A 287,126-nucleotide genomic window follows, 5' to 3' on the forward strand; every position below is an offset into this window, starting at 1 on the left:
AAACGAACGTGTCCTTCAAACTACTCTGCTGGGAGTTCGCTTACCTAAGAAAGTTGTATCTGCCTCTAGATTCAGAGAGTGAGAAGCCCGTTGCTTCTCGGAGCTGCGTTTTGATATGCCAGAGTGAATGGGAGTAAACGCGGTTTGGAGAAATATCTGTTTCTAAAAACAAAACGGAGCAACCTAAAAGAACGGCCTTCAATGTGTGCGTTCACCTTAAAGAGTTTAACTGATAGGTGTTTGCAGGAGTTTCTAAACGCTTTCTGTGAAGAAGAAAAAAGCTATTTGTCAGCCAAATGCAAGCATTTCCCAAATAGCTGTAAATCTCGGTCTAAAACACAAAACGAACATATTCTTCAGACTGATCTGCTGGGTGTTCGCTTACCTAAGGGAGTTGAATCTGCCTCTAGATTCAGAGAGTGAGAAGCCCGTTTTTTCTTGGAGCTGAGTTTTGATATGCCAGAGTGAAAGGGAGTAAACGCCGTTTGGATAAACATCTGCTTCTAAAACCGAAACGGAGCAACCTAACAGAACGGCCTTCAATGTGTGCGTTCAACCTACAGAGTTAAACTGATGTGTGTTTGCAGGAGTTTCTAAACCCTTTCTCTGAAGAAGCGGAAAAATCATTTTCCCAGCCAAATGCAAGCATTTCCCAAGTAGCTGTAAATCTACGTGTAAAACACAAAACGAACGTATCCTTCAGACTGCTCTGCTGGGTGTTCGCTTACCTAAGGGAGTTGAATCTGCCTCTAGATTCAGACAGTGAGAAGCACGTTGCTTCTCGGAGCGGCGTTTTGTTATGCCAGAGTGAATGGGAGTAAACACGGTTGGGAGAAATATCTGCTTCTAAAACCAAAACGGAGCAACCTAACAGAACGGCCTTCAATGCGTGTGTTCATCTTACAGAGTTAAACTGATGTGTGTTTGCACGAGTTTCTAAACCCTTTCTGTGAAGAAGCGGAAAAAGCATTTTCCCAGCCAAATGCAAGCATTTCCCAAATAGTTGTAAATCTCCGTCTAAAACACGAAACGAATGTATCCTTCAGACTGCCCTGCTGGGTGTTCGCTTACCTAAGGGAGTTGAATCTGCCTCTAGATTCAGAGAGAGAGAAGCACGTTGCTTCTCGGAGCTGCGTTTTGATATGCCAGAGTGAATGGGAGTAAACGCCGTTTGGAGAAGTATCTGCTTCTAAAACCAAAACGGAGCAACCTAACAGAACGGCCTTGAATGTGTGCGTTCAACTTACAAAGTTAAACTGATGTGTGTTTGCAGGAGTTTCTAAACACTATCTGTGAAGAAGCAAAAAAGCTATTTCCCAGCCAAATGCAAGCATTTCCCAAATAGCTGTAAATCTCCGTCTGAAACACAAAACGAACGTATCCTTCAGACTGCTCTGCTGGGTGTTCGCTTCCCTAAGAAAGTTGAATCTTCCTCTAGATTCAGAGAATGAGAAGCCCGTTGCTTCTCTGAGCTGCGTTTTGATATGCCAGAGTGAATGGGAGTAAACGCGGTTTGGAGAAATATCTGCTTCTAAAACCAAAGCGGAGCTACCTAACAGAACGGCCTTCAATGCGTGTGTTCAACTTACAGAGTTAAACTGATGTGTGTTTGCAGGAGTTTTTAAACCCTTTCTGTGAAGAAGCGGAAAAAGCATTTTCCCAGCCAAATGGAAGCATTTCCAAAATAGCTGGAAATCTCCGTCTAAAACACAAAACGAACGTATCATTCAGACTGCTCAGCTGGGTGTTCGCTTACCTAAGGGAGTTGAATCTGCCTCTAGATTCAGAGAGTGAGAAGCTTGTTGCATCTCGGAGCTGCGTTTTGATATGCCAGAGTGAAAGGGAGTAAACGCGGTTTGGAGAAATATCTGCTTCTAAAACCAAAACGGAGCAACCTAACACAACGGCCTTCAATGTGTGCGTTCAACCTACAGAGATAAACTGATTTGTGTTCGCAGGAGTTTCTCAATTCTTTCTGTGAAGAAGCGGAAAACGCTATTTTCCAGCCAAATGCAAGCATTTCCCAAATAGCTGTAAATCTCCGTCTAAAACACAAAACGAACGTATCCATCAGACGGCTCTGTTGGGTGTTTTCTTACCTAAGGGAGTTGAATCTGCCTCTAGATTGAGAGAGTGAGAAGCACGTTGCTTCTCGGAGCTGCGTTGTGATATGCCAGAGTGAATGGGAGAAAACGCGGTTTGGAGAAATATCTGCTTCTAAAACCAAAACGGAACAACCTAACAGAACGGTCTATAATGTGTGCGTTCAACGTACAGAGTTAAACTGATGTATGTTTGCCGGAGTTTCTAAACACTTTCTCTGAAGAAGCGAAATACGCATTTTCCCAGCCAAATGCAAGCATTTCCCAAATAGCTGTAAATCTCCGTGTAAAACGCAAAATGAACGTATCCTTCAGACTGCTCTGCTGGGTGTTCGCTTACCTAAGGGAGTTCAATCTGCCTCTAGATTCAGAGAGTGAGAAGCACGTTGCTTTTCGGAGCTGCGTTTTGATATGCCAGAGTGAATGGGAGAAAACGCGGATTGGAGAAATATCTGCTTCTAAAACCAAAACGGAGCAACCTAACAGAATGGCCTTCAATGTGTGCGTTCAACTTACAGAGTTAAACTGATGTGTGTTTGCAGGAGTTTCTAAACATTTTCTGTGAAGAAGCAAAAAACGCTATTTCCCAGCAAAATGCAAGCATTTCACAAATAGCTGTAAATCTACCTCTAAAACACAAAACGAACGTATCCTTCAGACTGCTCTGCTGGGTGTTCGCTTACCTAAGAGAGTTGAATCTCCCTCTAGATTCAGAGAGTGAGAAGCCCGTTGCTTCTTGGAGCTGCGTTTTGATATGCCAGAGTGAATGGGAGTAAACGCGGTTTGGAGAAATATCTGCTTCTAAACAAAAACGGAGCAACCTAACAGAACGGCCTTCAATGTGTGCGTTCAACTTATAGAGTTAAACTGATGTGTTGTTGCAGGAGTTTCTAAACCCTTTCTGTGAAGAAGTGGAAAAAGCATTTTCCCAGCAAAATGCAAGCATTTCCCAAATAGCTGTAAATCTCCGTCTAAAACATGAAACGAACGTATCCTTCAGACTGCTCTGCTGGGTGTTCGCTTACCTAAGGGAGTTGAATTTGCCTCTAGATCGAGAGAGTGAGAAGCACATTGCTTCTCGGAGCTGCGTTTTGCTATGCCAGAGTGAATGGGAGTAATCGCGGTTTGGAGAAATATCTGCTTCTAAAACCCAAACGGAGCAACCTAACAGGACGGCCTTCAATGTGTGCGTTCAACTTAAAGAGGTAAACTGATAGGTGTTTGCAGAAGTTTCTAAACCCTTTCTGTGATGAAGCGGAAAAAGCATTTTCCCAACCAAATGCAAGCATTTCCAAAATAGCTGTAAATCTCCGTCTAAAACACGAAACGAATGTATCATTCAGACTGCTCTGCTGGGTGTTCGCTTACCTAAGGGAGTTGAATCTGCCTCTAGATTCAGAGAGTGAGAAGCCCGTTTTTTCTTGGAGCTGAGTTTTGATATGCCAGAATGAAAGGGAGTAAACGCGGTTTGGAGAAATAACTGATTCTAAATCCAAAACGGAGCAACGTAACAGAACGGCCTTCAATGTGTGCGTTCAACCTACAGTGTTAAACTGATGTGTGTTTGCAGGAGTTTCTAAATCCTTTCTGTGAAGAAGCGGAAAACGGTATTTTTCAGCCAAATGCAAGCATTTCCCAAATAGATGTAAATCTCCGTCTAAAACAAAAATCGAACGTATCCTTCAGATTGCTCTGCTGGGTGTTCGCTTACCTAAGAAAGTTGAATCTGCCTCTAGATTGAGAGAGTGAGAAGCACGTTGCTTCTCGGAGCTGCGTTTTGATATGCCAGAGTGAATGGGAGTAAACGCGGTTTGGAGAAATATCTGCTTCTAAAACCAAAACGGAGCAACCTAACAGAACGGCCTTCAATGTGTGCGTTCAACTTAAATAGTTAAACTGATAGGTGTTTGCAGGAGTTTCTAAACCCTTTCTATGAAGAAGCGGAAAAAGCATTTTCCCAGCCAAATGCAAGCATTTCCCAAATAGCTGTAAATCTCCGTCTAAAACACGAAACGAATGTATCATTCAGACTGCTCTGCTGAGTGTTCGCTTACCTAAGGGAGTTGAATCTGCGTCTAGATTCAGAGAGTGAGAAGCATGTTGCTTCTCGGAGCTGCGTTTAGATATTCCAGAGTGAATGGGAGTAAACGCGGTTTGGAGAAATATCAGCTTCTAAAACCAAAACGGAGCTACCTAACAGAACGGCCTTCAATGCGTGCGTTCAACCTACAGAGTTAAACTGATGTGTGTTTGCAGAAGTTTCTAAACTTTTTCTGTGAAGAAGCGGAAAAAGCATTTTCCCAGCCAAATGCAAGCATTTCCCAAATAGCTGTAAATCTCCGTCTAAAACACGAAAGGAATGTATCCTTCAGACTGCTCTGCTGGGTGTTCGCTTACCTAAGGGAGTTGAATCTGCCTCTAGATTCAGAGAGTGAGAAGCACGTTGCTTCTCGGAGCTGCGTTTTGATATGCCAGAGTGAATGGTAGTAAACGCGGTTTGGAGAAATATCTGTTTCTAAAAACAAAACGGAGCAACCTAAGAGAACGGCCTTCAATGTGTGCGTTCACCTTAAAGAGTTTAACTGATAGGTGTTTGCAGGAGTTTCTAAAGGCTTTCTGTGAAGAAGAAAAAAGCTATTTCCTAGCCAAATGCAAGCATTTCCCAAATAGCTGTAAATGTCCGTCTGAAACACAAAACGAACATATTCTTCAGACTGCTCTGCTGGGTGTTCGCTTACCTAAGGGAGTTGAATCTGCCTCTAGATTCAGAGAGTGAGAAGCCCGTTTTTTTTTGGAGCTGAGTTTCGATATGCCAGAGTGAAAAAGAGTAAACGCGGTTTGGAGAAATATCTGATTCTAAAACAAAAACGGAGCAACCTAACAGAACGGCCTTCAATGTGTGCGTTCAACTTACAGAGTTAAACTGATGTGTGTTTGCAGGAGTTTCTAAACCCTTTCTGTGAACAAGCGGAAAAAGCATTTTCCCAGCCCAATGCAAGCATTTCCCAAATAGCTGTAAATCTCCGTCTAAAACACAAAACGAACGTATCCTTCAGACTGCTCTGCTGGGTGTTCGCTTACCTAAGGGAGTTGAATCTGCCTCTAGATTCAGAGAGTGAGAAGCCCGTTGCTTTTCGGAGCTGCGTTTTGATATGCCAGAGTGAATGGGAGTAAACGCGGTTTGGAGAAATATCTGCTTCTAAAACCAAAACGGAGCAACCTAACAAAACGGCCTTCACTGTGTCCGTTCAACTTACAGAGTTCAACTGATGTGTGTTTGCAGGAGTTTCTAAACCCTTTCTCTGAAGAAGCGGAAAACGCATTTTGCCAGCCAAATGCAAGCATTTCTTAAATAGCTGGAAATCTCCGTCTAAAACACAAAACGAACGTATCATTCAGACTGCTCAGCTGGGTGTTCGCTTACCTAAGGGAGTTGAATCTGCCTCTAGATTCAGAGAGTGAGAAGCCCGTTTTTTCTTGGAGCTCAGTTTTGATATGCCAGAGTGAAAAAGAGTAAACGCTGTTTGGAGAAATATCTGATTCTAAAACCAAAACGGAGCAACCTAACAGAACGGCCTTCAATGTGTCGTTTCAACATACAGAGTTAAACTGATGTGTGTTTGCAGAAGTTTCTAAACCCTTTCTGTGAAGAAGCAAAAAACGCTATCTCCCAGCAAAATGCTAGCATCTCCCAAATAGCTGTATATCTTCTTCTAAAACACAAAACGAACGTATCCTTCAGACTGCTCTGCTGGGTGCTTTCATACCTAAGGGAGTTGAATCAGCCTCTAGATTCAGAGAGTGAGAAGCACGTTTCTTCTCGGAGCTGCGTTTTGATACGCCAGAGTGAATGGGAGTAAACGCGGTTTGGAGAAATATCTGTTTCTAAAAACAAAACGGAGCAACCTAACAGAACGGCCTTCAATGTGTGCGTTCACCTTAAAGAGTTTAACTGATAGGTGTTTGCAGGAATTTCTAAAGGCTTTCTGTGAAGAAGAAAAAAGCTATTTCCCAGCCAAATGCAAGCATTTCCCAAATAGCTGTAAATCTCCGTCTAAAACACAAAACGAACATATTCTTCAGACTGCTCTGCTGGGTGTTCGCTTACCTGAGGGAGTTGAATCTGCCTCTAGATTCAGAGAGTGAGAAGCCCGTTTCTTCTCGGAGCTCCGTTTTGATATGCCAGAGTGAATGGGAGTAAAAGTGGTTTGAAGAAATCTCTGATTCTAAAACCAAAACGGAGCAACCTAACAGAACAACCTTCAATGTGTGCGTTCAACTTACAGAGTTAAACTGATGTGTGTTTGCAGGAGTTTCTAAACTATTTCTGTGAAGAAGCGGAAAACTCATTTTTTCAGCCAAATGCAAGAATTTCCCAAATAGCTGTAAATCTCCGTCTAAAACATAAAACGAACGTATTTTTCAGACTTCTCTGCTGTTTGTTCGCTTACCTAAGGGAGTTGAATCTGCCTCTAGATTCAGAGAGTGAGAAGCACGTTGCTTCTCGGAGCTCCGTTTTGATATGCCAGAGTGAATGGCAGTAAACGCGGTTTTGAGAAATATCTGCTTCTAAAACAAAAACGGAGCAACCTAACAGAACGGCCTTCAATGTGTGCATTCAACTTATAGAGTTAAACTGATGTGTTTTTGCAGGAGTTTCTAAACCCTTTCTGTGAAGAAGTGGAAAAAGCATTTTCCCAGCCAAATGCAAGCATTTCCCAAATAGCTGTAAATCTGCGTCTAAAACACGAAACGAACGTATTTTTCAGACTGCTCTGCTGGGTGTTCGCTTACCTAAGGGAGTTGAATCTGCCTCTAGATTGAGAGAGTGAGAAGCACGTTGCTTCTTGGAGCTCCGTTTTGATATGCCAGAGTGAATGGGAGAAAACGCGGTTTGGAGAAATATCTGCTTCTAAAACCAAAACGGAAAAACCTAACAGAACGGTCTTCAATGTGTGCGTTCAACTTACAGAGTTAAACTGATGTGTTGTTGTAGGAGTTTATAAACCCTTTCTCTGAAGAAGCGGAAAACGCATTTTCCCAGCCAAATGCAAGCATATCCCAAATAGTTGTAAATCTCCGTCTAAAACAGAAAATGAACGATTTTTTCAGACTGCTCTGCTGGGTGTTCGCTTACCTAAGGGAGTTCAAGCTGCCTCTAGATTCAGAGAGTGAGAAGCACGTTGCTTCTCGGAGCTGCGTTTTGATATGCCAGAGTGAACGGCAGTAAACGCGGTTTGGAGAAATATCTGCTTCTAAAACCAAAACGGAGCAACCTAACAGAACGGCCTTCAATGTGTGCGTTCAACTTAAAGAGTTAAACTGATAGGTGTTTGCAGGAGTTTCTAAACCCTTTCTGTGATGAAGCGGAAAAAGCATTTTCCCAGCCAAATGCAAGCATTTCCCAAATAGCTGTAAATCTCCGTCTAAAACACGAAACGAATGTATCATTCAGACTGCTCTGCTGGGTGTTCGCTTACCTAAGGGAGTTGAATCTGCCTCTAGATTCAGAGAGTGAAAAGCATGTTGCTTCTCGGAGCTGCGTTTAGATATGCCAGAGTGAATGGGAGTAAACGCGGTTTGGAGAAATATCAGCTTCTAAAACCAAAACGGAGCAACCTAAAAGAACGGCCTTCAATGCGTGCGTTCAACTTACAGAGTTCAACTGATGTGTGTTTGCAGGAGTTTCTAAACCCTTTCTGTGAAGCAGCGGAAAAAGCATTTTCCCAGCCAAATGCAACCATTTCGGAAATAGCTGTAAATCTCCGTCTAAAACACGAAACGAATGTATCCTTCAGACTGCTCTGCTGGGTGTTCGCTTACCTAAGGGAGTTGAATCTGCCTCTAGATTCAGAGAGTGAGAAGCACGTTGCTTCTCGGAGCTGCGTTTTGATATGCCAGAGTGAATGGGAGTAAACGCCGTTTGGAGAAATATCTGCTTCTAAAACCAAAACGGAGAAACCTAACGGAACGGCCTTCAATGTGTGCGTTCCACGTACACAGTTAAACTGATGTGTGTTTGCAGGAGTTTCTAAACTTTTTCTGTGAAGAAGCAAAAAAGCTATTTCCCAGCCAAATGCAAGCATTTCCCAAATAGCTGTAAATGTCCGTGTAAAACAGAAAACGAACATATATTTCAGACTGCTCTGCTGGGTGTTCGCTTACCTAAGGGAGTTGAATCTGCCTCTAGATTCAGAGAGTGAGAAGCCCGTTTCTTCTTGGAGCTGAGTTTTGTTATGCCAGAATGAAAGGGAGTAAACGCGGTTTGGAGAAATAACTGATTCTAAATCCAAAACGGAGCAACCTAACAGAACGGCCTTCAATGTGTGCGTTCAACCTACAGTGTTAAACTGATGTGTGTTTGCAGGAGTTTCTAAATTCTTTCTGTGAAGAAGCGGAAAACGCTATTTTTCAGCCAAATGCAAGCATTTCCCAAATAGATGTAAATCTCCGTCTAAAACAAAAATCGAACGTATCCTTCAGATTGCTCTGCTGGGTGTTCGCTTACCTAAGGGAGTTGAATCTGCCTCTAGATTGAGAGAGTGAGAAGCACGTTGCTTCTCGGAGCTGCGTTTTGATATGCCAGAATGAATGGGAGAAAACGCGGTTTGGAGAAATATCTGCTTCTAAAACCAAAACGGAGCAACCTAACAGAACGGCCTTGAATGTGTGCGTTCAACTTAAATAGTTAAACTGATAGGTGTTTGCAGGAGTTTCTAAACCCTTTCTGTGAAGAAGCGGAAAAAGCATTTTCCCAGCCAAATGCAAGCATTTCCCAAATAGCTGTAAATCTCCGTCTAAAACACGAAATAAATGTATCCTTCAGACTGCTCTGTTGGGTGTTCGCTTACCTAAGGGAGTTGAATCTGCCTCTAGATTCAGAGAGTGAGAAGCACGTTGCTTCTCGGAGCTGCGTTTTGATATGCCAGAGTGAATGGGAGTAAACGCCGTTTGGAGAAATATCTGCTTCTAAAACAAAAACGGACAAACCTAACAGAACGGCCTTCTATGTGTTCGTTCAACTTACAGAGTTAAACTGATGTGTGTTTGCAGGAGTTTCTAAACCCTTTCTGTGAAGAAGCAAAAAAGCTATTTCCCAGCCAAATGCAAGCATTTCCCAAATAGCTGTAAATCTCCGTCTAAAACACAAATCGAACGTATCCTTCAGACTGCTCTGCTGGGTGTTCGCTTACCTAAGGGAGTTGAATCTGCCTTCAGATTGAGAGAGTGAGAAGCACGTTGCTTCTCGGAGCTGCGTTATGATATACAAGAGTGAACAGGAGTAAACGCGGTTTGGAGAAATATCGGCTTCTAAAACCAAAGCGGAGCAACCTAACAGAACGGCCTTCAATGTGTGCGTTCAACTTACAGAGTTAAACTGATGTGTGTTTGCAGGAGTTTCTAAATATTTTCTGTGAAGAAGCAAAAAACGCTATTTCCCAGCAAATTGCAAGCATTTCCCAAATAGCTGTAAATCTACGTCTAAAACACAAAACGCACGTATCCTTCAAACTACTCTGCTGGGTGTTCGCTTACGTAAGAAAGTTGTATCTGCCTCTAGATTCAGAGAGTGAGAAGCCCGTTGCTTCTCGGAGCTGCGTTTTGATATGCCAGAGTAAATGGGAGTAAACGCGGTTTGGAGAAATATCTGTTTCTAAAAACAAAACGGAGCAACCTAACAGAACGGCCTTCAATGTGTGCGTTCACCTTAAAGAGTTTAACTGATAGGTGTTTGCAGGAGTTTCTAAACGCTTTCTGTGAAGAAGAAAAAAGCTATTTGTCAGCCAAATGCAAGCATTTCCCAAATAGCTGTAAATCTCCGTCTAAAATACAAAACGAACATATTCTTCAGACTGCTCCGCTGGGTGTTCGCTTACCTAAGGGAGTTGAATCTGCCTCTAGATTCAGAGAGTGAGAAGCCCGTTTTTTCTTGGAGCTGAGTTTTGATATGCCAGAGTGAAAGGGAGTAAACGCCGTTTGGATAAACATCTGCTTCTAAAACCTAAACGGAGCAACCTAACAGAACGGCCTTCAATGCGTGTGTTCAACTTACAGAGTTAAACTGATGTGTGTTTGCAGGAGTTCCTAAACCCTTTCTGTGAAGAAGCGGAAAAAGCATTTTCCCAGCCAAATGGAAGCATTTCCAAAATAGCTGGAAATCTCCGTCTAAAACACAAAACGAACGTATCATTCAGACTGGTCAGCTGGGTGTTCGCTTACCTAAGGGAGTTGAATCTGCCTCTAGATTAAGAGAGTGAGAAGCCCGTTTTTTCTTGGAGCTGAGTTTTGATATGCCAGAGTGAATGGGAGTAAACGCGGTTTGGAGAAATATCTGATTCTAAATCCAAAACGGAGCAACTTAACAGAACGGCCTTCAATGTGTGCGTTCAACCTACAGTGTTAAACTGATGTGTGTTTGCAGGAGTTTCTAAATCCTTTCTGTGAAGAAGCGGAAAACGCTATTTCCCAGCCAAATGCAAGCATTTCCCAAATAGCTGTAAATCTCTGTCTAAAACACAAATCGAACGTATCCTTCAGACTGCACTGCTGGGTGTTCGCTTACCTAAGGGAGTTGAATCTGCCTGTAGATTCAGAGAGTGAGAAGCACGTTGCTTCTCGGAGCTGCGTTTTGATATGCCAGAGTGAATGGTAGTAAACGCGGTTTTGAGAAATATCTGCTTCTAAAACCAAAACGGAGCAACCTAACAGAACGGCCTTCAATCTGTGCGTTCAACTTACAGAGTTAAACTGATGTGTGTTTGCAGGAGTTTCTAAACATTTTCTGTGAAGAAGCAAAAAACGCTATTTCCCAGCAAAATGCAAGCATTTCCCAAATAGCTGTAAATCTACGTCTAAAACACAAAACGAACGTATCCTTCAGACTGCTCTGCTGGGTGTTCGCTTACCTAAGGGAGTTGAATCTGCTTCTAGATTCAGAGAGTGAGAAGCCCGTTGCTTCTCGGAGCTGCGTTTTGATATGCCAGAGTGAAAGGGAGTAAACGCGGTTTGGAGAAATATCTGCTTCTAAAACCAAAACGGAGCAACCTAACACAACGGCCTTCAATGTGTGCGTTCAACGTACAGAGATAAACTGATTTGTGTGGGCAGGAGTTTCTCAATTTTTTCTGTGAAGAAGCGGAAAACGCTATTTTCCAGCCAAATGCAAGCATTTCCCAAATAGCTGTAAATCTCCGTCTAAAACACAAAACGAACGTCTCCTTCAGACGGCTCTGCTGGGTGTTTTCTTACCTAAAAGAGTTGAATCTGCCTCTAGATTGAGAGAGTGAGAAGCACGTTGATTCTCGGAGCTGCGTTGTGATATGCCAGAGTGAATGGGAGAAAACGCGGTTTGGAGAAATATCTGCTTCTAAAACCAAAACGGAACAACCTAACAGAACGGTCTTCAATGTGTGCGTTCAACGTACATAGTTAAACTGATGTATGTTTGCCGGAGTTTCTAAACACTTTCTCTGAAGAAGCGAAATACGCATTTTCCCAGCCAAATGCAAGCATTTCCCAAATAGCTGTAAATCTCCGTGTAAAACGTAAAATGAACGTATCGTTCAGACTGCTCTGCTGGGTGTTCGCTTACCTAAGGGAGTTCAATCTGCCTCTAGATTCAGAGAGTGAGAAGCACGTTGCTTTTCGGAGCTGCGTTTTGATATGCCAGAGTGAATGGGAGAAAACGCGGATTGGAGAAATATATGCTTCTAAAACCAAAACGGAGCAACCTAACAGAACGGCCTTCAATGTGTGCGTTCAACTTACAGAGTTAAACTGATGTGTGTTTGCCGGAGTTTCTAAACATATTCTGTGAAGAAGCAAAAAACGCTATTTCCCAGCAAAATGCAAGCATTTCACAAATAGCTGTAAATCTACCTCTAAAACACAAAACGAACGTATCCTTCAGACTGCTCTGCTGGGTGTTCGCTTACCTAAGAAAGTTGAATCTCCCTCTAGATTCAGAGAGTGAGAAGCCCGTTGCTTCTTGGAGCTGCGTTTTGATATGCCAGAATGAATGGGAGTAAACGCGGTTTGGAGAAATATCTGCTTCTAAACCAAAACGGAGCAACCTAACAGAACGGCCTTCAATGTGTGCGTTCAACTTATAGAGTTAAAATGATGCGTTGTTGCAGGAGTTTCTAAACCCTTTCTGTGAAGAAGTGGAAAAAGCATTTTCCCAGCAAAATGCAAGCATTTCCCAAATAGCTGTAAATCTCCGTCTAAAACACGAAACGAACGTATCCTTCAGACTGCTCTGCTGGGTGTTCGCTTACCTAAGGAAGTTGAATTTGCCTGTAGATTGAGAGAGTGAGAAGCACATTGCTTCTCGGAGCTGCGTTTTGATATGCCAGAGTGAATGGGAGTAAACGCGGTTTGGAGAAATATCTGCTTCTAAAACCAAAACGGAGCAACCTAACAGGACGGCCTTCAATGTGTGCGTTCACCTTAAAGAGGTAAACTGATAGGTGTTTGTAGGAGTTTCTAAACCCTTTCTGTGATGAAGCGGAAAAAGCATTTTCCCAGCCAAATGCAAGCATTTCCAAAATAGCTGTAAATCTCCGTCTAAAACACGAAACGAATGTATCATTCAGAATGCTCTGCTGGGTGTTCGCTTACCTAAGGGAGTTGAATCTGCCTCTAGATTCAGAGAGTGAGAAGCCCGTTTTTTCTTGGAGCTGAGTTTTGATATGCCAAAATGAAAGGGAGTAAACGCGGTTTGGAGAAATAACTGATTCTAAATCCAAAACGGAGCAATCTAAAAGAAAGGCCTTCAATGTGTGCGTTCAACCTACAGTGTTAAACTGATGTGTGTTTGCAGGAGTTTCTAAATCCTTTCTGTGAAGAAGTGGAAAACGCTATTTTTCAGCCAAATGCAAGCATTTCCCAAATAGCTGTAAATCTCCGTCTAAAACACAAATCGAACGTATCCTTCAGACTGCTCTGCTGGGTGTTCGCTTACCTAAGGGAGTTGAATCTGCCTCTAGATTGAGAGAGTGAGAAGCACGTTGCTTCTCGGAGCTGCGTTTTGATATGCCAGAGTGAATAAAAGTAAACGCGGTTTGGAGAAATATCTGCTTCTAAAACCAAAACGGAGCAACTTAACAGAACGGCGTTCAATGTGTGCGTTCAACTTAAAGAGTTAAACTGATAAGTGTTTGCAGAAGTTTCTAAACCCTTTCTGTGAAGAAGCGGAAAAAGCATTTTCCCTGCAAAATGCAAGCATTTCCCAAATAGCTGTAAATATCCGTCTAAAACACGAAACGAATGTATCATTCAGACTGCTCTGCTGGGTGTTCGCTTACCTAAGGGAGTTGAATCTGCCTCTAGATTCAGAGAGTGAGAAGCACGTTGCTTCTCGGAGCTGCGTTTAGATATGCCAGAGTGAATGGGAGTAAACGCCGTTTGGAGAAATATCTGCTTCTAAAACAAAAACGGAGAAACCTAACAGAACGGCCTTCAATGTGTTCGTTCAACTTACAGAGTTAAACTGATGTGTGTTTGCAGGAGTTTCTAAACCCTTTCTGTGAAGAAGCAAAAAAGCTATTTCCCAGCCAAATGCAAGCATTTCCCAAATAGCTGTATATCTCCGTCTAAAACACAAATCGAACGTATTTTTCAGACTGCTCTGCTGGGTGTTCGCTTACCTAAGGGAGTTGAATCTGCCTCTAGATTGAGAGAGTGAGAAGCACGTTGCTTCTCGGAGCTGCGTTTTGATATGCCAGAGTGAATGGGAGAAAACGCCGTTTGGAGAAATATCTGCTTCTAAAACCAAAACGGAACAACCTAACTAAACGGTCTTCAATGTGTGCGTTCAAATTACAGAGTTAAACTGATGTGTGTTTGCAGGAGTTTCTAAACCCTTTCTGTGAAGAAGCGGAAAACGCATTTTCCCAGCCAAATGCAAGCATTTCCCTAATAGCTGTAAATCTCCGTCTAAAACACAAAACAAACGTATCCTTCAGACTGCTCTGCTGGGTGTTCGCTTACCTAAGAAAGTTGAATCTGCCACTAGATTCAGAGAGTGAGAAGCCCGTTGATTCTCGGAGCTGCGTTTTGATATGCCAGAGTGAATGAGTAAACGCGGTTTTTAGAAATATCTGCTTCTAAAACCAAAACGGAACAACCTAACAGAACGGTCTTCAATGTGTGCGTTCAACTTATAAAGTTAAACTGACGTGTGTTTGCAGGAGTTTCTAAACCCTTTCTCTGAAGAAGCGGAAAACGCATTTTCCCAGCCAAATGCAAGCATTTCCCAAACAGTTGTAAATCTCCGTCTAGAACACAAAAGGAACGTATCCTTCAGACTGCTCTGCTGGGTGTTCGCTTACCTAAGGGAGTTCAATCTTCCTCTAGATTCAGAGAGTGAGAAGCACGTTGCTTCTCCGAGCTGCGTTTAGATATGCCAGAGTGAATGGGAGTAAACGCGGTTTGGAGAAATATCTGCTTCTAAAACCAAAACGGAGCAACCTAACAGAACGGCCTTCAATGTGTGCGTTCAACTTACAGAGTTAAACTGATGTGTGTTTGCAGGAGTTTCTAAACATTTTCTGTGAAGAAGCAGAAAACGCTATTTCCCAGCAAAATGCAAGCATTTCACAAATAGCTGTAAATCTACGTCTAAAACACAAAACGAACGTATCCTTCAGACTGCTCTGCTGGGTGTTCGCTTACCTAAGAAAGTTGAATCTGCCACTAGATTCAGAGAGTGAGAAGCACGTTGCTTCTCGGAGCTGCGTTTGGATATGCCAGAGTGAATGGGAGTAAACGCGGTTTGGAGAAATATCTGCATCTAAAACCAAAACGGAGCAAACTAACAGAACGGCCTTCAATGTGTGCGTTCCAATTAAAGAGTTAAACTGATGTGTGTTTGCAGGAGTTTCTAAACCCTTTCTGTGAAGAAGCAAAAAAGCTATTTCCCAGCCAAATGCAAGCATTTCCCAAATAGCTGTAAATGTCCGTGTAAAACAGAAAACGAACATATATTTCAGACTGCTCTGCTGGGTGTTCGCTTACCTAAGGGAGTTGAATCTGCCTCTAGATTCAGAGAGTGAGAAGCCCGTTTTTTCTTGGAGCTGAGTTTTGATATGCCAGAATGAAAGGGAGTAAACGCGGTTTGGAGAAATAACTGATTCTAAATCCAAAACGGAGCAACCTAACAGAACGGCCTTCAATGTGTGCGTTCAACCTACAGTGTTAAACTGATGTGTGTTAGCAGGAGTTTCTAAATCCTTTCTGTGAAGAAGCGGAAAACGCTATTTTTCAGCCAAATGCAAGCATTTCCCAAATAGATGTAAATCTCCGTCTAAAACAAAAATCGAACGTATCCTTCAGATTGCTCTGCTGGGTGTTGGCTTACCTAAGGGAGTTGAATCTGCCTCTAGATTGAGAGAGTGAGAAGCACGTTGCTTCTCGGAGCTGCGTTTTGATATGCCAGAGTGAATGGGAGTAAAAGCGGTTTGGAGAAATATCTGTTTCTAAAAACAAAACGGAGCAACCTAACAGAACGGCCTTCAATGTGTGCGTTCACCTTAAAGAGTTCAACTGATAGGTGTTTGCAGGAGTTTGTAAAGGCTTTCTGTGAAGAAGAAAAAAGCTATTTCCCAGCCAAATGCAAGCATTTCCCAAATAGCTGTAAATCTCCGTCTAAAACACAAAACGAACATATTCTTCAGACTGCTCTGCTGGGTGTTCGCTTACCTAAGGGAGTTGAATCTCCCTCTAGATTCAGAGAGTGAGAAGCCCGTTTTTTCTTGGAGCTGAGTTTTGATATGCCAGAGTGAAAAAGAGTAAACGCGGTTTGGAGAAATATCTGATTCTAAAACCAAAACGAAGCAACCTAACTGAACGGTCTTCAATGTGTGCGTTCAACTTACAGAGTTAAACTGATGTGTGTTTGCAGAAGTTTCTAAACCCTTTCTGTGAACAAGCGGAAAAAGCATTTTCCCAGCCCAATGCAAGCATTTCCCAAATAGCTGTAAATCTCCGTCTAAAACACGAAACGAATGTATCCTTCAGACTGCCCTGCTGGGTGTTCGCTTACCTAAGGGAGTTGAATCTGCCTCTAGATTCAGAGAAAGAGAAGCACGTTGCTTCTCGGAGCTGCGTTTTTATATGCCAGAGTGAATGGGAGTAAACGCCGTTTGGAGAAATATATGCTTCTAAAACCAAAACGGAGCAACCTAACAGAACGGCCTTCAATGTGTGCGTTCAACTTACAGAGTTAAAGTGATGTGTGTTTGCAGGAGTTTCTAAACCCTTTCTGTGAAGAAGCAAAAAACGCTATTTCCCAGCAAAATGCTAGCATCTCCCAAGTAGCTGTAAATCTTCGTCTAAAACACAAAACGAACGTATCCTTCAGACTGCTCTGCTGGGTATTCGCTTACCTAAGGGAGTTGAATGTGCTTCTAGATTCAGAGAGTGAGAAGCCCGTTGCTTCTCGGAGCTGCGTTTTGATACGCCAGAGTGAATGGGATTAAACGCGGTTTTGAGAAATATCTGCTTCTAAAACCAAAACAGAGACACCTAAGAGAAAGGCCTTCAATGTTTTCTTTCAACTTACAGAGGTAAACTGATGTGTGTTTGCACGACTTTCTAAACCCTTTCTGTGAAGAAGCGGAAAACGCTATTTCCCAGCCTAATGCAAGCATGTCCCAAATAGCTGTAAATCTTTGTCTAAAACACAAAACGAACGTATCCTTCAGACTGCTTTGCTGGGTATTCGCTTACCTAAGGGAGTTCAATCTGCCTCTTGATTCAGAGAGTCAGAAGCCCGTTGCTTCTCGGAGCTGCGTTTTGACATGCCAGAGTGGATGGGAGTAAACTCCGTATGGAGAAATATCTGCTTCTAAAACCAAAACGGAGCAACCTAACAGAACGGCCTTCAATGTGTGCGTTCAACTTACAGCGTTAAAGTGACGTTGGTTTGCAGGAGTTTCTAAACCCTTTCTGTGAAGAAGCAGAATACGCATATTCCCAGCCAAATGCAAGCACTGCCAAAATAGCTGAAAGTCTCCGTTTAAAACAAAAAACGAACGTATCTTTCAGACTGCTCTGCTGGGTGTTCTGTTACCTAAGGGTGTTCAATCTGCCTCTAGATTCAGAGAGTGAGAAACAAGTTGCTTCTCCGAGCTGCGTTTTGATATGCCAGAGTGAAAGGGAGTAAACGCGGTTTGGAGAAATATCTGCTTCTAAAACCAAAACGGAGCAAAGTAACACAACGGCCTTCAATGTGTGCGTTCAACCTACAGAGATAAACTGATGTGTGTTTGCAAAAGTTTCTCAATTCTTTCTGTGAAGAAGCGGAAAACGCTATTTTCCAGCCAAATGCAAGCATTTCCCAAATAGGTGTAAATCTCCGTCTAAAACACGAAACGAACGTATCCTTCAGACTGCCTTGCTGGGTGTTTTCATACCTAAGGGAGCTGAATCAGCCTCTAGATACAGAGAGTGAGAAGCACGTTTCTTCTCGGAGCTGCGTTTTGATACGCCAGAGTGAATGCTAGTAAACGCGGTTTGGAGAAATATCTGATTCTAAAACAAAAAGGGAACAACCTAAAAGAACGGCCTTCAATGTGTGCGTTCAACTTACAGAGTTAAACTGATGTGTGTTTGCAGGAGTTTCTAAACCCTTTCTGTGAAGAAGCGGAAAGCAAATTTTCCCAGCCATTTGCAAGCATTTCCCAAATAGCTGTAAATCTCCGTGTATAACACAAAATGAACGTAACCTTCAGACTGCTCTGCTGGGTGTTCGCTTACCTAAGGGAGTTGAATCTGCCTCTAGATTCAGAGCGTGAGAAGCCCGTTTCTTCTCGGAGCTCCGTTTTGATATGCCAGAGTGAATGGGAGTAAAAGCGGTTTGAAGAAATATCTGCTTCGAAAACCAAAACGGAGCAACCTAAAAGAACGGCCTTCAATGTGTGCGTTCAACTTACAGAGTTAAACTGATGTGTGTTTGCCGGAGTTTCTAAACCCTTTCTGTGAAGAAGCGGAAAGCAAATTTTCCCAGCCATTTGCAAGCATTTCCCAAATAGCTGTAAATCTTCGTCTAAAACACAAAACGAACGTATTTTTCAGACTGCTCTCCTGGGTGTTCGCTTACCTAAGGGAGTTGAATCTGCCTCTTGATTCAGAGAGTGAGAAGCCCGTTGCTTCTCGGAGCTGCGTTTGGATATGCCAGAGTGAAAGGGAGTAAACGCGGTTTGGAGACATATCTGCTTCTAAAACCAAAACGGAACAACCTAACAGAACGGCCTTCAATGTGTGCGTTCATCTTAAAGAGTTAAACTGATAGGTGTTTGCAGGAGTTTCTAAACCCTTCCTGTGAAGAAGCGGAAAAAGCTATTTCCCAGCCAAATGCAAGCATTTCCCAAATGGCTGTAAATCTCCGTCTAAAACACGAAACGAATGTATCATTCAGACTGCTCTGCTAGGTGTTCGCTTACCTAAGGGAGTTGAATCTGCCTCTAGATTCAGAGATTGAGAAGCATGTTGCTTCTCGGAGCTGCGTTTTGATATGCCAGAGTGAATGGGAGTAAACGCAATTTGGGGAAATATCTGCTTCTAAAACGAAAACGGAGCAACCTAACAGAATGGCCTTCAATGGGTGCGTTCAACTTATTGAGTTAAACTGATGTGTGTTTCCAGAAGTTTCTAACCCCTTTCTGTGAAGAAGCGGAAAACCCATTTTCCCAGCCAAATGCAAGCATTTCCCAAATAGCTGGAAATCTCCGTCTAAAACACAAAACGAACGTATCCTTCAGACTGCTCTGCTGGGTGTTCGCTTACCTAAGGGAGTTGAATCTGCCTCTAGATTGAGAGAGTGAGAAGCTCGTTGCTTCTCTGAGCTGCGTTTTGATATGCCAGAGTGAATGGGAGAATACGCGGTTTGGAGAAATATCTGCTTCTAAAACCAAAACGGAACAACCTAACCGAACGGTCTTCAATGTGTGGGTTCAAGGTACAGAGTTAAACTGATGTGTGTTTGCAGGAGTCTCTCAACCCTTTCTCTGAAGAAGCAGAAAACGCATTTTCAAAGCCAAATGCAAGCATTTCCCAAATAGCTTTAAATCTACGTCTAAAACACAAAACGAACGTATTTTTCAGACCGCTCTACTGGGTGTTCGCTTACCTAAGAAAGTTGAATCTGCCTCTAGATTCAGAGACTGAGAAGCCCGTTGCTTCTCGGAGCTGCGTTTTGATATGCCAGAGTGAATGGGAGTAAACGCGGTTTGGAGAAATATCTGCTTCTACAACCAAAACGGAGCAATCTAACAGAACGGCCTTCAATGTGTCCGTTCAACCTACAGAGGTAAACTGATGTGTGTTTCCAGGAGTTTCTAAATCCTTTCTTTGACGAAGCGGAAAACGCTATTTCCCAGCCAAATGCAAGCATTTCCCAAATAGCTGGAAATCTCCGTCGAAAACACAAAACGAACGTATCGTTCAGACTGCTCTGCTGGGTGTTCGCTTACCTAAGGGAGTTGAATCTGCCTCTAGATTCAGAAGGTGAGAAGCACGTTGCTTCTCGGAGCTGCGTTTTGATATGCCAGAGTGAATGGGAGTAAACGCGGTTTGGAAAAATATCTGCTTCTAAAACCAAAACGGAACAACCTAACAGAACGACCTTCAATGAGTGCGTTCAACTTACAGAGATAAACTGATGTGTGTTGGCAGGAGTTTCTAAACCCTTTCTGTGAAGAAGCAGAAAACGCATTTTCCCAGCCAAATGCAAGCATTTCCCAAATAGCTGTAAATCTCCGTCTAAAACACAAAACGAACGTATCCTTAAGACTGTTCTGCTGAATGTTCGCTTACCTAAGGGAGTTGAATCTGCCTCTAGATTCAGAGAGTGAGAAGCCCGTTTTTTCTTGGAGCTGAGTTTTGATATGCCAGAGTGAAAAAGAGTAAACGCGGTTTGGAGAAATATCTGCTTCTAAAACCAAAACGGAGCAACCTAACAGAACGGCCTTCAATGTGTGCGTTCAACTCACAGAGTTAAAGTGATGTGTGTTTGCAGGAGTTTCTAAACCCTTTCTGTGAAGAAGCAAAAAAGCTATTTCCCAGCCAAATGCAAGCATTTCCCACATAGCTGTAAATCTCCGTCTAAAACACAAAACGAACGTATCCTTCAGACTGCTCTGCTGGGTGTTCGCTTACCTAAGGGAGTTGAATCTGCCTCTAGATTCAGAGAGAGAGAAGCACGTTGCTTCTCGGAGCTGCGTTTTTATATGCCAGAGTGAATGGGAGTAAACGCGGTTTGGAGAAATATCTGCTTCTAAAACCAAAACGGAGCAACCTAACAGAACGGCCTTTACTGTGTCCGTTCAACTTACAGAGTTCAACTGATGTGTGTTTGCAGGAGTTTCTAAACCCTGTCTCTGAAGAAGCGAAAAACGCATTTTCCCAGCCAAATGCAAGCATTTCCCAAATAGTTGTAAATCTTTGTCTAAAACACAAAATGAACGTATCCTTCAGACTGCTCTGCTGGGTGTTCGCTTACCTAAGGGAGTTCAATCTGCCTCTAGATTCAGAGAGTGAGAAGCACGTTGCTTCTCGGAGCTGCGTTTTGATATGCCAGAGTTAATGGGAGTAAACGCCGTTTGGAGAAATATCTGCTTCTAAAACCAAAACGGAGCAACCTAACAGAACGGCGTTCAATGTGTGTGTTTAATTTACAGAGTTAAACTGATGGGTGTTTGCAGGAGTTTCTAAACACTTTCTGTGAAGAAGCAAAAAGCTATTTCCCAGCCAAATGCAAGCATTTCCCAAATAGCTGTAAATCTCCGTCTAAAACACAAAACGAAGGTATCCTTCAGACTGCTCTGCTGGGTGTGCGCTTACCTAAGGGAGTTCAATCTGCCTCTAGATTCAGAGAGTGAGAAGCACGTTGCTTCTCGGAGCTGCGTTTTGATATGCCAGAGTGAACGGGAGTAAACGCGGTTTGGAGAAATATCTGCTTCTAAAACCAAAACGGAGCAACCTAACAGAATGGCCTTCAATGTGCACGTTCAACATACAGAGTTAAACTGATGTGTGTTTGCAGAAGTTTCTAAACCCTTTCTGTGAAGAAGCAAAAAACGCTATTTCCCAGCAAAATGCTAGCATCTCCCAAGTAGCTGTAAATCTTCGTCTAAAACACAAAACGAACGTATCCTTCAGACTGCTCTGCTGGGTATTCGCTTACCTAAGGGAGTTGAATGTGCTTCTAGATTCAGAGTGTGAGAAGCCCGTTGCTTCTCGGAGCTGCGTTTTGATACGCCAGAGTGAATGGGATTAAACGCGGTTTTGAGAAATATCTGCTTCTAAAACCAAAACAGAGACACCTAAGAGAACGGCCTTCAAAGTTTTCTTTCAACTTACAGAGGTAAACTGATGTGTGTTTGCACGACTTTCTAAACCCTTTCTGTGAAGAAGCGGAAAACGCTATTTCCCAGCCTAATGCAAGCATGTCCCAAATAGCTGTAAATCTCCGTGTAAAACACAAAACGAACGTATCCTTCAGACTGCTTTGCTGGGTGTTCTGTTACCTAAGGGAGTTCAATCTGCCTCTAGATTCAGAGAGTGAGAAACTAGTTGCTTCTCGGAGCTGCGTTTTGATATGCCAGAGTGAAAGGGAGTAAACGCGGTTTGGAGAAATATCTGCTTCTAAAACCAAAACGGAAAAACCTAACAGAACGGTCTTCAATGTGTGCATTCAACTTACAGAGTTAAACTGATGTGTTGTTGCAGGAGTTTCTAAACCCTTTCTCTGAAGAAGCGGAAAACGCATTTTCCCAGCCAAATGCAAGCATTTCCCAAATAGTTGTAAATCTCCGTCTAAAACACAAAATAAACGTATTTTTTAGACTGCTCTGCTGGGTGTTCGCTTACCTAAGGGAGTTCAATCTGCCTCTAGATTCAGAGAGTGAGAAGCACGTTGCTTCTCGGAGCTGCGTTTTGATATGCCAGAGTGAATGGGAGTAAACGCCGTTTGGAGAAATATCTGCTTCTAAAACCAAAACGGAGAAACCTAACAGAACGGCCTTCAATGTGTGCGTTCAACGTACACAGTTAAACTGATGTGTGTTTGCAGGAGTTTCTAAACCCTTTCTGTGAAGAAGCAAAAAAGCTATTTCCCAGCCAAATGCAAGCATTTCCCAAATAGCTGTAAATGTCCGTGTAAAACAGAAAACGAACATATATTTCAGACTGCTCTGCTGGGTGTTCGCTTACCTAAGGGAGTTGAATCTGCCTCTAGATTCAGAGAGTGAGAAGCCCGTTTTTTCTTGGAGCTGAGTTTTGATATGCCAGAATGAAAGGGAGTAAACGCGGTTTGGAGAAATAACTGATTCTAAATCCAAAACGGAGCAACCTAACAGAACGGCCTTCAATGTGTGCGTTCAACCTACAGTGTTAAACTGATGTGTGTTTGCAGGAGTTTCTAAATCCTTTCTGTGAAGAAGCGGAAAACGCTATTTTTCAGCCAAATGCAAGCATTTCCCAAATAGATGTAAATCTCCGTCTAAAACAAAAATCGAACGTATCCTTCAGATTGCTCTGCTGGGTGTTCGCTTACCTAAGGGAGTTGAATCTGCCTCTAGATTGAGAGAGTGAGAAGCACGTTGCTTCTCGGAGCTGCGTTTTGATATGCCAGAGTGAATAAGAGTAAACGCGGTTTGGAGAAATATCTGCTTCTAAAACCAAAACGGAGCAACCTAACTGAACGGCCTTCAATGTGTGCGTTCAACTTAAATAGGTAAACTGATAGGTGTGTGCAGGAGTTCCTAAACCCTTTCTGTGAAGAAGCGGAAAAAGCATTTTCCCAGCCAAATGCAAGCATTTCCCAAATAGCTGTAAATCTCCGTCTAAAACACGAAACGAATGTATCATTCAGACTGCTCTGCTGGGTGTTCGCTTACCTAAGGGAGTTGAATCTGCGTCTAGATTCAGAGAGTGAGAAGCATGTATCTTCTCGGAGCTGCGTTTAGATATGCCAGAGTGAATGGGAGTAAACGCGGTTTGGAGAAATATCAGCTTCTAAAACCAAAACGGAGCTACCTAACAGAACGGCCTTCAATGCGTGCGTTCAACCTACAGAGTTAAACTGATGTGTGTTTGCAGAAGTTTCTAAACCCTTTCTGTGAAGAAGCGGAAAAAGCATTTTCCCAGCCAAATGCAAGCATTTCCCAAATAGCTGTAAATCTCCGTCTATAACACGAAAGGAATGTATCCTTCAGACTGCTCTGCTGGGTGTTCGCTTACCTAAGGGAGTTGAATCTGCCTCTAGATTCAGAGAGTGAGAAGCACGTTGCTTCTCGGAGCTGCGTTTTGATATGCCAGAGTGAATTGGAGTAAACGCCGTTTGGAGAAATATCTGCTTCTAAAACAAAAACGGAGAAACCTAACAGAACGGCCTTCTATGTGTTCGTTCAACTTACAGAGTTAAACTGATGTGTGTTTGCAGGAGTTTCTAAACCCTTTCTGTGAAGAAGCAAAAAAGCTATTTCCCAGCCAAATGCAAGCATTTCCCAAATAGCTGTAAATCTCCGTCTAAAACACAAATCGAACGTATCCTTCAGACTGCTCTGCTGGGTGTTCGCTTACCTAAGGGAGTTGAATCTGCCTCTAGATTGAGAGAGTGAGAAGCACGTTGCTTCTCGGAGCTGCGTTTTGAAATGCCAGAGTGAATGGGAGAAAACGCGGTTTGGAGAAATATCTGCCTCTAAAACAAAAACGGAACAACCTAACAGAACGGTCTTCAATGTGTGCGTTCAACTTACAGAGTTAAACTGATGTGTGTTTGCAGGAGTTTCTAAACCCTTTCTCTGAAGAATCGGAAAACGCATTTTCCCAGCCAAATGCAAGCATTTCCCAAATAGCTGTAAATCTCCGTCTAAAACACAAAATGAACGTATGCTTCAGACTGCTCTGCTGGGTGTTCCCTTACCTAAGGGAGTTCAACCTGCCTCTAGATTCAGAGAGTGAGAAGCACGTTGCTTCTCGGAGCTGCGTTTTGATATCCAAGGGTCAACAGGAGTAAACGCGGTTTGGAGAAATATCGGCTTCTAAAACCAAAGCGGAGCAACCTAACAGAACGGCCTTCAATGTGTGCGTTCAACTTACAGAGTTGAACTGATGTGTGTTTGCAGGAGTTTCTAAATATTTTCTGTGAAGAAGCAAAAAACGCTATTTCCCAGCAAATTGCAAGCATTTCCCAAATAGCTGTAAATCTACGTCTAAAACACAAAACGAACGTATCCTTCAAACTACTCTGCTGGGTGTTCGCTTACCTAAGAAAGTTGTATCTGCCTCTAGATTCAGAGAGTGAGAAGCCCGTTGCTTCTCGGAGCTGCGTTTTGATATGCCAGAGTGAATGGGAGTAAACGCGGTTTGGAGAAATATCTGTTTCTAAAAACAAAACGGAGCAACCTAAAAGAACGGCCTTCAATGTGTGCGTTCACCTTAAAGAGTTTAACTGATAGGTGTTTGCAGGAGTTTCTAAAGGCTTTCTGTGAAGAAGAAAAAAGCTATTTGTCAGCCAAATGCAAGCATTTCCCAAATAGCTGTAAATCTCCGTCTAAAACACAAAACGAACATATTCTTCAGACTGCTCTGCTGGGTGTTCGCTTACCTAAGGGAGTTGAATCTGCCTCTAGATTCAGAGAGTGAGAAGCCCGTTTTTTCTTGGAGCTGAGTTTTGATATGCCAGAGTGAAAGGGAGTAAACGCCGTTTGGATAAACATCTGCTTCTAAAACCGAAACGGAGCAACCTAACAGAACGGCCTTCAATGTGTGCGTTCAACTTACAGAGTTAAAGTGATGTGTGTTTGCAGGAGTTTCTAAACCCTTTCTGTGAAGAAGCAAAAAAGCTATTTCCCAGCCAAATGCAAGCATTTCCCAAATAGCTGTAAATCTCCGTCTAAAACACAAAACGAACGTATCCTTCAGACTGCTCTGCTGGGTGTTCGCTTACCTACGAAAGTTGAATCTGCCTCTAGATTCAGAGAGTGAGAAGCTCGTTGCTTCTCGGAGCTGCGTTTTGATATGCCTGAGTGAATGGGAGTAAACGCGGTTTGGAGAAATATCTGCTTCTAAAACCAAAACGGAGCTACCTAACAGAACGGCCTTCAATGCTTGTGTTCAACTTACAGAGTTAAACTGATGTGTGTTTACAGGAGTTTCTAAACCCTTTCTGTGAAGAAGCGGAAAAAGCATTTTCCCAGCCAAATGCAAGCATTTCCAAAATAGCTGTAAATCTCCGTCTAAAACACGAAACGAATGTATCATTCAGACTGCTCAGCTGGGTGTTCGCTTACCTAAGGGAGTTGAATCTGCGTCTAGATTCAGAGAGTGAGAAGCATGTTGCTTCTCGGAGCTGCGTTTTGATATGCCAGAGTGAATGGTAGCAAACGCGGTTTGGAGAAATATCTGCTTCTAAAACCAAAACGGAGCTACCTAACAGAACGGCCTTCTTTGCGTGCGTTTAACGTACAGAGTTAAATTGATGTCTGTTTGCAGGAGTTTCTAAACCCTTTCAGGAAGAAGCGGAAAAAGCATTTTCCCAGCCAAATGCAAGCATTTCCCAAATAGCTGTAAATCTCCGTCTAAAACACAAAACGAACGTATCCTTCAGACTGCTCTGCTGGGTATTCGCTTACCTAAGGGAGTTCAATCTGCCTCTAGATTCAGAGAGTGAGAAGCACGTTGCTTCTCTGAGCTGCGTTTTGATATGCCAGAGTGAACCGGAGTAAACGCGGTTTGGAGAAATATCTGCTTCTAAAACCAAAACGGAACAACCTAATAGAACGGTCTTCAATGTGTGCGTTCAACTTACAGAGTTAAACTGATGAGTTTTGGGAGGAGTTTCTAAACCCTTTCTCTGAAGAAGCGGAAAACGCATTTTTTCAGCCAAAAGCAAGCATTTCCCAAATAGCTGTAAATCTTCGTCTAAAACACAAAACGAACGTATCCTTCAGACTGCTCTGCTGGGTATTCGCTTACCTAAGGGAGTTCAATCTGCCTCTAGATTCAGAGAGTCAGAAGCCCGTTGCTTCTCGGAGCTGCGTTTTGACATGCCAGAGTGAAAGGTATTAAACACGGTTTGGAGAAATATCTGCTTCTAAAACCAAAACGGAGCAACATAACAGAACTGCCTTCAATGTGTGCGTTCAACTTACAGAGTTAAAGTGACGTTGGTTTGCAGGAGTTTCTAAACCCTTTCTGTGAAGAAGCGGAATACGCATTATCCCAGCCAAATGCAAGCACTGCCAAAATAGTTGGAAATCTCCGTTTAAAACACAAAACGAACGTATCTTTCAGACTGCTCTGCTGGGTGTTCTGTTACCTACGGGAGTCCAATCTGCCTCTAGATTCAGAGAGTGAGAAACAAGTTGCTTCTCGGAGCTGCGTTTTGATATGCCAGAGTGAAAGGGAGTAAACGCGGGTTGGAGAAATATCTGCTTCTAAAACCAAAACGGAGCAAAGTAACACAACTGCCTTCAATGTGTGCGTTCAACCTACAGAGATCAAATGATGTGTGTTTGCAGGAGTTTCTCAATTCTTTCTGTGAAGAAACGGAAAACGCTATTTTCCAGCCAAATGCAAGCATTTCCCAAATAGGTGTAAATCTCCGTCTAAAACACAAATCGAACGTATCCTTCAGACTGCTCTGCTGGGTGTTTTCATACCTAATAGAGTTGAATCAGCCTCTAGATTCAGAGAGTGAGAAGCACGTTTCTGCTCGGACCTGCGTTTTGATACGCCAGAGTGAATGGGAGTAAACGCGGTTTGGAGAAATATCTGCTTCTAAAACCAAAACGGAACAACCTAACAGAACGGCCTTCAATGTGTGAGTTCAACATATAGAGATAAATTTATGTGGGTTTGCAGGAGTTTCTAAACCCTTTCTGTGAAGAAGCGGAAAGCACATTTTCCCAGCCATTTGCAAGCATTTCCCAAATAGCTGTAAATCTCCGTGTATAACACAAAATCAACGTAACCTTCAGACTGCTCTGCAGGGTGTTCGCTTACCTAAGGGAGTTGAATCTGCCTCTAGATTCAGAGAGTGAGAAGCCCGTTTCTTCTCTGAGCTCCGTTTTGATATGCCAGAGTGAATGGGAGTAAAAACGGTTTGAAGAAATATCTGCTTCGAAAACCAAAACGGAGCAACCTAACAGAACGGCCTTCAATGTGTGCGTTCAACTTACAGAGTTCAACTGATGTGTGTTTCCAGGAGGATCTAAACCCTTTCTGTGAAGAAGCAAAGAACGCTATTTCCCAGCAAAATGCTAGCATCTCTCAAATAGCTGTAAATCTCCGTCTAAAACACAAAACGAACGTATCCTTCATACTGCTCTGCTGGGTGTTCGCTTACCAAAGGGAGTTGAATCTGCTTCTAGAATCAAAGAGTGAGAAGCCCGTTGCTTCTCGGAGCTGCGTTTTGATATGCCAGAGTGAATGAAAGCAAAGGCGGTTTGGAGAAATATCTCCTTCTAAAACCAAAACGGAAAAACCTAACAGAACGGTCTTCAATGTGTTCGTTCAACTTACAGAGTTAAACTGATGTGTGTTTGCAGGAGTTTCTAAACCCTTTCTCTGAAGAAGCAGAAAACGCATTTTCAAAGCAAAATGCAAGCATTTCCCAAACAGCTTTAAATCTACGTCTAAAACACAAAACGAACGTATTTTTCAGACCGCTCTGCTGGGTGTTCGCTTACCTAAGAAAGTTGAATCTGCCTCTAGATTCAGAGAGTGAGAAGCCCGTTTCTTCTCGGAGCTGCGTTTTGATATGCCAGAGTGAATGGTAGTAAACGCGGTTTGGAGAAATATCAGCTTCTAAAACCAAAGCGGAGCTACCTAATAGAACGGCCTTCAATGCGTGCGTTTAGCGTACCGAGTTAAATTGATGTCTGTTTGCAGGAGTTTCTACACCCTTTCTGTGAAGAAGCGGAAAAAGCATTTTCCCAGCCAAATGCAAGCATTTCCCAAATAGCTTTAAATCTCCGTCAAAAACACAAAACGAACGTATCCTTCAGACTGCTCTGCTGGGTGTTCGCTTACCTAAGGAAGTTGAATCTGCCTCTAGATTCAGAGAGTGAGAAGCCCGTTGCTTCTCGGAGCTGCGTTTTGATATGCCAGAGTGAATGGGAGTAAACGCCGTTTGGAGAAATATCTGCTTCTAAAACCAAAACGGAACAACCTAACAGAACGGCCTTCAACGGGTGCGTTCAACTTACAGAGTTAAACTGATGTGTGTTTGCAGGAGTTTCTAAACCCTTTCTGTGAAGAAGCGGAAAACGCATTTTCCCAGCCAAATGCAAGCATTTCTTAAATAGCTGGAAATGTCCGTCTAAAACACAAAACGAACGTATCATTCAGACTGCTCAGCTGAGTGTTCGCTTACCTAAGGGAGTTCAATCTGCCTCTAGATTCAGAGAGTGAGAAGCCCGTTTTTTTTTGGAGCTGAGTTTTGATATGCCAGAGTGAAAAAGAGTAAACGCGGTTTGGAGAAATATCTGATTCTAAAACCAAAACGGAGCAACCTAACAGAACGGCCTTCAATGTGTGCGTTCAACTTACAGAGTTAAACTGATGTGTGTTTGCAGGAGTTTCTAAACTATTTCTGTGAAGAAGCGGAAAACGCATTTTTTCAGCCAAATGCAAGAATTTCCCAAATAGCTGTAAATCTCCGTCTAAAACATAAAACGAACGTATTTTTCAGACTTCTCTGCTGTTTGTTCGCTTACCTAAGGGAGTTGAATCTGCCTCTAGATTCAGAGAGTGAGAAGCACGTTGCTTCTCGGAGCTCCGTTTTGATATGCCAGAGTGAATGGCAGTAAACGCGGTTTTGAGAAATATCTGCTTCTAAAACCAAAACGGAGCAACCTAACAGAACGGCCTTCAATGTGTGCATTCAACTTATAGAGTTAAACTGATGTGTTTTTGCAGGAGTTTCTAAACCCTTTCTGTGAAGAAGTGGAAAAAGCATTTTCCCAGCCAAATGCAAGCATTTTCCAAATAGCTGTAAATCTCCGTCTAAAACACGAAACGAACGTATTTTTCAGACTGCTCTGCTGGGTGTTCGCTTACCTAAGGGAGTTGAATCTGCCTCTAGATTGAGAGAGTGAGAAGCACGTTGCTTCTCAGAGCTCCGTTTTGATATGCCAGAGTGAATGGGAGAAAACGCGGTTTGGAGAAATATCTGCTTCTAAAACCAAAACAAAAAAACCTAACAGAACGGTCTTCAATGTGTGCGTTCAACTTACAGAGTTAAACTGATGTGTTGTTGCAGGAGTTTATAAACCCTTTCTCTGAAGAAGCGGAAAACGCATTTTCCCAGCCAAATGCAAGCATTTCCCAAATAGTTGTAAATCTCCCTCTAAAACACAAAATGAACGAATTTGTCAGACTGCTCTGCTGGGTGTTCGCTTACCTAAGGGAGTTCAATCTGCCTCTAGATTCAGAGAGTGAGAAGCACGTTGCTTCTCGGAGCTGCGTTTTGATATGCCAGAGTGAACGGCAGTAAACGCGGTTTGGAGAAATATCTGCTTCTAAAACCAAAACGGAGCAACCTAACAGAACGGCCTTCAATGTGTGCGTTCAACTAAAAGAGTTAAACTGATAGGTGTTTGCAGGAGTTTCTAAACCCTTTCTGTGATGAAGCGGAAAAAGCATTTTCCCAGCAAAATGCAAGCATTTCCCAAATAGCTGTAAATCTCCGTCTAAAACACGAAACGAATGTATCATTCAGACTGCTCTGCTGGGTGTTCGCTTACCTAAGGGAGTTGAATCTGCCTCTAGATTCAGAGAGTGAAAAGCATGTTGCTTCTCGGAGCTGCGTTTAGATATGCCAGAGTGAATGGGAGTAAACGCGGTTTGGAGAAATATCAGCTTCTAAAACCAAAACGGAGCAACCTAAAAGAACGGCCTTCAATGCGTGCGTTCAACTTACAGAGTTCAACTGATGTGTGTTTGCAGGAGTTTCTAAACCCTTTCTGTGAAGCAGCGGAAAAAGCATTTTCCCAGCCAAATGCAACCATTTCGGAAATAGCTGTAAATCTCCGTCTAAAACACGAAACGAATGTATCCTTCAGACTGCTCTGCTGGGTGTTCGCTTACCTAAGGAAGTTGAATCTGCCTCTAGATTCAGAGAGTGAGAAGCACGTTGCTTCTCGGAGCTGCGTTTTGATATGCCAGAGTGAATGGGAGTAAACGCCGTTTGGAGAAATATCTGCTTCTAAAACCAAAACGGAGAAATTAACGGAACGGCCTTCAATGTGTGCGTTCAACGTACACAGTTAAACTGATGTGTGTTTGCAGGAGTTTCTAAACCCTTTCTGTGAAGAAGCAAAAAAGCTATTTCCCAGCCAAATGCAAGCATTTCCCAAATAGCTGTAAATGTCCGTGTAAAACAGAAAACGAACATATATTTCAGACTGCTCTGCTGGGTGTTCGCTTACCTAAGGGAGTTGAATCTGCCTCTAGATTCAGAGAGTGAGAAGCCCGTTTTTTCTTGGAGCTGAGTTTTGATATGCCAGAATGAAAGGGAGTAAACCCGGTTTGGAGAAATAACTGATTCTAAATCCAAAACGGAGCAACCTAACAGAACGGCCTTCAATGTGTGCGTTCAACCTACAGTGTTAAACTGATGTGTGTTTGCAGGAGTTTCTAAATCCTTTCTGTGAAGAAGCGGAAAACGCTATTTTTCAGCCAAATGCAAGCATTTCCCAAATAGATGTAAATCTCCGTCTAAAACAAAAATCGAACGTATCCTTCAGATTGCTCTGCTGGGTGTTCGCTTACCTAAGGGAGTTGAATCTGCCTCTAGATTGAGAGAGTGAGAAGCACGTTGCTTCTCGGAGCTGCGTTTTGATATGCCAGAGTGAATAAGAGTAAACGCGGTTTGGAGAAATATCTGCTTCTAAAACCAAAACGGAGCAACCTAACAGAACGGCCTTCAATGTGTGCGTTCAACTTAAATAGTTAAACTGATAGGTGTTTGCAGGAGTTTCTAAACCCTTTCTGTGAAGAAGCGGAAAAAGCATTTTCCCAGCCAAATGCAAGCATTTCCCAAATAGCTGTAAATCTCCGTCTAAAACACGAAACGAATGTATCATTCAGACTGCTCTGCTGGGTGTTCGCTTACCTAAGGGAGTTGAATCTGCGTCTAGATTCAGAGAGTGAGAAGCATGTTGCTTCTCGGAGCTGCGTTTGGATATGCCAGAGTGAATGGGAGTAAACGCGGTTTGGAGAAATATCAGCTTCTAAAACCAAAACGGAGCTACCTAACAGAACGGCCTTCAATGCGTGCGTTCAACCTACAGAGTTAAACTGATGTGTGTTTGCAGAAGTTTCTAAACCCTTTCTGTGAAGAAGCGGAAAAAGCATTTTCCCAGCCAAATGCAAGCATTTCCCAAATAGCTGTAAATCTCCGTCTAAAACACGAAAGGAATGTATCCTTCAGACTGCTCTGCTGGGTGTTCGCCTACCTAAGGGAGTTGAATCTGCCTCTAGATTCAGAGAGTGAGAAGCACGTTGCTTCTCGGAGCTGCGTTTTGATATGCCAGAGTGAATGGGAGTAAACGCCGTTTGGAGAAATATCTGCTTCTAAAACGAAAACGGAGAAACCTAACAGAACGGCCTTCTATGTGTCCGTTCAACTTACAGAGTTAAACTGATGTGTGTTTGCAGGAGTTTCTAAACCCTTTCTGTGAAGAAGCAAAAAAGCTATTTCCCAGCCAAATGCAAGCATTTCCCAAATAGCTGTAAATCTCCGTCTAAAACACAAATCGAACGTATCCTTCAGACTGCTCTGCTGGGTGTTCGCTTACCTAAGGGAGTTGAATCTGCCTCTAGATTCAGAGAGTGAGAAGCACGTTGCTTCTCGGAGCTGCGTTTTGATATGCCAGAGTGAATGGGAGTAAACGCGGTTTGGAGAAATATCTGCTTCTAAAACAAAAACGGAACAACCTAACAGAACGGTCTTCAATGTGTCCGTTCAACTTACAGAGTTAAACTGATGTGTGTTTGCAGGAGTTTCTAAACCCTTTCTCTGAAGAAGCGGAAAACGCATTTTCCCAGCCGAATGCAAGCATTTCCCAAATAGCTGTAAATCTCCGTCTAAAACACAAAATGAACGTATGCTTCAGACTGCTCTGCTGGGTGTTCCCTTACCTAAGGAAGTTGAATCTGCCTCTAGATTCAGAGAGTGAGAAGCCCGTTGCTTCTTGGAGCTGCGTTTTGATATGCCAGAGTGAATGGGAGTAAACGCCGTTTGGAGAAATATCTGCTTCTAAAACCAAAACGGAACAACCTAACAGAACGGCCTTCAACGTGTGCGTTCAACTTACAGAGTTAAACTGATGTGTGTTTGCAGGAGTTTCTAAACCCTTTCTGTGAAGAAGCGGAAAACGCATTTTCCCAGCCAAATGCAAGCATTTCTTAAATAGCTGGAAATGTCCGTCTAAAACACAAAACGAACGTATCATTCAGACTGCTCAGCTGGGTGTTCGCTTACTAAGGGAGTTCAATCTGCCTCTAGATTCAGAGAGTGAGAAGCCCGTTTTTTCTTGGAGCTGAGTTTTGATATGCCAGAGTGAAAAATAGTAAACGCGGTTTGGAAAAATATCTGATTCTAAAACCAAAACGGAGCAACATAACAGAACGGCCTTCAATGTGTGCGTTCAACTTACAGAGTTAAACTGATGTGTGTTTGCAGGAGTTTCTAAACTATTTCTGTGAAGAAGCGGAAAACGCATTTTTTCAGCCAAATGCAAGAATTTCCCAAATAGCTGTAAATCTCCGTCTAAAACATAAAACGAACGTATTTTTCAGACTTCTCTGCTGTTTGTTCGCTTACCTAAGGGAGTTGAATCTGCCTCTAGATTCAGAGAGTGAGAAGCACGTTGCTTCTCGGAGCTCCGTTTTGATATGCCAGAGTGAATGGCAGTAATCGCAGTTTTGAGAAATATCTGCTTCTAAAACCAAAACGGAGCAACCTAACAGAACGGCCTTCAATGTGTGCGTTCAACTTATAGAGTTAAACTGATGTGTTTTTGCAGGAGTTTCTAAACCCTTTTTGTGAAGAAGTGGAAAAAGCATTTTCCCAGCCAAATGCAAGCATTTCCCAAATAGCTGTAAATCTCCGTCTAAAACACGAAACGAACGTATTTTTCAGACTGCTCTGCAGGGTGTTCGCTTACCTAAGGGAGTTGAGTCTGCCTCTAGATTGAGAGAGTGAGAAGCACGTTACTTCTCGGAGCTTCGTTTTGATATGCCAGAGTGAATGGGAGAAAACGCGGTTTGGAGAAATATCTGCTTCTAAAACCAAAACGGAAAAACCTAACAGAACGGTCTTCAATGTGTGCGTTCAACTTACAGAGTTAAACTGATGTGTTGTTGCAGGAGTTTATAAACCCTTTCTCTGAAGAAGCGGAAAACGCATTTTCCCAGCCAAATGCAAGCATTTCCCAAATAGATGTAAATCTCCGTCTAAAACACAAAATGAACGTATTTTTCAGACTGCTCTGCTGGGTGTTCGCTTACCTAAGGGAGTTCAATCTGCCTCTAGATTCAGAGAGTGAGAAGCACGTTGCTTCTCGGAGCTGCGTTTTGATAAGCCAGAGTGAATGGGAGTAAACGCCGTTTGGAGAAATATCTGCTTCTAAAACAAAAACGGAGAAACCTAACAGAACGGCCTTCTATGTGTTCGTTCAACTTACAGAGTTAAACTGATGTGTGTTTGCAGGAGTTTCTAAACCCTTTCTGTGAAGAAGCAAAAAAGCTATTTTCCAGCCAAATGCAAGCTTTTCCCAAAGAGCTGTAAATCTCCGTCTAAAACACAAATCGAACGTATCCTTCAGACTGCACTGCTGGGTGTTTGCTTACCTAAGGGAGTTGAATCTGCCTCTAGATTCAGAGAGTGAGAAGCACGTTGCTTCTCGGAGCTGCGTTTTGATATGCCAGAGTGAATGGTAGTAAACGCGGTTTGGAGAAATATCTGCTTCTAAAACCAAAACGGAGCAACCTAACACAACGGCCTTCAATGTGTGCGTTCAACCTACAGAGATAAACTGATTTGTGTTTGTAGGAGTTTCTCAATTCTTTCTGTGAAGAAGCGGAAAACGCTATTTTCCAGCCAAATGCAAGCATTTTCCAAATAGCTGTAAATCTCCGTCTAAAACACAAAACCAACCTATCCTTCAGACGGCTCTGCTGGGTGTTTTCTTACCTAAGGGAGTTGAATCTGCCTCTAGATTGAGAGAGTGAGAAGCACGTTGCTTCTCGGAGCTGCGTTGTGATATGCCAGAGTAAATGGGAGAAAACGCGGTTTGGAGAAATATCTGCTTCTAAAACCAAAACGGAACAACCTAACAGAACGGTCTTCAATGAGTGCGTTCAAGGTACAGAGTTAAACTGATGTATGTTTGCCGGAGTTTCTAAACACTTTCTCTGAAGAAGCGAAATACGCATTTTCCCAGCCAAATGCAAGCATTTCCCAAATAGCTGTAAATCTCCGTGTAAAACGCAAAATGAACGTATCATTCAGACTGCTCTGCTGGGTGTTCGCTTACCTAAGGGAGTTCAATCTGCCTCTAGATTCAGAGAGTGAGAAGCACGTGGCTTCTCCGAGCTGCGTTTTGATATGCCAGAGTGAATGGGAGTAAACGCGGTTTGGAGAAATATCAGCTTCTAAAACCAAAACGGAGCTACCTAACAGAACGGCCTTCAATGCGTGCGTTCAACTTACAGAGTTAAACTGACGTGTGTTTGCAGGAGTTTCTAAACTCTTTCTGTGAAGAAGCGGAAAAGGCATTTTCCCAGCCAAATGCAAGCATTTCCCAAATAGCTGTAAATCTCCGTTTAAAACACAAATCAAACGTATCCTTCAGACTGCTCTGCTGGGTGTTCGCTTACCTAAGGGAGTTCAATCTGCCTCTAGATTCAGAGAGTGAGAAGCACGTGGCTTCTCCGAGCTGCGTTTTGATATGCCAGAGTGAATGGGAGTAAACGCGGTTTGGAGAAATATCAGCTTCTAAAACCAAAACGGAGCTACCTAACAGAACGGCCTTCAATGCGTGCGTTCAACTTACAGAGTTAAACTGACGTGTGTTTGCAGGAGTTTCTAAACTCTTTCTGTGAAGAAGCGGAAAAGGCATTTTCCCAGCCAAATGCAAGCATTTCCCAAATAGCTGTAAATCTCCGTTTAAAACACAAATCAAACGTATCCTTCAGACTGCTCTGCTGGGTGTTCGCTTACCTAAGGGAGTTATATCTGCCTCTAGATTGAGAGAGTGAGAAGCACGTTGCTTCTCGGAGCTGCGTTTTGATATGCCAGGGTGAATGGGAGAAAACGCGGTTTGGAGAAATATCTGCTTCTAAAACCAAAACGGAACAACCTAACAGAACGGTCTTCAATGTGTGCGTTCAACTTACAGAGTTAAACTGATGTGTGTTTGCAGGAGTTTCTAAACCCTTTCTCTGAAGAAGCGGAAAACGCATTTTCCCAGCAAAATGCAAGCATTTCCCAAATAGGTGCAAATCTCCGTCTAAAACACAAAATGAACGTATCCTTCAGACTGCTCTGCTGGGTGTTCGCTTACCTAAGGGAGTTCAATCTGCCTCTAGATTCAGAGAGTGAGAAGCACGTTGCTTCTCCGAGCTGCGTTTTGATATGCCAGAGTGAATGGGAGTAAACGCGGTTTGGAGAAATATCAGCTTCTAAAACCAAAACGGAGCTACCTAACAGAACGGCCTTCAATGCGTGCGTTCAACTTACAGAGCTAAACTGATGTGTGTTTGCAGGAGTTTCTAAACCCTTTCTCTGAAGAAGCGGAAAACGCATTTTCCCAGCCAAATGCAAGCATTTCCCAAATAGCTGTAAATCTCCGTGTAAAACGCAAAATGAACGTATCCTTCAGACTGCTCTGCTGGGTGTTCGCTTACCTAAGGGAGTTCAATCTGCTTCTAGATTCAGAGAGTGAGGAGCACGTTGCTTCTCTGAGCTGCGTTTTGATATGCCAGAGTGAAAGGGAGAAAACGCGGTTTGGAGAAATATCTGCTTCTAAAACCAAAACGGAGGAACCTAACAGAACGGCCTTCAATGTGTGCGTTCAACTTGCAGAGTTAAACGGATGTGTGTTTGCAGAAGCTTCTAAACATTTTCTGTGAATAAGCAGTAAACGCTATTTTCCAGCAAATTGCAAGCATTTCCCAAATAGCTGTAAATCTACGTCTAAAACACAAAACGAACGTATCCTTCAAACTACTCTGCTGGGTGTCCGCTTACCTAAGAAAGTTGTATCTGCCTCTAGATTCAGAGAGTGAGAAGCCCGTTGCTTCTCGGAGCTGCGTTTTGATATGCCAGAGTGAATGGGAGTAAACGCGGTTTGGATAAATATCTGTTTCTAAAAACAAAACGGAGCAACCTAACAAAACGGCCTTCAAGGTGTGCGTTAAATTTAAAGAGTTAAACTGATAGGTGTTTGCAGGAGTTTCTAAACGCTTTCGGTGAAGAAGAAAAAAGCTATTTCCCAGCGAAATGCAAGCATTTCCCAAATAACTGTAAATCTCCGTCTAAAACACAAAACGAACATATTCTTCAGACTGCTCTGCTGGCTGTTTTCTTACCTAAGGGAGTTGAATCTGCCTCTAGATTCAGAGAGTGAGAAGCCCGTTTTTTCTTGGAGCTGAGTTTGGATATGCCAGAGTGAAAGGGAGTAAACGCCGTTTGGAGAAATATCTGCTTCTAAAACCGAAACGGAGCAACCTAACAGAACGGCCTTCTATGTGTGCGTTCAACCTACAGAGTTAAACTGATGTGTGTTTGCAGGAGTTTCTAAACCCTTTCTCTGAAGAAGCGGAAAACGCATTTTCCCAGCCAAATGCTAGCATTTCGCAAGTAGCTGTAAATCTACGTGTAAAACACAAAAGGAACGTATCCTTCAGACTGCTCTGCTGGGTGTTCGCTTATCTAAGGGAGTTGAATCTGCCTCTAGATTCAGAGAGTGAGAAGCACGTTGCTTCTCGGAGGTGCGTTTTGTTATGCCAGAGTAAATGGGAGTAAACGCCGTTTGGAGAAATGTCTGCTTCTAAAACCAAAACGGAGCAGCCTAACAGAACGGCCTTCAATGTGTGCGTTCACCTTACAGAGTTAAACTGATGTGTGTTTGCAGGAGTTTCTAAACCCTTTGTCTGAAGAAGTGGAAAACGCATTTTCCCAGCCAAATGCAAGCATTTCCCAAATAGTTGTAAATCTCCGTCTAAAACACAAAATGAACGTATTTTTCAGACTGCTCTGCTTGGTGTTCGCTTACCTAAGGGAGTTCAATCTGCCTCTAGATTCAGAATGTGAGAAGCAGGTTGCTTCTCCGAGCTGCGTTTTGATATGCCAGAGTGAATGGGAGTAAACGCGGTTTGGAGAAATATCTGCTTCTAAAACCAAAACGGAGCAACTTAACAGAACGGCCTTCAATGTGTGCTTTCAACTTTAAGGGTTAAACTGATAGGTGTTTGCAGGAGTTTCTAAACCCTTTCTGTGAAGAAGCGGAAAACGCATTTTCCCAGCCAAATTCAAGCATTTCCCAAATAGCTGTAAATCTCCGTCTAAAACACAAAACGAACGTATCCTTCAGAGTGCTCTGCTGGGTGTTCGCTTACCTAAGAAAGTTGAATCTGCCACTAGATTCAGAGAGTGAGAAGCACGTTGCTTCCCGGAGCTGCGTTTTGATATGCCAGATTTAATGGGAGTAAACGCGGTTTGGAGAAATATCTGCTTATAAAACGTAAACGGAGCAACCTAACAGAACGGCCTTCAATGTGTGCGTTCAACTTACAGAGTTAAACTGATGTGTGTTCGCAGAAGTTTCTAAACATTTTCTGTGAAGAAGCAAAAAACGCTATTTCCCAGCAAAATGCAAGCATTTCCCAAAGAGCTGTAAATCTACGTCTAAAACACAAAACGAACGTATCCTTCAGACTGCTCTGCTGGGTGTTCGCTTACCTAAGAAACTTGAATCTGCCGCTAGATTCAGAGAGTGAGAAGCCCGTTGCTTCTCGGAGCTTCGTTTTGATATGCCAGAGTGAATTTGAGTAAACGCGGTTTGGAGAAATATCTGCTTCTAAAACCAAAACGGAGAAACCTAACAGAACGGCCTTCAATGTGTGCGTTCAACTTAAAGAGTTAAACTGAGAGGTGTTTGCAGGAGTTTCTAAACCCTTTCTGTGAAGAAGCGGAAAATGCATTTTCCCAGCCAAATGCAAGCATTTCCCAAATAGCTGTAAATCTCCGTCTAAAACACGAAACGAATGTATCATTCAGACTGCTCTGCTGGGTGTTCGCTTACCTAAGGGAGTTCAATCTGCCTCTAGATTCAGAGAGTGAGAAGCAGGTTGCTTCTCCGAGCTGCGTTTTGATATGCCAGAGTGAATGGGAGTAAACGCGGTTTGGAGAAATATCTGCTTCTAAAACCAAAACGGAGCAACCTAACATAACGGCCTTCAATGTATGCGTTCAACATTAAGGGTTAAACTGATAGGTGTTTGCAGGAGTTTCTATACCCTTTCTGTGAAGAAGCGGAAAACGCATTTTCCCAGCCAAATTCAAGCATTTCCCAAATAGCTGTAAATCTCCGTCTAAAACACGAAACGAATGTATCCTTCAGACTGCTCTGCTGGATGTTTTCATACCTAAGGGAGTTGAATCAGCCTCTAGATTCAGAGAGTGATAAGCACGTTTCTTCTGGAGCTGCGTTTTGATACGCCAGAGTGAATGGGAGTAAACGCGGTTTGTAGAAATATCTGCCTCTAAAACCATAACGGAACAACCTTACAGAACGGCATTCAATGTGTGCGTTCATCTTACAGAGTTAAAGTGATGTGTTTTTGCAGGAGTTTCTAAACATTTTCTGTGAAGAAGCAGAAAACGCTATTTCCCAGGAAAATGCAAGCATTTCCCAAATAGCTGTAAATCTACGTCTAAAACACAAAACGAACGTATCCTTCAGACTACTCTGCTGGGTGTTCGCTTACCTAAGAAAGTTGAATCTGCCACTAGATTCAGAGAGTGAGAAGCCCGTTGTTTCTCGGAGCTGCGTTTTGATATGCCAGAGTGAATGGGAGTAAACGCGGTTTGGAGAAATATCTGCTTCTAAAACCAAAACGGAGCAACCTAACAGAAGGGCCTTCAATGTGTGCGTTCAACTTACAGAGTTAAACGGATGTGTGTTTGCAGAAGTTTCTAAACATTTTCTGTGAAGAAGCAAAAAACGCTATTTTCCAGCAAAATGCAAGCATTTCCCAAATAGCTGTAAATCTATGTCTAAAACACAAAACGAACGTATCCTTCAGACTGCTCTGGTGGGTTTTCGCTTACCTAACGGAGTTGAATCTGCCACTAGATTCAGAAAGTGAGAAGCCCGTTGCTTCTCGAAGCTGCGTTTTGATATGCCAGAGTGAATGGGAGTAAACGCGGTTTGGACAAATATCTGCTTCTAAAACCAAAACGGAGCAACCTAACAGAACGGCCTTCAATGTGTGCGTTCAACTGAAAAAGTTAAACTGATAGGTGTTTGCAGGAGTTTCTAAACCCTTTCCGTGAAGAAGCGGAAAGAGCATTTTCCCAGCCAAATGCAAGAATTTCCCAAATAGCTGTAAATCTCCGTCTATAACACGAAACGAATGTATCATTCAGACTGCTCTGCTGGGTGTTCGCTTAAATAAGGGAGTTGAATCTGCCTCTAGATTCAGAGAGTGAGAAGCATGTTGCTTCTCCGAGCTGCGTTTTGATATGCCAGAGTGAATGGGAGTAAACGCGGTTTGGAGAAATATCTGCTTCTAACACAAAAACGGAACAACCTAACAGAACGGTCTTCAATGTGTGCGTTCAACTTACAGAGTTAAACTGATGTTTGTTTGCAGGAGTTTCTAAACCCTTTCTCTGAAGAAGCGGAAAACGCATTTTCCCAGCAAAATGCAAGCATTTCCCAAATAGTTGCAAATCTCCGTCTAAAACACAAAATGAACGTATCCTTCAGACTGCTCTGCTGGGTGTTCGCTTACCTAAGGGAGTTCAATCTGCCTCTAGATTCAGAGAGTGAGAAGCACGTTGCTTCTCCGAGCTGCGTTTTGATATGCCAGAGTGAATGGGAGTAAACGCGGTTTGGAGAAATATCAGCCTCTAAAACCAAAACGGAGCTACCTAACAGAACGGCCTTCAATGCGTGCGTTCAACTTACAGAGCTAAACTGATGTGTGTTTGCAGGAGTTTCTAAACACTTTCTCTGAAGAAGCGGAAAACGCATTTTCCCAGCCAAATGCAAGCATTTCCCAAATAGCTGTAAATCTCCGTCTAAAACACAAAATGAGCGTATCCTTCAGACTGCGCTGCTGGGTGTTCGCTTACCTAAGGGAGTTCAACCTGCCTCTAGATTCAGAGAGTGAGAAGCACGTTGCTTCTCGGAGGTGCGTTTTGATATGCCAGAGTGAACAGGAGTAAACGCGGTTTGGAGAAATATCTGCTTCTAAAACCAAAACGGAGCAACCTAACAGAACGGCCTTCAATGTGTGCGTTCAACGTACAGAGTTAAACAGATGTATGTTTGCAGGAGTTTCTAAACACTTTCTCTGAAGAAGCGAAATACGCATTTTCCCAGCCAAATGTAAGCATTTCCCAAATAGCAGTAAATCTCCGTGTAAAACGCAAAATGAACGTATCCTTCAGACTGCTCTGCTGGGTGTTCGCTTACCTAAGGGAGTTCAATCTGCCTCTAGATTCAGAGAGTGAGAAGCACGTTGCTTCTCTGAGCTGCGTTTTGATATGCCAGAGTGAATGGGAGAAAACGCGGTTTGGAGAAATATCTGCTTCTAAAACCAAAACGGAGGAACCTAACAGAACGGCCTTCAATGTGTGCGTTCAACTTGCAGAGTTAAACTGATGTGTGTTTGCAGGAGTTTCTAAACATTTTCTGTGAATAAGCAGTAAACGCTATTTTCCAGCAAATTGCAAGCATTTCCCAAATAGCTGTAAATCTACGTCTAAAACACAAAACGAACGTATCCTTCAAACTATTCTTCTGGGTGTCCGCTTACCTAAGAAAGTTGTATCTGCCTCTAGATTCAGAGAGTGAGAAGCCCGTTGCTTCTCGGAGCTGCGTTTTGATATGCCAGAGTGAATGGGAGTAAACGCGGTTTGGAGAAATATATGTTTCTAAAAACAAAACGGAGCAACCTAACAGAACGGCCTTCAATGTGTGCGTTGAACTTAAAGAGTTAAACTGATAGGTGTTTGCAGGAGTTTCTAAACGCTTTCGGTGAAGAAGAAAAAAGCTATTTGTCAGCCAAATGCAAGCATTTCCCAAATAACTGTAAATCTCCGTCTAAAACACAAAACGAACATATTCTTCAGACTGCTCTGCTGGCTGTTTTCTTACCTAAGAAAGTTGAATCTGCCTCTAGATTCAGAGAGTGAGAAGCCCGTTTTTTCTTGGAGGTGAGTTTGGATATGCCAGAGTGAAAGGCAGTAAACGCCGTTTGGAGAAATATCTGCTCCTAAAACCGAAACGGAGCAACCTAACAGAACGGCCTTCTATGTGTGCGTTCAACCTACAGAGTTAAACTGACGTGTGTTTGCAGGAGTTTCTAAACCCTTTCTCTGAAGAAGCGGAAAACGCATTTTCCCAGCCAAATGCAAGCATTTCCCAAGTAGCTGTAAATCTCCGTGTAAAACACAAAATGAACGTATAATTCAGACTGCTCTGCTGGGTGTTCGCTTACCTAAGGGAGTTGAATCTGCCTCTAGATTCAGAGAGTGAGAAGCACGTTGCTTCTCGGAGCTGCGTTTTGATATGCCAGGGTGAATGGGAGTAAACGCCGTTTGGAGAAATATCTGCTTCTAAAACCAAAACGGGGCAACCTAACAGAACGGCCTTCAATATGTGCGTTCAACTTACAGAGTTAAACTGATGTGTGTTTGCAGGAATTTCTAAACATTTTCTGTGAAGAAGCAAAAAACGCTATTTCCCAGCAAATTGCAAGCATTTCCCAAATAGCTGTAAATCTACGTCTAAAACACAAAACAAACGTATCCTTCAGACTGATCTGCTGGGTGTTCGCTTACCTAAGAAAGTTGAATCTGCATCTAGATTCAGAGAGTGAGAAGCCCGTTGCTTCTCGGAGCTGCGTTTTTATATGCCAGAGTGATAGGGAGTAAACGCGGTTTGGAGAAATATCTGCTTCTAAAACCAAAACAGAGCAACCTAACACAACGGCCTTCAATGTGTGCGTTCAACCCACAGAGATAAACTGATGTGTGTTTGCAGGAGTTTCTCAATTCTTTCTGTGAAGAAGCGGAAAACGCTATTTTCCAGCCAAATGCAAGCATTTCCCAAATAGCTGTAAATCTCCGTCTAAAACACAAAACGAACGTATAATTCAGACTGGTCTGCTGGGTGTTTTCTTACCTAAGGGAGTTGAATCCGCCTCTAGATTAAGAGAGTGAGAAGCACGTTTCTTCTCGGAGCTGCGTTTTGATAAGCCAGAGTGAAAGGGAGTAAACGCGGTTTGGAGAGATATCTGCTTCTAAAACAAAAACGGAGATACCAAACAGAACGGCCTTCAATGCGTGCATTAAACTTACAGAGTTAAACTGAGGTCTGTTTGCAGGAGTTTCTAAACCCTTTCTGTGAAGAAGCGGAAGAAGCATTTTCCCAGCCAAATGCAAGCATTTCCCAAATAGCTGTAAATCTCCGTCTAAAAAACATAACGAATATATCCTTCAGACTGCTCTGCTGGGTGTTCGCTTACCTAAGGGAGTTGAATCTGCCTCTAGATTCAGAGAGTGAGAAGCCCGTTGCTTTTCGGAGCTGCGTTTTGATATGCCAGAGTGAATGGGAGTAAACGCCGTTTGGAGAAATATCTGCTTCTAAAACCAAAACGGAGCAACCTAACAGAACGGCCTTCAATGTGTGCGTTCAACTTACAGAGTTAAAGTGATGTGTGTTTGCAGGAGTTTCTAAACCCTTTCTGTGAAGAAGCAAAAAAGCTATTTCCCAGCCAAATGCAAGCATTTCCCAAATAGCTGTAAATCTCCGTCTACAACACAAAACGAACGTATCCTTCAGACTGCTCTGCTGGGTGTTCGCTTACCTAAGGGAGTTGAATCTGCCTCTAGATTCAGAGAGTGAGAAGCCCGTTGCTTTTCGGAGCTGCGTTTTGATATGCCAGAGTGAATGGGAGTAAACGCCGTTTGGAGAAATATCTGCTTCTAAAACCAAAACGGAGCAAACTAACAAAACGGCCTTCACTGTGTCCGTTCAACTTACAGAGTTCAACTGATGTGTGTTTGCAGGAGTTTCTAAACCCTTTCTCTGAAGAAGCGGAGAACGCATTTTCCCAGCCAAATGCAAGCATTTCCCAAATAGTTGTAAATCTCCGTTTAAAACACAAAATGAACGTATCCTTCAGACTGCTCTGCTGGGTGTTCGCTTACCTAAGGGAGTTCAATCTGCCTCTAGATTCAGAGAGTGAGAATCACGTTGCTTCTCCGAGCTGCGTTTTGATATGCCAGAGTGAATGGGAGTAAACGCGATTTGGAGAAATATCTGCTTCTAAAACCAAAACGGAGCAACCTAATAGAACGGCCTTCAATGTGTGCGTTCAACTTAAAGGGTTAAACTGATAGGTGTTTGCAGGAGTTTCTAAACCCTTTCTGTGAAGAAGCGGAAAACGCATTTTCCCAGCCAAATGCAAGCATTTCTTAAATAGCTGGAAATCTCCGTCTAAAACACAAAACGAACGTATCATTCAGACTGCTCAGCTGGGTGTTCGCTTACCTAAGGGAGTTGAATCTGCCTCTAGATTCAGAGAGTGAGAAGCCCGTTTTTTCTTGGAGCTCAGTTTTGATATGCCAGAGTGAAAAAGAGTAAACGCGGTTTGGAGAAATATCTGATTCTAAAACCAAAACGGAGCAACCTAACAGAACGGCCTTCAATGTGTGCGTTCAACATACAGAGTTGAACTGATGTGTGTTTGCAGAAGTTTCTAAACCCTTTCTGTGAAGAAGCAAAAAACGCTATTTCCCAGCAAAATGCTAGCATCTCCCAAATAGCTGTAAATCTCCTTCTAAAACACAAAACGAACGTATCCTTCAGACTGCTCTGCTGGGTGTTTTCATACCTAAGGGAGTTGAATCAGCCTCTAGATTCAGAGAGTGAGAAGCACGTTTCTTCTCGGAGCTGCGTTTTGATACGCCAGAGTGAATGGGAGTAAACGCGGTTTGGAGAAATATCTGATTCTAAAACCAAAACGGAACAACCTAACAGAACGGCCTTCAATGTGTGCGTTCAACTTACAGAGATAAATTTATGTGGGTTTGCAGGAGTTTCTAAACACTTTCTGTGAAGAAGCGGAAAGCGCATTTTCCCAGCCATTTGTAAGCATTTCCCAAATAGCTGTAAATCTCCGTATATACCACAAAATGAACGTAACCTTCAGACTGCTCTGCTGGGTGTTCGCTTACCTAAGGGAGTTGAATCTGCCTCTAGATTCAGAGAGTGAGAAGCCCGTTTCTTCTCAAAGCTCCGTTTTGATATGCCAGAGTGAATGGGAGTAAAAGTGGTTTGAAGAAATATCTGCTTCGAAAACCAAAACGGAGCAACCTAACAGAACGGCCTTCAATGTGTGCGTTCAACTTACAGAGTTAAACTGATGTGTGTTTCCAGGAGTTTCTAAACCCTTTCTGTGAAGAAGCAAAAAAGGCTATTTCCAAACAAAATGCTAGCATCTCCCAAAGAGCTGTAAATCTCCGTCTAAAACACAAAACGAACGTATCCTTCAGACTGCTTTGCTGGGTGTTCGCTTACCTAAGGGAGTTGAATCTGCTTCTAGATTCAGAGAGTGAGAAGCCCGTTGCTTCTCGGAGCTGCGTTTTGATATGCCAGAGTGAAAGGGAGTAAACGCGGTTTGGAGAAATATCTGCTTCTAAAAGCAAAACGGAGCAACCTAACACAACGGCCTTCAATGTGTGCGTTCAACCTACAGTGATAAACTGATGTGTGTTTGCAGGAGTTTCTCAATTCTTTCTGTAAAGAAGCGGAAAACGCTATTTTCCAGCCAAATGCAAGCATTTCCCAAATAGCTGTAAATCTCCGTCTAAAACATAAAACGAACGTATCCTTCAGACTGCTCTGCTGCGTGTTTTCTTACCTAAGGGAGTTGAATCTGCCTCTAGATTGAGAGAGTGAGAAGCACGTTGCTTCTCGGAGCTGCGTTTTGATATGCCAGAATGAATGGGAGAAAACGCGGTTTGGAGAAATATCTGCTTCTAAATCCAAAACGGAACGACCTAAAAGAACGGTCTTCAATGTGTGCGTTCAACGTACAGAACTAAACTGATGTATGTTTGCAGGAGTTTCTAAACACTTTCTCTGAAGAAGCGAAATACGCATTTTCCCAGCCAAATGCAAGCATTTCCCAAATAGCTGTAAATCTCCGTGTAAAACGCAAAATGAACGTATCCTTCAGACTGCTCTTCTGGGTGTTCGCTTACCTAAGGGAGTTCAATCTGCCTCTAGATTCAGAGAGTGAGAAGCACGTTGCTTTTCGAAGCTGCGTTTTGATATGCCAGAGTGAATGGGAGAAAACGCGGTTTGGAGAAATATCTGCTTCTAAAACCAAAACGGAGCAACCTAACAGAACGGCCTTCAATGTGTTCGTTCAAGTTGCAGAGTTAAACTTATGTGTGTTTGCAGGAGTTTCTAAACATTTTCTGTGAAGAAGCATAAAACGCTATTTCCCTGCAAATTGCAAGCATTTTTCAAATACCTGTAAATCTACGTCTAAAACACAAAACGAACGTATCCTTCAAACTACTCTGCTGGGTGTTCGCTTACCTGAGAAACGTGTATCTGCCTCTAGATTCAGAGAGTGAGAATCCCGTTGCTTCTCGGAGCTGCGTTTTGATATGCCAGCGTGAATGGGAGTAAACGCGGTTTGGAGAAATATCGGTTTCTAAAAACAAAACGGAGCAACCTAACAGAACGGCCTTCAATGTGTGCGTTCACCTTAAAGAGTTTAACTGATAGGTGTTTGCAGGAGTTTCTAAAGGCTTTCTGTGAAGAAGAAAAAAGCTATTTCCCAGCCAAATGCAAGCATTTCCCAAATAGCTGTAAATCTCCGTCTAAAACACGAAACGAATGTATCCTTCAGACTGCCCTGCTGGGTGTTCGCTTACGTAAGGGAGTTGAATCTGCCTCTAGATTCAGAGAGAGAGAAGCACGTTGCTTCTCGGAGCTGCGTTTTGATATGCCAGAGTGAAAGGGAGAAAACGCCGTTTGGAGAAATATCTGCTTCTAAAACCAAAACGGAGCAACCTAACAGAACGGCCTTCAATGTGTGCGTTCAACTTACAGAGTTAAAGTGATGTGTGTTTGCAGGAGTTTCTAAACCCTTTCTGTGAAGAAGCAAAAAAGCTATTTCCCAGCCAAATGCAAGCATTTCCCAAATAGCTGTAAATCTCCGTCTAAAACACAAAACGAACGTATCCTTCAGACTGCTCTGCTGGGTGTTCGCTTACCTAAGAAAGTAGAATCTGCCTCTAGATTCAGAGAGTGAGAAGCTCGTTGCTTCTCGGAGCTGCGTTTTGATATGCCTGAGTGAATGGGAGTAAACGCGGTTTGGAGAAATATCTGCTTCTAAAACCAAAACGGAGCTACCTAACAGAACGGCCTTCATTGCTTGTGTTCAACATACAGAGTTAAACTGATGTGTGTTTACAGGATTTTCTAAACCCTTTCTGTGAAGAAGCGGAAAAAGCATTTTCCCAGCCAAATGCAAGCATTTCCAAAATAGCTGTAAATCTACGTCTAAAACACGAAACGAATGTATCATTCAGACTACTCTGCTGGGTGTTCGCTTACCTAAGGGAGTTGAATCTGCGTCTAGATTCAGAGAGTGAGAAGCATGTTGCTTCTCGGAGCTGCGTTTTGATATGCCAGAGTGAATGGTAGTAAACGCGGTTTGGAGAAATATCTGCTTCTAAAACCAAAACGGAGCTACCTAACAGAACGGCCTTCTATGCGTGCGTTTAACGTACAGAGTTAAATTGATGTCTGTTTGCAGGAGTTTCTAAACACTTTCTGTGAAGAAGCAAAAAAGCTATTTCCCAGCAAAATGCAAGCATTTCCCAAATAGCTGTAAATCTCCGTGTAAAATATAAAACGAACATATCCTTCAGACTGCCCTGCTGGGTGTTCGCTTACCTAAGGGAGTTGAATCTGCCTCTAGATTCAGAGAGTGAGAAGCCCGTTTTTCTTGGAGCTGAGTTTTGATATGCTAGAGTGAAAGGGAGTAAACGCGGTTTGGAGAAATATCTGATTCTAAATCCAAAACGGAGCAAACTAACAGAACGGCCTTCAATGTGTGCGTTCAACCTACAGTGTTAAACTGATGTGTGTTTGCAGGAGTTTCTAAATCCTTTCTGTGAAGAAGCGGAAAACGCTATTTCCCAGCCAAATGCAAGCATTTCCAAATAGCTGTAAATCTCCGTCTAAAACACAAGTCGAACGTATTTTTCAGACTGCTCTGCTGGGTGTTCGCTTACCTAAGGGAGTTGAATCTGCCTCTAGATTGACAGAGTGAGAAGCACGTTGCTTCTCGGAGCTGCGTTTTGATATGCCAGAGTGAATGGGAGAAAACCCGGTTTGGAGAAATATCTGCTTCTAAAAGCCAAACGGAACAACCTAACAGAACGGTCCTCAATGTGTGCTTTCAACTTACAGAGGTAAACTTATGTGTGTTTGCAGGAGTTTCTAAACCCGTTCTCCGAAGAAGCGGAAAACGCATTTTCCGAGCCTAATGCAAGCATTTCCCAAATAGCTGTAAATCTACGTGTAAAACACAAAACGAACGTATCCTTCAGACTGCTCTGCTGGGAGTTCGCTTACCTAAGAAAGTTCAATCTGCCTCTAGATTCAGAGAGTGAGAAGCCCGTTCCTTCTCGGAGCTGCGTTTTGATATGCCAGAGTGAATGGGAGTAAACGCGGTTTGAAGAAATATCTGCTTCTAAAACCAAAACGGAGCAACCTAACAGAACGGCCTTCCATGTGTGCGTTCAACTTACAGAGTTAAACTGATGTGTGTTTGCAGGAGTTTCTAAACCCTTTCTGTGAAGAAGCGGAAAAAGCATTTTCCCAGCCAAATGCCAGCATTTCCCAAATAGCTGTAAATCTCCGTCTAAAACACAAAACGAATGTATCCTTCAGACTGCCCTGCTGGGTGTTCGCTTACCTAAGTGAGTTGAATCTGCCTCTAGATTCAGAGAGTGAGAAGCACGTTGCTTCTCCGAGCTGCGTTTTGATATGCCAGAGTAAATTGGAGGAAACGCGGTTTGGGGAAATATCTGCTTCTAAAACCAAAACGGAGCAACCTAACAAAACGGCCTTTACTGTGTGCGTTCAACTTACAGAGTTCAACTGATGTGTGTTTCCAGGAGTTTCTAAACCCTTTCTGTGAAGAAGCGGAAAACGCATTTTCCCAGCCAAATGCAAGAATTTCCCAAATAGCTGTAAATCTCCGTCTAAAACACAAAACGAACGTATTTTTCAGACTTCTCTGCTGTTTGTTCGCTTACCTAAGGGAGTTGAATCTGCCTCTAGATTCAGAGAGTGAGAAGCCCGTTTTTTCTTGGAGCTGAATTTTGATATGCCAGAGTGAAAGGGAGTAAACGCGGTTTGGAGAAATAACTGATTCTAAATCCAAAACGGAGCAACTTAACAGAATGGCCTTCAATGTGTGCGTTCAACCTACAGTGTTAAACTGATGTGTGTTTGCAGGAGTTTCTAAATCCTTTCTGTGAAGAAGCGGAAAACGCTATTTCCCAGCCAAATGCAAGCCTTTCCCAAAGAGCTGTAAATCTCCGTCTAAAACACAAATCGAACGTATCCTTCAGACTGCACTGCTGGGTGTTCGCTTACCTAAGGGAGTTGAATCTGCCTCTAGATTCAGAGAGTGAGAAGCACGTTGCTTCTCGGAGCTGCGTTTTGATATGCCAGAGTGAATGGTAGTAAACGCGGTTTTGAGAAATATCTGCTTCTAAAACCAAAACGGAGCAACCTAACAGAACGGCCTTCAATGTGTGCGTTCAACTTACAGAGTTAAAATGATGTGTGTTTGCAGGAGTTTCTAAACATTTTCTGTGAAGAAGCAAAAAACGCTATTTCCCAGCAAAATGCAAGCATTTCACAAATAGCTGTAAATCTACCTCTAAAACACAAAACGAACGTATCCTTCAGACTGCTCTCCTGGGTGTTCGCTTACCTAAGAAAGTTGAATCTCCCTCTAGATTCAGAGAGTGAGAAGCCCGTTGCTTCTTGGAGCTGCGTTTTGATATGCCAGAGTGAAGGGGAGTAAACGCGGTTTGGAGAAATATCTGCTTCTAAACCAAAACGGAGCAACCTAACAGAACGGCCTTCAATGTGTGCGTTCAACTTATAGAGTTAAACTGATGTGTTTTTGCAGGAGTTTCTAAACCCTTTCTGTGAAGAAGTGGAAAAAGCATTTTCCCAGCAAAATGCAAGCATTTCCCAAATAGCTGTAAATCTCCGTCTAAAACACGAAACGAACGTATCCTTCAGACTGCTCTGCTGGGTGTTCGCTTTCCTAAGGGAGTTGAATTTGCCTCTAGATTGAGAGAGTGAGAAGCACATTGCTTCTCGGAGCTGCGTTTTGATATGCCAGAGTGAATGGGAGTAAACGCGGTTTGGAGAAATATCTGCTTCTAAAACCAAAACGGAGCAACCTAACAGGACGGCCTTCAATGTGTGCGTTCAACTTAAAGAGGTAAACTGATAGGTGTTTGCAGGAGTTTCTAAACCCTTACTGTGATGAAGCGGAAAAAGCATTTTCCCAGCCAAATGCAAGCATTTCCAAAATAGCTGTAAATCTCCGTCTAAAACACGAAACGAATGTATCATTCAGAATGCTCTGCTGGGTGTTCGCTTACCTAAGGGAGTTGAATCTGCCTCTAGATTCAGAGAGTGAGAAGCCCGTTTTTTCTTGGAGCTGAGTTTTGATATGCGAAAATGAAAGGGAGTAAACGCGGTTTGGAGAAATAACTGATTCTAAATCCAAAACGGAGCAATCTAACAGAACGGCCTTCAATGTGTGCGTTCAACCTACAGTGTTAAACTGATGTGTGTTTGCATGAGTTTCTAAATCCTTTCTGTGAAGAAGTGGAAAACGCTACTTTTCAGCCAAATGCAAGCATTTCCCAAATAGCTGTAAATCTCCGTCTAAAACACAAATCGAACGTATTCTTCAGACTGCTCTGCTGGGTGTTCGCTTACCTAAGGGAGTTGAATCTGCATCTAGATTGAGAGAGTGAGAACCACGTTGCTTCTCGGAGCTGCGTTTTGATATGCCAGAGTGAATAAAAGTAAGCGCGGTTTGGAGAAATATCTGCTTCTAAAACCAAAACGGAGCAACCTAACAGAACGGCGTTCAATGTGTGCGTTCAACTTAAAGAGTTAAACTGATAGGTGTTTGCAGGAGTTTCTAAATCCTTTCTGTGAAGAAGTGGAAAACGCTAATTTTCAGCCAAATGCAAGCATTTCCCAAATAGCTGTAAATCTCCGTCTAAAACACGAAACGAATGTATCATTCAGACTGCTCTGCTGGGTGTTCGCTTACCTAAGGGAGTTGAATCTGCCTCTAGATTCAGACAGTGAGAAGCATGTTGCTTCTCGGAGCTGCGTTTTGATATGCCAGAGTGAATGGGAGTAAACGCGGTTTGGAGAAATATCAGCTTCTAAAACCAAAACGGAGCTACCTAACAGAACGGCCTTCAAAGCGTGCGTTCAACTTACAGAGCTGAACTGATGTGTGTTTGCAGGAGTTTCTAAACCCTTTCTCTGAAGAAGCGGAAAACGCATTTTCCCAGCCAAATGCAAGCATTTCTTAAATAGCTGGAAATCTCCGTCTAAAACACAAAACGAACGTATCATTCAGACTGCTCAGCTGGGTGTTCGCTTACCTAAGGGAGTTGAATCTGCCTCTAAATTCAGAAAGTCAGAAGCCCGTATTTTCTTGGAGCTGAGTTTTGATATGCCAGAGTGAAAAAGAGTAAACGCGGTTTGGAGAAATATCTGATTCTAAAACCAAAACGGAGCAACCTAACAGAACGGCCTTCAATGTGTGCGTTCAACATACAGAGTTAAACTGATGTGTGTTTGCAGAAGTTTCTAAACCCTTTCTGTGAAGAAGCAAAAAACGCTATTTCCCAGCAAAATGCTAGCATCTCCCAAATAGCTGTAAATCTCCTTCTAAAACACAAAACGAACGTATCCTTCAGACTGCTCTGCTGGGTATTCGCTTAACTAAGGCAGTTGAATCTGCTTCTAGATTCAGAGAGTGAGAAGCCCGTTGCTTCTCGGAGCTGCGTTTTGATATGCCAGAGTGAATGGGAGTAATCGCGGTTTTGAGAAATATCTGCTTCTTAAACCAAAACGGAGCAACCTAAGAGAACGGCCTTCAATGTTTTCGTTCAACTTACAGAGTTAAACTGATGTGTGTTTGCACGAGTTTCTAAACCCTTTCTGTGAAGAAGCGGAAAACGCTATTTCCCAGCCTAATGCAAGCATGTCCCAAATAGCTGTAAATCTCCGTCTAAAACACAAAACGAACGTATCCTTCAGACTGCTCTGCAGGGTATTCGCTTACCTAAGGGAGTTCAATCTGCCTCTAGATTCAGAGAGTCAGAAGCCCGTTGCTTCTCGGAGCTGCGTTTTGACATGCCAGAGTGTAAGGTAGTAAACACGATTTGGAGAAATATCTGCTTCTAAAACCAAAACGGAGCACCCTAACAGAACGGCCCTCAATGTGTGCGTTCAACTTACAGAGTTAAAGTGACGTTGGTTTGCAGGAGTTTCTAAACTTTTTCTGTGAAGAAGCGGAATACGCATTTTCCCAGCCAAATGCAACCACTGCCAAAATAGCTGGAAATCTCCGTTTGAAACACAAAACGAACGTATCTTTCAGACTGCTCTGCTGGGTGTTCTGTTACCTAAGGGAGTTCAATCTGCCTCTAGATTCAGAGAGTGAGAAACAAGTTGCTTCTCGGAGCTGCGTTTTGATATGCCAGAGTGAAAGGGAGAAAACGCGGTTTGGAGAAATATCTGCTTCTAAAACCAAAACGGAGCAAAGTAACACAACGGCCTTCAATGTGTGCTTTCAACCTACAGAGATAAACTGATATGTGTTTGTAGGAGTTTCTCAATTCTTTCTGTGAAGAAGCGGAAAACGCTATTTTCCAGCCAAATGCAAGCATTTCCCAAATAGGTGTAAATCTCCGTCTAAAACACAAAACGAACGTATCCTTCAGATTGCTCTGCTGAGTGTTCGCTTACCTAAGGGAGTTCAATCTGCCTCTAGATTCAGAGAGTGAGAAGCCCGTTGCTTCTCAAAGCTGCGTTTTGATATGCCAGAGTGAATGGGAGTAAACGCGGTTTGGAGAAATATCTGCTTCTAAAACCAAAACGGAGCTACCTAAAAGAACGGCCTTCAATGCGTGTGTTCAACTTACAGAGTTAAACTGATGTGTGTTTGCAGGAGTTTCTAAACCCTTTCTGTGAAGAAGCGGAAAAAGCATTTTCCCAGCCAAATGGAAGCATTTCCAAAATAGCTGGAAATCTCCGTCTAAAACACAAAACGAACGTATCATTCAGACTGCTCAGCTGGGTGTTCGCTTACCTAAGGGAGTTGAATCTGCCTCTAGATTCAGAGAGTGAGAAGCCCGTTGCATCTCGGAGCTGCGTTTTGATATGCCAGAGTGAAAGGGAGTAAACGCGGTTTGGAGAAATATCTGCTTCTAAAACCAAAACGGAGCAACCTAACACAACGGCCTTCAATGTGTGCGTTCAACCTACAGAGATAAACTGATTTGTGTTCGCAGGAGTTTCTCAAATCTTTCTGTGAAGAAGCGGAAAACGCTATTTTCCAGCCAAATGCAAGCATTTCCCAAATAGCTGTAAATCTCCGTCTAAAACACAAAACGAACGTATCCATCAGACGGCTCTGCTGGGTGTTCACTTACCTAAGGAAGTTGAATCTGCCTCTAGATTCAGAGAGTGAGAAGCCCGTTTTTTCTTGGAGCTGAGTTTTGATATTCCAGAGTGAAAATGAGTAAACGCGGTTTGGAGAAATATCTGATTCTAAAACCAAAACGGAGCAACCTAACAGAACGGCCTTCAATGTGTGCGTTCAACTTACAGAGTTAAACTGATGTGTGTTTGCAGGAGTTTCTAAACTATTTCTGTGAAGAAGAGGAAAACGCATTTTCCCAGCCAAATGCAAGAATTTCCCAAATAGCTGTAAATCTCCGTCTAAAATACAAAACGAACGTATCCTTCAGACTGCTCTGCTTTTTGTTCGCTTACCTAAGGGAGTTGAATCTGCCTCTAGATTCAGAGAGTGAGAAGCTCGTTTTATCTTGGAGCTGAATTTTGATATGCCAGAGTGAAAGGGAGTAAACGCGGTTTGGAGAAATATCTGATTCTAAATCCAAAACGGAGCAACTTAACAGAACTGCCTTCAATGTGTGCGTTCAACCTACAGTGTTAAACTGATGTGTGTTTGCAGGAGTTTCTAAATCCTTTCTGTGAAGAAGCGGAAAACGCTATTTCCCAGCCAAATGCAAGCATTTCCCAAATAGCTGTAAATATACGTCTAAAACACAAATCGAACGTATCCTTCAGACTGCACTGCTGGGTGTTCGCTTACCTAAGGGAGTTGAATCTGACTCTAGATTCAGAGAGTGAGAAGCACGTTGCTTCTCGGAGCTGCGTTTTGATATGCCAGAGTGAATGGGAGTAAACGCTGTTTGGAGAAATATCTGCTTCTAAAACCAAAACGGAGCAACCTAACAGAACGGCCTTCAATGTGTGCATTCAACTTACAGAGTTAAACTGATGTGTGTTTGCAGGAGTTTCTAAACATTTTCTGTGAAGAAGCAAAAAACGCTATTTCCCAGCAAAATGCAAGCATTTCCCAAATAGCTGTAAATCTACGTCTAAAACACAAAACGAACGTATCCTTCAGACTGCTCTGCTGGGTGTTTTCTTACCTAAGGGAGTTGAATCTGCCTCTAGATGGAGAGAGTGAGAAGCACGTTGCTTCTCGGAGCTGCGTTTTGATATGCCAGACTGAATGGGAGAAAACCCGGTTTGGAGAAATATCTCCTTCTAAATCCAAAACGGAACAACCTAAAAGAACGGTCTTCAATGTGTGCGTTCAACGTACAGAATTAAACTGATGTATGTTTGCAGGAGTTTCTAAACACTTTCTCTGAAGAAGCAAAATACGCATTTTCCCAGCCAAATGCAAGCATTTCCCTAATAGCTATAAATCTTTGTGTAAAACGCAAAATGAACGTATCCTTTAGACTGCTCTGCTGGGTGTTCGCTTACCTAAGGGAGTTCAATCTGCCTCTAGATTCAGAGAGTGAGAAGCACGTTGCTTTTCGAAGCTGCGTTTTGATATGCCAGTGAATAAGAGAAAACGCGGTTTGGAGAAATATCTGCTTCTAAAACCAAAACGGAGCAACCTAACAGAACGGTCTTCAATGTGTGCTTTCAACTTACAGAGTTAAACTGATGTGTGTTTGCAGGAGTTTCTAAACCCTTTCTCTGAAGAAGCGGAAAACGCATTTTCCCAGTCAAATGCAAGCATTTCCCAAATAGCTGTAAATCTTTGTCTAAAACACAAAAGGAACGTAACCTTCAGACTGCTCTGCTGGGTGTTCGCTTACCTAAGGGAGTTCAATCTGCCTCTAGATTCAGAGAGTGAGAAGCACGTTGCTTCTCTGAGCTGCGTTTTGATATGCCAGAGTGAAAGGGAGTAAACGCGGTTTGGAGAAATATCTGCTTCTAAAACCAAAACGGAGCAACCTAACAGAACGGCCTTCAATGTGTGCGTTCAACTTAAAGGGTTAAACTGATAGGTGTTTGCAGGAGTTTCTAAACCCTTTCTGTGAAGAAGGGGAAAAAGCATTTTCCCAGCCAAATGCAAGCATTTCCCAAATAGCTGTAAATCTCCGTCTAAAACACGAAACGAATGTATCATTCAGACTGCTCTGCTGGGTGTTCGCTTACCTAAGGGAGTTGAATCTGCCTCTAGATTCAGACAGTGAGAAGCATGTTGCTTCTCGGAGCTGCGTTTTGATATGCCAGAGTGAATGGGAGTAAACGCGGTTTGGAGAAATATCAGCTTCTAAAACCAAAACGGAGCTACCTAACAGAACGGCCTTCAAAGCGTGCGTTCAACTTACAGAGCTGAACTGATGTGTGTTTGCAGGAGTTTCTAAACCCTTTCTCTGAAGAAGCGGAAAACGCATTTTCCCAGCCAAATGCAAGCATTTCTTAAATAGCTGGAAATCTCCGTCTAAAACACAAAACGAACGTATCATTCAGACTGCTCAGCTGGGTGTTCGCTTACCTAAGGGAGTTGAATCTGCCTCTAAATTCAGAAAGTCAGAAGCCCGTATTTTCTTGGAGCTGAGTTTTGATATGCCAGAGTGAAAAAGAGTAAACGCGGTTTGGAGAAATATCTGATTCTAAAACCAAAACGGAGCAACCTAACAGAACGGCCTTCAATGTGTGCGTTCAACATACAGAGTTAAACTGATGTGTGTTTGCAGAAGTTTCTAAACCCTTTCTGTGAAGAAGCAAAAAACGCTATTTCCCAGCAAAATGCTAGCATCTCCCAAATAGCTGTAAATCTCCTTCTAAAACACAAAACGAACGTATCCTTCAGACTGCTCTGCTGGGTATTCGCTTAACTAAGGCAGTTGAATCTGCTTCTAGATTCAGAGAGTGAGAAGCCCGTTGCTTCTCGGAGCTGCGTTTTGATATGCCAGAGTGAATGGGAGTAATCGCGGTTTTGAGAAATATCTGCTTCTTAAACCAAAACGGAGCAACCTAAGAGAACGGCCTTCAATGTTTTCGTTCAACTTACAGAGTTAAACTGATGTGTGTTTGCACGAGTTTCTAAACCCTTTCTGTGAAGAAGCGGAAAACGCTATTTCCCAGCCTAATGCAAGCATGTCCCAAATAGCTGTAAATCTCCGTCTAAAACACAAAACGAACGTATCCTTCAGACTGCTCTGCAGGGTATTCGCTTACCTAAGGGAGTTCAATCTGCCTCTAGATTCAGAGAGTCAGAAGCCCGTTGCTTCTCGGAGCTGCGTTTTGACATGCCAGAGTGTAAGGTAGTAAACACGATTTGGAGAAATATCTGCTTCTAAAACCAAAACGGAGCACCCTAACAGAACGGCCCTCAATGTGTGCGTTCAACTTACAGAGTTAAAGTGACGTTGGTTTGCAGGAGTTTCTAAACTTTTTCTGTGAAGAAGCGGAATACGCATTTTCCCAGCCAAATGCAACCACTGCCAAAATAGCTGGAAATCTCCGTTTGAAACACAAAACGAACGTATCTTTCAGACTGCTCTGCTGGGTGTTCGCTTACCTAAGGGAGTTGAATCTGCCTCTAGATTCAGAGAGTGAGAAGCCCGTTGCATCTCGGAGCTGCGTTTTGATATGCCAGAGTGAAAGGGAGTAAACGCGGTTTGGAGAAATATCTGCTTCTAAAACCAAAACGGAGCAACCTAACACAACGGCCTTCAATGTGTGCGTTCAACCTACAGAGATAAACTGATTTGTGTTCGCAGGAGTTTCTCAATTCTTTCTGTGAAGAAGCGGAAAACGCTATTTTCCAGCCAAATGCAAGCATTTCCCAAATAGCTGTAAATCTCCGTCTAAAACACAAAACGAACGTATCCATCAGACGGCTCTGCTGGGTGTTCACTTACCTAAGGAAGTTGAATCTGCCTCTAGATTCAGAGAGTGAGAAGCCCGTTTTTTCTTGGAGCTGAGTTTTGATATTCCAGAGTGAAAATGAGTAAACGCGGTTTGGAGAAATATCTGATTCTAAAACCAAAACGGAGCAACCTAACAGAACGGCCTTCAATGTGTGCGTTCAACTTACAGAGTTAAACTGATGTGTGTTTGCAGGAGTTTCTAAACTATTTCTGTGAAGAAGAGGAAAACGCATTTTCCCAGCCAAATGCAAGAATTTCCCAAATAGCTGTAAATCTCCGTCTAAAATACAAAACGAACGTATCCTTCAGACTGCTCTGCTTTTTGTTCGCTTACCTAAGGGAGTTGAATCTGCCTCTAGATTCAGAGAGTGAGAAGCTCGTTTTATCTTGGAGCTGAATTTTGATATGCCAGAGTGAAAGGGAGTAAACGCGGTTTGGAGAAATATCTGATTCTAAATCCAAAACGGAGCAACTTAACAGAACGGCCTTCAATGTGTGCGTTCAACCTACAGTGTTAAACTGATGTGTGTTTGCAGGAGTTTCTAAATCCTTTCTGTGAAGAAGCGGAAAACGCTATTTCCCAGCCAAATGCAAGCATTTCCCAAATAGCTGTAAATATCCGTCTAAAACACAAATCGAACGTATCCTTCAGACTGCACTGCTGGGTGTTCGCTTACCTAAGGGAGTTGAATCTGACTCTAGATTCAGAGAGTGAGAAGCACGTTGCTTCTCGGAGCTGCGTTTTGATATGCCAGAGTTAATGGGAGTAAACGCCGTTTGGAGAAATATCTGCTTCTAAAACCAAAACGGAGCAACCTAACAGAACGGCCTTCAATGTGTGCGTTCAACTTACAGAGTTAAACTGATGTGTGTTTGCAGGAGATTCTAAACATTTTCTGTTAAAAAGCAAAAAACGCTATTTCCCAGCAAAATGCAAGCATTTCCCAAATAGCTGTAAATCTACGTCTAAAACACAAAACGAACGTATCCTTCAGACTGCTCTGCTGGGTGTTCGCTTACCTAAGGGAGTTGAATCTGCTTCTAGATTCAGAGAGTGAGAAGCCCGTTGCTTCTCGGAGCTGCGTTTTGATATGCCAGAGTGAAAGGGAGTAAACGCGGTTTGGAGAAATATCTGCTTCTAAAACCAAAACGGAGCAACCTAACACAACGGCCTTCAATGTGTGCGTTCAACCTACACAGATAAACTGATTTGTGTTCGCAGGAGTTTCTCAATTCTTTCTGTGAAGAAGCGGAAAACGCTATTTTCCAGCCAAATGCAAGTATTTCCCAAATAGCTGTAAATCTCCGTCTAAAACACAAAACGAACGTATCCTTCAGACGGCTCTGCTGGGTGTTTTCTTACCTAAGGGAGTTGAATCTGCCTCTAGATTGAGAGAGTGAGAAGCACGTTGCTTCTCGGAGCTGCGTTGTGATATGCCAGAGTGAATGGGAGAAAACGCGGGTTGGAGAAATATCTGCTTCTAAAACCAAAACGGAACAACCTAACAGAACGGTCTTCAATGTGTGCGTTCAACGTACAGAGTTAAACTGATGTATGTTTGCCGGAGTTTCTAAACACTTTCTCTGAAGAAGCGAAATACGCATTTTCCCAGCCAAATGCAAGCATTTCCCAAATAGCTGTAAATCTCCGTGTAAAACGAAAAATGAACGTATCCTTCAGACTGCTCTGCTGGGTGTTCGCTTACCTAAGGGAGTTCAATCTGCCTCTAGATTCAGAGAGTGAGAAGCACGTTGCTTTTCGGAGCTGCGTTTTGATATTCCAAAGTGAATGGGAGAAAACGCGGTTTGGAGAAATATCTGCTTCTAAAACCAAAACGGAAAAACCTAACAGAACGGTCTTCAATGTGTGCGTTCAACTTACAGAGTTAAACTGATGTGTTGTTGCAGGAGTTTATAAACCCTTTCTCTGAAGAAGCGGAAAACGCATTTTCCCAGCCAAATGCAAGCATTTCCCAAATAGATGTAAATCTCCGTCTAAAACACAAAATGAACGTATTTTTCAGACTGCTCTGCTGGGTGTTCGCTTACCTAAGGGAGTTCAATCTGCCTCTAGATTCAGAGAGTGAGAAGCACGTTGCTTCTCGGAGCTGCGTTTTGATAAGCCAGAGTGAATGGGAGTAAACGCCGTTTGGAGAAATATCTGCTTCTAAAACAAAAACGGAGAAACCTAACAGAACGGCCTTCTATGTGTTCGTTCAACTTACAGAGTTAAACTGATGTGTGTTTGCAGGAGTTTCTAAACCCTTTCTGTGAAGAAGCAAAAAAGCTATTTTCCAGCCAAATGCAAGCTTTTCCCAAAGAGCTGTAAATCTCCGTCTAAAACACAAATCGAACGTATCCTTCAGACTGCACTGCTGGGTGTTTGCTTACCTAAGGGAGTTGAATCTGCCTCTAGATTCAGAGAGTGAGAAGCACGTTGCTTCTCGGAGCTGCGTTTTGATATGCCAGAGTGAATGGTAGTAAACGCGGTTTGGAGAAATATCTGCTTCTAAAACCAAAACGGAGCAACCTAACACAACGGCCTTCAATGTGTGCGTTCAACCTACAGAGATAAACTGATTTGTGTTTGTAGGAGTTTCTCAATTCTTTCTGTGAAGAAGCGGAAAACGCTATTTTCCAGCCAAATGCAAGCATTTTCCAAATAGCTGTAAATCTCCGTCTAAAACACAAAACCAACCTATCCTTCAGACGGCTCTGCTGGGTGTTTTCTTACCTAAGGGAGTTGAATCTGCCTCTAGATTGAGAGAGTGAGAAGCACGTTGCTTCTCGGAGCTGCGTTGTGATATGCCAGAGTAAATGGGAGAAAACGCGGTTTGGAGAAATATCTGCTTCTAAAACCAAAACGGAACAACCTAACAGAACGGTCTTCAATGAGTGCGTTCAAGGTACAGAGTTAAACTGATGTATGTTTGCCGGAGTTTCTAAACACTTTCTCTGAAGAAGCGAAATACGCATTTTCCCAGCCAAATGCAAGCATTTCCCAAATAGCTGTAAATCTCCGTGTAAAACGCAAAATGAACGTATCATTCAGACTGCTCTGCTGGGTGTTCGCTTACCTAAGGGAGTTCAATCTGCCTCTAGATTCAGAGAGTGAGAAGCACGTGGCTTCTCCGAGCTGCGTTTTGATATGCCAGAGTGAATGGGAGTAAACGCGGTTTGGAGAAATATCAGCTTCTAAAACCAAAACGGAGCTACCTAACAGAACGGCCTTCAATGCGTGCGTTCAACTTACAGAGTTAAACTGACGTGTGTTTGCAGGAGTTTCTAAACTCTTTCTGTGAAGAAGCGGAAAAGGCATTTTCCCAGCCAAATGCAAGCATTTCCCAAATAGCTGTAAATCTCCGTTTAAAACACAAATCAAACGTATCCTTCAGACTGCTCTGCTGGGTGTTCGCTTACCTAAGGGAGTTCAATCTGCCTCTAGATTCAGAGAGTGAGAAGCACGTGGCTTCTCCGAGCTGCGTTTTGATATGCCAGAGTGAATGGGAGTAAACGCGGTTTGGAGAAATATCAGCTTCTAAAACCAAAACGGAGCTACCTAACAGAACGGCCTTCAATGCGTGCGTTCAACTTACAGAGTTAAACTGACGTGTGTTTGCAGGAGTTTCTAAACTCTTTCTGTGAAGAAGCGGAAAAGGCATTTTCCCAGCCAAATGCAAGCATTTCCCAAATAGCTGTAAATCTCCGTTTAAAACACAAATCAAACGTATCCTTCAGACTGCTCTGCTGGGTGTTCGCTTACCTAAGGGAGTTATATCTGCCTCTAGATTGAGAGAGTGAGAAGCACGTTGCTTCTCGGAGCTGCGTTTTGATATGCCAGGGTGAATGGGAGAAAACGCGGTTTGGAGAAATATCTGCTTCTAAAACCAAAACGGAACAACCTAACAGAACGGTCTTCAATGTGTGCGTTCAACTTACAGAGTTAAACTGATGTGTGTTTGCAGGAGTTTCTAAACCCTTTCTCTGAAGAAGCGGAAAACGCATTTTCCCAGCAAAATGCAAGCATTTCCCAAATAGGTGCAAATCTCCGTCTAAAACACAAAATGAACGTATCCTTCAGACTGCTCTGCTGGGTGTTCGCTTACCTAAGGGAGTTCAATCTGCCTCTAGATTCAGAGAGTGAGAAGCACGTTGCTTCTCCGAGCTGCGTTTTGATATGCCAGAGTGAATGGGAGTAAACGCGGTTTGGAGAAATATCAGCTTCTAAAACCAAAACGGAGCTACCTAACAGAACGGCCTTCAATGCGTGCGTTCAACTTACAGAGCTAAACTGATGTGTGTTTGCAGGAGTTTCTAAACCCTTTCTCTGAAGAAGCGGAAAACGCATTTTCCCAGCCAAATGCAAGCATTTCCCAAATAGCTGTAAATCTCCGTGTAAAACGCAAAATGAACGTATCCTTAAGACTGCTCTGCTGGGTGTTCGCTTACCTAAGGGAGTTCAATCTGCTTCTAGATTCAGAGAGTGAGGAGCACGTTGCTTCTCTGAGCTGCGTTTTGATATGCCAGAGTGAAAGGGAGAAAACGCGGTTTGGAGAAATATCTGCTTCTAAAACCAAAACGGAGGAACCTAACAGAACGGCCTTCAATGTGTGCGTTCAACTTGCAGAGTTAAACGGATGTGTGTTTGCAGAAGCTTCTAAACATTTTCTGTGAATAAGCAGTAAACGCTATTTTCCAGCAAATTGCAAGCATTTCCCAAATAGCTGTAAATCTACGTCTAAAACACAAAACGAACGTATCCTTCAAACTACTCTGCTGGGTGTCCGCTTACCTAAGAAAGTTGTATCTGCCTCTAGATTCAGAGAGTGAGAAGCCCGTTGCTTCTCGGAGCTGCGTTTTGATATGCCAGAGTGAATGGGAGTAAACGCGGTTTGGATAAATATCTGTTTCTAAAAACAAAACGGAGCAACCTAACAAAACGGCCTTCAAGGTGTGCGTTAAATTTAAAGAGTTAAACTGATAGGTGTTTGCAGGAGTTTCTAAACGCTTTCGGTGAAGAAGAAAAAAGCTATTTCCCAGCGAAATGCAAGCATTTCCCAAATAACTGTAAATCTCCGTCTAAAACACAAAACGAACATATTCTTCAGACTGCTCTGCTGGCTGTTTTCTTACCTAAGGGAGTTGAATCTGCCTCTAGATTCAGAGAGTGAGAAGCCCGTTTTTTCTTGGAGCTGAGTTTGGATATGCCAGAGTGAAAGGGAGTAAACGCCGTTTGGAGAAATATCTGCTTCTAAAACCGAAACGGAGCAACCTAACAGAACGGCCTTCTATGTGTGCGTTCAACCTACAGAGTTAAACTGATGTGTGTTTGCAGGAGTTTCTAAACCCTTTCTCTGAAGAAGCGGAAAACGCATTTTCCCAGCCAAATGCTAGCATTTCGCAAGTAGCTGTAAATCTACGTGTAAAACACAAAAGGAACGTATCCTTCAGACTGCTCTGCTGGGTGTTCGCTTATCTAAGGGAGTTGAATCTGCCTCTAGATTCAGAGAGTGAGAAGCACGTTGCTTCTCGGAGGTGCGTTTTGTTATGCCAGAGTAAATGGGAGTAAACGCCGTTTGGAGAAATGTCTGCTTCTAAAACCAAAACGGAGCAGCCTAACAGAACGGCCTTCAATGTGTGCGTTCACCTTACAGAGTTAAACTGATGTGTGTTTGCAGGAGTTTCTAAACCCTTTGTCTGAAGAAGTGGAAAACGCATTTTCCCAGCCAAATGCAAGCATTTCCCAAATAGTTGTAAATCTCCGTCTAAAACACAAAATGAACGTATTTTTCAGACTGCTCTGCTTGGTGTTCGCTTACCTAAGGGAGTTCAATCTGCCTCTAGATTCAGAATGTGAGAAGCAGGTTGCTTCTCCGAGCTGCGTTTTGATATGCCAGAGTGAATGGGAGTAAACGCGGTTTGGAGAAATATCTGCTTCTAAAACCAAAACGGAGCAACCTAACAGAACGGCCTTCAATGTGTGCTTTCAACTTTAAGGGTTAAACTGATAGGTGTTTGCAGGAGTTTCTAAACCCTTTCTGTGAAGAAGCGGAAAACGCATTTTCCCAGCCAAATTCAAGCATTTCCCAAATAGCTGTAAATCTCCGTCTAAAACACAAAACGAACGTATCCTTCAGAGTGCTCTGCTGGGTGTTCGCTTACCTAAGAAAGTTGAATCTGCCACTAGATTCAGAGAGTGAGAAGCACGTTGCTTCCCGGAGCTGCGTTTTGATATGCCAGATTTAATGGGAGTAAACGCGGTTTGGAGAAATATCTGCTTATAAAACGTAAACGGAGCAACCTAACAGAACGGCCTTCAATGTGTGCGTTCAACTTACAGAGTTAAACTGATGTGTGTTCGCAGAAGTTTCTAAACATTTTCTGTGAAGAAGCAAAAAACGCTATTTCCCAGCAAAATGCAAGCATTTCCCAAAGAGCTGTAAATCTACGTCTAAAACACAAAACGAACGTATCCTTCAGACTGCTCTGCTGGGTGTTCGCTTACCTAAGAAACTTGAATCTGCCGCTAGATTCAGAGAGTGAGAAGCCCGTTGCTTCTCGGAGCTTCGTTTTGATATGCCAGAGTGAATTTGAGTAAACGCGGTTTGGAGAAATATCTGCTTCTAAAACCAAAACGGAGAAACCTAACAGAACGGCCTTCAATGTGTGCGTTCAACTTAAAGAGTTAAACTGAGAGGTGTTTGCAGGAGTTTCTAAACCCTTTCTGTGAAGAAGCGGAAAATGCATTTTCCCAGCCAAATGCAAGCATTTCCCAAATAGCTGTAAATCTCCGTCTAAAACACGAAACGAATGTATCATTCAGACTGCTCTGCTGGGTGTTCGCTTACCTAAGGGAGTTCAATCTGCCTCTAGATTCAGAGAGTGAGAAGCAGGTTGCTTCTCCGAGCTGCGTTTTGATATGCCAGAGTGAATGGGAGTAAACGCGGTTTGGAGAAATATCTGCTTCTAAAACCAAAACGGAGCAACCTAACATAACGGCCTTCAATGTATGCGTTCAACATTAAGGGTTAAACTGATAGGTGTTTGCAGGAGTTTCTATACCCTTTCTGTGAAGAAGCGGAAAACGCATTTTCCCAGCCAAATTCAAGCATTTCCCAAATAGCTGTAAATCTCCGTCTAAAACACGAAACGAATGTATCCTTCAGACTGCTCTGCTGGATGTTTTCATACCTAAGGGAGTTGAATCAGCCTCTAGATTCAGAGAGTGATAAGCACGTTTCTTCTGGAGCTGCGTTTTGATACGCCAGAGTGAATGGGAGTAAACGCGGTTTGTAGAAATATCTGCCTCTAAAACCATAACGGAACAACCTTACAGAACGGCATTCAATGTGTGCGTTCATCTTACAGAGTTAAAGTGATGTGTTTTTGCAGGAGTTTCTAAACATTTTCTGTGAAGAAGCAGAAAACGCTATTTCCCAGGAAAATGCAAGCATTTCCCAAATAGCTGTAAATCTACGTCTAAAACACAAAACGAACGTATCCTTCAGACTACTCTGCTGGGTGTTCGCTTACCTAAGAAAGTTGAATCTGCCACTAGATTCAGAGAGTGAGAAGCCCGTTGTTTCTCGGAGCTGCGTTTTGATATGCCAGAGTGAATGGGAGTAAACGCGGTTTGGAGAAATATCTGCTTCTAAAACCAAAACGGAGCAACCTAACAGAAGGGCCTTCAATGTGTGCGTTCAACTTACAGAGTTAAACGGATGTGTGTTTGCAGAAGTTTCTAAACATTTTCTGTGAAGAAGCAAAAAACGCTATTTTCCAGCAAAATGCAAGCATTTCCCAAATAGCTGTAAATCTATGTCTAAAACACAAAACGAACGTATCCTTCAGACTGCTCTGGTGGGTTTTCGCTTACCTAACGGAGTTGAATCTGCCACTAGATTCAGAAAGTGAGAAGCCCGTTGCTTCTCGAAGCTGCGTTTTGATATGCCAGAGTGAATGGGAGTAAACGCGGTTTGGACAAATATCTGCTTCTAAAACCAAAACGGAGCAACCTAACAGAACGGCCTTCAATGTGTGCGTTCAACTGAAAAAGTTAAACTGATAGGTGTTTGCAGGAGTTTCTAAACCCTTTCCGTGAAGAAGCGGAAAGAGCATTTTCCCAGCCAAATGCAAGAATTTCCCAAATAGCTGTAAATCTCCGTCTATAACACGAAACGAATGTATCATTCAGACTGCTCTTCTGGGTGTTCGCTTAAATAAGGGAGTTGAATCTGCCTCTAGATTCAGAGAGTGAGAAGCATGTTGCTTCTCCGAGCTGCGTTTTGATATGCCAGAGTGAATGGGAGTAAACGCGGTTTGGAGAAATATCTGCTTCTAACACAAAAACGGAACAACCTAACAGAACGGTCTTCAATGTGTGCGTTCAACTTACAGAGTTAAACTGATGTTTGTTTGCAGGAGTTTCTAAACCCTTTCTCTGAAGAAGCGGAAAACGCATTTTCCCAGCAAAATGCAAGCATTTCCCAAATAGTTGCAAATCTCCGTCTAAAACACAAAATGAACGTATCCTTCAGACTGCTCTGCTGGGTGTTCGCTTACCTAAGGGAGTTCAATCTGCCTCTAGATTCAGAGAGTGAGAAGCACGTTGCTTCTCCGAGCTGCGTTTTGATATGCCAGAGTGAATGGGAGTAAACGCGGTTTGGAGAAATATCAGCCTCTAAAACCAAAACGGAGCTACCTAACAGAACGGCCTTCAATGCGTGCGTTCAACTTACAGAGCTAAACTGATGTGTGTTTGCAGGAGTTTCTAAACACTTTCTCTGAAGAAGCGGAAAACGCATTTTCCCAGCCAAATGCAAGCATTTCCCAAATAGCTGTAAATCTCCGTCTAAAACACAAAATGAGCGTATCCTTCAGACTGCGCTGCTGGGTGTTCGCTTACCTAAGGGAGTTCAACCTGCCTCTAGATTCAGAGAGTGAGAAGCACGTTGCTTCTCGGAGGTGCGTTTTGATATGCCAGAGTGAACAGGAGTAAACGCGGTTTGGAGAAATATCTGCTTCTAAAACCAAAACGGAGCAACCTAACAGAACGGCCTTCAATGTGTGCGTTCAACGTACAGAGTTAAACAGATGTATGTTTGCAGGAGTTTCTAAACACTTTCTCTGAAGAAGCGAAATACGCATTTTCCCAGCCAAATGTAAGCATTTCCCAAATAGCAGTAAATCTCCGTGTAAAACGCAAAATGAACGTATCCTTCAGACTGCTCTGCTGGGTGTTCGCTTACCTAAGGGAGTTCAATCTGCCTCTAGATTCAGAGAGTGAGAAGCACGTTGCTTCTCTGAGCTGCGTTTTGATATGCCAGAGTGAATGGGAGAAAACGCGGTTCGGAGAAATATCTGCTTCTAAAACCAAAACGGAGGAACCTAACAGAACGGCCTTCAATGTGTGCGTTCAACTTGCAGAGTTAAACTGATGTGTGTTTGCAGGAGTTTCTAAACATTTTCTGTGAATAAGCAGTAAACGCTATTTTCCAGCAAATTGCAAGCATTTCCCAAATAGCTGTAAATCTACGTCTAAAACACAAAACGAACGTATCCTTCAAACTATTCTTCTGGGTGTCCGCTTACCTAAGAAAGTTGTATCTGCCTCTAGATTCAGAGAGTGAGAAGCCCGTTGCTTCTCGGAGCTGCGTTTTGATATGCCAGAGTGAATGGGAGTAAACGCGGTTTGGAGAAATATATGTTTCTAAAAACAAAACGGAGCAACCTAACAGAACGGCCTTCAATGTGTGCGTTGAACTTAAAGAGTTAAACTGATAGGTGTTTGCAGGAGTTTCTAAACGCTTTCGGTGAAGAAGAAAAAAGCTATTTGTCAGCCAAATGCAAGCATTTCCCAAATAACTGTAAATCTCCGTCTAAAACACAAAACGAACATATTCTTCAGACTGCTCTGCTGGCTGTTTTCTTACCTAAGAAAGTTGAATCTGCCTCTAGATTCAGAGAGTGAGAAGCCCGTTTTTTCTTGGAGGTGAGTTTGGATATGCCAGAGTGAAAGGCAGTAAACGCCGTTTGGAGAAATATCTGCTCCTAAAACCGAAACGGAGCAACCTAACAGAACGGCCTTCTATGTGTGCGTTCAACCTACAGAGTTAAACTGACGTGTGTTTGCAGGAGTTTCTAAACCCTTTCTCTGAAGAAGCGGAAAACGCATTTTCCCAGCCAAATGCAAGCATTTCCCAAGTAGCTGTAAATCTCCGTGTAAAACACAAAATGAACGTATAATTCAGACTGCTCTGCTGGGTGTTCGCTTACCTAAGGGAGTTGAATCTGCCTCTAGATTCAGAGAGTGAGAAGCACGTTGCTTCTCGGAGCTGCGTTTTGATATGCCAGGGTGAATGGGAGTAAACGCCGTTTGGAGAAATATCTGCTTCTAAAACCAAAACGGGGCAACCTAACAGAACGGCCTTCAATATGTGCGTTCAACTTACAGAGTTAAACTGATGTGTGTTTGCAGGAATTTCTAAACATTTTCTGTGAAGAAGCAAAAAACGCTATTTCCCAGCAAATTGCAAGCATTTCCCAAATAGCTGTAAATCTACGTCTAAAACACAAAACAAACGTATCCTTCAGACTGATCTGCTGGGTGTTCGCTTACCTAAGAAAGTTGAATCTGCATCTAGATTCAGAGAGTGAGAAGCCCGTTGCTTCTCGGAGCTGCGTTTTTATATGCCAGAGTGATAGGGAGTAAACGCGGTTTGGAGAAATATCTGCTTCTAAAACCAAAACAGAGCAACCTAACACAACGGCCTTCAATGTGTGCGTTCAACCCACAGAGATAAACTGATGTGTGTTTGCAGGAGTTTCTCAATTCTTTCTGTGAAGAAGCGGAAAACGCTATTTTCCAGCCAAATGCAAGCATTTCCCAAATAGCTGTAAATCTCCGTCTAAAACACAAAACGAACGTATAATTCAGACTGGTCTGCTGGGTGTTTTCTTACCTAAGGGAGTTGAATCCGCCTCTAGATTAAGAGAGTGAGAAGCACGTTTCTTCTCGGAGCTGCGTTTTGATAAGCCAGAGTGAAAGGGAGTAAACGCGGTTTGGAGAGATATCTGCTTCTAAAACAAAAACGGAGATACCAAACAGAACGGCCTTCAATGCGTGCATTAAACTTACAGAGTTAAACTGAGGTCTGTTTGCAGGAGTTTCTAAACCCTTTCTGTGAAGAAGCGGAAGAAGCATTTTCCCAGCCAAATGCAAGCATTTCCCAAATAGCTGTAAATCTCCGTCTAAAAAACATAACGAATATATCCTTCAGACTGCTCTGCTGGGTGTTCGCTTACCTAAGGGAGTTGAATCTGCCTCTAGATTCAGAGAGTGAGAAGCCCGTTGCTTTTCGGAGCTGCGTTTTGATATGCCAGAGTGAATGGGAGTAAACGCCGTTTGGAGAAATATCTGCTTCTAAAACCAAAACGGAGCAACCTAACAGAACGGCCTTCAATGTGTGCGTTCAACTTACAGAGTTAAAGTGATGTGTGTTTGCAGGAGTTTCTAAACCCTTTCTGTGAAGAAGCAAAAAAGCTATTTCCCAGCCAAATGCAAGCATTTCCCAAATAGCTGTAAATCTCCGTCTACAACACAAAACGAACGTATCCTTCAGACTGCTCTGCTGGGTGTTCGCTTACCTAAGGGAGTTGAATCTGCCTCTAGATTCAGAGAGTGAGAAGCCCGTTGCTTTTCGGAGCTGCGTTTTGATATGCCAGAGTGAATGGGAGTAAACGCCGTTTGGAGAAATATCTGCTTCTAAAACCAAAACGGAGCAAACTAACAAAACGGCCTTCACTGTGTCCGTTCAACTTACAGAGTTCAACTGATGTGTGTTTGCAGGAGTTTCTAAACCCTTTCTCTGAAGAAGCGGAGAACGCATTTTCCCAGCCAAATGCAAGCATTTCCCAAATAGTTGTAAATCTCCGTTTAAAACACAAAATGAACGTATCCTTCAGACTGCTCTGCTGGGTGTTCGCTTACCTAAGGGAGTTCAATCTGCCTCTAGATTCAGAGAGTGAGAATCACGTTGCTTCTCCGAGCTGCGTTTTGATATGCCAGAGTGAATGGGAGTAAACGCGATTTGGAGAAATATCTGCTTCTAAAACCAAAACGGAGCAACCTAATAGAACGGCCTTCAATGTGTGCGTTCAACTTAAAGGGTTAAACTGATAGGTGTTTGCAGGAGTTTCTAAACCCTTTCTGTGAAGAAGCGGAAAACGCATTTTCCCAGCCAAATGCAAGCATTTCTTAAATAGCTGGAAATCTCCGTCTAAAACACAAAACGAACGTATCATTCAGACTGCTCAGCTGGGTGTTCGCTTACCTAAGGGAGTTGAATCTGCCTCTAGATTCAGAGAGTGAGAAGCCCGTTTTTTCTTGGAGCTCAGTTTTGATATGCCAGAGTGAAAAAGAGTAAACGCGGTTTGGAGAAATATCTGATTCTAAAACCAAAACGGAGCAACCTAACAGAACGGCCTTCAATGTGTGCGTTCAACATACAGAGTTGAACTGATGTGTGTTTGCAGAAGTTTCTAAACCCTTTCTGTGAAGAAGCAAAAAACGCTATTTCCCAGCAAAATGCTAGCATCTCCCAAATAGCTGTAAATCTCCTTCTAAAACACAAAACGAACGTATCCTTCAGACTGCTCTGCTGGGTGTTTTCATACCTAAGGGAGTTGAATCAGCCTCTAGATTCAGAGAGTGAGAAGCACGTTTCTTCTCGGAGCTGCGTTTTGATACGCCAGAGTGAATGGGAGTAAACGCGGTTTGGAGAAATATCTGATTCTAAAACCAAAACGGAACAACCTAACAGAACGGCCTTCAATGTGTGCGTTCAACTTACAGAGATAAATTTATGTGGGTTTGCAGGAGTTTCTAAACACTTTCTGTGAAGAAGCGGAAAGCGCATTTTCCCAGCCATTTGTAAGCATTTCCCAAATAGCTGTAAATCTCCGTATATACCACAAAATGAACGTAACCTTCAGACTGCTCTGCTGGGTGTTCGCTTACCTAAGGGAGTTGAATCTGCCTCTAGATTCAGAGAGTGAGAAGCCCGTTTCTTCTCAAAGCTCCGTTTTGATATGCCAGAGTGAATGGGAGTAAAAGTGGTTTGAAGAAATATCTGCTTCGAAAACCAAAACGGAGCAACCTAACAGAACGGCCTTCAATGTGTGCGTTCAACTTACAGAGTTAAACTGATGTGTGTTTCCAGGAGTTTCTAAACCCTTTCTGTGAAGAAGCAAAAAAGGCTATTTCCAAACAAAATGCTAGCATCTCCCAAAGAGCTGTAAATCTCCGTCTAAAACACAAAACGAACGTATCCTTCAGACTGCTTTGCTGGGTGTTCGCTTACCTAAGGGAGTTGAATCTGCTTCTAGATTCAGAGAGTGAGAAGCCCGTTGCTTCTCGGAGCTGCGTTTTGATATGCCAGAGTGAAAGGGAGTAAACGCGGTTTGGAGAAATATCTGCTTCTAAAAGCAAAACGGAGCAACCTAACACAACGGCCTTCAATGTGTGCGTTCAACCTACAGTGATAAACTGATGTGTGTTTGCAGGAGTTTCTCAATTCTTTCTGTAAAGAAGCGGAAAACGCTATTTTCCAGCCAAATGCAAGCATTTCCCAAATAGCTGTAAATCTCCGTCTAAAACATAAAACGAACGTATCCTTCAGACTGCTCTGCTGCGTGTTTTCTTACCTAAGGGAGTTGAATCTGCCTCTAGATTGAGAGAGTGAGAAGCACGTTGCTTCTCGGAGCTGCGTTTTGATATGCCAGAATGAATGGGAGAAAACGCGGTTTGGAGAAATATCTGCTTCTAAATCCAAAACGGAACGACCTAAAAGAACGGTCTTCAATGTGTGCGTTCAACGTACAGAACTAAACTGATGTATGTTTGCAGGAGTTTCTAAACACTTTCTCTGAAGAAGCGAAATACGCATTTTCCCAGCCAAATGCAAGCATTTCCCAAATAGCTGTAAATCTCCGTGTAAAACGCAAAATGAACGTATCCTTCAGACTGCTCTTCTGGGTGTTCGCTTACCTAAGGGAGTTCAATCTGCCTCTAGATTCAGAGAGTGAGAAGCACGTTGCTTTTCGAAGCTGCGTTTTGATATGCCAGAGTGAATGGGAGAAAACGCGGTTTGGAGAAATATCTGCTTCTAAAACCAAAACGGAGCAACCTAACAGAACGGCCTTCAATGTGTTCGTTCAAGTTGCAGAGTTAAACTTATGTGTGTTTGCAGGAGTTTCTAAACATTTTCTGTGAAGAAGCATAAAACGCTATTTCCCTGCAAATTGCAAGCATTTTTCAAATACCTGTAAATCTACGTCTAAAACACAAAACGAACGTATCCTTCAAACTACTCTGCTGGGTGTTCGCTTACCTGAGAAACGTGTATCTGCCTCTAGATTCAGAGAGTGAGAATCCCGTTGCTTCTCGGAGCTGCGTTTTGATATGCCAGCGTGAATGGGAGTAAACGCGGTTTGGAGAAATATCGGTTTCTAAAAACAAAACGGAGCAACCTAACAGAACGGCCTTCAATGTGTGCGTTCACCTTAAAGAGTTTAACTGATAGGTGTTTGCAGGAGTTTCTAAAGGCTTTCTGTGAAGAAGAAAAAAGCTATTTCCCAGCCAAATGCAAGCATTTCCCAAATAGCTGTAAATCTCCGTCTAAAACACGAAACGAATGTATCCTTCAGACTGCCCTGCTGGGTGTTCGCTTACGTAAGGGAGTTGAATCTGCCTCTAGATTCAGAGAGAGAGAAGCACGTTGCTTCTCGGAGCTGCGTTTTGATATGCCAGAGTGAAAGGGAGAAAACGCCGTTTGGAGAAATATCTGCTTCTAAAACCAAAACGGAGCAACCTAACAGAACGGCCTTCAATGTGTGCGTTCAACTTACAGAGTTAAAGTGATGTGTGTTTGCAGGAGTTTCTAAACCCTTTCTGTGAAGAAGCAAAAAAGCTATTTCCCAGCCAAATGCAAGCATTTCCCAAATAGCTGTAAATCTCCGTCTAAAACACAAAACGAACGTATCCTTCAGACTGCTCTGCTGGGTGTTCGCTTACCTAAGAAAGTAGAATCTGCCTCTAGATTCAGAGAGTGAGAAGCTCGTTGCTTCTCGGAGCTGCGTTTTGATATGCCTGAGTGAATGGGAGTAAACGCGGTTTGGAGAAATATCTGCTTCTAAAACCAAAACGGAGCTACCTAACAGAACGGCCTTCATTGCTTGTGTTCAACATACAGAGTTAAACTGATGTGTGTTTACAGGATTTTCTAAACCCTTTCTGTGAAGAAGCGGAAAAAGCATTTTCCCAGCCAAATGCAAGCATTTCCAAAATAGCTGTAAATCTACGTCTAAAACACGAAACGAATGTATCATTCAGACTACTCTGCTGGGTGTTCGCTTACCTAAGGGAGTTGAATCTGCGTCTAGATTCAGAGAGTGAGAAGCATGTTGCTTCTCGGAGCTGCGTTTTGATATGCCAGAGTGAATGGTAGTAAACGCGGTTTGGAGAAATATCTGCTTCTAAAACCAAAACGGAGCTACCTAACAGAACGGCCTTCTATGCGTGCGTTTAACGTACAGAGTTAAATTGATGTCTGTTTGCAGGAGTTTCTAAACACTTTCTGTGAAGAAGCAAAAAAGCTATTTCCCAGCAAAATGCAAGCATTTCCCAAATAGCTGTAAATCTCCGTGTAAAATATAAAACGAACATATCCTTCAGACTGCCCTGCTGGGTGTTCGCTTACCTAAGGGAGTTGAATCTGCCTCTAGATTCAGAGAGTGAGAAGCCCGTTTTTCTTGGAGCTGAGTTTTGATATGCTAGAGTGAAAGGGAGTAAACGCGGTTTGGAGAAATATCTGATTCTAAATCCAAAACGGAGCAAACTAACAGAACGGCCTTCAATGTGTGCGTTCAACCTACAGTGTTAAACTGATGTGTGTTTGCAGGAGTTTCTAAATCCTTTCTGTGAAGAAGCGGAAAACGCTATTTCCCAGCCAAATGCAAGCATTTCCAAATAGCTGTAAATCTCCGTCTAAAACACAAGTCGAACGTATTTTTCAGACTGCTCTGCTGGGTGTTCGCTTACCTAAGGGAGTTGAATCTGCCTCTAGATTGACAGAGTGAGAAGCACGTTGCTTCTCGGAGCTGCGTTTTGATATGCCAGAGTGAATGGGAGAAAACCCGGTTTGGAGAAATATCTGCTTCTAAAAGCCAAACGGAACAACCTAACAGAACGGTCCTCAATGTGTGCTTTCAACTTACAGAGGTAAACTTATGTGTGTTTGCAGGAGTTTCTAAACCCGTTCTCCGAAGAAGCGGAAAACGCATTTTCCGAGCCTAATGCAAGCATTTCCCAAATAGCTGTAAATCTACGTGTAAAACACAAAACGAACGTATCCTTCAGACTGCTCTGCTGGGAGTTCGCTTACCTAAGAAAGTTCAATCTGCCTCTAGATTCAGAGAGTGAGAAGCCCGTTCCTTCTCGGAGCTGCGTTTTGATATGCCAGAGTGAATGGGAGTAAACGCGGTTTGAAGAAATATCTGCTTCTAAAACCAAAACGGAGCAACCTAACAGAACGGCCTTCCATGTGTGCGTTCAACTTACAGAGTTAAACTGATGTGTGTTTGCAGGAGTTTCTAAACCCTTTCTGTGAAGAAGCGGAAAAAGCATTTTCCCAGCCAAATGCCAGCATTTCCCAAATAGCTGTAAATCTCCGTCTAAAACACAAAACGAATGTATCCTTCAGACTGCCCTGCTGGGTGTTCGCTTACCTAAGTGAGTTGAATCTGCCTCTAGATTCAGAGAGTGAGAAGCACGTTGCTTCTCCGAGCTGCGTTTTGATATGCCAGAGTAAATTGGAGGAAACGCGGTTTGGGGAAATATCTGCTTCTAAAACCAAAACGGAGCAACCTAACAAAACGGCCTTTACTGTGTGCGTTCAACTTACAGAGTTCAACTGATGTGTGTTTCCAGGAGTTTCTAAACCCTTTCTGTGAAGAAGCGGAAAACGCATTTTCCCAGCCAAATGCAAGAATTTCCCAAATAGCTGTAAATCTCCGTCTAAAACACAAAACGAACGTATTTTTCAGACTTCTCTGCTGTTTGTTCGCTTACCTAAGGGAGTTGAATCTGCCTCTAGATTCAGAGAGTGAGAAGCCCGTTTTTTCTTGGAGCTGAATTTTGATATGCCAGAGTGAAAGGGAGTAAACGCGGTTTGGAGAAATAACTGATTCTAAATCCAAAACGGAGCAACTTAACAGAATGGCCTTCAATGTGTGCGTTCAACCTACAGTGTTAAACTGATGTGTGTTTGCAGGAGTTTCTAAATCCTTTCTGTGAAGAAGCGGAAAAAGCTATTTCCCAGCCAAATGCAAGCCTTTCCCAAAGAGCTGTAAATCTCCGTCTAAAACACAAATCGAACGTATCCTTCAGACTGCACTGCTGGGTGTTCGCTTACCTAAGGGAGTTGAATCTGCCTCTAGATTCAGAGAGTGAGAAGCACGTTGCTTCTCGGAGCTGCGTTTTGATATGCCAGAGTGAATGGTAGTAAACGCGGTTTTGAGAAATATCTGCTTCTAAAACCAAAACGGAGCAACCTAACAGAACGGCCTTCAATGTGTGCGTTCAACTTACAGAGTTAAAATGATGTGTGTTTGCAGGAGTTTCTAAACATTTTCTGTGAAGAAGCAAAAAACGCTATTTCCCAGCAAAATGCAAGCATTTCACAAATAGCTGTAAATCTACCTCTAAAACACAAAACGAACGTATCCTTCAGACTGCTCTCCTGGGTGTTCGCTTACCTAAGAAAGTTGAATCTCCCTCTAGATTCAGAGAGTGAGAAGCCCGTTGCTTCTTGGAGCTGCGTTTTGATATGCCAGAGTGAAGGGGAGTAAACGCGGTTTGGAGAAATATCTGCTTCTAAACCAAAACGGAGCAACCTAACAGAACGGCCTTCAATGTGTGCGTTCAACTTATAGAGTTAAACTGATGTGTTGTTGCAGGAGTTTCTAAACCCTTTCTGTGAAGAAGTGGAAAAAGCATTTTCCCAGCAAAATGCAAGCATTTCCCAAATAGCTGTAAATCTCCGTCTAAAACACGAAACGAACGTATCCTTCAGACTGCTCTGCTGGGTGTTCGCTTTCCTAAGGGAGTTGAATTTGCCTCTAGATTGAGAGAGTGAGAAGCACATTGCTTCTCGGAGCTGCGTTTTGATATGCCAGAGTGAATGGGAGTAAACGCGGTTTGGAGAAATATCTGCTTCTAAAACCAAAACGGAGCAACCTAACAGGACGGCCTTCAATGTGTGCGTTCAACTTAAAGAGGTAAACTGATAGGTGTTTGCAGGAGTTTCTAAACCCTTACTGTGATGAAGCGGAAAAAGCATTTTCCCAGCCAAATGCAAGCATTTCCAAAATAGCTGTAAATCTCCGTCTAAAACACGAAACGAATGTATCATTCAGAATGCTCTGCTGGGTGTTCGCTTACCTAAGGGAGTTGAATCTGCCTCTAGATTCAGAGAGTGAGAAGCCCGTTTTTTCTTGGAGCTGAGTTTTGATATGCGAAAATGAAAGGGAGTAAACGCGGTTTGGAGAAATAACTGATTCTAAATCCAAAACGGAGCAATCTAACAGAACGGCCTTCAATGTGTGCGTTCAACCTACAGTGTTAAACTGATGTGTGTTTGCATGAGTTTCTAAATCCTTTCTGTGAAGAAGTGGAAAACGCTACTTTTCAGCCAAATGCAAGCATTTCCCAAATAGCTGTAAATCTCCGTCTAAAACACAAATCGAACGTATTCTTCAGACTGCTCTGCTGGGTGTTCGCTTACCTAAGGGAGTTGAATCTGCATCTAGATTGAGAGAGTGAGAACCACGTTGCTTCTCGGAGCTGCGTTTTGATATGCCAGAGTGAATAAAAGTAAGCGCGGTTTGGAGAAATATCTGCTTCTAAAACCAAAACGGAGCAACCTAACAGAACGGCGTTCAATGTGTGCGTTCAACTTAAAGAGTTAAACTGATAGGTGTTTGCAGGAGTTTCTAAATCCTTTCTGTGAAGAAGTGGAAAACGCTAATTTTCAGCCAAATGCAAGCATTTCCCAAATAGCTGTAAATCTCCGTCTAAAACACGAAACGAATGTATCATTCAGACTGCTCTGCTGGGTGTTCGCTTACCTAAGGGAGTTGAATCTGCCTCTAGATTCAGACAGTGAGAAGCATGTTGCTTCTCGGAGCTGCGTTTTGATATGCCAGAGTGAATGGGAGTAAACGCGGTTTGGAGAAATATCAGCTTCTAAAACCAAAACGGAGCTACCTAACAGAACGGCCTTCAAAGCGTGCGTTCAACTTACAGAGCTGAACTGATGTGTGTTTGCAGGAGTTTCTAAACCCTTTCTCTGAAGAAGCGGAAAACGCATTTTCCCAGCCAAATGCAAGCATTTCTTAAATAGCTGGAAATCTCCGTCTAAAACACAAAACGAACGTATCATTCAGACTGCTCAGCTGGGTGTTCGCTTACCTAAGGGAGTTGAATCTGCCTCTAAATTCAGAAAGTCAGAAGCCCGTATTTTCTTGGAGCTGAGTTTTGATATGCCAGAGTGAAAAAGAGTAAACGCGGTTTGGAGAAATATCTGATTCTAAAACCAAAACGGAGCAACCTAACAGAACGGCCTTCAATGTGTGCGTTCAACATACAGAGTTAAACTGATGTGTGTTTGCAGAAGTTTCTAAACCCTTTCTGTGAAGAAGCAAAAAACGCTATTTCCCAGCAAAATGCTAGCATCTTTCAAATAGCTGTAAATCTCCTTCTAAAACACAAAACGAACGTATCCTTCAGACTGCTCTGCTGGGTATTCGCTTAACTAAGGCAGTTGAATCTGCTTCTAGATTCAGAGAGTGAGAAGCCCGTTGCTTCTCGGAGCTGCGTTTTGATATGCCAGAGTGAATGGGAGTAATCGCGGTTTTGAGAAATATCTGCTTCTTAAACCAAAACGGAGCAACCTAAGAGAACGGCCTTCAATGTTTTCGTTCAACTTACAGAGTTAAACTGATGTGTGTTTGCACGAGTTTCTAAACCCTTTCTGTGAAGAAGCGGAAAACGCTATTTCCCAGCCTAATGCAAGCATGTCCCAAATAGCTGTAAATCTCCGTCTAAAACACAAAACGAACGTATCCTTCAGACTGCTCTGCAGGGTATTCGCTTACCTAAGGGAGTTCAATCTGCCTCTAGATTCAGAGAGTCAGAAGCCCGTTGCTTCTCGGAGCTGCGTTTTGACATGCCAGAGTGTAAGGTAGTAAACACGATTTGGAGAAATATCTGCTTCTAAAACCAAAACGGAGCACCCTAACAGAACGGCCCTCAATGTGTGCGTTCAACTTACAGAGTTAAAGTGACGTTGGTTTGCAGGAGTTTCTAAACTTTTTCTGTGAAGAAGCGGAATACGCATTTTCCCAGCCAAATGCAACCACTGCCAAAATAGCTGGAAATCTCCGTTTGAAACACAAAACGAACGTATCTTTCAGACTGCTCTGCTGGGTGTTCTGTTACCTAAGGGAGTTCAATCTGCCTCTAGATTCAGAGAGTGAGAAACAAGTTGCTTCTCGGAGCTGCGTTTTGATATGCCAGAGTGAAAGGGAGAAAACGCGGTTTGGAGAAATATCTGCTTCTAAAACCAAAACGGAGCAAAGTAACACAACGGCCTTCAATGTGTGCTTTCAACCTACAGAGATAAACTGATATGTGTTTGTAGGAGTTTCTCAATTCTTTCTGTGAAGAAGCGGAAAACGCTATTTTCCAGCCAAATGCAAGCATTTCCCAAATAGGTGTAAATCTCCGTCTAAAACACAAAACGAACGTATCCTTCAGATTGCTCTGCTGAGTGTTCGCTTACCTAAGGGAGTTCAATCTGCCTCTAGATTCAGAGAGTGAGAAGCCCGTTGCTTCTCAAAGCTGCGTTTTGATATGCCAGAGTGAATGGGAGTAAACGCGGTTTGGAGAAATATCTGCTTCTAAAACCAAAACGGAGCTACCTAAAAGAACGGCCTTCAATGCGTGTGTTCAACTTACAGAGTTAAACTGATGTGTGTTTGCAGGAGTTTCTAAACCCTTTCTGTGAAGAAGCGGAAAAAGCATTTTCCCAGCCAAATGGAAGCATTTCCAAAATAGCTGGAAATCTCCGTCTAAAACACAAAACGAACGTATCATTCAGACTGCTCAGCTGGGTGTTCGCTTACCTAAGGGAGTTGAATCTGCCTCTAGATTCAGAGAGTGAGAAGCCCGTTGCATCTCGGAGCTGCGTTTTGATATGCCAGAGTGAAAGGGAGTAAACGCGGTTTGGAGAAATATCTGCTTCTAAAACCAAAACGGAGCAACCTAACACAACGGCCTTCAATGTGTGCGTTCAACCTACAGAGATAAACTGATTTGTGTTCGCAGGAGTTTCTCAAATCTTTCTGTGAAGAAGCGGAAAACGCTATTTTCCAGCCAAATGCAAGCATTTCCCAAATAGCTGTAAATCTCCGTCTAAAACACAAAACGAACGTATCCATCAGACGGCTCTGCTGGGTGTTCACTTACCTAAGGAAGTTGAATCTGCCTCTAGATTCAGAGAGTGAGAAGCCCGTTTTTTCTTGGAGCTGAGTTTTGATATTCCAGAGTGAAAATGAGTAAACGCGGTTTGGAGAAATATCTGATTCTAAAACCAAAACGGAGCAACCTAACAGAACGGCCTTCAATGTGTGCGTTCAACTTACAGAGTTAAACTGATGTGTGTTTGCAGGAGTTTCTAAACTATTTCTGTGAAGAAGAGGAAAACGCATTTTCCCAGCCAAATGCAAGAATTTCCCAAATAGCTGTAAATCTCCGTCTAAAATACAAAACGAACGTATCCTTCAGACTGCTCTGCTTTTTGTTCGCTTACCTAAGGGAGTTGAATCTGCCTCTAGATTCAGAGAGTGAGAAGCTCGTTTTATCTTGGAGCTGAATTTTGATATGCCAGAGTGAAAGGGAGTAAACGCGGTTTGGAGAAATATCTGATTCTAAATCCAAAACGGAGCAACTTAACAGAACTGCCTTCAATGTGTGCGTTCAACCTACAGTGTTAAACTGATGTGTGTTTGCAGGAGTTTCTAAATCCTTTCTGTGAAGAAGCGGAAAACGCTATTTCCCAGCCAAATGCAAGCATTTCCCAAATAGCTGTAAATATACGTCTAAAACACAAATCGAACGTATCCTTCAGACTGCACTGCTGGGTGTTCGCTTACCTAAGGGAGTTGAATCTGACTCTAGATTCAGAGAGTGAGAAGCACGTTGCTTCTCGGAGCTGCGTTTTGATATGCCAGAGTGAATGGGAGTAAACGCTGTTTGGAGAAATATCTGCTTCTAAAACCAAAACGGAGCAACCTAACAGAACGGCCTTCAATGTGTGCATTCAACTTACAGAGTTAAACTGATGTGTGTTTGCAGGAGTTTCTAAACATTTTCTGTGAAGAAGCAAAAAACGCTATTTCCCAGCAAAATGCAAGCATTTCCCAAATAGCTGTAAATCTACGTCTAAAACACAAAACGAACGTATCCTTCAGACTGCTCTGCTGGGTGTTTTCTTACCTAAGGGAGTTGAATCTGCCTCTAGATGGAGAGAGTGAGAAGCACGTTGCTTCTCGGAGCTGCGTTTTGATATGCCAGACTGAATGGGAGAAAACCCGGTTTGGAGAAATATCTCCTTCTAAATCCAAAACGGAACAACCTAAAAGAACGGTCTTCAATGTGTGCGTTCAACGTACAGAATTAAACTGATGTATGTTTGCAGGAGTTTCTAAACACTTTCTCTGAAGAAGCAAAATACGCATTTTCCCAGCCAAATGCAAGCATTTCCCTAATAGCTATAAATCTTTGTGTAAAACGCAAAATGAACGTATCCTTTAGACTGCTCTGCTGGGTGTTCGCTTACCTAAGGGAGTTCAATCTGCCTCTAGATTCAGAGAGTGAGAAGCACGTTGCTTTTCGAAGCTGCGTTTTGATATGCCAGTGAATAAGAGAAAACGCGGTTTGGAGAAATATCTGCTTCTAAAACCAAAACGGAGCAACCTAACAGAACGGTCTTCAATGTGTGCTTTCAACTTACAGAGTTAAACTGATGTGTGTTTGCAGGAGTTTCTAAACCCTTTCTCTGAAGAAGCGGAAAACGCATTTTCCCAGTCAAATGCAAGCATTTCCCAAATAGCTGTAAATCTTTGTCTAAAACACAAAAGGAACGTAACCTTCAGACTGCTCTGCTGGGTGTTCGCTTACCTAAGGGAGTTCAATCTGCCTCTAGATTCAGAGAGTGAGAAGCACGTTGCTTCTCTGAGCTGCGTTTTGATATGCCAGAGTGAAAGGGAGTAAACGCGGTTTGGAGAAATATCTGCTTCTAAAACCAAAACGGAGCAACCTAACAGAACGGCCTTCAATGTGTGCGTTCAACTTAAAGGGTTAAACTGATAGGTGTTTGCAGGAGTTTCTAAACCCTTTCTGTGAAGAAGGGGAAAAAGCATTTTCCCAGCCAAATGCAAGCATTTCCCAAATAGCTGTAAATCTCCGTCTAAAACACGAAACGAATGTATCATTCAGACTGCTCTGCTGGGTGTTCGCTTACCTAAGGGAGTTGAATCTGCCTCTAGATTCAGACAGTGAGAAGCATGTTGCTTCTCGGAGCTGCGTTTTGATATGCCAGAGTGAATGGGAGTAAACGCGGTTTGGAGAAATATCAGCTTCTAAAACCAAAACGGAGCTACCTAACAGAACGGCCTTCAAAGCGTGCGTTCAACTTACAGAGCTGAACTGATGTGTGTTTGCAGGAGTTTCTAAACCCTTTCTCTGAAGAAGCGGAAAACGCATTTTCCCAGCCAAATGCAAGCATTTCTTAAATAGCTGGAAATCTCCGTCTAAAACACAAAACGAACGTATCATTCAGACTGCTCAGCTGGGTGTTCGCTTACCTAAGGGAGTTGAATCTGCCTCTAAATTCAGAAAGTCAGAAGCCCGTATTTTCTTGGAGCTGAGTTTTGATATGCCAGAGTGAAAAAGAGTAAACGCGGTTTGGAGAAATATCTGATTCTAAAACCAAAACGGAGCAACCTAACAGAACGGCCTTCAATGTGTGCGTTCAACATACAGAGTTAAACTGATGTGTGTTTGCAGAAGTTTCTAAACCCTTTCTGTGAAGAAGCAAAAAACGCTATTTCCCAGCAAAATGCTAGCATCTCCCAAATAGCTGTAAATCTCCTTCTAAAACACAAAACGAACGTATCCTTCAGACTGCTCTGCTGGGTATTCGCTTAACTAAGGCAGTTGAATCTGCTTCTAGATTCAGAGAGTGAGAAGCCCGTTGCTTCTCGGAGCTGCGTTTTGATATGCCAGAGTGAATGGGAGTAATCGCGGTTTTGAGAAATATCTGCTTCTTAAACCAAAACGGAGCAACCTAAGAGAACGGCCTTCAATGTTTTCGTTCAACTTACAGAGTTAAACTGATGTGTGTTTGCACGAGTTTCTAAACCCTTTCTGTGAAGAAGCGGAAAACGCTATTTCCCAGCCTAATGCAAGCATGTCCCAAATAGCTGTAAATCTCCGTCTAAAACACAAAACGAACGTATCCTTCAGACTGCTCTGCAGGGTATTCGCTTACCTAAGGGAGTTCAATCTGCCTCTAGATTCAGAGAGTCAGAAGCCCGTTGCTTCTCGGAGCTGCGTTTTGACATGCCAGAGTGTAAGGTAGTAAACACGATTTGGAGAAATATCTGCTTCTAAAACCAAAACGGAGCACCCTAACAGAACGGCCCTCAATGTGTGCGTTCAACTTACAGAGTTAAAGTGACGTTGGTTTGCAGGAGTTTCTAAACTTTTTCTGTGAAGAAGCGGAATACGCATTTTCCCAGCCAAATGCAACCACTGCCAAAATAGCTGGAAATCTCCGTTTGAAACACAAAACGAACGTATCTTTCAGACTGCTCTGCTGGGTGTTCGCTTACCTAAGGGAGTTGAATCTGCCTCTAGATTCAGAGAGTGAGAAGCCCGTTGCATCTCGGAGCTGCGTTTTGATATGCCAGAGTGAAAGGGAGTAAACGCGGTTTGGAGAAATATCTGCTTCTAAAACCAAAACGGAGCAACCTAACACAACGGCCTTCAATGTGTGCGTTCAACCTACAGAGATAAACTGATTTGTGTTCGCAGGAGTTTCTCAATTCTTTCTGTGAAGAAGCGGAAAACGCTATTTTCCAGCCAAATGCAAGCATTTCCCAAATAGCTGTAAATCTCCGTCTAAAACACAAAACGAACGTATCCATCAGACGGCTCTGCTGGGTGTTCACTTACCTAAGGAAGTTGAATCTGCCTCTAGATTCAGAGAGTGAGAAGCCCGTTTTTTCTTGGAGCTGAGTTTTGATATTCCAGAGTGAAAATGAGTAAACGCGGTTTGGAGAAATATCTGATTCTAAAACCAAAACGGAGCAACCTAACAGAACGGCCTTCAATGTGTGCGTTCAACTTACAGAGTTAAACTGATGTGTGTTTGCAGGAGTTTCTAAACTATTTCTGTGAAGAAGAGGAAAACGCATTTTCCCAGCCAAATGCAAGAATTTCCCAAATAGCTGTAAATCTCCGTCTAAAATACAAAACGAACGTATCCTTCAGACTGCTCTGCTTTTTGTTCGCTTACCTAAGGGAGTTGAATCTGCCTCTAGATTCAGAGAGTGAGAAGCTCGTTTTATCTTGGAGCTGAATTTTGATATGCCAGAGTGAAAGGGAGTAAACGCGGTTTGGAGAAATATCTGATTCTAAATCCAAAACGGAGCAACTTAACAGAACGGCCTTCAATGTGTGCGTTCAACCTACAGTGTTAAACTGATGTGTGTTTGCAGGAGTTTCTAAATCCTTTCTGTGAAGAAGCGGAAAACGCTATTTCCCAGCCAAATGCAAGCATTTCCCAAATAGCTGTAAATATCCGTCTAAAACACAAATCGAACGTATCCTTCAGACTGCACTGCTGGGTGTTCGCTTACCTAAGGGAGTTGAATCTGACTCTAGATTCAGAGAGTGAGAAGCACGTTGCTTCTCGGAGCTGCGTTTTGATATGCCAGAGTTAATGGGAGTAAACGCCGTTTGGAGAAATATCTGCTTCTAAAACCAAAACGGAGCAACCTAACAGAACGGCCTTCAATGTGTGCGTTCAACTTACAGAGTTAAACTGATGTGTGTTTGCAGGAGATTCTAAACATTTTCTGTTAAAAAGCAAAAAACGCTATTTCCCAGCAAAATGCAAGCATTTCCCAAATAGCTGTAAATCTACGTCTAAAACACAAAACGAACGTATCCTTCAGACTGCTCTGCTGGGTGTTCGCTTACCTAAGGGAGTTGAATCTGCTTCTAGATTCAGAGAGTGAGAAGCCCGTTGCTTCTCGGAGCTGCGTTTTGATATGCCAGAGTGAAAGGGAGTAAACGCGGTTTGGAGAAATATCTGCTTCTAAAACCAAAACGGAGCAACCTAACACAACGGCCTTCAATGTGTGCGTTCAACCTACACAGATAAACTGATTTGTGTTCGCAGGAGTTTCTCAATTCTTTCTGTGAAGAAGCGGAAAACGCTATTTTCCAGCCAAATGCAAGTATTTCCCAAATAGCTGTAAATCTCCGTCTAAAACACAAAACGAACGTATCCTTCAGACGGCTCTGCTGGGTGTTTTCTTACCTAAGGGAGTTGAATCTGCCTCTAGATTGAGAGAGTGAGAAGCACGTTGCTTCTCGGAGCTGCGTTGTGATATGCCAGAGTGAATGGGAGAAAACGCGGGTTGGAGAAATATCTGCTTCTAAAACCAAAACGGAACAACCTAACAGAACGGTCTTCAATGTGTGCGTTCAACGTACAGAGTTAAACTGATGTATGTTTGCCGGAGTTTCTAAACACTTTCTCTGAAGAAGCGAAATACGCATTTTCCCAGCCAAATGCAAGCATTTCCCAAATAGCTGTAAATCTCCGTGTAAAACGAAAAATGAACGTATCCTTCAGACTGCTCTGCTGGGTGTTCGCTTACCTAAGGGAGTTCAATCTGCCTCTAGATTCAGAGAGTGAGAAGCACGTTGCTTTTCGGAGCTGCGTTTTGATATGCCAAAGTGAATGGGAGAAAACGCGGATTGGAGAAATATCTGCTTCTAAAACCAAAACGGAGCAACCTAACAGAACGGCCTTCAATGTGTGCGTTCAACTTACAGAGTTAAACTGATGTGTGTTTGCAGGAGTTTCTAAACATTTTCTGTGAAGAAGCAAAAAACGCTATTTCCCAGCAAAATGCAAGCATTTCACAAATAGCTGTAAATCTACCTCTAAAACACAAAACGAACGTATCCTTCAGACTGCTCTGCTGGGTGTTCGCTTACCTAAGAAAGTTGAATCTCCCTCTAGATTCAGAGAGTGAGAAGCCCGTTGCTTCTTGGAGCTGCGTTTTGATATGCCAGAGTGAATGGGAGTAAACGAGGTTTGGAGAAATATCTGCTTCTAAATCAAAACGGAGCAACCTAACAGAACGGCCTTCAATGTGTGCGTTCAACTTATAGAGTTAAACTGATGTGTTGTTGCAGGAGTTTCTAAACCCTTTCTGTGAAGAAGTGGAAAAAGCATTTTCCCAGCAAAATGCAAGCATTTCCCAAATAGCTGTAAATCTCCGTCTAAAACACGAAACGAACGTATCCTTCAGACTGCTCTGCTGGGTGTTCGCTTACCTAAGGGAGTTGAATCTGCCTCTAGATTGAGAGAGTGAGAACCACATTGCTTCTCGGAGCTGCGTTTTGATATGCCAGAGTGAATGGGAGTAAACGCGGTTTGGAGAAATATCTGCTTCTAAAACGAAAACGGAGCAACCTAACAGGACGGCCTTCAATGTGTGCGTTCAACTTAAAGAGGTAAACTGATAGGTGTTTTCAAAAGTTTCTAAACCCTTTCTGTGATGAAGCGGAAAAAGCATTTTCCCAGCCAAATGCAAGCATTTCCAAAATAGCTGTAAATCTCCGTCTAAAACACGAAACGAATGTATCATTCAGAATGCTCTGCTGGGTGTTCGCTTACCTAAGGGAGTTGAATCTGCCTCTAGATTCAGAGAGTGAGAAGCCCGTTTTTTCTTGGAGCTGAGTTTTGATATGCCAAAATGAAAGGGAGTAAACGCGGTTTGGAGAAATAACTGATTCTAAATCCAAAACGGAGCAATCTAACAGAACGGCCTTCAATGTGTGCGTTCAACCTACAGTGTTAAACTGATGTGTGTTTGCATGAGTTTCTAAATCCTTTCTGTGAAGAAGTGGAAAACGCTATTTTTCAGCCAAATGCAAGCATTTCCCAAATAGCTGTAAATCTCCGTCTAAAACACAAATCGAACGTATCCTTCAGACTGCTCTGCTGGGTGTTCGCTTACCTAAGGGAGTTGAATCTGCCTCTAGATTGAGAGAGTGAGAAGCACGTTGCTTCTCGGAGCTGCGTTTTGATATGCCAGAGTGAATAAAAGTAAACGCGGTTTGGAGAAATATCTGCTTCTAAAACCAAAACGGAGCAACCTAACAGAACGGCGTTCAATGTGTGCGTTCAACTTAAAGAGTTAAACTGATAGGTGTTTGCAGGAGTTTCTAAACCCTTTCTGTGAAGAAGCGGAAAACGCATTTTCCCAGCCAAATGCAAGCATTTCCCAAATAGCTGTAAATCTCCGTCTAAAACAGGAAACGAATGTATCCTTCAGACTGCTCTCCTGGGTGTTCGCTTAGCTAAGGGAGTTGAATCTGCCTCTAGATTCAGAGAGTGAGAAGCACGTTGCTTCTCGGAGCTGCGTTTTGATATGCCAGAGTGAATGGGAGTAAACGCCGTTTGGAGAAATATCTGCTTCTAAAACAAAAACGGAGAAACCTAACAGAACGGCCTTCAATGTGTTCGTTCAACTTACAGAGTTAAACTGATGTGTGTTTGCAGGAGTTTCTAAACCCTTTCTGTGAAGAAGCAAAAAAGCTATTTCCCAGCCAAATGCAAGCATTTCCCAAATAGCTGTATATCTCCGTCTAAAACACAAATCGAATGTATCCTTCAGAATGCTCTGCTGGGTGTTCGCTTACCTAAGGGAGTTGAATCTGCCTCTAGATTGAGAGAGTGAGAAGCACGTTGCTTCTCGGAACTGCGTTTTCATATGCCAGAGTGAATGGGAGTAAACGCGGTTTGGAGAAATATCTGCTTCTAAAACCAAAACGGAGCAAACTAACAGAACGGCCTTCAATTTGTGCGTTCCAATTAAAGAGTTAAACTGATGTGTGTTTGCAGGAGTTTCTAAACCCTTTCTGTGAAGAAGCAAAAAAGCTATTTCCCAGCCAAATGCAAGCATTTCCCAAATAGCTGTAAATCTACGTTTAAAACACAAATCGAACGTATCCTTCAGACTGCTCTGCTGGGTCATCGCTTACCTAAGGGAGTTGAATCTGCCTCTAGATTGAGAGAGTGAGAAGCACGTTGCTTCTTGGAGCTGCGTTTTGATATGCCAGAGTGAATGGGAGAAAACGCCGTTTGGAGAAATATCTGCTTCTAAAACCAAAACGGAACAACCTAACTAAACCGTCTTCAATGTGTGCGTTCAAATTACAGAGTTAAACTGATGTTTGTTTGCAGGAGTTTCTAAACCCTTTCTCTGAAGAAGCGGAAAACGCATTTTCCCAGCCAAATGCAAGCATTTCCCTAATAGCTGTAAATCTCCGTCTAAAACACAAAACGAACGTATCCTTCAGACTGCTCTGCTGGGTGTTCGCTTACCTAAGAAAGTTGAATCTGCCACTAGATTCAGAGAGTGAGAAGCCCGTTGATTCTCGGAGCTGCGTTTTGATATGCCAGAGTGAATAAGAGTAAACGCGGTTTGGAGAAATATCTGCTTCTAAAACCAAAACGGAACAACCTAACAGAACGGTCTTCAATGTGTGCGTTCAACTTACAGAGTTAAACTTATGTGTGTTTGCAGGAGTTTCTAAACCCTTTCTCTGAAGAAGCGGAAAACGCATTTTCCCAGCCAAATGCAAGCATTTCCCAAATAGTTGTAAATCTTTGTCTAGAACACGAAATGAACGTATCCTTCAGACTGCTCTGCTGGGTGTTCGCTTACCTAAGGGAGTTCAATATTCCACTAGATTCAGAGAGTGAGAAGCACGTTGCTTCTCCGAGCTGCGTTTAGATATGCCAGAGTGAATGGGAGTAAACGCGGTTTGGAGAAATATCTGCTTCTAAAACCAAAACGGAGCAACCTAACAGAACGGCCTTCAGTGTGTGCGTTCAACTTACAGAGTTAAACTGATGTGTGTTGGCAGGAGTTTCTAAACATTTTCTGTGAAGAAGCAGAAAACGCTATTTCCCAGCAAAATGAAAGCATTTCACAAATAGCTGTAAATTCACGTCTAAAACACAAAACGAACGTATCCTTCAGACTGCTCTGCTGGGTGTTCGCTTACCTAAGAAAGTTGAATCTGCCACTAGATTCAGAGAGTGAGAAGCACGTTGCTTCTCGGAGCTGCGTTTTGATATGCCAGAGTGAATGGGAGTAAACGCCGTTTGGAGAAATATCTGCTTCTAAAACCAAAACGGAACAACCTAACAGAACGGCCTTCAACGTGTGCGTTCAACTTACAGAGTGAAACTGATGTGTGTTTGCAGGAGTTTCTAAACCCTTTCTGTGAAGAAGCGGAAAACGCATTTTCCCAGCCAAATGCAAGCATTTCTTAAATAGCTGGAAATGTCCGTCTAAAACACAAAACGAACGTATCATTCAGACTGCTCAGCTAGGTGTTCGCTTACCTAAGGGAGTTCAATCTGCCTCTAGATTCAGAGAGTGAGAAGCCCGTTTTTTCTTGGAGCTGAGTTTTGATATGCCAGAGTGAAAAAGAGTAAACGCGGTTTGGAGAAATATCTGATTCTAAAACCAAAACGGAGCAACCTAACAGGACGGCCTTCAATGTGTGCGTTCAACTTACAGAGTTAAACTGATGTGTGTTTGCAGGAGTTTCTAAACTATTTCTGTGAAGAAGCGGAAAACGCATTTTTTCAGCCAAATGCAAGAATTTCCCAAATAGCTGTAAATCTCCGTCAAAAACATAAAACGAACGTATTTTTCAGACTTCTCTGCTGTTTGTTCGCTTACCTAAGGGAGTTGAATTTGCCTCTAGATTCAGAGAGTGAGAAGCACGTTGCTTCTCGGAGCTCCGTTTTGATATGCCAGAGTGAATGGCAGTAAACGCGGTTTTGAGAAATATCTGCTTCTAAAACCAAAACGGAGCAACCTAACAGAACGGCCTTCAATGTGTGCGTTCAACTTATAGAGTTAAACTGATGTGTTTTTGCAGGAGTTTCTAAACCCTTTCTGTGAAGAAGTGGAAAAAGCATTTTCCCAGCCAAATGCAAGCATTTCCCAAATAGCTGTAAATCTCCGTCTAAAACACGAAACGAACGTATTTTTCAGACTGCTCTGCTGGGTGTTCGCTTACCTAAGGGAGTTGAATCTGCCTCTAGATTGAGAGAGTGAGAAGCACGTTGCTTCTCGGAGCTCCGTTTTGATATGCCAGAGTGAATGGGAGAAAACGCGGTTTGGAGAAATATCTGCTTCTAAAACCAAAACGGAAAAACCTAACAGAACGGTCTTCAATGTCTGCGTTCAACTTACAGAGTTAAACTGATGTGTTGTTGCAGGAGTTTCTAAACCCTTTCTCTGAAGAAGCGGAAAACGCAATTTCCCAGCCAAATGCAAGCATTTCCCAAATAGTTGTAAATCTCCGTCTAAAACACAAAATGAACGTATTTTTCAGACTGCTCTGCTGGGTGTTCGCTTACCTAAGGGAGTTCAATGTGCCTCTAGATTCAGAGAGTGAGAAGCACGTTGCTTCTCGGAGCTGCGTTTTGATATGCCAGAGTGAACGGCAGTAAACGCGGTTTGGAGAAATATCTGCTTCTAAAACCAAAACGGAGCAACCTAACAGAACGGCCTTCAATGTGTGCGTTCAACTTAAAGAGTTAAACTGATAGGTGTTTGCAGGAGTTTCTAAACCCTTTCTGTGATGAAGCGGAAAAAGCATTTTCCCAGCCAAATGCAAGCATTTCCCAAATAGCTGTAAATCTCCGTCTAAAACACGAAACGAATGTATCATTCAGACTGCTCTGCTGGGTGTTCGCTTACCTAAGGGAGTTGAATCTGCCTCTAGATTCAGAGAGTGAAAAGCATGTTGCTTCTCGGAGCTGCGTTTAGATATGCCAGAGTGAATGGGAGTAAACGCGGTTTGGAGAAATATCAGCTTCTAAAACCAAAACGGAGCAACCTAAAAGAACGGCCTTCAATGCGTGCGTTCAACTTACAGAGTTCAACTGATGTGTGTTTGCAGGAGCTTCTAAACCCTTTCTGTGAAGCAGCGGAAAAAGCATTTTCCCAGCCAAATGCAAGCATTTCCGAAATAGCTGTAAATCTCCGTCTAAAACACGAAACGAATGTATCCTTCAGACTGCTCTGCTGGGTGTTCGCTTACCTAAGGGAGTTGAATCTGCCTCTAGATTCAGAGAGTGAGAAGCACGTTGCTTCCCGGAGCTGCGTTTTGATATGCCAGAGTGAATGGGAGTAAACGCCGTTTGGAGAAATATCTGCTTCTAAAACCAAAACGGAGAAACCTAACAGAACGGCCTTCAATGTGTGTGTTCAACGTACACAGTTAAACTGATGTGTGTTTGCAGGAGTTTCTAAACCCTTTCTGTGAAGAAGCAAAAAAGCTATTTCCCAGCCAAATGCAAGCATTTCACAAATAGCTGTAAATGTCCGTGTAAAACAGAAAACGAACATATATTTCAGACTGCTCTGCTGGGTGTTCGCTTACCTAAGGGAGTTGAATCTGCCTCTAGATTCAGAGAGTGAGAAGAACGTTTTTTCTTGGAGCTGAGTTTTGATATGCCAGAGTGAAAGGGAGTAAACGCCGTTTGGAGAAATATCTGCTTCTAAAACCGAAACGGAGCAACCTAACAGAACGGCCTTCAATGTGTGCGTTCAACCTACAGAGGTAAACTGATGTGTGTTTGCAGGAGTTTCTAAACCCCTTCTCTGAAGAAGCGAAAAACGCATTTTCCCAGCCAAATGCAAGCATTTCCCAAGTAGCTGTAAATCTACGTGTAAAACACAAAACGAACGTATCCTTCAAACTGTTCTGCTGGGTGTCCGCTTACCTAAGGGAGTTGAATCTGCCTCTAGATTCAGAGAGTGAGAAGCACGTTGCTTCTCGGAGCTGCGTTTTGATATGCCTGAGTGAAAGGGAGTAAACACGATTTGGAGAAATATCTGCTTCTAAAACCAAAACGGAGCACCCTAACAGAACGGCCTTCAATGTGTGTGTTCAACTTACAGAGTTAAAGTGACGTTGGTTTGCAGGAGTTTCTAAACCCTTTCTGTGAAGAAGCGGAATACGCATTTTCCCAGCCAAATGCAAGCACTGCCAAAATAGCTGGAAATCTCCGTTTGAAACACAAAACGAACGTATCTTTCTGACTGCTCTGCTTGGTGTTCTGTTACCTAAGGGAGTTCAATCTGCCTCTAGATTCAGAGAGTGAGAAACAAGTTGCTCCTCGGAGCTGCGTTTTGATATGGCAGAGTGAAAGGGAGAAAACGCGGTTTGGAGAAATATCTGCTTCTAAAACCAAAACGGAGCAAAGTAACACAACGACCTTCAATGTGTGCGTTCAACCTACAGAGATAAACTGATGTGTGTTTGCAGGAGTTTCTCAATTCTTTCTGTGAAGAAGTGGAAAACGCTATTTTCCAGCCAAATGCAAGCATTTCCCAAATAAGTGTAAATCTCCGTCTAAAACACAAAACGAACGTATCCTTCAGACTGCTCTGCTGGGTGTTCGCTTACCTAAGGGAGTTGAATCTGCCTCTAGATTCAGAGAGTGAGAAGCCCGTTTCTTCTCGGAGCTCCGTTTTGATATGCCAGAGTGAATGGGAGTAAAAGCGGTTTGAAGAAATATCTGCTTCGAAAACCAAAACGGAGCAACCTAACAGAACGGCCTTCAATGTGTTCGTTCAACTTACAGAGTTAAACTGATGTGTGTTTCCAGGAGTTTCTAAACCCTTTCTGTGAAGAAGCAAAAAAGGCTATTTCCCAACAAAATGCTAGCATCTCCCAAATAGCTGTAAATCTCCGTCTAAAACACAAAACGAACGTATCCTTCAGACTGCTCTGCTGGGTGTTCACTTACCTAAGGGAGTTGAATCTGCTTCTAGATTCAGAGAGTGAGAAGCCCGTTGCTTCTCGGAGCTGCGTTTTGATATGCCAGAGTGAAAGGGAGTAAACGCGGTTTGGAGAAATATCTGCTTCTAAAACCAAAACGGAGCAACCTAACACAACGGCCTTCAATGTGTGCGTTCAACCTACAGAGATAAACTGATGTGTGTTTGCAGGAGTTTCTCAATTCTTTCTGTGAAGAACCGGAAAACGCTATTTTCCAGCCAAATGCAAGCATTTCCCAAATAGCTGTAAATCTCCGTCTAAAACACAAAACGAACGTATCCTTCAGACTGCTCTGCTGGGTGTTTTCTTACCTAAGGGAGTTGAATCTGCCTCTAGATTGAGAGAGTGAGAAGCACGTTGCTTCTCGGAGCTGCGTTTTGATATGCCAGAATGAATGGGAGAAAACGCGGTTTGGAGAAATATCTGCTTCTAAAACCAAAACGGAGCAACCTAACAGAACGGTCTTCAATGTGTGCTTTCAACTTACAGAGTTAAACTGAGGTGTGTTTGCAGGAGTTTCTAAACCCTTTCTCTGAAGAAGCGGAAAACGCATTTTCCCAGCCATATGCAAGCATTTCACAAATAGATGTAAATCTCCGTCTAAAACACAAAAGGAACGTATCCTTCAGACTGCTCTGCTGGGTGTTCGCTTACCTAAGGGAGTTCAATCTGCCTCTAGATTCAGAGAGTGAGAAGCACGTTGCTTCTCTGAGCTGCGTTTTGATATGCCAGAGTGAACCGGAGTAAACGCGGTTTGGAGAAATATCTGCTTCTTAAACCAAAACGGAGCAACTTAACAGAACGGCCTTCAATGTGTCCGTTCAAGTTGCAGAGTTAAACTGACGTGTGTTTGCAGGAGTTTCTAAACATTTTCTGTGAAGAAGCAGAAAACGCTATTTCCCTGCAAATTGCATGCATTTTTCAAATAGCTGTAAATCTACGTCTAAAACACAAAACGAACGTATCCTTCAAACTACTCTGCTGGGTGTTCGCTTACCTAAGAAAGGTGTATCTGCCTCTAGATTCAGAGAGTGAGAAGCCCGTTGCTTCTCGGAGCTGCGTTTTGATATGCCAGAGTGAATGGGAGTAAACGCGGTTTGGAGAAATATCTGCTTCTAAAACCAAAACGGAGCTACCTAAAAGAACGGCCTTCAATGCGTGTGTTCAACTTACAGAGTTAAACTGATGTGTGTTTGCAGGAGTTTCTAAACCCTTTCTGTGAAGAAGCGGAAAAAGCATTTTCCCAGCCAAATGGAAGCATTTCCAAAATAGCTGGAAATCTCCGTCTAAAACACAAAACGAACGTATCATTCAGACTGCTCAGCTGGGTGTTCGCTTACCTAAGGGAGTTGAATCTGCCTCTAGATTCAGAGAGTGAGAAGCCCGTTGCATCTCGGAGCTGCGTTTTGATATGCCAGAGTGAAAGGGAGTAAACGCGGTTTGGAGAAATATCTGCTTCTAAAACCAAAACGGAGCAACCTAACACAACGGCCTTCAATGTGTGCGTTCAACCTACAGAGATAAACTGATTTGTGTTCGCAGGAGTTTCTCAAATCTTTCTGTGAAGAAGCGGAAAACGCTATTTTCCAGCCAAATGCAAGCATTTCCCAAATAGCTGTAAATCTCCGTCTAAAACACAAAACGAACGTATCCATCAGACGGCTCTGCTGGGTGTTCACTTACCTAAGGAAGTTGAATCTGCCTCTAGATTCAGAGAGTGAGAAGCCCGTTTTTTCTTGGAGCTGAGTTTTGATATTCCAGAGTGAAAATGAGTAAACGCGGTTTGGAGAAATATCTGATTCTAAAACCAAAACGGAGCAACCTAACAGAACGGCCTTCAATGTGTGCGTTCAACTTACAGAGTTAAACTGATGTGTGTTTGCAGGAGTTTCTAAACTATTTCTGTGAAGAAGAGGAAAACGCATTTTCCCAGCCAAATGCAAGAAATTCCCAAATAGCTGTAAATCTCCGTCTAAAATACAAAACGAACGTATCCTTCAGACTGCTCTGCTTTTTGTTCGCTTACCTAAGGGAGTTGAATCTGCCTCTAGATTCAGAGAGTGAGAAGCTCGTTTTATCTTGGAGCTGAATTTTGATATGCCAGAGTGAAAGGGAGTAAACGCGGTTTGGAGAAATATCTGATTCTAAATCCAAAACGGAGCAACTTAACAGAACTGCCTTCAATGTGTGCGTTCAACCTACAGTGTTAAACTGATGTGTGTTTGCAGGAGTTTCTAAATCCTTTCTGTGAAGAAGCGGAAAACGCTATTTCCCAGCCAAATGCAAGCATTTCCCAAATAGCTGTAAATATACGTCTAAAACACAAATCGAACGTATCCTTCAGACTGCACTGCTGGGTGTTCGCTTACCTAAGGGAGTTGAATCTGACTCTAGATTCAGAGAGTGAGAAGCACGTTGCTTCTCGGAGCTGCGTTTTGATATGCCAGAGTGAATGGGAGTAAACGCTGTTTGGAGAAATATCTGCTTCTAAAACCAAAACGGAGCAACCTAACAGAACGGCCTTCAATGTGTGCATTCAACTTACAGAGTTAAACTGATGTGTGTTTGCAGGAGTTTCTAAACATTTTCTGTGAAGAAGCAAAAAACGCTATTTCCCAGCAAAATGCAAGCATTTCCCAAATAGCTGTAAATCTACGTCTAAAACACAAAACGAACGTATCCTTCAGACTGCTCTGCTGGGTGTTTTCTTACCTAAGGGAGTTGAATCTGCCTCTAGATGGAGAGAGTGAGAAGCACGTTGCTTCTCGGAGCTGCGTTTTGATATGCCAGACTGAATGGGAGAAAACCCGGTTTGGAGAAATATCTCCTTCTAAATCCAAAACGGAACAACCTAAAAGAACGGTCTTCAATGTGTGCGTTCAACGTACAGAATTAAACTGATGTATGTTTGCAGGAGTTTCTAAACACTTTCTCTGAAGAAGCAAAATACGCATTTTCCCAGCCAAATGCAAGCATTTCCCTAATAGCTATAAATCTTTGTGTAAAACGCAAAATGAACGTATCCTTTAGACTGCTCTGCTGGGTGTTCGCTTACCTAAGGGAGTTCAATCTGCCTCTAGATTCAGAGAGTGAGAAGCACGTTGCTTTTCGAAGCTGCGTTTTGATATGCCAGTGAATAAGAGAAAACGCGGTTTGGAGAAATATCTGCTTCTAAAACCAAAACGGAGCAACCTAACAGAACGGTCTTCAATGTGTGCTTTCAACTTACAGAGTTAAACTGATGTGTGTTTGCAGGAGTTTCTAAACCCTTTCTCTGAAGAAGCGGAGAACGCATTTTCCCAGCCAAATGCAAGCATTTCCCAAATAGTTGTAAATCTCCGTTTAAAACACAAAATGAACGTATCCTTCAGACTGCTCTGCTGGGTGTTCGCTTACCTAAGGGAGTTCAATCTGCCTCTAGATTCAGAGAGTGAGAATCACGTTGCTTCTCCGAGCTGCGTTTTGATATGCCAGAGTGAATGGGAGTAAACGCGATTTGGAGAAATATCTGCTTCTAAAACCAAAACGGAGCAACCTAATAGAACGGCCTTCAATGTGTGCGTTCAACTTAAAGGGTTAAACTGATAGGTGTTTGCAGGAGTTTCTAAACCCTTTCTGTGAAGAAGCGGAAAACGCATTTTCCCAGCCAAATGCAAGCATTTCTTAAATAGCTGGAAATCTCCGTCTAAAACACAAAACGAACGTATCATTCAGACTGCTCAGCTGGGTGTTCGCTTACCTAAGGGAGTTGAATCTGCCTCTAGATTCAGAGAGTGAGAAGCCCGTTTTTTCTTGGAGCTCAGTTTTGATATGCCAGAGTGAAAAAGAGTAAACGCGGTTTGGAGAAATATCTGATTCTAAAACCAAAACGGAGCAACCTAACAGAACGGCCTTCAATGTGTGCGTTCAACATACAGAGTTGAACTGATGTGTGTTTGCAGAAGTTTCTAAACCCTTTCTGTGAAGAAGCAAAAAACGCTATTTCCCAGCAAAATGCTAGCATCTCCCAAATAGCTGTAAATCTCCTTCTAAAACACAAAACGAACGTATCCTTCAGACTGCTCTGCTGGGTGTTTTCATACCTAAGGGAGTTGAATCAGCCTCTAGATTCAGAGAGTGAGAAGCACGTTTCTTCTCGGAGCTGCGTTTTGATACGCCAGAGTGAATGGGAGTAAACGCGGTTTGGAGAAATATCTGATTCTAAAACCAAAACGGAACAACCTAACAGAACGGCCTTCAATGTGTGCGTTCAACTTACAGAGATAAATTTATGTGGGTTTGCAGGAGTTTCTAAACACTTTCTGTGAAGAAGCGGAAAGCGCATTTTCCCAGCCATTTGTAAGCATTTCCCAAATAGCTGTAAATCTCCGTATATACCACAAAATGAACGTAACCTTCAGACTGCTCTGCTGGGTGTTCGCTTACCTAAGGGAGTTGAATCTGCCTCTAGATTCAGAGAGTGAGAAGCCCGTTTCTTCTCAAAGCTCCGTTTTGATATGCCAGAGTGAATGGGAGTAAAAGTGGTTTGAAGAAATATCTGCTTCGAAATCCAAAACGGAGCAACCTAACAGAACGGCCTTCAATGTGTGCGTTCAACTTACAGAGTTAAACTGATGTGTGTTTCCAGGAGTTTCTAAACCCTTTCTGTGAAGAAGCAAAAAAGGCTATTTCCAAACAAAATGCTAGCATCTCCCAAAGAGCTGTAAATCTCCGTCTAAAACACAAAACGAAAGTATCCTTCAGACTGCTTTGCTGGGTGTTCGCTTACCTAAGGGAGTTGAATCTGCTTCTAGATTCAGAGAGTGAGAAGCCCGTTGCTTCTCGGAGCTGCGTTTTGATATGCCAGAGTGAAAGGGAGTAAACGCGGTTTGGAGAAATATCTGCTTCTAAAAGCAAAACGGAGCAACCTAACACAACGGCCTTCAATGTGTGCGTTCAACCTACAGTGATAAACTGATGTGTGTTTGCAGGAGTTTCTCAATTCTTTCTGTAAAGAAGCGGAAAACGCTATTTTCCAGCCAAATGCAAGCATTTCCCAAATAGCTGTAAATCTCCGTCTAAAACATAAAACGAACGTATCCTTCAGACTGCTCTGCTGCGTGTTTTCTTACCTAAGGGAGTTGAATCTGCCTCTAGATTGAGAGAGTGAGAAGCACGTTGCTTCTCGGAGCTGCGTTTTGATATGCCAGAATGAATGGGAGAAAACGCGGTTTGGAGAAATATCTGCTTCTAAATCCAAAACGGAACGACCTAAAAGAACGGTCTTCAATGTGTGCGTTCAACGTACAGAACTAAACTGATGTATGTTTGCAGGAGTTTCTAAACACTTTCTCTGAAGAAGCGAAATACGCATTTTCCCAGCCAAATGCAAGCATTTCCCAAATAGCTGTAAATCTCCGTGTAAAACGCAAAATGAACGTATCCTTCAGACTGCTCTTCTGGGTGTTCGCTTACCTAAGGGAGTTCAATCTGCCTCTAGATTCAGAGAGTGAGAAGCACGTTGCTTTTCGAAGCTGCGTTTTGATATGCCAGAGTGAATGGGAGAAAACGCGGTTTGGAGAAATATCTGCTTCTAAAACCAAAACGGAGCAACCTAACAGAACGGCCTTCAATGTGTGCGTTCAAGTTGCAGAGTTAAACTTATGTGTGTTTGCAGGAGTTTCTAAACATTTTCTGTGAAGAAGCATAAAACGCTATTTCCCTGCAAATTGCAAGCATTTTTCAAATACCTGTAAATCTACGTCTAAAACACAAAACGAACGTATCCTTCAAACTACTCTGCTGGGTGTTCGCTTACCTGAGAAACGTGTATCTGCCTCTAGATTCAGAGAGTGAGAATCCCGTTGCTTCTCGGAGCTGCGTTTTGATATGCCAGCGTGAATGGGAGTAAACGCGGTTTGGAGAAATATCGGTTTCTAAAAACAAAACGGAGCAACCTAACAGAACGGCCTTCAATGTGTGCGTTCACCTTAAAGAGTTTAACTGATAGGTGTTTGCAGGAGTTTCTAAAGGCTTTCTGTGAAGAAGAAAAAAGCTATTTCCCAGCCAAATGCAAGCATTTCCCAAATAGCTGTAAATCTCCGTCTAAAACACAAAACGAACGTATCCTTCAGATTGCTCTGCTGAGTGTTCGCTTACCTAAGGGAGTTCAATCTGCCTCTAAATTCAGAGAGTGAGAAGCCCGTTGCTTCTCAAAGCTGCGTTTTGATATGCCAGAGTGAATGGGAGTAAACGCGGTTTGGAGAAATATCTGCTTCTAAAACCAAAACGGAGCTACCTAAAAGAACGGCCTTCAATGCGTGTGTTCAACTTACAGAGTTAAACTGATGTGTGTTTGCAGGAGTTTCTAAACCCTTTCTGTGAAGAAGCGGAAAAAGCATTTTCCCAGCCAAATGGAAGCATTTCCAAAATAGCTGGAAATCTCCGTCTAAAACACAAAACGAACGTATCATTCAGACTGCTCAGCTGGGTGTTCGCTTACCTAAGGGAGTTGAATCTGCCTCTAGATTCAGAGAGTGAGAAGCCCGTTGCATCTCGGAGCTGCGTTTTGATATTCCAGAGTGAAAGGGAGTAAACGCGGTTTGGAGAAATATCTGCTTCTAAAACCAAAACGGAGCAACCTAACACAACGGCCTTCAATGTGTGCGTTCAACCTACAGAGATAAACTGATTTGTGTTCGCAGGAGTTTCTCAAATCTTTCTGTGAAGAAGCGGAAAACGCTATTTTCCAGCCAAATGCAAGCATTTCCCAAATAGCTGTAAATCTCCGTCTAAAACACAAAACGAACGTATCCATCAGACGGCTCTGCTGGGTGTTCACTTACCTAAGGAAGTTGAATCTGCCTCTAGATTCAGAGAGTGAGAAGCCCGTTTTTTCTTGGAGCTGAGTTTTGATATTCCAGAGTGAAAATGAGTAAACGCGGTTTGGAGAAATATCTGATTCTAAAACCAAAACGGAGCAACCTAACAGAACGGCCTTCAATGTGTGCGTTCAACTTACAGAGTTAAACTGATGTGTGTTTGCAGGAGTTTCTAAACTATTTCTGTGAAGAAGAGGAAAACGCATTTTCCCAGCCAAATGCAAGAATTTCCCAAATAGCTGTAAATCTCCGTCTAAAATACAAAACGAACGTATCCTTCAGACTGCTCTGCTTTTTGTTCGCTTACCTAAGGGAGTTGAATCTGCCTCTAGATTCAGAGAGTGAGAAGCTCGTTTTATCTTGGAGCTGAATTTTGATATGCCAGAGTGAAAGGGAGTAAACGCGGTTTGGAGAAATATCTGATTCTAAATCCAAAACGGAGCAACTTAACAGAACTGCCTTCAATGTGTGCGTTCAACCTACAGTGTTAAACTGATGTGTGTTTGCAGGAGTTTCTAAATCCTTTCTGTGAAGAAGCGGAAAACGCTATTTCCCAGCCAAATGCAAGCATTTCCCAAATAGCTGTAAATATACGTCTAAAACACAAATCGAACGTATCCTTCAGACTGCACTGCTGGGTGTTCGCTTACCTAAGGGAGTTGAATCTGACTCTAGATTCAGAGAGTGAGAAGCACGTTGCTTCTCGGAGCTGCGTTTTGATATGCCAGAGTGAATGGGAGTAAACGCTGTTTGGAGAAATATCTGCTTCTAAAACCAAAACGGAGCAACCTAACAGAACGGCCTTCAATGTGTGCATTCAACTTACAGAGTTAAACTGATGTGTGTTTGCAGGAGTTTCTAAACATTTTCTGTGAAGAAGCAAAAAACGCTATTTCCCAGCAAAATGCAAGCATTTCCCAAATAGCTGTAAATCTACGTCTAAAACACAAAACGAACGTATCCTTCAGACTGCTCTGCTGGGTGTTTTCTTACCTAAGGGAGTTGAATCTGCCTCTAGATGGAGAGAGTGAGAAGCACGTTGCTTCTCGGAGCTGCGTTTTGATATGCCAGACTGAATGGGAGAAAACCCGGTTTGGAGAAATATCTCCTTCTAAATCCAAAACGGAACAACCTAAAAGAACGGTCTTCAATGTGTGCGTTCAACGTACAGAATTAAACTGATGTATGTTTGCAGGAGTTTCTAAACACTTTCTCTGAAGAAGCAAAATACGCATTTTCCCAGCCAAATGCAAGCATTTCCCTAATAGCTATAAATCTTTGTGTAAAACGCAAAATGAACGTATCCTTTAGACTGCTCTGCTGGGTGTTCGCTTACCTAAGGGAGTTCAATCTGCCTCTAGATTCAGAGAGTGAGAAGCACGTTGCTTTTCGAAGCTGCGTTTTGATATGCCAGTGAATAAGAGAAAACGCGGTTTGGAGAAATATCTGCTTCTAAAACCAAAACGGAGCAACCTAACAGAACGGTCTTCAATGTGTGCTTTCAACTTACAGAGTTAAACTGATGTGTGTTTGCAGGAGTTTCTAAACCCTTTCTCTGAAGAAGCGGAAAACGCATTTTCCCAGTCAAATGCAAGCATTTCCCAAATAGCTGTAAATCTTTGTCTAAAACACAAAAGGAACGTAACCTTCAGACTGCTCTGCTGGGTGTTCGCTTACCTAAGGGAGTTCAATCTGCCTCTAGATTCAGAGAGTGAGAAGCACGTTGCTTCTCTGAGCTGCGTTTTGATATGCCAGAGTGAAAGGGAGTAAACGCGGTTTGGAGAAATATCTGCTTCTAAAACCAAAACGGAGCAACCTAACAGAACGGCCTTCAATGTGTGCGTTCAACTTAAAGGGTTAAACTGATAGGTGTTTGCAGGAGTTTCTAAACCCTTTCTGTGAAGAAGGGGAAAAAGCATTTTCCCAGCCAAATGCAAGCATTTCCCAAATAGCTGTAAATCTCCGTCTAAAACACGAAACGAAGGTATCATTCAGACTGCTCTGCTGGGTGTTCGCTTACCTAAGGGAGTTGAATCTGCCTCTAGATTCAGACAGTGAGAAGCATGTTGCTTCTCGGAGCTGCGTTTTGATATGCCAGAGTGAATGGGAGTAAACGCGGTTTGGAGAAATATCAGCTTCTAAAACCAAAACGGAGCTACCTAACGGAACGGCCTTCAAAGCGTGCGTTCAACTTACAGAGCTGAACTGATGTCTGTTTGCAGGAGTTTCTAAACCCTTTCTCTGAAGAAGCGGAAAACGCATTTTCCCAGCCAAATGCAAGCATTTCTTAAATAGCTGGAAATCTCCGTCTAAAACACAAAACGAACGTATCCTTCAGACTGCTCTGCTGGGTGTTCGCTTACCTAAGAAAGTTGAATCTGCCACTAGATTCAGAGAGTGAGAAGCACGTTGCTTCTCGGAGCTGCGTTTTGATATGCCAGAGTGAATGGGAGTAAACGCCGTTTGGAGAAATATCTGCTTCTAAAACCAAAACGGAACAACCTAACAGAACGGCCTTCAACGTGTGCGTTCAACTTACAGAGTAAAACTGATGTGTGTTTGCAGGAGTTTCTAAACCCTTTCTGTGAAGAAGCGGAAAACGCATTTTCCCAGCCAAATGCAAGCATTTCTTAAATAGCTGGAAATGTCCGTCTAAAACACAAAACGAACGTATCATTCAGACTGCTCAGCTAGGTGTTCGCTTACCTAAGGGAGTTCAATCTGCCTCTAGATTCAGAGAGTGAGAAGCCCGTTTTTTCTTGGAGCTGAGTTTTGATATGCCAGAGTGAAAAAGAGTAAACGCGGTTTGGAGAAATATCTGATTCTAAAACCAAAACGGAGCAACCTAACAGGACGGCCTTCAATGTGTGCGTTCAACTTACAGAGTTAAACTGATGTGTGTTTGCAGGAGTTTCTAAACTATTTCTGTGAAGAAGCGGAAAACGCATTTTTTCAGCCAAATGCAAGAATTTCCCAAATAGCTGTAAATCTCCGTCAAAAACATAAAACGAACGTATTTTTCAGACTTCTCTGCTGTTTGTTCGCTTACCTAAGGGAGTTGAATCTGCCTCTAGATTCAGAGAGTGAGAAGCACGTTGCTTCTCGGAGCTCCGTTTTGATATGCCAGAGTGAATGGCAGTAAACGCGGTTTTGAGAAATATCTGCTTCTAAAACCAAAACGGAGCAACCTAACAGAACGGCCTTCAATGTGTGCGTTCAACTTATAGAGTTAAACTGATGTGTTTTTGCAGGAGTTTCTAAACCCTTTCTGTGAAGAAGTGGAAAAAGCATTTTCCCAGCCAAATGCAAGCATTTCCCAAATAGCTGTAAATCTCCGTCTAAAACACGAAACGAACGTATTTTTCAGACTGCTCTGCTGGGTGTTCGCTTACCTAAGGGAGTTGAATCTGCCTCTAGATTGAGAGAGTGAGAAGCACGTTGCTTCTCGGAGCTCCGTTTTGATATGCCAGAGTGAATGGGAGAAAACGCGGTTTGGAGAAATATCTGCTTCTAAAACCAAAACGGAAAAACCTAACAGAACGGTCTTCAATGTGTGCGTTCAACTTACAGAGTTAAACTGATGTGTTGTTGCAGGAGTTTCTAAACCCTTTCTCTGAAGAAGCGGAAAACGCAATTTCCCAGCCAAATGCAAGCATTTCCCAAATAGTTGTAAATCTCCGTCTAAAACACAAAATGAACGTATTTTTCAGACTGCTCTGCTGGGTGTTCGCTTACCTAAGGGAGTTCAATGTGCCTCTAGATTCAGAGAGTGAGAAGCACGTTGCTTCTCGGAGCTGCGTTTTGATATGCCAGAGTGAACGGCAGTAAACGCGGTTTGGAGAAATATCTGCTTCTAAAACCAAAACGGAGCAACCTAACAGAATGGCCTTCAATGTGTGCGTTCAACTTAAAGAGTTAAACTGATAGGTGTTTGCAGGAGTTTCTAAACCCTTTCTGTGATGAAGCGGAAAAAGCATTTTCCCAGCCAAATGCAAGCATTTCCCAAATAGCTGTAAATCTCCGTCTAAAACACGAAACGAATGTATCCTTCAGACTGCTCTGCTGGGTGTTCGCTTACCTAAGGGAGTTGAATCTGCCTCTAGATTCAGAGAGTGAGAAGCACGTTGCTTCTCGGAGCTGCGTTTTGATATGCCAGAGTGAATGGGAGTAAACGCCGTTTGGAGAAATATCTGCTTCTAAAACCAAAACGGAGAAACCTAACAGAACGGCCTTCAATGTGTGTGTTCAACGTACACAGTTAAACTGATGTGTGTTTGCAGGAGTTTCTAAACCCTTTCTGTGAAGAAGCAAAAAAGCTATTTCCCAGCCAAATGCAAGCATTTCACAAATAGCTGTAAATGTCCTTGTAAAACAGAAAACGAACATATATTTCAGACTGCTCTGCTGGGTGTTCGCTTACCTAAGGGAGTTGAATCTGCCTCTAGATTCAGAGAGTGAGAAGAACGTTTTTTCTTGGAGCTGAGTTTTGATATGCCAGAGTGAAAGGGAGTAAACGCCGTTTGGAGAAATATCTGCTTCTAAAACCGAAACGGAGCAACCTAACAGAACGGCCTTCAATGTGTGCGTTCAACCTACAGAGGTAAACTGATGTGTGTTTGCAGGAGTTTCTAAACCCCTTCTCTGAAGAAGCGAAAAACGCATTTTCCCAGCCAAATGCAAGCATTTCCCAAGTAGCTGTAAATCTACGTGTAAAACACAAAACGAACGTATCCTTCAAACTGTTCTGCTGGGTGTCCGCTTACCTAAGGGAGTTGAATCTGCCTCTAGATTCAGAGAGTGAGAAGCACGTTGCTTCTCGGAGCTGCGTTTTGATATGCCTGAGTGAAAGGGAGTAAACACGATTTGGAGAAATATCTGCTTCTAAAACCAAAACGGAGCACCCTAACAGAACGGCCTTCAATGTGTGTGTTCAACTTACAGAGTTAAAGTGACGTTGGTTTGCAGGAGTTTCTAAACCCTTTCTGTGAAGAAGCGGAATACGCATTTTCCCAGCCAAATGCAAGCACTGCCAAAATAGCTGGAAATCTCCGTTTGAAACACAAAACGAACGTATCTTTCTGACTGCTCTGCTGGGTGTTCTGTTACCTAAGGGAGTTCAATCTGCCTCTAGATTCAGAGAGTGAGAAACAAGTTGCTTCTCGGAGCTGCGTTTTGATATGGCAGAGTGAAAGGGAGAAAACGCGGTTTGGAGAAATATCTGCTTCTAAAACCAAAACGGAGCAAAGTAACACAACGACCTTCAATGTGTGCGTTCAACCTACAGAGATAAACTGATGTGTGTTTGCAGGAGTTTCTCAATTCTTTCTGTGAAGAAGCGGAAAACGCTATTTTCCAGCCAAATGCAAGCATTTCCCAAATAAGTGTAAATCTCCGTCTAAAACACAAAACGAACGTATCCTTCAGACTGCTCTGCTGGGTGTTCGCTTACCTAAGGGAGTTGAATCTGCCTCTAGATTCAGAGAGTGAGAAGCCCGTTTCTTCTCGGAGCTCCGTTTTGATATGCCAGAGTGAATGGGAGTAAAAGCGGTTTGAAGAAATATCTGCTTCGAAAACCAAAACGGAGCAACCTAACAGAACGGCCTTCAATGTGTTCGTTCAACTTACAGAGTTAAACTGATGTGTGTTTCCAGGAGTTTCTAAACCCTTTCTGTGAAGAAGCAAAAAAGGCTATTTCCCAACAAAATGCTAGCATCTCCCAAATAGCTGTAAATCTCCGTCTAAAACACAAAACGAACGTATCCTTCAGACTGCTCTGCTGGGTGTTCACTTACCTAAGGGAGTTGAATCTGCTTCTAGATTCAGAGAGTGAGAAGCCCGTTGCTTCTCGGAGCTGCGTTTTGATATGCCAGAGTGAAAGGGAGTAAACGCGGTTTGGAGAAATATCTGCTTCTAAAACCAAAACGGAGCAACCTAACACAACGGCCTTCAATGTGTGCGTTCAACCTACAGAGATAAACTGATGTGTGTTTGCAGGAGTTTCTCAATTCTTTCTGTGAAGAACCGGAAAACGCTATTTTCCAGCCAAATGCAAGCATTTCCCAAATAGCTGTAAATCTCCGTCTAAAACACAAAACGAACGTATCCTTCAGACTGCTCTGCTGGGTGTTTTCTTACCTAAGGGAGTTGAATCTGCCTCTAGATTGAGAGAGTGAGAAGCACGTTGCTTCTCGGAGCTGCGTTTTGATATGCCAGAATGAATGGGAGAAAACGCGGTTTGGAGAAATATCTGCTTCTAAAACCAAAACGGAGCAACCTAACAGAACGGTCTTCAATGTGTGCTTTCAACTTACAGAGTTAAACTGAGGTGTGTTTGCAGGAGTTTCTAAACCCTTTCTCTGAAGAAGCGGAAAACGCATTTTCCCAGCCATATGCAAGCATTTCACAAATAGATGTAAATCTCCGTCTAAAACACAAAAGGAACGTATCCTTCAGACTGCTCTGCTGGGTGTTCGCTTACCTAAGGGAGTTCAATCTGCCTCTAGATTCAGAGAGTGAGAAGCACGTTGCTTCTCTGAGCTGCGTTTTGATATGCCAGAGTGAACCGGAGTAAACGCGGTTTGGAGAAATATCTGCTTCTTAAACCAAAACGGAGCAACTTAACAGAACGGCCTTCAATGTGTCCGTTCAAGTTGCAGAGTTAAACTGACGTGTGTTTGCAGGAGTTTCTAAACATTTTCTGTGAAGAAGCAGAAAACGCTATTTCCCTGCAAATTGCATGCATTTTTCAAATAGCTGTAAATCTACGTCTAAAACACAAAACGAACGTATCCTTCAAACTACTCTGCTGGGTGTTCGCTTACCTAAGAAAGGTGTATCTGCCTCTAGATTCAGAGAGTGAGAAGCCCGTTGCTTCTCGGAGCTGCGTTTTGATATGCCAGAGTGAATGGGAGTAAACGCGGTTTGGAGAAATATCTGTTTCTAAAAACAAAACGGAGCAACCTAACAGAACTGCCTTCAATGTGTGCGTTCACCTTAAAGAGTTTAACTGATAGGTGTTTGCAGGAGTTTCTAAAGGCTTTCTGTGAAGAAGAAAAAAGCTATTTCCCAGCCAAATGCAAGCATTTCCCAAATAGCTGTACATCTCCGTCTAAAACACAAAACGAACATATTCTTCAGACTGCTCTGCTGGGTGTTCGCTTACCTAAGGGAGTTGAATCTGCCTCTAGATTCAGAGAGTGAGAAGCCCGTTTTTTCTTGGAGCTGAGTTTTGATATGCCAGAGTGAAAAAGAGTAAACGCGGTTTGGAGAAATATCTGATTCTAAAACCAAAACGGAGCAACCTAACAGAACGGCCTTCAATGTGTGCGTTCAACTTACAGAGTTAAACTGATGTGTGTTTGCAGGAGTTTCTAAACCCTTTCTGTGAACAAGCGGAAAAAGCATTTTCCCAGCCCAATGCAAGCATTTCCCAAATAGCTGTAAATCTCCGTCTAAAACAAGAAACGAATGTATCCTTCAGACTGCCCTGCTGGGTGTTCGCTTACCTAAGGGAGTTGAATCTGCCTCTAGATTCAGAGAGAGAGAAGCACGTTGCTTCTCGGAGCTGTGTTTTTATATGCCAGAGTGAATGGGAGTAAACGCCGTTTGGAGAAATATCTGCTTCTAAAACCAAAACGGAGCAAACTAACAGAACGGCCTTCAATGTGTGCGTTCAACTTACAGAGTTAAAGTGATGTGTGTTTGCAGGAGTTTCTAAACCCTTTCTGTGAAGAAGCAAAAAAGCTATTTCCCAGCCAAATGCAAGCATTTCCCAAATAGCTGTAAATCTCCGTCTACAACACAAAACGAACGTATCCTTCAGACTGCTCTGCTGGGTGTTCGCTTACCTAAGGGAGTTGAATCTGCCTCTAGATTCAGAGAGTGAGAAGCCCGATGCTTTTCGGAGCTGCGTTTTGATATGCCAGAGTGAATGGGAGTAAACGCCGTTTGGAGAAATATCTGCTTCTAAAACCAAAACGGAGCAAACTAACAAAACGGCCTTCACTGTGTCCGTTCAACTTACAGAGTTCAACTGATGTGTGTTTGCAGGAGTTTCTAAACCCTTTCTCTGAAGAAGCGGAGAACGCATTTTCCCAGCCAAATGCAAGCATTTCCCAAATAGTTGTAAATCTCCGTTTAAAACACAAAATGAACGTATCCTTCAGACTGCTCTGCTGGGTGTTCGCTTACCTAAGGGAGTTCAATCTGCCTCTAGATTCAGAGAGTGAGAATCACGTTGCTTCTCCGAGCTGCGTTTTGATATGCCAGAGTGAATGGGAGTAAACGCGATTTGGAGAAATATCTGCTTCTAAAACCAAAACGGAGCAACCTAATAGAACGGCCTTCAATGTGTGCGTTCAACTTAAAGGGTTAAACTGATAGGTGTTTGCAGGAGTTTCTAAACCCTTTCTGTGAAGAAGCGGAAAACGCATTTTCCCAGCCAAATGCAAGCATTTCTTAAATAGCTGGAAATCTCCGTCTAAAACACAAAACGAACGTATCATTCAGACTGCTCAGCTGGGTGTTCGCTTACCTAAGGGAGTTGAATCTGCCTCTAGATTCAGAGAGTGAGAAGCCCGTTTTTTCTTGGAGCTCAGTTTTGATATGCCAGAGTGAAAAAGAGTAAACGCGGTTTGGAGAAATATCTGATTCTAAAACCAAAACGGAGCAACCTAACAGAACGGCCTTCAATGTGTGCGTTCAACATACAGAGTTGAACTGATGTGTGTTTGCAGAAGTTTCTAAACCCTTTCTGTGAAGAAGCAAAAAACGCTATTTCCCAGCAAAATGCTAGCATCTCCCAAATAGCTGTAAATCTCCTTCTAAAACACAAAACGAACGTATCCTTCAGACTGCTCTGCTGGGTGTTTTCATACCTAAGGGAGTTGAATCAGCCTCTAGATTCAGAGAGTGAGAAGCACGTTTCTTCTCGGAGCTGCGTTTTGATACGCCAGAGTGAATGGGAGTAAACGCGGTTTGGAGAAATATCTGATTCTAAAACCAAAACGGAACAACCTAACAGAACGGCCTTCAATGTGTGCGTTCAACTTACAGAGATAAATTTATGTGGGTTTGCAGGAGTTTCTAAACACTTTCTGTGAAGAAGCGGAAAGCGCATTTTCCCAGCCATTTGTAAGCATTTCCCAAATAGCTGTAAATCTCCGTATATACCACAAAATGAACGTAACCTTCAGACTGCTCTGCTGGGTGTTCGCTTACCTAAGGGAGTTGAATCTGCCTCTAGATTCAGAGAGTGAGAAGCCCGTTTCTTCTCAAAGCTCCGTTTTGATATGCCAGAGTGAATGGGAGTAAAAGTGGTTTGAAGAAATATCTGCTTCGAAATCCAAAACGGAGCAACCTAACAGAACGGCCTTCAATGTGTGCGTTCAACTTACAGAGTTAAACTGATGTGTGTTTCCAGGAGTTTCTAAACCCTTTCTGTGAAGAAGCAAAAAAGGCTATTTCCAAACAAAATGCTAGCATCTCCCAAAGAGCTGTAAATCTCCGTCTAAAACACAAAACGAAAGTATCCTTCAGACTGCTTTGCTGGGTGTTCGCTTACCTAAGGGAGTTGAATCTGCTTCTAGATTCAGAGAGTGAGAAGCCCGTTGCTTCTCGGAGCTGCGTTTTGATATGCCAGAGTGAAAGGGAGTAAACGCGGTTTGGAGAAATATCTGCTTCTAAAAGCAAAACGGAGCAACCTAACACAACGGCCTTCAATGTGTGCGTTCAACCTACAGTGATAAACTGATGTGTGTTTGCAGGAGTTTCTCAATTCTTTCTGTAAAGAAGCGGAAAACGCTATTTTCCAGCCAAATGCAAGCATTTCCCAAATAGCTGTAAATCTCCGTCTAAAACATAAAACGAACGTATCCTTCAGACTGCTCTGCTGCGTGTTTTCTTACCTAAGGGAGTTGAATCTGCCTCTAGATTGAGAGAGTGAGAAGCACGTTGCTTCTCGGAGCTGCGTTTTGATATGCCAGAATGAATGGGAGAAAACGCGGTTTGGAGAAATATCTGCTTCTAAATCCAAAACGGAACGACCTAAAAGAACGGTCTTCAATGTGTGCGTTCAACGTACAGAACTAAACTGATGTATGTTTGCAGGAGTTTCTAAACACTTTCTCTGAAGAAGCGAAATACGCATTTTCCCAGCCAAATGCAAGCATTTCCCAAATAGCTGTAAATCTCCGTGTAAAACGCAAAATGAACGTATCCTTCAGACTGCTCTTCTGGGTGTTCGCTTACCTAAGGGAGTTCAATCTGCCTCTAGATTCAGAGAGTGAGAAGCACGTTGCTTTTCGAAGCTGCGTTTTGATATGCCAGAGTGAATGGGAGAAAACGCGGTTTGGAGAAATATCTGCTTCTAAAACCAAAACGGAGCAACCTAACAGAACGGCCTTCAATGTGTGCGTTCAAGTTGCAGAGTTAAACTTATGTGTGTTTGCAGGAGTTTCTAAACATTTTCTGTGAAGAAGCATAAAACGCTATTTCCCTGCAAATTGCAAGCATTTTTCAAATACCTGTAAATCTACGTCTAAAACACAAAACGAACGTATCCTTCAAACTACTCTGCTGGGTGTTCGCTTACCTGAGAAACGTGTATCTGCCTCTAGATTCAGAGAGTGAGAATCCCGTTGCTTCTCGGAGCTGCGTTTTGATATGCCAGCGTGAATGGGAGTAAACGCGGTTTGGAGAAATATCGGTTTCTAAAAACAAAACGGAGCAACCTAACAGAACGGCCTTCAATGTGTGCGTTCACCTTAAAGAGTTTAACTGATAGGTGTTTGCAGGAGTTTCTAAAGGCTTTCTGTGAAGAAGAAAAAAGCTATTTCCCAGCCAAATGCAAGCATTTCCCAAATAGCTGTAAATCTCCGTCTAAAACACAAAACGAACGTATCCTTCAGATTGCTCTGCTGAGTGTTCGCTTACCTAAGGGAGTTCAATCTGCCTCTAAATTCAGAGAGTGAGAAGCCCGTTGCTTCTCAAAGCTGCGTTTTGATATGCCAGAGTGAATGGGAGTAAACGCGGTTTGGAGAAATATCTGCTTCTAAAACCAAAACGGAGCTACCTAAAAGAACGGCCTTCAATGCGTGTGTTCAACTTACAGAGTTAAACTGATGTGTGTTTGCAGGAGTTTCTAAACCCTTTCTGTGAAGAAGCGGAAAAAGCATTTTCCCAGCCAAATGGAAGCATTTCCAAAATAGCTGGAAATCTCCGTCTAAAACACAAAACGAACGTATCATTCAGACTGCTCAGCTGGGTGTTCGCTTACCTAAGGGAGTTGAATCTGCCTCTAGATTCAGAGAGTGAGAAGCCCGTTGCATCTCGGAGCTGCGTTTTGATATTCCAGAGTGAAAGGGAGTAAACGCGGTTTGGAGAAATATCTGCTTCTAAAACCAAAACGGAGCAACCTAACACAACGGCCTTCAATGTGTGCGTTCAACCTACAGAGATAAACTGATTTGTGTTCGCAGGAGTTTCTCAAATCTTTCTGTGAAGAAGCGGAAAACGCTATTTTCCAGCCAAATGCAAGCATTTCCCAAATAGCTGTAAATCTCCGTCTAAAACACAAAACGAACGTATCCATCAGACGGCTCTGCTGGGTGTTCACTTACCTAAGGAAGTTGAATCTGCCTCTAGATTCAGAGAGTGAGAAGCCCGTTTTTTCTTGGAGCTGAGTTTTGATATTCCAGAGTGAAAATGAGTAAACGCGGTTTGGAGAAATATCTGATTCTAAAACCAAAACGGAGCAACCTAACAGAACGGCCTTCAATGTGTGCGTTCAACTTACAGAGTTAAACTGATGTGTGTTTGCAGGAGTTTCTAAACTATTTCTGTGAAGAAGAGGAAAACGCATTTTCCCAGCCAAATGCAAGAATTTCCCAAATAGCTGTAAATCTCCGTCTAAAATACAAAACGAACGTATCCTTCAGACTGCTCTGCTTTTTGTTCGCTTACCTAAGGGAGTTGAATCTGCCTCTAGATTCAGAGAGTGAGAAGCTCGTTTTATCTTGGAGCTGAATTTTGATATGCCAGAGTGAAAGGGAGTAAACGCGGTTTGGAGAAATATCTGATTCTAAATCCAAAACGGAGCAACTTAACAGAACTGCCTTCAATGTGTGCGTTCAACCTACAGTGTTAAACTGATGTGTGTTTGCAGGAGTTTCTAAATCCTTTCTGTGAAGAAGCGGAAAACGCTATTTCCCAGCCAAATGCAAGCATTTCCCAAATAGCTGTAAATATACGTCTAAAACACAAATCGAACGTATCCTTCAGACTGCACTGCTGGGTGTTCGCTTACCTAAGGGAGTTGAATCTGACTCTAGATTCAGAGAGTGAGAAGCACGTTGCTTCTCGGAGCTGCGTTTTGATATGCCAGAGTGAATGGGAGTAAACGCTGTTTGGAGAAATATCTGCTTCTAAAACCAAAACGGAGCAACCTAACAGAACGGCCTTCAATGTGTGCATTCAACTTACAGAGTTAAACTGATGTGTGTTTGCAGGAGTTTCTAAACATTTTCTGTGAAGAAGCAAAAAACGCTATTTCCCAGCAAAATGCAAGCATTTCCCAAATAGCTGTAAATCTACGTCTAAAACACAAAACGAACGTATCCTTCAGACTGCTCTGCTGGGTGTTTTCTTACCTAAGGGAGTTGAATCTGCCTCTAGATGGAGAGAGTGAGAAGCACGTTGCTTCTCGGAGCTGCGTTTTGATATGCCAGACTGAATGGGAGAAAACCCGGTTTGGAGAAATATCTCCTTCTAAATCCAAAACGGAACAACCTAAAAGAACGGTCTTCAATGTGTGCGTTCAACGTACAGAATTAAACTGATGTATGTTTGCAGGAGTTTCTAAACACTTTCTCTGAAGAAGCAAAATACGCATTTTCCCAGCCAAATGCAAGCATTTCCCTAATAGCTATAAATCTTTGTGTAAAACGCAAAATGAACGTATCCTTTAGACTGCTCTGCTGGGTGTTCGCTTACCTAAGGGAGTTCAATCTGCCTCTAGATTCAGAGAGTGAGAAGCACGTTGCTTTTCGAAGCTGCGTTTTGATATGCCAGTGAATAAGAGAAAACGCGGTTTGGAGAAATATCTGCTTCTAAAACCAAAACGGAGCAACCTAACAGAACGGTCTTCAATGTGTGCTTTCAACTTACAGAGTTCAACTGATGTGTGTTTGCAGGAGTTTCTAAACCCTTTCTCTGAAGAAGCGGAGAACGCATTTTCCCAGCCAAATGCAAGCATTTCCCAAATAGTTGTAAATCTCCGTTTAAAACACAAAATGAACGTATCCTTCAGACTGCTCTGCTGGGTGTTCGCTTACCTAAGGGAGTTCAATCTGCCTCTAGATTCAGAGAGTGAGAATCACGTTGCTTCTCCGAGCTGCGTTTTGATATGCCAGAGTGAATGGGAGTAAACGCGATTTGGAGAAATATCTGCTTCTAAAACCAAAACGGAGCAACCTAATAGAACGGCCTTCAATGTGTGCGTTCAACTTAAAGGGTTAAACTGATAGGTGTTTGCAGGAGTTTCTAAACCCTTTCTGTGAAGAAGCGGAAAACGCATTTTCCCAGCCAAATGCAAGCATTTCTTAAATAGCTGGAAATCTCCGTCTAAAACACAAAACGAACGTATCATTCAGACTGCTCAGCTGGGTGTTCGCTTACCTAAGGGAGTTGAATCTGCCTCTAGATTCAGAGAGTGAGAAGCCCGTTGCATCTCGGAGCTGCGTTTTGATATGCCAGAGTGAAAGGGAGTAAACGCGGTTTGGAGAAATATCTGCTTCTAAAACCAAAACGGAGCAACCTAACACAACGGCCTTCAATGTGTGCGTTCAACCTACAGAGATAAACTGATTTGTGTTCGCAGGAGTTTCTCAAATCTTTCTGTGAAGAAGCGGAAAACGCTACTTTCCAGCCAAATGCAAGCATTTCCCAAATAGCTGTAAATCTCCGTCTAAAACACAAAACGAACGTATCCATCAGACGGCTCTGCTGGGTGTTCACTTACCTAAGGAAGTTGAATCTGCCTCTAGATTCAGAGAGTGAGAAGCCCGTTTTTTCTTGGAGCTGAGTTTTGATATGCCAGAGTGAAAAAGAGTAAACGCGGTTTGGAGAAATATCTGATTCTAAAACCAAAACGGAGCAACCTAACAGAACGGCCTTCAATGTGTGCGTTCAACTTACAGAGTTAAACTGATGTGTGTTTGCAGGAGTTTATAAACTATTTCTGTGAAGAAGCGGAAAACGCATTTTTTCAGCCAAATGCAAGAATTTCGCAAATAGCTGTAAATCTCCGTCTGAAACATAAAACGAACGTATTTTTCAGACTTCTCTTCTGTTCGTTCGCTTACCTAAGGGAGTTGAATCTGCCTCTAGATTCAGAGAGTGAGAAGCACGTTGCTTCTCGGAGCTCCGTTTTGATATGCCAGAGTGAATGGCAGTAAACGCGGTTTTGAGAAATATCTGCTTCTAAAACCAAAACGGAGCAACCTAACAGAACGGCCTTCAATGTGTGCATTCAACTTATAGAGTTAAACTGATGTGATTTTGCAGGGGTTTCTAAACCCTTTCTGTGAAGAAGTGGAAAAAGCATTTTCCCAGCCAAATGCAAGCATTTCCCAAATAGCTGTAAATCTCCGTCTAAAACACGAAACGAACGTATTTTTCAGACTGCTCTGCTGGGTGTTCGCTTACCTAAGGGAGTTGAATCTGCCTCTAGATTGAGAGAGTGAGAAGCACGTTGCTTTTCGGAGCTCCGTTTTGATATGCCAGAGTGAATGGGAGTAAACGCGGTTTGGAGAAATATCTGTTTCTAAAAACAAAACGGAGCAACCTAACAGAACGGCCCTCAATGTGTGCGTTCACCTTAAAGAGTTTAACTGATAGGTGTTTGCAGGAGTTTCTAAAGGCTTTCTGTGAAGAAGAAAAAAGCTATTTCCCAGCCAAATGCAAGCATTTCCCAAATAGCTGTAAATCTCCGTCTAAAACAAAAAAGAACATATTCTTCAGACTGCTCTGCTGGGTGTTCGCTTACCTAAGGGAGTTGAATCTGCCTCTAGATTCAGAGAGTGAGAAGCCCGTTTTTTCTTGGAGCTGAGTTTTGATATGCCAGAGTGAAAAAGAGTAAACGCGGTTTGGAGAAATATCTGATTCTAAAACCAAAACGGAGCAACCTAACAGAACGGCCTTCAATGTGTGAGTTCAACTTACAGAGTTAAACTGATGTGTGTTTGCAGGAGTTTCTAAACCCTTTCTGTGAACAAGCGGAAAAAGCATTTTCCCAGCCCAATGCAAGCATTTCCCAAATAGCTGTAAATCTCCGTCTAAAACACAAAACGAACGTATCCTTCAGACTGCTCTGCTGGGTGTTCGCTTACCTAAGGGAGTTGAATCTGCCTCTAGATTCAGAGAGTGAGAAGCCCGTTGCTTTCCGGAGCTGCGTTTTGATATGCCAGAGTGAATGGGAGTAAACGCGGTTTGGAGAAATATCTGCTTCTAAAACCAAAACGGAGCAACCTAACAAAACGGCCTTCAATGTGTGCGTTCAACATAAAAAGTTAAACTGATAGGTGTTTGCAGGAGTTTCTAAACCCTTTCTGTGAAGAAGCGGAAAACGCATTTTCCCAGCCAAATGCAAGCATTTCTTAAATAGCTGGAAATCTCCGTCTAAAACACAAAACGAACGTATCATTCAGACTGCTCAGCTGGGTGTTCGCTTACCTAAGGGAGTTGAATCTGCCTCTAGATTCAGAGAGTGAGAAGCCCGTTTTTTCTTGGAGCTCAGTTTTGATATGCCAGAGTGAAAAAGAGTAAACGCGGTTTGGAGAAATATCTGATTCTAAAACCAAAACGGAGCAACCTAACAGAACGGCCTTCAATGTGTGCGTTCAACATACAGAGTTAAACTGATGTGTGTTTGCAGAAGTTTCTAAACCCTTTCTGTGAAGAAGCAAAAAACGCTATTTCCCAGCAAAATGCTAGCATCTCCCAAATAGCTGTAAATCTCCTTCTAAAACACAAAACGAACGTATCCTTCAGACTGCTCTGCTGGGTGTTTTCATACCTAAGGGAGTTGAATCAGCCTCTAGATTCAGAGAGTGAGAAGCACGTTTCTTCTCGGAGCTGCGTTTTGATACGCCAGAGTGAATGGGAGTAAACGCGGTTTGGAGAAATATCTGTTTCTAAAAACAAAACGGAGCAACCTAACAGAACGGCCTTCAATGTGTGCGTTCACCTTAAAGAGTTCAACTGATAGGTGTTTGCAGGAGTTTCTAAAGGCTTTCTGTGAAGAAGAAAAAGCTATTTCCCAGCCAAATGCAAGCATTTCCCAAATAGCTGTAAATCTCCGTCTAAAACACAAAACGAACATATTCTTCAGACTGCTCTGCTGGGTGTTCGCTTACCTAAGGGAGTTGAATCTCCCTCTAGATTCAGAGAGTGAGAAGCCCGTTTTTTCTTGGAGCTGAGTTTTGATATGCCAGAGTGAAAAAGAGTAAACGCAGTTTGGAAAAATATCTGATTCTAAAACCAAAACGGAGCAACCTAACAGAACGGCCTTCAATGTGTGCGTTCAACTTACAGAGTTAAACTGATGTGTGTTTGCAGGAGTTTCTAAACCCTTTCTGTGAAGAAGCAAAAAAGCTATTTCCCAGCCAAATGCAAGCATTTCCCAAATAGCTGTAAATCTCCGTCTAAAACACAAAACGAACGTATCCTTCAGACTGCTCTGCTGGGTGTTCGCTTACCTAAGGGAGTTGAATCTGCCTCTAGATTCAGAGAGTGAGAAGCCCGTTGCTTTTCGGAGCTGCGTTTTGATATGCCAGAGTGAATGGGAGTAAACGCGGTTTGGAGAAATATCTGCTTCTAAAACCAAAACGGAGCAACCTAACAAAACGGCCTTCACTGTGTCCGTTCAACTTACAGAGTTCAACTGATGTGTGTTTGCAGGAGTTTCTAAACCCTTTCTCTGAAGAAGCGGAAAACGCATTTTCCCAGCCAAATGCAAGCATTTCCCAAATAGTTGTAAATCTCCGTCTAAAACACAAAATGAACGTATCCTTCAGACTGCTCTGCTGGGTATTCGCTTACCTAAGGGAGTTCAATCTGCCTCTAGATTCAAAGAGTGAGAAGCACGTTGCTTCTCCGAGCTGCGTTTTGATATGCCAGAGTGAATGGGAGTAAACGCGGTTTGGAGAAATATCTGCTTCTACAACCAAAACGGAGCAACCTAACAAAACGGCCTTAAATGTGTGCGTTCAACTTAAAGGGTTAAACTGATAGGTGTTTGCAGGAGTTTCTAAACCCTTTCTGTGAAGAAGCGGAAAACGCATTTTCCCAGCCAAATGCAAGGATTTCCCAAATAGCTGTAAATCTCCGTCTAAAACACAAAACGAACGTATCCTTCAGACTGCTCTGCTTTTTGTTCGCTTACCTAAGGGAGTTGAATCTGCGTCTAGATTCAGAGAGTGAAAAGCACGTTGCTTCTCGGAGCTGCGTTTTGATATGCCAGAGTGAATGGTAGTAAACGCGGTTTGGAGAAATATCTGCTTCTAAAACCAAAACGGAGCAACCTAACCGAACGGCCTTCAATGTGTGCGTTCAACATACAGAGTTAAACTGATGTGTGTTTGCAGGAGTTTCTAAACATTTTCTGTGAAGAAGCAAAAAACGCTATTTCCCAGCAAAATGCAAGCATTTCCCAAATAGCTGTAAATCTACGTCTAAAACACAAAACGAACGTATCCTTCAGACTGCTCTGCTGGGTGTTCGCTTACCTAAGGGAGTTGAATCTGCTTCTAGATTCAGAGAGTGAGAAGCCCGTTGCTTCTCGGAGCTGCGTTTTGATATGCCAGAGTGAAAGGGAGTAAACGCGGTTTGGAGAAATATCTGCTTCTAAAACCAAAACGGAGCAACCTAACACAACGGCCTTCAATGTGTGCGTTCAACCTACGGAGATAAACTGATTTGTGTTCGCAGGAGTTTCTCAATTCTTTCTGTGAAGAAGCGGAAAACGCTTTTTCCAGCCAAATGCAAGCATTTCCCAAATAGCTGTAAATCTCCGTCTAAAACACAATACGAACGTATCCTTCAGACTGCTCTGCTGGGTGTTTTTTTACCTAAGGGAGTTGAATCTGCCTCTAGATTGAGAGAGTGAGGAGCACGTTGCTTCTCTGAGCTGCGTTTTGATATGCCAGAGTGAATGGGTGAAAACGCGGTTTGGAGAAATATCTGCTTCTAAAACCAAAACGGAACAACCTAACAGAACGGTCTTCAATGTGTGCGTTCAACGTACAGAGTTAAACTGATGTATGTTTGCCGGAGTTTCTAAACACTTTCTCTGAAGAAGCGAAATACGCATTTTCCCAGCCAAATGCAAGCATTTCCCAAATAGCTGTAAATCTCCGTGTAAAACGCAAAATGAACGTATCCTTCAGACTGCTCTGCTGGGTGTTCGCTTACCTAAGGGTGTTCAATCTGCCTCTAGATTCAGAGAGTGAGAAGCCCGTTGCTTCTTGGAGCTGCGTTTTGATATGCCAGAGTGAATGGGAGTAAACGCGGTTTGGAGAAATATCTGCTTCTAAAACCAAAACGGAGCAACCTAACAGAACGGCCTTCAATGTGTGCGTTCAACTTACAGAGTTAAACTGATGTGTGTTTGCAGGAGTTTCTAAACGTTTTCTGTGAAGAAGCAAAAAACGCTATTTCCCAGCAAAATGCAAGCATTTCCCAAATAGCTGTAAATCTCCGTCTAAAACAAGAAACGAACGTATCCTTCAGACTGCTCTGCTGGGTGTTCGCTTACCTAAGGTAGTTGAATCTGCCTCTAGATTGAGAGAGTGAGAAGCACATTGCTTCTCGGAGCTGCGTTTTGATATGCCAGAGTGAATGGGAGTAAACGCGGTTTGGAGAAATATCTGCTTCTAAAACCAAAACGGAGCAACCTAACAGAACGGCCTTCAATGTGTGCGTTCAACTTAAAGAGGTAAACTGATAGGTGTTTGCAGGAGTTTCTAAACCCTTTCTGTGATGAAGCGGAAAAAGCATTTTCCCAGCCAAATGCAAGCATTTCCAAAATAGCTGTAAATCTCCGTCTAAAACACGAAACGAATGTATCATTCAGAATGCTCTGCTGGGTGTTCGCTTACCTAAGGGACTTGAATCTGCCTCTAGATTCAGAGAGTGAGAAGCCCGTTTTTTCTTGGAGCTGAGTTTTGATATGCCAAAATGAAAGGGAGTAAACGCGGTTTGGAGAAATAACTGATTCTAAATCCAAAACGGAGCAACCTAACATAACGGCCTTCAATGTGTGCGTTCAACCTACAGTGTTAAACTGATGTGTGTTTGCATGAGTTTCTAAATCCTTTCTGTGAAGAAGCGGAAAACGCTATTTTTCAGCCAAATGCAAGCATTTCCCAAATAGCTGTAAATCTCCATCTAAAACACGAAACGAACGTATTTTTCAGACTGCTCTGCTGGGTGTTCGCTTACCTAAGGGAGTTGAATCTGCCTCTAGATTGAGAGAGTGAGAAGCACGTTGCTTCTCGGAGCTCCGTTTTGATATGCCAGAGTGAAAGGGAGAAAACGCGGTTTGGAGAAATATCTGCTTCTAAAACCAAAACGGAAAAACCTAACAGAACGGTCTTCAATGTGTGCGTTCAACTTACAGAGTTAAACTGATGTGTTGTTGCCGGAGTTTCTAAACCCTTTCTCTGAAGAAGCGGAAAACGCATTTTCCCAGCCAAATGCAAGCATTTCCCAAATAGTTGTAAATCTCCGTCTAAAACACAAAATGAACGTATTTTTCAGACTGCTCTGCTGGGTGTTCGCTTACCTAAGGGAGTTCAATCTGCCTCTAGATTCAGAGAGTGAGAAGCACGTTGCTTCTCGGAGCTGCGTTTTGATATGCCAGAGTGAACGGCAGTAAACGCGGTTTGGAGAAATATCTGCTTCTAAAACCAAAACGGAGCAACCTAACAGAACGGCCTTCAATGTGTGCATTCAACTTAAAGAGTTACACGGATAGGTGTTTGCAGGAGTTTCTAAACCCTTTCTGTGATGAAGCGGAAAAAGCATTTTCCCAGCCAAATGTAAGCATTTCCCAAATAGCTGTAAATCTCCGTCTAAAACACGAAACGAATGTATCATTCAGACTGCTCTGCTGGGTGTTCGCTTACCTAAGGGAGTTGAATCTGCCTCTAGATTCAGAGAGTGAAAAGCATGTTGCTTCTCGGAGCTGCGTTTAGATATGCCAGAGTGAATGGGAGTAAACGCGGTTTGGAGAAATATCAGCTTCTAAAACCAAAACGGAGCAACCTAAAAGAACGGCCTTCAATGCGTGCGTTCAACTTACAGAGTTCAACTGATGTGTGTTTGCAGGAGTTTCTAAACCCTTTCTGTGAAGCAGCGGAAAAAGCATTTTCCCAGCCAAATGCAAGCATTTCCGAAATAGCTGTAAATCTCCGTCTAAAACACGAAACGAATGTATCCTTCAGACTGCTCTGCTGGGTGTTCGCTTACCTAAGGGAGTTGAATCTGCCTCTAGATTCAGAGAGTGAGAAGCACGTTGCATCTCGGAGCTGCGTTTTGATATGCCAGAGTGAATGGGAGTAAACGCGGTTTGGAGAAATATCTGCTTCTAAAACCAAAACGGAGCAACCTAACAGAATGGCCTTCAATGTGCACGTTCAACATACAGAGTTAAACTGATGTGTGTTTGCAGAAGTTTCTAAACCCTTTCTGTGAAGAAGCAAAAAACGCTATTTCCCAGCAAAATGCTAGCATCTCCCAAGTAGCTGTAAATCTTCGTCTAAAACACAAAACGAACGTATCCTTCAGACTGCTCTGCTGGGTATTCGCTTACCTAAGGGAGTTCAATCTGCCTCTAGATTCAAAGAGTGAGAAGCCCGTTGCTTCTCGGAGCTGCGTTTTGATATGCCAGAGTGAATGGGAGTAATCGCGGTTTTGAGAAATATCTGCTTCTAAAACCAAAACAGAGCAACCTAAGAGAACGGCCTTCAAGGTTTTCGTTCAACTTACAGAGGTAAACTGATGTGTGTTTGCACGACTTTCTAAACCCTTTCTGTGAAGAAGCGGAAAACGCTATTTCCCAGCCTAATGCAAGCATGTCCCAAATAGCTGTAAATCTCCGTGTAAAACACAAAACGAACGTATCCTTCAGACTGCTCTGCTGGGTGTTCTGTTACCTAAGAAAGTTCAATCTGACTCTAGATTCAGAGAGTGAGAAACAAGTTGCTTCTCGGAGCTGCGTTTTGATATGCCAGAGTGAAAGGGAGTAAACGCGGTTTGGAGAAATATCTGCTTCTAAAACCAAAACGGAACAAAGTAACACAACTGCCTTCAATCTGTGCATTCAACCTACAAAGATAAACTGATGTGTGTTTGCAGGAGTTTCTCAATTCTTTCTGTGAAGAAGCGGAAAACGCTATTTTCCAGCCAAATGCAAGCATTTCCCAAATAGGTGTAAATCTCCGTCTAAAACACAAAACGAACGTATCCTTCAGACTGCTCTGCTGGGTGTTTTCATACCTAAGGGAGTTGAATCAGCCTCTAGATTCAGAGAGTGAGAAGCACGTTTCTTCTCGGAGCTGCGTTTTGATACGCCAGAGTGAATGGGATTAAACGCGGTTTGGAGAAATATCTGCTTCTAAAACCAAAACGGAACAACCTAACAGAACGGCCTTCAATGTGTGCGTTCAACATACAGAGATAAATTTATGTGGGTTTGCAGGAGTTTCTAAACCCTTTCTGTGAAGAAGCGGAAAGCACATTTTCCCAGCCATTAGCAAGCATTTCCCAAATAGCTGTAAATCTCCATGTATAACACAAAATGAACGTAACGTTCAGACTGCTCTGCTGGGTGTTCGCTTACCTAAGGGAGTTGAATCTGCCTCTAGATTCAGAGAGTGAGAAGCCCGTTTCTTCTCGGAGCTCCGTTTTGATATGCCAGAGTGAATGGGAGTAAAAGCGGTTTGAAGAAATATCTGCTTCGAAAACCAAAACGGAGAAACCTAACAGAACGGCCTTCAATGTGTGCGTTCAACTTACAGAGTTAAACTGATGTGTTTTTGCAGGAGTTTCTAAACCCTATCTGTGAAGAAGCAAAAAAGCTACTTCCCAGCCAAATGCAAGGATTTCCCAAATAGCTGTAAATCATCGTCTAGAACACAAAACGAACGTATTTTTCAGACTGCTCTGCTGGGTCTTCGCTTACCTAAGGGAGTTGAATCTGCCTCTTGATTCAGAGAGTGAGAAGCCCGTTTCTTCTCGGAGCTGCGTTTGGATATGCCAGAGTGAAAGGGAGTAAACGCGGTGTGGAGAAATATCTGCTTCTAAAACCAAAACGGAACAACCTAACAGAACGGCCTTCAATGTGTGCGTTCAACTTACAGAGTTAAACTGATGTGTGTTTCCAGGAGTTACTAAACCCTTTCTGTGAAGAAGCAAAAAACGCTATTTCCCAGCAAAATGCTAGCATCTCCCAAATAACTGTAAATCTCCGTCTAAAACACAAAACGAACGTATCCTTCAGACTGCTCTGCTGGGTGTTCGATTACCTAAGGGAGTTGAATCTGCTTCTAGATTCAGAGAGTGCAAAGCCCGTTGCTTCTCGGAGCTGCGTTTTTATATGCCAGAGTGATAGGGAGTAAACGCGGTTTGGAGAAATATCTGCTTCTAAAACCAAAACGGAGCAACCTAACACAACGGCCTTCAATGTGTGCGTTCAACCCACAGAGATAAACTGATGTGTGTTTGCAGGAGTTTCTCAATTCTTTCTGTGAAGAAGCGGAAAACGCTATTTTCCAGCCAAATGCAAGCATTTCCCAAATAGCTGTAAATCTCCGTCTAAAACACAAAACGAACGTATAATTCAGACTGGTCTGCTGGGTGTTTTCTTACCTAAGGGAGTTGAATCCGCCTCTAGATTAAGAGAGTGAGAAGCACGTTTCTTCTCGGAGCTGCGTTTTAATAAGCCAGAGTGAAAGGGAGTAAACGCGGTTTGGAGAGATATCTGCTTCTAAAACCAAAACGGAACAACCTAACAGAACGGCCTTCAATGTGTGCGTTCAACTTACAGAGTAAAACGGATGTGTGTTTGCAGAAGTTTCTAAACATTTTCTGTGAGGAAGTAAAAAACGCTATTTCCCAGCAAAATGCAAGCATTTCCCAAATAGCTGTAAATCTACGTCTAGAACACAAAACGAACATATCCTTCAGACTGCTCTGCTGGGTGTTCGCTTACCTAAGAAAGTTGAATTTGCCACTAGATTCAGAGAGTGAGAAGCCCGTTGCTTCTCGAAGCTGCGTTTTGATATGCCAGAGTGAATGGGAGTAAACGCGGTTTGGAGAAATATCTGCTTCTAAAACCAAAACGGAGCATCCTAACAGAACGGCCTTCAATGTGTGCGTTCAACTTAAGAGTTAAACTGATGTGTGTTTGCAAACGTTTCTAAACCCTTTCTGTGAAGAAGCAAAAAAGCTATTTCCCAGCCAAATGCAAGCATTTCCCAAATAACTGTAAATCTCCGTTTAAAACACAAATCGAACGTATCCTTCAGACTGCTCTGCTGGGTGTTCGCTTACCTAAGGGAGTTGAATCTGCCTCTAGATTGAGAGAGTGAGAAGCACGTTGCTTCTCGGAGCTGCGTTTTGATATGCCAGAGTGAATGGGAGAAAACGCGGTTTGGAGAAATATCTGCTTCTAAAACCAAAACGGAACAACCTAACAGAATGGTCTTCAATGTGTACGTTCAACTTACAGAGTTAAACTAATGTGTGTTTGCAGGAGTTTCTAAACCCTTTCTCTGAAGAAGCGGAAAACGCATTTTCCCAGCCAAATGCAAGCATTTCCCAAATAGTTGTAAATCTCCGTCTAAAACACAAAATGAACGTATCCTTCAGACTGCTCTGCTGGGTGTTCGCTTACCTAAGGGAGTTGAATCTGCCTCTAGATTGAGAGAGTGAGAAGCACGTTGCGTCTTGGAGCTCCGTTTTGATATGCCAGAGTGAATGGGAGAAAACGCGGTTTGGAGAAATATCTGCTTCTAAAACCAAAACGGAGCAACCTAACAGAACGGCCTTCAATGTGTGCGTTCAAGTTGCAGAGTTAAACTGATGTGTTGTTGCAGGAGTTTCTAAACCATTTCTGTGAAGAAGTGGAAAAAGCATTTTCCCAGCAAAATACAAGCATATCCCAAATAGCTGTAAATCTCCGTCTAAAACAAGAAACGAACGTATCCTTCAGACTGCTCTGCTGGGTGTTCGCTTACCTAAGGGAGTTGAATCTGCCTCTAGATTGAGAGAGTGAGAAGCACATTGCTTCTCGGAGCTGCGTTTTGATATGCCAGAGTGAATGGGAGTAAACGCGGTTTGGAGAAATATCTGCTTCTAAAACCAAAACGGAGCAACCTAACAGAACGGCCTTCAATGTGTGCGTTCAACTTAAAGAGGTAAACTGATAGGTGTTTGCAGGAGTTTCTAAACCCTTTCTGTGATGAAGCGGAAAAAGCATTTTCCCAGCCAAATGCAAGCATTTCCAAAATAGCTGTAAATCTCCGTCTAAAACACGAAACGAATGTATCATTCAGAATGCTCTGCTGGGTGTTCGCTTACCTAAGGGAGTTGAATCTGCCTCTAGATTCAGAGAGTGAGAAGCCCGTTTTTTCTTGGAGCTGAGTTTTGATATGCCAGAATGAAAGGGAGTAAACGCGGTTTGGATAAATAACTGATTCTAAATGCAAAACGGAGCAACCTAACAGAACGGCCTTCAATGTGTGCGTTCAACCTACAGTGTTAAACTGATGTGTGTTTGCAGGAGTTTCTAAATCCTTTCTGTGAAGAAGCAAAAAAGGCTATTTCCCAACAAAATGCTAGCATCTCCCAAATAGCTGTAAATCTCCGTCTAAAACACAAAACGAACGTATCCTTCAGACTGCTCTGCTGGGTGTTCGCTTACCTAAGGGAGTTGAATCTGCTTCTAGATTCAGAGAGTGAGAAGCCCGTTGCTTCTCGGAGCTGCGTTTTGATATGCCAGAGTGAAAGGGAGTAAACGCGGTTTGGAGAAATATCAGCTTCTAAAACCAAAACGGAGCTACCTAACAGAACGGCCTTCAAAGCGTGCGTTCAACTTACAGAGCTGAACTGATGTGTGTTTGCAGGAGTTTCTAAACCCTTTCTCTGAAGAAGCGGAAAACGCATTTTCCCAGCCAAATGCAAGCATTTCTTAAATAGCTGGAAATCTCCGTCTAAAACACAAAACGAACGTATCATTCAGACTGCTCAGCTGGGTGTTCGCTTACCTAAGGGAGTTGAATCTGCCTCTAGATTCAGAGAGTGAGAAGCTTGTTTTTTTTTTTGGAGCTGAGTTTTGATATGCCTGAGTGAAAGAGAGTAAACGCGGTTTGGAGAAATATCTGATTCTAAAACGAAAACGGAGCAACCTAACAGAACGGCCTTCAATGTGTGCGTTCAACTTACAGAGTTAAACTGATGTGTGTTGGCAGGAGTTTCTAAACTATTTCTGTGAAGAAGCGGAAAACGCATTTTTTCAGCCAAATGCAAGAATTTCCCAAATAGCTGTAAATCTCCGTCTAAAACATAAAACGAACGTATTTTTCAGACTTCTCTGCTGTTTGTTCGCTTACCTAAGGGAGTTGAATCTGCCTCTAGATTCAGAGAGTGAGAAGCACGTTGCTTCTCGGAGCTCCGTTTTGAAATGCCAGAGTGAATGGCAGTAAACGCGATTTGGAGAAATATCTGCTTCTAAAACCAAAACGGAGCAACCTAACAGAACGGCCTTCAATGTGTGCGTTCAACTTATAGAGTTAAACTGATGTGTTTTTGCAGGAGTTTCTAAACCCTTTCTGTGAAGAAGTGGAAAAAGCATTTTCCCCGCAAAATGCAAGCATTTCCCAAATAGCTGTAAATCTCCGTCTAAAACACGAAACGAACGTATTTTTCAGACTGCTCTGCTGGGTGTTCGCTTACCTAAGGGAGTTGAATCTGCCTCTAGATTGAGAGAGTGAGAAGCACGTTGCTTCTCGGAGCTCCGTTTTGATATGCCAGAGTGAATGGGAGAAAACGCGGTTTGGAGAAATATCTGCTTCTAAAACCAAAATGGTAAAACCTAACAGAACGGTCTTCAATGTGTGCGTTCAACTTACAGAGTTAAACTGATGTGTTGTTGCAGGAGTTTATAAACCCTTTCTCTGAAGAAGCGGAAAACGCATTTTCCCAGCCAAATGCAAGCATTTCCCAAATAGTTGTAAATCTCCGTCTAAAACACAAAATGAACGTATTTTTCAGACTGCTCTGCTGGGTGTTCGCTTACCTAAGGGAGTTCAATCTGCCTCTAGATTCAGAGAGTGAGAAGCACGTTGCTTCTCGGAGCTGCGTTTTGATATGCCAGAGTGAACGGCAGTAAACGCGGTTTGGAGAAATATCAGCTTCTAAAACCAAAACGGAGCAACCTAAAAGAACGGCCTTCAATGCGTGCGTTCAACTTACAGAGTTCAACTGATGGGTGTTTGCAGGAGCTTCTAAACCCTTTCTGTGAAGCAGCGGAAAAAGCATTTTCCCAGCCAAATGCAAGCATTTCCGAAATAGCTGTAAATCTCCGTCTAAAACACGAAACGAATGTATCCTTCAGACTGCTCTGCTGGGTGTTCGCTTACCTAAGGGAGTTGAATCTGCCTCTAGATTCAGAGAGTGAGAAGCACGTTGCTTCTCGGAGCTGCGTTTTGATATGCCAGAGTGAATGGGAGTAAACGCCGTTTGGAGAAATATCTGCTTCTAAAAACAAAACGGAGAAACCTAACAGAACGGCCTTTAATGTGTGCGTTCAACGTACACAGTTAAACTGATGTGTGTTTGCAGGAGTTTCTAAACCCTTTCTGTGAAGAAGCGGAAAACGCATTTTCCCAGCCAAATGCAAGCATTTCTTAAATAGCTGGAAATCTCCGTCTAAAACACAAAACGAACGTATCATTCAGACTGCTCAGCTGGGTGTTCGCTTACCTAAGGGAGTTGAATCTGCCTCTAGATTCAGAGAGTGAGAAGCTTGTTTTTTCTTGGAGCTGAGTTTTGATATGCCTGAGTGAAAGAGAGTAAACGCGGTTTGGAGAAATATCTGATTCTAAAACCAAAACGGAGCAACCTAACAGAACGGCCTTCAATGTGTGCGTTCAACTTACAGAGTTAAACTGATGTGTGTTTGCAGGAGTTTCTAAACTATTTCTGTGAAGAAGCGGAAAACGCATTTTCCCAGCCAAATGCAAGAATTTCCCAAATAGCTGTAAATCTCCGTCTAAAACACAAAACGAACGTATCCTTCAGACTGCTCTGCTTTTTGTTCGCTTACCTAAGGGAGTTGAATCTGCCTCTAGACTCAGAGAGTGAGAAGCCCGTTTTTTCTTGGAGCTAAATTTTGATATGCCAGAATGAAAGGGAGTAAACGCGGTTTGGAGAAATATCTGATTCTAAATCCAAAACGGAGCAACTTAACAGAACGGCCTTCAATGTGTGCGTTCAACCTACAGTGTTAAACTGATGTGTGTTTGCAGGAGTTTCTAAATCCTTTCTGTGAAGAAGCGGAAAACGCTATTTCCCAGCCAAATGCAAGCATTTCCCAAATAGCTGTAAATCTCCGTCTAAAACACAAATCGAACGTATCCTTCAGACTGCACTGCTAAGTGTTCGCTTACCTAAGGGAGTTGAATCTGCCTCTAGATTCAGAGAGTGAAAAGCACGTTGCTTCTCGGAGCTGCGTTTTGATATGCCAGAGTGAATGGTAGTAAACGCGGTTTGGAGAAATATCTGCTTCTAAAACCAAAACGGAGCAACCTAACAGAACGGCCTTCAATGTGTGCGTTCAACTTACAGAGTTAAACTGATGTGTGTTTCCAGGAGTTTCTAAACATTTTCTGTGAAAAAGCAAAAAACGCTATTTCCCAGCAAAATGCAAGCATTTCCCAAATAGCTGTAAATCTACGTCTAAAACACAAAACGAACGTACCCTTCAGACTGCTCTGCTGGGTGTTCGCTTAAGTAAGGGAGGTGAATCTGCTTCTAGATTCAGAGAGTGAGAAGCCCGTTGCTTCTCGGAGCTGCGTTTTGATATGCCAGAGTGAAGGGGAGTAAACGCGGTTTGGAGAAATATCTGCTTCTAAAACCAAAACGGAGCAACCTAACACAACGGCCTTCAATGTGTGCGTTCAACCTACAGAGATAAACTGATTTGTGTTCGCAGGAGTTTCTAAATTCTTTCTGTGAAGAAGCGGAAAACGCTATTTTCCAGCCAAATGCAAGCATTTCCCAAATAGCTGTAAATCTCCGTCTAAAACACAATACGAACGTATCCTTCAGACTGCTCTGCTGGGTGTTTTTTTACCTAAGGGAGTTGAATCTGCCTCTAGATTAAGAGAGTGAGAAGCACGTTGCTTCTTGGAGCTGCGTTTTGATATGCCAGAGTGAATGGGAGAAAACGCGGTTTGGAGAAATATCTGCTTCTAAAACCAAAACGGAACAACCTAACAGAACGGTCTTCAATGTGTGCGTTCAACGTACAGAGTTAAACTGATGTATGTTTGCCGGAGTTTCTAAACACTTTCTCTGAAGAAGCGAAATACGCATTTTCCCAGCCAAATGATAGCATTTCCCAAATAGCTGTAAATCTCCGTGTAAAACGCAAAATGAACGTATCCTACAGACTGCTCTGCTGGGTGTTCGCTTACCTAAGGGAGTTCAATCTGCCTCTAGATTCAGAGAGTGAGAAGCACGTTGCTTTTCGGAGCTGCGTTTTGATATGCCAGAGTGAATGGGAGAAAACGCGGTTTGGAGAAATATCTGCTTCTAAAACCAAAACGGAGCAACCTAACAGAACGGCCTTCAATGTGTGCGTTCAACTTACAGAGTTAAACTGATGTGTGTTTGCAGGAGTTTCTAAACATTTTCTGTGAAGAAGCAAAAAACGCTATTTCCCAGCAAAATGCAAGCATTTTACAAATAGCTGTAAATCTACCTCTAAAACACAAAACGAACGTATCCTTCAGACTGCTCTGCTGGGTGTTCGCTTACCTAAGAAAGTTGAATCTCCCTCTAGATTCAGAGAGTGAGAAGCCCGTTGCTTCTTGGAGCTGCGTTTTGATATGCCAGAGTGAATGGGAGTAAACGCGGTTTGGAGAAATATCTGCTTCTAAAACCAAAACGGAGCAACCTAACAGAACGGCCTTCAATGTGTGCGTTCAACTTATAGAGTTAAACTGATGTGTTGTTGCAGGAGTTTCTAAACCATTTCTGTGAAGAAGTGGAAAAAGCATTTTCCCAGCAAAATACAAGCATATCCCAAATAGCTGTAAATCTCCGTCTAAAACAAGAAACGAACGTATCCTTCAGACTGCTCTGCTGGGTGTTCGCTTACCTAAGGGAGTTGAATCTGCCTCTAGATTGAGAGAGTGAGAAGCACATTGCTTCTCGGAGCTGCGTTTTGATATGCCAGAGTGAATGGGAGTAAACGCGGTTTGGAGAAATATCTGCTTCTAAAACCAAAACGGAGCAACCTAACAGAACGGCCTTCAATGTGTGCGTTCAACTTAAAGAGGTAAACTGATAGGTGTTTGCAGGAGTTTCTAAACCCTTTCTGTGATGAAGCGGAAAAAGCATTTTCCCAGCCAAATGCAAGCATTTCCAAAATAGCTGTAAATCTCCGTCTAAAACACGAAACGAATGTATCATTCAGAATGCTCTGCTGGGTGTTCGCTTACCTAAGGGAGTTGAATCTGCCTCTAGATTCAGAGAGTGAGAAGCCCGTTTTTTCTTGGAGCTGAGTTTTGATATGCCAGAATGAAAGGGAGTAAACGCGGTTTGGATAAATAACTGATTCTAAATGCAAAACGGAGCAACCTAACAGAACGGCCTTCAATGTGTGCGTTCAACCTACAGTGTTAAACTGATGTGTGTTTGCAGGAGTTTCTAAATCCTTTCTGTGAAGAAGCAAAAAAGGCTATTTCCCAACAAAATGCTAGCATCTCCCAAATAGCTGTAAATCTCCGTCTAAAACACAAAACGAACGTATCCTTCAGACTGCTCTGCTGGGTGTTCGCTTACCTAAGGGAGTTGAATCTGCTTCTAGATTCAGAGAGTGAGAAGCCCGTTGCTTCTCGGAGCTGCGTTTTGATATGCCAGAGTGAAAGGGAGTAAACGCGGTTTGGAGAAATATCTGCTTCTAAAACCAAAACGGAGCAACCTAAAACAACGGTCTTCAATGTGTGCGTTCAACGTACAGAATTAAACTGATGTATGTTTGCAGGAGTTTCTAAACACTTTCTCTGAAGAAGCAAAATACGCATTTTCCCAGCCAAATGCAAGCATTTCCCAAATAGCTATAAATCTTTGTGTAAAACGCAAAATGAACGTATCCTTTAGACTGCTCTGCTGGGTGTTCGCTTACCTAAGGGAGTTCAATCTGCCTCTAGATTCAGAGTGAGAAGCACGTTGCTTTTCGGAGCTGCGTTTTGATATGCCAGAGTGAATAAGAGAAAACGCGGTTTGGAGAAATATCTGCTTCTAAAACCAAAATGGAGCAACCTAACAGAACGGTCTTCAATGTGTGCTTTCAACTTACAGAGTTATACTGATGTGTGTTTGCAGGAGTTTCTAAACCCTTTCTCTGAAGAAGCGGAAAACGCATTTTGCCAGTCAAATGCAAGCATTTCCCAAATAGCTGTAAATCTCCGTCTAAAACACAAAAGGAACGTATCTTTCAGACTGCTCTGCTGGGTGTTCGCTTACCTAAGGGAGTTCAATCTGCCTCTAGATTCAGAGAGTGAGAAGCACGTTGCTTCTCTGAGCTGTGTTTTGATATGCCAGAGTGAACCGGAGTAAACGCGGTTTGGAGAAATATCTGCTTCTAAAACCAAAACGGAGCAACCTAACAGAACGGCCTTCAATGTGTGCGTTCAACTTAAAGGGTTAAACTGATAGGTGTTTGCAGGAGTTTCTAAACCCTTTCTGTGAAGAAGGGGAAAAAGCATTTTCGCAGCCAAATGCAAGCATTTCCCAAATAGCTGTAAATCTCCGTCTAAAACACGAAACGAATGTATCATTCAGACTGCTCTGCTGGGTGTTCGCTTACCTAAGGGAGTTGAATCTGCCTCTAGATTCAGACAGTGAGAAGCATGTTGCTTCTCGGAGCTGCGTTTTGATATGCCAGAGTGAATGGGAGTAAACGCGGTTTGGAGAAATATCAGCTTCTAAAACCAAAACGGAGCTACCTAACAGAACGGCCTTCAAAGCGTGCGTTCAACTTACAGAGCTGAACTGATGTGTGTTTGCAGGAGTTTCTAAAACCTTTCTCTGAAGAAGCGGAAAACGCATTTTCCCAGCCAAATGCAAGCATTTCTTAAATAGCTGGAAATCTCCGTCTAAAACACAAAACGAACGTATCATTCAGACTGCTCAGCTGGGTGTTCGCTTACCTAAGGGAGTTGAATCTGCCTCTAGATTCAGAGAGTGAGAAGCTTGTTTTTTTTTGGAGCTGAGTTTTGATATGCCTGAGTGAGAGAGAGTAAACGCGGTTTGGAGAAATATCTGATTCTAAAACGAAAACGGAGCAACCTAACAGAACGGCCTTCAATGTGTGCGTTCAACTTACAGAGTTAAACTGATGTGTGTTGGCAGGAGTTTCTAAACTATTTCTGTGAAGAAGCGGAAAACGCATTTTTTCAGCCAAATGCAAGAATTTCCCAAATAGCTGTAAATCTCCGTCTAAAACATAAAACGAACGTATTTTTCAGACTTCTCTGCTGTTTGTTCGCTTACCTAAGGGAGTTGAATCTGCCTCTAGATTCAGAGAGTGAGAAGCACGTTGCTTCTCGGAGCTCCGTTTTGATATGCCAGAGTGAATGGCAGTAAACGCGGTTTGGAGAAATATCTGCTTCTAAAACCAAAACGGAGCAACCTAACAGAACGGCCTTCAATGTGTGCGTTCAACTTATAGAGTTAAACTGATGTGTTTTTGCAGGAGTTTCTAAACCCTTTCTGTGAAGAAGTGGAAAAAGCATTTTCCCCGCAAAATGCAAGCATTTCCCAAATAGCTGTAAATCTCCGTCTAAAACACGAAACGAACGTATTTTTCAGACTGCTGTGCTGGGTGTTCGCTTACCTAAGGGAGTTGAATCTGCCTCTAGATTGAGAGAGTGAGAAGCACGTTGCTTCTCGGAGCTCCGTTTTGATATGCCAGAGTGAATGGGAGAAAACGCGGTTTGGAGAAATATCTGCTTCTAAAACCAAAACGGTAAAACCTAACAGAACGGTCTTCAATGTGTGCGTTCAACTTACAGAGTTAAACTGATGTGTTGTTGCAGGAGTTTATAAACCCTTTCTCTGAAGAAGCGGAAAACGCATTTTCCCAGCCAAATGCAAGCATTTCCCAAATAGTTGTAAATCTCCGTCTAAAACACAAAATGAACGTATTTTTCAGACTGCTCTGCTGGGTGTTCGCTTACCTAAGGGAGTTCAATCTGCCTCTAGATTCAGAGAGTGAGAAGCACGTTGCTTCTCGGAGCTGCGTTTTGATATGCCAGAGTGAACGGCAGTAAACGCGGTTTGGAGAAATATCAGCTTCTAAAACCAAAACGGAGCAACCTAAAAGAACGGCCTTCAATGCGTGCGTTCAACTTACAGAGTTCAACTGATGGGTGTTTGCAGGAGCTTCTAAACCCTTTCTGTGAAGCAGCGGAAAAAGCATTTTCCCAGCCAAATGCAAGCATTTCCGAAATAGCTGTAAATCTCCGTCTAAAACACGAAACGAATGTATCCTTCAGACTGCTCTGCTGGGTGTTCGCTTACCTAAGGGAGTTGAATCTGCCTCTAGATTCAGAGAGTGAGAAGCACGTTGCTTCTCGGAGCTGCGTTTTGATATGCCAGAGTGAATGGGAGTAAACGCCGTTTGGAGAAATATCTGCTTCTAAAAACAAAACGGAGAAACCTAACAGAACGGCCTTTAATGTGTGCGTTCAACGTACACAGTTAAACTGATGTGTGTTTGCAGGAGTTTCTAAACCCTTTCTGTGAAGAAGCGGAAAACGCATTTTCCCAGCCAAATGCAAGCATTTCTTAAATAGCTGGAAATCTCCGTCTAAAACACAAAACGAACGTATCATTCAGACTGCTCAGCTGGGTGTTCGCTTACCTAAGGGAGTTGAATCTGCCTCTAGATTCAGAGAGTGAGAAGCTTGTTTTTTCTTGGAGCTGAGTTTTGATATGCCTGAGTGAAAGAGAGTAAACGCGGTTTGGAGAAATATCTGATTCTAAAACCAAAACGGAGCAACCTAACAGAACGGCCTTCAATGTGTGCGTTCAACTTACAGAGTTAAACTGATGTGTGTTTGCAGGAGTTTCTAAACTATTTCTGTGAAGAAGCGGAAAACGCATTTTCCCAGCCAAATGCAAGAATTTCCCAAATAGCTGTAAATCTCCGTCTAAAACACAAAACGAACGTATCCTTCAGACTGCTCTGCTTTTTGTTCGCTTACCTAAGGGAGTTGAATCTGCCTCTAGACTCAGAGAGTGAGAAGCCCGTTTTTTCTTGGAGCTAAATTTTGATATGCCAGAATGAAAGGGAGTAAACGCGGTTTGGAGAAATATCTGATTCTAAATCCAAAACGGAGCAACTTAACAGAACGGCCTTCAATGTGTGCGTTCAACCTACAGTGTTAAACTGATGTGTGTTTGCAGGAGTTTCTAAATCCTTTCTGTGAAGAAGCGGAAAACGCTATTTCCCAGCCAAATGCAAGCATTTCCCAAATAGCTGTAAATCTCCGTCTAAAACACAAATCGAACGTATCCTTCAGACTGCACTGCTAAGTGTTCGCTTACCTAAGGGAGTTGAATCTGCCTCTAGATTCAGAGAGTGAAAAGCACGTTGCTTCTCGGAGCTGCGTTTTGATATGCCAGAGTGAATGGTAGTAAACGCGGTTTGGAGAAATATCTGCTTCTAAAACCAAAACGGAGCAACCTAACAGAACGGCCTTCAATGTGTGCGTTCAACTTACAGAGTTAAACTGATGTGTGTTTCCAGGAGTTTCTAAACATTTTCTGTGAAAAAGCAAAAAACGCTATTTCCCAGCAAAATGCAAGCATTTCCCAAATAGCTGTAAATCTACGTCTAAAACACAAAACGAACGTACCCTTCAGACTGCTCTGCTGGGTGTTCGCTTAAGTAAGGGAGGTGAATCTGCTTCTAGATTCAGAGAGTGAGAAGCCCGTTGCTTCTCGGAGCTGCGTTTTGATATGCCAGAGTGAAGGGGAGTAAACGCGGTTTGGAGAAATATCTGCTTCTAAAACCAAAACGGAGCAACCTAACACAACGGCCTTCAATGTGTGCGTTCAACCTACAGAGATAAACTGATTTGTGTTCGCAGGAGTTTCTAAATTCTTTCTGTGAAGAAGCGGAAAACGCTATTTTCCAGCCAAATGCAAGCATTTCCCAAATAGCTGTAAATCTCCGTCTAAAACACAATACGAACGTATCCTTCAGACTGCTCTGCTGGGTGTTTTTTTACCTAAGGGAGTTGAATCTGCCTCTAGATTAAGAGAGTGAGAAGCACGTTGCTTCTCGGAGCTGCGTTTTGATATGCCAGAGTGAATGGGAGAAAACGCGGTTTGGAGAAATATCTGCTTCTAAAACCAAAACGGAACAACCTAACAGAACGGTCTTCAATGTGTGCGTTCAACGTACAGAGTTAAACTGATGTATGTTTGCCGGAGTTTCTAAACACTTTCTCTGAAGAAGCGAAATACGCATTTTCCCAGCCAAATGATAGCATTTCCCAAATAGCTGTAAATCTCCGTGTAAAACGCAAAATGAACGTATCCTACAGACTGCTCTGCTGGGTGTTCGCTTACCTAAGGGAGTTCAATCTGCCTCTAGATTCAGAGAGTGAGAAGCACGTTGCTTTTCGGAGCTGCGTTTTGATATGCCAGAGTGAATGGGAGAAAACGCGGTTTGGAGAAATATCTGCTTCTAAAACCAAAACGGAGCAACCTAACAGAACGGCCTTCAATGTGTGCGTTCAACTTACAGAGTTAAACTGATGTGTGTTTGCAGGAGTTTCTAAACATTTTCTGTGAAGAAGCAAAAAACGCTATTTCCCAGCAAAATGCAAGCATTTTACAAATAGCTGTAAATCTACCTCTAAAACACAAAACGAACGTATCCTTCAGACTGCTCTGCTGGGTTTTCGCTTACCTAAGAAAGTTGAATCTCCCTCTAGATTCAGAGAGTGAGAAGCCCGTTGCTTCTTGGAGCTGCGTTTTGATATGCCAGAGTGAATGGGAGTAAACGCGGTTTGGAGAAATATCTGCTTCTAAAACCAAAACGGAGCAACCTAACAGAACGGCCTTCAATGTGTGCGTTCAACTTATAGAGTTAAACTGATGTGTTGTTGCAGGAGTTTCTAAACCATTTCTGTGAAGAAGTGGAAAAAGCATTTTCCCAGCAAAATACAAGCATATCCCAAATAGCTGTAAATCTCCGTCTAAAACAAGAAACGAACGTATCCTTCAGACTGCTCTGCTGGGTGTTCGCTTACCTAAGGGAGTTGAATCTGCCTCTAGATTGAGAGAGTGAGAAGCACATTGCTTCTCGGAGCTGCGTTTTGATATGCCAGAGTGAATGGGAGTAAACGCGGTTTGGAGAAATATCTGCTTCTAAAACCAAAACGGAGCAACCTAACAGAACGGCCTTCAATGTGTGCGTTCAACTTAAAGAGGTAAACTGATAGGTGTTTGCAGGAGTTTCTAAACCCTTTCTGTGATGAAGCGGAAAAAGCATTTTCCCAGCCAAATGCAAGCATTTCCAAAATAGCTGTAAATCTCCGTCTAAAACACGAAACGAATGTATCATTCAGAATGCTCTGCTGGGTGTTCGCTTACCTAAGGGAGTTGAATCTGCCTCTAGATTCAGAGAGTGAGAAGCCCGTTTTTTCTTGGAGCTGAGTTTTGATATGCCAGAATGAAAGGGAGTAAACGCGGTTTGGATAAATAACTGATTCTAAATGCAAAACGGAGCAACCTAACAGAACGGCCTTCAATGTGTGCGTTCAACCTACAGTGTTAAACTGATGTGTGTTTGCAGGAGTTTCTAAATCCTTTCTGTGAAGAAGCAAAAAAGGCTATTTCCCAACAAAATGCTAGCATCTCCCAAATAGCTGTAAATCTCCGTCTAAAACACAAAACGAACGTATCCTTCAGACTGCTCTGCTGGGTGTTCGCTTACCTAAGGGAGTTGAATCTGCTTCTAGATTCAGAGAGTGAGAAGCCCGTTGCTTCTCGGAGCTGCGTTTTGATATGCCAGAGTGAAAGGGAGTAAACGCGGTTTGGAGAAATATCTGCTTCTAAAACCAAAACGGAGCAACCTAAAACAACGGTCTTCAATGTGTGCGTTCAACGTACAGAATTAAACTGATGTATGTTTGCAGGAGTTTCTAAACACTTTCTCTGAAGAAGCAAAATACGCATTTTCCCAGCCAAATGCAAGCATTTCCCAAATAGCTATAAATCTTTGTGTAAAACGCAAAATGAACGTATCCTTTAGACTGCTCTGCTGGGTGTTCGCTTACCTAAGGGAGTTCAATCTGCCTCTAGATTCAGAGTGAGAAGCACGTTGCTTTTCGGAGCTGCGTTTTGATATGCCAGAGTGAATAAGAGAAAACGCGGTTTGGAGAAATATCTGCTTCTAAAACCAAAATGGAGCAACCTAACAGAACGGTCTTCAATGTGTGCTTTCAACTTACAGAGTTATACTGATGTGTGTTTGCAGGAGTTTCTAAACCCTTTCTCTGAAGAAGCGGAAAACGCATTTTGCCAGTCAAATGCAAGCATTTCCCAAATAGCTGTAAATCTCCGTCTAAAACACAAAAGGAACGTATCCTTCAGACTGCTCTGCTGGGTGTTCGCTTACCTAAGGGAGTTCAATCTGCCTCTAGATTCAGAGAGTGAGAAGCACGTTGCTTCTCTGAGCTGCGTTTTGATATGCCAGAGTGAACCGGAGTAAACGCGGTTTGGAGAAATATCTGCTTCTAAAACCAAAACGGAGCAACCTAACAGAACGGCCTTCAATGTGTGCGTTCAACTTAAAGGGTTAAACTGATAGGTGTTTGCAGGAGTTTCTAAACCCTTTCTGTGAAGAAGGGGAAAAAGCATTTTCGCAGCCAAATGCAAGCATTTCCCAAATAGCTGTAAATCTCCGTCTAAAACACGAAACGAATGTATCATTCAGACTGCTCTGCTGGGTGTTCGCTTACCTAAGGGAGTTGAATCTGCCTCTAGATTCAGACAGTGAGAAGCATGTTGCTTCTCGGAGCTGCGTTTTGATATGCCAGAGTGAATGGGAGTAAACGCGGTTTGGAGAAATATCAGCTTCTAAAACCAAAACGGAGCTACCTAACAGAACGGCCTTCAAAGCGTGCGTTCAACTTACAGAGCTGAACTGATGTGTGTTTGCAGGAGTTTCTAAAACCTTTCTCTGAAGAAGCGGAAAACGCATTTTCCCAGCCAAATGCAAGCATTTCTTAAATAGCTGGAAATCTCCGTCTAAAACACAAAACGAACGTATCATTCAGACTGCTCAGCTGGGTGTTCGCTTACCTAAGGGAGTTGAATCTGCCTCTAGATTCAGAGAGTGAGAAGCTTGTTTTTTTTTGGAGCTGAGTTTTGATATGCCTGAGTGAGAGAGAGTAAACGCGGTTTGGAGAAATATCTGATTCTAAAACGAAAACGGAGCAACCTAACAGAACGGCCTTCAATGTGTGCGTTCAACTTACAGAGTTAAACTGATGTGTGTTGGCAGGAGTTTCTAAACTATTTCTGTGAAGAAGCGGAAAACGCATTTTTTCAGCCAAATGCAAGAATTTCCCAAATAGCTGTAAATCTCCGTCTAAAACATAAAACGAACGTATTTTTCAGACTTCTCTGCTGTTTGTTCGCTTACCTAAGGGAGTTGAATCTGCCTCTAGATTCAGAGAGTGAGAAGCACGTTGCTTCTCGGAGCTCCGTTTTGATATGCCAGAGTGAATGGCAGTAAACGCGGTTTGGAGAAATATCTGCTTCTAAAACCAAAACGGAGCAACCTAACAGAACGGCCTTCAATGTGTGCGTTCAACTTATAGAGTTAAACTGATGTGTTTTTGCAGGAGTTTCTAAACCCTTTCTGTGAAGAAGTGGAAAAAGCATTTTCCCCGCAAAATGCAAGCATTTCCCAAATAGCTGTAAATCTCCGTCTAAAACACGAAACGAACGTATTTTTCAGACTGCTGTGCTGGGTGTTCGCTTACCTAAGGGAGTTGAATCTGCCTCTAGATTGAGAGAGTGAGAAGCACGTTGCTTCTCGGAGCTCCGTTTTGATATGCCAGAGTGAATGGGAGAAAACGCGGTTTGGAGAAATATCTGCTTCTAAAACCAAAACGGTAAAACCTAACAGAACGGTCTTCAATGTGTGCGTTCAACTTACAGAGTTAAACTGATGTGTTGTTGCAGGAGTTTATAAACCCTTTCTCTGAAGAAGCGGAAAACGCATTTTCCCAGCCAAATGCAAGCATTTCCCAAATAGTTGTAAATCTCCGTCTAAAACACAAAATGAACGTATTTTTCAGACTGCTCTGCTGGGTGTTCGCTTACCTAAGGGAGTTCAATCTGCCTCTAGATTCAGAGAGTGAGAAGCACGTTGCTTCTCGGAGCTGCGTTTTGATATGCCAGAGTGAACGGCAGTAAACGCGGTTTGGAGAAATATCAGCTTCTAAAACCAAAACGGAGCAACCTAAAAGAACGGCCTTCAATGCGTGCGTTCAACTTACAGAGTTCAACTGATGGGTGTTTGCAGGAGCTTCTAAACCCTTTCTGTGAAGCAGCGGAAAAAGCATTTTCCCAGCCAAATGCAAGCATTTCCGAAATAGCTGTAAATCTCCGTCTAAAACACGAAACGAATGTATCCTTCAGACTGCTCTGCTGGGTGTTCGCTTACCTAAGGGAGTTGAATCTGCCTCTAGATTCAGAGAGTGAGAAGCACGTTGCTTCTCGGAGCTGCGTTTTGATATGCCAGAGTGAATGGGAGTAAACGCCGTTTGGAGAAATATCTGCTTCTAAAAACAAAACGGAGAAACCTAACAGAACGGCCTTTAATGTGTGCGTTCAACGTACACAGTTAAACTGATGTGTGTTTGCAGGAGTTTCTAAACCCTTTCTGTGAAGAAGCGGAAAACGCATTTTCCCAGCCAAATGCAAGCATTTCTTAAATAGCTGGAAATCTCCGTCTAAAACACAAAACGAACGTATCATTCAGACTGCTCAGCTGGGTGTTCGCTTACCTAAGGGAGTTGAATCTGCCTCTAGATTCAGAGAGTGAGAAGCTTGTTTTTTTTTGGAGCTGAGTTTTGATATGCCTGAGTGAAAGAGAGTAAACGCGGTTTGGAGAAATATCTGATTCTAAAACGAAAACGGAGCAACCTAACAGAACGGCCTTCAATGTGTGCGTGCAACTTACAGAGTTAAACTGATGTGTGTTGGCAGGAGTTTCTAAACTATTTCTGTGAAGAAGCGGAAAACGCATTTTCCCAGCCAAATGCAAGAATTTCCCAAATAGCTGTAAATCTCCGTCTAAAACACGAAACGAACGTATCCTTCAGACTGCTCTGCTGGGTGTTCGCTTACCTAAGGGAGTTGAATCTGCCTCTAGATTGAGAGAGTGAGAAGCACATTGCTTCTCGGAGCTGCGTTTTGATATGCCAGAGTGAATGGGAGTAAACGCGGTTTGGAGAAATATCTGCTTCTAAAACCAAAACGGAGCAACCTAACAGAACGGCCTTCAATGTGTGCGTTCAACTTAAAGAGGTAAACTGATAGGTGTTTGCAGGAGTTTCTAAACCCTTTCTGTGATGAAGCGGAAAAAGCATTTTCCCAGCCAAATGCAAGCATTTCCAAAATAGCTGTAAATCTCCGTCTAAAACACGAAACGAATGTATCATTCAGAATGCTCTGCTGGGTGTTCGCTTACCTAAGGGAGTTGAATCTGCCTCTAGATTCAGAGAGTGAGAAGCCCGTTTTTTCTTGGAGCTGAGTTTTGATATGCCAGAATGAAAGGGAGTAAACGCGGTTTGGATAAATAACTGATTCTAAATGCAAAACGGAGCAACCTAACAGAACGGCCTTCAATGTGTGCGTTCAACCTACAGTGTTAAACTGATGTGTGTTTGCAGGAGTTTCTAAATCCTTTCTGTGAAGAAGCAAAAAAGGCTATTTCCCAACAAAATGCTAGCATCTCCCAAAGAGCTGTAAATCTCCGTCTAAAACACAAAACGAACGTATCCTTCAGACTGCTCTGCTGGGTGTTCGCTTACCTAAGGGAGTTGAATCTGCTTCTAGATTCAGAGAGTGAGAAGCCCGTTGCTTCTCGGAGCTGCGTTTTGATATGCCAGAGTGAAAGGGAGTAAACGCGGTTTGGAGAAATATCTGCTTCTAAAACCAAAACGGAGCAACCTAAAACAACGGTCTTCAATGTGTGCGTTCAACGTACAGAATTAAACTGATGTATGTTTGCAGGAGTTTCTAAACACTTTCTCTGAAGAAGCAAAATACGCATTTTCCCAGCCAAATGCAAGCATTTCCCAAATAGCTATAAATCTTTGTGTAAAACGCAAAATGAACGTATCCTTTAGACTGCTCTGCTGGGTGTTCGCTTACCTAAGGGAGTTCAATCTGCCTCTAGATTCAGAGTGAGAAGCACGTTGCTTTTCGGAGCTGCGTTTTGATATGCCAGAGTGAATAAGAGAAAACGCGGTTTGGAGAAATATCTGCTTCTAAAACCAAAATGGAGCAACCTAACAGAACGGTCTTCAATGTGTGCTTTCAACTTACAGAGTTATACTGATGTGTTGTTGCCGGAGTTTCTAAACCCTTTCTCTGAAGAAGCGGAAAACGCATTTTCCCAGCCAAATGCAAGCATTTCCCAAATAGTTGTAAATCTCCGTCTAAAACACAAAATGAACGTATTTTTCAGACTGCTCTGCTGGGTGTTCGCTTACCTAAGGGAGTTCAATCTGCCTCTAGATTCAGAGAGTGAGAAGCACGTTGCTTCTCGGAGCTGCGTTTTGATATACCAGAGTGAACGGCAGTAAACGCGGTTTGGAGAAATATCTGCTTCTAAAACCAAAACGGAGCAACCTAACAGAACGGCCTTCAATGTGTGCGTTCAACTTAAAGAGTTAAACGGATAGGTGTTTGCAGGACTTTCTAAACCCTTTCTGTGATGAAGCGGAAAAAGCATTTTCCCAGCCAAATGCAAGCATTTCCCAAATAGCTGTAAATCTCCGTCTAAAACACGAAACGAATGTATCATTCAGACTGCTCTGCTGGGTGTTCGCTTACCTAAGGGAGTTGAATCTGCCTCTAGATTCAGAGAGTGAGAAGCACGTTGCTTCTCGGAGCTGCGTTTTGATATGCCAGAGTGAACGGCAGTAAACGCGGTTTGGAGAAATATCAGCTTCTAAAACCAAAACGGAGCAACCTAAAAGAACGGCCTTCAATGCGTGCGTTCAACTTACAGAGTTCAACTGATGGGTGTTTGCAGGAGCTTCTAAACCCTTTCTGTGAAGCAGCGGAAAAAGCATTTTCCCAGCCAAATGCAAGCATTTCCGAAATAGCTGTAAATCTCCGTCTAAAACACGAAACGAATGTATCCTTCAGACTGCTCTGCTGGGTGTTCGCTTACCTAAGGGAGTTGAATCTGCCTCTAGATTCAGAGAGTGAGAAGCACGTTGCTTCTCGGAGCTGCGTTTTGATATGCCAGAGTGAATGGGAGTAAACGCCGTTTGGAGAAATATCTGCTTCTAAAAACAAAACGGAGAAACCTAACAGAACGGCCTTTAATGTGTGCGTTCAACGTACACAGTTAAACTGATGTGTGTTTGCAGGAGTTTCTAAACCCTTTCTGTGAAGAAGCGGAAAACGCATTTTCCCAGCCAAATGCAAGCATTTCTTAAATAGCTGGAAATCTCCGTCTAAAACACAAAACGAACGTATCATTCAGACTGCTCAGCTGGGTGTTCGCTTACCTAAGGGAGTTGAATCTGCCTCTAGATTCAGAGAGTGAGAAGCTTGTTTTTTCTTGGAGCTGAGTTTTGATATGCCTGAGTGAAAGAGAGTAAACGCGGTTTGGAGAAATATCTGATTCTAAAACCAAAACGGAGCAACCTAACAGAACGGCCTTCAATGTGTGCGTTCAACTTACAGAGTTAAACTGATGTGTGTTTGCAGGAGTTTCTAAACTATTTCTGTGAAGAAGCGGAAAACGCATTTTCCCAGCCAAATGCAAGAATTTCCCAAATAGCTGTAAATCTCCGTCTAAAACACAAAACGAACGTATCCTTCAGACTGCTCTGCTTTTTGTTCGCTTACCTAAGGGAGTTGAATCTGCCTCTAGACTCAGAGAGTGAGAAGCCCGTTTTTTCTTGGAGCTAAATTTTGATATGCCAGAATGAAAGGGAGTAAACGCGGTTTGGAGAAATATCTGATTCTAAATCCAAAACGGAGCAACTTAACAGAACGGCCTTCAATGTGTGCGTTCAACCTACAGTGTTAAACTGATGTGTGTTTGCAGGAGTTTCTAAATCCTTTCTGTGAAGAAGCGGAAAACGCTATTTCCCAGCCAAATGCAAGCATTTCCCAAATAGCTGTAAATCTCCGTCTAAAACACAAATCGAACGTATCCTTCAGACTGCACTGCTAAGTGTTCGCTTACCTAAGGGAGTTGAATCTGCCTCTAGATTCAGAGAGTGAAAAGCACGTTGCTTCTCGGAGCTGCGTTTTGATATGCCAGAGTGAATGGTAGTAAACGCGGTTTGGAGAAATATCTGCTTCTAAAACCAAAACGGAGCAACCTAACAGAACGGCCTTCAATGTGTGCGTTCAACTTACAGAGTTAAACTGATGTGTGTTTCCAGGAGTTTCTAAACATTTTCTGTGAAAAAGCAAAAAACGCTATTTCCCAGCAAAATGCAAGCATTTCCCAAATAGCTGTAAATCTACGTCTAAAACACAAAACGAACGTACCCTTCAGACTGCTCTGCTGGGTGTTCGCTTAAGTAAGGGAGGTGAATCTGCTTCTAGATTCAGAGAGTGAGAAGCCCGTTGCTTCTCGGAGCTGCGTTTTGATATGCCAGAGTGAAGGGGAGTAAACGCGGTTTGGAGAAATATCTGCTTCTAAAACCAAAACGGAGCAACCTAACACAACGGCCTTCAATGTGTGCGTTCAACCTACAGAGATAAACTGATTTGTGTTCGCAGGAGTTTCTAAATTCTTTCTGTGAAGAAGCGGAAAACGCTATTTTCCAGCCAAATGCAAGCATTTCCCAAATAGCTGTAAATCTCCGTCTAAAACACAATACGAACGTATCCTTCAGACTGCTCTGCTGGGTGTTTTTTTACCTAAGGGAGTTGAATCTGCCTCTAGATTAAGAGAGTGAGAAGCACGTTGCTTCTCGGAGCTGCGTTTTGATATGCCAGAGTGAATGGGAGAAAACGCGGTTTGGAGAAATATCTGCTTCTAAAACCAAAACGGAACAACCTAACAGAACGGTCTTCAATGTGTGCGTTCAACGTACAGAGTTAAACTGATGTATGTTTGCCGGAGTTTCTAAACACTTTCTCTGAAGAAGCGAAATACGCATTTTCCCAGCCAAATGCAAGCATTTCCCAAATAGCTGTAAATCTCCGTGTAAAACGCAAAATGAACGTATCCTACAGACTGCTCTGCTGGGTGTTCGCTTACCTAAGGGAGTTCAATCTGCCTCTAGATTCAGAGAGTGAGAAGCACGTTGCTTTTCGGAGCTGCGTTTTGATATGCCAGAGTGAATGGGAGAAAACGCGGTTTGGAGAAATATCTGCTTCTAAAACCAAAACGGAGCAACCTAACAGAACGGCCTTCAATGTGTGCGTTCAACTTACAGAGTTAAACTGATGTGTGTTTGCAGGAGTTTCTAAACATTTTCTGTGAAGAAGCAAAAAACGCTATTTCCCAGCAAAATGCAAGCATTTTACAAATAGCTGTAAATCTACCTCTAAAACACAAAACGAACGTATCCTTCAGACTGCTCTGCTGGGTGTTCGCTTACCTAAGAAAGTTGAATCTCCCTCTAGATTCAGAGAGTGAGAAGCCCGTTGCTTCTTGGAGCTGCGTTTTGATATGCCAGAGTGAATGGGAGTAAACGCGGTTTGGAGAAATATCTGCTTCTAAAACCAAAACGGAGCAACCTAACAGAACGGCCTTCAATGTGTGCGTTCAACTTATAGAGTTAAACTGATGTGTTGTTGCAGGAGTTTCTAAACCATTTCTGTGAAGAAGTGGAAAAAGCATTTTCCCAGCAAAATACAAGCATATCCCAAATAGCTGTAAATCTCCGTCTAAAACAAGAAACGAACGTATCCTTCAGACTGCTCTGCTGGGTGTTCGCTTACCTAAGGGAGTTGAATCTGCCTCTAGATTGAGAGAGTGAGAAGCACATTGCTTCTCGGAGCTGCGTTTTGATATGCCAGAGTGAATGGGAGTAAACGCGGTTTGGAGAAATATCTGCTTCTAAAACCAAAACGGAGCAACCTAACAGAACGGCCTTCAATGTGTGCGTTCAACTTAAAGAGGTAAACTGATAGGTGTTTGCAGGAGTTTCTAAACCCTTTCTGTGATGAAGCGGAAAAAGCATTTTCCCAGCCAAATGCAAGCATTTCCAAAATAGCTGTAAATCTCCGTCTAAAACACGAAACGAATGTATCATTCAGAATGCTCTGCTGGGTGTTCGCTTACCTAAGGGAGTTGAATCTGCCTCTAGATTCAGAGAGTGAGAAGCCCGTTTTTTCTTGGAGCTGAGTTTTGATATGCCAGAATGAAAGGGAGTAAACGCGGTTTGGATAAATAACTGATTCTAAATGCAAAACGGAGCAACCTAACAGAACGGCCTTCAATGTGTGCGTTCAACCTACAGTGTTAAACTGATGTGTGTTTGCAGGAGTTTCTAAATCCTTTCTGTGAAGAAGCAAAAAAGGCTATTTCCCAACAAAATGCTAGCATCTCCCAAATAGCTGTAAATCTCCGTCTAAAACACAAAACGAACGTATCCTTCAGACTGCTCTGCTGGGTGTTCGCTTACCTAAGGGAGTTGAATCTGCTTCTAGATTCAGAGAGTGAGAAGCCCGTTGCTTCTCGGAGCTGCGTTTTGATATGCCAGAGTGAAAGGGAGTAAACGCGGTTTGGAGAAATATCTGCTTCTAAAACCAAAACGGAGCAACCTAAAACAACGGTCTTCAATGTGTGCGTTCAACGTACAGAATTAAACTGATGTATGTTTGCAGGAGTTTCTAAACACTTTCTCTGAAGAAGCAAAATACGCATTTTCCCAGCCAAATGCAAGCATTTCCCAAATAGCTATAAATCTTTGTGTAAAACGCAAAATGAACGTATCCTTTAGACTGCTCTGCTGGGTGTTCGCTTACCTAAGGGAGTTCAATCTGCCTCTAGATTCAGAGTGAGAAGCACGTTGCTTTTCGGAGCTGCGTTTTGATATGCCAGAGTGAATAAGAGAAAACGCGGTTTGGAGAAATATCTGCTTCTAAAACCAAAATGGAGCAACCTAACAGAACGGTCTTCAATGTGTGCTTTCAACTTACAGAGTTATACTGATGTGTGTTTGCAGGAGTTTCTAAACCCTTTCTCTGAAGAAGCGGAAAACGCATTTTGCCAGTCAAATGCAAGCATTTCCCAAATAGCTGTAAATCTCCGTCTAAAACACAAAAGGAACGTATCCTTCAGACTGCTCTGCTGGGTGTTCGCTTACCTAAGGGAGTTCAATCTGCCTCTAGATTCAGAGAGTGAGAAGCACGTTGCTTCTCTGAGCTGCGTTTTGATATGCCAGAGTGAACCGGAGTAAACGCGGTTTGGAGAAATATCTGCTTCTAAAACCAAAACGGAGCAACCTAACAGAACGGCCTTCAATGTGTGCGTTCAACTTAAAGGGTTAAACTGATAGGTGTTTGCAGGAGTTTCTAAACCCTTTCTGTGAAGAAGGGGAAAAAGCATTTTCGCAGCCAAATGCAAGCATTTCCCAAATAGCTGTAAATCTCCGTCTAAAACACGAAACGAATGTATCATTCAGACTGCTCTGCTGGGTGTTCGCTTACCTAAGGGAGTTGAATCTGCCTCTAGATTCAGACAGTGAGAAGCATGTTGCTTCTCGGAGCTGCGTTTTGATATGCCAGAGTGAATGGGAGTAAACGCGGTTTGGAGAAATATCAGCTTCTAAAACCAAAACGGAGCTACCTAACAGAACGGCCTTCAAAGCGTGCGTTCAACTTACAGAGCTGAACTGATGTGTGTTTGCAGGAGTTTCTAAAACCTTTCTCTGAAGAAGCGGAAAACGCATTTTCCCAGCCAAATGCAAGCATTTCTTAAATAGCTGGAAATCTCCGTCTAAAACACAAAACGAACGTATCATTCAGACTGCTCAGCTGGGTGTTCGCTTACCTAAGGGAGTTGAATCTGCCTCTAGATTCAGAGAGTGAGAAGCTTGTTTTTTTTTGGAGCTGAGTTTTGATATGCCTGAGTGAGAGAGAGTAAACGCGGTTTGGAGAAATATCTGATTCTAAAACGAAAACGGAGCAACCTAACAGAACGGCCTTCAATGTGTGCGTTCAACTTACAGAGTTAAACTGATGTGTGTTGGCAGGAGTTTCTAAACTATTTCTGTGAAGAAGCGGAAAACGCATTTTTTCAGCCAAATGCAAGAATTTCCCAAATAGCTGTAAATCTCCGTCTAAAACATAAAACGAACGTATTTTTCAGACTTCTCTGCTGTTTGTTCGCTTACCTAAGGGAGTTGAATCTGCCTCTAGATTCAGAGAGTGAGAAGCACGTTGCTTCTCGGAGCTCCGTTTTGATATGCCAGAGTGAATGGCAGTAAACGCGGTTTGGAGAAATATCTGCTTCTAAAACCAAAACGGAGCAACCTAACAGAACGGCCTTCAATGTGTGCGTTCAACTTATAGAGTTAAACTGATGTGTTTTTGCAGGAGTTTCTAAACCCTTTCTGTGAAGAAGTGGAAAAAGCATTTTCCCCGCAAAATGCAAGCATTTCCCAAATAGCTGTAAATCTCCGTCTAAAACACGAAACGAACGTATTTTTCAGACTGCTGTGCTGGGTGTTCGCTTACCTAAGGGAGTTGAATCTGCCTCTAGATTGAGAGAGTGAGAAGCACGTTGCTTCTCGGAGCTCCGTTTTGATATGCCAGAGTGAATGGGAGAAAACGCGGTTTGGAGAAATATCTGCTTCTAAAACCAAAACGGTAAAACCTAACAGAACGGTCTTCAATGTGTGCGTTCAACTTACAGAGTTAAACTGATGTGTTGTTGCAGGAGTTTATAAACCCTTTCTCTGAAGAAGCGGAAAACGCATTTTCCCAGCCAAATGCAAGCATTTCCCAAATAGTTGTAAATCTCCGTCTAAAACACAAAATGAACGTATTTTTCAGACTGCTCTGCTGGGTGTTCGCTTACCTAAGGGAGTTCAATCTGCCTCTAGATTCAGAGAGTGAGAAGCACGTTGCTTCTCGGAGCTGCGTTTTGATATGCCAGAGTGAACGGCAGTAAACGCGGTTTGGAGAAATATCAGCTTCTAAAACCAAAACGGAGCAACCTAAAAGAACGGCCTTCAATGCGTGCGTTCAACTTACAGAGTTCAACTGATGGGTGTTTGCAGGAGCTTCTAAACCCTTTCTGTGAAGCAGCGGAAAAAGCATTTTCCCAGCCAAATGCAAGCATTTCCGAAATAGCTGTAAATCTCCGTCTAAAACACGAAACGAATGTATCCTTCAGACTGCTCTGCTGGGTGTTCGCTTACCTAAGGGAGTTGAATCTGCCTCTAGATTCAGAGAGTGAGAAGCACGTTGCTTCTCGGAGCTGCGTTTTGATATGCCAGAGTGAATGGGAGTAAACGCCGTTTGGAGAAATATCTGCTTCTAAAAACAAAACGGAGAAACCTAACAGAACGGCCTTTAATGTGTGCGTTCAACGTACACAGTTAAACTGATGTGTGTTTGCAGGAGTTTCTAAACCCTTTCTGTGAAGAAGCGGAAAACGCATTTTCCCAGCCAAATGCAAGCATTTCTTAAATAGCTGGAAATCTCCGTCTAAAACACAAAACGAACGTATCATTCAGACTGCTCAGCTGGGTGTTCGCTTACCTAAGGGAGTTGAATCTGCCTCTAGATTCAGAGAGTGAGAAGCTTGTTTTTTTTTGGAGCTGAGTTTTGATATGCCTGAGTGAAAGAGAGTAAACGCGGTTTGGAGAAATATCTGATTCTAAAACGAAAACGGAGCAACCTAACAGAACGGCCTTCAATGTGTGCGTGCAACTTACAGAGTTAAACTGATGTGTGTTGGCAGGAGTTTCTAAACTATTTCTGTGAAGAAGCGGAAAACGCATTTTCCCAGCCAAATGCAAGAATTTCCCAAATAGCTGTAAATCTCCGTCTAAAACACGAAACGAACGTATCCTTCAGACTGCTCTGCTGGGTGTTCGCTTACCTAAGGGAGTTGAATCTGCCTCTAGATTGAGAGAGTGAGAAGCACATTGCTTCTCGGAGCTGCGTTTTGATATGCCAGAGTGAATGGGAGTAAACGCGGTTTGGAGAAATATCTGCTTCTAAAACCAAAACGGAGCAACCTAACAGAACGGCCTTCAATGTGTGCGTTCAACTTAAAGAGGTAAACTGATAGGTGTTTGCAGGAGTTTCTAAACCCTTTCTGTGATGAAGCGGAAAAAGCATTTTCCCAGCCAAATGCAAGCATTTCCAAAATAGCTGTAAATCTCCGTCTAAAACACGAAACGAATGTATCATTCAGAATGCTCTGCTGGGTGTTCGCTTACCTAAGGGAGTTGAATCTGCCTCTAGATTCAGAGAGTGAGAAGCCCGTTTTTTCTTGGAGCTGAGTTTTGATATGCCAGAATGAAAGGGAGTAAACGCGGTTTGGATAAATAACTGATTCTAAATGCAAAACGGAGCAACCTAACAGAACGGCCTTCAATGTGTGCGTTCAACCTACAGTGTTAAACTGATGTGTGTTTGCAGGAGTTTCTAAATCCTTTCTGTGAAGAAGCAAAAAAGGCTATTTCCCAACAAAATGCTAGCATCTCCCAAAGAGCTGTAAATCTCCGTCTAAAACACAAAACGAACGTATCCTTCAGACTGCTCTGCTGGGTGTTCGCTTACCTAAGGGAGTTGAATCTGCTTCTAGATTCAGAGAGTGAGAAGCCCGTTGCTTCTCGGAGCTGCGTTTTGATATGCCAGAGTGAAAGGGAGTAAACGCGGTTTGGAGAAATATCTGCTTCTAAAACCAAAACGGAGCAACCTAAAACAACGGTCTTCAATGTGTGCGTTCAACGTACAGAATTAAACTGATGTATGTTTGCAGGAGTTTCTAAACACTTTCTCTGAAGAAGCAAAATACGCATTTTCCCAGCCAAATGCAAGCATTTCCCAAATAGCTATAAATCTTTGTGTAAAACGCAAAATGAACGTATCCTTTAGACTGCTCTGCTGGGTGTTCGCTTACCTAAGGGAGTTCAATCTGCCTCTAGATTCAGAGTGAGAAGCACGTTGCTTTTCGGAGCTGCGTTTTGATATGCCAGAGTGAATAAGAGAAAACGCGGTTTGGAGAAATATCTGCTTCTAAAACCAAAATGGAGCAACCTAACAGAACGGTCTTCAATGTGTGCTTTCAACTTACAGAGTTATACTGATGTGTTGTTGCCGGAGTTTCTAAACCCTTTCTCTGAAGAAGCGGAAAACGCATTTTCCCAGCCAAATGCAAGCATTTCCCAAATAGTTGTAAATCTCCGTCTAAAACACAAAATGAACGTATTTTTCAGACTGCTCTGCTGGGTGTTCGCTTACCTAAGGGAGTTCAATCTGCCTCTAGATTCAGAGAGTGAGAAGCACGTTGCTTCTCGGAGCTGCGTTTTGATATACCAGAGTGAACGGCAGTAAACGCGGTTTGGAGAAATATCTGCTTCTAAAACCAAAACGGAGCAACCTAACAGAACGGCCTTCAATGTGTGCGTTCAACTTAAAGAGTTAAACGGATAGGTGTTTGCAGGACTTTCTAAACCCTTTCTGTGATGAAGCGGAAAAAGCATTTTCCCAGCCAAATGCAAGCATTTCCCAAATAGCTGTAAATCTCCGTCTAAAACACGAAACGAATGTATCATTCAGACTGCTCTGCTGGGTGTTCGCTTACCTAAGGGAGTTGAATCTGCCTCTAGATTCAGAGAGTGAAAAGCATGTTGCTTCTCGGAGCTGCGTTTAGATATGCCAGAGTGAATGGGAGTAAACGCGGTTTGGAGAAATAGCTTCTAAAACCAAAACGGAGCCACCTAAAAGAACGGCCTTCAATGCGTGCGTTCAACTTACAGAGTTCAACTGATGTGTGTTTGCAGGAGTTTCTAAACCCTTTCTGTGAAGCAGCGGAAAAAGCATTTTCCCAGCCAAAGGCAACCATTTCCGAAATAGCTGTAAATCTCCGTCTAAAACACGAAACGAATGTATCCTTCAGACTGCTCTGCTGGGTGTTCGCTTACCTAAGGGAGTTGAATCTGCCTCTAGATTCAGAGAGTGAGAAGCACGTTGCATCTCGGAGCTGCGTTTTGATATGCCAGAGTGAATGGGAGTAAACGCCGTTTGGAGAAATATCTGCTTCTAAAACCAAAACGGAGAAACCTAACAGAACGGCCTTCAATGTGTGCGTTCAACGTACACAGTTAAACTGATGTGTGTTTGCAGGAGTTTCTAAACCCTTTCTGTGAAGAAGCAAAAAAGCTATTTCCCAGCCAAATGCAAGCATTTCCCAAATAGCTGTAAATGTCCGTGTAAAACAGAAAACGAACATATATTTCAGACTGCTCTGCTGGGTGTTCGCTTACCTAAGGGAGTTGAATCTGCCTCTAGATTCAGAGAGTGAGAAGCCCGTTTTTTCTTGGAGCTGAGTTTTGATATGCCAGAATGAAAGGGAGTAAACGCGGTTTGGATAAATAACTGATTCTAAATGCAAAACGGAGCAACCTAACAGAACGGCCTTCAATGTGTGCGTTCAACCTACAGTGTTAAACTGATGTGTGTTTGCAGGAGTTTCTAAATTCTTTCTGTGAAGCAGCGGAAAACGCTATTTTTCAGCCAAATGCAAGCATTTCCCAAATAGATGTAAATCTCCGTCTAAAACAAAAATCGAACGTATCCTTCAGATTGCTCTGCTGGGTGTTGGCTTACCTAAGGGAGTTGAATCTGCCTCTAGATTGAGAGAGTGAGAAGCACGTTGCTTCTCGGAGCTGCGTTTTGATATGCCAGAGTGAATGGGAGTAAACGCGGTTTGGAGAAATATCTGCTTCTAAAACCAAAACGGAGCAACCTAAAAGAACGGCCTTCAATGTGTGCGTTCAACCTACAGTGTTAAACTGATGTGTGTTTGCAGGAGTTTCTAAATCCTTATTGTGAAGAAGCGGAAAACGCTATTTCCCAGCCAAATCCAAGCATTTCCCAAATAGCTGTAAATCTCCGTCTAAAACACAAATCGAACGTATACTTCAGACTGCTCTGCTGGGTGTTCGCTTGCCTAAGGAAGTTGAATCTGCCTCTAGATTGACAGAGTGAGAAGCAAGTTGCTTCTCGGAGCTGCGTTTTGATATGCCAGAGTGAATGGGAGAAAACGCGGTTTGGAGAAATATCTGCTTCTAAAACCAAAACGGAACAACCTAACAGAACGGTCTTCAATGTGTGCTTTCAACTTACAGAGTTAAACTGATGTGTGTTTGCAGGAGTTTCTAAACCCTTTCTCTGAAGAAGCGGAAAACGCATTTTCCCAGTCATATGCAAGCATTTCCCAAATAGCTGTAAATCTCCGTCTAAAACACAAAAGGAACGTATCCTTCAGACTGCTCTGCTGGGTGTTCGCTTACCTAAGGGAGTTCAATCTGCCTCTAGATTCAGAGAGTGAGAAGCACGTTGCTTCTCTGAGCTGCGTTTTGATATGCCAGAGTGAACCGGATTAAACGCGGTTTGGAGAAATATCTGCTTGTAAAACCAAAACGGAGCAACCTAACAGAACGGCCTTCAATGTGTGCGTTCAAGTTGCAGAGTTAAACTGATGTGTTTGCAAAAGTTTCTAAACATTTTCTGTGAAGAAGCAGAAAACGCTATTTACCTGCAAATTGCAAGCATTTTTCAAATAGCTGTAAATCTCCGTCTAAAACACGAAACGAATGTATCATTTAGACTGCTCTGCTGGGTGTTCGCTTACCTAAGGGAGTTGAATCTGCCTCTAGATTCAGACAGTGAGAAGCATGTTGCTTCTCGGAGCTGCGTTTTGATATGCCAGAGTGAATGGGAGTAAACGCGGTTTGGAGAAATATCAGCTTCTAAAACCAAAACGGAGCTACCTAACAGAACGGCCTTCAAAGCGTGCGTTCAACTTACAGAGCTGAACTGATGTGTGTTTGCAGGAGTTTCTAAACCCTTTCTCTGAAGAAGCGGAAAACGCATTTTCCCAGCCAAATGCAAGCATTTCTTAAATAGCTGGAAATCTCCGTCTAAAACACAAAACGAACGTATCATTCAGACTGCTCAGCTGGTGTTCGCTTACCTAAGGGAGTTGAATCTGCCTCTAAATTCAGAAAGTCAGAAGCCCGTATTTTCTTGGAGCTGAGTTTTGATATGCCAGAGTGAAAAAGAGTAAACGCGGTTTGGAGAAATATCTGATTCTAAAACCAAAACGGAGCAACCTAACAGAACGGCCTTCAATGTGTGCGTTCAAAATACAGAGTTAAACTGATGTGTGTTTGCAGAAGTTTCTAAACCCTTTCTGTGAAGAAGCAAAAAACGCTATTTCCCAGCAAAATGCTAGCATCTCCCAAATAGCTGTAAATCTCCTTCTAAAACACAAAACGAACGTATCCTTCAGACTGCTCTGCTGGGTATTCGCTTAACTAAGGCAGTTGAATCTGCTTCTAGATTCAGAGAGTGAGAAGCCCGTTACTTCTCGGAGCTGCGTTTTGATATGCCAGAGTGAATGGGAGTAATCGCGGTTTTGAGAAATATCTGCTTCTTAAACCAAAACGGAGCAACCTAAGAGAACGGCCTTCAATGTTTTCGTTCAACTTACAGAGTTAAACTGATGTGTGTTTGCACGAGTTTCTAAACCCTTTCTGTGAAGAAGCGGAAAACGCTATTTCCCAGCCTAATGCAAGCATGTCCCAAATAGCTGTAAATCTCCGTCTAAAACACAAAACGAACGTATCCTTCAGACTGCTCTGCAGGGTATTCGCTTACCTAAGGGAGTTCAATCTGCCTCTAGATTCAGAGAGTCAGAAGCCCGTTGCTTCTCGGAGCTGCGTTTTGACATGCCAGAGTGTAAGGTAGTAAACACGATTTGGAGAAATATCTGCTTCTAAAACCAAAACGGAGCACCCTAACAGAACGGCCCTCAATGTGTGCGTTCAACTTACAGAGTTAAAGTGACGTTGGTTTGCAGGAGTTTCTAAACTTTTTCTGTGAAGAAGCGGAATACGCATTTTCCCAGCCAAATGCAACCACTGCCAAAATAGCTGGAAATCTCCGTTTGAAACACAAAACGAACGTATCTTTCAGACTGCTCTGCTGGGTGTTCTGTTACCTAAGGGAGTTCAATCTGCCTCTAGATTCAGAGAGTGAGAAGCACGTTGCTTCTCTGAGCTGCGTTTTGATATGCCAGAGTGAACCGGAGTAAACGCGGTTTGGAGAAATATCTGCTTCTAAAACCAAAACGGAGCAACCTAACAGAACGCCCTTCAATGTGTGCGTTCAACTTAAAGGGTTAAACTGATAGGTGTTTGCAGGAGTTTCTAAACCCTTTCTGTGAAGAAGGGGAAAAAGCATTTTCCCAGCCAAATGCAAGCATTTCCCAAATAGCTGTAAATCTCCGTCTAAAACACGAAACGAATGTATCATTCAGACTGCTCTGCTGGGTGTTCGCTTACCTAAGGGAGTTGAATCTGCCTCTAGATTCAGACAGTGAGAAGCATGTTGCTTCTCGGAGCTGCGTTTTGATATGCCAGAGTGAATGGGAGTAAACGCGGTTTGGAGAAATATCAGCTTCTAAAACCAAAACGGAGCTACCTAACAGAACGGCCTTCAAAGCGTGCGTTCAACTTACAGAGCTGAACTGATGTGTGTTTGCAGGAGTTTCTAAACCCTTTCTCTGAAGAAGCGGAAAACGCATTTTCCCAGCCAAATGCAAGCATTTCTTAAATAGCTGGAAATCTCCGTCTAAAACACAAAACGAACGTATCATTCAGACTGCTCAGCTGGGTGTTCGCTTACTTAAGGGAGTTGAATCTGCCTCTAAATTCAGAAAGTCAGAAGCCCGTATTTTCTTGGAGCTGAGTTTTGATATGCCAGAGTGAAAAAGAGTAAACGCGGTTTGGAGAAATATCTGATTCTAAAACCAAAACGGAGCAACCTAACAGAACGGCCTTCAATGTGTGCGTTCAACATACAGAGTTAAACTGATGTGTGTTTGCAGAAGTTTCTAAACCCTTTCTGTGAAGAAGCAAAAAACGCTATTTCCCAGCAAAATGCTAGCATCTCCCAAATAGCTGTAAATCTCCTTCTAAAACACAAAACGAACGTATCCTTCAGACTGCTCTGCTGGGTATTCGCTTAAGTAAGGCAGTTGAATCTGCTTCTAGATTCAGAGAGTGAGAAGCCCGTTGCTTCTCGGAGCTGCGTTTTGATATGCCAGAGTGAATGGGAGTAATCGCGGTTTTGAGAAATATCTGCTTCTTAAACCAAAACGGAGCAACCTAAGAGAACGGCCTTCAATGTTTTCGTTCAACTTACAGAGTTAAACTGATGTGTGTTTGCACGAGTTTCTAAACCCTTTCTGTGAAGAAGCGGAAAACGCTATTTCCCAGCCTAATGCAAGCATTTCCCAAATAGCTGTAAATCTCCGTCTAAAACACAAAACGAACGTATCCTTCAGACTGCTCTGCAGGGTATTCGCTTACCTAAGGGAGTTCAATCTGCCTCTAGATTCAGAGAGTCAGAAGCCCGTTGATTCTCGGAGCTGCGTTTTGACATGCCAGAGTGTAAGGTAGTAAACACGATTGGGAGAAATATCTGCTTCTAAAACCAAAACGGAGCTACCTAACAGAACGGCCTTCAATGCGTGTGTTCAACTTACAGAGTTAAACTGATGTGTGTTTGCAGGAGTTTCTAAACCCTTTGTGTGAAGAAGCGGAAAAAGCATTTTCCCAGCCAAATGCAACCACTGCCAAAATAGCTGGAAATCTCCGTCTAAAACACAAAACGAACGTATCATTCAGACTGCTCAGCTGGGTGTTCGCTTACCTAAGGGAGTTGAATCTGCCTCTAGATTCAGAGAGTGAGAAACAAGTTGCTTTTCGGAGCTGCGTTTTGATATGCCAAAGTGAATGGGAGAAAACGCGGATTGGAGAAATATCTGCTTCTAAAACCAAAACGGAGCAACCTAACAGAACGGCCTTCAATGTGTGCGTTCAACTTACAGAGTTAAACTGATGTGTGTTTGCAGGAGTTTCTAAACATTTTCTGTGAAGAAGCAAAAAACGCTATTTCCCAGCAAAATGCAAGCATTTCACAAATAGCTGTAAATCTACCTCTAAAACACAAAACGAACGTATCCTTCAGACTGCTCTGCTGGGTGTTTGCTTACCTAAGAAAGTTGAATCTCCCTCTAGATTCAGAGAGTGAGAAGCCCGTTGCTTCTTGGAGCTGCGTTTTGATATGCCAGAGTGAATGGGAGTAAACGAGGTTTGGAGAAATATCTGCTTCTAAACCAAAACGGAGCAACCTAACAGAACGGCCTTCAATGTGTGCGTTCAACTTATACAGTTAAACTGATGTGTTGTTGCAGGAGTTTCTAAACCCTTTCTGTGAAGAAGTGGAAAAAGCATTTTCCCAGCAAAATGCAAGCATTTCCCAAATAGCTGTAAATCTCCGTCTAAAACACGAAACGAACGTATCCTTCAGACTGCTCTGCTGGGTGTTCGCTTACCTAAGGGAGTTGAATCTGCCTCTAGATTGAGAGAGTGAGAACCACATTGCTTCTCGGAGCTGCGTTTTGATATGCCAGTGTGAATGGGAGTAAACGCGGTTTGGAGAAATATCTGCTTCTAAAACCAAAACGGAGCAACCTAACAGGACGGCCTTCAACGTGTGCGTTCAACTTAAAGAGGTAAACTGATAGGTGTTTGCAGGAGTTTCTAAACCCTTTCTGTGATGAAGCGGAAAAAGCATTTTCCCAGCCAAATGCAAGCATTTCCAAAATAGCTGTAAATCTCCGTCTAAAACACGAAACGAATGTATCATTCAGAATGCTCTGCTGGGTGTTCGCTTACCTAAGGGAGTTGAATCTGCCTCTAGATTCAGAGAGTGAGAAGCCCGTTTTTTCTTGGAGCTGAGTTTTGATATGCCAAAATGAAAGGGAGTTAACGCGGTTTGGAGAAATAACTGATTCTAAATCCAAAACGGAGCAATCTAACAGAACGGCCTTCAATGTGTGCGTTCAACCTACAGTGTTAAACTGATGTGTGTTTGCATGAGTTTCTAAATCCTTTCTGTGAAGAAGTGGAAAACGCTATTTTTCAGCCAAATGCAAGCATTTCCCAAATAGCTGTAAATCTCCGTCTAAAACACAAATCGAACCTATCCTTCAGACTGCTCTGCTGGGTGTTCGCTTACCTAAGGGAGTTGAATCTGCCTCTAGATTGAGAGAGTGAGAAGCACGTTGCTTCTCGGAGCTGCGTTTTGATATGCCAGAGTGGATAAAAGTAAACGCGGTTTGGAGAAATATCTGCTTCTAAAACCAAAACGGAGCAACCTAACAGAACGGCGTTCAATGTGTGCGTTCAACTTAAAGAGTTAAACTGATAGGTGTTTGCAGGAGTTTCTAAACCCTTTCTGTGAAGAAGCGGAAAACGCATTTTCCCAGCCAAATGCAAGCATTTCCCAAATAGCTGTAAATCTCCGTCTAAAACAGGAAACGAATGTATCCTTCAGACTGCTCTCCTGGGTGTTCGCTTAGCTAAGGGAGTTGAATCTGCCTCTAGATTCAGAGAGTGAGAAGCACGTTGCTTCTCGGAGCTGCGTTTTGATATGCCAGAGTGAATGGGAGTAAACGCCGTTTGAAGAAATATCTGCTTCTAAAACAAAAACGGAGAAACCTAACAGAACGGCCTTCAATGTGTTCGTTCAACTTACAGAGTTAAACTGATGTGTGTTTGCAGGAGTTTCTAAACCCTTTCTGTGAAGAAGCAAAAAAGCTATTTCCCAGCCAAATGCAAGCATTTCCCAAATAGCTGTATATCTCCGTCTAAAACACAAATCGAACGTATCCTTCAGACTGCTCTGCTGGGTGTTCGCTTACCTAAGGGAGTTGAATCTGCCTCTAGATTGAGAGAGTGAGAAGCACGTTGCTTCTCGGAACTGCGTTTTCATATGCCAGAGTGAATGGGAGTAAACGCGGTTTGGAGAAATATCTGCTTCTAAAACCAAAACGGAGCAAACTAACAGAACGGCCTTCAATGTGTGCGTTCCAATTAAAGAGTTAAACTGATGTGTGTTTGCAGGAGTTTCTAAACCCTTTCTGTGAAGAAGCAAAAAAGCTATTTCCCAGCCAAATGCAAGCATTTCCCAAATAGCTGTAAATCTACGTTTAAAACACAAATCGAACGTATCCTTCAGACTGCTCTGCTGGGTGATCGCTTACCTAAGGGAGTTGAATCTGCCTCTAGATTGAGAGAGTGAGAAGCACGTTGCTTCTTGGAGCTGCGTTTTGATATGCCAGAGTGAATGGGAGAAAACGCCGTTTGGAGAAATATCTGCTTCTAAAACCAAAACGGAACAACCTAACTAAACCGTCTTCAATGTGTGCGTTCAAATTACAGAGTTAAACTGATGTGTGTTTGCAGGAGTTTCTAAACTATTTCTGTGAAGAAGCGGAAAACGCATTTTTTCAGCCAAATGCAAGAATTTCCCAAATAGCTGTAAATCTCCGTCTAAAACATAAAACGAACGTATTTTTCAGACTTCTCTGCTGTTTGTTCGCTTACCTAAGGGAGTTGAATCTGCCTCTAGATTCAGAGAGTGAGAAGCACGTTGCTTCTCGGAGCTCCGTTTTGATATGCCAGAGTGAATGGCAGTAAACGCGGTTTGGAGTAATATCTGCTTCTAAAACCAAAACGGAGCAACCTAACAGAACGGCCTTCAATGTGTGCGTTCAACTTATAGAGTTAAACTGATGTGTTTTTGCAGGAGTTTCTAAACCCTTTCTGTGAAGAAGTGGAAAAAGCATTTTCCCCGCAAAATGCAAGCATTTCCCAAATAGCTGTAAATCTCCGTCTAAAACACGAAACGAACGTATTTTTCAGACTGCTGTGCTGGGTGTTCGCTTACCTAAGGGAGTTGAATCTGCCTCTAGATTGAGAGAGTGAGAAGCACATTGCTTCTCGGAGCTCCGTTTTGATATGCCAGAGTGAATGGGAGAAAACGCGGTTTGGAGAAATATCTGCTTCTAAAACCAAAACGGTAAAACCTAACAGAACGGTCTTCAATGTGTGCGTTCAACTTACAGAGATAAACTGATGTGTTGTTGCAGGAGTTTATAAACCCTTTCTCTGAAGAAGCGGAAAACGCATTTTCCCAGCCAAATGCAAGCATTTCCCAAATAGTTGTAAATCTCCGTCTAAAACACAAAATGAACGTATTTTTCAGACTGCTCTGCTGGGTGTTCGCTTACCTAAGGGAGTTCAATCTGCCTCTAGATTCAGAGAGTGAGAAGCACGTTGCTTCTCGGAGCTGCGTGTTGATATGCCAGAGTGAACGGCAGTAAACGCGGTTTGGAGAAATATCAGCTTCTAAAACCAAAACGGAGCAACCTAAAAGAACGGCCTTCAATGCGTGCGTTCAACTTACAGAGTTCAACTGATGGGTGTTTGCAGGAGCTTCTAAACCCTTTCTGTGAAGCAGCGGAAAAAGCATTTTCCCAGCCAAATGCAAGCATTTCCGAAATAGCTGTAAATCTCCGTCTAAAACACGAAACGAATGTATCCTTCAGACTGCTCTGCTGGGTGTTCGCTTACCTAAGGGAGTTGAATCTGCCTCTAGATTCAGAGAGTGAGAAGCACGTTGCTTCTCGGAGCTGCGTTTTGATATGCCAGAGTGAATGGGAGTAAACGCCGTTTGGAGAAATATCTGCTTCTAAAAACAAAACGGAGAAACCTAACAGAACGGCCTTTAATGTGTGCGTTCAACGTACACAGTTAAACTGATGTGTGTTTGCAGGAGTTTCTAAACCCTTTCTGTGAAGAAGCGGAAAACGCATTTTCCCAGCCAAATGCAAGAATTTCTTAAATAGCTGGAAATCTCCGTCTAAAACACAAAACGAACGTATCATTCAGACTGCTCAGCTGGGTGTTCGCTTACCTAAGGGAGTTGAATCTGCCTCTAGATTCAGAGAGTGAGAAGCTTGTTTTTTCTTGGAGCTGAGTTTTGATATGCCTGAGTGAAAGAGAGTAAACGCGGTTTGGAGAAATATCTGATTCTAAAACCAAAACGGAGCAACCTAACAGAACGGCCTTCAATGTGTGCGTTCAACTTACAGAGTTAAACTGATGTGTGTTTGCAGGAGTTTCTAAACTATTTCTGTGAAGAAGCGGAAAACGCATTTTCCCAGCCAAATGCAAGAATTTCCCAAATAGCTGTAAATCTCCGTCTAAAACAGAAAACGAACGTATCCTTCAGACTGCTCTGCTTTTTGTTCGCTTACCTAAGGGAGTTGAATCTGCCTCTAGACTCAGAGAGTGAGAAGCCCGTTTTTTCTTGGAGCTAAATTTTGATATGCCAGAATGAAAGGGAGTAAACGCGGTTTGGAGAAATATCTGATTCTAAATCCAAAACAAAGCAACTTAACAGAACGGCCTTCAATGTGTGCGTTCAACCTACAGTGTTAAACTGATGTGTGTTTGCAGGAGTTTCTAAATCCTTTCTGTGAAGAAGCGGAAAACGCTATTTCCCAGCCAAATGCAAGCATTTCCCAAATAGCTGTAAATCTCCGTCTAAAACACAAATCGAACGTATCCTTCAGACTGCACTGCTAAGCGTTCGCTTACCTAAGGGAGTTGAATCTGCCTCTAGATTCAGAGAGTGAAAAGCACGTTGCTTCTCGGAGCTGCGTTTTGATATGCCAGAGTGAATGGTAGTAAACGCGGTTTGGAGAAATATCTGCTTCTAAAACCAAAACGGAGCAACCTAACAGAACGGCCTTCAATGTGTGCGTTCAACTTACAGAGTTAAACTGATGTGTGTTTCCAGGAGTTTCTAAACATTTTCTGTGAAAAAGCAAAAAACGCTATTTCCCAGCAAAATGCAAGCATTTCCCAAATAGCTGTAAATCTACGTCTAAAACACAAAACGAACGTACCCTTCAGACTGCTCTGCTGGGTGTTCGCTTACCTAAGGGAGGTGAATCTGCTTCTAGATTCAGAGAGTGAGAAGCCCGTTGCTTCTCGGAGCTGCGTTTTGATATGCCAGAGTGAAGGGGAGTAAACGCGGTTTGGAGAAATATCTGCTTCTAAAACCAAAACGGAGCAACCTAACACAACGGCCTTCAATGTGTGCGTTCAACCTACAGAGATAAACTGATTTGTGTTCGCAGGAGTTTCTAAATTCTTTCTGTGAAGAAGCGGAAAACGCTATTTTCCAGCCAAATGCAAGCATTTCCCAAATAGCTGTAAATCTCCGTCTAAAACACAATACGAACGTATCCTTCAGACTGCTCTGCTGGGTGTTTCTTTACCTAAGGGAGTTGAATCTGCCTCTAGATTAAGAGAGTGAGAAGCACGTTGCTTCTCGGAGCTGCGTTTTGATATGCCAGAGTGAATGGGAGAAAACGCGGTTTGGAGAAATATCTGCTTCTAAAACCAAAACGGAACAACCTAACAGAACGGTCTTCAATGTGTGCGTTCAACGTACAGAGTTAAACTGATGTATGTTTGCCGGAGTTTCTAAACACTTTCTCTGAAGAAGCGAAATACGCATTTTCCCAGCCAAATGCAAGCATTTCCCAAATAGCTGTAAATCTCCGTGTAAAACGCAAAATGAACGTATCCTTCAGACTGCTCTGCTGGGTGTTCGCTTACCTAAGGGAGTTCAATCTGCCTCTAGATTCAGAGAGTGAGAAGCACGTTGCTTTTCGGAGCTGCGTTTTGATATGCCAGAGTGAATGGGAGAAAACGCGGTTTGGAGAAATATCTGCTTCTAAAACCAAAACGGAGCAACCTAACAGAACGGCCTTCAATGTGTGCGTTCAACTTACAGAGTTAAACTGATGTGTGTTTGCAGGAGTTTCTAAACATTTTCTGTGAAGAAGCAAAAAACGCTATTTCCCAGCAAAATGCAAGCATTTCACAAATAGCTGTAAATCTACCTCTAAAACACAAAACGAACGTATCCTTCAGACTGCTCTGCTGGGTGTTCGCTTACCTAAGAAAGTTGAATCTCCCTCTAGATTCAGAGAGTGAGAAGCCCGTTGCTTCTTGGAGCTGCGTTTTGATATGCCAGAGTGAATGGGAGTAAACGCGGTTTGGAGAAATATCTGCTTCTAAAACCAAAACGGAGCAACCTAACAGAACGGCCTTCAATGTGTGCGTTCAACTTATAGAGTTAAACTGATGTGTTGTTGCAGGAGTTTCTAAACCATTTCTGTGAAGAAGTGGAAAAAGCATTTTCCCAGCAAAATACAAGCATATCCCAAATAGCTGTAAATCTCCGTCTAAAACAAGAAACGAACGTATCCTTCAGACTGCTCTGCTGGGTGTTCGCTTACCTAAGGGAGTTGAATCTGCCTCTAGATTGAGAGAGTGAGAAGCACATTGCTTCTCGGAGCTGCGTTTTGATATGCCAGAGTGAATGGGAGTAAACGCGGTTTGGAGAAATATCTGCTTCTAAAACCAAAACGGAGCAACCTAACAGAACGGCCTTCAATGTGTGCGTTCAACTTAAAGAGGTAAACTGATAGGTGTTTGCAGGAGTTTCTAAACCCTTTCTGTGATGAAGCGGAAAAAGCATTTTCCCAGCCAAATGCAAGCATTTCCAAAATAGCTGTAAATCTCCGTCTAAAACACGAAACGAATGTATCATTCAGAATGCTCTGCTGGGTGTTCGCTTACCTAAGGGAGTTGAATCTGCCTCTAGATTCAGAGAGTGAGAAGCCCGTTTTTTCTTGGAGCTGAGTTTTGATATGCCAGAATGAAAGGGAGTAAACGCGGTTTGGATAAATAACTGATTCTAAATGCAAAACGGAGCAACCTAACAGAACGGCCTTCAATGTGTGCGTTCAACCTACAGTGTTAAACTGATGTGTGTTTGCAGGAGTTTCTAAATCCTTTCTGTGAAGCAGCGGAAAACGCTATTTTTCAGCCAAATGCAAGCATTTCCCAAATAGATGTAAATCTCCGTCTAAAACAAAAATCGAACGTATCCTTCAGATTGCTCTGCTGGGTGTTGGCTTACCTAAGGGAGTTGAATCTGCCTCTAGATTGAGAGAGTGAGAAGCACGTTGCTTCTCGGAGCTGCGTTTTGATATGCCAGAGTGAATGGGAGTAAACGCGGTTTGGAGAAATATCTGCTTCTAAAACCAAAACGGAGCAACCTAACAGAACGGCCTTCAATGTGTGCGTTCAACCTACAGTGTTAAACTGATGTGTGTTTGCAGGAGTTTCTAAATCCTTATTGTGAAGAAGCGGAAAACGCTATTTCCCAGCCAAATCCAAGCATTTCCCAAATAGCTGTAAATCTCCGTCTAAAACACAAATCGAACGTATCCTTCAGACTGCTCTGCTGGGTGTTCGCTTGCCTAAGGAAGTTGAATCTGCCTCTAGATTGACAGAGTGAGAAGCAAGTTGCTTCTCGGAGCTGCGTTTTGATATGCCAGAGTGAATGGGAGAAAACGCGGTTTGGAGAAATATCTGCTTCTAAAACCAAAACGGAACAACCTAACAGAACGGTCTTCAATGTGTGCTTTCAACTTACAGAGTTAAACTGATGTGTGTTTGCAGGAGTTTCTAAACCCTTTCTCTGAAGAAGCGGAAAACGCATTTTCCCAGTCATATGCAAGCATTTCCCAAATAGCTGTAAATCTCCGTCTAAAACACAAAAGGAACGTATCCTTCAGACTGCTCTGCTGGGTGTTCGCTTACCTAAGGGAGTTCAATCTGCCTCTAGATTCAGAGAGTGAGAAGCACGTTGCTTCTCTGAGCTGCGTTTTGATATGCCAGAGTGAACCGGAGTAAACGCGGTTTGGAGAAATATCTGCTTGTAAAACCAAAACGGAGCAACCTAACAGAACGGCCTTCAATGTGTGCGTTCAAGTTGCAGAGTTAAACTGATGTGTGTTTGCAGGAGTTTCTAAACATTTTCTGTGAAGAAGCAGAAAACGCTATTTCCCTGCAAATTGCAAGCATTTTTCAAATAGCTGTAAATCTACGTCTAAAACACAAAACGAACGTATCCTTCAAACTACTCTGCTGGGTGTTCGCTTACCTAAGAAAGTTGTATCTGCCTCTAGATTCAGAGAGTGAGAAGCCCGTTGCTTCTCGGAGCTGCGTTTTGATATGCCAGAGTGAATGGGAGTAAACGCGGTTTGGAGAAATATCTGTTTCTAAAAACAAAACGGAGCAACCTAACAGAACGGCCTTCAATGTGTGCGTTCAGCTTACAGAGTGAAACTGATGTGTGTTTCCAGGAGTTTCTAAACCCTTTCTGTGAAGAAGCAAAAAAGGCTATTTCCCATCAAAATGCTAGCATCTCCCAAATAGCTGTAAATCTCCGTCTAAAACACAAAACGAACGTATCCTTCAGACTGCTCTGCTGGGTGTTCGCTTACCTAAGGGAGTTGAATCTGCTTCTAGATTCAGAGAGTGAGAAGCCCGTTGCTTCTCGGAGCTGCGTTTTGATATGCCAGAGTGAAAGGGAGTAAACGCGGTTTGGAGAAATATCTGCTTCTAAAACCAAAACGGAGCAACCTAACACAACGGCCTGCAATGTGTGCGTTCAACCTACAGAGATAAACTGATGTGTGTTTGCAGGAGTTTCTCAATTCTTTCTGTGAAGAAGCGGAAAACGCTATTTTCCAGCCAAATGCAAGCATTTCCCAAATAGCTGTAAATCTCCGTCTAAAACACAAAACGAACGTATCCTTCAGACTGCTCTGCTGGGTGTTTTCTTACCTAAGGGAGTTGAATCTGCCTCTAGATGGAGAGAGTGAGAAGCACGTTGCTTCTCGGAGCTGCGTTTTGATATGCCAGAATGAATGGGAGAAAACGCGGTTTGGAGAAATATCTCCTTCTAAATCCAAAACGGAACAACCTAAAAGAACGGTCTTCAATGTGTGCGTTCAACGTACAGAATTAAACTGATGTATGTTTGCAGGAGTTTCTAAACACTTTCTCTGAAGAAGCAAAATACGCATTTTCCCAGCCAAATGCAAGCATTTCCCAAATAGCTATAAATCATTGTGTAAAACGCAAAATGAACGTATCCTTTAGACTGCTCTGCTGGGTGTTCGCTTACCTAAGGGAGTTCAATCTGCCTCTAGATTCAGAGAGTGAGAAGCACGTTGCTTTTCGGAGCTGCGTTTTGATATGCCAGAGTGAATAAGAGAAAACGCGGTTTGGAGAAATATCTGCTTCTAAAACCAAAACGGAGCAACCTAACAGAACGGTCTTCAATGTGTGCTTTCAACTTACAGAGTTAAACTGATGTGTGTTTGCAGGAGTTTCTAAACCCTTTCTCTGAAGAAGCGGAAAACGCATTTTCCCAGTCAAATGCAAGCATTTCCCAAATAGCTGTAAATCTCCGTCTAAAACACAAAAGGAACGTATCCTTCAGACTGCTCTGCTGGGTGTTCGCTTACCTAAGGGAGTTCAATCTGCCTCTAGATTCAGAGAGTGAGAAGCACGTTGCTTCTCTGAGCTGCGTTTTGATATGCCAGAGTGAACCGGAGTAAACGCGGTTTGGAGAAATATCTGCTTGTAAAACCAAAACGGAGCAACCTAACAGCACGGCCTTCAATGTGTGCGTTCAACTTAAAGGGTTAAACTGATAGGTGTTTGCAGGAGTTTCTAAACCCTTTCTGTGAAGAAGGGGAAAAAGCATTTTCCCAGCCAAATGCAAGCATTTCCCAAATAGCTGTAAATCTCCGTCTAAAACACGAAACGAATGTATCATTCAGACTGCTCTGCTGGGTGTTCGCTTACCTAAGGGAGTTGAATCTGCCTCTAGATTCAGACAGTGAGAAGCATGTTGCTTCTCGGAGCTGCGTTTTGATATGCCAGAGTGAATGGGAGTAAACGCGGTTTGGAGAAATATCAGCTTCTAAAACCAAAACGGAGCTACCTAACAGAACGGCCTTCAAAGCGTGCGTTCAACTTACAGAGCTGAACTGATGTGTGTTTGCAGGAGTTTCTAAACCCTTTCTCTGAAGAAGCGGAAAACGCATTTTCCCAGCCAAATGCAAGCATTTCTTAAATAGCTGGAAATCTCCGTCTAAAACACAAAACGAACGTATCATTCAGACTTCTCAGCTGGGTGTTCGCTTACCTAAGGGAGTTGAATCTGCCTCTAAATTCAGAAAGTCAGAAGCCCGTATTTTCTTGGAGCTGAGTTTTGATATGCCAGAGTGAAAAAGAGTAAACGCGGTTTGGAGAAATATCTGATTCTAAAACCAAAACGGAGCAACCTAACAGAACGGCCTTCAATGTGTGCGTTCAACATACAGAGTTAAACTGATGTGTGTTTGCAGAAGTTTCTAAACCCTTTCTGTGAAGAAGCAAAAAACGCTATTTCCCAGCCAAATGCTAGCATCTTTCAAATAGCTGTAAATCTCCTTCTAAAACACAAAACGAACGTATCCTTCAGACTGCTCTGCTGGGTATTCGCTTAACTAAGGCAGTTGAATCTGCTTCTAGATTCAGAGAGTGAGAAGCCCGTTGCTTCTCGGAGCTGCGTTTTGATATGCCAGAGTGAATGGGAGTAATCGCGGTTTTGAGAAATATCTGCTTCTTAAACCAAAACGGAGCAACCTAAGAGAACGGCCTTCAATGTTTTCGTTCAACTTACAGAGTTAAACTGATGTGTGTTTGCACGAGTTTCTAAACCCTTTCTGTGAAGAAGCGGAAAACGCTATTTCCCAGCCTAATGCAAGCATGTCCCAAATAGCTGTAAATCTCCGTCTAAAACACAAAACGAACGTATCCTTCAGACTGCTCTGCAGGGTATTCGCTTACCTAAGGGAGTTCAATCTGCCTCTAGATTCAGAGAGTCAGAAGCCCGTTGCTTCTCGGAGCTGCGTTTTGACATGCCAGAGTGTAAGGTAGTAAACACGATTTGGAGAAATATCTGCTTCTAAAACCAAAACGGAGCACCCTAACAGAACGGCCCTCAATGTGTGCGTTCAACTTACAGAGTTAAAGTGACGTTGGTTTGCAGGAGTTTCTAAACTTTTTCTGTGAAGAAGCGGAATACGCATTTTCCCAGCCAAATGCAACCACTGCCAAAATAGCTGGAAATCTCCGTTTGAAACACAAAACGAACGTATCTTTCAGACTGCTCTGCTGGGTGTTCTGTTACCTAAGGGAGTTCAATCTGCCTCTAGATTCAGAGAGTGAGAAACAAGTTGCTTCTCGGAGCTGCGTTTTGATATGCCAGAGTGAAAGGGAGAAAACGCGGTTTGGAGAAATATCTGCTTCTAAAACCAAAACGGAGCAAAGTAACACAACGGCCTTCAATGTGTGCTTTCAACCTACAGAGATAAACTGATATGTGTTTGTAGGAGTTTCTCAATTCTTTCTGTGAAGAAGCGGAAAACGCTATTTTCCAGCCAAATGCAAGCATTTCCCAAATAGGTGTAAATCTCCGTCTAAAACACAAAACGAACGTATCCTTCAGATTGCTCTGCTGAGTGTTCGCTTACCTAAGGGAGTTCAATCTGCCTCTAGATTCAGAGAGTGAGAAGCCCGTTGCTTCTCAAAGCTGCGTTTTGATATGCCAGAGTGAATGGGAGTAAACGCGGTTTGGAGAAATATCTGCTTCTAAAACCAAAACGGAGCTACCTAAAAGAACGGCCTTCAATGCGTGTGTTCAACTTACAGAGTTAAACTGATGTGTGTTTGCAGGAGTTTCTAAACCCTTTCTGTGAAGAAGCGGAAAAAGCATTTTCCCAGCCAAATGGAAGCATTTCCAAAATAGCTGGAAATCTCCGTCTAAAACACAAAACGAACGTATCATTCAGACTGCTCAGCTGGGTGTTCGCTTACCTAAGGGAGTTGAATCTGCCTCTAGATTCAGAGAGTGAGAAGCCCGTTGCATCTCGGAGCTGCGTTTTGATATGCCAGAGTGAAAGGGAGTAAACGCGGTTTGGAGAAATATCTGCTTCTAAAACCAAAACGGAGCAACCTAACACAACGGCCTTCAATGTGTGCGTTCAACCTACAGAGATAAACTGATTTGTGTTCGCAGGAGTTTCTCAAATCTTTCTGTGAAGAAGCGGAAAACGCTATTTTCCAGCCAAATGCAAGCATTTCCCAAATAGCTGTAAATCTCCGTCTAAAACACAAAACGAACGTATCCATCAGACGGCTCTGCTGGGTGTTCACTTACCTAAGGAAGTTGAATCTGCCTCTAGATTCAGAGAGTGAGAAGCCCGTTTTTTCTTGGAGCTGAGTTTTGATATTCCAGAGTGAAAATGAGTAAACGCGGTTTGGAGAAATATCTGATTCTAAAACCAAAACGGAGCAACCTAACAGAACGGCCTTCAATGTGTGCGTTCAACTTACAGAGTTAAACTGATGTGTGTTTGCAGGAGTTTCTAAACTATTTCTGTGAAGAAGAGGAAAACGCATTTTCCCAGCCAAATGCAAGAATTTCCCAAATAGCTGTAAATCTCCGTCTAAAATACAAAACGAACGTATCCTTCAGACTGCTCTGCTTTTTGTTCGCTTACCTAAGGGAGTTGAATCTGCCTCTAGATTCAGAGAGTGAGAAGCTCGTTTTATCTTGGAGCTGAATTTTGATATGCCAGAGTGAAAGGGAGTAAACGCGGTTTGGAGAAATATCTGATTCTAAATCCAAAACGGAGCAACTTAACAGAACTGCCTTCAATGTGTGCGTTCAACCTACAGTGTTAAACTGATGTGTGTTTGCAGGAGTTTCTAAATCCTTTCTGTGAAGAAGCGGAAAACGCTATTTCCCAGCCAAATGCAAGCATTTCCCAAATAGCTGTAAATATACGTCTAAAACACAAATCGAACGTATCCTTCAGACTGCACTGCTGGGTGTTCGCTTACCTAAGGGAGTTGAATCTGACTCTAGATTCAGAGAGTGAGAAGCACGTTGCTTCTCGGAGCTGCGTTTTGATATGCCAGAGTGAATGGGAGTAAACGCTGTTTGGAGAAATATCTGCTTCTAAAACCAAAACGGAGCAACCTAACAGAACGGCCTTCAATGTGTGCATTCAACTTACAGAGTTAAACTGATGTGTGTTTGCAGGAGTTTCTAAACATTTTCTGTGAAGAAGCAAAAAACGCTATTTCCCAGCAAAATGCAAGCATTTCCCAAATAGCTGTAAATCTACGTCTAAAACACAAAACGAACGTATCCTTCAGACTGCTCTGCTGGGTGTTTTCTTACCTAAGGGAGTTGAATCTGCCTCTAGATGGAGAGAGTGAGAAGCACGTTGCTTCTCGGAGCTGCGTTTTGATATGCCAGACTGAATGGGAGAAAACCCGGTTTGGAGAAATATCTCCTTCTAAATCCAAAACGGAACAACCTAAAAGAACGGTCTTCAATGTGTGCGTTCAACGTACAGAATTAAACTGATGTATGTTTGCAGGAGTTTCTAAACACTTTCTCTGAAGAAGCAAAATACGCATTTTCCCAGCCAAATGCAAGCATTTCCCTAATAGCTATAAATCTTTGTGTAAAACGCAAAATGAACGTATCCTTTAGACTGCTCTGCTGGGTGTTCGCTTACCTAAGGGAGTTCAATCTGCCTCTAGATTCAGAGAGTGAGAAGCACGTTGCTTTTCGAAGCTGCGTTTTGATATGCCAGTGAATAAGAGAAAACGCGGTTTGGAGAAATATCTGCTTCTAAAACCAAAACGGAGCAACCTAACAGAACGGTCTTCAATGTGTGCTTTCAACTTACAGAGTTCAACTGATGTGTGTTTGCAGGAGTTTCTAAACCCTTTCTCTGAAGAAGCGGAAAACGCATTTTCCCAGTCAAATGCAAGCATTTCCCAAATAGCTGTAAATCTTTGTCTAAAACACAAAAGGAACGTAACCTTCAGACTGCTCTGCTGGGTGTTCGCTTACCTAAGGGAGTTCAATCTGCCTCTAGATTCAGAGAGTGAGAAGCACGTTGCTTCTCTGAGCTGCGTTTTGATATGCCAGAGTGAAAGGGAGTAAACGCGGTTTGGAGAAATATCTGCTTCTAAAACCAAAACGGAGCAACCTAACAGAACGGCCTTCAATGTGTGCGTTCAACTTAAAGGGTTAAACTGATAGGTGTTTGCAGGAGTTTCTAAACCCTTTCTGTGAAGAAGGGGAAAAAGCATTTTCCCAGCCAAATGCAAGCATTTCCCAAATAGCTGTAAATCTCCGTCTAAAACACGAAACGAATGTATCATTCAGACTGCTCTGCTGGGTGTTCGCTTACCTAAGGGAGTTGAATCTGCCTCTAGATTCAGACAGTGAGAAGCATGTTGCTTCTCGGAGCTGCGTTTTGATATGCCAGAGTGAATGGGAGTAAACGCGGTTTGGAGAAATATCAGCTTCTAAAACCAAAACGGAGCTACCTAACAGAACGGCCTTCAAAGCGTGCGTTCAACTTACAGAGCTGAACTGATGTGTGTTTGCAGGAGTTTCTAAACCCTTTCTCTGAAGAAGCGGAAAACGCATTTTCCCAGCCAAATGCAAGCATTTCTTAAATAGCTGGAAATCTCCGTCTAAAACACAAAACGAACGTATCATTCAGACTGCTCAGCTGGGTGTTCGCTTACCTAAGGGAGTTGAATCTGCCTCTAAATTCAGAAAGTCAGAAGCCCGTATTTTCTTGGAGCTGAGTTTTGATATGCCAGAGTGAAAAAGAGTAAACGCGGTTTGGAGAAATATCTGATTCTAAAACCAAAACGGAGCAACCTAACAGAACGGCCTTCAATGTGTGCGTTCAACATACAGAGTTAAACTGATGTGTGTTTGCAGAAGTTTCTAAACCCTTTCTGTGAAGAAGCAAAAAACGCTATTTCCCAGCAAAATGCTAGCATCTCCCAAATAGCTGTAAATCTCCTTCTAAAACACAAAACGAACGTATCCTTCAGACTGCTCTGCTGGGTATTCGCTTAACTAAGGCAGTTGAATCTGCTTCTAGATTCAGAGAGTGAGAAGCCCGTTGCTTCTCGGAGCTGCGTTTTGATATGCCAGAGTGAATGGGAGTAATCGCGGTTTTGAGAAATATCTGCTTCTTAAACCAAAACGGAGCAACCTAAGAGAACGGCCTTCAATGTTTTCGTTCAACTTACAGAGTTAAACTGATGTGTGTTTGCACGAGTTTCTAAACCCTTTCTGTGAAGAAGCGGAAAACGCTATTTCCCAGCCTAATGCAAGCATGTCCCAAATAGCTGTAAATCTCCGTCTAAAACACAAAACGAACGTATCCTTCAGACTGCTCTGCAGGGTATTCGCTTACCTAAGGGAGTTCAATCTGCCTCTAGATTCAGAGAGTCAGAAGCCCGTTGCTTCTCGGAGCTGCGTTTTGACATGCCAGAGTGTAAGGTAGTAAACACGATTTGGAGAAATATCTGCTTCTAAAACCAAAACGGAGCACCCTAACAGAACGGCCCTCAATGTGTGCGTTCAACTTACAGAGTTAAAGTGACGTTGGTTTGCAGGAGTTTCTAAACTTTTTCTGTGAAGAAGCGGAATACGCATTTTCCCAGCCAAATGCAACCACTGCCAAAATAGCTGGAAATCTCCGTTTGAAACACAAAACGAACGTATCTTTCAGACTGCTCTGCTGGGTGTTCGCTTACCTAAGGGAGTTGAATCTGCCTCTAGATTCAGAGAGTGAGAAGCCCGTTGCATCTCGGAGCTGCGTTTTGATATGCCAGAGTGAAAGGGAGTAAACGCGGTTTGGAGAAATATCTGCTTCTAAAACCAAAACGGAGCAACCTAACACAACGGCCTTCAATGTGTGCGTTCAACCTACAGAGATAAACTGATTTGTGTTCGCAGGAGTTTCTCAATTCTTTCTGTGAAGAAGCGGAAAACGCTATTTTCCAGCCAAATGCAAGCATTTCCCAAATAGCTGTAAATCTCCGTCTAAAACACAAAACGAACGTATCCATCAGACGGCTCTGCTGGGTGTTCACTTACCTAAGGAAGTTGAATCTGCCTCTAGATTCAGAGAGTGAGAAGCCCGTTTTTTCTTGGAGCTGAGTTTTGATATTCCAGAGTGAAAATGAGTAAACGCGGTTTGGAGAAATATCTGATTCTAAAACCAAAACGGAGCAACCTAACAGAACGGCCTTCAATGTGTGCGTTCAACTTACAGAGTTAAACTGATGTGTGTTTGCAGGAGTTTCTAAACTATTTCTGTGAAGAAGAGGAAAACGCATTTTCCCAGCCAAATGCAAGAATTTCCCAAATAGCTGTAAATCTCCGTCTAAAATACAAAACGAACGTATCCTTCAGACTGCTCTGCTTTTTGTTCGCTTACCTAAGGGAGTTGAATCTGCCTCTAGATTCAGAGAGTGAGAAGCTCGTTTTATCTTGGAGCTGAATTTTGATATGCCAGAGTGAAAGGGAGTAAACGCGGTTTGGAGAAATATCTGATTCTAAATCCAAAACGGAGCAACTTAACAGAACGGCCTTCAATGTGTGCTTTCAACCTACAGTGTTAAACTGATGTGTGTTTGCAGGAGTTTCTAAATCCTTTCTGTGAAGAAGCGGAAAACGCTATTTCCCAGCCAAATGCAAGCATTTCCCAAATAGCTGTAAATATCCGTCTAAAACACAAATCGAACGTATCCTTCAGACTGCACTGCTGGGTGTTCGCTTACCTAAGGGAGTTGAATCTGACTCTAGATTCAGAGAGTGAGAAGCACGTTGCTTCTCGGAGCTGCGTTTTGATATGCCAGAGTTAATGGGAGTAAACGCCGTTTGGAGAAATATCTGCTTCTAAAACCAAAACGGAGCAACCTAACAGAACGGCCTTCAATATGTGCGTTCAACTTACAGAGTTAAACTGATGTGTGTTTGCAGGAGATTCTAAACATTTTCTGTTAAAAAGCAAAAAACGCTATTTCCCAGCAAAATGCAAGCATTTCCCAAATAGCTGTAAATCTACGTCTAAAACACAAAACGAACGTATCCTTCAGACTGCTCTGCTGGGTGTTCGCTTACCTAAGGGAGTTGAATCTGCTTCTAGATTCAGAGAGTGAGAAGCCCGTTGCTTCTCGGAGCTGCGTTTTGATATGCCAGAGTGAAAGGGAGTAAACGCGGTTTGGAGAAATATCTGCTTCTAAAACCAAAACGGAGCAACCTAACACAACGGCCTTCAATGTGTGCGTTCAACCTACACAGATAAACTGATTTGTGTTCGCAGGAGTTTCTCAATTCTTTCTGTGAAGAAGCGGAAAACGCTATTTTCCAGCCAAATGCAAGTATTTCCCAAATAGCTGTAAATCTCCGTCTAAAACACAAAACGAACGTATCCTTCAGACGGCTCTGCTGGGTGTTTTCTTACCTAAGGGAGTTGAATCTGCCTCTAGATTGAGAGAGTGAGAAGCACGTTGCTTCTCGGAGCTGCGTTGTGATATGCCAGAGTGAATGGGAGAAAACGCGGGTTGGAGAAATATCTGCTTCTAAAACCAAAACGGAACAACCTAACAGAACGGTCTTCGATGTGTGCGTTCAACGTACAGAGTTAAACTGATGTATGTTTGCCGGAGTTTCTAAACACTTTCTCTGAAGAAGCGAAATACGCATTTTCCCAGCCAAATGCAAGCATTTCCCAAATAGCTGTAAATCTCCGTGTAAAACGAAAAATGAACGTATCCTTCAGACTGCTCTGCTGGGTGTTCGCTTACCTAAGGGAGTTCAATCTGCCTCTAGATTCAGAGAGTGAGAAGCACGTTGCTTTTCGGAGCTGCGTTTTGATATGCCAAAGTGAATGGGAGAAAACGCGGATTGGAGAAATATCTGCTTCTAAAACCAAAACGGAGCAACCTAACAGAACGGCCTTCAATGTGTGCGTTCAACTTACAGAGTTAAACTGATGTGTGTTTGCAGGAGTTTCTAAACATTTTCTGTGAAAAAGCAAAAAACGCTATTTCCCAGCAAAATGCAAGCATTTCACAAATAGCTGTAAATCTACCTCTAAAACACAAAACGAACGTATCCTTCAGACTGCTCTGCTGGGTGTTCGCTTACCTAAGAAAGTTGAATCTCCCTCTAGATTCAGAGAGTGAGAAGCCCGTTGCTTCTTGGAGCTGCGTTTTGATATGCCAGAGTGAATGGGAGTAAACGAGGTTTGGAGAAATATCTGCTTCTAAATCAAAACGGAGCAACCTAACAGAACGGCCTTCAATGTGTGCGTTCAACTTATAGAGTTAAACTGATGTGTTGTTGCAGGAGTTTCTAAACCCTTTCTGTGAAGAAGTGGAAAAAGCATTTTCCCAGCAAAATGCAAGCATTTCCCAAATAGCTGTAAATCTCCGTCTAAAACACGAAACGAACGTATCCTTCAGACTGCTCTGCTGGGTGTTCGCTTACCTAAGGGAGTTGAATCTGCCTCTAGATTGAGAGAGTGAGAACCACATTGCTTCTCGGAGCTGCGTTTTGATATGCCAGAGTGAATGGGAGTAAACGCGGTTTGGAGAAATATCTGCTTCTAAAACGAAAACGGAGCAACCTAACAGGACGGCCTTCAATGTGTGCGTTCAACTTAAAGAGGTAAACTGATAGGTGTTTTCAAAAGTTTCTAAACCCTTTCTGTGATGAAGCGGAAAAAGCATTTTCCCAGCCAAATGCAAGCATTTCCAAAATAGCTGTAAATCTCCGTCTAAAACACGAAACGAATGTATCATTCAGAATGCTCTGCTGGGTGTTCGCTTACCTAAGGGAGTTGAATCTGCCTCTAGATTCAGAGAGTGAGAAGCCCGTTTTTTCTTGGAGCTGAGTTTTGATATGCCAAAATGAAAGGGAGTAAACGCGGTTTGGAGAAATAACTGATTCTAAATCCAAAACGGAGCAATCTAACAGAACGGCCTTCAATGTGTGCGTTCAACCTACAGTGTTAAACTGATGTGTGTTTGCATGAGTTTCTAAATCCTTTCTGTGAAGAAGTGGAAAACGCTATTTTTCAGCCAAATGCAAGCATTTCCCAAATAGCTGTAAATCTCCGTCTAAAACACAAATCGAACGTATCCTTCAGACTGCTCTGCTGGGTGTTCGCTTACCTAAGGGAGTTGAATCTGCCTCTAGATTGAGAGAGTGAGAAGCACGTTGCTTCTCGGAGCTGCGTTTTGATATGCCAGAGTGAATAAAAGTAAACGCGGTTTGGAGAAATATCTGCTTCTAAAACCAAAACGGAGCAACCTAACAGAACGGCGTTCAATGTGTGCGTTCAACTTAAAGAGTTAAACTGATAGGTGTTTGCAGGAGTTTCTAAACCCTTTCTGTGAAGAAGCGGAAAACGCATTTTCCCAGCCAAATGCAAGCATTTCCCAAATAGCTGTAAATCTCCGTCTAAAACAGGAAACGAATGTATTCTTCAGACTGCTCTCCTGGGTGTTCGCTTAGCTAAGGGAGTTGAATCTGCCTCTAGATTCAGAGAGTGAGAAGCACGTTGCTTCTCGGAGCTGCGTTTTGATATGCCAGAGTGAATGGGAGTAAACGCCGTTTGGAGAAATATCTGCTTCTAAAACAAAAACGGAGAAACCTAACAGAACGGCCTTCAATGTGTTCGTTCAACTTACAGAGTTAAACTGATGTGTGTTTGCAGGAGTTTCTAAACCCTTTCTGTGAAGAAGCAAAAAAGCTATTTCCCAGCCAAATGCAAGCATTTCCCAAATAGCTGTATATCTCCGTCTAAAACACAAATCGAATGTATCCTTCGGAATGCTCTGCTGGGTGTTCGCTTACCTAAGGGAGTTGAATCTGCCTCTAGATTGAGAGAGTGAGAAGCACGTTGCTTCTCGGAACTGCGTATTCATATGCCAGAGTGAATGGGAGTAAACGCGGTTTGGAGAAATATCTGCTTCTAAAACCAAAACGGAGCAAACTAACAGAACGGCCTTCAATGTGTGCGTTCCAATTAAAGAGTTAAACTGATGTGTTTTTGCAGGAGTTTCTAAACCCTTTCTGTGAAGAAGCAAAAAAGCTATTTCCCAGCCAAATGCAAGCATTTCCCAAATAGCTGTAAATCTACGTTTAAAACACAAATCGAACGTATCCTTCAGACTGCTCTGCTGGGTGATCGCTTACCTAAGGGAGTTGAATCTGCCTCTAGATTGAGAGAGTGAGAAGCACGTTGCTTCTTGGAGCTGCGTTTTGATATGCCAGAGTGAATGGGAGAAAACGCCATTTGGAGAAATATCTGCTTCTAAAACCAAAACGGAACAACCTAACTAAACCGTCTTCAATGTGTGCGTTCAAATTACAGAGTTAAACTGATGTTTGTTTGCAGGAGTTTCTAAACCCTTTCTCTGAAGAAGCGGAAAACGCATTTTCCCAGCCAAATGCAAGCATTTCCCTAATAGCTGTAAATCTCCGTCTAAAACACAAAACGAACGTATCCTTCAGACTGCTCTGCTGGGTGTTCGCTTACCTAAGAAAGTTGAATCTGCCACTAGATTCAGAGAGTGAGAAGCCCGTTGATTCTCGGAGCTGCGTTTTGATATGCCAGAGTGAATAAGAGTAAACGCGGTTTGGAGAAATATCTGCTTCTAAAACCAAAACGGAACAACCTAACAGAACGGTCTTCAATGTGTGCGTTCAACTTACAGAGTTAAACTTATGTGTGTTTGCAGGAGTTTCTAAACCCTTTCTCTGAAGAAGCGGAAAACGCATTTTCCCAGCCAAATGCAAGCATTTCCCAAATAGTTGTAAATCTTTGTCTAGAACACGAAATGAACGTATCCTTCAGACTGCTCTGCTGGGTGTTCGCTTACCTAAGGGAGTTCAATATTCCACTAGATTCAGAGAGTGAGAAGCACGTTGCTTCTCCGAGCTGCGTTTAGATATGCCAGAGTGAATGGGAGTAAACGCGGTTTGGAGAAATATCTGCTTCTAAAACCAAAACGGAGCAACCTAACAGAACGGCCTTCAGTGTGTGCGTTCAACTTACAGAGTTAAACTGATGTGTGTTGGCAGGAGTTTCTAAACATTTTCTGTGAAGAAGCAGAAAACGCTATTTCCCAGCAAAATGAAAGCATTTCACATATAGCTGTAAATTCACGTCTAAAACACAAAACGAACGTATCCTTCAGACTGCTCTGCTGGGTGTTCGCTTACCTAAGAAAGTTGAATCTGCCACTAGATTCAGAGAGTGAGAAGCACGTTGCTTCTCGGAGCTGCGTTTTGATATGCCAGAGTGAATGGGAGTAAACGCCGTTTGGAGAAATATCTGCTTCTAAAACCAAAACGGAACAACCTAACAGAACGGCCTTCAACGTGTGCGTTCAACTTACAGAGTGAAACTGATGTGTGTTTGCAGGAGTTTCTAAACCCTTTCTGTGAAGAAGCGGAAAACGCATTTTCCCAGCCAAATGCAAGCATTTCTTAAATAGCTGGAAATGTCCGTCTAAAACACAAAACGAACGTATCATTCAGACTGCTCAGCTAGGTGTTCGCTTACCTAAGGGAGTTCAATCTGCCTCTAGATTCAGAGAGTGAGAAGCCCGTTTTTTCTTGGAGCTGAGTTTTGATATGCCAGAGTGAAAAAGAGTAAACGCGGTTTGGAGAAATATCTGATTCTAAAACCAAAACGGAGCAACCTAACAGGACGGCCTTCAATGTGTGCGTTCAACTTACAGAGTTAAACTGATGTGTGTTTGCAGGAGTTTCTAAACTATTTCTGTGAAGAAGCGGAAAACGCATTTTTTCAGCCAAATGCAAGAATTTCCCAAATAGCTGTAAATCTCCGTCAAAAACATAAAACGAACGTATTTTTCAGACTTCTCTGCTGTTTGTTCGCTTACCTAAGGGAGTTGAATTTGCCTCTAGATTCAGAGAGTGAGAAGCACGTTGCTTCTCGGAGCTCCGTTTTGATATGCCAGAGTGAATGGCAGTAAACGCGGTTTTGAGAAATATCTGCTTCTAAAACCAAAACGGAGCAACCTAACAGAACGGCCTTCAATGTGTGCGTTCAACTTATAGAGTTAAACTGATGTGTTTTTGCAGGAGTTTCTAAACCCTTTCTGTGAAGAAGTGGAAAAAGCATTTTCCCAGCCAAATGCAAGCATTTCCCAAATAGCTGTAAATCTCCGTCTAAAACACGAAACGAACGTATTTTTCAGACTGCTCTGCTGGGTGTTCGCTTACCTAAGGGAGTTGAATCTGCCTCTAGATTGAGAGAGTGAGAAGCACGTTGCTTCTCGGAGCTCCGTTTTGATATGCCAGAGTGAATGGGAGAAAACGCGGTTTGGAGAAATATCTGCTTCTAAAACCAAAACGGAAAAACCTAACAGAACGGTCTTCAATGTGTGCGTTCAACTTACAGAGTTAAACTGATGTGTTGTTGCAGGAGTTTCTAAACCCTTTCTCTGAAGAAGCGGAAAACGCAATTTCCCAGCCAAATGCAAGCATTTCCCAAATAGTTGTAAATCTCCGTCTAAAACACAAAATGAACGTATTTTTCAGACTGCTCTGCTGGGTGTTCGCTTACCTAAGGGAGTTCAATGTGCCTCTAGATTCAGAGAGTGAGAAGCACGTTGCTTCTCGGAGCTGCGTTTTGATATGCCAGAGTGAACGGCAGTAAACGCGGTTTGGAGAAATATCTGCTTCTAAAACCAAAACGGAGCAACCTAACAGAACGGCCTTCAATGTGTGCGTTCAACTTAAAGAGTTAAACTGATAGGTGTTTGCAGGAGTTTCTAAACCCTTTCTGTGATGAAGCGGAAAAAGCATTTTCCCAGCCAAATGCAAGCATTTCCCAAATAGCTGTAAATCTCCGTCTAAAACACGAAACGAATGTATCATTCAGACTGCTCTGCTGGGTGTTCGCTTACCTAAGGGAGTTGAATCTGCCTCTAGATTCAGAGAGTGAAAAGCATGTTGCTTCTCGGAGCTGCGTTTAGATATGCCAGAGTGAATGGGAGTAAACGCGGTTTGGAGAAATATCAGCTTCTAAAACCAAAACGGAGCAACCTAAAAGAACGGCCTTCAATGCGTGCGTTCAACTTACAGAGTTCAACTGATGTGTGTTTGCAGGAGCTTCTAAACCCTTTCTGTGAAGCAGCGGAAAAAGCATTTTCCCAGCCAAATGCAAGCATTTCCGAAATAGCTGTAAATCTCCGTCTAAAACACGAAACGAATGTATCCTTCAGACTGCTCTGCTGGGTGTTCGCTTACCTAAGGGAGTTGAATCTGCCTCTAGATTCAGAGAGTGAGAAGCACGTTGCTTCTCGGAGCTGCGTTTTGATATGCCAGAGTGAATGGGAGTAAACGCCGTTTGGAGAAATATCTGCTTCTAAAACCAAAACGGAGAAACCTAACAGAACGGCCTTCAATGTGTGTGTTCAACGTACACAGTTAAACTGATGTGTGTTTGCAGGAGTTTCTAAACCCTTTCTGTGAAGAAGCAAAAAAGCTATTTCCCAGCCAAATGCAAGCATTTCACAAATAGCTGTAAATGTCCGTGTAAAACAGAAAACGAACATATATTTCAGACTGCTCTGCTGGGTGTTCGCTTACCTAAGGGAGTTGAATCTGCCTCTAGATTCAGAGAGTGAGAAGAACGTTTTTTCTTGGAGCTGAGTTTTGATATGCCAGAGTGAAAGGGAGTAAACGCCGTTTGGAGAAATATCTGCTTCTAAAACCGAAACGGAGCAACCTAACAGAACGGCCTTCAATGTGTGCGTTCAACCTACAGAGGTAAACTGATGTGTGTTTGCAGGAGTTTCTAAACCCCTTCTCTGAAGAAGCGAAAAACGCATTTTCCCAGCCAAATGCAAGCATTTCCCAAGTAGCTGTAAATCTACGTGTAAAACACAAAACGAACGTATCCTTCAAACTGTTCTGCTGGGTGTCCGCTTACCTAAGGGAGTTGAATCTGCCTCTAGATTCAGAGAGTGAGAAGCACGTTGCTTCTCGGAGCTGCGTTTTGATATGCCTGAGTGAAAGGGAGTAAACACGATTTGGAGAAATATCTGCTTCTAAAACCAAAACGGAGCACCCTAACAGAACGGCCTTCAATGTGTGTGTTCAACTTACAGAGTTAAAGTGACGTTGGTTTGCAGGAGTTTCTAAACCCTTTCTGTGAAGAAGCGGAATACGCATTTTCCCAGCCAAATGCAAGCACTGCCAAAATAGCTGGAAATCTCCGTTTGAAACACAAAACGAACGTATCTTTCTGACTGCTCTGCTTGGTGTTCTGTTACCTAAGGGAGTTCAATCTGCCTCTAGATTCAGAGAGTGAGAAACAAGTTGCTTCTCGGAGCTGCGTTTTGATATGGCAGAGTGAAAGGGAGAAAACGCGGTTTGGAGAAATATCTGCTTCTAAAACCAAAACGGAGCAAAGTAACACAACGACCTTCAATGTGTGCGTTCAACCTACAGAGATAAACTGATGTGTGTTTGCAGGAGTTTCTCAATTCTTTCTGTGAAGAAGTGGAAAACGCTATTTTCCAGCCAAATGCAAGCATTTCCCAAATAAGTGTAAATCTCCGTCTAAAACACAAAACGAACGTATCCTTCAGACTGCTCTGCTGGGTGTTCGCTTACCTAAGGGAGTTGAATCTGCCTCTAGATTCAGAGAGTGAGAAGCCCGTTTCTTCTCGGAGCTCCGTTTTGATATGCCAGAGTGAATGGGAGTAAAAGCGGTTTGAAGAAATATCTGCTTCGAAAACCAAAACGGAGCAACCTAACAGAACGGCCTTCAATGTGTTCGTTCAACTTACAGAGTTAAACTGATGTGTGTTTCCAGGAGTTTCTAAACCCTTTCTGTGAAGAAGCAAAAAAGGCTATTTCCCAACAAAATGCTAGCATCTCCCAAATAGCTGTAAATCTCCGTCTAAAACACAAAACGAACGTATCCTTCAGACTGCTCTGCTGGGTGTTCACTTACCTAAGGGAGTTGAATCTGCTTCTAGATTCAGAGAGTGAGAAGCCCGTTGCTTCTCGGAGCTGCGTTTTGATATGCCAGAGTGAAAGGGAGTAAACGCGGTTTGGAGAAATATCTGCTTCTAAAACCAAAACGGAGCAACCTAACACAACGGCCTTCAATGTGTGCGTTCAACCTACAGAGATAAACTGATGTGTGTTTGCAGGAGTTTCTCAATTCTTTCTGTGAAGAAGCGGAAAACGCTATTTTCCAGCCAAATGCAAGCATTTCCCAAATAGCTGTAAATCTCCGTCTAAAACACAAAACGAACGTATCCTTCAGACTGCTCTGCTGGGTGTTTTCTTACCTAAGGGAGTTGAATCTGCCTCTAGATTGAGAGAGTGAGAAGCACGTTGCTTCTCGGAGCTGCGTTTTGATATGCCAGAATGAATGGGAGAAAACGCGGTTTGGAGAAATATCTGCTTCTAAAACCAAAACGGAGCAACCTAACAGAACGGTCTTCAATGTGTGCTTTCAACTTACAGAGTTAAACTGAGGTGTGTTTGCAGGAGTTTCTAAACCCTTTCTCTGAAGAAGCGGAAAACGCATTTTCCCAGCCATATGCAAGCATTTCACAAATAGATGTAAATCTCCGTCTAAAACACAAAAGGAACGTATCCTTCAGACTGCTCTGCTGGGTGTTCGCTTACCTAAGGGAGTTCAATCTGCCTCTAGATTCAGAGAGTGAGAAGCACGTTGCTTCTCTGAGCTGCGTTTTGATATGCCAGAGTGAACCGGAGTAAACGCGGTTTGGAGAAATATCTGCTTCTTAAACCAAAACGGAGCAACTTAACAGAACGGCCTTCAATGTGTCCGTTCAAGTTGCAGAGTTAAACTGACGTGTGTTTGCAGGAGTTTCTAAACATTTTCTGTGAAGAAGCAGAAAACGCTATTTCCCTGCAAATTACATGCATTTTTCAAATAGCTGTAAATCTACGTCTAAAACACAAAACGAACGTATCCTTCAAACTACTCTGCTGGGTGTTCGCTTACCTAAGAAAGGTGTATCTGCCTCTAGATTCAGAGAGTGAGAAGCCCGTTGCTTCTCGGAGCTGCGTTTTGATATGCCAGAGTGAATGGGAGTAAACGCGGTTTGGAGAAATATCTGCTTCTAAAACCAAAACGGAGCTACCTAAAAGAACGGCCTTCAATGCGTGTGTTCAACTTACAGAGTTAAACTGATGTGTGTTTGCAGGAGTTTCTAAACCCTTTCTGTGAAGAAGCGGAAAAAGCATTTTCCCAGCCAAATGGAAGCATTTCCAAAATAGCTGGAAATCTCCGTCTAAAACACAAAACGAACGTATCATTCAGACTGCTCAGCTGGGTGTTCGCTTACCTAAGGGAGTTGAATCTGCCTCTAGATTCAGAGAGTGAGAAGCCCGTTGCATCTCGGAGCTGCGTTTTGATATGCCAGAGTGAAAGGGAGTAAACGCGGTTTGGAGAAATATCTGCTTCTAAAACCAAAACGGAGCAACCTAACACAACGGCCTTCAATGTGTGCGTTCAACCTACAGAGATAAACTGATTTGTGTTCGCAGGAGTTTCTCAAATCTTTCTGTGAAGAAGCGGAAAACGCTATTTTCCAGCCAAATGCAAGCATTTCCCAAATAGCTGTAAATCTCCGTCTAAAACACAAAACGAACGTATCCATCAGACGGCTCTGCTGGGTGTTCACTTACCTAAGGAAGTTGAATCTGCCTCTAGATTCAGAGAGTGAGAAGCCCGTTTTTTCTTGGAGCTGAGTTTTGATATTCCAGAGTGAAAATGAGTAAACGCGGTTTGGAGAAATATCTGATTCTAAAACCAAAACGGAGCAACCTAACAGAACGGCCTTCAATGTGTGCGTTCAACTTACAGAGTTAAACTGATGTGTGTTTGCAGGAGTTTCTAAACTATTTCTGTGAAGAAGAGGAAAACGCATTTTCCCAGCCAAATGCAAGAATTTCCCAAATAGCTGTAAATCTCCGTCTAAAATACAAAACGAACGTATCCTTCAGACTGCTCTGCTTTTTGTTCGCTTACCTAAGGGAGTTGAATCTGCCTCTAGATTCAGAGAGTGAGAAGCTCGTTTTATCTTGGAGCTGAATTTTGATATGCCAGAGTGAAAGGGAGTAAACGCGGTTTGGAGAAATATCTGATTCTAAATCCAAAACGGAGCAACTTAACAGAACTGCCTTCAATGTGTGCGTTCAACCTACAGTGTTAAACTGATGTGTGTTTGCAGGAGTTTCTAAATCCTTTCTGTGAAGAAGCGGAAAACGCTATTTCCCAGCCAAATGCAAGCATTTCCCAAATAGCTGTAAATATACGTCTAAAACACAAATCGAACGTATCCTTCAGACTGCACTGCTGGGTGTTCGCTTACCTAAGGGAGTTGAATCTGACTCTAGATTCAGAGAGTGAGAAGCACGTTGCTTCTCGGAGCTGCGTTTTGATATGCCAGAGTGAATGGGAGTAAACGCTGTTTGGAGAAATATCTGCTTCTAAAACCAAAACGGAGCAACCTAACAGAACGGCCTTCAATGTGTGCATTCAACTTACAGAGTTAAACTGATGTGTGTTTGCAGGAGTTTCTAAACATTTTCTGTGAAGAAGCAAAAAACGCTATTTCCCAGCAAAATGCAAGCATTTCCCAAATAGCTGTAAATCTACGTCTAAAACACAAAACGAACGTATCCTTCAGACTGCTCTGCTGGGTGTTTTCTTACCTAAGGGAGTTGAATCTGCCTCTAGATGGAGAGAGTGAGAAGCACGTTGCTTCTCGGAGCTGCGTTTTGATATGCCAGACTGAATGGGAGAAAACCCGGTTTGGAGAAATATCTCCTTCTAAATCCAAAACGGAACAACCTAAAAGAACGGTCTTCAATGTGTGCGTTCAACGTACAGAATTAAACTGATGTATGTTTGCAGGAGTTTCTAAACACTTTCTCTGAAGAAGCAAAATACGCATTTTCCCAGCCAAATGCAAGCATTTCCCTAATAGCTATAAATCTTTGTGTAAAACGCAAAATGAACGTATCCTTTAGACTGCTCTGCTGGGTGTTCGCTTACCTAAGGGAGTTCAATCTGCCTCTAGATTCAGAGAGTGAGAAGCACGTTGCTTTTCGAAGCTGCGTTTTGATATGCCAGTGAATAAGAGAAAACGCGGTTTGGAGAAATATCTGCTTCTAAAACCAAAACGGAGCAACCTAACAGAACGGTCTTCAATGTGTGCTTTCAACTTACAGAGTTCAACTGATGTGTGTTTGCAGGAGTTTCTAAACCCTTTCTCTGAAGAAGCGGAGAACGCATTTTCCCAGCCAAATGCAAGCATTTCCCAAATAGTTGTAAATCTCCGTTTAAAACACAAAATGAACGTATCCTTCAGACTGCTCTGCTGGGTGTTCGCTTACCTAAGGGAGTTCAATCTGCCTCTAGATTCAGAGAGTGAGAATCACGTTGCTTCTCCGAGCTGCGTTTTGATATGCCAGAGTGAATGGGAGTAAACGCGATTTGGAGAAATATCTGCTTCTAAAACCAAAACGGAGCAACCTAATAGAACGGCCTTCAATGTGTGCGTTCAACTTAAAGGGTTAAACTGATAGGTGTTTGCAGGAGTTTCTAAACCCTTTCTGTGAAGAAGCGGAAAACGCATTTTCCCAGCCAAATGCAAGCATTTCTTAAATAGCTGGAAATCTCCGTCTAAAACACAAAACGAACGTATCATTCAGACTGCTCAGCTGGGTGTTCGCTTACCTAAGGGAGTTGAATCTGCCTCTAGATTCAGAGAGTGAGAAGCCCGTTTTTTCTTGGAGCTCAGTTTTGATATGCCAGAGTGAAAAAGAGTAAACGCGGTTTGGAGAAATATCTGATTCTAAAACCAAAACGGAGCAACCTAACAGAACGGCCTTCAATGTGTGCGTTCAACATACAGAGTTGAACTGATGTGTGTTTGCAGAAGTTTCTAAACCCTTTCTGTGAAGAAGCAAAAAACGCTATTTCCCAGCAAAATGCTAGCATCTCCCAAATAGCTGTAAATCTCCTTCTAAAACACAAAACGAACGTATCCTTCAGACTGCTCTGCTGGGTGTTTTCATACCTAAGGGAGTTGAATCAGCCTCTAGATTCAGAGAGTGAGAAGCACGTTTCTTCTCGGAGCTGCGTTTTGATACGCCAGAGTGAATGGGAGTAAACGCGGTTTGGAGAAATATCTGATTCTAAAACCAAAACGGAACAACCTAACAGAACGGCCTTCAATGTGTGCGTTCAACTTACAGAGATAAATTTATGTGGGTTTGCAGGAGTTTCTAAACACTTTCTGTGAAGAAGCGGAAAGCGCATTTTCCCAGCCATTTGTAAGCATTTCCCAAATAGCTGTAAATCTCCGTATATACCACAAAATGAACGTAACCTTCAGACTGCTCTGCTGGGTGTTCGCTTACCTAAGGGAGTTGAATCTGCCTCTAGATTCAGAGAGTGAGAAGCCCGTTTCTTCTCAAAGCTCCGTTTTGATATGCCAGAGTGAATGGGAGTAAAAGTGGTTTGAAGAAATATCTGCTTCGAAAACCAAAACGGAGCAACCTAACAGAACGGCCTTCAATGTGTGCGTTCAACTTACAGAGTTAAACTGATGTGTGTTTCCAGGAGTTTCTAAACCCTTTCTGTGAAGAAGCAAAAAAGGCTATTTCCAAACAAAATGCTAGCATCTCCCAAAGAGCTGTAAATCTCCGTATAAAACACAAAACGAACGTATCCTTCAGACTGCTTTGCTGGGTGTTCGCTTACCTAAGGGAGTTGAATCTGCTTCTAGATTCAGAGAGTGAGAAGCCCGTTGCTTCTCGGAGCTGCGTTTTGATATGCCAGAGTGAAAGGTAGTAAACGCGGTTTGGAGAAATATCTGCTTCTAAAAGCAAAACGGAGCAACCTAACACAACGGCCTTCAATGTGTGCGTTCAACCTACAGTGATAAACTGATGTGTGTTTGCAAAAGTTTCTCAATTCTTTCTGTAAAGAAGCGGAAAACGCTATTTTCCAGCCAAATGCAAGCATTTCCCAAATAGCTGTAAATCTCCGTCTAAAACATAAAACGAACGTATCCTTCAGACTGCTCTGCTGCGTGTTTTCTTACCTAAGGGAGTTGAATCTGCCTCTAGATTGAGAGAGTGAGAAGCACGTTGCTTCTCGGAGCTGCGTTTTGATATGCCAGAATGAATGGGAGAAAACGCGGTTTGGAGAAATATCTGCTTCTAAATCCAAAACGGAACGACCTAAAAGAACGGTCTTCAATGTGTGCGTTCAACGTACAGAACTAAACTGATGTATGTTTGCAGGAGTTTCTAAACACTTTCTCTGAAGAAGCGAAATACGCATTTTCCCAGCCAAATGCAAGCATTTCCCAAATAGCTGTAAATCTCCGTGTAAAACGCAAAATGAACGTATCCTTCAGACTGCTCTTCTGGGTGTTCGCTTACCTAAGGGAGTTCAATCTGCCTCTAGATTCAGAGAGTGAGAAGCACGTTGCTTTTCGAAGCTGCGTTTTGATATGCCAGAGTGAATGGGAGAAAACGCGGTTTGGAGAAATATCTGCTTCTAAAACCAAAACGGAGCAACCTAACAGAACGGCCTTCAATGTGTGCGTTCAAGTTGCAGAGTTAAACTTATGTGTGTTTGCAGGAGTTTCTAAACATTTTCTGTGAAGAAGCATAAAACGCTATTTCCCTGCAAATTGCAAGCATTTTTCAAATACCTGTAAATCTACGTCTAAAACACAAAACGAACGTATCCTTCAAACTACTCTGCTGGGTGTTCGCTTACCTGAGAAACGTGTATCTGCCTCTAGATTCAGAGAGTGAGAATCCCGTTGCTTCTCGGAGCTGCGTTTTGATATGCCAGCGTGAATGGGAGTAAACGCGGTTTGGAGAAATATCGGTTTCTAAAAACAAAACGGAGCAACCTAACAGAACGGCCTTCAATGTGTGCGTTCACCTTAAAGAGTTTAACTGATAGGTGTTTGCAGGAGTTTCTAAAGGCTTTCTGTGAAGAAGAAAAAAGCTATTTCCCAGCCAAATGCAAGCATTTCCCAAATAGCTGTAAATCTCCGTCTAAAACACAAAACGAACGTATCCTTCAGATTGCTCTGCTGAGTGTTCGCTTACCTAAGGGAGTTCAATCTGCCTCTAGATTCAGAGAGTGAGAAGCCCGTTGCTTCTCAAAGCTGCGTTTTGATATGCCAGAGTGAATGGGAGTAAACGCGGTTTGGAGAAATATCTGCTTCTAAAACCAAAACGGAGCTACCTAAAAGAACGGCCTTCAATGCGTGTGTTCAACTTACAGAGTTAAACTGATGTGTGTTTGCAGGAGTTTCTAAACCCTTTCTGTGAAGAAGCGGAAAAAGCATTTTCCCAGCCAAATGGAAGCATTTCCAAAATAGCTGGAAATCTCCGTCTAAAACACAAAACGAACGTATCATTCAGACTGCTCAGCTGGGTGTTCGCTTACCTAAGGGAGTTGAATCTGCCTCTAGATTCAGAGAGTGAGAAGCCCGTTGCATCTCGGAGCTGCGTTTTGATATTCCAGAGTGAAAGGGAGTAAACGCGGTTTGGAGAAATATCTGCTTCTAAAACCAAAACGGAGCAACCTAACACAACGGCCTTCAATGTGTGCGTTCAACCTACAGAGATAAACTGATTTGTGTTCGCAGGAGTTTCTCAAATCTTTCTGTGAAGAAGCGGAAAACGCTATTTTCCAGCCAAATGCAAGCATTTCCCAAATAGCTGTAAATCTCCGTCTAAAACACAAAACGAACGTATCCATCAGACGGCTCTGCTGGGTGTTCACTTACCTAAGGAAGTTGAATCTGCCTCTAGATTCAGAGAGTGAGAAGCCCGTTTTTTCTTGGAGCTGAGTTTTGATATTCCAGAGTGAAAATGAGTAAACGCGGTTTGGAGAAATATCTGATTCTAAAACCAAAACGGAGCAACCTAACAGAACGGCCTTCAATGTGTGCGTTCAACGTACAGAATTAAACTGATGTATGTTTGCAGGAGTTTCTAAACACTTTCTCTGAAGAAGCAAAATACGCATTTTCCCAGCCAAATGCAAGCATTTCCCTAATAGCTATAAATCTTTGTGTAAAACGCAAAATGAACGTATCCTTTAGACTGCTCTGCTGGGTGTTCGCTTACCTAAGGGAGTTCAATCTGCCTCTAGATTCAGAGAGTGAGAAGCACGTTGCTTTTCGAAGCTGCGTTTTGATATGCCAGTGAATAAGAGAAAACGCGGTTTGGAGAAATATCTGCTTCTAAAACCAAAACGGAGCAACCTAACAGAACGGTCTTCAATGTGTGCTTTCAACTTACAGAGTTAAACTGATGTGTGTTTGCAGGAGTTTCTAAACCCTTTCTCTGAAGAAGCGGAAAACGCATTTTCCCAGTCAAATGCAAGCATTTCCCAAATAGCTGTAAATCTTTGTCTAAAACACAAAAGGAACGTAACCTTCAGACTGCTCTGCTGGGTGTTCGCTTACCTAAGGGAGTTCAATCTGCCTCTAGATTCAGAGAGTGAGAAGCACGTTGCTTCTCTGAGCTGCGTTTTGATATGCCAGAGTGAAAGGGAGTAAACGCGGTTTGGAGAAATATCTGCTTCTAAAACCAAAACGGAGCAACCTAACAGAACGGCCTTCAATGTGTGCGTTCAACTTAAAGGGTTAAACTGATAGGTGTTTGCAGGAGTTTCTAAACCCTTTCTGTGAAGAAGGGGAAAAAGCATTTTCCCAGCCAAATGCAAGCATTTCCCAAATAGCTGTAAATCTCCGTCTAAAACACGAAACGAAGGTATCATTCAGACTGCTCTGCTGGGTGTTCGCTTACCTAAGGGAGTTGAATCTGCCTCTAGATTCAGACAGTGAGAAGCATGTTGCTTCTCGGAGCTGCGTTTTGATATGCCAGAGTGAATGGGAGTAAACGCGGTTTGGAGAAATATCAGCTTCTAAAACCAAAACGGAGCTACCTAACGGAACGGCCTTCAAAGCGTGCGTTCAACTAACAGAGCTGAACTGATGTCTGTTTGCAGGAGTTTCTAAACCCTTTCTCTGAAGAAGCGGAAAACGCATTTTCCCAGCCAAATGCAAGCATTTCTTAAATAGCTGGAAATCTCCGTCTAAAACACAAAACGAACGTATCCTTCAGACTGCTCTGCTGGGTGTTCGCTTACCTAAGAAAGTTGAATCTGCCACTAGATTCAGAGAGTGAGAAGCACGTTGCTTCTCGGAGCTGCGTTTTGATATGCCAGAGTGAATGGGAGTAAACGCCGTTTGGAGAAATATCTGCTTCTAAAACCAAAACGGAACAACCTAACAGAACGGCCTTCAACGTGTGCGTTCAACTTACAGAGTAAAACTGATGTGTGTTTGCAGGAGTTTCTAAACCCTTTCTGTGAAGAAGCGGAAAACGCATTTTCCCAGCCAAATGCAAGCATTTCTTAAATAGCTGGAAATGTCCGTCTAAAACACAAAACGAACGTATCATTCAGACTGCTCAGCTAGGTGTTCGCTTACCTAAGGGAGTTCAATCTGCCTCTAGATTCAGAGAGTGAGAAGCCCGTTTTTTCTTGGAGCTTTGTTTTGATATGCCAGAGTGAAAAAGAGTAAACGCGGTTTGGAGAAATATCTGATTCTAAAACCAAAACGGAGCAACCTAACAGGACGGCCTTCAATGTGTGCGTTCAACTTACAGAGTTAAACTGATGTGTGTTTGCAGGAGTTTCTAAACTATTTCTGTGAAGAAGCGGAAAACGCATTTTTTCAGCCAAATGCAAGAATTTCCCAAATAGCTGTAAATCTCCGTCAAAAACATAAAACGAACGTATTTTTCAGACTTCTCTGCTGTTTGTTCGCTTACCTAAGGGAGTTGAATCTGCCTCTAGATTCAGAGAGTGAGAAGCACGTTGCTTCTCGGAGCTCCGTTTTGATATGCCAGAGTGAATGGCAGTAAACGCGGTTTTGAGAAATATCTGCTTCTAAAACCAAAACGGAGCAACCTAACAGAACGGCCTTCAATGTGTGCGTTCAACTTATAGAGTTAAACTGATGTGTTTTTGCAGGAGTTTCTAAACCCTTTCTGTGAAGAAGTGGAAAAAGCATTTTCCCAGCCAAATGCAAGCATTTCCCAAATAGCTGTAAATCTCCGTCTAAAACACGAAACGAACGTATTTTTCAGACTGCTCTGCTGGGTGTTCGCTTACCTAAGGGAGTTGAATCTGCCTCTAGATTGAGAGAGTGAGAAGCACGTTGCTTCTCGGAGCTCCGTTTTGATATGCCAGAGTGAATGGGAGAAAACGCGGTTTGGAGAAATATCTGCTTCTAAAACCAAAACGGAAAAACCTAACAGAACGGTCTTCAATGTGTGCGTTCAATTTACAGAGTTAAACTGATGTGTTGTTGCAGGAGTTTCTAAACCCTTTCTCTGAAGAAGCGGAAAACGCAATTTCCCAGCCAAATGCAAGCATTTCCCAAATAGTTGTAAATCTCCGTCTAAAACACAAAATGAACGTATTTTTCAGACTGCTCTGCTGGGTGTTCGCTTACCTAAGGGAGTTCAATGTGCCTCTAGATTCAGAGAGTGAGAAGCACGTTGCTTCTCGGAGCTGCGTTTTGATATGCCAGAGTGAACGGCAGTAAACGCGGTTTGGAGAAATATCTGCTTCTAAAACCAAAACGGAGCAACCTAACAGAATGGCCTTCAATGTGTGCGTTCAACTTAAAGAGTTAAACTGATAGGTGTTTGCAGGAGTTTCTAAACCCTTTCTGTGATGAAGCGGAAAAAGCATTTTCCCAGCCAAATGCAAGCATTTCCCAAATAGCTGTAAATCTCCGTCTAAAACACGAAACGAATGTATCCTTCAGACTGCTCTGCTGGGTGTTCGCTTACCTAAGGGAGTTGAATCTGCCTCTAGATTCAGAGAGTGAGAAGCACGTTGCTTCTCGGAGCTGCGTTTTGATATGCCAGAGTGAATGGGAGTAAACGCCGTTTGGAGAAATATCTGCTTCTAAAACCAAAACGGAGAAACCTAACAGAACGGCCTTCAATGTGTGTGTTCAACGTACACAGTTAAACTGATGTGTGTTTGCAGGAGTTTCTAAACCCTTTCTGTGAAGAAGCAAAAAAGCTATTTCCCAGCCAAATGCAAGCATTTCACAAATAGCTGTAAATGTCCTTGTAAAACAGAAAACGAACATATATTTCAGACTGCTCTGCTGGGTGTTCGCTTACCTAAGGGAGTTGAATCTACCTCTAGATTCAGAGAGTGAGAAGAACGTTTTTTCTTGGAGCTGAGTTTTGATATGCCAGAGTGAAAGGGAGTAAACGCCGTTTGGAGAAATATCTGCTTCTAAAACCGAAACGGAGCAACCTAACAGAACGGCCTTCAATGTGTGCGTTCAACCTACAGAGATAAACTGATGTGTGTTTGCAGGAGTTTCTCAATTCTTTCTGTGAAGAAGTGGAAAACGCTATTTTCCAGCCAAATGCAAGCATTTCCCAAATAAGTGTAAATCTCCGTCTAAAACACAAAACGAACGTATCCTTCAGACTGCTCTGCTGGGTGTTCGCTTACCTAAGGGAGTTGAATCTGCCTCTAGATTCAGAGAGTGAGAAGCCCGTTTCTTCTCGGAGCTCCGTTTTGATATGCCAGAGTGAATGGGAGTAAAAGCGGTTTGAAGAAATATCTGCTTCGAAAACCAAAACGGAGCAACCTAACAGAACGGCCTTCAATGTGTTCGTTCAACTTACAGAGTTAAACTGATGTGTGTTTCCAGGAGTTTCTAAACCCTTTCTGTGAAGAAGCAAAAAAGGCTATTTCCCAACAAAATGCTAGCATCTCCCAAATAGCTGTAAATCTCCGTCTAAAACACAAAACGAACGTATCCTTCAGACTGCTCTGCTGGGTGTTCACTTACCTAAGGGAGTTGAATCTGCTTCTAGATTCAGAGAGTGAGAAGCCCGTTGCTTCTCGGAGCTGCGTTTTGATATGCCAGAGTGAAAGGGAGTAAACGCGGTTTGGAGAAATATCTGCTTCTAAAACCAAAACGGAGCAACCTAACACAACGGCCTTCAATGTGTGCGTTCAACCTACAGAGATAAACTGATGTGTGTTTGCAGGAGTTTCTCAATTCTTTCTGTGAAGAAGCGGAAAACGCTATTTTCCAGCCAAATGCAAGCATTTCCCAAATAGCTGTAAATCTCCGTCTAAAACACAAAACGAACGTATCCTTCAGACTGCTCTGCTGGGTGTTTTCTTACCTAAGGGAGTTGAATCTGCCTCTAGATTGAGAGAGTGAGAAGCACGTTGCTTCTCGGAGCTGCGTTTTGATATGCCAGAATGAATGGGAGAAAACGCGGTTTGGAGAAATATCTGCTTCTAAAACCAAAACGGAGCAACCTAACAGAACGGTCTTCAATGTGTGCTTTCAACTTACAGAGTTAAACTGAGGTGTGTTTGCAGGAGTTTCTAAACCCTTTCTCTGAAGAAGCGGAAAACGCATTTTCCCAGCCATATGCAAGCATTTCACAAATAGATGTAAATCTCCGTCTAAAACACAAAAGGAACGTATCCTTCAGACTGCTCTGCTGGGTGTTCGCTTACCTAAGGGAGTTCAATCTGCCTCTAGATTCAGAGAGTGAGAAGCACGTTGCTTCTCTGAGCTGCGTTTTGATATGCCAGAGTGAACCGGAGTAAACGCGGTTTGGAGAAATATCTGCTTCTTAAACCAAAACGGAGCAACTTAACAGAACGGCCTTCAATGTGTCCGTTCAAGTTGCAGAGTTAAACTGACGTGTGTTTGCAGGAGTTTCTAAACATTTTCTGTGAAGAAGCAGAAAACGCTATTTCCCTGCAAATTACATGCATTTTTCAAATAGCTGTAAATCTACGTCTAAAACACAAAACGAACGTATCCTTCAAACTACTCTGCTGGGTGTTCGCTTACCTAAGAAAGGTGTATCTGCCTCTAGATTCAGAGAGTGAGAAGCCCGTTGCTTCTCGGAGCTGCGTTTTGATATGCCAGAGTGAATGGGAGTAAACGCGGTTTGGAGAAATATCTGCTTCTAAAACCAAAACGGAGCTACCTAAAAGAACGGCCTTCAATGCGTGTGTTCAACTTACAGAGTTAAACTGATGTGTGTTTGCAGGAGTTTCTAAACCCTTTCTGTGAAGAAGCGGAAAAAGCATTTTCCCAGCCAAATGGAAGCATTTCCAAAATAGCTGGAAATCTCCGTCTAAAACACAAAACGAACGTATCATTCAGACTGCTCAGCTGGGTGTTCGCTTACCTAAGGGAGTTGAATCTGCCTCTAGATTCAGAGAGTGAGAAGCCCGTTGCATCTCGGAGCTGCGTTTTGATATGCCAGAGTGAAAGGGAGTAAACGCGGTTTGGAGAAATATCTGCTTCTAAAACCAAAACGGAGCAACCTAACACAACGGCCTTCAATGTGTGCGTTCAACCTACAGAGATAAACTGATTTGTGTTCGCAGGAGTTTCTCAAATCTTTCTGTGAAGAAGCGGAAAACGCTATTTTCCAGCCAAATGCAAGCATTTCCCAAATAGCTGTAAATCTCCGTCTAAAACACAAAACGAACGTATCCATCAGACGGCTCTGCTGGGTGTTCACTTACCTAAGGAAGTTGAATCTGCCTCTAGATTCAGAGAGTGAGAAGCCCGTTTTTTCTTGGAGCTGAGTTTTGATATTCCAGAGTGAAAATGAGTAAACGCGGTTTGGAGAAATATCTGATTCTAAAACCAAAACGGAGCAACCTAACAGAACGGCCTTCAATGTGTGCGTTCAACTTACAGAGTTAAACTGATGTGTGTTTGCAGGAGTTTCTAAACTATTTCTGTGAAGAAGAGGAAAACGCATTTTCCCAGCCAAATGCAAGAATTTCCCAAATAGCTGTAAATCTCCGTCTAAAATACAAAACGAACGTATCCTTCAGACTGCTCTGCTTTTTGTTCGCTTACCTAAGGGAGTTGAATCTGCCTCTAGATTCAGAGAGTGAGAAGCTCGTTTTATCTTGGAGCTGAATTTTGATATGCCAGAGTGAAAGGGAGTAAACGCGGTTTGGAGAAATATCTGATTCTAAATCCAAAACGGAGCAACTTAACAGAACTGCCTTCAATGTGTGCGTTCAACCTACAGTGTTAAACTGATGTGTGTTTGCAGGAGTTTCTAAATCCTTTCTGTGAAGAAGCGGAAAACGCTATTTCCCAGCCAAATGCAAGCATTTCCCAAATAGCTGTAAATATACGTCTAAAACACAAATCGAACGTATCCTTCAGACTGCACTGCTGGGTGTTCGCTTACCTAAGGGAGTTGAATCTGACTCTAGATTCAGAGAGTGAGAAGCACGTTGCTTCTCGGAGCTGCGTTTTGATATGCCAGAGTGAATGGGAGTAAACGCTGTTTGGAGAAATATCTGCTTCTAAAACCAAAACGGAGCAACCTAACAGAACGGCCTTCAATGTGTGCATTCAACTTACAGAGTTAAACTGATGTGTGTTTGCAGGAGTTTCTAAACATTTTCTGTGAAGAAGCAAAAAACGCTATTTCCCAGCAAAATGCAAGCATTTCCCAAATAGCTGTAAATCTACGTCTAAAACACAAAACGAACGTATCCTTCAGACTGCTCTGCTGGGTGTTTTCTTACCTAAGGGAGTTGAATCTGCCTCTAGATGGAGAGAGTGAGAAGCACGTTGCTTCTCGGAGCTGCGTTTTGATATGCCAGACTGAATGGGAGAAAACCCGGTTTGGAGAAATATCTCCTTCTAAATCCAAAACGGAACAACCTAAAAGAACGGTCTTCAATGTGTGCGTTCAACGTACAGAATTAAACTGATGTATGTTTGCAGGAGTTTCTAAACACTTTCTCTGAAGAAGCAAAATACGCATTTTCCCAGCCAAATGCAAGCATTTCCCTAATAGCTATAAATCTTTGTGTAAAACGCAAAATGAACGTATCCTTTAGACTGCTCTGCTGGGTGTTCGCTTACCTAAGGGAGTTCAATCTGCCTCTAGATTCAGAGAGTGAGAAGCACGTTGCTTTTCGAAGCTGCGTTTTGATATGCCAGTGAATAAGAGAAAACGCGGTTTGGAGAAATATCTGCTTCTAAAACCAAAACGGAGCAACCTAACAGAACGGTCTTCAATGTGTGCTTTCAACTTACAGAGTTCAACTGATGTGTGTTTGCAGGAGTTTCTAAACCCTTTCTCTGAAGAAGCGGAGAACGCATTTTCCCAGCCAAATGCAAGCATTTCCCAAATAGTTGTAAATCTCCGTTTAAAACACAAAATGAACGTATCCTTCAGACTGCTCTGCTGGGTGTTCGCTTACCTAAGGGAGTTCAATCTGCCTCTAGATTCAGAGAGTGAGAATCACGTTGCTTCTCCGAGCTGCGTTTTGATATGCCAGAGTGAATGGGAGTAAACGCGATTTGGAGAAATATCTGCTTCTAAAACCAAAACGGAGCAACCTAATAGAACGGCCTTCAATGTGTGCGTTCAACTTAAAGGGTTAAACTGATAGGTGTTTGCAGGAGTTTCTAAACCCTTTCTGTGAAGAAGCGGAAAACGCATTTTCCCAGCCAAATGCAAGCATTTCTTAAATAGCTGGAAATCTCCGTCTAAAACACAAAACGAACGTATCATTCAGACTGCTCAGCTGGGTGTTCGCTTACCTAAGGGAGTTGAATCTGCCTCTAGATTCAGAGAGTGAGAAGCCCGTTTTTTCTTGGAGCTCAGTTTTGATATGCCAGAGTGAAAAAGAGTAAACGCGGTTTGGAGAAATATCTGATTCTAAAACCAAAACGGAGCAACCTAACAGAACGGCCTTCAATGTGTGCGTTCAACATACAGAGTTGAACTGATGTGTGTTTGCAGAAGTTTCTAAACCCTTTCTGTGAAGAAGCAAAAAACGCTATTTCCCAGCAAAATGCTAGCATCTCCCAAATAGCTGTAAATCTCCTTCTAAAACACAAAACGAACGTATCCTTCAGACTGCTCTGCTGGGTGTTTTCATACCTAAGGGAGTTGAATCAGCCTCTAGATTCAGAGAGTGAGAAGCACGTTTCTTCTCGGAGCTGCGTTTTGATACGCCAGAGTGAATGGGAGTAAACGCGGTTTGGAGAAATATCTGATTCTAAAACCAAAACGGAACAACCTAACAGAACGGCCTTCAATGTGTGCGTTCAACTTACAGAGATAAATTTATGTGGGTTTGCAGGAGTTTCTAAACACTTTCTGTGAAGAAGCGGAAAGCGCATTTTCCCAGCCATTTGTAAGCATTTCCCAAATAGCTGTAAATCTCCGTATATACCACAAAATGAACGTAACCTTCAGACTGCTCTGCTGGGTGTTCGCTTACCTAAGGGAGTTGAATCTGCCTCTAGATTCAGAGAGTGAGAAGCCCGTTTCTTCTCAAAGCTCCGTTTTGATATGCCAGAGTGAATGGGAGTAAAAGTGGTTTGAAGAAATATCTGCTTCGAAAACCAAAACGGAGCAACCTAACAGAACGGCCTTCAATGTGTGCGTTCAACTTACAGAGTTAAACTGATGTGTGTTTCCAGGAGTTTCTAAACCCTTTCTGTGAAGAAGCAAAAAAGGCTATTTCCAAACAAAATGCTAGCATCTCCCAAAGAGCTGTAAATCTCCGTATAAAACACAAAACGAACGTATCCTTCAGACTGCTTTGCTGGGTGTTCGCTTACCTAAGGGAGTTGAATCTGCTTCTAGATTCAGAGAGTGAGAAGCCCGTTGCTTCTCGGAGCTGCGTTTTGATATGCCAGAGTGAAAGGTAGTAAACGCGGTTTGGAGAAATATCTGCTTCTAAAAGCAAAACGGAGCAACCTAACACAACGGCCTTCAATGTGTGCGTTCAACCTACAGTGATAAACTGATGTGTGTTTGCAAAAGTTTCTCAATTCTTTCTGTAAAGAAGCGGAAAACGCTATTTTCCAGCCAAATGCAAGCATTTCCCAAATAGCTGTAAATCTCCGTCTAAAACATAAAACGAACGTATCCTTCAGACTGCTCTGCTGCGTGTTTTCTTACCTAAGGGAGTTGAATCTGCCTCTAGATTGAGAGAGTGAGAAGCACGTTGCTTCTCGGAGCTGCGTTTTGATATGCCAGAATGAATGGGAGAAAACGCGGTTTGGAGAAATATCTGCTTCTAAATCCAAAACGGAACGACCTAAAAGAACGGTCTTCAATGTGTGCGTTCAACGTACAGAACTAAACTGATGTATGTTTGCAGGAGTTTCTAAACACTTTCTCTGAAGAAGCGAAATACGCATTTTCCCAGCCAAATGCAAGCATTTCCCAAATAGCTGTAAATCTCCGTGTAAAACGCAAAATGAACGTATCCTTCAGACTGCTCTTCTGGGTGTTCGCTTACCTAAGGGAGTTCAATCTGCCTCTAGATTCAGAGAGTGAGAAGCACGTTGCTTTTCGAAGCTGCGTTTTGATATGCCAGAGTGAATGGGAGAAAACGCGGTTTGGAGAAATATCTGCTTCTAAAACCAAAACGGAGCAACCTAACAGAACGGCCTTCAATGTGTGCGTTCAAGTTGCAGAGTTAAACTTATGTGTGTTTGCAGGAGTTTCTAAACATTTTCTGTGAAGAAGCATAAAACGCTATTTCCCTGCAAATTGCAAGCATTTTTCAAATACCTGTAAATCTACGTCTAAAACACAAAACGAACGTATCCTTCAAACTACTCTGCTGGGTGTTCGCTTACCTGAGAAACGTGTATCTGCCTCTAGATTCAGAGAGTGAGAATCCCGTTGCTTCTCGGAGCTGCGTTTTGATATGCCAGCGTGAATGGGAGTAAACGCGGTTTGGAGAAATATCGGTTTCTAAAAACAAAACGGAGCAACCTAACAGAACGGCCTTCAATGTGTGCGTTCACCTTAAAGAGTTTAACTGATAGGTGTTTGCAGGAGTTTCTAAAGGCTTTCTGTGAAGAAGAAAAAAGCTATTTCCCAGCCAAATGCAAGCATTTCCCAAATAGCTGTAAATCTCCGTCTAAAACACAAAACGAACGTATCCTTCAGATTGCTCTGCTGAGTGTTCGCTTACCTAAGGGAGTTCAATCTGCCTCTAGATTCAGAGAGTGAGAAGCCCGTTGCTTCTCAAAGCTGCGTTTTGATATGCCAGAGTGAATGGGAGTAAACGCGGTTTGGAGAAATATCTGCTTCTAAAACCAAAACGGAGCTACCTAAAAGAACGGCCTTCAATGCGTGTGTTCAACTTACAGAGTTAAACTGATGTGTGTTTGCAGGAGTTTCTAAACCCTTTCTGTGAAGAAGCGGAAAAAGCATTTTCCCAGCCAAATGGAAGCATTTCCAAAATAGCTGGAAATCTCCGTCTAAAACACAAAACGAACGTATCATTCAGACTGCTCAGCTGGGTGTTCGCTTACCTAAGGGAGTTGAATCTGCCTCTAGATTCAGAGAGTGAGAAGCCCGTTGCATCTCGGAGCTGCGTTTTGATATTCCAGAGTGAAAGGGAGTAAACGCGGTTTGGAGAAATATCTGCTTCTAAAACCAAAACGGAGCAACCTAACACAACGGCCTTCAATGTGTGCGTTCAACCTACAGAGATAAACTGATTTGTGTTCGCAGGAGTTTCTCAAATCTTTCTGTGAAGAAGCGGAAAACGCTATTTTCCAGCCAAATGCAAGCATTTCCCAAATAGCTGTAAATCTCCGTCTAAAACACAAAACGAACGTATCCATCAGACGGCTCTGCTGGGTGTTCACTTACCTAAGGAAGTTGAATCTGCCTCTAGATTCAGAGAGTGAGAAGCCCGTTTTTTCTTGGAGCTGAGTTTTGATATTCCAGAGTGAAAATGAGTAAACGCGGTTTGGAGAAATATCTGATTCTAAAACCAAAACGGAGCAACCTAACAGAACGGCCTTCAATGTGTGCGTTCAACGTACAGAATTAAACTGATGTATGTTTGCAGGAGTTTCTAAACACTTTCTCTGAAGAAGCAAAATACGCATTTTCCCAGCCAAATGCAAGCATTTCCCTAATAGCTATAAATCTTTGTGTAAAACGCAAAATGAACGTATCCTTTAGACTGCTCTGCTGGGTGTTCGCTTACCTAAGGGAGTTCAATCTGCCTCTAGATTCAGAGAGTGAGAAGCACGTTGCTTTTCGAAGCTGCGTTTTGATATGCCAGTGAATAAGAGAAAACGCGGTTTGGAGAAATATCTGCTTCTAAAACCAAAACGGAGCAACCTAACAGAACGGTCTTCAATGTGTGCTTTCAACTTACAGAGTTAAACTGATGTGTGTTTGCAGGAGTTTCTAAACCCTTTCTCTGAAGAAGCGGAAAACGCATTTTCCCAGTCAAATGCAAGCATTTCCCAAATAGCTGTAAATCTTTGTCTAAAACACAAAAGGAACGTAACCTTCAGACTGCTCTGCTGGGTGTTCGCTTACCTAAGGGAGTTCAATCTGCCTCTAGATTCAGAGAGTGAGAAGCACGTTGCTTCTCTGAGCTGCGTTTTGATATGCCAGAGTGAAAGGGAGTAAACGCGGTTTGGAGAAATATCTGCTTCTAAAACCAAAACGGAGCAACCTAACAGAACGGCCTTCAATGTGTGCGTTCAACTTAAAGGGTTAAACTGATAGGTGTTTGCAGGAGTTTCTAAACCCTTTCTGTGAAGAAGGGGAAAAAGCATTTTCCCAGCCAAATGCAAGCATTTCCCAAATAGCTGTAAATCTCCGTCTAAAACACGAAACGAAGGTATCATTCAGACTGCTCTGCTGGGTGTTCGCTTACCTAAGGGAGTTGAATCTGCCTCTAGATTCAGACAGTGAGAAGCATGTTGCTTCTCGGAGCTGCGTTTTGATATGCCAGAGTGAATGGGAGTAAACGCGGTTTGGAGAAATATCAGCTTCTAAAACCAAAACGGAGCTACCTAACGGAACGGCCTTCAAAGCGTGCGTTCAACTAACAGAGCTGAACTGATGTCTGTTTGCAGGAGTTTCTAAACCCTTTCTCTGAAGAAGCGGAAAACGCATTTTCCCAGCCAAATGCAAGCATTTCTTAAATAGCTGGAAATCTCCGTCTAAAACACAAAACGAACGTATCCTTCAGACTGCTCTGCTGGGTGTTCGCTTACCTAAGAAAGTTGAATCTGCCACTAGATTCAGAGAGTGAGAAGCACGTTGCTTCTCGGAGCTGCGTTTTGATATGCCAGAGTGAATGGGAGTAAACGCCGTTTGGAGAAATATCTGCTTCTAAAACCAAAACGGAACAACCTAACAGAACGGCCTTCAACGTGTGCGTTCAACTTACAGAGTAAAACTGATGTGTGTTTGCAGGAGTTTCTAAACCCTTTCTGTGAAGAAGCGGAAAACGCATTTTCCCAGCCAAATGCAAGCATTTCTTAAATAGCTGGAAATGTCCGTCTAAAACACAAAACGAACGTATCATTCAGACTGCTCAGCTAGGTGTTCGCTTACCTAAGGGAGTTCAATCTGCCTCTAGATTCAGAGAGTGAGAAGCCCGTTTTTTCTTGGAGCTTTGTTTTGATATGCCAGAGTGAAAAAGAGTAAACGCGGTTTGGAGAAATATCTGATTCTAAAACCAAAACGGAGCAACCTAACAGGACGGCCTTCAATGTGTGCGTTCAACTTACAGAGTTAAACTGATGTGTGTTTGCAGGAGTTTCTAAACTATTTCTGTGAAGAAGCGGAAAACGCATTTTTTCAGCCAAATGCAAGAATTTCCCAAATAGCTGTAAATCTCCGTCAAAAACATAAAACGAACGTATTTTTCAGACTTCTCTGCTGTTTGTTCGCTTACCTAAGGGAGTTGAATCTGCCTCTAGATTCAGAGAGTGAGAAGCACGTTGCTTCTCGGAGCTCCGTTTTGATATGCCAGAGTGAATGGCAGTAAACGCGGTTTTGAGAAATATCTGCTTCTAAAACCAAAACGGAGCAACCTAACAGAACGGCCTTCAATGTGTGCGTTCAACTTATAGAGTTAAACTGATGTGTTTTTGCAGGAGTTTCTAAACCCTTTCTGTGAAGAAGTGGAAAAAGCATTTTCCCAGCCAAATGCAAGCATTTCCCAAATAGCTGTAAATCTCCGTCTAAAACACGAAACGAACGTATTTTTCAGACTGCTCTGCTGGGTGTTCGCTTACCTAAGGGAGTTGAATCTGCCTCTAGATTGAGAGAGTGAGAAGCACGTTGCTTCTCGGAGCTCCGTTTTGATATGCCAGAGTGAATGGGAGAAAACGCGGTTTGGAGAAATATCTGCTTCTAAAACCAAAACGGAAAAACCTAACAGAACGGTCTTCAATGTGTGCGTTCAATTTACAGAGTTAAACTGATGTGTTGTTGCAGGAGTTTCTAAACCCTTTCTCTGAAGAAGCGGAAAACGCAATTTCCCAGCCAAATGCAAGCATTTCCCAAATAGTTGTAAATCTCCGTCTAAAACACAAAATGAACGTATTTTTCAGACTGCTCTGCTGGGTGTTCGCTTACCTAAGGGAGTTCAATGTGCCTCTAGATTCAGAGAGTGAGAAGCACGTTGCTTCTCGGAGCTGCGTTTTGATATGCCAGAGTGAACGGCAGTAAACGCGGTTTGGAGAAATATCTGCTTCTAAAACCAAAACGGAGCAACCTAACAGAATGGCCTTCAATGTGTGCGTTCAACTTAAAGAGTTAAACTGATAGGTGTTTGCAGGAGTTTCTAAACCCTTTCTGTGATGAAGCGGAAAAAGCATTTTCCCAGCCAAATGCAAGCATTTCCCAAATAGCTGTAAATCTCCGTCTAAAACACGAAACGAATGTATCCTTCAGACTGCTCTGCTGGGTGTTCGCTTACCTAAGGGAGTTGAATCTGCCTCTAGATTCAGAGAGTGAGAAGCACGTTGCTTCTCGGAGCTGCGTTTTGATATGCCAGAGTGAATGGGAGTAAACGCCGTTTGGAGAAATATCTGCTTCTAAAACCAAAACGGAGAAACCTAACAGAACGGCCTTCAATGTGTGTGTTCAACGTACACAGTTAAACTGATGTGTGTTTGCAGGAGTTTCTAAACCCTTTCTGTGAAGAAGCAAAAAAGCTATTTCCCAGCCAAATGCAAGCATTTCACAAATAGCTGTAAATGTCCTTGTAAAACAGAAAACGAACATATATTTCAGACTGCTCTGCTGGGTGTTCGCTTACCTAAGGGAGTTGAATCTACCTCTAGATTCAGAGAGTGAGAAGAACGTTTTTTCTTGGAGCTGAGTTTTGATATGCCAGAGTGAAAGGGAGTAAACGCCGTTTGGAGAAATATCTGCTTCTAAAACCGAAACGGAGCAACCTAACAGAACGGCCTTCAATGTGTGCGTTCAACCTACAGAGATAAACTGATGTGTGTTTGCAGGAGTTTCTCAATTCTTTCTGTGAAGAAGTGGAAAACGCTATTTTCCAGCCAAATGCAAGCATTTCCCAAATAAGTGTAAATCTCCGTCTAAAACACAAAACGAACGTATCCTTCAGACTGCTCTGCTGGGTGTTCGCTTACCTAAGGGAGTTGAATCTGCCTCTAGATTCAGAGAGTGAGAAGCCCGTTTCTTCTCGGAGCTCCGTTTTGATATGCCAGAGTGAATGGGAGTAAAAGCGGTTTGAAGAAATATCTGCTTCGAAAACCAAAACGGAGCAACCTAACAGAACGGCCTTCAATGTGTTCGTTCAACTTACAGAGTTAAACTGATGTGTGTTTCCAGGAGTTTCTAAACCCTTTCTGTGAAGAAGCAAAAAAGGCTATTTCCCAACAAAATGCTAGCATCTCCCAAATAGCTGTAAATCTCCGTCTAAAACACAAAACGAACGTATCCTTCAGACTGCTCTGCTGGGTGTTCACTTACCTAAGGGAGTTGAATCTGCTTCTAGATTCAGAGAGTGAGAAGCCCGTTGCTTCTCGGAGCTGCGTTTTGATATGCCAGAGTGAAAGGGAGTAAACGCGGTTTGGAGAAATATCTGCTTCTAAAACCAAAACGGAGCAACCTAACACAACGGCCTTCAATGTGTGCGTTCAACCTACAGAGATAAACTGATGTGTGTTTGCAGGAGTTTCTCAATTCTTTCTGTGAAGAAGCGGAAAACGCTATTTTCCAGCCAAATGCAAGCATTTCCCAAATAGCTGTAAATCTCCGTCTAAAACACAAAACGAACGTATCCTTCAGACTGCTCTGCTGGGTGTTTTCTTACCTAAGGGAGTTGAATCTGCCTCTAGATTGAGAGAGTGAGAAGCACGTTGCTTCTCGGAGCTGCGTTTTGATATGCCAGAATGAATGGGAGAAAACGCGGTTTGGAGAAATATCTGCTTCTAAAACCAAAACGGAGCAACCTAACAGAACGGTCTTCAATGTGTGCTTTCAACTTACAGAGTTAAACTGAGGTGTGTTTGCAGGAGTTTCTAAACCCTTTCTCTGAAGAAGCGGAAAACGCATTTTCCCAGCCATATGCAAGCATTTCACAAATAGATGTAAATCTCCGTCTAAAACACAAAAGGAACGTATCCTTCAGACTGCTCTGCTGGGTGTTCGCTTACCTAAGGGAGTTCAATCTGCCTCTAGATTCAGAGAGTGAGAAGCACGTTGCTTCTCTGAGCTGCGTTTTGATATGCCAGAGTGAACCGGAGTAAACGCGGTTTGGAGAAATATCTGCTTCTTAAACCAAAACGGAGCAACTTAACAGAACGGCCTTCAATGTGTCCGTTCAAGTTGCAGAGTTAAACTGACGTGTGTTTGCAGGAGTTTCTAAACATTTTCTGTGAAGAAGCAGAAAACGCTATTTCCCTGCAAATTACATGCATTTTTCAAATAGCTGTAAATCTACGTCTAAAACACAAAACGAACGTATCCTTCAAACTACTCTGCTGGGTGTTCGCTTACCTAAGAAAGGTGTATCTGCCTCTAGATTCAGAGAGTGAGAAGCCCGTTGCTTCTCGGAGCTGCGTTTTGATATGCCAGAGTGAATGGGAGTAAACGCGGTTTGGAGAAATATCTGCTTCTAAAACCAAAACGGAGCTACCTAAAAGAACGGCCTTCAATGCGTGTGTTCAACTTACAGAGTTAAACTGATGTGTGTTTGCAGGAGTTTCTAAACCCTTTCTGTGAAGAAGCGGAAAAAGCATTTTCCCAGCCAAATGGAAGCATTTCCAAAATAGCTGGAAATCTCCGTCTAAAACACAAAACGAACGTATCATTCAGACTGCTCAGCTGGGTGTTCGCTTACCTAAGGGAGTTGAATCTGCCTCTAGATTCAGAGAGTGAGAAGCCCGTTGCATCTCGGAGCTGCGTTTTGATATGCCAGAGTGAAAGGGAGTAAACGCGGTTTGGAGAAATATCTGCTTCTAAAACCAAAACGGAGCAACCTAACACAACGGCCTTCAATGTGTGCGTTCAACCTACAGAGATAAACTGATTTGTGTTCGCAGGAGTTTCTCAAATCTTTCTGTGAAGAAGCGGAAAACGCTATTTTCCAGCCAAATGCAAGCATTTCCCAAATAGCTGTAAATCTCCGTCTAAAACACAAAACGAACGTATCCATCAGACGGCTCTGCTGGGTGTTCACTTACCTAAGGAAGTTGAATCTGCCTCTAGATTCAGAGAGTGAGAAGCCCGTTTTTTCTTGGAGCTGAGTTTTGATATTCCAGAGTGAAAATGAGTAAACGCGGTTTGGAGAAATATCTGATTCTAAAACCAAAACGGAGCAACCTAACAGAACGGCCTTCAATGTGTGCGTTCAACTTACAGAGTTAAACTGATGTGTGTTTGCAGGAGTTTCTAAACTATTTCTGTGAAGAAGAGGAAAACGCATTTTCCCAGCCAAATGCAAGAATTTCCCAAATAGCTGTAAATCTCCGTCTAAAATACAAAACGAACGTATCCTTCAGACTGCTCTGCTTTTTGTTCGCTTACCTAAGGGAGTTGAATCTGCCTCTAGATTCAGAGAGTGAGAAGCTCGTTTTATCTTGGAGCTGAATTTTGATATGCCAGAGTGAAAGGGAGTAAACGCGGTTTGGAGAAATATCTGATTCTAAATCCAAAACGGAGCAACTTAACAGAACTGCCTTCAATGTGTGCGTTCAACCTACAGTGTTAAACTGATGTGTGTTTGCAGGAGTTTCTAAATCCTTTCTGTGAAGAAGCGGAAAACGCTATTTCCCAGCCAAATGCAAGCATTTCCCAAATAGCTGTAAATATACGTCTAAAACACAAATCGAACGTATCCTTCAGACTGCACTGCTGGGTGTTCGCTTACCTAAGGGAGTTGAATCTGACTCTAGATTCAGAGAGTGAGAAGCACGTTGCTTCTCGGAGCTGCGTTTTGATATGCCAGAGTGAATGGGAGTAAACGCTGTTTGGAGAAATATCTGCTTCTAAAACCAAAACGGAGCAACCTAACAGAACGGCCTTCAATGTGTGCATTCAACTTACAGAGTTAAACTGATGTGTGTTTGCAGGAGTTTCTAAACATTTTCTGTGAAGAAGCAAAAAACGCTATTTCCCAGCAAAATGCAAGCATTTCCCAAATAGCTGTAAATCTACGTCTAAAACACAAAACGAACGTATCCTTCAGACTGCTCTGCTGGGTGTTTTCTTACCTAAGGGAGTTGAATCTGCCTCTAGATGGAGAGAGTGAGAAGCACGTTGCTTCTCGGAGCTGCGTTTTGATATGCCAGACTGAATGGGAGAAAACCCGGTTTGGAGAAATATCTCCTTCTAAATCCAAAACGGAACAACCTAAAAGAACGGTCTTCAATGTGTGCGTTCAACGTACAGAATTAAACTGATGTATGTTTGCAGGAGTTTCTAAACACTTTCTCTGAAGAAGCAAAATACGCATTTTCCCAGCCAAATGCAAGCATTTCCCTAATAGCTATAAATCTTTGTGTAAAACGCAAAATGAACGTATCCTTTAGACTGCTCTGCTGGGTGTTCGCTTACCTAAGGGAGTTCAATCTGCCTCTAGATTCAGAGAGTGAGAAGCACGTTGCTTTTCGAAGCTGCGTTTTGATATGCCAGTGAATAAGAGAAAACGCGGTTTGGAGAAATATCTGCTTCTAAAACCAAAACGGAGCAACCTAACAGAACGGTCTTCAATGTGTGCTTTCAACTTACAGAGTTCAACTGATGTGTGTTTGCAGGAGTTTCTAAACCCTTTCTCTGAAGAAGCGGAGAACGCATTTTCCCAGCCAAATGCAAGCATTTCCCAAATAGTTGTAAATCTCCGTTTAAAACACAAAATGAACGTATCCTTCAGACTGCTCTGCTGGGTGTTCGCTTACCTAAGGGAGTTCAATCTGCCTCTAGATTCAGAGAGTGAGAATCACGTTGCTTCTCCGAGCTGCGTTTTGATATGCCAGAGTGAATGGGAGTAAACGCGATTTGGAGAAATATCTGCTTCTAAAACCAAAACGGAGCAACCTAATAGAACGGCCTTCAATGTGTGCGTTCAACTTAAAGGGTTAAACTGATAGGTGTTTGCAGGAGTTTCTAAACCCTTTCTGTGAAGAAGCGGAAAACGCATTTTCCCAGCCAAATGCAAGCATTTCTTAAATAGCTGGAAATCTCCGTCTAAAACACAAAACGAACGTATCATTCAGACTGCTCAGCTGGGTGTTCGCTTACCTAAGGGAGTTGAATCTGCCTCTAGATTCAGAGAGTGAGAAGCCCGTTTTTTCTTGGAGCTCAGTTTTGATATGCCAGAGTGAAAAAGAGTAAACGCGGTTTGGAGAAATATCTGATTCTAAAACCAAAACGGAGCAACCTAACAGAACGGCCTTCAATGTGTGCGTTCAACATACAGAGTTGAACTGATGTGTGTTTGCAGAAGTTTCTAAACCCTTTCTGTGAAGAAGCAAAAAACGCTATTTCCCAGCAAAATGCTAGCATCTCCCAAATAGCTGTAAATCTCCTTCTAAAACACAAAACGAACGTATCCTTCAGACTGCTCTGCTGGGTGTTTTCATACCTAAGGGAGTTGAATCAGCCTCTAGATTCAGAGAGTGAGAAGCACGTTTCTTCTCGGAGCTGCGTTTTGATACGCCAGAGTGAATGGGAGTAAACGCGGTTTGGAGAAATATCTGATTCTAAAACCAAAACGGAACAACCTAACAGAACGGCCTTCAATGTGTGCGTTCAACTTACAGAGATAAATTTATGTGGGTTTGCAGGAGTTTCTAAACACTTTCTGTGAAGAAGCGGAAAGCGCATTTTCCCAGCCATTTGTAAGCATTTCCCAAATAGCTGTAAATCTCCGTATATACCACAAAATGAACGTAACCTTCAGACTGCTCTGCTGGGTGTTCGCTTACCTAAGGGAGTTGAATCTGCCTCTAGATTCAGAGAGTGAGAAGCCCGTTTCTTCTCAAAGCTCCGTTTTGATATGCCAGAGTGAATGGGAGTAAAAGTGGTTTGAAGAAATATCTGCTTCGAAAACCAAAACGGAGCAACCTAACAGAACGGCCTTCAATGTGTGCGTTCAACTTACAGAGTTAAACTGATGTGTGTTTCCAGGAGTTTCTAAACCCTTTCTGTGAAGAAGCAAAAAAGGCTATTTCCAAACAAAATGCTAGCATCTCCCAAAGAGCTGTAAATCTCCGTATAAAACACAAAACGAACGTATCCTTCAGACTGCTTTGCTGGGTGTTCGCTTACCTAAGGGAGTTGAATCTGCTTCTAGATTCAGAGAGTGAGAAGCCCGTTGCTTCTCGGAGCTGCGTTTTGATATGCCAGAGTGAAAGGTAGTAAACGCGGTTTGGAGAAATATCTGCTTCTAAAAGCAAAACGGAGCAACCTAACACAACGGCCTTCAATGTGTGCGTTCAACCTACAGTGATAAACTGATGTGTGTTTGCAAAAGTTTCTCAATTCTTTCTGTAAAGAAGCGGAAAACGCTATTTTCCAGCCAAATGCAAGCATTTCCCAAATAGCTGTAAATCTCCGTCTAAAACATAAAACGAACGTATCCTTCAGACTGCTCTGCTGCGTGTTTTCTTACCTAAGGGAGTTGAATCTGCCTCTAGATTGAGAGAGTGAGAAGCACGTTGCTTCTCGGAGCTGCGTTTTGATATGCCAGAATGAATGGGAGAAAACGCGGTTTGGAGAAATATCTGCTTCTAAATCCAAAACGGAACGACCTAAAAGAACGGTCTTCAATGTGTGCGTTCAACGTACAGAACTAAACTGATGTATGTTTGCAGGAGTTTCTAAACACTTTCTCTGAAGAAGCGAAATACGCATTTTCCCAGCCAAATGCAAGCATTTCCCAAATAGCTGTAAATCTCCGTGTAAAACGCAAAATGAACGTATCCTTCAGACTGCTCTTCTGGGTGTTCGCTTACCTAAGGGAGTTCAATCTGCCTCTAGATTCAGAGAGTGAGAAGCACGTTGCTTTTCGAAGCTGCGTTTTGATATGCCAGAGTGAATGGGAGAAAACGCGGTTTGGAGAAATATCTGCTTCTAAAACCAAAACGGAGCAACCTAACAGAACGGCCTTCAATGTGTGCGTTCAAGTTGCAGAGTTAAACTTATGTGTGTTTGCAGGAGTTTCTAAACATTTTCTGTGAAGAAGCATAAAACGCTATTTCCCTGCAAATTGCAAGCATTTTTCAAATACCTGTAAATCTACGTCTAAAACACAAAACGAACGTATCCTTCAAACTACTCTGCTGGGTGTTCGCTTACCTGAGAAACGTGTATCTGCCTCTAGATTCAGAGAGTGAGAATCCCGTTGCTTCTCGGAGCTGCGTTTTGATATGCCAGCGTGAATGGGAGTAAACGCGGTTTGGAGAAATATCGGTTTCTAAAAACAAAACGGAGCAACCTAACAGAACGGCCTTCAATGTGTGCGTTCACCTTAAAGAGTTTAACTGATAGGTGTTTGCAGGAGTTTCTAAAGGCTTTCTGTGAAGAAGAAAAAAGCTATTTCCCAGCCAAATGCAAGCATTTCCCAAATAGCTGTAAATCTCCGTCTAAAACACAAAACGAACGTATCCTTCAGATTGCTCTGCTGAGTGTTCGCTTACCTAAGGGAGTTCAATCTGCCTCTAGATTCAGAGAGTGAGAAGCCCGTTGCTTCTCAAAGCTGCGTTTTGATATGCCAGAGTGAATGGGAGTAAACGCGGTTTGGAGAAATATCTGCTTCTAAAACCAAAACGGAGCTACCTAAAAGAACGGCCTTCAATGCGTGTGTTCAACTTACAGAGTTAAACTGATGTGTGTTTGCAGGAGTTTCTAAACCCTTTCTGTGAAGAAGCGGAAAAAGCATTTTCCCAGCCAAATGGAAGCATTTCCAAAATAGCTGGAAATCTCCGTCTAAAACACAAAACGAACGTATCATTCAGACTGCTCAGCTGGGTGTTCGCTTACCTAAGGGAGTTGAATCTGCCTCTAGATTCAGAGAGTGAGAAGCCCGTTGCATCTCGGAGCTGCGTTTTGATATTCCAGAGTGAAAGGGAGTAAACGCGGTTTGGAGAAATATCTGCTTCTAAAACCAAAACGGAGCAACCTAACACAACGGCCTTCAATGTGTGCGTTCAACCTACAGAGATAAACTGATTTGTGTTCGCAGGAGTTTCTCAAATCTTTCTGTGAAGAAGCGGAAAACGCTATTTTCCAGCCAAATGCAAGCATTTCCCAAATAGCTGTAAATCTCCGTCTAAAACACAAAACGAACGTATCCATCAGACGGCTCTGCTGGGTGTTCACTTACCTAAGGAAGTTGAATCTGCCTCTAGATTCAGAGAGTGAGAAGCCCGTTTTTTCTTGGAGCTGAGTTTTGATATTCCAGAGTGAAAATGAGTAAACGCGGTTTGGAGAAATATCTGATTCTAAAACCAAAACGGAGCAACCTAACAGAACGGCCTTCAATGTGTGCGTTCAACGTACAGAATTAAACTGATGTATGTTTGCAGGAGTTTCTAAACACTTTCTCTGAAGAAGCAAAATACGCATTTTCCCAGCCAAATGCAAGCATTTCCCTAATAGCTATAAATCTTTGTGTAAAACGCAAAATGAACGTATCCTTTAGACTGCTCTGCTGGGTGTTCGCTTACCTAAGGGAGTTCAATCTGCCTCTAGATTCAGAGAGTGAGAAGCACGTTGCTTTTCGAAGCTGCGTTTTGATATGCCAGTGAATAAGAGAAAACGCGGTTTGGAGAAATATCTGCTTCTAAAACCAAAACGGAGCAACCTAACAGAACGGTCTTCAATGTGTGCTTTCAACTTACAGAGTTAAACTGATGTGTGTTTGCAGGAGTTTCTAAACCCTTTCTCTGAAGAAGCGGAAAACGCATTTTCCCAGTCAAATGCAAGCATTTCCCAAATAGCTGTAAATCTTTGTCTAAAACACAAAAGGAACGTAACCTTCAGACTGCTCTGCTGGGTGTTCGCTTACCTAAGGGAGTTCAATCTGCCTCTAGATTCAGAGAGTGAGAAGCACGTTGCTTCTCTGAGCTGCGTTTTGATATGCCAGAGTGAAAGGGAGTAAACGCGGTTTGGAGAAATATCTGCTTCTAAAACCAAAACGGAGCAACCTAACAGAACGGCCTTCAATGTGTGCGTTCAACTTAAAGGGTTAAACTGATAGGTGTTTGCAGGAGTTTCTAAACCCTTTCTGTGAAGAAGGGGAAAAAGCATTTTCCCAGCCAAATGCAAGCATTTCCCAAATAGCTGTAAATCTCCGTCTAAAACACGAAACGAAGGTATCATTCAGACTGCTCTGCTGGGTGTTCGCTTACCTAAGGGAGTTGAATCTGCCTCTAGATTCAGACAGTGAGAAGCATGTTGCTTCTCGGAGCTGCGTTTTGATATGCCAGAGTGAATGGGAGTAAACGCGGTTTGGAGAAATATCAGCTTCTAAAACCAAAACGGAGCTACCTAACGGAACGGCCTTCAAAGCGTGCGTTCAACTAACAGAGCTGAACTGATGTCTGTTTGCAGGAGTTTCTAAACCCTTTCTCTGAAGAAGCGGAAAACGCATTTTCCCAGCCAAATGCAAGCATTTCTTAAATAGCTGGAAATCTCCGTCTAAAACACAAAACGAACGTATCCTTCAGACTGCTCTGCTGGGTGTTCGCTTACCTAAGAAAGTTGAATCTGCCACTAGATTCAGAGAGTGAGAAGCACGTTGCTTCTCGGAGCTGCGTTTTGATATGCCAGAGTGAATGGGAGTAAACGCCGTTTGGAGAAATATCTGCTTCTAAAACCAAAACGGAACAACCTAACAGAACGGCCTTCAACGTGTGCGTTCAACTTACAGAGTAAAACTGATGTGTGTTTGCAGGAGTTTCTAAACCCTTTCTGTGAAGAAGCGGAAAACGCATTTTCCCAGCCAAATGCAAGCATTTCTTAAATAGCTGGAAATGTCCGTCTAAAACACAAAACGAACGTATCATTCAGACTGCTCAGCTAGGTGTTCGCTTACCTAAGGGAGTTCAATCTGCCTCTAGATTCAGAGAGTGAGAAGCCCGTTTTTTCTTGGAGCTTTGTTTTGATATGCCAGAGTGAAAAAGAGTAAACGCGGTTTGGAGAAATATCTGATTCTAAAACCAAAACGGAGCAACCTAACAGGACGGCCTTCAATGTGTGCGTTCAACTTACAGAGTTAAACTGATGTGTGTTTGCAGGAGTTTCTAAACTATTTCTGTGAAGAAGCGGAAAACGCATTTTTTCAGCCAAATGCAAGAATTTCCCAAATAGCTGTAAATCTCCGTCAAAAACATAAAACGAACGTATTTTTCAGACTTCTCTGCTGTTTGTTCGCTTACCTAAGGGAGTTGAATCTGCCTCTAGATTCAGAGAGTGAGAAGCACGTTGCTTCTCGGAGCTCCGTTTTGATATGCCAGAGTGAATGGCAGTAAACGCGGTTTTGAGAAATATCTGCTTCTAAAACCAAAACGGAGCAACCTAACAGAACGGCCTTCAATGTGTGCGTTCAACTTATAGAGTTAAACTGATGTGTTTTTGCAGGAGTTTCTAAACCCTTTCTGTGAAGAAGTGGAAAAAGCATTTTCCCAGCCAAATGCAAGCATTTCCCAAATAGCTGTAAATCTCCGTCTAAAACACGAAACGAACGTATTTTTCAGACTGCTCTGCTGGGTGTTCGCTTACCTAAGGGAGTTGAATCTGCCTCTAGATTGAGAGAGTGAGAAGCACGTTGCTTCTCGGAGCTCCGTTTTGATATGCCAGAGTGAATGGGAGAAAACGCGGTTTGGAGAAATATCTGCTTCTAAAACCAAAACGGAAAAACCTAACAGAACGGTCTTCAATGTGTGCGTTCAATTTACAGAGTTAAACTGATGTGTTGTTGCAGGAGTTTCTAAACCCTTTCTCTGAAGAAGCGGAAAACGCAATTTCCCAGCCAAATGCAAGCATTTCCCAAATAGTTGTAAATCTCCGTCTAAAACACAAAATGAACGTATTTTTCAGACTGCTCTGCTGGGTGTTCGCTTACCTAAGGGAGTTCAATGTGCCTCTAGATTCAGAGAGTGAGAAGCACGTTGCTTCTCGGAGCTGCGTTTTGATATGCCAGAGTGAACGGCAGTAAACGCGGTTTGGAGAAATATCTGCTTCTAAAACCAAAACGGAGCAACCTAACAGAATGGCCTTCAATGTGTGCGTTCAACTTAAAGAGTTAAACTGATAGGTGTTTGCAGGAGTTTCTAAACCCTTTCTGTGATGAAGCGGAAAAAGCATTTTCCCAGCCAAATGCAAGCATTTCCCAAATAGCTGTAAATCTCCGTCTAAAACACGAAACGAATGTATCCTTCAGACTGCTCTGCTGGGTGTTCGCTTACCTAAGGGAGTTGAATCTGCCTCTAGATTCAGAGAGTGAGAAGCACGTTGCTTCTCGGAGCTGCGTTTTGATATGCCAGAGTGAATGGGAGTAAACGCCGTTTGGAGAAATATCTGCTTCTAAAACCAAAACGGAGAAACCTAACAGAACGGCCTTCAATGTGTGTGTTCAACGTACACAGTTAAACTGATGTGTGTTTGCAGGAGTTTCTAAACCCTTTCTGTGAAGAAGCAAAAAAGCTATTTCCCAGCCAAATGCAAGCATTTCACAAATAGCTGTAAATGTCCTTGTAAAACAGAAAACGAACATATATTTCAGACTGCTCTGCTGGGTGTTCGCTTACCTAAGGGAGTTGAATCTACCTCTAGATTCAGAGAGTGAGAAGAACGTTTTTTCTTGGAGCTGAGTTTTGATATGCCAGAGTGAAAGGGAGTAAACGCCGTTTGGAGAAATATCTGCTTCTAAAACCGAAACGGAGCAACCTAACAGAACGGCCTTCAATGTGTGCGTTCAACCTACAGAGGTAAACTGATGTGTGTTTGCAGGAGTTTCTAAACCCCTTCTCTGAAGAAGCGAAAAACGCATTTTCCCAGCCAAATGCAAGCATTTCCCAAGTAGCTGTAAATCTACGTGTAAAACACAAAACGAACGTATCCTTCAAACTGTTCTGCTGGGTGTCCGCTTACCTAAGGGAGTTGAATCTGCCTCTAGATTCAGAGAGTGAGAAGCACGTTGCTTCTCGGAGCTGCGTTTTGATATGCCTGAGTGAAAGGGAGTAAACACGATTTGGAGAAATATCTGCTTCTAAAACCAAAACGGAGCACCCTAACAGAACGGCCTTCAATGTGTGTGTTCAACTTACAGAGTTAAAGTGACGTTGGTTTGCAGGAGTTTCTAAACCCTTTCTGTGAAGAAGCGGAATACGCATTTTCCCAGCCAAATGCAAGCACTGCCAAAATAGCTGGAAATCTCCGTTTGAAACACAAAACGAACGTATCTTTCTGACTGCTCTGCTGGGTGTTCTGTTACCTAAGGGAGTTCAATCTGCCTCTAGATTCAGAGAGTGAGAAACAAGTTGCTTCTCGGAGCTGCGTTTTGATATGGCAGAGTGAAAGGGAGAAAACGCGGTTTGGAGAAATATCTGCTTCTAAAACCAAAACGGAGCAAAGTAACACAACGACCTTCAATGTGTGCGTTCAACCTACAGAGATAAACTGATGTGTGTTTGCAGGAGTTTCTCAATTCTTTCTGTGAAGAAGCGGAAAACGCTATTTTCCAGCCAAATGCAAGCATTTCCCAAATAAGTGTAAATCTCCGTCTAAAACACAAAACGAACGTATCCTTCAGACTGCTCTGCTGGGTGTTCGCTTACCTAAGGGAGTTGAATCTGCCTCTAGATTCAGAGAGTGAGAAGCCCGTTTCTTCTCGGAGCTCCGTTTTGATATGCCAGAGTGAATGGGAGTAAAAGCGGTTTGAAGAAATATCTGCTTCGAAAACCAAAACGGAGCAACCTAACAGAACGGCCTTCAATGTGTTCGTTCAACTTACAGAGTTAAACTGATGTGTGTTTCCAGGAGTTTCTAAACCCTTTCTGTGAAGAAGCAAAAAAGGCTATTTCCCAACAAAATGCTAGCATCTCCCAAATAGCTGTAAATCTCCGTCTAAAACACAAAACGAACGTATCCTTCAGACTGCTCTGCTGGGTGTTCACTTACCTAAGGGAGTTGAATCTGCTTCTAGATTCAGAGAGTGAGAAGCCCGTTGCTTCTCGGAGCTGCGTTTTGATATGCCAGAGTGAAAGGGAGTAAACGCGGTTTGGAGAAATATCTGCTTCTAAAACCAAAACGGAGCAACCTAACACAACGGCCTTCAATGTGTGCGTTCAACCTACAGAGATAAACTGATGTGTGTTTGCAGGAGTTTCTCAATTCTTTCTGTGAAGAAGCGGAAAACGCTATTTTCCAGCCAAATGCAAGCATTTCCCAAATAGCTGTAAATCTCCGTCTAAAACACAAAACGAACGTATCCTTCAGACTGCTCTGCTGGGTGTTTTCTTACCTAAGGGAGTTGAATCTGCCTCTAGATTGAGAGAGTGAGAAGCACGTTGCTTCTCGGAGCTGCGTTTTGATATGCCAGAATGAATGGGAGAAAACGCGGTTTGGAGAAATATCTGCTTCTAAAACCAAAACGGAGCAACCTAACAGAACGGTCTTCAATGTGTGCTTTCAACTTACAGAGTTAAACTGAGGTGTGTTTGCAGGAGTTTCTAAACCCTTTCTCTGAAGAAGCGGAAAACGCATTTTCCCAGCCATATGCAAGCATTTCACAAATAGATGTAAATCTCCGTCTAAAACACAAAAGGAACGTATCCTTCAGACTGCTCTGCTGGGTGTTCGCTTACCTAAGGGAGTTCAATCTGCCTCTAGATTCAGAGAGTGAGAAGCACGTTGCTTCTCTGAGCTGCGTTTTGATATGCCAGAGTGAACCGGAGTAAACGCGGTTTGGAGAAATATCTGCTTCTTAAACCAAAACGGAGCAACTTAACAGAACGGCCTTCAATGTGTCCGTTCAAGTTGCAGAGTTAAACTGACGTGTGTTTGCAGGAGTTTCTAAACATTTTCTGTGAAGAAGCAGAAAACGCTATTTCCCTGCAAATTGCATGCATTTTTCAAATAGCTGTAAATCTACGTCTAAAACACAAAACGAACGTATCCTTCAAACTACTCTGCTGGGTGTTCGCTTACCTAAGAAAGGTGTATCTGCCTCTAGATTCAGAGAGTGAGAAGCCCGTTGCTTCTCGGAGCTGCGTTTTGATATGCCAGAGTGAATGGGAGTAAACGCGGTTTGGAGAAATATCTGTTTCTAAAAACAAAACGGAGCAACCTAACAGAACTGCCTTCAATGTGTGCGTTCACCTTAAAGAGTTTAACTGATAGGTGTTTGCAGGAGTTTCTAAAGGCTTTCTGTGAAGAAGAAAAAAGCTATTTCCCAGCCAAATGCAAGCATTTCCCAAATAGCTGTACATCTCCGTCTAAAACACAAAACGAACATATTCTTCAGACTGCTCTGCTGGGTGTTCGCTTACCTAAGGGAGTTGAATCTGCCTCTAGATTCAGAGAGTGAGAAGCCCGTTTTTTCTTGGAGCTGAGTTTTGATATGCCAGAGTGAAAAAGAGTAAACGCGGTTTGGAGAAATATCTGATTCTAAAACCAAAACGGAGCAACCTAACAGAACGGCCTTCAATGTGTGCGTTCAACTTACAGAGTTAAACTGATGTGTGTTTGCAGGAGTTTCTAAACCCTTTCTGTGAACAAGCGGAAAAAGCATTTGCCCAGCCCAATGCAAGCATTTCCCAAATAGCTGTAAATCTCCGTCTAAAACAAGAAACGAATGTATCCTTCAGACTGCCCTGCTGGGTGTTCGCTTACCTAAGGGAGTTGAATCTGCCTCTAGATTCAGAGAGAGAGAAGCACGTTGCTTCTCGGAGCTGTGTTTTTATATGCCAGAGTGAATGGGAGTAAACGCCGTTTGGAGAAATATCTGCTTCTAAAACCAAAACGGAGCAAACTAACAGAACGGCCTTCAATGTGTGCGTTCAACTTACAGAGTTAAAGTGATGTGTGTTTGCAGGAGTTTCTAAACCCTTTCTGTGAAGAAGCAAAAAAGCTATTTCCCAGCCAAATGCAAGCATTTCCCAAATAGCTGTAAATCTCCGTCTACAACACAAAACGAACGTATCCTTCAGACTGCTCTGCTGGGTGTTCGCTTACCTAAGGGAGTTGAATCTGCCTCTAGATTCAGAGAGTGAGAAGCCCGATGCTTTTCGGAGCTGCGTTTTGATATGCCAGAGTGAATGGGAGTAAACGCCGTTTGGAGAAATATCTGCTTCTAAAACCAAAACGGAGCAAACTAACAAAACGGCCTTCACTGTGTCCGTTCAACTTACAGAGTTCAACTGATGTGTGTTTGCAGGAGTTTCTAAACCCTTTCTCTGAAGAAGCGGAGAACGCATTTTCCCAGCCAAATGCAAGCATTTCCCAAATAGTTGTAAATCTCCGTTTAAAACACAAAATGAACGTATCCTTCAGACTGCTCTGCTGGGTGTTCGCTTACCTAAGGGAGTTCAATCTGCCTCTAGATTCAGAGAGTGAGAATCACGTTGCTTCTCCGAGCTGCGTTTTGATATGCCAGAGTGAATGGGAGTAAACGCGATTTGGAGAAATATCTGCTTCTAAAACCAAAACGGAGCAACCTAATAGAACGGCCTTCAATGTGTGCGTTCAACTTAAAGGGTTAAACTGATAGGTGTTTGCAGGAGTTTCTAAACCCTTTCTGTGAAGAAGCGGAAAACGCATTTTCCCAGCCAAATGCAAGCATTTCTTAAATAGCTGGAAATCTCCGTCTAAAACACAAAACGAACGTATCATTCAGACTGCTCAGCTGGGTGTTCGCTTACCTAAGGGAGTTGAATCTGCCTCTAGATTCAGAGAGTGAGAAGCCCGTTTTTTCTTGGAGCTCAGTTTTGATATGCCAGAGTGAAAAAGAGTAAACGCGGTTTGGAGAAATATCTGATTCTAAAACCAAAACGGAGCAACCTAACAGAACGGCCTTCAATGTGTGCGTTCAACATACAGAGTTGAACTGATGTGTGTTTGCAGAAGTTTCTAAACCCTTTCTGTGAAGAAGCAAAAAACGCTATTTCCCAGCAAAATGCTAGCATCTCCCAAATAGCTGTAAATCTCCTTCTAAAACACAAAACGAACGTATCCTTCAGACTGCTCTGCTGGGTGTTTTCATACCTAAGGGAGTTGAATCAGCCTCTAGATTCAGAGAGTGAGAAGCACGTTTCTTCTCGGAGCTGCGTTTTGATACGCCAGAGTGAATGGGAGTAAACGCGGTTTGGAGAAATATCTGATTCTAAAACCAAAACGGAACAACCTAACAGAACGGCCTTCAATGTGTGCGTTCAACTTACAGAGATAAATTTATGTGGGTTTGCAGGAGTTTCTAAACACTTTCTGTGAAGAAGCGGAAAGCGCATTTTCCCAGCCATTTGTAAGCATTTCCCAAATAGCTGTAAATCTCCGTATATACCACAAAATGAACGTAACCTTCAGACTGCTCTGCTGGGTGTTCGCTTACCTAAGGGAGTTGAATCTGCCTCTAGATTCAGAGAGTGAGAAGCCCGTTTCTTCTCAAAGCTCCGTTTTGATATGCCAGAGTGAATGGGAGTAAAAGTGGTTTGAAGAAATATCTGCTTCGAAAACCAAAACGGAGCAACCTAACAGAACGGCCTTCAATGTGTGCGTTCAACTTACAGAGTTAAACTGATGTGTGTTTCCAGGAGTTTCTAAACCCTTTCTGTGAAGAAGCAAAAAAGGCTATTTCCAAACAAAATGCTAGCATCTCCCAAAGAGCTGTAAATCTCCGTCTAAAACACAAAACGAACGTATCCTTCAGACTGCTTTGCTGGGTGTTCGCTTACCTAAGGGAGTTGAATCTGCTTCTAGATTCAGAGAGTGAGAAGCCCGTTGCTTCTCGGAGCTGCGTTTTGATATGCCAGAGTGAAAGGGAGTAAACGCGGTTTGGAGAAATATCTGCTTCTAAAAGCAAAACGGAGCAACCTAACACAACGGCCTTCAATGTGTGCGTTCAACCTACAGTGATAAACTGATGTGTGTTTGCAGGAGTTTCTCAATTCTTTCTGTAAAGAAGCGGAAAACGCTATTTTCCAGCCAAATGCAAGCATTTCCCAAATAGCTGTAAATCTCCGTCTAAAACATAAAACGAACGTATCCTTCAGACTGCTCTGCTGCGTGTTTTCTTACCTAAGGGAGTTGAATCTGCCTCTAGATTGAGAGAGTGAGAAGCACGTTGCTTCTCGGAGCTGCGTTTTGATATGCCAGAATGAATGGGAGAAAACGCGGTTTGGAGAAATATCTGCTTCTAAATCCAAAACGGAACGACCTAAAAGAACGGTCTTCAATGTGTGCGTTCAACGTACAGAACTAAACTGATGTATGTTTGCAGGAGTTTCTAAACACTTTCTCTGAAGAAGCGAAATACGCATTTTCCCAGCCAAATGCAAGCATTTCCCAAATAGCTGTAAATCTCCGTGTAAAACGCAAAATGAACGTATCCTTCAGACTGCTCTTCTGGGTGTTCGCTTACCTAAGGGAGTTCAATCTGCCTCTAGATTCAGAGAGTGAGAAGCACGTTGCTTTTCGAAGCTGCGTTTTGATATGCCAGAGTGAATGGGAGAAAACGCGGTTTGGAGAAATATCTGCTTCTAAAACCAAAACGGAGCAACCTAACAGAACGGCCTTCAATGTGTTCGTTCAAGTTGCAGAGTTAAACTTATGTGTGTTTGCAGGAGTTTCTAAACATTTTCTGTGAAGAAGCATAAAACGCTATTTCCCTGCAAATTGCAAGCATTTTTCAAATACCTGTAAATCTACGTCTAAAACACAAAACGAACGTATCCTTCAAACTACTCTGCTGGGTGTTCGCTTACCTGAGAAACGTGTATCTGCCTCTAGATTCAGAGAGTGAGAATCCCGTTGCTTCTCGGAGCTGCGTTTTGATATGCCAGCGTGAATGGGAGTAAACGCGGTTTGGAGAAATATCGGTTTCTAAAAACAAAACGGAGCAACCTAACAGAACGGCCTTCAATGTGTGCGTTCACCTTAAAGAGTTTAACTGATAGGTGTTTGCAGGAGTTTCTAAAGGCTTTCTGTGAAGAAGAAAAAAGCTATTTCCCAGCCAAATGCAAGCATTTCCCAAATAGCTGTAAATCTCCGTCTAAAACACAAAACGAACGTATCCTTCAGATTGCTCTGCTGAGTGTTCGCTTACCTAAGGGAGTTCAATCTGCCTCTAGATTCAGAGAGTGAGAAGCCCGTTGCTTCTCAAAGCTGCGTTTTGATATGCCAGAGTGAATGGGAGTAAACGCGGTTTGGAGAAATATCTGCTTCTAAAACCAAAACGGAGCTACCTAAAAGAACGGCCTTCAATGCGTGTGTTCAACTTACAGAGTTAAACTGATGTGTGTTTGCAGGAGTTTCTAAACCCTTTCTGTGAAGAAGCGGAAAAAGCATTTTCCCAGCCAAATGGAAGCATTTCCAAAATAGCTGGAAATCTCCGTCTAAAACACAAAACGAACGTATCATTCAGACTGCTCAGCTGGGTGTTCGCTTACCTAAGGGAGTTGAATCTGCCTCTAGATTCAGAGAGTGAGAAGCCCGTTGCATCTCGGAGCTGCGTTTTGATATTCCAGAGTGAAAGGGAGTAAACGCGGTTTGGAGAAATATCTGCTTCTAAAACCAAAACGGAGCAACCTAACACAACGGCCTTCAATGTGTGCGTTCAACCTACAGAGATAAACTGATTTGTGTTCGCAGGAGTTTCTCAAATCTTTCTGTGAAGAAGCGGAAAACGCTATTTTCCAGCCAAATGCAAGCATTTCCCAAATAGCTGTAAATCTCCGTCTAAAACACAAAACGAACGTATCCATCAGACGGCTCTGCTGGGTGTTCACTTACCTAAGGAAGTTGAATCTGCCTCTAGATTCAGAGAGTGAGAAGCCCGTTTTTTCTTGGAGCTGAGTTTTGATATTCCAGAGTGAAAATGAGTAAACGCGGTTTGGAGAAATATCTGATTCTAAAACCAAAACGGAGCAACCTAACAGAACGGCCTTCAATGTGTGCGTTCAACTTACAGAGTTAAACTGATGTGTGTTTGCAGGAGTTTCTAAACTATTTCTGTGAAGAAGAGGAAAACGCATTTTCCCAGCCAAATGCAAGAATTTCCCAAATAGCTGTAAATCTCCGTCTAAAATACAAAACGAACGTATCCTTCAGACTGCTCTGCTTTTTGTTCGCTTACCTAAGGGAGTTGAATCTGCCTCTAGATTCAGAGAGTGAGAAGCTCGTTTTATCTTGGAGCTGAATTTTGATATGCCAGAGTGAAAGGGAGTAAACGCGGTTTGGAGAAATATCTGATTCTAAATCCAAAACGGAGCAACTTAACAGAACTGCCTTCAATGTGTGCGTTCAACCTACAGTGTTAAACTGATGTGTGTTTGCAGGAGTTTCTAAATCCTTTCTGTGAAGAAGCGGAAAACGCTATTTCCCAGCCAAATGCAAGCATTTCCCAAATAGCTGTAAATATACGTCTAAAACACAAATCGAACGTATCCTTCAGACTGCACTGCTGGGTGTTCGCTTACCTAAGGGAGTTGAATCTGACTCTAGATTCAGAGAGTGAGAAGCACGTTGCTTCTCGGAGCTGCGTTTTGATATGCCAGAGTGAATGGGAGTAAACGCTGTTTGGAGAAATATCTGCTTCTAAAACCAAAACGGAGCAACCTAACAGAACGGCCTTCAATGTGTGCATTCAACTTACAGAGTTAAACTGATGTGTGTTTGCAGGAGTTTCTAAACATTTTCTGTGAAGAAGCAAAAAACGCTATTTCCCAGCAAAATGCAAGCATTTCCCAAATAGCTGTAAATCTACGTCTAAAACACAAAACGAACGTATCCTTCAGACTGCTCTGCTGGGTGTTTTCTTACCTAAGGGAGTTGAATCTGCCTCTAGATGGAGAGAGTGAGAAGCACGTTGCTTCTCGGAGCTGCGTTTTGATATGCCAGACTGAATGGGAGAAAACCCGGTTTGGAGAAATATCTCCTTCTAAATCCAAAACGGAACAACCTAAAAGAACGGTCTTCAATGTGTGCGTTCAACGTACAGAATTAAACTGATGTATGTTTGCAGGAGTTTCTAAACACTTTCTCTGAAGAAGCAAAATACGCATTTTCCCAGCCAAATGCAAGCATTTCCCTAATAGCTATAAATCTTTGTGTAAAACGCAAAATGAACGTATCCTTTAGACTGCTCTGCTGGGTGTTCGCTTACCTAAGGGAGTTCAATCTGCCTCTAGATTCAGAGAGTGAGAAGCACGTTGCTTTTCGAAGCTGCGTTTTGATATGCCAGTGAATAAGAGAAAACGCGGTTTGGAGAAATATCTGCTTCTAAAACCAAAACGGAGCAACCTAACAGAACGGTCTTCAATGTGTGCTTTCAACTTACAGAGTTCAACTGATGTGTGTTTGCAGGAGTTTCTAAACCCTTTCTCTGAAGAAGCGGAGAACGCATTTTCCCAGCCAAATGCAAGCATTTCCCAAATAGTTGTAAATCTCCGTTTAAAACACAAAATGAACGTATCCTTCAGACTGCTCTGCTGGGTGTTCGCTTACCTAAGGGAGTTCAATCTGCCTCTAGATTCAGAGAGTGAGAATCACGTTGCTTCTCCGAGCTGCGTTTTGATATGCCAGAGTGAATGGGAGTAAACGCGATTTGGAGAAATATCTGCTTCTAAAACCAAAACGGAGCAACCTAATAGAACGGCCTTCAATGTGTGCGTTCAACTTAAAGGGTTAAACTGATAGGTGTTTGCAGGAGTTTCTAAACCCTTTCTGTGAAGAAGCGGAAAACGCATTTTCCCAGCCAAATGCAAGCATTTCTTAAATAGCTGGAAATCTCCGTCTAAAACACAAAACGAACGTATCATTCAGACTGCTCAGCTGGGTGTTCGCTTACCTAAGGGAGTTGAATCTGCCTCTAGATTCAGAGAGTGAGAAGCCCGTTTTTTCTTGGAGCTCAGTTTTGATATGCCAGAGTGAAAAAGAGTAAACGCGGTTTGGAGAAATATCTGATTCTAAAACCAAAACGGAGCAACCTAACAGAACGGCCTTCAATGTGTGCGTTCAACATACAGAGTTGAACTGATGTGTGTTTGCAGAAGTTTCTAAACCCTTTCTGTGAAGAAGCAAAAAACGCTATTTCCCAGCAAAATGCTAGCATCTCCCAAATAGCTGTAAATCTCCTTCTAAAACACAAAACGAACGTATCCTTCAGACTGCTCTGCTGGGTGTTTTCATACCTAAGGGAGTTGAATCAGCCTCTAGATTCAGAGAGTGAGAAGCACGTTTCTTCTCGGAGCTGCGTTTTGATACGCCAGAGTGAATGGGAGTAAACGCGGTTTGGAGAAATATCTGATTCTAAAACCAAAACGGAACAACCTAACAGAACGGCCTTCAATGTGTGCGTTCAACTTACAGAGATAAATTTATGTGGGTTTGCAGGAGTTTCTAAACACTTTCTGTGAAGAAGCGGAAAGCGCATTTTCCCAGCCATTTGTAAGCATTTCCCAAATAGCTGTAAATCTCCGTATATACCACAAAATGAACGTAACCTTCAGACTGCTCTGCTGGGTGTTCGCTTACCTAAGGGAGTTGAATCTGCCTCTAGATTCAGAGAGTGAGAAGCCCGTTTCTTCTCAAAGCTCCGTTTTGATATGCCAGAGTGAATGGGAGTAAAAGTGGTTTGAAGAAATATCTGCTTCGAAAACCAAAACGGAGCAACCTAACAGAACGGCCTTCAATGTGTGCGTTCAACTTACAGAGTTAAACTGATGTGTGTTTCCAGGAGTTTCTAAACCCTTTCTGTGAAGAAGCAAAAAAGGCTATTTCCAAACAAAATGCTAGCATCTCCCAAAGAGCTGTAAATCTCCGTCTAAAACACAAAACGAACGTATCCTTCAGACTGCTTTGCTGGGTGTTCGCTTACCTAAGGGAGTTGAATCTGCTTCTAGATTCAGAGAGTGAGAAGCCCGTTGCTTCTCGGAGCTGCGTTTTGATATGCCAGAGTGAAAGGGAGTAAACGCGGTTTGGAGAAATATCTGCTTCTAAAAGCAAAACGGAGCAACCTAACACAACGGCCTTCAATGTGTGCGTTCAACCTACAGTGATAAACTGATGTGTGTTTGCAGGAGTTTCTCAATTCTTTCTGTAAAGAAGCGGAAAACGCTATTTTCCAGCCAAATGCAAGCATTTCCCAAATAGCTGTAAATCTCCGTCTAAAACATAAAACGAACGTATCCTTCAGACTGCTCTGCTGCGTGTTTTCTTACCTAAGGGAGTTGAATCTGCCTCTAGATTGAGAGAGTGAGAAGCACGTTGCTTCTCGGAGCTGCGTTTTGATATGCCAGAATGAATGGGAGAAAACGCGGTTTGGAGAAATATCTGCTTCTAAATCCAAAACGGAACGACCTAAAAGAACGGTCTTCAATGTGTGCGTTCAACGTACAGAACTAAACTGATGTATGTTTGCAGGAGTTTCTAAACACTTTCTCTGAAGAAGCGAAATACGCATTTTCCCAGCCAAATGCAAGCATTTCCCAAATAGCTGTAAATCTCCGTGTAAAACGCAAAATGAACGTATCCTTCAGACTGCTCTTCTGGGTGTTCGCTTACCTAAGGGAGTTCAATCTGCCTCTAGATTCAGAGAGTGAGAAGCACGTTGCTTTTCGAAGCTGCGTTTTGATATGCCAGAGTGAATGGGAGAAAACGCGGTTTGGAGAAATATCTGCTTCTAAAACCAAAACGGAGCAACCTAACAGAACGGCCTTCAATGTGTTCGTTCAAGTTGCAGAGTTAAACTTATGTGTGTTTGCAGGAGTTTCTAAACATTTTCTGTGAAGAAGCATAAAACGCTATTTCCCTGCAAATTGCAAGCATTTTTCAAATACCTGTAAATCTACGTCTAAAACACAAAACGAACGTATCCTTCAAACTACTCTGCTGGGTGTTCGCTTACCTGAGAAACGTGTATCTGCCTCTAGATTCAGAGAGTGAGAATCCCGTTGCTTCTCGGAGCTGCGTTTTGATATGCCAGCGTGAATGGGAGTAAACGCGGTTTGGAGAAATATCGGTTTCTAAAAACAAAACGGAGCAACCTAACAGAACGGCCTTCAATGTGTGCGTTCACCTTAAAGAGTTTAACTGATAGGTGTTTGCAGGAGTTTCTAAAGGCTTTCTGTGAAGAAGAAAAAAGCTATTTCCCAGCCAAATGCAAGCATTTCCCAAATAGCTGTAAATCTCCGTCTAAAACACAAAACGAACGTATCCTTCAGATTGCTCTGCTGAGTGTTCGCTTACCTAAGGGAGTTCAATCTGCCTCTAGATTCAGAGAGTGAGAAGCCCGTTGCTTCTCAAAGCTGCGTTTTGATATGCCAGAGTGAATGGGAGTAAACGCGGTTTGGAGAAATATCTGCTTCTAAAACCAAAACGGAGCTACCTAAAAGAACGGCCTTCAATGCGTGTGTTCAACTTACAGAGTTAAACTGATGTGTGTTTGCAGGAGTTTCTAAACCCTTTCTGTGAAGAAGCGGAAAAAGCATTTTCCCAGCCAAATGGAAGCATTTCCAAAATAGCTGGAAATCTCCGTCTAAAACACAAAACGAACGTATCATTCAGACTGCTCAGCTGGGTGTTCGCTTACCTAAGGGAGTTGAATCTGCCTCTAGATTCAGAGAGTGAGAAGCCCGTTGCATCTCGGAGCTGCGTTTTGATATTCCAGAGTGAAAGGGAGTAAACGCGGTTTGGAGAAATATCTGCTTCTAAAACCAAAACGGAGCAACCTAACACAACGGCCTTCAATGTGTGCGTTCAACCTACAGAGATAAACTGATTTGTGTTCGCAGGAGTTTCTCAAATCTTTCTGTGAAGAAGCGGAAAACGCTATTTTCCAGCCAAATGCAAGCATTTCCCAAATAGCTGTAAATCTCCGTCTAAAACACAAAACGAACGTATCCATCAGACGGCTCTGCTGGGTGTTCACTTACCTAAGGAAGTTGAATCTGCCTCTAGATTCAGAGAGTGAGAAGCCCGTTTTTTCTTGGAGCTGAGTTTTGATATTCCAGAGTGAAAATGAGTAAACGCGGTTTGGAGAAATATCTGATTCTAAAACCAAAACGGAGCAACCTAACAGAACGGCCTTCAATGTGTGCGTTCAACGTACAGAATTAAACTGATGTATGTTTGCAGGAGTTTCTAAACACTTTCTCTGAAGAAGCAAAATACGCATTTTCCCAGCCAAATGCAAGCATTTCCCTAATAGCTATAAATCTTTGTGTAAAACGCAAAATGAACGTATCCTTTAGACTGCTCTGCTGGGTGTTCGCTTACCTAAGGGAGTTCAATCTGCCTCTAGATTCAGAGAGTGAGAAGCACGTTGCTTTTCGAAGCTGCGTTTTGATATGCCAGTGAATAAGAGAAAACGCGGTTTGGAGAAATATCTGCTTCTAAAACCAAAACGGAGCAACCTAACAGAACGGTCTTCAATGTGTGCTTTCAACTTACAGAGTTAAACTGATGTGTGTTTGCAGGAGTTTCTAAACCCTTTCTCTGAAGAAGCGGAAAACGCATTTTCCCAGTCAAATGCAAGCATTTCCCAAATAGCTGTAAATCTTTGTCTAAAACACAAAAGGAACGTAACCTTCAGACTGCTCTGCTGGGTGTTCGCTTACCTAAGGGAGTTCAATCTGCCTCTAGATTCAGAGAGTGAGAAGCACGTTGCTTCTCTGAGCTGCGTTTTGATATGCCAGAGTGAAAGGGAGTAAACGCGGTTTGGAGAAATATCTGCTTCTAAAACCAAAACGGAGCAACCTAACAGAACGGCCTTCAATGTGTGCGTTCAACTTAAAGGGTTAAACTGATAGGTGTTTGCAGGAGTTTCTAAACCCTTTCTGTGAAGAAGGGGAAAAAGCATTTTCCCAGCCAAATGCAAGCATTTCCCAAATAGCTGTAAATCTCCGTCTAAAACACGAAACGAAGGTATCATTCAGACTGCTCTGCTGGGTGTTCGCTTACCTAAGGGAGTTGAATCTGCCTCTAGATTCAGACAGTGAGAAGCATGTTGCTTCTCGGAGCTGCGTTTTGATATGCCAGAGTGAATGGGAGTAAACGCGGTTTGGAGAAATATCAGCTTCTAAAACCAAAACGGAGCTACCTAACGGAACGGCCTTCAAAGCGTGCGTTCAACTTACAGAGCTGAACTGATGTCTGTTTGCAGGAGTTTCTAAACCCTTTCTCTGAAGAAGCGGAAAACGCATTTTCCCAGCCAAATGCAAGCATTTCTTAAATAGCTGGAAATCTCCGTCTAAAACACAAAACGAACGTATCCTTCAGACTGCTCTGCTGGGTGTTCGCTTACCTAAGAAAGTTGAATCTGCCACTAGATTCAGAGAGTGAGAAGCACGTTGCTTCTCGGAGCTGCGTTTTGATATGCCAGAGTGAATGGGAGTAAACGCCGTTTGGAGAAATATCTGCTTCTAAAACCAAAACGGAACAACCTAACAGAACGGCCTTCAACGTGTGCGTTCAACTTACAGAGTAAAACTGATGTGTGTTTGCAGGAGTTTCTAAACCCTTTCTGTGAAGAAGCGGAAAACGCATTTTCCCAGCCAAATGCAAGCATTTCTTAAATAGCTGGAAATGTCCGTCTAAAACACAAAACGAACGTATCATTCAGACTGCTCAGCTAGGTGTTCGCTTACCTAAGGGAGTTCAATCTGCCTCTAGATTCAGAGAGTGAGAAGCCCGTTTTTTCTTGGAGCTTTGTTTTGATATGCCAGAGTGAAAAAGAGTAAACGCGGTTTGGAGAAATATCTGATTCTAAAACCAAAACGGAGCAACCTAACAGGACGGCCTTCAATGTGTGCGTTCAACTTACAGAGTTAAACTGATGTGTGTTTGCAGGAGTTTCTAAACTATTTCTGTGAAGAAGCGGAAAACGCATTTTTTCAGCCAAATGCAAGAATTTCCCAAATAGCTGTAAATCTCCGTCAAAAACATAAAACGAACGTATTTTTCAGACTTCTCTGCTGTTTGTTCGCTTACCTAAGGGAGTTGAATCTGCCTCTAGATTCAGAGAGTGAGAAGCACGTTGCTTCTCGGAGCTCCGTTTTGATATGCCAGAGTGAATGGCAGTAAACGCGGTTTTGAGAAATATCTGCTTCTAAAACCAAAACGGAGCAACCTAACAGAACGGCCTTCAATGTGTGCGTTCAACTTATAGAGTTAAACTGATGTGTTTTTGCAGGAGTTTCTAAACCCTTTCTGTGAAGAAGTGGAAAAAGCATTTTCCCAGCCAAATGCAAGCATTTCCCAAATAGCTGTAAATCTCCGTCTAAAACACGAAACGAACGTATTTTTCAGACTGCTCTGCTGGGTGTTCGCTTACCTAAGGGAGTTGAATCTGCCTCTAGATTGAGAGAGTGAGAAGCACGTTGCTTCTCGGAGCTCCGTTTTGATATGCCAGAGTGAATGGGAGAAAACGCGGTTTGGAGAAATATCTGCTTCTAAAACCAAAACGGAAAAACCTAACAGAACGGTCTTCAATGTGTGCGTTCAATTTACAGAGTTAAACTGATGTGTTGTTGCAGGAGTTTCTAAACCCTTTCTCTGAAGAAGCGGAAAACGCAATTTCCCAGCCAAATGCAAGCATTTCCCAAATAGTTGTAAATCTCCGTCTAAAACACAAAATGAACGTATTTTTCAGACTGCTCTGCTGGGTGTTCGCTTACCTAAGGGAGTTCAATGTGCCTCTAGATTCAGAGAGTGAGAAGCACGTTGCTTCTCGGAGCTGCGTTTTGATATGCCAGAGTGAACGGCAGTAAACGCGGTTTGGAGAAATATCTGCTTCTAAAACCAAAACGGAGCAACCTAACAGAATGGCCTTCAATGTGTGCGTTCAACTTAAAGAGTTAAACTGATAGGTGTTTGCAGGAGTTTCTAAACCCTTTCTGTGATGAAGCGGAAAAAGCATTTTCCCAGCCAAATGCAAGCATTTCCCAAATAGCTGTAAATCTCCGTCTAAAACACGAAACGAATGTATCCTTCAGACTGCTCTGCTGGGTGTTCGCTTACCTAAGGGAGTTGAATCTGCCTCTAGATTCAGAGAGTGAGAAGCACGTTGCTTCTCGGAGCTGCGTTTTGATATGCCAGAGTGAATGGGAGTAAACGCCGTTTGGAGAAATATCTGCTTCTAAAACCAAAACGGAGAAACCTAACAGAACGGCCTTCAATGTGTGTGTTCAACGTACACAGTTAAACTGATGTGTGTTTGCAGGAGTTTCTAAACCCTTTCTGTGAAGAAGCAAAAAAGCTATTTCCCAGCCAAATGCAAGCATTTCACAAATAGCTGTAAATGTCCTTGTAAAACAGAAAACGAACATATATTTCAGACTGCTCTGCTGGGTGTTCGCTTACCTAAGGGAGTTGAATCTACCTCTAGATTCAGAGAGTGAGAAGAACGTTTTTTCTTGGAGCTGAGTTTTGATATGCCAGAGTGAAAGGGAGTAAACGCCGTTTGGAGAAATATCTGCTTCTAAAACCGAAACGGAGCAACCTAACAGAACGGCCTTCAATGTGTGCGTTCAACCTACAGAGGTAAACTGATGTGTGTTTGCAGGAGTTTCTAAACCCCTTCTCTGAAGAAGCGAAAAACGCATTTTCCCAGCCAAATGCAAGCATTTCCCAAGTAGCTGTAAATCTACGTGTAAAACACAAAACGAACGTATCCTTCAAACTGTTCTGCTGGGTGTCCGCTTACCTAAGGGAGTTGAATCTGCCTCTAGATTCAGAGAGTGAGAAGCACGTTGCTTCTCGGAGCTGCGTTTTGATATGCCTGAGTGAAAGGGAGTAAACACGATTTGGAGAAATATCTGCTTCTAAAACCAAAACGGAGCACCCTAACAGAACGGCCTTCAATGTGTGTGTTCAACTTACAGAGTTAAAGTGACGTTGGTTTGCAGGAGTTTCTAAACCCTTTCTGTGAAGAAGCGGAATACGCATTTTCCCAGCCAAATGCAAGCACTGCCAAAATAGCTGGAAATCTCCGTTTGAAACACAAAACGAACGTATCTTTCTGACTGCTCTGCTGGGTGTTCTGTTACCTAAGGGAGTTCAATCTGCCTCTAGATTCAGAGAGTGAGAAACAAGTTGCTTCTCGGAGCTGCGTTTTGATATGGCAGAGTGAAAGGGAGAAAACGCGGTTTGGAGAAATATCTGCTTCTAAAACCAAAACGGAGCAAAGTAACACAACGACCTTCAATGTGTGCGTTCAACCTACAGAGATAAACTGATGTGTGTTTGCAGGAGTTTCTCAATTCTTTCTGTGAAGAAGCGGAAAACGCTATTTTCCAGCCAAATGCAAGCATTTCCCAAATAAGTGTAAATCTCCGTCTAAAACACAAAACGAACGTATCCTTCAGACTGCTCTGCTGGGTGTTCGCTTACCTAAGGGAGTTGAATCTGCCTCTAGATTCAGAGAGTGAGAAGCCCGTTTCTTCTCGGAGCTCCGTTTTGATATGCCAGAGTGAATGGGAGTAAAAGCGGTTTGAAGAAATATCTGCTTCGAAAACCAAAACGGAGCAACCTAACAGAACGGCCTTCAATGTGTTCGTTCAACTTACAGAGTTAAACTGATGTGTGTTTCCAGGAGTTTCTAAACCCTTTCTGTGAAGAAGCAAAAAAGGCTATTTCCCAACAAAATGCTAGCATCTTCCAAATAGCTGTAAATCTCCGTCTAAAACACAAAACGAACGTATCCTTCAGACTGCTCTGCTGGGTGTTCACTTACCTAAGGGAGTTGAATCTGCTTCTAGATTCAGAGAGTGAGAAGCCCGTTGCTTCTCGGAGCTGCGTTTTGATATGCCAGAGTGAAAGGGAGTAAACGCGGTTTGGAGAAATATCTGCTTCTAAAACCAAAACGGAGCAACCTAACACAACGGCCTTCAATGTGTGCGTTCAACCTACAGAGATAAACTGATGTGTGTTTGCAGGAGTTTCTCAATTCTTTCTGTGAAGAAGCGGAAAACGCTATTTTCCAGCCAAATGCAAGCATTTCCCAAATAGCTGTAAATCTCCGTCTAAAACACAAAACGAACGTATCCTTCAGACTGCTCTGCTGGGTGTTTTCTTACCTAAGGGAGTTGAATCTGCCTCTAGATTGAGAGAGTGAGAAGCACGTTGCTTCTCGGAGCTGCGTTTTGATATGCCAGAATGAATGGGAGAAAACGCGGTTTGGAGAAATATCTGCTTCTAAAACCAAAACGGAGCAACCTAACAGAACGGTCTTCAATGTGTGCTTTCAACTTACAGAGTTAAACTGAGGTGTGTTTGCAGGAGTTTCTAAACCCTTTCTCTGAAGAAGCGGAAAACGCATTTTCCCAGCCATATGCAAGCATTTCACAAATAGATGTAAATCTCCGTCTAAAACACAAAAGGAACGTATCCTTCAGACTGCTCTGCTGGGTGTTCGCTTACCTAAGGGAGTTCAATCTGCCTCTAGATTCAGAGAGTGAGAAGCACGTTGCTTCTCTGAGCTGCGTTTTGATATGCCAGAGTGAACCGGAGTAAACGCGGTTTGGAGAAATATCTGCTTCTTAAACCAAAACGGAGCAACTTAACAGAACGGCCTTCAATGTGTCCGTTCAAGTTGCAGAGTTAAACTGACGTGTGTTTGCAGGAGTTTCTAAACATTTTCTGTGAAGAAGCAGAAAACGCTATTTCCCTGCAAATTGCATGCATTTTTCAAATAGCTGTAAATCTACGTCTAAAACACAAAACGAACGTATCCTTCAAACTACTCTGCTGGGTGTTCGCTTACCTAAGAAAGGTGTATCTGCCTCTAGATTCAGAGAGTGAGAAGCCCGTTGCTTCTCGGAGCTGCGTTTTGATATGCCAGAGTGAATGGGAGTAAACGCGGTTTGGAGAAATATCTGTTTCTAAAAACAAAACGGAGCAACCTAACAGAACTGCCTTCAATGTGTGCGTTCACCTTAAAGAGTTTAACTGATAGGTGTTTGCAGGAGTTTCTAAAGGCTTTCTGTGAAGAAGAAAAAAGCTATTTCCCAGCCAAATGCAAGCATTTCCCAAATAGCTGTACATCTCCGTCTAAAACACAAAACGAACATATTCTTCAGACTGCTCTGCTGGGTGTTCGCTTACCTAAGGGAGTTGAATCTGCCTCTAGATTCAGAGAGTGAGAAGCCCGTTTTTTCTTGGAGCTGAGTTTTGATATGCCAGAGTGAAAAAGAGTAAACGCGGTTTGGAGAAATATCTGATTCTAAAACCAAAACGGAGCAACCTAACAGAACGGCCTTCAATGTGTGCGTTCAACTTACAGAGTTAAACTGATGTGTGTTTGCAGGAGTTTCTAAACCCTTTCTGTGAACAAGCGGAAAAAGCATTTTCCCAGCCCAATGCAAGCATTTCCCAAATAGCTGTAAATCTCCGTCTAAAACAAGAAACGAATGTATCCTTCAGACTGCCCTGCTGGGTGTTCGCTTACCTAAGGGAGTTGAATCTGCCTCTAGATTCAGAGAGAGAGAAGCACGTTGCTTCTCGGAGCTGTGTTTTTATATGCCAGAGTGAATGGGAGTAAACGCCGTTTGGAGAAATATCTGCTTCTAAAACCAAAACGGAGCAAACTAACAGAACGGCCTTCAATGTGTGCGTTCAACTTACAGAGTTAAAGTGATGTGTGTTTGCAGGAGTTTCTAAACCCTTTCTGTGAAGAAGCAAAAAAGCTATTTCCCAGCCAAATGCAAGCATTTCCCAAATAGCTGTAAATCTCCGTCTACAACACAAAACGAACGTATCCTTCAGACTGCTCTGCTGGGTGTTCGCTTACCTAAGGGAGTTGAATCTGCCTCTAGATTCAGAGAGTGAGAAGCCCGATGCTTTTCGGAGCTGCGTTTTGATATGCCAGAGTGAATGGGAGTAAACGCCGTTTGGAGAAATATCTGCTTCTAAAACCAAAACGGAGCAAACTAACAAAACGGCCTTCACTGTGTCCGTTCAACTTACAGAGTTCAACTGATGTGTGTTTGCAGGAGTTTCTAAACCCTTTCTCTGAAGAAGCGGAGAACGCATTTTCCCAGCCAAATGCAAGCATTTCCCAAATAGTTGTAAATCTCCGTTTAAAACACAAAATGAACGTATCCTTCAGACTGCTCTGCTGGGTGTTCGCTTACCTAAGGGAGTTCAATCTGCCTCTAGATTCAGAGAGTGAGAATCACGTTGCTTCTCCGAGCTGCGTTTTGATATGCCAGAGTGAATGGGAGTAAACGCGATTTGGAGAAATATCTGCTTCTAAAACCAAAACGGAGCAACCTAATAGAACGGCCTTCAATGTGTGCGTTCAACTTAAAGGGTTAAACTGATAGGTGTTTGCAGGAGTTTCTAAACCCTTTCTGTGAAGAAGCGGAAAACGCATTTTCCCAGCCAAATGCAAGCATTTCTTAAATAGCTGGAAATCTCCGTCTAAAACACAAAACGAACGTATCATTCAGACTGCTCAGCTGGGTGTTCGCTTACCTAAGGGAGTTGAATCTGCCTCTAGATTCAGAGAGTGAGAAGCCCGTTTTTTCTTGGAGCTCAGTTTTGATATGCCAGAGTGAAAAAGAGTAAACGCGGTTTGGAGAAATATCTGATTCTAAAACCAAAACGGAGCAACCTAACAGAACGGCCTTCAATGTGTGCGTTCAACATACAGAGTTGAACTGATGTGTGTTTGCAGAAGTTTCTAAACCCTTTCTGTGAAGAAGCAAAAAACGCTATTTCCCAGCAAAATGCTAGCATCTCCCAAATAGCTGTAAATCTCCTTCTAAAACACAAAACGAACGTATCCTTCAGACTGCTCTGCTGGGTGTTTTCATACCTAAGGGAGTTGAATCAGCCTCTAGATTCAGAGAGTGAGAAGCACGTTTCTTCTCGGAGCTGCGTTTTGATACGCCAGAGTGAATGGGAGTAAACGCGGTTTGGAGAAATATCTGATTCTAAAACCAAAACGGAACAACCTAACAGAACGGCCTTCAATGTGTGCGTTCAACTTACAGAGATAAATTTATGTGGGTTTGCAGGAGTTTCTAAACACTTTCTGTGAAGAAGCGGAAAGCGCATTTTCCCAGCCATTTGTAAGCATTTCCCAAATAGCTGTAAATCTCCGTATATACCACAAAATGAACGTAACCTTCAGACTGCTCTGCTGGGTGTTCGCTTACCTAAGGGAGTTGAATCTGCCTCTAGATTCAGAGAGTGAGAAGCCCGTTTCTTCTCAAAGCTCCGTTTTGATATGCCAGAGTGAATGGGAGTAAAAGTGGTTTGAAGAAATATCTGCTTCGAAAACCAAAACGGAGCAACCTAACAGAACGGCCTTCAATGTGTGCGTTCAACTTACAGAGTTAAACTGATGTGTGTTTCCAGGAGTTTCTAAACCCTTTCTGTGAAGAAGCAAAAAAGGCTATTTCCAAACAAAATGCTAGCATCTCCCAAAGAGCTGTAAATCTCCGTCTAAAACACAAAACGAACGTATCCTTCAGACTGCTTTGCTGGGTGTTCGCTTACCTAAGGGAGTTGAATCTGCTTCTAGATTCAGAGAGTGAGAAGCCCGTTGCTTCTCGGAGCTGCGTTTTGATATGCCAGAGTGAAAGGGAGTAAACGCGGTTTGGAGAAATATCTGCTTCTAAAAGCAAAACGGAGCAACCTAACACAACGGCCTTCAATGTGTGCGTTCAACCTACAGTGATAAACTGATGTGTGTTTGCAGGAGTTTCTCAATTCTTTCTGTAAAGAAGCGGAAAACGCTATTTTCCAGCCAAATGCAAGCATTTCCCAAATAGCTGTAAATCTCCGTCTAAAACATAAAACGAACGTATCCTTCAGACTGCTCTGCTGCGTGTTTTCTTACCTAAGGGAGTTGAATCTGCCTCTAGATTGAGAGAGTGAGAAGCACGTTGCTTCTCGGAGCTGCGTTTTGATATGCCAGAATGAATGGGAGAAAACGCGGTTTGGAGAAATATCTGCTTCTAAATCCAAAACGGAACGACCTAAAAGAACGGTCTTCAATGTGTGCGTTCAACGTACAGAACTAAACTGATGTATGTTTGCAGGAGTTTCTAAACACTTTCTCTGAAGAAGCGAAATACGCATTTTCCCAGCCAAATGCAAGCATTTCCCAAATAGCTGTAAATCTCCGTGTAAAACGCAAAATGAACGTATCCTTCAGACTGCTCTTCTGGGTGTTCGCTTACCTAAGGGAGTTCAATCTGCCTCTAGATTCAGAGAGTGAGAAGCACGTTGCTTTTCGAAGCTGCGTTTTGATATGCCAGAGTGAATGGGAGAAAACGCGGTTTGGAGAAATATCTGCTTCTAAAACCAAAACGGAGCAACCTAACAGAACGGCCTTCAATGTGTTCGTTCAAGTTGCAGAGTTAAACTTATGTGTGTTTGCAGGAGTTTCTAAACATTTTCTGTGAAGAAGCATAAAACGCTATTTCCCTGCAAATTGCAAGCATTTTTCAAATACCTGTAAATCTACGTCTAAAACACAAAACGAACGTATCCTTCAAACTACTCTGCTGGGTGTTCGCTTACCTGAGAAACGTGTATCTGCCTCTAGATTCAGAGAGTGAGAATCCCGTTGCTTCTCGGAGCTGCGTTTTGATATGCCAGCGTGAATGGGAGTAAACGCGGTTTGGAGAAATATCGGTTTCTAAAAACAAAACGGAGCAACCTAACAGAACGGCCTTCAATGTGTGCGTTCACCTTAAAGAGTTTAACTGATAGGTGTTTGCAGGAGTTTCTAAAGGCTTTCTGTGAAGAAGAAAAAAGCTATTTCCCAGCCAAATGCAAGCATTTCCCAAATAGCTGTAAATCTCCGTCTAAAACACAAAACGAACGTATCCTTCAGATTGCTCTGCTGAGTGTTCGCTTACCTAAGGGAGTTCAATCTGCCTCTAGATTCAGAGAGTGAGAAGCCCGTTGCTTCTCAAAGCTGCGTTTTGATATGCCAGAGTGAATGGGAGTAAACGCGGTTTGGAGAAATATCTGCTTCTAAAACCAAAACGGAGCTACCTAAAAGAACGGCCTTCAATGCGTGTGTTCAACTTACAGAGTTAAACTGATGTGTGTTTGCAGGAGTTTCTAAACCCTTTCTGTGAAGAAGCGGAAAAAGCATTTTCCCAGCCAAATGGAAGCATTTCCAAAATAGCTGGAAATCTCCGTCTAAAACACAAAACGAACGTATCATTCAGACTGCTCAGCTGGGTGTTCGCTTACCTAAGGGAGTTGAATCTGCCTCTAGATTCAGAGAGTGAGAAGCCCGTTGCATCTCGGAGCTGCGTTTTGATATTCCAGAGTGAAAGGGAGTAAACGCGGTTTGGAGAAATATCTGCTTCTAAAACCAAAACGGAGCAACCTAACACAACGGCCTTCAATGTGTGCGTTCAACCTACAGAGATAAACTGATTTGTGTTCGCAGGAGTTTCTCAAATCTTTCTGTGAAGAAGCGGAAAACGCTATTTTCCAGCCAAATGCAAGCATTTCCCAAATAGCTGTAAATCTCCGTCTAAAACACAAAACGAACGTATCCATCAGACGGCTCTGCTGGGTGTTCACTTACCTAAGGAAGTTGAATCTGCCTCTAGATTCAGAGAGTGAGAAGCCCGTTTTTTCTTGGAGCTGAGTTTTGATATTCCAGAGTGAAAATGAGTAAACGCGGTTTGGAGAAATATCTGATTCTAAAACCAAAACGGAGCAACCTAACAGAACGGCCTTCAATGTGTGCGTTCAACTTACAGAGTTAAACTGATGTGTGTTTGCAGGAGTTTCTAAACTATTTCTGTGAAGAAGAGGAAAACGCATTTTCCCAGCCAAATGCAAGAATTTCCCAAATAGCTGTAAATCTCCGTCTAAAATACAAAACGAACGTATCCTTCAGACTGCTCTGCTTTTTGTTCGCTTACCTAAGGGAGTTGAATCTGCCTCTAGATTCAGAGAGTGAGAAGCTCGTTTTATCTTGGAGCTGAATTTTGATATGCCAGAGTGAAAGGGAGTAAACGCGGTTTGGAGAAATATCTGATTCTAAATCCAAAACGGAGCAACTTAACAGAACTGCCTTCAATGTGTGCGTTCAACCTACAGTGTTAAACTGATGTGTGTTTGCAGGAGTTTCTAAATCCTTTCTGTGAAGAAGCGGAAAACGCTATTTCCCAGCCAAATGCAAGCATTTCCCAAATAGCTGTAAATATACGTCTAAAACACAAATCGAACGTATCCTTCAGACTGCACTGCTGGGTGTTCGCTTACCTAAGGGAGTTGAATCTGACTCTAGATTCAGAGAGTGAGAAGCACGTTGCTTCTCGGAGCTGCGTTTTGATATGCCAGAGTGAATGGGAGTAAACGCTGTTTGGAGAAATATCTGCTTCTAAAACCAAAACGGAGCAACCTAACAGAACGGCCTTCAATGTGTGCATTCAACTTACAGAGTTAAACTGATGTGTGTTTGCAGGAGTTTCTAAACATTTTCTGTGAAGAAGCAAAAAACGCTATTTCCCAGCAAAATGCAAGCATTTCCCAAATAGCTGTAAATCTACGTCTAAAACACAAAACGAACGTATCCTTCAGACTGCTCTGCTGGGTGTTTTCTTACCTAAGGGAGTTGAATCTGCCTCTAGATGGAGAGAGTGAGAAGCACGTTGCTTCTCGGAGCTGCGTTTTGATATGCCAGACTGAATGGGAGAAAACCCGGTTTGGAGAAATATCTCCTTCTAAATCCAAAACGGAACAACCTAAAAGAACGGTCTTCAATGTGTGCGTTCAACGTACAGAATTAAACTGATGTATGTTTGCAGGAGTTTCTAAACACTTTCTCTGAAGAAGCAAAATACGCATTTTCCCAGCCAAATGCAAGCATTTCCCTAATAGCTATAAATCTTTGTGTAAAACGCAAAATGAACGTATCCTTTAGACTGCTCTGCTGGGTGTTCGCTTACCTAAGGGAGTTCAATCTGCCTCTAGATTCAGAGAGTGAGAAGCACGTTGCTTTTCGAAGCTGCGTTTTGATATGCCAGTGAATAAGAGAAAACGCGGTTTGGAGAAATATCTGCTTCTAAAACCAAAACGGAGCAACCTAACAGAACGGTCTTCAATGTGTGCTTTCAACTTACAGAGTTCAACTGATGTGTGTTTGCAGGAGTTTCTAAACCCTTTCTCTGAAGAAGCGGAGAACGCATTTTCCCAGCCAAATGCAAGCATTTCCCAAATAGTTGTAAATCTCCGTTTAAAACACAAAATGAACGTATCCTTCAGACTGCTCTGCTGGGTGTTCGCTTACCTAAGGGAGTTCAATCTGCCTCTAGATTCAGAGAGTGAGAATCACGTTGCTTCTCCGAGCTGCGTTTTGATATGCCAGAGTGAATGGGAGTAAACGCGATTTGGAGAAATATCTGCTTCTAAAACCAAAACGGAGCAACCTAATAGAACGGCCTTCAATGTGTGCGTTCAACTTAAAGGGTTAAACTGATAGGTGTTTGCAGGAGTTTCTAAACCCTTTCTGTGAAGAAGCGGAAAACGCATTTTCCCAGCCAAATGCAAGCATTTCTTAAATAGCTGGAAATCTCCGTCTAAAACACAAAACGAACGTATCATTCAGACTGCTCAGCTGGGTGTTCGCTTACCTAAGGGAGTTGAATCTGCCTCTAGATTCAGAGAGTGAGAAGCACGTTGCTTCTCGGAGCTGCGTTTTGATATGCCAGAGTGAAAGGGAGTAAACGCGGTTTGGAGAAATATCTGCTTCTAAAACCAAAACGGAGCAACCTAACAGAACGGCCTTAAATGTGTGCGTTCAACCTACAGAGATAAACTGATTTGTGTTCGCAGGAGTTTCTCAATTCTTTCTGTAAAGAAGCGGAAAACGCTATTTTCCAGCCAAATGCAAGCATTTCCCAAATAGCTGTAAATCTCCGTCTAAAACACAAATCGAACGTATCCTTCAGACTGCTCTGCTGGGTGTTCGCTTACCTAAGGGAGTTGAATCTGAATCTAGATTGAGAGAGTGAGAACCACGTTGCTTCTCGGAGCTGCGTTTTGATATGCCAGAGTGAATAAAAGTAAGCGCGGTTTGGAGAAATATCTGCTTCTAAAACCAAAACGGAGCAACCTAACTAAACGGCGTTCAATGTGTGCGTTCAACTTAAAGAGTTAAACTGATAGGTGTTTGCAGGAGTTTCTAAATCCTTTCTATGAAGAAGTGGAAAACGCTACTTTTCAGCCAAATGCAAGCATTTCCCAAATAGCTGTAAATATCCGTCTAAAACACGAAACGAATGTATCATTCAGACTGCTCTGCTGGGTGTTCGCTTACCTAAGGGAGTTGAATCTGCCTCTAGATTCAGAGAGTGAGAAGCATGTTGCTTCTCGGAGCTGCGTTTAGATATGCCAGAGTGAATGGGAGTAAACGCTGTTTGGAGAAATATCAGCTTCTAAAACCAAAACGGAGCTACCTAACAGAAAGGCCTTCAATGCGTGCGTTCAACCTACAGAGTTAAACTGATGTGTGTTTGCAGGAGTTTCTAAACTTTTTCTGTGAAGAAGCGGAAAACGCATTTTCCCAGCCAAATGCAAGCATTTCCCAAATAGCTGTAAATCTCCGTCTAAAACAGGAAACGAATGTATCCTTCAGACTGCTCTGCTGGGTGTTCGCTTAGCTAAGGGAGTTGAATCTGCCTCTAGATTCAGAGAGTGAGAGGCACGTTGCTTCTCGGAGCTGCGTTTTGATATGCCAGAGTGAATGGGAGTAAACGCCGTTTGGAGAAATATCTGCTTCTAAAACAAAAACGGAGAAACCTAACAGAACGGCCTTCAGTGTGTTCGTTCAACTTACAGAGTTAAACTGATGTGTGTTTGCAGGAGTTTCTAAACCCTTTCTGTGAAGAAGCAAAAAAGCTATTTCCCACCAAATGCAAGCATTTCCCAAATAGCTGTATAACTCCGTCTAAAACACAAATCGAACGTATCCTTCAGACTGCTCTGCTGGGTGTTCGCTTACCTAAGGGAGTTGAATCTGCCTCTAGATTGAGAGAGTGAGAAGCACGTTGCTTCTCGGAGCTGCGTTTTGATATGCCAGAGTGAATGGGAGTAAACGCGGTTTGGAGAAATATCTGCTTCTAAAACCAAAACGGAGCAAACTAACAGAACGGCCTTCAATGTGTTCGTTCCAATTAAAGAGTTAAACTGATGTGTGTTTGCAGGAGTTTCTAAACCCTTTCTGTGAAGAAGCAAAAAAGCTATTTCCCAGCCAAATGCAAGCATTTCCCAAATAGCTGTAAATCTACGTTTAAAACACAAATCGAACGTATCCTTCAGACTGCTCTGCTGGGTGCTCGCTTACCTAAGGGAGTTGAATCTGCCTCTAGATTGAGACAGTGAGAAGCACGTTGCTTCTCGGAGCTGCGTTTTGATATGCCAGAGTGAATGGGAGAAAACGCCGTTTGGAGTAATATCTGCTTCTAAAACCAAAATGGAACAACCTAACAGAACGGTCTTCAATGTGTGCGTTCAACTTACAGAGTTAAACTGATGTGTGTTTGCAGGAGTTTCTAAACCCTTTCTCTGAAGAAGCGGAAAACGCTAATTCGCAGCCAAATGCATGCATTTCCCAAATAGCTTTAAATCTCCGTCAAAAACACAAAACGAACGTATCCTTCAGACTGCTCTGCTGGGTGTTCGCTTACCTGAGGAAGTTGAATCTGCCTCTAGATTCAGAGAGTGAGAAGCCCGTTGCTTCTCGGAGCTGCGTTTTGATATGCCAGAGTGAATGGGAGTAAACGCCGTTTGGAGAAATATCTGCTTCTAAAACCAAAACGGAACAACCTAACAGAACGGCCTTCAACGTGTGCGTTCAACTTACAGAGTTAAACTGATGTGTGTTTGCAGGAGTTTCTAAACTATTTCTGTGAAGAAGCGGAAAACGCATTTTTTCAGCCAAATGCAAGAATTTCCCAAATAGCTGTAAATCTCCGTCTAAAACATAAAACGAACGTATTTTTCAGACTTCTCTGCTGTTTGTTCGCTTACCTAAGGGAGTTGAATCTGCCTCTAGATTCAGAGGGTGAGAAGCACGTTGCTTCTCGGAGCTCCGTTTTGATATGCCAGAGTGAATGGCAGTAAACGCGGTTTTGAGAAATATCTGCTTCTAAAACCAAAACGGAGCAACCTAACAGAACGGCCTTCAATGTGTGCGTTCAACTTATAGAGTTAAACTGATGTGTTTTTGCAGGAGTTTCTAAACCCTTTCTGTGAAGAAGTGGAAAAAGCATTTTCCCCGCAAAATGCAAGCATTTCCCAAATAGCTGTAAATCTCCGTCTAAAACACGAAACGAACGTATTTTTCAGACTGCTCTGCTGGGTGTTCGCTTACCTAAGGGAGTTGAATCTGCCTCTAGATTGAGAGAGTGAGAAGCACGTTGCTTCTCGGAGCTCCGTTTTGATATGCCAGAGTGAATGGGAGAAAACGCGGTTTGGAGAAATATCTGCTTCTAAAACCAAAACGGTAAAACCTAACAGAACGGTCTTCAATGTGTGCGTTCAACTTACAGAGTTAAACTGATGTGTTGTTGCAGGAGTTTATAAACCCTTTCTCTGAAGAAGCGGAAAACGCATTTTCCCAGCCAAATGCAAGCATTTCCCAAATAGTTGTAAATCTCCGTCTAAAACACAAAATGAACGTATTTTTCAGACTGCTCTGCTGGGTGTTCGCTTACCTAAGGGAGTTCAATCTGCCTCTAGATTCAGAGAGTGAGAAGCACGTTGCTTCTCGGAGCTGCGTTTTGATATGCCAGAGTGAACGGCAGTAAACGCGGTTTGGAGAAATATCAGCTTCTAAAACCAAAACGGAGCAACCTAAAAGAACGGCCTTCAATGCGTGCGTTCAACTTACAGAGTTCAACTGATGGGTGTTTGCAGGAGCTTCTAAACCCTTTCTGTGAAGCAGCGGAAAAAGCATTTTTTCAGCCAAATGCAAGCATTTCCGAAATAGCTGTAAATCTCCGTCTAAAACACGAAACGAATGTATCCTTCAGACTGCTCTGCTGGGTGTTCGCTTACCTAAGGGAGTTGAATCTGCCTCTAGATTCAGAGAGTGAGAAGCCCGTTGCTTCTCGGAGCTGCGTTTTGATATGCCAGAGTGAATGGGAGTAAACGCCGTTTGGAGAAATATCTGCTTCTAAAACCAAAACGGAGAAACCTAACAGAACGGCCTTTAATGTGTGCGTTCAACGTACACAGTTAAACTGATGTGTGTTTGCAGGAGTTTCTAAACCCTTTCTGTGAAGAAGCGGAAAACGCATTTTCCCAGCCAAATGCAAGCATTTCTTAAATAGCTGGAAATCTCCGTCTAAAACACAAAACGAACGTATCATTCAGACTGCTCAGCTGGGTGTTCGCTTACCTAAGAAAGTTGAATCTGCCTCTAGATTCAGAGAGTGAGAAGCCCGTTTTTTCTTGGAGCTGAGTTTTGATATGCCTGAATGAAAGAGAGTAAACGCGTTTGGAGAAATATCTGCTTCTAAAACCAAAACGGAGCAACCTAACAGAACGGCCTTCAATGTGTGCGTTCAACTTAAAGAGGTAAACTGATAGGGGTTTGCAGGAGTTTCTAAACCCTTTCTGTGATGAAGCGGAAAAAGCATTTTCCCAGCCAAATGCAAGCATTTCCAAAATAGCTGTAAATCTCCGTCTAAAACACGACACGAATGTATCCTTCAGACTGCTCTGCTGGGTGTTCGCTTAGCTAAGGGAGTTGAATCTGCCTCTAGATTCAGAGAGTGAGAAGCACGTTGCTTCTCGGAGCTGCGTTTTGATATGCCAGAGTTAATGGGAGTAAACGCCGTTTGGAGAAATATCTGCTTCTAAAACAAAAACGGAGAAACCTAACAGAACGGCCTTCAATGTGTTCGTTCAACTTACAGAGTTAAACTGATGTGTGTTTGCAGGAGTTTCTAAAGCCTTTCTGTGAAGAAGCAAAAAAGCTATTTCCCAGCCAAATGCAAGCATTTCCCAAATAGCTGTATATCTCCGTCTAAAACACAAATCGAACGTATTTTTCAGACTGCTCTGCTGGGTGTTCGCTTACCTAAGGGAGTTGAATCTGCCTCTAGATTTAGAGAGTGAGAAGCACGTTGCTTCTCGGAGCTGCGTTTTGATATGCCAGAGTGAATGGGAGAAAACGCCGTTTGGAGAAATATCTGCTTCTAAAACCAAAACGGAACAACCTAACTAAACGGTCTTCAATGTGTGCGTTCAAATTACAGAGTTAAACTGATGTGTGTTTGCAGGAGTTTCTAAACCCTTTCTGTGAAGAAGCGGAAAACGCATTTTCCCAGCCAAATGCAAGCATTCCCCTAATAGCTGTAAATCTCCGTCTAAAACACAAAACGAACGTATCCTTCAGACTGCTCCGCTGGGTGTTCGCTTACCTAAGAAAGTTGAATCTGCCACTAGATTCAAAGAGTGAGAAGCCCGTTGATTCTCGGAGCTGCGTTTTGATATGCCAGAGTGAATAAGAGTAAACGCGGTTTGGAAAAATATCTGCTTCTAAAACCAAAACGGAACAACCTAAGAGAACGGTCTTCAATGAGTGCGTTCAACTTACAGAGTTAAACTGACGTGTGTTTGCAGGAGTTTCTAAACCCTTTCTCTGAAGAAGCGGAAAACGCATTTTCCCAGCCAAATGCAAGCATTTCCCAAATAGTTGTAAATCTCCGTCTAGAACACAAAATAAACGTATCCTTCAGACTGCTCTGCTGGTTGTTCGCTTACCTAAGGGAGTTCAATCTTCCTCTAGATTCAGAGAGTGAGAAGCACGTTGCTTCTCCGAGCTGCGTTTAGATATGCCAGAGTGAATGGGAGTAAACGCGGTTTGGAGAAATATCTGCTTCTAAAACCAAAACGGAGCAACCTAACAGAACGGCCTTCAATGTGTGCGTTCAACTTACAGAGTTAAACTGATAGGGGTTTGCAGGAGTTTCTAAATTATTTCTGTGAAGAAGCGGAAAACGCATTTTCCCAGCCAAATGCAAGAATTTCCCAAACAGCTGTAAATCTCCGTCTAAAACACAAAACGAACGTATCCTTCAGACTGCTCTGCTTTTTGTTCGCTTACCTAAGGGAGTTGAATCTGCCTCTAGATTCAGAGAGTGAGAAGCCCGTTTTTTCTTGGAGCTGAATTTTGATATGCCAGAGTGAAAGGGAGTAAACGCGGTTTGGAGAAATATCTGATTCTAAATCCAAAACGGAGCAACTTAACAGAACGGCCTTCAATGTGTGCGTTCAACCTACAGTGTTAAACTGATGTGTGTTTGCATGAGTTTCTAAATCCTTTCTGTGAAGAAGCGGAAAACGCTATTTTTCAGCCAAATGCAAGCATTTCCCAAATAGCTGTAAATCTCCATCTAAAACACGAAACGAACGTATTTTTCAGACTGCTCTGCTGGGTGTTCGCTTACCTAAGGGAGTTGAATCTGCCTCTAGATTGAGAGAGTGAGAAGCACGTTGCTTCTCGGAGCTCCGTTTTGATATGCCAGAGTGAATGGGAGAAAACGCGGTTTGGAGAAATATCTGCTTCTAAAACCAAAACGGAAAAACCTAACAGAACGGTCTTCAATGTGTGCGTTCAACTTACAGAGTTAAACTGATGTGTTGTTGCCGGAGTTTCTAAACCCTTTCTCTGAAGAAGCGGAAAACGCATTTTCCCAGCCAAATGCAAGCATTTCCCAAATAGTTGTAAATCTCCGTCTAAAAGACAAAATAAACGTATATTTCAGACTGCTCTGCTGGGTGTTCGCTTACCTAAGGGAGTTCAATCTGCCTCTAGATTCAGAGAGTGAGAAGCACGTTGCTTCTCGGAGCTGCGTTTTGATATGCCAGAGTGAACGGCAGTAAACGCGGTTTGGAGAAATATCTGCTTCTAAAACCAAAACGGAGCAACCTAACAGAACGGCCTTCAATGTGTGCATTCAACTTAAAGAGTTAAACTGATAGGTGTTTGCAGGAGTTTCTAAACCCTTTCTGTGATGAAGCGGAAAAAGCATTTTCCCAGCCAAATGCAAGCATTTCCCAAATAGCTGTAAATCTCCGTCTAAAACACGAAACGAATGTATCATTCAGACTGCTCTGCTGGGTGTTCGCTTACCTAAGGGAGTTGAATCTGCCTCTAGATTCAGAGAGTGAAAAGCATGTTGCTTCTCGGAGCTGCGTTTAGATATGCCAGAGTGAATGGGAGTAAACGCGGTTTGGAGAAATATCAGCTTCTAAAACCAAAACGGAGCAACCTAAAAGAACGGCCTTCAATGCGTGCGTTCAACTTACAGAGTTCAACTGATGTGTGTTTGCAGGAGCTTCTAAACCCTTTCTGTGAAGCAGCGGAAAAAGCATTTTCCCAGCCAAATGCAAGCATTTCCGAAATAGCTGTAAATCTCCGTCTAAAACACGAAACGAATGTATCCTTCAGACTGCTCTGCTGGGTGTTCGCTTACCTAAGGGAGTTGAATCTGCCTCTAGATTCAGAGAGTGAGAAGCACGTTGCTTCTCGGAGCTGCGTTTTGATATGCCAGAGTGAATGGGAGTAAACGCCGTTTGGAGAAATATCTGCTTCTAAAACCAAAACGGAGAAACCTAACAGAACGGCCTTCAATGTGTGTGTTCAACGTACACAGTTAAACTGATGTGTGTTTGCAGGAGTTTCTAAACCCTTTCTGTGAAGAAGCAAAAAAGCTATTTCCCAGCCAAATGCAAGCATTTCACAAATAGCTGTAAATGTCCGTGTAAAACAGAAAACGAACATATATTTCAGACTGCTCTGCTGGGTGTTCGCTTACCTAAGGGAGTTGAATCTGCCTCTAGATTCAGAGAGTGAGAAGAACGTTTTTTCTTGGAGCTGAGTTTTGATATGCCAGAGTGAAAGGGAGTAAACGCCGTTTGGAGAAATATCTGCTTCTAAAACCGAAACGGAGCAACCTAACAGAACGGCCTTCAATGTGTGCGTTCAACCTACAGAGGTAAACTGATGTGTGTTTGCAGGAGTTTCTAAACCCCTTCTCTGAAGAAGCGAAAAACGCATTTTCCCAGCCAAATGCAAGCATTTCCCAAGTAGCTGTAAATCTACGTGTAAAACACAAAACGAACGTATCCTTCAAACTGTTCTGCTGGGTGTCCGCTTACCTAAGGGAGTTGAATCTGCCTCTAGATTCAGAGAGTGAGAAGCACGTTGCTTCTCGGAGCTGCGTTTTGATATGCCTGAGTGAAAGGGAGTAAACACGATTTGGAGAAATATCTGCTTCTAAAACCAAAACGGAGCACCCTAACAGAACGGCCTTCAATGTGTGTGTTCAACTTACAGAGTTAAAGTGACGTTGGTTTGCAGGAGTTTCTAAACCCTTTCTGTGAAGAAGCGGAATACGCATTTTCCCAGCCAAATGCAAGCACTGCCAAAATAGCTGGAAATCTCCGTTTGAAACACAAAACGAACGTATCTTTCTGACTGCTCTGCTGGGTGTTCTGTTACCTAAGGGAGTTCAATCTGCCTCTAGATTCAGAGAGTGAGAAACAAGTTGCTTCTCGGAGCTGCGTTTTGATATGGCAGAGTGAAAGGGAGAAAACGCGGTTTGGAGAAATATCTGCTTCTAAAACCAAAACGGAGCAAAGTAACACAACGACCTTCAATGTGTGCGTTCAACCTACAGAGATAAACTGATGTGTGTTTGCAGGAGTTTCTCAATTCTTTATGTGAAGAAGCGGAAAACGCTATTTTCCAGCCAAATGCAAGCATTTCCCAAATAAGTGTAAATCTCCGTCTAAAACACAAAACGAACGTATCCTTCAGACTGCTCTGCTGGGTGTTCGCTTACCTAAGGGAGTTGAATCTGCCTCTAGATTCAGAGAGTGAGAAGCCCGTTTCTTCTCGGAGCTCCGTTTTGATATGCCAGAGTGAATGGGAGTAAAAGCGGTTTGAAGAAATATCTGCTTCGAAAACCAAAACGGAGCAACCTAACAGAACGGCCTTCAATGTGTTCGTTCAACTTACAGAGTTAAACTGATGTGTGTTTCCAGGAGTTTCTAAACCCTTTCTGTGAAGAAGCAAAAAAGGCTATTTCCCAACAAAATGCTAGCATCTCCCAAATAGCTGTAAATCTCCGTCTAAAACACAAAACGAACGTATCCTTCAGACTGCTCTGCTGGGTGTTCACTTACCTAAGGGAGTTGAATCTGCTTCTAGATTCAGAGAGTGAGAAGCCCGTTGCTTCTCGGAGCTGCGTTTTGATATGCCAGAGTGAAAGGGAGTAAACGCGGTTTGGAGAAATATCTGCTTCTAAAACCAAAACGGAGCAACCTAACACAACGGCCTTCAATGTGTGCGTTCAACCTACAGAGATAAACTGATGTGTGTTTGCAGGAGTTTCTCAATTCTTTCTGTGAAGAAGCGGAAAACGCTATTTTCCAGCCAAATGCAAGCATTTCCCAAATAGCTGTAAATCTCCGTCTAAAACACAAAACGAACGTATCCTTCAGACTGCTCTGCTGGGTGTTTTCTTACCTAAGGGAGTTGAATCTGCCTCTAGATTGAGAGAGTGAGAAGCACGTTGCTTCTCGGAGCTGCGTTTTGATATGCCAGAATGAATGGGAGAAAACGCGGTTTGGAGAAATATCTGCTTCTAAAACCAAAACGGAGCAACCTAACAGAACGGTCTTCAATGTGTGCTTTCAACTTACAGAGTTAAACTGAGGTGTGTTTGCAGGAGTTTCTAAACCCTTTCTCTGAAGAAGCGGAAAACGCATTTTCCCAGCCATATGCAAGCATTTCACAAATAGATGTAAATCTCCGTCTAAAACACAAAAGGAACGTATCCTTCAGACTGCTCTGCTGGGTGTTCGCTTACCTAAGGGAGTTCAATCTGCCTCTAGATTCAGAGAGTGAGAAGCACGTTGCTTCTCTGAGCTGCGTTTTGATATGCCAGAGTGAACCGGAGTAAACGCGGTTTGGAGAAATATCTGCTTCTTAAACCAAAACGGAGCAACTTAACAGAACGGCCTTCAATGTGTCCGTTCTAGTTGCAGAGTTAAACTGACGTGTGTTTGCAGGAGTTTCTAAACATTTTCTGTGAAGAAGCAGAAAACGCTATTTCCCTGCAAATTACATGCATTTTTCAAATAGCTGTAAATCTACGTCTAAAACACAAAACGAACGTATCCTTCAAACTACTCTGCTGGGTGTTCGCTTACCTAAGAAAGGTGTATCTGCCTCTAGATTCAGAGAGTGAGAAGCCCGTTGCTTCTCGGAGCTGCGTTTTGATATGCCAGAGTGAATGGGAGTAAACGCGGTTTGGAGAAATATCTGCTTCTAAAACCAAAACGGAGCTACCTAAAAGAACGGCCTTCAATGCGTGTGTTCAACTTACAGAGTTAAACTGATGTGTGTTTGCAGGAGTTTCTAAACCCTTTCTGTGAAGAAGCGGAAAAAGCATTTTCCCAGCCAAATGGAAGCATTTCCAAAATAGCTGGAAATCTCCGTCTAAAACACAAAACGAACGTATCATTCAGACTGCTCAGCTGGGTGTTCGCTTACCTAAGGGAGTTGAATCTGCCTCTAGATTCAGAGAGTGAGAAGCCCGTTGCATCTCGGAGCTGCGTTTTGATATGCCAGAGTGAAAGGGAGTAAACGCGGTTTGGAGAAATATCTGCTTCTAAAACCAAAACGGAGCAACCTAACACAACGGCCTTCAATGTGTGCGTTCAACCTACAGAGATAAACTGATTTGTGTTCGCAGGAGTTTCTCAAATCTTTCTGTGAAGAAGCGGAAAACGCTATTTTCCAGCCAAATGCAAGCATTTCCCAAATAGCTGTAAATCTCCGTCTAAAACACAAAACGAACGTATCCATCAGACGGCTCTGCTGGGTGTTCACTTACCTAAGGAAGTTGAATCTGCCTCTAGATTCAGAGAGTGAGAAGCCCGTTTTTTCTTGGAGCTGAGTTTTGATATTCCAGAGTGAAAATGAGTAAACGCGGTTTGGAGAAATATCTGATTCTAAAACCAAAACGGAGCAACCTAACAGAACGGCCTTCAATGTGTGCGTTCAACTTACAGAGTTAAACTGATGTGTGTTTGCAGGAGTTTCTAAACTATTTCTGTGAAGAAGAGGAAAACGCATTTTCCCAGCCAAATGCAAGAATTTCCCAAATAGCTGTAAATCTCCGTCTAAAATACAAAACGAACGTATCCTTCAGACTGCTCTGCTTTTTGTTCGCTTACCTAAGGGAGTTGAATCTGCCTCTAGATTCAGAGAGTGAGAAGCTCGTTTTATCTTGGAGCTGAATTTTGATATGCCAGAGTGAAAGGGAGTAAACGCGGTTTGGAGAAATATCTGATTCTAAATCCAAAACGGAGCAACTTAACAGAACTGCCTTCAATGTGTGCGTTCAACCTACAGTGTTAAACTGATGTGTGTTTGCAGGAGTTTCTAAATCCTTTCTGTGAAGAAGCGGAAAACGCTATTTCCCAGCCAAATGCAAGCATTTCCCAAATAGCTGTAAATATACGTCTAAAACACAAATCGAACGTATCCTTCAGACTGCACTGCTGGGTGTTCGCTTACCTAAGGGAGTTGAATCTGACTCTAGATTCAGAGAGTGAGAAGCACGTTGCTTCTCGGAGCTGCGTTTTGATATGCCAGAGTGAATGGGAGTAAACGCTGTTTGGAGAAATATCTGCTTCTAAAACCAAAACGGAGCAACCTAACAGAACGGCCTTCAATGTGTGCATTCAACTTACAGAGTTAAACTGATGTGTGTTTGCAGGAGTTTCTAAACATTTTCTGTGAAGAAGCAAAAAACGCTATTTCCCAGCAAAATGCAAGCATTTCCCAAATAGCTGTAAATCTACGTCTAAAACACAAAACGAACGTATCCTTCAGACTGCTCTGCTGGGTGTTTTCTTACCTAAGGGAGTTGAATCTGCCTCTAGATGGAGAGAGTGAGAAGCACGTTGCTTCTCGGAGCTGCGTTTTGATATGCCAGACTGAATGGGAGAAAACCCGGTTTGGAGAAATATCTCCTTCTAAATCCAAAACGGAACAACCTAAAAGAACGGTCTTCAATGTGTGCGTTCAACGTACAGAATTAAACTGATGTATGTTTGCAGGAGTTTCTAAACACTTTCTCTGAAGAAGCAAAATACGCATTTTCCCAGCCAAATGCAAGCATTTCCCTAATAGCTATAAATCTTTGTGTAAAACGCAAAATGAACGTATCCTTTAGACTGCTCTGCTGGGTGTTCGCTTACCTAAGGGAGTTCAATCTGCCTCTAGATTCAGAGAGTGAGAAGCACGTTGCTTTTCGAAGCTGCGTTTTGATATGCCAGTGAATAAGAGAAAACGCGGTTTGGAGAAATATCTGCTTCTAAAACCAAAACGGAGCAACCTAACAGAACGGTCTTCAATGTGTGCTTTCAACTTACAGAGTTCAACTGATGTGTGTTTGCAGGAGTTTCTAAACCCTTTCTCTGAAGAAGCGGAGAACGCATTTTCCCAGCCAAATGCAAGCATTTCCCAAATAGTTGTAAATCTCCGTTTAAAACACAAAATGAACGTATCCTTCAGACTGCTCTGCTGGGTGTTCGCTTACCTAAGGGAGTTCAATCTGCCTCTAGATTCAGAGAGTGAGAATCACGTTGCTTCTCCGAGCTGCGTTTTGATATGCCAGAGTGAATGGGAGTAAACGCGATTTGGAGAAATATCTGCTTCTAAAACCAAAACGGAGCAACCTAATAGAACGGCCTTCAATGTGTGCGTTCAACTTAAAGGGTTAAACTGATAGGTGTTTGCAGGAGTTTCTAAACCCTTTCTGTGAAGAAGCGGAAAACGCATTTTCCCAGCCAAATGCAAGCATTTCTTAAATAGCTGGAAATCTCCGTCTAAAACACAAAACGAACGTATCATTCAGACTGCTCAGCTGGGTGTTCGCTTACCTAAGGGAGTTGAATCTGCCTCTAGATTCAGAGAGTGAGAAGCCCGTTTTTTCTTGGAGCTCAGTTTTGATATGCCAGAGTGAAAAAGAGTAAACGCGGTTTGGAGAAATATCTGATTCTAAAACCAAAACGGAGCAACCTAACAGAACGGCCTTCAATGTGTGCGTTCAACATACAGAGTTGAACTGATGTGTGTTTGCAGAAGTTTCTAAACCCTTTCTGTGAAGAAGCAAAAAACGCTATTTCCCAGCAAAATGCTAGCATCTCCCAAATAGCTGTAAATCTCCTTCTAAAACACAAAACGAACGTATCCTTCAGACTGCTCTGCTGGGTGTTTTCATACCTAAGGGAGTTGAATCAGCCTCTAGATTCAGAGAGTGAGAAGCACGTTTCTTCTCGGAGCTGCGTTTTGATACGCCAGAGTGAATGGGAGTAAACGCGGTTTGGAGAAATATCTGATTCTAAAACCAAAACGGAACAACCTAACAGAACGGCCTTCAATGTGTGCGTTCAACTTACAGAGATAAATTTATGTGGGTTTGCAGGAGTTTCTAAACACTTTCTGTGAAGAAGCGGAAAGCGCATTTTCCCAGCCATTTGTAAGCATTTCCCAAATAGCTGTAAATCTCCGTATATACCACAAAATGAACGTAACCTTCAGACTGCTCTGCTGGGTGTTCGCTTACCTAAGGGAGTTGAATCTGCCTCTAGATTCAGAGAGTGAGAAGCCCGTTTCTTCTCAAAGCTCCGTTTTGATATGCCAGAGTGAATGGGAGTAAAAGTGGTTTGAAGAAATATCTGCTTCGAAAACCAAAACGGAGCAACCTAACAGAACGGCCTTCAATGTGTGCGTTCAACTTACAGAGTTAAACTGATGTGTGTTTCCAGGAGTTTCTAAACCCTTTCTGTGAAGAAGCAAAAAAGGCTATTTCCAAACAAAATGCTAGCATCTCCCAAAGAGCTGTAAATCTCCGTCTAAAACACAAAACGAACGTATCCTTCAGACTGCTTTGCTGGGTGTTCGCTTACCTAAGGGAGTTGAATCTGCTTCTAGATTCAGAGAGTGAGAAGCCCGTTGCTTCTCGGAGCTGCGTTTTGATATGCCAGAGTGAAAGGGAGTAAACGCGGTTTGGAGAAATATCTGCTTCTAAAAGCAAAACGGAGCAACCTAACACAACGGCCTTCAATGTGTGCGTTCAACCTACAGTGATAAACTGATGTGTGTTTGCAGGAGTTTCTCAATTCTTTCTGTAAAGAAGCGGAAAACGCTATTTTCCAGCCAAATGCAAGCATTTCCCAAATAGCTGTAAATCTCCGTCTAAAACATAAAACGAACGTATCCTTCAGACTGCTCTGCTGCGTGTTTTCTTACCTAAGGGAGTTGAATCTGCCTCTAGATTGAGAGAGTGAGAAGCACGTTGCTTCTCGGAGCTGCGTTTTGATATGCCAGAATGAATGGGAGAAAACGCGGTTTGGAGAAATATCTGCTTCTAAATCCAAAACGGAACGACCTAAAAGAACGGTCTTCAATGTGTGCGTTCAACGTACAGAACTAAACTGATGTATGTTTGCAGGAGTTTCTAAACACTTTCTCTGAAGAAGCGAAATACGCATTTTCCCAGCCAAATGCAAGCATTTCCCAAATAGCTGTAAATCTCCGTGTAAAACGCAAAATGAACGTATCCTTCAGACTGCTCTTCTGGGTGTTCGCTTACCTAAGGGAGTTCAATCTGCCTCTAGATTCAGAGAGTGAGAAGCACGTTGCTTTTCGAAGCTGCGTTTTGATATGCCAGAGTGAATGGGAGAAAACGCGGTTTGGAGAAATATCTGCTTCTAAAACCAAAACGGAGCAACCTAACAGAACGGCCTTCAATGTGTGCGTTCAAGTTGCAGAGTTAAACTTATGTGTGTTTGCAGGAGTTTCTAAACATTTTCTGTGAAGAAGCATAAAACGCTATTTCCCTGCAAATTGCAAGCATTTTTCAAATACCTGTAAATCTACGTCTAAAACACAAAACGAACGTATCCTTCAAACTACTCTGCTGGGTGTTCGCTTACCTGAGAAACGTGTATCTGCCTCTAGATTCAGAGAGTGAGAATCCCGTTGCTTCTCGGAGCTGCGTTTTGATATGCCAGCGTGAATGGGAGTAAACGCGGTTTGGAGAAATATCGGTTTCTAAAAACAAAACGGAGCAACCTAACAGAACGGCCTTCAATGTGTGCGTTCACCTTAAAGAGTTTAACTGATAGGTGTTTGCAGGAGTTTCTAAAGGCTTTCTGTGAAGAAGAAAAAAGCTATTTCCCAGCCAAATGCAAGCATTTCCCAAATAGCTGTAAATCTCCGTCTAAAACACAAAACGAACGTATCCTTCAGATTGCTCTGCTGAGTGTTCGCTTACCTAAGGGAGTTCAATCTGCCTCTAGATTCAGAGAGTGAGAAGCCCGTTGCTTCTCAAAGCTGCGTTTTGATATGCCAGAGTGAATGGGAGTAAACGCGGTTTGGAGAAATATCTGCTTCTAAAACCAAAACGGAGCTACCTAAAAGAACGGCCTTCAATGCGTGTGTTCAACTTACAGAGTTAAACTGATGTGTGTTTGCAGGAGTTTCTAAACCCTTTCTGTGAAGAAGCGGAAAAAGCATTTTCCCAGCCAAATGGAAGCATTTCCAAAATAGCTGGAAATCTCCGTCTAAAACACAAAACGAACGTATCATTCAGACTGCTCAGCTGGGTGTTCGCTTACCTAAGGGAGTTGAATCTGCCTCTAGATTCAGAGAGTGAGAAGCCCGTTGCATCTCGGAGCTGCGTTTTGATATGCCAGAGTGAAAGGGAGTAAACGCGGTTTGGAGAAATATCTGCTTCTAAAACCAAAACGGAGCAACCTAACACAACGGCCTTCAATGTGTGCGTTCAACCTACAGAGATAAACTGATTTGTGTTCGCAGGAGTTTCTCAAATCTTTCTGTGAAGAAGCGGAAAACGCTATTTTCCAGCCAAATGCAAGCATTTCCCAAATAGCTGTAAATCTCCGTCTAAAACACAAAACGAACGTATCCATCAGACGGCTCTGCTGGGTGTTCACTTACCTAAGGAAGTTGAATCTGCCTCTAGATTCAGAGAGTGAGAAGCCCGTTTTTTCTTGGAGCTGAGTTTTGATATTCCAGAGTGAAAATGAGTAAACGCGGTTTGGAGAAATATCTGATTCTAAAACCAAAACGGAGCAACCTAACAGAACGGCCTTCAATGTGTGCGTTCAACTTACAGAGTTAAACTGATGTGTGTTTGCAGGAGTTTCTAAACTATTTCTGTGAAGAAGAGGAAAACGCATTTTCCCAGCCAAATGCAAGAATTTCCCAAATAGCTGTAAATCTCCGTCTAAAATACAAAACGAACGTATCCTTCAGACTGCTCTGCTTTTTGTTCGCTTACCTAAGGGAGTTGAATCTGCCTCTAGATTCAGAGAGTGAGAAGCTCGTTTTATCTTGGAGCTGAATTTTGATATGCCAGAGTGAAAGGGAGTAAACGCGGTTTGGAGAAATATCTGATTCTAAATCCAAAACGGAGCAACTTAACAGAACTGCCTTCAATGTGTGCGTTCAACCTACAGTGTTAAACTGATGTGTGTTTGCAGGAGTTTCTAAATCCTTTCTGTGAAGAAGCGGAAAACGCTATTTCCCAGCCAAATGCAAGCATTTCCCAAATAGCTGTAAATATACGTCTAAAACACAAATCGAACGTATCCTTCAGACTGCACTGCTGGGTGTTCGCTTACCTAAGGGAGTTGAATCTGACTCTAGATTCAGAGAGTGAGAAGCACGTTGCTTCTCGGAGCTGCGTTTTGATATGCCAGAGTGAATGGGAGTAAACGCTGTTTGGAGAAATATCTGCTTCTAAAACCAAAACGGAGCAACCTAACAGAACGGCCTTCAATGTGTGCATTCAACTTACAGAGTTAAACTGATGTGTGTTTGCAGGAGTTTCTAAACATTTTCTGTGAAGAAGCAAAAAACGCTATTTCCCAGCAAAATGCAAGCATTTCCCAAATAGCTGTAAATCTACGTCTAAAACACAAAACGAACGTATCCTTCAGACTGCTCTGCTGGGTGTTTTCTTACCTAAGGGAGTTGAATCTGCCTCTAGATGGAGAGAGTGAGAAGCACGTTGCTTCTCGGAGCTGCGTTTTGATATGCCAGACTGAATGGGAGAAAACCCGGTTTGGAGAAATATCTCCTTCTAAATCCAAAACGGAACAACCTAAAAGAACGGTCTTCAATGTGTGCGTTCAACGTACAGAATTAAACTGATGTATGTTTGCAGGAGTTTCTAAACACTTTCTCTGAAGAAGCAAAATACGCATTTTCCCAGCCAAATGCAAGCATTTCCCTAATAGCTATAAATCTTTGTGTAAAACGCAAAATGAACGTATCCTTTAGACTGCTCTGCTGGGTGTTCGCTTACCTAAGGGAGTTCAATCTGCCTCTAGATTCAGAGAGTGAGAAGCACGTTGCTTTTCGAAGCTGCGTTTTGATATGCCAGTGAATAAGAGAAAACGCGGTTTGGAGAAATATCTGCTTCTAAAACCAAAACGGAGCAACCTAACAGAACGGTCTTCAATGTGTGCTTTCAACTTACAGAGTTCAACTGATGTGTGTTTGCAGGAGTTTCTAAACCCTTTCTCTGAAGAAGCGGAAAACGCATTTTCCCAGTCAAATGCAAGCATTTCCCAAATAGCTGTAAATCTTTGTCTAAAACACAAAAGGAACGTAACCTTCAGACTGCTCTGCTGGGTGTTCGCTTACCTAAGGGAGTTCAATCTGCCTCTAGATTCAGAGAGTGAGAAGCACGTTGCTTCTCTGAGCTGCGTTTTGATATGCCAGAGTGAAAGGGAGTAAACGCGGTTTGGAGAAATATCTGCTTCTAAAACCAAAACGGAGCAACCTAACAGAACGGCCTTCAATGTGTGCGTTCAACTTAAAGGGTTAAACTGATAGGTGTTTGCAGGAGTTTCTAAACCCTTTCTGTGAAGAAGGGGAAAAAGCATTTTCCCAGCCAAATGCAAGCATTTCCCAAATAGCTGTAAATCTCCGTCTAAAACACGAAACGAAGGTATCATTCAGACTGCTCTGCTGGGTGTTCGCTTACCTAAGGGAGTTGAATCTGCCTCTAGATTCAGAGAGTGAAAAGCATGTTGCTTCTCGGAGCTGCGTTTAGATATGCCAGAGTAAATGGGAGTAAACGCGGTTTGGAGAAATATCAGCTTCTAAAACCAAAACGGAGCCACCTAAAAGAACGGCCTTCAATGCGTGCGTTCAACTTACAGAGTTCAACTGATGTGTGTTTGCAGGAGTTCCTAAACCCTTTCTGTGAAGCAGCGGAAAAAGCATTTTCCCAGCCAAATGCAACCATTTCCGAAATAGCTGTAAATCTCCGTCTAAAACACGAAACGAATGTATCCTTCAGACTGCTCTGCTGGGTGTTCGCTTACCTAAGGGAGTTGAATCTGCCTCTAGATTCAGAGAGTGAGAAGCACGTTGCATCTCGGAGCTGCGTTTTGATATGCCAGAGTGAATGGGACTAAACGCCGTTTGGAGAAATATCTGCTTCTAAAACCAAAACGGAGAAACATAACAGAACGGCCTTCAATGTGTGCGTTCAACGTACACAGTTAAACTGATGTGTGTTTGCAGGAGTTTCTAAACCCTTTCTGTGAAGAAGCAAAAAAGCTATTTCCCAGCCAAATGCAAGCATTTCCCAAATAGCTGTAAATGTCCGTGTAAAACCGAAAACGAACATATATTTCAGACTGCTCTGCTGGGTGTTCGCTTACCTAAGGGAGTTCAATCTGCCTCTAGATTCAGAGAGTGAGAAGCACGTTGCTTCTCTGAGCTGCGTTTTGATATGCCAGAGTGAACCGGAGTAAACGCGGTTTGGAGAAATATCTGCTTGTAAAACCAAAACGGAGCAACCTAACAGAACGGCCTTCAATGTGTGCGTTCAACCTACAGTGTTAAACTGATGTGTGTTTGCAGGAGTTTCTAAATCCTTTCTGTGAAGCAGCGGAAAACGCTATTTTTCATCCAAATGCAAGCATTTCCCAAATAGATGTAAATCTCCGTCTAAAACAAAAATCGAACGTATCCTTCAGATTGCTCTGCTGGGTGTTGGCTTACCTAAGGGAGTTGAATCTGCCTCTAGATTTAGAGAGTGAGAAGCACGTTGCTTCTCGGAGCTGCGTTTTGATATGCCAGAGTGAATGGGAGTAAACGCGGTTTGGAGAAATATCTGCTTCTAAAACCAAAACGGAGCAACCTAACAGAACGGCCTTCAATGTGTGCGTTCAACTTAAATAGTTAAACTGATAGGTGTTTGCAGGAGTTTCTAAACCCTTTCTATGAAGAAGCGGAAAAAGCATTTTCCCAGCCAAATGCAAGCATTTCCCAAATAGCTGTAAATCTCCGTCTAAAACACGAAACGAATGTATCATTCAGACTGCTCTGCTGGGTGTTCGCTTACCTAAGGGAGTTGAATCTGCGTCTAGATTCAGAGAGTGAGAAGCATGTTGCTTCTCGGAGCTGCGTTTAGATATGCCAGAGTGAATGGGAGTAAACGCGGTTTGGAGAAATATCAGCTTCTAAAACCAAAACGGAGCTACCTAACAGAACGGCCTTCAATGCGTGCCTTCAACTTACAGAGTTAAACTGATGTGTGTTTGCAGAAGTTTCTAAACTTTTTCTGTGAAGAAGCGGAAAGAGCATTTTCCCAGCCAAATGCAAGCATTTCCCAAATAGCTGTAAATCTCCGTCTAAAACACGAAAGGAATGTATCCTTCAGACTGCTCTGCTGGGTGTTTGCTTACCTAAGGGAGTTGAATCTGCCTCTAGATTCAGAGAGTGAGAAGCACGTTGCTTCTCAGAGCTGCGTTTTGATATGCCAGAGTGAATGGGAGTAAACGCGGTTTGGAGAAATATCTGTTTCTAAAAACAAAACGGAGCAACCTAACAGAACGGCCCTCAATGTGTGCGTTCACCTTAAAGAGTTTAACTGATAGGTGTTTGCAGGAGTTTCTAAAGGCTTTCTGTGAAGAAGAAAAAAGCTATTTCCCAGCCAAATGCAAGCATTTCCCAAATAGCTGTAAATCTCCGTCTAAAACAAAAAAGAACATATTCTTCAGACTGCTCTGCTGGGTGTTCGCTTACCTAAGGGAGTTGAATCTGCCTCTAGATTCAGAGAGTGAGAAGCCCGTTTTTTCTTGGAGCTGAGTTTTGATATGCCAGAGTGAAAAAGAGTAAACGCGGTTTGGAGAAATATCTGATTCTAAAACCAAAACGGAGCAACCTAACAGAACGGCCTTCAATGTGTGAGTTCAACTTACAGAGTTAAACTGATGTGTGTTTGCAGGAGTTTCTAAACCCTTTCTGTGAACAAGCGGAAAAAGCATTTTCCCAGCCCAATGCAAGCATTTCCCAAATAGCTGTAAATCTCCGTCTAAAACACAAAACGAACGTATCCTTCAGACTGCTCTGCTGGGTGTTCGCTTACCTAAGGGAGTTGAATCTGCCTCTAGATTCAGAGAGTGAGAAGCCCGTTGCTTTCCGGAGCTGCGTTTTGATATGCCAGAGTGAATGGGAGTAAACGCGGTTTGGAGAAATATCTGCTTCTAAAACCAAAACGGAGCAACCTAACAAAACGGCCTTCAATGTGTGCGTTCAACATAAAAAGTTAAACTGATAGGTGTTTGCAGGAGTTTCTAAACCCTTTCTGTGAAGAAGCGGAAAACGCATTTTCCCAGCCAAATGCAAGCATTTCTTAAATAGCTGGAAATCTCCGTCTAAAACACAAAACGAACGTATCATTCAGACTGCTCAGCTGGGTGTTCGCTTACCTAAGGGAGTTGAATCTGCCTCTAGATTCAGAGAGTGAGAAGCCCGTTTTTTCTTGGAGCTCAGTTTTGATATGCCAGAGTGAAAAAGAGTAAACGCGGTTTGGAGAAATATCTGATTCTAAAACCAAAACGGAGCAACCTAACAGAACGGCCTTCAATGTGTGCGTTCAACATACAGAGTTAAACTGATGTGTGTTTGCAGAAGTTTCTAAACCCTTTCTGTGAAGAAGCAAAAAACGCTATTTCCCAGCAAAATGCTAGCATCTCCCAAATAGCTGTAAATCTCCTTCTAAAACACAAAACGAACGTATCCTTCAGACTGCTCTGCTGGGTGTTTTCATACCTAAGGGAGTTGAATCAGCCTCTAGATTCAGAGAGTGAGAAGCACGTTTCTTCTCGGAGCTGCGTTTTGATACGCCAGAGTGAATGGGAGTAAACGCGGTTTGGAGAAATATCTGTTTCTAAAAACAAAACGGAGCAACCTAACAGAACGGCCTTCAATGTGTGCGTTCACCTTAAAGAGTTCAACTGATAGGTGTTTGCAGGAGTTTCTAAAGGCTTTCTGTGAAGAAGAAAAAGCTATTTCCCAGCCAAATGCAAGCATTTCCCAAATAGCTGTAAATCTCCGTCTAAAACACAAAACGAACATATTCTTCAGACTGCTCTGCTGGGTGTTCGCTTACCTAAGGGAGTTGAATCTCCCTCTAGATTCAGAGAGTGAGAAGCCCGTTTTTTCTTGGAGCTGAGTTTTGATATGCCAGAGTGAAAAAGAGTAAACGCAGTTTGGAAAAATATCTGATTCTAAAACCAAAACGGAGCAACCTAACAGAACGGCCTTCAATGTGTGCGTTCAACTTAAAGAGGTAAACTGATAGGTGTTTGCAGGAGTTTCTAAACCCTTTCTGTGATGAAGCGGAAAAAGCATTTTCCCAGCCAAATGCAAGCATTTCCAAAATAGCTGTAAATCTCCGTCTAAAACACGAAACGAATGTATCATTCAGAATGCTCTGCTGGGTGTTCGCTTACCTAAGGGAGTTGAATCTGCCTCTAGATTCAGAGAGTGAGAAGCCCGTTTTTTCTTGGAGCTGAGTTTTGATATGCCAGAATGAAAGGGAGTAAACGCGGTTTGGATAAATAACTGATTCTAAATGCAAAACGGAGCAACCTAACAGAACGGCCTTCAATGTGTGCGTTCAACCTACAGTGTTAAACTGATGTGTGTTTGCAGGAGTTTCTAAATCCTTTCTGTGAAGAAGCAAAAAAGGCTATTTCCCAACAAAATGCTAGCATCTCCCAAAGAGCTGTAAATCTCCGTCTAAAACACAAAACGAACGTATCCTTCAGACTGCTCTGCTGGGTGTTCGCTTACCTAAGGGAGTTGAATCTGACTCTAGATTCAGAGAGTGAGAAGCCCGTTGCTTCTCGGAGCTGCGTTTTGATATGCCAGAGTGAAAGGGAGTAAACGCGGTTTGGAGAAATATCTGCTTCTAAAACCAAAACGGAGCAACCTAAAACAACGGTCTTCAATGTGTGCGTTCAACGTACAGAATTAAACTGATGTATGTTTGCAGGAGTTTCTAAACACTTTCTCTGAAGAAGCAAAATACGCATTTTCCCAGCCAAATGCAAGCATTTCCCAAATAGCTATAAATCTTTGTGTAAAACGCAAAATGAACGTATCCTTTAGACTGCTCTGCTGGGTGTTCGCTTACCTAAGGGAGTTCAATCTGCCTCTAGATTCAGAGTGAGAAGCACGTTGCTTTTCGGAGCTGCGTTTTGATATGCCAGAGTGAATAAGAGAAAACGCGGTTTGGAGAAATATCTGCTTCTAAAACCAAAATGGAGCAACCTAACAGAACGGTCTTCAATGTGTGCTTTCAACTTACAGAGTTATACTGATGTGTTGTTGCCGGAGTTTCTAAACCCTTTCTCTGAAGAAGCGGAAAACGCATTTTCCCAGCCAAATGCAAGCATTTCCCAAATAGTTGTAAATCTCCGTCTAAAACACAAAATGAACGTATTTTTCAGACTGCTCTGCTGGGTGTTCGCTTACCTAAGGGAGTTCAATCTGCCTCTAGATTCAGAGAGTGAGAAGCACGTTGCTTCTCGGAGCTGCGTTTTGATATACCAGAGTGAACGGCAGTAAACGCGGTTTGGAGAAATATCTGCTTCTAAAACCAAAACGGAGCAACCTAACAGAACGGCCTTCAATGTGTGCGTTCAACTTAAAGAGTTAAACGGATAGGTGTTTGCAGGACTTTCTAAACCCTTTCTGTGATGAAGCGGAAAAAGCATTTTCCCAGCCAAATGCAAGCATTTCCCAAATAGCTGTAAATCTCCGTCTAAAACACGAAACGAATGTATCATTCAGACTGCTCTGCTGGGTGTTCGCTTACCTAAGGGAGTTGAATCTGCCTCTAGATTCAGAGAGTGAAAAGCATGTTGCTTCTCGGAGCTGCGTTTAGATATGCCAGAGTGAATGGGAGTAAACGCGGTTTGGAGAAATAGCTTCTAAAACCAAAACGGAGCCACCTAAAAGAACGGCCTTCAATGCGTGCGTTCAACTTACAGAGTTCAACTGATGTGTGTTTGCAGGAGTTTCTAAACCCTTTCTGTGAAGCAGCGGAAAAAGCATTTTCCCAGCCAAAGGCAACCATTTCCGAAATAGCTGTAAATCTCCGTCTAAAACACGAAACGAATGTATCCTTCAGACTGCTCTGCTGGGTGTTCGCTTACCTAAGGGAGTTGAATCTGCCTCTAGATTCAGAGAGTGAGAAGCACGTTGCATCTCGGAGCTGCGTTTTGATATGCCAGAGTGAATGGGAGTAAACGCCGTTTGGAGAAATATCTGCTTCTAAAACCAAAACGGAGAAACCTAACAGAACGGCCTTCAATGTGTGCGTTCAACGTACACAGTTAAACTGATGTGTGTTTGCAGGAGTTTCTAAACCCTTTCTGTGAAGAAGCAAAAAAGCTATTTCCCAGCCAAATGCAAGCATTTCCCAAATAGCTGTAAATGTCCGTGTAAAACAGAAAACGAACATATATTTCAGACTGCTCTGCTGGGTGTTCGCTTACCTAAGGGAGTTGAATCTGCCTCTAGATTCAGAGAGTGAGAAGCCCGTTTTTTCTTGGAGCTGAGTTTTGATATGCCAGAATGAAAGGGAGTAAACGCGGTTTGGATAAATAACTGATTCTAAATGCAAAACGGAGCAACCTAACAGAACGGCCTTCAATGTGTGCGTTCAACCTACAGGGTTAAACTGATGTGTGTTTGCAGGAGTTTCTAAATCCTTTCTGTGAAGCAGCGGAAAACGCTATTTTTCAGCCAAATGCAAGCATTTCCCAAATAGATGTAAATCTCCGTCTAAAACAAAAATCGAACGTATCCTTCAGATTGCTCTGCTGGGTGTTGGCTTACCTAAGGGAGTTGAATCTGCCTCTAGATTGAGAGAGTGAGAAGCACGTTGCTTCTCGGAGCTGCGTTTTGATATGCCAGAGTGAATGGGAGTAAACGCGGTTTGGAGAAATATCTGCTTCTAAAACCAAAACGGAGCAACCTAAAAGAACGGCCTTCAATGTGTGCGTTCAACCTACAGTGTTAAACTGATGTGTGTTTGCAGGAGTTTCTAAATCCTTATTGTGAAGAAGCGGAAAACGCTATTTCCCAGCCAAATCCAAGCATTTCCCAAATAGCTGTAAATCTCCGTCTAAAACACAAAACGAACGTATCCTTCAGACTGCTCTGCAGGGTATTCGCTTACCTAAGGGAGTTCAATCTGCCTCTAGATTCAGAGAGTCAGAAGCCCGTTGATTCTCGGAGCTGCGTTTTGACATGCCAGAGTGTAAGGTAGTAAACACGATTGGGAGAAATATCTGCTTCTAAAACCAAAACGGAGCTACCTAACAGAACGGCCTTCAATGCGTGTGTTCAACTTACAGAGTTAAACTGATGTGTGTTTGCAGGAGTTTCTAAACCCTTTGTGTGAAGAAGCGGAAAAAGCATTTTCCCAGCCAAATGCAACCACTGCCAAAATAGCTGGAAATCTCCGTCTAAAACACAAAACGAACGTATCATTCAGACTGCTCAGCTGGGTGTTCGCTTACCTAAGGGAGTTGAATCTGCCTCTAGATTCAGAGAGTGAGAAACAAGTTGCTTTTCGGAGCTGCGTTTTGATATGCCAAAGTGAATGGGAGAAAACGCGGATTGGAGAAATATCTGCTTCTAAAACCAAAACGGAGCAACCTAACAGAACGGCCTTCAATGTGTGCGTTCAACTTACAGAGTTAAACTGATGTGTGTTTGCAGGAGTTTCTAAACATTTTCTGTGAAGAAGCAAAAAACGCTATTTCCCAGCAAAATGCAAGCATTTCACAAATAGCTGTAAATCTACCTCTAAAACACAAAACGAACGTATCCTTCAGACTGCTCTGCTGGGTGTTCGCTTACCTAAGAAAGTTGAATCTCCCTCTAGATTCAGAGAGTGAGAAGCCCGTTGCTTCTTGGAGCTGCGTTTTGATATGCCAGAGTGAATGGGAGTAAACGAGGTTTGGAGAAATATCTGCTTCTAAACCAAAACGGAGCAACCTAACAGAACGGCCTTCAATGTGTGCGTTCAACTTATACAGTTAAACTGATGTGTTGTTGCAGGAGTTTCTAAACCCTTTCTGTGAAGAAGTGGAAAAAGCATTTTCCCAGCAAAATGCAAGCATTTCCCAAATAGCTGTAAATCTCCGTCTAAAACACGAAACGAACGTATCCTTCAGACTGCTCTGCTGGGTGTTCGCTTACCTAAGGGAGTTGAATCTGCCTCTAGATTGAGAGAGTGAGAACCACATTGCTTCTCGGAGCTGCGTTTTGATATGCCAGTGTGAATGGGAGTAAACGCGGTTTGGAGAAATATCTGCTTCTAAAACCAAAACGGAGCAACCTAACAGGACGGCCTTCAACGTGTGCGTTCAACTTAAAGAGGTAAACTGATAGGTGTTTGCAGGAGTTTCTAAACCCTTTCTGTGATGAAGCGGAAAAAGCATTTTCCCAGCCAAATGCAAGCATTTCCAAAATAGCTGTAAATCTCCGTCTAAAACACGAAACGAATGTATCATTCAGAATGCTCTGCTGGGTGTTCGCTTACCTAAGGGAGTTGAATCTGCCTCTAGATTCAGAGAGTGAGAAGCCCGTTTTTTCTTGGAGCTGAGTTTTGATATGCCAAAATGAAAGGGAGTTAACGCGGTTTGGAGAAATAACTGATTCTAAATCCAAAACGGAGCAATCTAACAGAACGGCCTTCAATGTGTGCGTTCAACCTACAGTGTTAAACTGATGTGTGTTTGCATGAGTTTCTAAATCCTTTCTGTGAAGAAGTGGAAAACGCTATTTTTCAGCCAAATGCAAGCATTTCCCAAATAGCTGTAAATCTCCGTCTAAAACACAAATCGAACCTATCCTTCAGACTGCTCTGCTGGGTGTTCGCTTACCTAAGGGAGTTGAATCTGCCTCTAGATTGAGAGAGTGAGAAGCACGTTGCTTCTCGGAGCTGCGTTTTGATATGCCAGAGTGGATAAAAGTAAACGCGGTTTGGAGAAATATCTGCTTCTAAAACCAAAACGGAGCAACCTAACAGAACGGCGTTCAATGTGTGCGTTCAACTTAAAGAGTTAAACTGATAGGTGTTTGCAGGAGTTTCTAAACCCTTTCTGTGAAGAAGCGGAAAACGCATTTTCCCAGCCAAATGCAAGCATTTCCCAAATAGCTGTAAATCTCCGTCTAAAACAGGAAACGAATGTATCCTTCAGACTGCTCTCCTGGGTGTTCGCTTAGCTAAGGGAGTTGAATCTGCCTCTAGATTCAGAGAGTGAGAAGCACGTTGCTTCTCGGAGCTGCGTTTTGATATGCCAGAGTGAATGGGAGTAAACGCCGTTTGAAGAAATATCTGCTTCTAAAACAAAAACGGAGAAACCTAACAGAACGGCCTTCAATGTGTTCGTTCAACTTACAGAGTTAAACTGATGTGTGTTTGCAGGAGTTTCTAAACCCTTTCTGTGAAGAAGCAAAAAAGCTATTTCCCAGCCAAATGCAAGCATTTCCCAAATAGCTGTATATCTCCGTCTAAAACACAAATCGAACGTATCCTTCAGACTGCTCTGCTGGGTGTTCGCTTACCTAAGGGAGTTGAATCTGCCTCTAGATTGAGAGAGTGAGAAGCACGTTGCTTCTCGGAACTGCGTTTTCATATGCCAGAGTGAATGGGAGTAAACGCCGTTTGGAGAAATATCTGCTTCTAAAACCAAAACGGAACAACCTAACTAAACCGTCTTCAATGTGTGCGTTCAAATTACAGAGTTAAACTGATGTGTGTTTGCAGGAGTTTCTAAACTATTTCTGTGAAGAAGCGGAAAACGCATTTTTTCAGCCAAATGCAAGAATTTCCCAAATAGCTGTAAATCTCCGTCTAAAACATAAAACGAACGTATTTTTCAGACTTCTCTGCTGTTTGTTCGCTTACCTAAGGGAGTTGAATCTGCCTCTAGATTCAGAGAGTGAGAAGCACGTTGCTTCTCGGAGCTCCGTTTTGATATGCCAGAGTGAATGGCAGTAAACGCGGTTTGGAGTAATATCTGCTTCTAAAACCAAAACGGAGCAACCTAACAGAACGGCCTTCAATGTGTGCGTTCAACTTATAGAGTTAAACTGATGTGTTTTTGCAGGAGTTTCTAAACCCTTTCTGTGAAGAAGTGGAAAAAGCATTTTCCCCGCAAAATGCAAGCATTTCCCAAATAGCTGTAAATCTCCGTCTAAAACACGAAACGAACGTATTTTTCAGACTGCTGTGCTGGGTGTTCGCTTACCTAAGGGAGTTGAATCTGCCTCTAGATTGAGAGAGTGAGAAGCACATTGCTTCTCGGAGCTCCGTTTTGATATGCCAGAGTGAATGGGAGAAAACGCGGTTTGGAGAAATATCTGCTTCTAAAACCAAAACGGTAAAACCTAACAGAACGGTCTTCAATGTGTGCGTTCAACTTACAGAGATAAACTGATGTGTTGTTGCAGGAGTTTATAAACCCTTTCTCTGAAGAAGCGGAAAACGCATTTTCCCAGCCAAATGCAAGCATTTCCCAAATAGTTGTAAATCTCCGTCTAAAACACAAAATGAACGTATTTTTCAGACTGCTCTGCTGGGTGTTCGCTTACCTAAGGGAGTTCAATCTGCCTCTAGATTCAGAGAGTGAGAAGCACGTTGCTTCTCGGAGCTGCGTGTTGATATGCCAGAGTGAACGGCAGTAAACGCGGTTTGGAGAAATATCAGCTTCTAAAACCAAAACGGAGCAACCTAAAAGAACGGCCTTCAATGCGTGCGTTCAACTTACAGAGTTCAACTGATGGGTGTTTGCAGGAGCTTCTAAACCCTTTCTGTGAAGCAGCGGAAAAAGCATTTTCCCAGCCAAATGCAAGCATTTCCGAAATAGCTGTAAATCTCCGTCTAAAACACGAAACGAATGTATCCTTCAGACTGCTCTGCTGGGTGTTCGCTTACCTAAGGGAGTTGAATCTGCCTCTAGATTCAGAGAGTGAGAAGCACGTTGCTTCTCGGAGCTGCGTTTTGATATGCCAGAGTGAATGGGAGTAAACGCCGTTTGGAGAAATATCTGCTTCTAAAAACAAAACGGAGAAACCTAACAGAACGGCCTTTAATGTGTGCGTTCAACGTACACAGTTAAACTGATGTGTGTTTGCAGGAGTTTCTAAACCCTTTCTGTGAAGAAGCGGAAAACGCATTTTCCCAGCCAAATGCAAGAATTTCTTAAATAGCTGGAAATCTCCGTCTAAAACACAAAACGAACGTATCATTCAGACTGCTCAGCTGGGTGTTCGCTTACCTAAGGGAGTTGAATCTGCCTCTAGATTCAGAGAGTGAGAAGCTTGTTTTTTCTTGGAGCTGAGTTTTGATATGCCTGAGTGAAAGAGAGTAAACGCGGTTTGGAGAAATATCTGATTCTAAAACCAAAACGGAGCAACCTAACAGAACGGCCTTCAATGTGTGCGTTCAACTTACAGAGTTAAACTGATGTGTGTTTGCAGGAGTTTCTAAACTATTTCTGTGAAGAAGCGGAAAACGCATTTTCCCAGCCAAATGCAAGAATTTCCCAAATAGCTGTAAATCTCCGTCTAAAACAGAAAACGAACGTATCCTTCAGACTGCTCTGCTTTTTGTTCGCTTACCTAAGGGAGTTGAATCTGCCTCTAGACTCAGAGAGTGAGAAGCCCGTTTTTTCTTGGAGCTAAATTTTGATATGCCAGAATGAAAGGGAGTAAACGCGGTTTGGAGAAATATCTGATTCTAAATCCAAAACAAAGCAACTTAACAGAACGGCCTTCAATGTGTGCGTTCAACCTACAGTGTTAAACTGATGTGTGTTTGCAGGAGTTTCTAAATCCTTTCTGTGAAGAAGCGGAAAACGCTATTTCCCAGCCAAATGCAAGCATTTCCCAAATAGCTGTAAATCTCCGTCTAAAACACAAATCGAACGTATCCTTCAGACTGCACTGCTAAGCGTTCGCTTACCTAAGGGAGTTGAATCTGCCTCTAGATTCAGAGAGTGAAAAGCACGTTGCTTCTCGGAGCTGCGTTTTGATATGCCAGAGTGAATGGTAGTAAACGCGGTTTGGAGAAATATCTGCTTCTAAAACCAAAACGGAGCAACCTAACAGAACGGCCTTCAATGTGTGCGTTCAACTTACAGAGTTAAACTGATGTGTGTTTCCAGGAGTTTCTAAACATTTTCTGTGAAAAAGCAAAAAACGCTATTTCCCAGCAAAATGCAAGCATTTCCCAAATAGCTGTAAATCTACGTCTAAAACACAAAACGAACGTACCCTTCAGACTGCTCTGCTGGGTGTTCGCTTACCTAAGGGAGGTGAATCTGCTTCTAGATTCAGAGAGTGAGAAGCCCGTTGCTTCTCGGAGCTGCGTTTTGATATGCCAGAGTGAAGGGGAGTAAACGCGGTTTGGAGAAATATCTGCTTCTAAAACCAAAACGGAGCAACCTAACACAACGGCCTTCAATGTGTGCGTTCAACCTACAGAGATAAACTGATATGTGTTCGCAGGAGTTTCTAAATTCTTTCTGTGAAGAAGCGGAAAACGCTATTTTCCAGCCAAATGCAAGCATTTCCCAAATAGCTGTAAATCTCCGTCTAAAACACAATACGAACGTATCCTTCAGACTGCTCTGCTGGGTGTTTTTTTACCTAAGGGAGTTGAATCTGCCTCTAGATTAAGAGAGTGAGAAGCACGTTGCTTCTCGGAGCTGCGTTTTGATATGCCAGAGTGAATGGGAGAAAACGCGGTTTGGAGAAATATCTGCTTCTAAAACCAAAACGGAACAACCTAACAGAACGGTCTTCAATGTGTGCGTTCAACGTACAGAGTTAAACTGATGTATGTTTGCCGGAGTTTCTAAACACTTTCTCTGAAGAAGCGAAATACGCATTTTCCCAGCCAAATGCAAGCATTTCCCAAATAGCTGTAAATCTCCGTGTAAAACGCAAAATGAACGTATCCTTCAGACTGCTCTGCTGGGTGTTCGCTTACCTAAGGGAGTTCAATCTGCCTCTAGATTCAGAGAGTGAGAAGCACGTTGCTTTTCGGAGCTGCGTTTTGATATGCCAGAGTGAATGGGAGAAAACGCGGTTTGGAGAAATATCTGCTTCTAAAACCAAAACGGAGCAACCTAACAGAACGGCCTTCAATGTGTGCGTTCAACTTACAGAGTTAAACTGATGTGTGTTTGCAGGAGTTTCTAAACATTTTCTGTGAAGAAGCAAAAAACGCTATTTCCCAGCAAAATGCAAGCATTTCACAAATAGCTGTAAATCTACCTCTAAAACACAAAACGAACGTATCCTTCAGACTGCTCTGCTGGGTGTTCGCTTACCTAAGAAAGTTGAATCTCCCTCTAGATTCAGAGAGTGAGAAGCCCGTTGCTTCTTGGAGCTGCGTTTTGATATGCCAGAGTGAATGGGAGTAAACGCGGTTTGGAGAAATATCTGCTTCTAAAACCAAAACGGAGCAACCTAACAGAACGGCCTTCAATGTGTGCGTTCAACTTATAGAGTTAAACTGATGTGTTGTTGCAGGAGTTTCTAAACCATTTCTGTGAAGAAGTGGAAAAAGCATTTTCCCAGCAAAATACAAGCATATCCCAAATAGCTGTAAATCTCCGTCTAAAACAAGAAACGAACGTATCCTTCAGACTGCTCTGCTGGGTGTTCGCTTACCTAAGGGAGTTGAATCTGCCTCTAGATTGAGAGAGTGAGAAGCACATTGCTTCTCGGAGCTGCGTTTTGATATGCCAGAGTGAATGGGAGTAAACGCGGTTTGGAGAAATATCTGCTTCTAAAACCAAAACGGAGCAACCTAACAGAACGGCCTTCAATGTGTGCGTTCAACTTAAAGAGGTAAACTGATAGGTGTTTGCAGGAGTTTCTAAACCCTTTCTGTGATGAAGCGGAAAAAGCATTTTCCCAGCCAAATGCAAGCATTTCCAAAATAGCTGTAAATCTCCGTCTAAAACACGAAACGAATGTATCATTCAGAATGCTCTGCTGGGTGTTCGCTTACCTAAGGGAGTTGAATCTGCCTCTAGATTCAGAGAGTGAGAAGCCCGTTTTTTCTTGGAGCTGAGTTTTGATATGCCAGAATGAAAGGGAGTAAACGCGGTTTGGATAAATAACTGATTCTAAATGCAAAACGGAGCAACCTAACAGAACGGCCTTCAATGTGTGCGTTCAACCTACAGTGTTAAACTGATGTGTGTTTGCAGGAGTTTCTAAATCCTTTCTGTGAAGCAGCGGAAAACGCTATTTTTCAGCCAAATGCAAGCATTTCCCAAATAGATGTAAATCTCCGTCTAAAACAAAAATCGAACGTATCCTTCAGATTGCTCTGCTGGGTGTTGGCTTACCTAAGGGAGTTGAATCTGCCTCTAGATTGAGAGAGTGAGAAGCACGTTGCTTCTCGGAGCTGCGTTTTGATATGCCAGAGTGAATGGGAGTAAACGCGGTTTGGAGAAATATCTGCTTCTAAAACCAAAACGGAGCAACCTAACAGAACGGCCTTCAATGTGTGCGTTCAACCTACAGTGTTAAACTGATGTGTGTTTGCAGGAGTTTCTAAATCCTTATTGTGAAGAAGCGGAAAACGCTATTTCCCAGCCAAATCCAAGCATTTCCCAAATAGCTGTAAATCTCCGTCTAAAACACAAATCGAACGTATCCTTCAGACTGCTCTGCTGGGTGTTCGCTTGCCTAAGGAAGTTGAATCTGCCTCTAGATTGACAGAGTGAGAAGCAAGTTGCTTCTCGGAGCTGCGTTTTGATATGCCAGAGTGAATGGGAGAAAACGCGGTTTGGAGAAATATCTGCTTCTAAAACCAAAACGGAACAACCTAACAGAACGGTCTTCAATGTGTGCTTTCAACTTACAGAGTTAAACTGATGTGTGTTTGCAGGAGTTTCTAAACCCTTTCTCTGAAGAAGCGGAAAACGCATTTTCCCAGTCATATGCAAGCATTTCCCAAATAGCTGTAAATCTCCGTCTAAAACACAAAAGGAACGTATCCTTCAGACTGCTCTGCTGGGTGTTCGCTTACCTAAGGGAGTTCAATCTGCCTCTAGATTCAGAGAGTGAGAAGCACGTTGCTTCTCTGAGCTGCGTTTTGATATGCCAGAGTGAACCGGAGTAAACGCGGTTTGGAGAAATATCTGCTTGTAAAACCAAAACGGAGCAACCTAACAGAACGGCCTTCAATGTGTGCGTTCAAGTTGCAGAGTTAAACTGATGTGTGTTTGCAGGAGTTTCTAAACATTTTCTGTGAAGAAGCAGAAAACGCTATTTCCCTGCAAATTGCAAGCATTTTTCAAATAGCTGTAAATCTACGTCTAAAACACAAAACGAACGTATCCTTCAAACTACTCTGCTGGGTGTTCGCTTACCTAAGAAAGTTGTATCTGCCTCTAGATTCAGAGAGTGAGAAGCCCGTTGCTTCTCGGAGCTGCGTTTTGATATGCCAGAGTGAATGGGAGTAAACGCGGTTTGGAGAAATATCTGTTTCTAAAAACAAAACGGAGCAACCTAACAGAACGGCCTTCAATGTGTGCGTTCAGCTTACAGAGTGAAACTGATGTGTGTTTCCAGGAGTTTCTAAACCCTTTCTGTGAAGAAGCAAAAAAGGCTATTTCCCATCAAAATGCTAGCATCTCCCAAATAGCTGTAAATCTCCGTCTAAAACACAAAACGAACGTATCCTTCAGACTGCTCTGCTGGGTGTTCGCTTACCTAAGGGAGTTGAATCTGCTTCTAGATTCAGAGAGTGAGAAGCCCGTTGCTTCTCGGAGCTGCGTTTTGATATGCCAGAGTGAAAGGGAGTAAACGCGGTTTGGAGAAATATCTGCTTCTAAAACCAAAACGGAGCAACCTAACACAACGGCCTGCAATGTGTGCGTTCAACCTACAGAGATAAACTGATGTGTGTTTGCAGGAGTTTCTCAATTCTTTCTGGGAAGAAGCGGAAAACGCTATTTTCCAGCCAAATGCAAGCATTTCCCAAATAGCTGTAAATCTCCGTCTAAAACACAAAACGAACGTATCCTTCAGACTGCTCTGCTGGGTGTTTTCTTACCTAAGGGAGTTGAATCTGCCTCTAGATGGAGAGAGTGAGAAGCACGTTGCTTCTCGGAGCTGCGTTTTGATATGCCAGAATGAATGGGAGAAAACGCGGTTTGGAGAAATATCTCCTTCTAAATCCAAAACGGAACAACCTAAAAGAACGGTCTTCAATGTGTGCGTTCAACGTACAGAATTAAACTGATGTATGTTTGCAGGAGTTTCTAAACACTTTCTCTGAAGAAGCAAAATACGCATTTTCCCAGCCAAATGCAAGCATTTCCCAAATAGCTATAAATCATTGTGTAAAACGCAAAATGAACGTATCCTTTAGACTGCTCTGCTGGGTGTTCGCTTACCTAAGGGAGTTCAATCTGCCTCTAGATTCAGAGAGTGAGAAGCACGTTGCTTTTCGGAGCTGCGTTTTGATATGCCAGAGTGAATAAGAGAAAACGCGGTTTGGAGAAATATCTGCTTCTAAAACCAAAACGGAGCAACCTAACAGAACGGTCTTCAATGTGTGCTTTCAACTTACAGAGTTAAACTGATGTGTGTTTGCAGGAGTTTCTAAACCCTTTCTCTGAAGAAGCGGAAAACGCATTTTCCCAGTCAAATGCAAGCATTTCCCAAATAGCTGTAAATCTCCGTCTAAAACACAAAAGGAACGTATCCTTCAGACTGCTCTGCTGGGTGTTCGCTTACCTAAGGGAGTTCAATCTGCCTCTAGATTCAGAGAGTGAGAAGCACGTTGCTTCTCTGAGCTGCGTTTTGATATGCCAGAGTGAACCGGAGTAAACGCGGTTTGGAGAAATATCTGCTTCTAAAACCAAAACGGAGCAACCTAACAGAACGGCCTTCAATGTGTGCGTTCAACTTAAAGGGTTAAACTGATAGGTGTTTGCAGGAGTTTCTAAACCCTTTCTGTGAAGAAGGGGAAAAAGCATTTTCCCAGCCAAATGCAAGCATTTCCCAAATAGCTGTAAATCTCCGTCTAAAACACGAAACGAATGTATCATTCAGACTGCTCTGCTGGGTGTTCGCTTACCTAAGGGAGTTGAATCTGCCTCTAGATTCAGACAGTGAGAAGCATGTTGCTTCTCGGAGCTGCGTTTTGATATGCCAGAGTGAATGGGAGTAAACGCGGTTTGGAGAAATATCAGCTTCTAAAACCAAAACGGAGCTACCTAACAGAACGGCCTTCAAAGCGTGCGTTCAACTTACAGAGCTGAACTGATGTGTGTTTGCAGGAGTTTCTAAACCCTTTCTCTGAAGAAGCGGAAAACGCATTTTCCCAGCCAAATGCAAGCATTTCTTAAATAGCTGGAAATCTCCGTCTAAAACACAAAACGAACGTATCATTCAGACTGCTCAGCTGGGTGTTCGCTTACCTAAGGGAGTTGAATCTGCCTCTAAATTCAGAAAGTCAGAAGCCCGTATTTTCTTGGAGCTGAGTTTTGATATGCCAGAGTGAAAAAGAGTAAACGCGGTTTGGAGAAATATCTGATTCTAAAACCAAAACGGAGCAACCTAACAGAACGGCCTTCAATGTGTGCGTTCAACATACAGAGTTAAACTGATGTGTGTTTGCAGAAGTTTCTAAACCCTTTCTGTGAAGAAGCAAAAAACGCTATTTCCCAGCCAAATGCTAGCATCTTTCAAATAGCTGTAAATCTCCTTCTAAAACACAAAACGAACGTATCCTTCAGACTGCTCTGCTGGGTATTCGCTTAACTAAGGCAGTTGAATCTGCTTCTAGATTCAGAGAGTGAGAAGCCCGTTGCTTCTCGGAGCTGCGTTTTGATATGCCAGAGTGAATGGGAGTAATCGCGGTTTTGAGAAATATCTGCTTCTTAAACCAAAACGGAGCAACCTAAGAGAACGGCCTTCAATGTTTTCGTTCAACTTACAGAGTTAAACTGATGTGTGTTTGCACGAGTTTCTAAACCCTTTCTGTGAAGAAGCGGAAAACGCTATTTCCCAGCCTAATGCAAGCATGTCCCAAATAGCTGTAAATCTCCGTCTAAAACACAAAACGAACGTATCCTTCAGACTGCTCTGCAGGGTATTCGCTTACCTAAGGGAGTTCAATCTGCCTCTAGATTCAGAGAGTCAGAAGCCCGTTGCTTCTCGGAGCTGCGTTTTGACATGCCAGAGTGTAAGGTAGTAAACACGATTTGGAGAAATATCTGCTTCTAAAACCAAAACGGAGCACCCTAACAGAACGGCCCTCAATGTGTGCGTTCAACTTACAGAGTTAAAGTGACGTTGGTTTGCAGGAGTTTCTAAACTTTTTCTGTGAAGAAGCGGAATACGCATTTTCCCAGCCAAATGCAACCACTGCCAAAATAGCTGGAAATCTCCGTTTGAAACACAAAACGAACGTATCTTTCAGACTGCTCTGCTGGGTGTTCTGTTACCTAAGGGAGTTCAATCTGCCTCTAGATTCAGAGAGTGAGAAACAAGTTGCTTCTCGGAGCTGCGTTTTGATATGCCAGAGTGAAAGGGAGAAAACGCGGTTTGGAGAAATATCTGCTTCTAAAACCAAAACGGAGCAAAGTAACACAACGGCCTTCAATGTGTGCTTTCAACCTACAGAGATAAACTGATATGTGTTTGTAGGAGTTTCTCAATTCTTTCTGTGAAGAAGCGGAAAACGCTATTTTCCAGCCAAATGCAAGCATTTCCCAAATAGGTGTAAATCTCCGTCTAAAACACAAAACGAACGTATCCTTCAGATTGCTCTGCTGAGTGTTCGCTTACCTAAGAGAGTTCAATCTGCCTCTAGATTCAGAGAGTGAGAAGCCCGTTGCTTCTCAAAGCTGCGTTTTGATATGCCAGAGTGAATGGGAGTAAACGCGGTTTGGAGAAATATCTGCTTCTAAAACCAAAACGGAGCTACCTAAAAGAACGGCCTTCAATGCGTGTGTTCAACTTACAGAGTTAAACTGATGTGTGTTTGCAGGAGTTTCTAAACCCTTTCTGTGAAGAAGCGGAAAAAGCATTTTCCCAGCCAAATGGAAGCATTTCCAAAATAGCTGGAAATCTCCGTCTAAAACACAAAACGAACGTATCATTCAGACTGCTCAGCTGGGTGTTCGCTTACCTAAGGGAGTTGAATCTGCCTCTAGATTCAGAGAGTGAGAAGCCCGTTGCATCTCGGAGCTGCGTTTTGATATGCCAGAGTGAAAGGGAGTAAACGCGGTTTGGAGAAATATCTGCTTCTAAAACCAAAACGGAGCAACCTAACACAACGGCCTTCAATGTGTGCGTTCAACCTACAGAGATAAACTGATTTGTGTTCGCAGGAGTTTCTCAAATCTTTCTGTGAAGAAGCGGAAAACGCTATTTTCCAGCCAAATGCAAGCATTTCCCAAATAGCTGTAAATCTCCGTCTAAAACACAAAACGAACGTATCCATCAGACGGCTCTGCTGGGTGTTCACTTACCTAAGGAAGTTGAATCTGCCTCTAGATTCAGAGAGTGAGAAGCCCGTTTTTTCTTGGAGCTGAGTTTTGATATTCCAGAGTGAAAATGAGTAAACGCGGTTTGGAGAAATATCTGATTCTAAAACCAAAACGGAGCAACCTAACAGAACGGCCTTCAATGTGTGCGTTCAACTTACAGAGTTAAACTGATGTGTGTTTGCAGGAGTTTCTAAACTATTTCTGTGAAGAAGAGGAAAACGCATTTTCCCAGCCAAATGCAAGAATTTCCCAAATAGCTGTAAATCTCCGTCTAAAATACAAAACGAACGTATCCTTCAGACTGCTCTGCTTTTTGTTCGCTTACCTAAGGGAGTTGAATCTGCCTCTAGATTCAGAGAGTGAGAAGCTCGTTTTATCTTGGAGCTGAATTTTGATATGCCAGAGTGAAAGGGAGTAAACGCGGTTTGGAGAAATATCTGATTCTAAATCCAAAACGGAGCAACTTAACAGAACTGCCTTCAATGTGTGCGTTCAACCTACAGTGTTAAACTGATGTGTGTTTGCAGGAGTTTCTAAATCCTTTCTGTGAAGAAGCGGAAAACGCTATTTCCCAGCCAAATGCAAGCATTTCCCAAATAGCTGTAAATATACGTCTAAAACACAAATCGAACGTATCCTTCAGACTGCACTGCTGGGTGTTCGCTTACCTAAGGGAGTTGAATCTGACTCTAGATTCAGAGAGTGAGAAGCACGTTGCTTCTCGGAGCTGCGTTTTGATATGCCAGAGTGAATGGGAGTAAACGCTGTTTGGAGAAATATCTGCTTCTAAAACCAAAACGGAGCAACCTAACAGAACGGCCTTCAATGTGTGCATTCAACTTACAGAGTTAAACTGATGTGTGTTTGCAGGAGTTTCTAAACATTTTCTGTGAAGAAGCAAAAAACGCTATTTCCCAGCAAAATGCAAGCATTTCCCAAATAGCTGTAAATCTACGTCTAAAACACAAAACGAACGTATCCTTCAGACTGCTCTGCTGGGTGTTTTCTTACCTAAGGGAGTTGAATCTGCCTCTAGATGGAGAGAGTGAGAAGCACGTTGCTTCTCGGAGCTGCGTTTTGATATGCCAGACTGAATGGGAGAAAACCCGGTTTGGAGAAATATCTCCTTCTAAATCCAAAACGGAACAACCTAAAAGAACGGTCTTCAATGTGTGCGTTCAACGTACAGAATTAAACTGATGTATGTTTGCAGGAGTTTCTAAACACTTTCTCTGAAGAAGCAAAATACGCATTTTCCCAGCCAAATGCAAGCATTTCCCTAATAGCTATAAATCTTTGTGTAAAACGCAAAATGAACGTATCCTTTAGACTGCTCTGCTGGGTGTTCGCTTACCTAAGGGAGTTCAATCTGCCTCTAGATTCAGAGAGTGAGAAGCACGTTGCTTTTCGAAGCTGCGTTTTGATATGCCAGTGAATAAGAGAAAACGCGGTTTGGAGAAATATCTGCTTCTAAAACCAAAACGGAGCAACCTAACAGAACGGTCTTCAATGTGTGCTTTCAACTTACAGAGTTAAACTGATGTGTGTTTGCAGGAGTTTCTAAACCCTTTCTCTGAAGAAGCGGAAAACGCATTTTCCCAGTCAAATGCAAGCATTTCCCAAATAGCTGTAAATCTTTGTCTAAAACACAAAAGGAACGTAACCTTCAGACTGCTCTGCTGGGTGTTCGCTTACCTAAGGGAGTTCAATCTGCCTCTAGATTCAGAGAGTGAGAAGCACGTTGCTTCTCTGAGCTGCGTTTTGATATGCCAGAGTGAAAGGGAGTAAACGCGGTTTGGAGAAATATCTGCTTCTAAAACCAAAACGGAGCAACCTAACAGAACGGCCTTCAATGTGTGCGTTCAACTTAAAGGGTTAAACTGATAGGTGTTTGCAGGAGTTTCTAAACCCTTTCTGTGAAGAAGGGGAAAAAGCATTTTCCCAGCCAAATGCAAGCATTTCCCAAATAGCTGTAAATCTCCGTCTAAAACACGAAACGAATGTATCATTCAGACTGCTCTGCTGGGTGTTCGCTTACCTAAGGGAGTTGAATCTGCCTCTAGATTCAGACAGTGAGAAGCATGTTGCTTCTCGGAGCTGCGTTTTGATATGCCAGAGTGAATGGGAGTAAACGCGGTTTGGAGAAATATCAGCTTCTAAAACCAAAACGGAGCTACCTAACAGAACGGCCTTCAAAGCGTGCGTTCAACTTACAGAGCTGAACTGATGTGTGTTTGCAGGAGTTTCTAAACCCTTTCTCTGAAGAAGCGGAAAACGCATTTTCCCAGCCAAATGCAAGCATTTCTTAAATAGCTGGAAATCTCCGTCTAAAACACAAAACGAACGTATCATTCAGACTGCTCAGCTGGGTGTTCGCTTACCTAAGGGAGTTGAATCTGCCTCTAAATTCAGAAAGTCAGAAGCCCGTATTTTCTTGGAGCTGAGTTTTGATATGCCAGAGTGAAAAAGAGTAAACGCGGTTTGGAGAAATATCTGATTCTAAAACCAAAACGGAGCAACCTAACAGAACGGCCTTCAATGTGTGCGTTCAACATACAGAGTTAAACTGATGTGTGTTTGCAGAAGTTTCTAAACCCTTTCTGTGAAGAAGCAAAAAACGCTATTTCCCAGCCAAATGCTAGCATCTTTCAAATAGCTGTAAATCTCCTTCTAAAACACAAAACGAACGTATCCTTCAGACTGCTCTGCTGGGTATTCGCTTAACTAAGGCAGTTGAATCTGCTTCTAGATTCAGAGAGTGAGAAGCCCGTTGCTTCTCGGAGCTGCGTTTTGATATGCCAGAGTGAATGGGAGTAATCGCGGTTTTGAGAAATATCTGCTTCTTAAACCAAAACGGAGCAACCTAAGAGAACGGCCTTCAATGTTTTCGTTCAACTTACAGAGTTAAACTGATGTGTGTTTGCACGAGTTTCTAAACCCTTTCTGTGAAGAAGCGGAAAACGCTATTTCCCAGCCTAATGCAAGCATGTCCCAAATAGCTGTAAATCTCCGTCTAAAACACAAAACGAACGTATCCTTCAGACTGCTCTGCAGGGTATTCGCTTACCTAAGGGAGTTCAATCTGCCTCTAGATTCAGAGAGTCAGAAGCCCGTTGCTTCTCGGAGCTGCGTTTTGACATGCCAGAGTGTAAGGTAGTAAACACGATTTGGAGAAATATCTGCTTCTAAAACCAAAACGGAGCACCCTAACAGAACGGCCCTCAATGTGTGCGTTCAACTTACAGAGTTAAAGTGACGTTGGTTTGCAGGAGTTTCTAAACTTTTTCTGTGAAGAAGCGGAATACGCATTTTCCCAGCCAAATGCAACCACTGCCAAAATAGCTGGAAATCTCCGTTTGAAACACAAAACGAACGTATCTTTCAGACTGCTCTGCTGGGTGTTCTGTTACCTAAGGGAGTTCAATCTGCCTCTAGATTCAGAGAGTGAGAAACAAGTTGCTTCTCGGAGCTGCGTTTTGATATGCCAGAGTGAAAGGGAGAAAACGCGGTTTGGAGAAATATCTGCTTCTAAAACCAAAACGGAGCAAAGTAACACAACGGCCTTCAATGTGTGCTTTCAACCTACAGAGATAAACTGATATGTGTTTGTAGGAGTTTCTCAATTCTTTCTGTGAAGAAGCGGAAAACGCTATTTTCCAGCCAAATGCAAGCATTTCCCAAATAGGTGTAAATCTCCGTCTAAAACACAAAACGAACGTATCCTTCAGATTGCTCTGCTGAGTGTTCGCTTACCTAAGGGAGTTCAATCTGCCTCTAGATTCAGAGAGTGAGAAGCCCGTTGCTTCTCAAAGCTGCGTTTTGATATGCCAGAGTGAATGGGAGTAAACGCGGTTTGGAGAAATATCTGCTTCTAAAACCAAAACGGAGCTACCTAAAAGAACGGCCTTCAATGCGTGTGTTCAACTTACAGAGTTAAACTGATGTGTGTTTGCAGGAGTTTCTAAACCCTTTCTGTCAAGAAGCGGAAAAAGCATTTTCCCAGCCAAATGGAAGCATTTCCAAAATAGCTGGAAATCTCCGTCTAAAACACAAAACGAACGTATCATTCAGACTGCTCAGCTGGGTGTTCGCTTACCTAAGGGAGTTGAATCTGCCTCTAGATTCAGAGAGTGAGAAGCCCGTTGCATCTCGGAGCTGCGTTTTGATATGCCAGAGTGAGAGGGAGTAAACGCGGTTTGGAGAAATATCTGCTTCTAAAACCAAAACGGAGCAACCTAACACAACGGCCTTCAATGTGTGCGTTCAACCTACAGAGATAAACTGATTTGTGTTCGCAGGAGTTTCTCAAATCTTTCTGTGAAGAAGCGGAAAACGCTATTTTCCAGCCAAATGCAAGCATTTCCCAAATAGCTGTAAATCTCCGTCTAAAACACAAAACGAACGTATCCATCAGACGGCTCTGCTGGGTGTTCACTTACCTAAGGAAGTTGAATCTGCCTCTAGATTCAGAGAGTGAGAAGCCCGTTTTTTCTTGGAGCTGAGTTTTGATATTCCAGAGTGAAAATGAGTAAACGCGGTTTGGAGAAATATCTGATTCTAAAACCAAAACGGAGCAACCTAACAGAACGGCCTTCAATGTGTGCGTTCAACTTACAGAGTTAAACTGATGTGTGTTTGCAGGAGTTTCTAAACTATTTCTGTGAAGAAGAGGAAAACGCATTTTCCCAGCCAAATGCAAGAATTTCCCAAATAGCTGTAAATCTCCGTCTAAAATACAAAACGAACGTATCCTTCAGACTGCTCTGCTTTTTGTTCGCTTACCTAAGGGAGTTGAATCTGCCTCTAGATTCAGAGAGTGAGAAGCTCGTTTTATCTTGGAGCTGAATTTTGATATGCCAGAGTGAAAGGGAGTAAACGCGGTTTGGAGAAATATCTGATTCTAAATCCAAAACGGAGCAACTTAACAGAACTGCCTTCAATGTGTGCGTTCAACCTACAGTGTTAAACTGATGTGTGTTTGCAGGAGTTTCTAAATCCTTTCTGTGAAGAAGCGGAAAACGCTATTTCCCAGCCAAATGCAAGCATTTCCCAAATAGCTGTAAATATACGTCTAAAACACAAATCGAACGTATCCTTCAGACTGCACTGCTGGGTGTTCGCTTACCTAAGGGAGTTGAATCTGACTCTAGATTCAGAGAGTGAGAAGCACGTTGCTTCTCGGAGCTGCGTTTTGATATGCCAGAGTGAATGGGAGTAAACGCTGTTTGGAGAAATATCTGCTTCTAAAACCAAAACGGAGCAACCTAACAGAACGGCCTTCAATGTGTGCATTCAACTTACAGAGTTAAACTGATGTGTGTTTGCAGGAGTTTCTAAACATTTTCTGTGAAGAAGCAAAAAACGCTATTTCCCAGCAAAATGCAAGCATTTCCCAAATAGCTGTAAATCTACGTCTAAAACACAAAACGAACGTATCCTTCAGACTGCTCTGCTGGGTGTTTTCTTACCTAAGGGAGTTGAATCTGCCTCTAGATGGAGAGAGTGAGAAGCACGTTGCTTCTCGGAGCTGCGTTTTGATATGCCAGACTGAATGGGAGAAAACCCGGTTTGGAGAAATATCTCCTTCTAAATCCAAAACGGAACAACCTAAAAGAACGGTCTTCAATGTGTGCGTTCAACGTACAGAATTAAACTGATGTATGTTTGCAGGAGTTTCTAAACACTTTCTCTGAAGAAGCAAAATACGCATTTTCCCAGCCAAATGCAAGCATTTCCCTAATAGCTATAAATCTTTGTGTAAAACGCAAAATGAACGTATCCTTTAGACTGCTCTGCTGGGTGTTCGCTTACCTAAGGGAGTTCAATCTGCCTCTAGATTCAGAGAGTGAGAAGCACGTTGCTTTTCGAAGCTGCGTTTTGATATGCCAGTGAATAAGAGAAAACGCGGTTTGGAGAAATATCTGCTTCTAAAACCAAAACGGAGCAACCTAACAGAACGGTCTTCAATGTGTGCTTTCAACTTACAGAGTTAAACTGATGTGTGTTTGCAGGAGTTTCTAAACCCTTTCTCTGAAGAAGCGGAAAACGCATTTTCCCAGTCAAATGCAAGCATTTCCCAAATAGCTGTAAATCTTTGTCTAAAACACAAAAGGAACGTAACCTTCAGACTGCTCTGCTGGGTGTTCGCTTACCTAAGGGAGTTCAATCTGCCTCTAGATTCAGAGAGTGAGAAGCACGTTGCTTCTCTGAGCTGCGTTTTGATATGCCAGAGTGAAAGGGAGTAAACGCGGTTTGGAGAAATATCTGCTTCTAAAACCAAAACGGAGCAACCTAACAGAACGGCCTTCAATGTGTGCGTTCAACTTAAAGGGTTAAACTGATAGGTGTTTGCAGGAGTTTCTAAACCCTTTCTGTGAAGAAGGGGAAAAAGCATTTTCCCAGCCAAATGCAAGCATTTCCCAAATAGCTGTAAATCTCCGTCTAAAACACGAAACGAATGTATCATTCAGACTGCTCTGCTGGGTGTTCGCTTACCTAAGGGAGTTGAATCTGCCTCTAGATTCAGACAGTGAGAAGCATGTTGCTTCTCGGAGCTGCGTTTTGATATGCCAGAGTGAATGGGAGTAAACGCGGTTTGGAGAAATATCAGCTTCTAAAACCAAAACGGAGCTACCTAACAGAACGGCCTTCAAAGCGTGCGTTCAACTTACAGAGCTGAACTGATGTGTGTTTGCAGGAGTTTCTAAACCCTTTCTCTGAAGAAGCGGAAAACGCATTTTCCCAGCCAAATGCAAGCATTTCTTAAATAGCTGGAAATCTCCGTCTAAAACACAAAACGAACGTATCATTCAGACTGCTCAGCTGGGTGTTCGCTTACCTAAGGGAGTTGAATCTGCCTCTAAATTCAGAAAGTCAGAAGCCCGTATTTTCTTGGAGCTGAGTTTTGATATGCCAGAGTGAAAAAGAGTAAACGCGGTTTGGAGAAATATCTGATTCTAAAACCAAAACGGAGCAACCTAACAGAACGGCCTTCAATGTGTGCGTTCAACATACAGAGTTAAACTGATGTGTGTTTGCAGAAGTTTCTAAACCCTTTCTGTGAAGAAGCAAAAAACGCTATTTCCCAGCAAAATGCTAGCATCTCCCAAATAGCTGTAAATCTCCTTCTAAAACACAAAACGAACGTATCCTTCAGACTGCTCTGCTGGGTATTCGCTTAACTAAGGCAGTTGAATCTGCTTCTAGATTCAGAGAGTGAGAAGCCCGTTGCTTCTCGGAGCTGCGTTTTGATATGCCAGAGTGAATGGGAGTAATCGCGGTTTTGAGAAATATCTGCTTCTTAAACCAAAACGGAGCAACCTAAGAGAACGGCCTTCAATGTTTTCGTTCAACTTACAGAGTTAAACTGATGTGTGTTTGCACGAGTTTCTAAACCCTTTCTGTGAAGAAGCGGAAAACGCTATTTCCCAGCCTAATGCAAGCATGTCCCAAATAGCTGTAAATCTCCGTCTAAAACACAAAACGAACGTATCCTTCAGACTGCTCTGCAGGGTATTCGCTTACCTAAGGGAGTTCAATCTGCCTCTAGATTCAGAGAGTCAGAAGCCCGTTGCTTCTCGGAGCTGCGTTTTGACATGCCAGAGTGTAAGGTAGTAAACACGATTTGGAGAAATATCTGCTTCTAAAACCAAAACGGAGCACCCTAACAGAACGGCCCTCAATGTGTGCGTTCAACTTACAGAGTTAAAGTGACGTTGGTTTGCAGGAGTTTCTAAACTTTTTCTGTGAAGAAGCGGAATACGCATTTTCCCAGCCAAATGCAACCACTGCCAAAATAGCTGGAAATCTCCGTTTGAAACACAAAACGAACGTATCTTTCAGACTGCTCTGCTGGGTGTTCTGTTACCTAAGGGAGTTCAATCTGCCTCTAGATTCAGAGAGTGAGAAACAAGTTGCTTCTCGGAGCTGCGTTTTGATATGCCAGAGTGAAAGGGAGAAAACGCGGTTTGGAGAAATATCTGCTTCTAAAACCAAAACGGAGCAAAGTAACACAACGGCCTTCAATGTGTGCTTTCAACCTACAGAGATAAACTGATATGTGTTTGTAGGAGTTTCTCAATTCTTTCTGTGAAGAAGCGGAAAACGCTATTTTCCAGCCAAATGCAAGCATTTCCCAAATAGGTGTAAATCTCCGTCTAAAACACAAAACGAACGTATCCTTCAGATTGCTCTGCTGAGTGTTCGCTTACCTAAGAGAGTTCAATCTGCCTCTAGATTCAGAGAGTGAGAAGCCCGTTGCTTCTCAAAGCTGCGTTTTGATATGCCAGAGTGAATGGGAGTAAACGCGGTTTGGAGAAATATCTGCTTCTAAAACCAAAACGGAGCTACCTAAAAGAACGGCCTTCAATGCGTGTGTTCAACTTACAGAGTTAAACTGATGTGTGTTTGCAGGAGTTTCTAAACCCTTTCTGTGAAGAAGCGGAAAAAGCATTTTCCCAGCCAAATGGAAGCATTTCCAAAATAGCTGGAAATCTCCGTCTAAAACACAAAACGAACGTATCATTCAGACTGCTCAGCTGGGTGTTCGCTTACCTAAGGGAGTTGAATCTGCCTCTAGATTCAGAGAGTGAGAAGCCCGTTGCATCTCGGAGCTGCGTTTTGATATGCCAGAGTGAAAGGGAGTAAACGCGGTTTGGAGAAATATCTGCTTCTAAAACCAAAACGGAGCAACCTAACACAACGGCCTTCAATGTGTGCGTTCAACCTACAGAGATAAACTGATTTGTGTTCGCAGGAGTTTCTCAAATCTTTCTGTGAAGAAGCGGAAAACGCTATTTTCCAGCCAAATGCAAGCATTTCCCAAATAGCTGTAAATCTCCGTCTAAAACACAAAACGAACGTATCCATCAGACGGCTCTGCTGGGTGTTCACTTACCTAAGGAAGTTGAATCTGCCTCTAGATTCAGAGAGTGAGAAGCCCGTTTTTTCTTGGAGCTGAGTTTTGATATTCCAGAGTGAAAATGAGTAAACGCGGTTTGGAGAAATATCTGATTCTAAAACCAAAACGGAGCAACCTAACAGAACGGCCTTCAATGTGTGCGTTCAACTTACAGAGTTAAACTGATGTGTGTTTGCAGGAGTTTCTAAACTATTTCTGTGAAGAAGAGGAAAACGCATTTTCCCAGCCAAATGCAAGAATTTCCCAAATAGCTGTAAATCTCCGTCTAAAATACAAAACGAACGTATCCTTCAGACTGCTCTGCTTTTTGTTCGCTTACCTAAGGGAGTTGAATCTGCCTCTAGATTCAGAGAGTGAGAAGCTCGTTTTATCTTGGAGCTGAATTTTGATATGCCAGAGTGAAAGGGAGTAAACGCGGTTTGGAGAAATATCTGATTCTAAATCCAAAACGGAGCAACTTAACAGAACTGCCTTCAATGTGTGCGTTCAACCTACAGTGTTAAACTGATGTGTGTTTGCAGGAGTTTCTAAATCCTTTCTGTGAAGAAGCGGAAAACGCTATTTCCCAGCCAAATGCAAGCATTTCCCAAATAGCTGTAAATATACGTCTAAAACACAAATCGAACGTATCCTTCAGACTGCACTGCTGGGTGTTCGCTTACCTAAGGGAGTTGAATCTGACTCTAGATTCAGAGAGTGAGAAGCACGTTGCTTCTCGGAGCTGCGTTTTGATATGCCAGAGTGAATGGGAGTAAACGCTGTTTGGAGAAATATCTGCTTCTAAAACCAAAACGGAGCAACCTAACAGAACGGCCTTCAATGTGTGCATTCAACTTACAGAGTTAAACTGATGTGTGTTTGCAGGAGTTTCTAAACATTTTCTGTGAAGAAGCAAAAAACGCTATTTCCCAGCAAAATGCAAGCATTTCCCAAATAGCTGTAAATCTACGTCTAAAACACAAAACGAACGTATCCTTCAGACTGCTCTGCTGGGTGTTTTCTTACCTAAGGGAGTTGAATCTGCCTCTAGATGGAGAGAGTGAGAAGCACGTTGCTTCTCGGAGCTGCGTTTTGATATGCCAGACTGAATGGGAGAAAACCCGGTTTGGAGAAATATCTCCTTCTAAATCCAAAACGGAACAACCTAAAAGAACGGTCTTCAATGTGTGCGTTCAACGTACAGAATTAAACTGATGTATGTTTGCAGGAGTTTCTAAACACTTTCTCTGAAGAAGCAAAATACGCATTTTCCCAGCCAAATGCAAGCATTTCCCTAATAGCTATAAATCTTTGTGTAAAACGCAAAATGAACGTATCCTTTAGACTGCTCTGCTGGGTGTTCGCTTACCTAAGGGAGTTCAATCTGCCTCTAGATTCAGAGAGTGAGAAGCACGTTGCTTTTCGAAGCTGCGTTTTGATATGCCAGTGAATAAGAGAAAACGCGGTTTGGAGAAATATCTGCTTCTAAAACCAAAACGGAGCAACCTAACAGAACGGTCTTCAATGTGTGCTTTCAACTTACAGAGTTAAACTGATGTGTGTTTGCAGGAGTTTCTAAACCCTTTCTCTGAAGAAGCGGAAAACGCATTTTCCCAGTCAAATGCAAGCATTTCCCAAATAGCTGTAAATCTTTGTCTAAAACACAAAAGGAACGTAACCTTCAGACTGCTCTGCTGGGTGTTCGCTTACCTAAGGGAGTTCAATCTGCCTCTAGATTCAGAGAGTGAGAAGCACGTTGCTTCTCTGAGCTGCGTTTTGATATGCCAGAGTGAAAGGGAGTAAACGCGGTTTGGAGAAATATCTGCTTCTAAAACCAAAACGGAGCAACCTAACAGAACGGCCTTCAATGTGTGCGTTCAACTTAAAGGGTTAAACTGATAGGTGTTTGCAGGAGTTTCTAAACCCTTTCTGTGAAGAAGGGGAAAAAGCATTTTCCCAGCCAAATGCAAGCATTTCCCAAATAGCTGTAAATCTCCGTCTAAAACACGAAACGAATGTATCATTCAGACTGCTCTGCTGGGTGTTCGCTTACCTAAGGGAGTTGAATCTGCCTCTAGATTCAGACAGTGAGAAGCATGTTGCTTCTCGGAGCTGCGTTTTGATATGCCAGAGTGAATGGGAGTAAACGCGGTTTGGAGAAATATCAGCTTCTAAAACCAAAACGGAGCTACCTAACAGAACGGCCTTCAAAGCGTGCGTTCAACTTACAGAGCTGAACTGATGTGTGTTTGCAGGAGTTTCTAAACCCTTTCTCTGAAGAAGCGGAAAACGCATTTTCCCAGCCAAATGCAAGCATTTCTTAAATAGCTGGAAATCTCCGTCTAAAACACAAAACGAACGTATCATTCAGACTGCTCAGCTGGGTGTTCGCTTACCTAAGGGAGTTGAATCTGCCTCTAAATTCAGAAAGTCAGAAGCCCGTATTTTCTTGGAGCTGAGTTTTGATATGCCAGAGTGAAAAAGAGTAAACGCGGTTTGGAGAAATATCTGATTCTAAAACCAAAACGGAGCAACCTAACAGAACGGCCTTCAATGTGTGCGTTCAACATACAGAGTTAAACTGATGTGTGTTTGCAGAAGTTTCTAAACCCTTTCTGTGAAGAAGCAAAAAACGCTATTTCCCAGCCAAATGCTAGCATCTTTCAAATAGCTGTAAATCTCCTTCTAAAACACAAAACGAACGTATCCTTCAGACTGCTCTGCTGGGTATTCGCTTAACTAAGGCAGTTGAATCTGCTTCTAGATTCAGAGAGTGAGAAGCCCGTTGCTTCTCGGAGCTGCGTTTTGATATGCCAGAGTGAATGGGAGTAATCGCGGTTTTGAGAAATATCTGCTTCTTAAACCAAAACGGAGCAACCTAAGAGAACGGCCTTCAATGTTTTCGTTCAACTTACAGAGTTAAACTGATGTGTGTTTGCACGAGTTTCTAAACCCTTTCTGTGAAGAAGCGGAAAACGCTATTTCCCAGCCTAATGCAAGCATGTCCCAAATAGCTGTAAATCTCCGTCTAAAACACAAAACGAACGTATCCTTCAGACTGCTCTGCAGGGTATTCGCTTACCTAAGGGAGTTCAATCTGCCTCTAGATTCAGAGAGTCAGAAGCCCGTTGCTTCTCGGAGCTGCGTTTTGACATGCCAGAGTGTAAGGTAGTAAACACGATTTGGAGAAATATCTGCTTCTAAAACCAAAACGGAGCACCCTAACAGAACGGCCCTCAATGTGTGCGTTCAACTTACAGAGTTAAAGTGACGTTGGTTTGCAGGAGTTTCTAAACTTTTTCTGTGAAGAAGCGGAATACGCATTTTCCCAGCCAAATGCAACCACTGCCAAAATAGCTGGAAATCTCCGTTTGAAACACAAAACGAACGTATCTTTCAGACTGCTCTGCTGGGTGTTCTGTTACCTAAGGGAGTTCAATCTGCCTCTAGATTCAGAGAGTGAGAAACAAGTTGCTTCTCGGAGCTGCGTTTTGATATGCCAGAGTGAAAGGGAGAAAACGCGGTTTGGAGAAATATCTGCTTCTAAAACCAAAACGGAGCAAAGTAACACAACGGCCTTCAATGTGTGCTTTCAACCTACAGAGATAAACTGATATGTGTTTGTAGGAGTTTCTCAATTCTTTCTGTGAAGAAGCGGAAAACGCTATTTTCCAGCCAAATGCAAGCATTTCCCAAATAGGTGTAAATCTCCGTCTAAAACACAAAACGAACGTATCCTTCAGATTGCTCTGCTGAGTGTTCGCTTACCTAAGGGAGTTCAATCTGCCTCTAGATTCAGAGAGTGAGAAGCCCGTTGCTTCTCAAAGCTGCGTTTTGATATGCCAGAGTGAATGGGAGTAAACGCGGTTTGGAGAAATATCTGCTTCTAAAACCAAAACGGAGCTACCTAAAAGAACGGCCTTCAATGCGTGTGTTCAACTTACAGAGTTAAACTGATGTGTGTTTGCAGGAGTTTCTAAACCCTTTCTGTCAAGAAGCGGAAAAAGCATTTTCCCAGCCAAATGGAAGCATTTCCAAAATAGCTGGAAATCTCCGTCTAAAACACAAAACGAACGTATCATTCAGACTGCTCAGCTGGGTGTTCGCTTACCTAAGGGAGTTGAATCTGCCTCTAGATTCAGAGAGTGAGAAGCCCGTTGCATCTCGGAGCTGCGTTTTGATATGCCAGAGTGAGAGGGAGTAAACGCGGTTTGGAGAAATATCTGCTTCTAAAACCAAAACGGAGCAACCTAACACAACGGCCTTCAATGTGTGCGTTCAACCTACAGAGATAAACTGATTTGTGTTCGCAGGAGTTTCTCAAATCTTTCTGTGAAGAAGCGGAAAACGCTATTTTCCAGCCAAATGCAAGCATTTCCCAAATAGCTGTAAATCTCCGTCTAAAACACAAAACGAACGTATCCATCAGACGGCTCTGCTGGGTGTTCACTTACCTAAGGAAGTTGAATCTGCCTCTAGATTCAGAGAGTGAGAAGCCCGTTTTTTCTTGGAGCTGAGTTTTGATATTCCAGAGTGAAAATGAGTAAACGCGGTTTGGAGAAATATCTGATTCTAAAACCAAAACGGAGCAACCTAACAGAACGGCCTTCAATGTGTGCGTTCAACTTACAGAGTTAAACTGATGTGTGTTTGCAGGAGTTTCTAAACTATTTCTGTGAAGAAGAGGAAAACGCATTTTCCCAGCCAAATGCAAGAATTTCCCAAATAGCTGTAAATCTCCGTCTAAAATACAAAACGAACGTATCCTTCAGACTGCTCTGCTTTTTGTTCGCTTACCTAAGGGAGTTGAATCTGCCTCTAGATTCAGAGAGTGAGAAGCTCGTTTTATCTTGGAGCTGAATTTTGATATGCCAGAGTGAAAGGGAGTAAACGCGGTTTGGAGAAATATCTGATTCTAAATCCAAAACGGAGCAACTTAACAGAACTGCCTTCAATGTGTGCGTTCAACCTACAGTGTTAAACTGATGTGTGTTTGCAGGAGTTTCTAAATCCTTTCTGTGAAGAAGCGGAAAACGCTATTTCCCAGCCAAATGCAAGCATTTCCCAAATAGCTGTAAATATACGTCTAAAACACAAATCGAACGTATCCTTCAGACTGCACTGCTGGGTGTTCGCTTACCTAAGGGAGTTGAATCTGACTCTAGATTCAGAGAGTGAGAAGCACGTTGCTTCTCGGAGCTGCGTTTTGATATGCCAGAGTGAATGGGAGTAAACGCTGTTTGGAGAAATATCTGCTTCTAAAACCAAAACGGAGCAACCTAACAGAACGGCCTTCAATGTGTGCATTCAACTTACAGAGTTAAACTGATGTGTGTTTGCAGGAGTTTCTAAACATTTTCTGTGAAGAAGCAAAAAACGCTATTTCCCAGCAAAATGCAAGCATTTCCCAAATAGCTGTAAATCTACGTCTAAAACACAAAACGAACGTATCCTTCAGACTGCTCTGCTGGGTGTTTTCTTACCTAAGGGAGTTGAATCTGCCTCTAGATGGAGAGAGTGAGAAGCACGTTGCTTCTCGGAGCTGCGTTTTGATATGCCAGACTGAATGGGAGAAAACCCGGTTTGGAGAAATATCTCCTTCTAAATCCAAAACGGAACAACCTAAAAGAACGGTCTTCAATGTGTGCGTTCAACGTACAGAATTAAACTGATGTATGTTTGCAGGAGTTTCTAAACACTTTCTCTGAAGAAGCAAAATACGCATTTTCCCAGCCAAATGCAAGCATTTCCCTAATAGCTATAAATCTTTGTGTAAAACGCAAAATGAACGTATCCTTTAGACTGCTCTGCTGGGTGTTCGCTTACCTAAGGGAGTTCAATCTGCCTCTAGATTCAGAGAGTGAGAAGCACGTTGCTTTTCGAAGCTGCGTTTTGATATGCCAGTGAATAAGAGAAAACGCGGTTTGGAGAAATATCTGCTTCTAAAACCAAAACGGAGCAACCTAACAGAACGGTCTTCAATGTGTGCTTTCAACTTACAGAGTTA

This window comes from Callithrix jacchus, chromosome 2 (genome assembly GCF_049354715.1).
Source record: "Callithrix jacchus isolate 240 chromosome 2, calJac240_pri, whole genome shotgun sequence".
Lineage (NCBI taxonomy): Eukaryota > Metazoa > Chordata > Mammalia > Primates > Cebidae > Callithrix > Callithrix jacchus.